General features: G+C 48.0%; 6 protein-coding genes, 2 long non-coding RNA genes and 1 pseudogene across 35 annotated transcripts; 4 read left to right on the top strand and 5 right to left on the bottom strand.

The window, feature by feature from the left end:
• Nucleotides 1-1,473: 1,473 nt before the first annotated feature.
• On the top strand, nucleotides 1,474-8,022 carry C21H11orf24 (chromosome 21 C11orf24 homolog). Its single transcript, XM_072790191.1, has 3 exons — nucleotides 1,474-1,675; nucleotides 5,699-5,872; nucleotides 6,632-8,022. Exons 2-3 carry the CDS (start codon nucleotides 5,797-5,799, stop codon nucleotides 7,741-7,743), a joined length of 1,188 nt encoding a protein of 395 aa, XP_072646292.1. The 5' UTR covers nucleotides 1,474-1,675; nucleotides 5,699-5,796; the 3' UTR covers nucleotides 7,744-8,022.
• Nucleotides 8,023-52,754: 44,732 nt separating this feature from the next.
• On the top strand, nucleotides 52,755-108,745 carry KMT5B (lysine methyltransferase 5B). 8 transcript variants are annotated; one of them, XM_072790160.1, is made up of 11 exons: nucleotides 52,758-52,843; nucleotides 72,403-72,638; nucleotides 79,569-79,716; nucleotides 84,482-84,550; nucleotides 88,827-88,992; nucleotides 89,383-89,492; nucleotides 90,973-91,139; nucleotides 91,432-91,451; nucleotides 91,533-91,669; nucleotides 97,503-97,699; nucleotides 104,597-108,745. In XM_072790160.1, exons 2-11 carry the CDS (start codon nucleotides 72,479-72,481, stop codon nucleotides 106,078-106,080), a joined length of 2,658 nt encoding a protein of 885 aa, XP_072646261.1. In that variant the 5' UTR covers nucleotides 52,758-52,843; nucleotides 72,403-72,478; the 3' UTR covers nucleotides 106,081-108,745. The 8 variants fall into 8 exon arrangements, with proteins under 8 accessions (XP_072646263.1, XP_072646261.1, XP_072646259.1 ...); XM_072790158.1 differs by lacking the exon at nucleotides 52,758-52,843 and adding an exon at nucleotides 53,459-53,615; XM_072790159.1 differs by lacking the exon at nucleotides 52,758-52,843 and adding an exon at nucleotides 53,713-53,891.
• Nucleotides 108,746-109,504: 759 nt separating this feature from the next.
• On the top strand, nucleotides 109,505-115,375 carry LOC140612546 (uncharacterized). Its single transcript, XR_012013701.1, has 2 exons — nucleotides 109,505-109,961; nucleotides 113,717-115,375. It is a non-coding gene; the product is annotated as an uncharacterized lncRNA (long non-coding RNA).
• A 7,653-nt stretch (nucleotides 115,376-123,028) lies between these two features.
• Nucleotides 123,029-123,441, bottom strand: LOC140613588 (ubiquitin-conjugating enzyme E2 variant 1 pseudogene; annotated as a pseudogene).
• A 2,585-nt stretch (nucleotides 123,442-126,026) lies between these two features.
• On the bottom strand, nucleotides 126,027-134,763 carry LOC140612545 (uncharacterized). Of its 3 annotated transcripts, XR_012013700.1 has the most exons (4): nucleotides 134,603-134,763; nucleotides 127,114-127,386; nucleotides 126,699-126,835; nucleotides 126,027-126,448 (listed from the first exon to the last, which is right to left on the bottom strand). It is a non-coding gene; the product is annotated as an uncharacterized lncRNA (long non-coding RNA). The 3 variants fall into 3 exon arrangements; XR_012013698.1 differs by lacking the exon at nucleotides 126,699-126,835 and having other exon boundaries at nucleotides 126,027-126,503; XR_012013699.1 differs by lacking the exon at nucleotides 126,699-126,835.
• Nucleotides 133,861-204,972, top strand: CHKA (choline kinase alpha). Of its 12 annotated transcripts, XM_072790184.1 has the most exons (13): nucleotides 133,861-134,228; nucleotides 162,891-163,002; nucleotides 174,067-174,096; nucleotides 175,130-175,183; nucleotides 182,495-182,608; nucleotides 185,530-185,663; nucleotides 185,934-186,038; nucleotides 186,605-186,663; nucleotides 188,349-188,436; nucleotides 188,895-189,003; nucleotides 191,805-191,911; nucleotides 193,268-193,349; nucleotides 198,470-199,748. In XM_072790184.1, exons 1-13 carry the CDS (start codon nucleotides 133,876-133,878, stop codon nucleotides 198,527-198,529), a joined length of 1,407 nt encoding a protein of 468 aa, XP_072646285.1. In that variant the 5' UTR covers nucleotides 133,861-133,875; the 3' UTR covers nucleotides 198,530-199,748. The 12 variants fall into 12 exon arrangements, 11 of the variants coding, with proteins under 11 accessions (XP_072646285.1, XP_072646275.1, XP_072646273.1 ...); XM_072790174.1 differs by lacking the exons at nucleotides 174,067-174,096; nucleotides 198,470-199,748 and adding an exon at nucleotides 201,333-204,972; XM_072790172.1 differs by lacking the exon at nucleotides 174,067-174,096.
• On the bottom strand, nucleotides 201,296-211,188 carry TCIRG1 (T cell immune regulator 1, ATPase H+ transporting V0 subunit a3). 2 transcript variants are annotated; one of them, XM_072790167.1, is made up of 21 exons: nucleotides 211,075-211,188; nucleotides 209,893-209,961; nucleotides 208,576-208,696; nucleotides 208,142-208,220; nucleotides 207,106-207,326; nucleotides 206,925-207,010; nucleotides 206,505-206,631; nucleotides 206,347-206,429; nucleotides 206,151-206,244; nucleotides 205,855-206,067; nucleotides 205,189-205,333; nucleotides 204,169-204,308; nucleotides 203,931-204,088; nucleotides 203,769-203,859; nucleotides 203,077-203,195; nucleotides 202,763-202,976; nucleotides 202,349-202,474; nucleotides 202,121-202,225; nucleotides 201,923-202,040; nucleotides 201,537-201,714; nucleotides 201,296-201,448 (listed from the first exon to the last, which is right to left on the bottom strand). In XM_072790167.1, the coding sequence occupies exons 3-21, from the start codon at nucleotides 208,690-208,692 to the stop codon at nucleotides 201,370-201,372; spliced, it is 2,493 nt and encodes an 830-aa protein (XP_072646268.1). In that variant the 5' UTR covers nucleotides 208,693-208,696; nucleotides 209,893-209,961; nucleotides 211,075-211,188; the 3' UTR covers nucleotides 201,296-201,369. The 2 variants fall into 2 exon arrangements, with proteins under 2 accessions (XP_072646268.1, XP_072646269.1); XM_072790168.1 differs by lacking the exon at nucleotides 209,893-209,961 and having other exon boundaries at nucleotides 211,075-211,158.
• Nucleotides 211,189-213,377: 2,189 nt separating this feature from the next.
• Nucleotides 213,378-217,684, bottom strand: NDUFS8 (NADH:ubiquinone oxidoreductase core subunit S8). 5 transcript variants are annotated; one of them, XM_072790186.1, is made up of 7 exons: nucleotides 217,587-217,684; nucleotides 216,436-216,493; nucleotides 216,286-216,336; nucleotides 215,628-215,717; nucleotides 215,361-215,533; nucleotides 213,636-213,764; nucleotides 213,378-213,545 (listed from the first exon to the last, which is right to left on the bottom strand). In XM_072790186.1, the coding sequence occupies exons 2-7, from the start codon at nucleotides 216,491-216,493 to the stop codon at nucleotides 213,414-213,416; spliced, it is 633 nt and encodes a 210-aa protein (XP_072646287.1). In that variant the 5' UTR covers nucleotides 217,587-217,684; the 3' UTR covers nucleotides 213,378-213,413. The 5 variants fall into 5 exon arrangements, with proteins under 5 accessions (XP_072646287.1, XP_072646289.1, XP_072646288.1 ...); XM_072790188.1 differs by lacking the exon at nucleotides 217,587-217,684 and adding an exon at nucleotides 217,125-217,530; XM_072790187.1 differs by lacking the exon at nucleotides 217,587-217,684 and adding an exon at nucleotides 217,168-217,374.
• Nucleotides 217,685-218,710: 1,026 nt separating this feature from the next.
• On the bottom strand, nucleotides 218,711-236,539 carry ALDH3B1 (aldehyde dehydrogenase 3 family member B1). Of its 3 annotated transcripts, XM_072790170.1 has the most exons (11): nucleotides 236,381-236,519; nucleotides 235,230-235,284; nucleotides 230,581-230,743; nucleotides 227,500-227,610; nucleotides 227,246-227,366; nucleotides 226,871-226,956; nucleotides 226,302-226,383; nucleotides 223,746-224,132; nucleotides 223,466-223,632; nucleotides 220,903-221,002; nucleotides 218,711-219,358 (listed from the first exon to the last, which is right to left on the bottom strand). In XM_072790170.1, the coding sequence occupies exons 3-11, from the start codon at nucleotides 230,740-230,742 to the stop codon at nucleotides 219,168-219,170; spliced, it is 1,407 nt and encodes a 468-aa protein (XP_072646271.1). In that variant the 5' UTR covers nucleotide 230,743; nucleotides 235,230-235,284; nucleotides 236,381-236,519; the 3' UTR covers nucleotides 218,711-219,167. The 3 variants fall into 3 exon arrangements, with proteins under 3 accessions (XP_072646271.1, XP_072646270.1, XP_072646272.1); XM_072790169.1 differs by lacking the exon at nucleotides 235,230-235,284 and having other exon boundaries at nucleotides 236,381-236,538; XM_072790171.1 differs by lacking the exons at nucleotides 218,711-219,358; nucleotides 220,903-221,002; nucleotides 235,230-235,284 and adding an exon at nucleotides 221,489-221,781 and having other exon boundaries at nucleotides 236,381-236,539.
• Between the last annotated feature and the right edge of the window lie 3,254 nt (nucleotides 236,540-239,793).

Below are 239,793 nucleotides of genomic sequence, written 5' to 3'. Positions count from 1 at the left end.
GGCTGTGTGTGCCCTTGTGGGTGTTTGTACGAGGGAGTGGGCCCATGGTGGTCCTCACACATCACCACCTACTAATATCTGTCACAGTAGGAGGTGATGAGCTATTTCTTAGTCTCCCGAGTTTACCTTAAATATTCATCAATGAGAGAATCGTGGACCAGAATATCTTTGCATTACAACTATCCTCCTGGTTCCTCTAAAGTTTTGGTTGGCTCTAGAAAAATACAACTCCTGGTATATAAATTATGGAGTTTCTCTAAATTATTAAAATCTCCATGTGAAACTGTATATATCCAGTGGGGTTATTTCTGTCCCTTTCTTCCCATAGTTCAAAATACTCAATTCATTGTTTTCTTTCATGAGCCTTTCAGAAATGTTTTCCAAAACTGTTACATGCTTGTGTGAAAAAAAATGCATTTGTTTGTTTGTTTGTTTATTTAGAAGTAGAAGATGGAAATCACCAGTATACGTATTTTCCCCAGGCATAACCATCATCATGTTCTTGTGTAAATCTCTGTAGACCCCTTAACAAATGTCTGTTTAAGTAAAAAGGATCATGGTGTGTATACTATCGTATGATCTGCTTTTTCAATCATTTTTTTTTTTTTAATTTATGATAGGCACACAGTGAGAGAGAGAGAGAGAGGCAGAGACACAGGCAGAGGGAGAAGCAGGCTCCATGCACCGGGAGCCCGACGTGGGATTCGATCCCGGGTCTCTAGGATCGCGCCCTGGGCCAAAGACAGGCGCTAAACCGCTGCGCCACCCAGGGATCCCTGCTTTTTCAATCATTAATGATACATGCTGCACATCTTCCCATGTCAATAAATAGGAAACTATATCTTTTTTTAAGATTTACTTTTAAGCAATCTCCACTCGATGCGGGGCTTAACCTCACAACCCCGGGATCAAGCGCCACACGCTCCCCTGAGTCAGCCAGGAAGTTATATGTTTTTGAGCAGCCGCCATGATATTTGTTTCTTTTTTTTAAGGTTTTACTTATTTATTCATGAGAGACACACAGAGAGGCAGAGACACAGGCAGAGGGAGAAGCAGGCACCATGCAGGAAGCCTGATGAGGGACTTGATCCCAGGACTCCAGGATCACGCCCTGAGCAGAAGGAAAACACTCCACTGCTGAGCCACCCAGGCATCCCAGCCACCATAGTATTTGATATGTGGGTGGGACTGTATCCCTATGTAACCATTCCATTCTGTTTTGCTGTTATAAATAATGCCACGATTAACATCTTTTTAGACCTCCATCTTTAAACATCCATCCAGTTGCTTTCTTTGAAGAAATCCAGCAGTAGAAAGTGCTACATCAGAAGTCTTGACTTTGAAAGTTCTAATACACATTATCAGCTTCCCAGCATGATCATCTATTTAGTGCTGCTGTTTCAGTGCCTCCCTTCTCCCTGGATTTTTTCCCTAAGCTTTTCCTAAGAAGTATTTACTCTTTTTCAAATCCTAGATGCGTCTGTTCCCAGAGTGGAGCATCTGCCCATGTCCTACATCTGCCGCAAAGCATGCCATGGCCTGCGAGTGCTCCCCGAAGTTGCTCTTACCTCCTGCAAAGCCAGACCTCACCCAGAACGCACACAGTGCCAAGCCCACAACTCTCCAAGGAAGCAAACAGCCCAGCCAGGGAGCATGCCCTAAGCAACTCCCTCTGGTGAGTGTCTGTGGCCCTGCGTGTTAGCACAGTATCGGGATAGTGAGCCCAGAGAGGGCCACAAGAGGGCTTTGCTGCAGGTGGAAAAAAGAAAGAGCAAAGCCCAGAGGGCTGAGCTTTCCCATAACCAGGAGGGGCCCATTCTGTGGCACTTCACTGTCTGGGGTTCTGCCTTCCGAGGTAGACCAGGAGCGTGGGCCACGAGCTGGGATGGACAGGCGGGGCTGGGAGCATGTGGTCCTCTAGGCCATCTTCTGTTCTCGTGACACAAATGCCAGACACCTCGAGAGGTTTTCTCTTGCCCTCTTGTTGAGATCTTACAATGCCTGCATGGGCCCATCCTGCTGCACAAGCAGGGTATGTTGGCCCTCACGGATGCCAGGGTTGGAGGAGGAACCGCCGAGCAGCAGTGGCCCAGGAGGAGATAGACAAGAGGCTGCCCAGACCACAAACAAGACAGTCTGTGTCTGTCCTGCATTCATGCAATCTATTCAGCACGGTGGATTGGTCCCCCTGTCCCTTAGCAGGATTATCAGCTTTGAAGTTCATCCAAGTGCTAGAGCTGGGTTGGCAAACTATGGCCTGTGGGCCAAATCCTTCCTGTTGCCTGTTTTTGTAAATAAAGTTTTATTGGGACACAGCCACACTCATTGTTTACAAAGGCCCACAGCCCTTTTGCACTAGAGCAGCAGACTTCAGTAGCTGAGACAAAGACTGCATGGACCCCAGAAATCTAAAACATCTGCTGCCTTGCTCTTTACAGAAAAAATTTGCCAACCTTGCCCTGGAGATTTGTAGTAAGAGGGGTGTAGCAGAAGGCGCTAGGGCCTGGAGTACATTCAGGAAGCCTTAGTCACATCATCCCAGTACAGCGGACCCCAGATCCAGGCCTCACACACAGGGAGCATGCTGGGTTCAGCAGTGGTAGCATTTTAAATGCATTCAGTAGATGTGACTGGCCAAAGAAAGAGTCATTTAAGTGCATTTATTAGTTTTTTTCTTTATAAATGCATTTATTTACCGAAAGCCCAGCTGCATTGCCTCAGCTCATGGGGTAAGTGTAGGTTCTTTGTCCCTGAAACCTTCCAGTTTCAATTCTTTCTTCTCATGGTGTCGGCCTGTTTCTTCTCTCCCCACCCTCCCCCACTTGTTTCTGTCAGAACAAAGAATGCCTTTGCACTCTAGAGAACAGATGCAGATCTGTAGCCTGTAGGACTGAGTCCTCTAGACCTGTAAGCTACCAAGAGCCCTTACGGACAGTTTTGGATAGAACGTACAATTTGAGGCTAAAAAACAGCTAGGGACGCTTGCAAAGGTGTGAGAAGCATCAAAGAATGCACCAGCCTTCCAGAAGAGGTGGTGCTCCAGGGGGTTTTCCAGTCTTGGAATCACTTTACCACAATCTCCTCTGATCACAGGAGGCAGAAAGCCGCCATGTGGCCACCCTCCATTCATCCCTTTCTGCTGCACAGGGGCTGCTTGGCATAGCTCCCAGCAGGACTGGAAGTGCTTGTTGGGATGGACTGGTGGCTAAGCCTGGTGCTGGGTTGGAACCTTCAGGTATTCCACATGCCCAGTGGGACTGGGACCACTGGGAAAGAGGTAGCAGGGCCAGATTTAGAAGGCTACCTTGGCTGTGTTAATGAGTTTGGGGGTTATCTTGGGATAGTATGGGATTTAAGCAGTGGAGACAAGGTCACCTTTGTGGGTTACAGGATCTTTCTGGAAGCTGTGTGGGGGCATGTGCATCAGGGCTGGGGTAGGGATGCTTGAAGGTGATTCATTTGTGACTCAGGGCTCATGGGAAGACAGCGAGCCTGCTGTAACCGCCAGGAGCTGGCCTAATCACAGGGCAGTGGACAGCCTCCATGCCAGGTGAAGAATTGATCAGGACATTTTCACTTAGTGTGACTTGAGGGCCTTCCAAGATGTTCTCTGCAACCCAGGAACTTCATGGTGAGGGCCAATGGAAAGACCAAAGGTCTTGGGTGTCTTCAGGCAGGACTGATTTTGGAGGTGTCTTCAGGAGCTCCAGACTCCTCGCCTGCCCTGCAGCTCCCAGCATGCCTGTGTTCTATATTCCCTGTGCTCAAATTGAGTGTTTAGTCCATGGGACCACCCATGACTGCACGTGACCGCGTCATAGCCTAGAGAGGACGTGGGCCTTTCAGGCAGCTACGCGGGACTCAGGCAGGTGAGGGCTGAGGACAGGTTCAGGGCACACCCAGGACCAGCAGGGCAGGAAGCAATGGGATGCTTGAGGCCAGTGGGCCCCTCTACTCCCCACTGCACCCCTGCAGTGAGGGACCCCAGCCTGCCAGCATACTGGAGGGCCCCAGGGTAAGGGTGGGGAGACTCTTGTGTACTCAGGAAGCCGGCTCTGGCTGGATCCAGTCCTCCTCCTGGTGAAGCTCAGCGTCATGGCATTTCTGGAAGTTTCTGCAACCAGCTGGGTGACTAGATCCTCACAACTACCTCTGTCTCTTGCAGTGGCACCCCCCTGGTCCAGTCCTGCAGCCTCCTGTGGCCTTGTCCCCTCCTGCCTGCATTACTACCCCTGCCACCTCCTTGCTGGGCTCCGCTCATGCCTGCCCCTCATCTGTCCCTCCTGCCCAAGCACCTGCTGTGCTAGTGACACACCTGCCTCAGGCCTGCAGGGGCTTCCCCCACACATCCCAACTGCCTGGTGGTGGCCTGCCAATCTCTGATCTAATCCCAGCTCTCAGCCTCTGGCCCTGCCGCTGTCATCTACTCTCTCACTCGCCTCCCCCACCTCTTCCCCACCAAGTGGATCCCATCCCTTGTTTCAGAACATGGCTCATGTGTTGCTTTCCCAGGAAGCCTTCCCTGGCCACGCCCCTCCACCCACCAGAATTCAGTGCCCCCTCCGAGCCCCACAGCACTCTGTCCTTCCCCACCCACCTTTGGGGCCTCCACACAGAGGATCAGGCTCCCACTTACAGGTCAAGGCCTTCCCATGTGCCATGCCCTGCCTGCTTCCAGGCACTGAGTCACACCTGCTCTGTGCTTGCAGCAGCGTGCAGTGACCTCTTTCTGTGTCTCCTACGGGATGGCAAGCTGCCTGGAGGAAGGAGTTGTGTGGCTTTCATCTTTTTGTTCTGTTTGCACTGCTCAGCACATGAGCAGGGAATCAGGGAGTATTGGTTGAATGGAGGGGTGGATGGATGATGGATGGATAGATGGGTGGGTGGTGAATGGGTGGATGGATGGATGGATGGGTGGGTGGGTGGTGAATGGATGAGTGAGTGGTAAATGGGTGGTGCATGGATGGGGTGAATGGATAGATGGATAGATGTTGGATAGGTGGATTGATGGGTGGGTGGATCATAGATGGGTGAATGGATGACACATGATGAATAGATGAATCTAGATCGATGGATCAATCGATCGATCAATAGATAAATGAATGCTTTCTCCCATGTGAGTCAGAGGATGCCTGGGTGGCTCATTCAGTGAAGCGTCTGCCTTCATCTCAGGTCATGGTCCCAGGGTCCTGGGATCAAGTCCCACATTGGGTTCCCTGCTCCTCAGGGAGCCTGCCTATCCCTCTCCCTCTGCCTGCTGCTCCCCCTGCTTGTGCTCTCACTCTTTCTTTCTCTCTCTGTCAAATAAATTTTTAAAATCTTAAAAAAAAAAAAAAAGGTGCGGTTGGCTATCATGGGGTGTACAGAAGTAGCTTGGTCCAGATATACATGATCTTGGCTGATCCTGATTACCAAAAGACCTTGACCTCTCTCTACTGCTCTTTCACACTAGGATCTCTGGGTAGGAAGGTCAGTCAAGGCATGCTTTAAACCCATCAAATGCAGGCACAGAGCAGATCACTAGACCACCATGGTTAAGACGTATCACACTTCCTGGGCGCCAGGCCTTGGTCTAAACACTCAGCTTGGTTTGCACCCTGGTCCTTGCCAGAACCCTCCATGACAGGTACCGTGCCATGCCCCATGTCCCAGGTGAGGCTGTGCATTACTGACCAGACACCTTCTTTCTTGACCACAGACCCTTCAGCCAAGCAGCAGGGAACCATTAGCAGCCTGAGGATTGGCCAGCTGGGAGCCTCAGGGACCGCCCAGCCTTGCTCCTGGCTCACCCAAAAGATGTGGACAGCCCTTGTGCTCGTTTGGATTTCCTTCTTGTCCTTATCTAAGAGCCAAGTGTCAACTCAGGATTCATGTAAGTGAGAAAGCTCTGTGACTGCTGGTCAGGCCCACAGTGGTCCCAAAGCACCCTGAGCCCAAGGGATATATACAAGCCTAGGCTGGTGAGTTGGGGGCCCCAGTGCTGCCTGGATGCTGCTCTGGGGAGGGTTGTCAGGCCACGCTTCTTGGGGGCCAGCTTGGGTAGAAAGCCCCCAGGGGACTGGGCCTTTGAGTCCTGAGAGGGTCACTTGCTTGGCCCTGCAAAATCTTTTCTATAAATCTGATCTTCACTGGGGAATTCATCTGTTCATACATCAAATATTTCATTACACTCCTGCCGTGTGCCAGGCACTGTTCATCTCCAGAAATTCCTGCCACAAATTCTTTCGTAAAGCCAAGAATTCTTTTATGGTGTGACTATCTGGGCAATGATTTACTGCTTTGTAAACTTAGGTGTGTGTTTGATGGGTTTTGTTAATAGTGATTCACACCTCTACGGTGAGACTTTCACTCTGTTTTGGGAATCGGATCAAAGAGTGAAGCTCTCGAGCCTTCCAGGGGTTCAGAGGACGAGGAGTTTTTACATCCACTCTGCTGGGCAGCAGGCTTCATGTGCTCAGGGGGAAGATAAGAGGGAAGCGTGTTCACACATCACGTTTGTTCTCACCGAGCCAAGGGGAAAGCCACCCACGCCAGGCCAATAGGCCAGCAATTAAGACACTCTTTGAATCATCCACCTGCCCAGGACGAAAAGTGATGGTATCTCTTTCTTCTCCCCTTTTTTGACTTTAAGGGCACTTACTCCCCAACCAGACGGATAATCCAGCCAAGATAAATGCATCTGTGATGACAGTTATAAGCATCCTTAATGGAACGTCTAAAACAGTGTCTGTGGTGGCACCTTCTCCTGTCACCTTGGCTGCAGGGACTCCGGAGGCCAACCCCAGCTCTCCTGTGGTCATAGCAGGGAGAACACTCAGGACAGACACGGGGACAGAAGGTCCCTCTGACCCAGTCACCTCCAGCCTGCCCCTGCCACCTGCCCTGACGTCATCAGCACGGCAGACTCTATCCTCCAGCACTGTCATCAGCACATCCCCAACGCAGGTGCCAAGAATAGCAGCTCTGACGACACCGGCCACTAGTGCTCAGACTGCCCCTGGGATGACACCAGGTGCCAATGGCCTGACAGGCACACAGGGCCCTTCCGAGCACATCCCTGGCAACTCCCCAGCCAGCCTGGCACCCTCCTTGAGTCCCCAAGCACTTAATGAGTCCATACAAGTCTCCACCATCCAGACGCTGACAGCCTGGCCTATGGATGGAACAGCAAGTGGGCCCACACCCACCCTCTTCAACACAACCTCAGAGCCCACCCACATATCCGTGGCTTCTGTGGCTTCTGTGTCCACCACCACAGTGACTACCACCATGACACAAGCCCAGGAGCTGACTACCAGCACAGAGCCAGCACCTGCACCTCACACCAGCCCAACCCCCGAGGTGGAGGTCACGTCCCCCACGACACAGCCAAGCCCTGCGCCGTTGACCCGGGGAGCCACAGGACCAGGCACACCTGGGACACCAGAACAGGTGCTGCCTGAAACATCACCTGGTACTGCTTCCACCACCCTGACACCCGGGAGTTCAGGGGGCTCTAAGATGCCAACCACAGACTCGTGCTCGCTTAGCACCCAAGGCCAGTACCTGGTGGTCACCACCAAGCCCCTTTCCCAGTCTCTAGTAAACAAAGGCTTCCTCCTGGCACTGCTCTTGCTCGGGGTGACTCTCTTCATCATAATTTTGGTTCTGTTTGCCCTACAAGCCTACGAGAGCTACAGGAAGAAGGAGTACACACAGGTAGACTATCTAATCAATGGGATGTACGCGGACTCAGAACTGTGAGGAGTCTGGGAGGCTGAGCCCACCCCTCCTTCCATTTTGCCTGAGACCAAACCCAGTGCTTCCAGATTCTTTTGGTGCAATTCGGAGCTATGCCGGACGCTTCAACACATTTACATGCTGTCAGACAAATTCCACGATCACTCGAGTTGCTGCTTTTTCATATTTATTTTTGTAAACAGTCATGTTCATGGAGCAGGCAGCGATCCCCCCGTGGGCGGGGCTGGCAGGGCCCCAAGGTGGATCCCGACCAGAATTAAAGCAATGACTGCTTTCCATTCAGCCCTGTGTCTCCCCATTTGTGTAGGCCGAGTCCTTCCAACCCTTACGTCGTGGTGAGCCTGCCTGGGACACGCATGATGGGGTTCGTGTTCATAAACACTTGCTGTAACCCCAGGCCCTGGGATCTGTTATGTCTGTGTAACTTTCTGGGGCTTCACTCTTTTTTATTTTTTTTTTTAAGATTTTATTTATTCATAGAGACACAGAGAGGGCGGGGGGCAGAGACACAGGCAGAGGGAGAAGCAGGCTCCCTGCAGGGAGCCTGACGTGGGACTCGATCCCGGGTCTCCAGGATCACGCCCTGGACTGAAGGCAGGAGCTAAACTGAGCGTCCCTGGGCTGCCCTTGGGGCTTCACTCTTATGCCCACACCTGCCCTGCCCTTGGCGAGGAGCGTGCCAGCCTCTGGGCACCCCTGGCACCACATGCGGATGGGGCCTTCCCACAGACATCCTTTTGCTGAATTGTTTAGTGGTGCGTGCTTAGAGTCTGATCTGGGCACGAGAGAGCTGAAGCCAGCACTTTAACCACATGTGAGCTGCCCGGCATGGCGGGTCAGCCTGGACCTGCTCGGACTAGATTCTCAGTGAACCTGCATAGCTCACGCTGTGCACTCACCTCATGGAAACCCAATCAGCTCATGTGGCGGGACAGTCCTTACTAACACCTTGCCCTGTGTCACCCTAGAACACAGAGGAGCCCCCAGCGTGAGGGCACCCAGGGCCCTCTCCTGCGCAGGATGACGTTCCTGGGTTCCCGTGTTCCAAACAGCCCTCAGAGCCCACACAGGGGGCCTGTCATGTGTGCGTCAGGTACTTAACTGTCCTGGCTACTCATACTTCACACACTAACCCGCTTAACCTCCACCTTGACCCTAAGACAGAGGCATGGCCATCCCGACCCCACTGAGGCACAGAGGAACAGGAGACATACTCACCCCCTGAGAGCCAGAATCAGGGTTAAACCCATTCTGGAATCCTCTCTCTTTACTGACTCCCCTGCCCAGGTGGAGGTTGGCCTGCAGCCTTGCTCAGCCTACCTGCCCAAGGCAGTGAGAGCTGGTGGGCAACACATCAAGCTGAGTCCCCAGACCAAGTGTGCAGTGGCCAACTGCGTGACTTGGAGCAAGTGTGGAATGCTCTGGAACTCCACTTCTTCATCTGTGGAATGGGGAGACCTAGAATCACCTAGAAATCCCGTAGGAGCCAAGGGAGGAGAAACAGAGTAGGGAGCAGGGATCAGAACACCCACGTGGTCCTCACCGCCTTCTAGCTCCTGCAGCCTGTCTGTTCTGCCTGTCTGTCTGTGGTCTGTCCACCAGCCCCCTTTCCCCTCTCAGGCCTCTGCCTGTCTCTGAGCCATGCCATGTGTCCTGGCAGCTAGGCCTCAACCAGCTTGTGCCTCTGGTTTCTCCCTTCCCCAGAGGACACCATCGCACACCGGAGCCCATCGCGTGCATGCTCATAGGTATTGGTGCTGGCTGTGGCTGGAAGGTGCTTGTTCCAGCCCCTGGCTCGTCATTCTTGCTCCTGGCCGGAGCTGCCACCCATCTTGCATCACTGTGCCCTGACAGCTGCTCTGCATTTCAGGGGAGAGCATCAGGACTTTGGAGCATGCCCTTTCCTCTGCCAGCCAGCGCTGGCAGCCTGCACCGGGACCTGTCTGCGGAAGGCAGGTCTCATACCCAGGCTGGTTGAGTCTCGTGAGAGCCAGAGACTCGGACCCATGTGAACCAGGGCTTGGAGGCTATCCCCACAAATCGGGTGCTTTGTTCCCTTCTGGAGAGGTGGGATGGGGGACAACCCACAGGGATGGCTTTCATCCTCAGCTTACGGCCAGGGGCCTCTGCCTGGCACCCCTATGTACAAGGAATGAGGGCACAGGACGTCAGGGCCTGCCTGCCTCCCTGCCCCAGCCAGAGACGTCTTGTCCTTTCATCCCCTGAGAATTGGTTGCAATCTCCATCCCTCCCTCCGTGGGGGGTCATGTTCCCAACCATCTAGTCATCTTGGCTCCCTAGGTGGGCCACGAGTGCCTCAAGCCATGGCGTCCATGGCCAAGCTCAGCATTGGGCCCCAGAGTGTCCTGGGCCCTTGGGGTTCTTCCTAAACCTACAGGCATTGCTGCTTACCTGAGCTAGAGACCCGTGCTTCAGCCCAGGGTCCTGTCAACCACCCACAGACTCTTTTCCTTTTTTAAGATTTAATTTTAAGTAATTGCCACACCCGATGTGGAGCTCAGAGTCCCAACTTTGAGATCAGGAGTCACTGAGCCAGCGATGGGCCCCTTCCCCATATTCTTGTGAACAGGCCCCTGCTGCTGCCCTGCCTGGGACCTTGCCGCCAAGTGCCAGCCCCAACCCAGCCATCCTCCACCCTGTAGCCAGGGGCCCCTCGAAACACAAACATGACCACACCGTTTCCAGTCAGTATTTCTTCCCAAGATAAAGGCAAAGCTGCTCTGTCTGGCATTCTAGAAATAGGCAAACTTGGCTAGTCCTGGCCAAGCAGAGCATGAGGGAAAGAGCCAGTCTACAGAGAGCTCACAGGAGGTGGAGACCATGCATGTCCAGTCTGGGGGGTGGGGTGCCGCAGGTTTGAGTCCCGAGCTATCCCCCTGCCTTGGAGGCCTCCAGCCCACAGTGAGCAGGCATTCCTGGCCTGCTCAAAAGACCCATTCAGCATTAGCTCATCAGGTATTCATTGAGCACCCACTGTTTGCCAACCAGTTGGGAATTCAGAGACAAATCCACCTGCCCTGCCCACAGGAACTCACCATGTGGTGAGTGAGATGTGACAAACACAAGGAGGGAGGCAAGAGGTGAGCACATGGAGGAGGTGCCTTACCCTCCTGGGAAGGTCAGGGAAGGCTGCTTGGCAGAGAGGACTCAGAGCCCCTCTCTTCCTTGCGTTTTGCTGTGGTGGCCATGGCTGTGGCTGGTTCAGTGGCCAAAGCAGCACTGACGCAGAGGAGCAGGGTCCCTACTTGAGAGTCTAGATGGAAGGCCGAGGTGCAGTGAAAATCAGACTCGGGGCTCGGCCTCCAAACTTCCCTCCAGTGAGGAGACCAAGGTGTGGGAAGACCGAGGGGCTGCCCAAAGCCACCCTCCAAGCAAGTGGCAGGACAGGATTCACTCTGGGAGCACAGGCAGCTGGGGCACCCAGGGACCCAGCCTATCTCCTCTGGGGGCAGCCACGTATCCCCAAGCCAGGGAGGTCCACGGGCTCCCCCTGGCGGCCAAGCCTCACTCCTTCATCCTGAGAGGGATGAAGTCCGTTCAGTGGGATGAACGCCCTGGGTGCTAGTCCCAGCACCACCCAGCACAGCACCCCAGCTTTCCCCTCGCTGCTCGGGGGTCTCCCTCCGTGCTAGCCCCCCTGGCACTGGGAGGCCCCCCTGGGAACCCCACACTGAAGAGCTCTTGCCCCTGCATGCTCCCAGCTGGGGGTCTCTTCCTGTAGGACAGACTGTTCTGGGTGGAATCCTGTCATTTGTGCCTGCAACCATCTCCCCCTAAAAGGAAATCAGGATTTCGGGGAGAACGCAGTACCCTCCCGACCACAGCCCTGCACTTCTGTCCCAGAAGCAACCAGCGGGGCATTCATGTCCATGCTCGGCCACAACAGCTATGCTTCAAAATAAGAGAGACCAGTGTCTAGGCAGCACAGGCACTGATGATAACTATCATCTCATTTAATAATCTCAGATTTCAGTCTTCCTGCTCCCCCACCCCCTCACACAAGTCATCCTCCAAGGCAGCCAGAATGATGATTTAAAAATACAACCCAGATCAGGATACCATCCACCCCGCCTAGGTCCCTCAAAGGCTTCTCACCATAGTAGGAAAAAAAAATCCAAATGTGAACTAAGGATGCACGTGGCCAGAGAGAAGGATTCACGAAAAATCTGGAAAATGGGGATCCAGGCAGAAGGAGGAGGAGAGTAGTCCCTGGATAGAGAGACACTGGTGGGCATGGACAACTGGAGGGCAAGGGGGGGAGTGACAGACGGTGGGGCCGGGCTGGGAGGACATGGCCAGTGTGGGGCAAGGAAGAGGTGGAGGCCCAGGACTCTGCTCCGCAGATTAATGTCCTCTGATTTCAGGTTGAAGCATTATTTTGTTGCACTGAAGTCTTCACAGATGAAGTGGGTGCCCCTGGGGTTCACTTTTTTCTTTTTAAGTAGGTTCAATGCCTAAGAACGCGGGGCTTGAACTCATGACGGAGATGAAGAGCTGCACGACGGGGGGGCCACTACCTACTCCTCTGTGTGCATGTCTGGAGAGTTCCATGATGAAAAGTTAAAAAGAAGAAGAGAAAGGAAGGGAGATGTAGCGCTGCCATTTTTTTTAAGGTTTTATTTATTTATTTATGGGTGACACAGAGACACGTAGGCAGAGGGAGGAGAAGCAGGCTCCATGCAGGGAGCCCAAAGCAGGACTCGATCCCAGGACTCCAGGATCGCACCCTGAGCCGAAGGCAGACACAACCACTGAGCCACCCAGGTGTCCCTAGAGCTATCATTTAAATCTCTTAGGTAAATGATGGCTCTGGTTGTGATGTGGAGGGAGGCTGGGGGGCAGCGCATAAGGGCCAGTCAGTTGGGAGGCTGCTCAGTGTCCCAGGCCGTGGTGATGCGGACACGGCTTGGACTGGGGAGTGTCCCAGAGGGAGAGACGCACATGAACATGGGGATGTGTTTTGGAAGCTGAGTCAACAGGACGTCCAGTGTTTCTTTCCATACCGCCCCCGCCACACACACACACACACACACACACACACGGCAGAAGCCAGGATGGCCTCTCCATCTGGAGCTTGAGGATGGGATGGGGGTGAGGTCATTTCCAGGAGCTGGGGAGCAGGGCACCCCTATTCTCCGCACTTTGCACAGTAATTCATTGCTACAATCCTATGAGACAGAAGCATCCTTATCATCATCACCCCTAGCCCACAGAGGGGAAACTGAGGCCAGAGATTAGTGAGTCTACCCGATGTCCTACAGCACGAGGGGGCAGAGCTGGGATTCACACCCTGGAGCCACACCCCAGCTTCTGTGCTTTACCACGAGGCACCACTGCCTCCTGCCGGGAGGGTGCGGGGAGGTGGGCAGGGAACCCAGTCTGAGTCTGTGCTGAGGCTGGGATGTCGGTTAGGCCATCAGGAGGATGTGGGATACGGGTCTACAGGCCTGGAAGGCCCCCACGGGAGAGACGTCAGGAGCCATCAGCAGAGATGGGGTTCAACGCCAGGAGGCCAGAGCAGGTGGTCTGAGGAGAGAGGGGAGGTGAGGCCGAGCAGAGGAGAGAGACGACCTGTCTTCTTCCACCAGGAGAGTGGGGCATCCTGGAATCCGAGAGAAGCCGCTGTTTCAGGGAGGAAGGGGAGCCACATCAGATGCTGCCATGGGCTGGGTCCATGGCAGGGAGTGGCTGCTTGTGTGGGCAAGTGGCCTCGGGGAGGCAGCCTCAGGAAGTCCATGTGGAGGGTTAGGAAGGAAGACAGGTGAGCAAGGGGCAGTGACCTGGGGCAACAATCTGGAAAGGTTTGGTTAGACGTGGGGATGGGGAGGGGGCACAGGGCAGCAGGTAGAGGTGGAGAGGGGACCAAGAAGGATATTATCAAATTTCAGTATAGTTAACGCACAGTGTTGTGTTAGTTTCAGGTGTACAACCTAGTGATTCAACAAGTCTGTGCATTACTCAGTGCTCATCATGATAAGTGCACTCTGTGTAATCTCAGTGCCCAAGAAGGACTTTTTTTTGAGAGAGAGAGCATGCATGAATGAAGGGCGAGCAGAGGGAGAAGGAGAGAATTTTTTGAAGCTGTTTTTTTTTTTAATTTTTTATTTATTTATGATAGTCACACACACAGAGAGAGAGAGAGGCAGAGACATAGGCAGAGGGAGAAGCAGGCTCCATGCACCGGGAGCCCGACGTGGGATTCGATCCCGGGTCTCCAGGATCGCACCCTGGGCCAAAGGCAGGCGCGAAACCGCTGCGCCACCCAGGGATCCCAGAATTTTTTAATTTAAATTTAATTATTAACATATAGTGTATTATTAGTTTCAGAGGTAGAGTTCGGTGATTTATTGGTCTTATACAACACCCAGTACTCATCACATCATGTGCCCTCCTTCATGCCCGTCCTCCAGTTACCCCACCCCCCACCTGTCTCCCCTCCAGCAGCCCTCAGTTTGTTTCCTATGATTAGGAGTCTCTTATGGTTTGACTCTCTCTCTGATTTCATCTTGTTTTGTTTTTCCCTCCCTTCCCCTATGCTTCTGTTTTGTTCCTTAAATTTTACATATGAGTGAAATCATATGATAGTTGTCTTTCTCTGACTTATTTTGCTTAGCATAATATTCTCTAGTTCCATCCACATCATTGCAAATGGCAAGATTTCTTTCTTTTTTAAAAAATAATTTTATTTATTTGAGAGAGAGTGAATGAGCATAAGTAGGGTGGGGAAGGGTAGAGGGAGAGGGAGAAGCAGACCCTCCACTAAGCAGGAGCCCAACGCCAGGCTTGATCCCAGGACCCTGAGATCACGACCTGAGCTGAAGGTAGAGGCTCAACCAACTGAGCCACCCAGGTGCCCCAAGATTTCTTTTTTTGGTGGCTGAGTAAGAGAGAGAGAGAGAGAATCGATAGATTATATATATCTAATATATATAATATCTCCTTAATCTTCTTAATCGATTCATCTGTCATGGACATCTGGGCTCTTTCCATAGTTTGGTTATTGTGGACATTGCTGCTATAAACATTGGGGTGCAGGTGCCCCTTCAGATCACTATGTTTGTATCTTTGGGGTAAATACCTAGTAGTGCTATTACTAGATCAGAGGGTAGCTCTATTTTCAACTTTTTGAGGAGCCTCCATACTGTTTTCCAGAGTGGCTGCACCAGTTTGCATTCCCACCAATAGTGTAAGAGGGTTCCCCCTTTCTTTGCATCCCCACTAACCTCTGCCATTTCCTGACTTGTTAACTCCAGCCATTCTGACTGGTGTGAGATGGTATCTCATTGCAGTTTTGATTTGTATTTCCCTGGTGCTGAGTGATGTTGGGCATTTTTTCATGTGTCTGTTGGCCATCTGTATGTCTTCTTTGGAGAAATGTCTTTTCATCTCTTCTGCCCATTTCTTGATTGGATTATTTGTTTTTTTGGGTGTTGAGTTTGAGAAGTTCTTTATAGATTTTGGATACTAGTCCTTTTTCTGATAAGACATTTGCAAATATCTTCTCCCATTCTGTCACTTGTCTTTTGGTTTTGTGATTGTTTCCTTTGCTGTGCAAAAGCTTTTTATCTTGGTGAAGTCCCAATAGTTCATTTTTGCTTTTGTTTCCCTTGTCTTTGAAGATGTGTCTAGCAAGAAGTTGCTGTGGCCAAGGTCACAGATGTTGCTTGCTGCCTGTGTTCTTTTCTAGGATTTTGATGGATTCCTGTCTCACATTTCAGTCTTTCATCCATCTTGAGTCTACTTTTGTGTATGGTGTAAAAAAAAATGGTTCAGTTTCATTCTTCTGCATGTACCTGTCCAATTTTCCTGACACGATTTGTTGAAGAGACTTTTTTCCATTGGATATTCTTTCCTGCTTTGTCGAAGATTAGTTGGCCATAGAGTTGAAGGTCCATTTCTGGGCTCAACATGGAGCCCAACTTGGGGCTCGGTCTCATAACCCTGAGATCATTACCTGAGCTGAAATCAAGAGTCAGATGCCCAACCGACTAAGCCACCTAGCCACCCCCAAAGAAGGAAATCAGTGCTTCACTGCCTCCCACACAGGAGGAGCAACTATTGTGCCCATTTCCAAATGGGAAAACTGAGGACAGAAGATTAGGTGACTTGCCCAAGGCCACATAGCTAAGAACTGAGCCAGGCTCTGAGTTCAGTCCATCTGGCTCCAAGTCACACATTCCCACTGCCAAATTGAGTAGAGCACCAGGTTTGCTCAGTTGGGGGTGCCACATCCTGTTGGCCAGTTATTATACTCAGTGAATAAGCTCACTGTGCCCCGTAAGCAGGGTACACAGCGGGGGCTTGGCTCCACTTTGCCAGTGCTCAGGACACTGCGTGAGGGAAGCAGGTACAAAGGAATCCAGGTAGGTATAGAGGAAGCACAAGGGGACCTTAAGGGGTCGGCCCTGGGTCCTGTAAATAGAAAAGCTTGAAAGAGGAGACCTCATGCCCACTTATGGCCTTTCTCCTGAACCTTTGGGAGACCCCCAGTGTGGCATCTTGGGAGCCCCAGAGAACAAGTCCACTTTATTCCATAAGCCCTGAGCAGCTATTTGTCTCAGACAACCTTGGATTGCTAGCAACAGAAACCTTGGGACTTTCCAAAGTGAGGGGATTTGTCACAAAGATAGAAGAGCCAAGACTCTGGGAGCTGTGCTGTGTGCTCCTCTCCGTTTCTTCTTCTCTCAGCACATCTCCACTCTCCCCTGGGCTGAGCACCTGCCTTTATAAGTCTTAGGGTCTGATCTCCCCAAGTGACTCTGGTTGTAACCTTGGCACCAACCATGGCCCATTTCAGCTGCATTGTCCAACTCCTAAGGTCATCCATTGTCTATCCACCATGGCCATGAGGCTGTCCCTTGTGGGCTGTGGGTGCAGCCCAGATGTTATGAAAAGAGTGTGGACAGAGAAGAAAGGATGCCCACATCTTGGTGGGTTTCTGTTCCATGTGCCAGGCCCTGGGCTGAGCTCCAGGGCACAATGACTCAAGAGACGTGCTTCCTGCTCTCAAGGAGTTGCAGGCTTGTGGGGCATTCAGATGGTGGACAGTGAGGCGCAGACAAGAGTTACAAAAGAAACGGAGGGCCCCTAGGTCCTGCTTCAGAGCACAATTCATGCAGGCACTTTGCAGGGCAACTGACCATGGTATTAAAACACAGATGTAATCACATGCCCCGGTTTCTGCCCTACGGAAGCACAGGAGAGGCACGGATTAGAACACCGTTGACCACATTCTTTGTAAAGGCAAAAATGCAGATGCTCTAAATGGTCTTCAGCAGTACCACCAAATATGGATAGCAGTTTAAAAGAAAGAGCTAGAACGATCTGTGATAGAATTGGTAGTTTCCAGAGACATATTTTTGAGCAAGAAAGGAAAAGTTTCCGAAGTCACAGTACAATACTGCTTGCATTTTCCAGTTACCTATCACAGTTTTTGTGAGTCAGGAATCGGGCCCGACTTAGCTGGGTCTTCTGCTTCAGGGTCTCACAGAGCTTTAATCAAGGAGTCGGCCAGAGCTGCATTCTCATCTGAAGCTCACCTGAGGAAGGAGCTCTTGCACGCTCACATGGTGTTGGCAGGAATCAGTTCCTTGCAAGGCTCGACTGAGGGCCTGGGTTCCTTGCAGGTGGGGGGTGAGCCTCCTGCACCTCCCTGCCACATGGCTTACTCCATAGGCAGCTAGAACTTGGCATCACATTCTTCAAAGCCAGCAAGGGAGTCTCCAAGCAAGATAGACATAAAATATTTTTATATAATGTAAATCTTTTACACAACATAAAATTTACCATTTTAGCCGGTTAAAAGCATACAAGTTCAGGGGCATCAAGCACTTTCATGGTGTTGTGTAACTATCACCACTGTTTCCAGAACTTTTTCATCATCCCAAACAGAAACTCTGTACTCATTGAGCAACAACTCTCTACTCCCCTCCCCCAGCCCCTGGCAACCTCTACTCAACTCTCTTGTCTCTATAAACTATGCCTGAACCAGATATGGTGGAATCATAAGTAGAGCCACACACTACTGGTCCTTCAATTGCTGGCTTTAGTTATTTGAGTGTTCTTTCTTTTTCTCTTTCTTTCTTTTTCCTTTCTTTCTTTCTTTCTTTCTTTCTTTCTTTCTTTCTTTCTTTCTTTCTTTCTTTCTTTCTTTCTTTCTTTCTTTCTTCTTTCCCTTAGTTCATCTAGCCAAAGCTTTGTCAATTCTGTAGAGCTTTTCAAAGAACCTACTTTTGGTTTCACTGATTTTCTTGATTGTTCTTTCTCCTCCACTGTTTGCCTCTACACTAATCCTTACTATTTTCCTTCTTTCTGCTGGCTTTGGGCTTGGTCTGCTCTTCTTTTCTAGTTCTTTAAGCTATATGGTTAGGTTATTGATTTGAGATCTTTCTTCCTTTTTTATTTTTTATTTTTTTTAATTTTTATTTATTTATGACAGTCACAGAGAGAGAGAGAGAGAGAGGCAGAGACACAAGCAGAGGGAGAAGCAGGCTCCATGCACCGGGAGCCCGACGTGGGATTCGATCCCGGGTCTCTAGGATCGCGCCCTGGGCCAAAGACAGGCGCTAAACCACTGCGCCACCCAGGGATCCCTTTCTTCCTTTTTTAATACAGACATTTACAGCTATGAATTACCCTTGTAATTACCCTGCTTTCTTTGCTCTATCTTCATTTTCATCCATCTCAAGGTATCATCTGATTTCCCTTGGGATTGCATCTTTGACTAGGTGGTTCTTTAAGAGTTTGTTGTTTGATGGACTATTGGGACTTCATCAAGAGAAACAGCTTTTGCACAGCAAAGGAAGGAATCAATAAAATTAAAAGGCAGCCTATGGAATGGGAGAAGATATTTGCAAATGACATATATGATGAAGGGTTAGTATCCAAAATCCATAAAGAACTTATCAAACTCAACACCCAAAAAACAAATAATCCAGTTAGGAAATGGGCAGAAGACATGAATAGACATTTTTCAAAAGGAGACATCCAGATGGCTAACAGACACATGAAAAGATGCTTAACATCACTCATCATCAGGCAAATACAAATACAAAACCACTATGAGATATGACCTCACACCTGTCAGAAGGGATAAAATTATCAACTCAGGAAGCAACAGATGTTGGTGAGGCTGCAGATAAAGGAGAACCTTCCTACACTGTTGGTGGGAATGCAAACTGGTGCAGCCACTCTGGAAAACAGCATGGAAGTTCCTCAAAAAGTTAAAATAGGGCAGCCCGGGTGGCTCAGCGGTTTAGCGCCACCTTCAGCCCAGGGCGTGATCCTGGAGACCCAAGATCAAGTCCCACGTCAGGCTCCCTGCATGGAGCCTGCTTCTCCCTCTACCTGTGTCTCTGCCTTCCCTCTGTGTGTCTCTCATGAATAAATGGATAAAATCTTTAAAAAAAAAGTTAAAAATATAACTCCCCTGTAACACAGCAATTGCACTGCTAGGTATTTACCCAAAGGATACAAAAATAAAGATTTGAAGGGATACCTGCACCCTGATGTTTATAGCAGCATTATCAATAATAGCCAAACTAGGGCAGCTCCGGTGGCTCAGGGGTTTAACACCGCCTTCAGCCCAGGGTGTGATCCTGGAGACCCGGGATCAAGTCCCACATCAGGCTCCCTGCGTGGAGCCTGCTTCTCCCTCTGCCTGTGTCTCTGCCTCTCTCTCTCTCTCTCTCTCTCTCTAATGAATAAATAAATAAAATCTTTAAACAATAATAGCCAAACTAAGAGAAGAGCCTAAGTGTCCATCATCTGATGAATGGATAAAGAAGACACCACACACACACACACACACACACACACACACACAGGAATATTACTCAGCCACAAAAAGAAGGAAATCTTGCCAATGGCAGCAATGTGAATGGAGCTAGAGTGTATTATGCTAAACAAAATAAGTCAACCAGAGAAGGACAATTATCATATAATTTCACTCATATGTGGAATTTAAGAAACAAAACAGATGAACATATGGGAGGAGGAAAAAAGAGAGGGGGAAACAAGCCATAAGTGAGTCTTAATGATAGAAAACACACTGAGAGTTGATGGCAGAAGGTAGGTAGGGGATGGACTAGATGTGTGATGGTATTAAGAAGGGCACCTGTTGTGATGAGCACTGCGTGTTATATGTAAGTGATTAATCACTATATTCTACTATAGAAATCAATATTACACTATATGTTAACTAAAGAGAATTTAATAAATTTGAAAAAGAAAAAAGAGACTGTATTGTTTGAGTTCCACATATTTGTGAACTTTCTTGTTCTTCTTCTGTTGTTGCATTTCAGTTTGTTCCCTTGTGATCAGAAAAGATATTTTGTTTCATTTCAACCTTTTATGGTTTACTAAGACTTGTTTTGTGCCCTAACACATGATCTGTCTTGGAGAACATTCCACGTGTACTTGAGAAGAATGTATACTCAGCTTATTTAGTAATCTCTAGGAATGCCTGGGTGGCTCAGTGGTTGAGCATCTATCTGCCTTTGGCTCAGGGCGTGATCCCAGGGCCCTGGGGTCGATTCCCACATCACATTGGGTTCCACGTAAGAAGCCTGCTTCTCCCTCTGCCTATGTCTCTGCCTCTATCTATGTGTCTCTCATGAATAAATAAATAAAATCTTTAAAAAAAAAAAAGTAATCTCGGGAAGCCTGGGTGGCTCAGTGGTTTAGCGCCACCTTCGGCCCAGGTCGTGATCCTGGAGACCCGGGATCAAGTCCCACGTCCGGCTCCCTGCATGGAGCTTGCTTCTCACTCTGCCTGTGTCTCTGCCTCTCTCTCTCTCTATCATAAATAAATAAATAAATAAATAAATAAATAAATAAATATTTTTAAAAAGTAATCTCTACACCCAACATGGGGCTCGAACTCGCAATCTTGAGGTCAAGAATCACACACTCTTCCAACTGAGCAAGCCAGGTACCCCAAGTGCTCAATTTTTCTTATTGGTCTTCTGTTTTAATGTTCTCTTATTGAAAGTGAGGTATTGAAATCTCCAACTGTTATGGTAGAACTGTCTATTTCTCTTTTCAGCTCTGTCAGTTTTTGCTTTATATATATTTTAGGGCTCCTTTGTTAGGTAAGTATAGGTTCATAATTGTTATATCTTCTTGCTGGATTGAAACTTGTATCAGTACACAATGTCCTTATTATCTCTGATAACTGTTTTGGCTTAAAGACTATCTTGTCTGAAAATAATAGAGTCAGCTCTCCTTTGGTTACTATTTGAATATCTTTTTCCATCCTTTTGCCTTGACTTCTCTGTGTCTTTGGATCTGAAGATTCAATTCAGTGAGTCTCCTATGAATGGCATATAGACAGTATGTTTTTATGCCAATATTACCATCTCTGCCTTTTAATTGGAGAATTTAAGCCATTTATATTTAAAGTAATTACTGATAAGGATTTACTGTGCCATTTAGCTATTTGTTTTCTGTTTTATATTTTTCTGATCTTCAATTTCCTCCATTACTGCCTCTTTTTAAATTTGTTTATAGTTGATTTTTTGTAGAAACCTATTTTGATTCCCTTCCTCTTTCCTTTACTGTATATATGTCTTTTTACTTTTATTTTTGAGAGAGAGCAAGTGAGGGGCAAGGGCAGAGAGAAAGGAAGAGAGAATCCCAAGCAGGTTCCATGCCCAGTGCAGAGCCCAACTTGGGGCTCAATTTTACAACCCTGAGATCATGACCTGTGCTAAGATCAAGAGTCAGACACTTAAAGGACTGAGTCACTCAGGTGCCCCTTTTTTTCTGTATGTTTTTTGTTATTTTCTTAGTTTTCTTTGGGGATTACAATTAATCTCTTAGCAACCTAATTTGAGTAATACCAACTTTGTTTCAGCAGTATATCAACACTCTGCCCCTGTAAATCCCTGTCCCTTCCCCTTTATGTTGTTTTTACCACAGATTACACCTTTATTGCCCATTAACATAGATTTATAATTATTGTGTTATGAACTTGCCTTTTAAATCATGTGTGAAAAAAAGATTAGTTACAAATCAGAAGTACAATAATACTGACTTCCATATTTACCTATATAGTTATATTTACCAATGTTCTTTATGGCTTCACGTTACAGTCTGGTGTCCTTTCAATTAAACCCGAAGGACTCCCTTTAGCATATCTTGTATATAAACTCCATCAACTTTTGTTTATCTGGAAATATATAAATTTCTCCTTCAAGAATGAAGGAGAGTTTTGCTGGATATAGAATTTTCGGTTGAATTTTTTTCTTTCAGGACTTCACATATGTCATCCCGCTGCCTCTGGCCTCCATGGTTTCTGAGGAGAAATCAGGTAGCTATGTTTTGAGGATTCCTTGTATGTGATAAGTTGCTGTGCTCTGCTGCTTTCTAAATTCTGACTTTGGATTTTGACAGTTTCACTATAATGTGTCTCAGAGTGGATCTCTTTGAGTTTATCATACTTGGGATTTGTTGAACTTAGATATGCCTACTCATGTTTTCTTCAGATTGGGGAGGTTTTCAGCCATTATATCTTCAAATAGTCTCTGTCCCTTCCTCTCTTCTTCTCAGATTCCTATAATGCATATGCTGGTATGCTTAGTAGTGTCCTACAGGTCCCCTAGGCTCTGCTCATTTTTATTTATTCTTTTTTCTTTCTGCCTGTCAGATTGTGTAATTTCAATTATCTTATCTTTAAGTTGACTGCTCCTTTTTTCTGCCTGCTCAAATCTGACGCTGAACCCATCTAGTGAGCTTTTCATTTCAGTTATACCATTCAGCTCCAGAATTTTTATTTAGTTCCTTTTTCTGTCTCTATTTTTAATTGATATTCTCATTTTCTTCAAACATTTTCCTGATTTCTTTTAGTTCTTTGTTGATAGTTCCCTTTAGCTCAATGAGCATATTTAAGAATTGATTTCATGTTCTTGACCAGCAATACCAATGTCTAGGCTTCCTCAGGGATGTATTCTGTCAAGGTTTTTTTTTTTCTTTCCTGTGAATGGTCCATTTTTTCCTTATTTGTATGTTTCATAATTTTAGTTGAGAACTGGATCTTACAAATATCATAATGAAGTCGCTCTGGAAATCTGATGTACCCAATCCTCAGGGATTGCTGGCTTTTGCTTGTTGAGGGCTGAAACATCCATTTGTGCCTTTTCCAAACTATTCTTGCAAAGTGTGTATTCCTTGTTGTGCATGGTCAGGGAAGTTTCTGTTCCATTAAATCTGTGGTCAGTCAGTGACCTGACAAAGATTTCTTTAAATGTCTGGCTCAAAAAAAAAAAAAAAAAGTTTTTGTCTCTTTAAATCTGCCCATAGATCCTGCCAGGGGAGCTAGGCTGCTGTAGCTGAGAGGTCTGAAACCAAGGCAAGCATCTGCACTGGCCCCTCAAAACACTGCCAGACCAACCAAAATGTACCATCCCAAATATTTGAAGAGTAAGGACCCAATGGCCCACCCTGGCACAAGCCAGTCTCTCCAGCAACATGGGTCCCTATCTCCACAGCTGTGGCAAGACTGAGGAACAGGGGATGATAGATGGTTACTGAACACTTCTCTCTTACCAAAGAATAGCAGCTTCTCCCTTCATTAAACATTCCTCTGGGGCAGCCCTGGTGGCTTAGTGGTTTTGCGCCGCCGTCAGCCCAGGGTGTGATCCTGGAGACCTGGGATCGAGTCCCACATTGGGCTCCCTGCATGGAGCCTGCTTCTCCCTCTGCCTGTGTCTCTGCCTCCGTGTGTGTGTGTGTGTCTCTCATGAATAAGTACATAATATCTTAACAACAACAACAACAAAAACATTCTTTTGATTGTTATAAGTATCCAATCAGGTGTCAGAGTTCAAAAATGGTTGGTGGTTCCAGTCATCTTTCTTACTCTCTCATTGCTTCTGTGGAGGGATCAACTCCTAAAACTTCCCACTCTGCCATTTTGTGTGACATCGTATGTAATACCATCACTTACTGTGCTCACAGATATTCTGCATTCTACTGGTTATAAGAAGCAAGTCATAGGTCCTTGTCCTTCCCACACTCAATGGGAGGAGCTTACATAACGTCATGAATACCAGTACGCTGGGACAATCCAGGCTACCTCAGTCCATCCTCCATACTGCTTATTTATGATGTTATTTCTAAATAAACAAACATATGCATATATATGAAAGAATGGGAAAGTTCTGGAGAAAGATGCACTGAATCATTTTTTCCTTTTTTTAAAATTTAAATTCAATTTGCCAACATATAGTCTAACACCCAGTACTCATCCCATCAAGTGCCCTCCTTAGTGCCTGCCACCCAGTTACCCCATCTCCCCACCTACCTCGCCCTCTGCAACCCTTTGTTTCCCAGAGTTAGGAGTCTCTCATGGTTTGTCTCCCTCTCTAATTTTTCCCACTAAGTTCCCCTCCTTTCCCTTATAATCCTTTCACTATTTCTTATACTCCACATGTGAGTGAAGCCATATGATGATTGTCCTTCTCTGATTGACTTATTTCACTCAGCATAATACCCTCCAGTTCCATCCGTGTCGAAGTAAGTGGTGGGTATTCGTCTTTTCTGATAGCTGAGTAATATTCCATTGTGTGTGTGTGTGTGTGTGTGTGTGTGTACACATCTTTTTTATCCATTCATCTGTCAAAGGACATCGTGGCTCCTTCCACAGTTTGGCTATTGTGGATGTTGCCGCTATGAATATTGGGGTGCAGGTGTCCCAGTGTTTCATTATATCCATATATTTGGGGTAAACACCCAATAGTGCAATTGCTGAGTCATAGGGTAGCTCTATTTTTAACTTCTTGAGGAACCTCCACACTGTTTCCAGAGTGGCTGTACCAGTTGATGCACTGAATTCTTAAATAATAGAAGGCTAAGGGCAAGGATTGTTTGCAGAGTATAGGAAAAAGTAAGGAGGTAAAGTTTTACTTTTTTTGAAAGACAATATATTTAAATATTAACCAAAAAATGGCTAAAGAGCTGTAAGCATCTCCTTCAGAGAGGAGATAAACATTAGTATTTGAGCTGAGTCTTGAGTTCTTTGGGAAGAAGGAAACATCTATTAATTTAAGAATTTCCACTGATTCTCTTTGCCCCAAATATTCGCAGGATCCAGTCCAAGAATACAAGTGGAAGCAATGAAAATGTGCAAAATACTTAGATGTTAGAAATCTCTTCCATTTTCTCTTTCTTTCTCTTCCCATCTGAACAATTCAGCCCAAAAGCCTTTAGAGAGGGCAGAAATAGAAGGGTTTCATGTAGGTGGAGGCAGAGTTTGACAGCTTAGAGTGAGTGAAGATACAGGGCCAGGACTAGGGTAAGAAGAGTGAGGTACTCACCTTGGCTGAAAACTTTAAGAGGGTGTTAAAAAGCTCATTAATTAAATCACATTTTAACGTATTACTTTAAAAAAGCAAAGTAAATGCAAAAAAATCCATAATGACCAAACCATCAAAAATATTAAACAAAGGATCAATATACTGAATTATTCTTTTGCCTCAAGTTCCAATATGACTCAGTGCAGCACTATGATTTCAAGAGGGCATTCATGTGAGGGTATGGCCCAATGCAGGGTGTCAGAACCTTACCAGAGTCCATGAAGTGTCCACATGGGTGACAGCTCAGCACGGGGTTTCAAGAGCCTAGTTTAGGAGAGTGTTCACTTACAAGGCATCTTGGTGCAAAATGTCAGAACCTTAGCTCGGTGAAGAGGACACGCACACAGTAGTGCCAGGTGCAGGAGGTTAGACCCCAAGAAAGGTGAGGAGAGTGTTTATGAAGAGGGAAGACCAGTGCAGATTTCTAGAGCCCAAGGAGGTTGAGAAGAGCTTCCAAGTAGCTATGTGCATCCAAGCATAAGTTGTCAGAGTCTGAGTATGGTGAGGGGGGCATTGGCATTGGGGAACATCAGTGGCAGAGTTGGCTACATTGAAAGGAATTGATTAAGGAAAGAGATTAAGGATTTAGAGAGACATGTTTCTCATGGTTGGACAACCGAAGTACAAATTTAAAAGGGAGAACTCATGAATGGGACCTATGGTATTGAATGGGTTTTGGACATATTGGTCTGACATCACAATTTTCAATAAACTCTTAGTTTCTCCATTTCATCCTTTGTGCTAAATGTTTGTCACACAGCTTACTTTCACATATGCTATAAATTATACATTGTTGGAGGCATTTGAGTGGCTCAGTCGGTTAAGTGACTGACTCTTGGTTTTGGCTCAGGTCAGGATTTCAGGGTTGCAAGCTCTCTGCGTTGGGCTCCACGCTCAGTGAGCAGTCCGCTGGAGATTCATTCCCTCTTTTTCTCCCTCTACCTCTCTTCCTCAAATAAATAAATAAATAAATAAATAAATAAATATTTTAATAATTACACATTTTACTATTTTTGCTTTAGACAGTTATGTCCTAGATTAGAAAAAATGTTTGAGTCTTTTATTTTTTAATTTTTTTAAAAACGATTTTTTTTTATTTATTCATGAGAGACACACAGAGGCAGAGACACAGGGAGAGGGAGAAGCAGGCTCCCTGCAGGGAGCCCAATGTGGGACTCGATCCCCAGATCCAGGATCACTCCCTGAGCCAAGGCAGATGCTCAACCACTGAGCCACCCAGGCGTTCCTGTTTGAGTCTTTTAATATTTACCTTCAATTTAACCATTTCCAGAGTTCATTTGTGTGTGTTGGCCAAAGTTCCTGTTTGGTACTATATTCCTCCTTAAATCAAATTCCTTCCCGAAGAACTTCCTTTACATTCCTTTACAGTTTTTGTAGCACAGGTCTGCTAGCAATGAATTTTCTCAGATGTTAGTTTTTTTTTTAATGGTTTTATTTATTTATTCATGAGAGACACAGATTGAGAGAGAGGCAGAGAGACACAGGCAGAGGGAGAAGCAGGCTCCATGCAGGGAGCCCGATGTGGGACTTGATCCCGGGACTCCAGGATCACGCCCTGGGCTGCAGGTGGCGCTAAACCGCTGAGCCACCCAGGCGGCCCGATTTTTTTTTTTTTTTTTTTTTTTTTCTTTAGGAGTCTTTATTTCACCCTCATTTTAAAAAGATATTCTTCCTGTACAGAGAATTCTGGATTGACAGATTTTTCTTTCGGCATTTTAAAGATGTCACTCTATTTTCAGCTTGCCTATTTTCTGATGAGAACTTAGCTATGAGTCTTATCTATGCTCTTTTGTAGGCAATGTACTTGCCCTCATAGCTGTGTTCATTATTTTCTCCTATCAGTTTCTCAGTAGTTTGAATATGATGTGTGTGTGTGTGTGTGTGTGTGCGCGCGCGCGCACCCCTGTAGGGCTTGGGTTCTCTGAGATTCTTGGATCTATAGTTTGTTACCTATCTTTGCTTTTGTAAAATTCTTAGAAACATTCTTTAAATATTTTTTCTGCTCCATTCTTTCTCTTTTGAGACTCTGATAAAATTATTTAAAACTTTTTAGGACGACTGGGTGGCTCAGTGGTTGAGCGTCTGCCTTGGGCTCAGAGCATGATCCTTGGAGACCCGGGATTGAGTCCCACATCAGGCTCCCTGCAGGGAGCCTGCTTCTCCCTCTGCCGGTCTCTCTCCCTCTCTCTGTGTCTCTCATGAATAAATAAATAAAATTTTTAAAAAATAAAAATAAAACTTGTTATCATTCCACAGCTTTTTGATCCTCTGTTCAACTTTTTCCCACTCTTTTTTTCACTTTGTATTTCAGTTTGGGCAATATCTATTGACATATATTCAGGTTTACTGATTCATTCCTTGGTCATATCAAGTCTTCTGATGAGCCTGTTGAAGGAACTCTTCATATCTGAGACTTTTAAAAAATTTAATGTGTTTCCATTTGATTCCTTCTTTTGGTTTCCATCCCTCTGCTGGAATTCCCCATCTGTTCATGCACATTGTCCACTTTTTCCACTCAATTACCTTCTGCAATTATTGATTAGTTTGCATTTTATAAAGCTTTCTGTAAATGGAAGAATACAGTATGTGTTTTCTTTTTGTTTGGCTTCTTTCATTAGTACGTCATGTATGTCAATGTTTCATCCTTTTTGTTTACGAGTAGTATTACATTGTATGAATATACCACAATTTCTTTGTTCTTTCATCTGTTGGTGAACATTGTGTTATTCCCAGTTTGAGCTATTAAGCTCTATCAGTATTTGTGTGTGAGTCTTTTTGTGTGCATTTGCTTCTGTTTCTCTAAGGTAAATAACTAGAAATGGAGAGGCTAGATCACATGGTTGGTGTCTTTAACTTTTAAAAAAAATTTTTTTTTTATTTATTTGAGAGAGTGAGTGAGAGAGAGAGTGAGAGACAGAGAGCACCAGCAGGGGCAAGGGTTGAGGAAGAAACAGACTCCCTGCTGAGCAGGGAGCCCAACATGGGGCTCTGTCCCAGGACCCTAAGATCATGACCTGAGCTGAAGGCAGATGCTAACCTGACTGACCCACCCAGGCTCCCATATTTGCACTATTTCAAATTCCAACTATTAGTGTATGAGTGTTCTAGTTGCTCCATATCTTCACCAACATTTGATGCTGTCAGTCTTTTTAACTTTAGCCATTCTAATAGGTATGAGTAGTATCTCATTATGGTTTTAATTTTCATTTGTCTAAAGTCTAATGCTTTAAGCATATTTTCCTGTGCTTGTTTGTTATGCATGTATCTTTCTTGATGAGTTGTCTATTCAAATCTTTTGCCTATTTTTAATTAGCTTATTGTCTAATTACTGAGTTTTTGAGATATGATATAGATATAGATATATAGATATGAGCTCTCAGTGCAAGTCCTTTATCAGTATGATTTGCAAAGATTTCTTCCAGTATATAGCTTATCTTTTCATCCTCCTAATGATGTATTTTATTTTGTTTGTTTATTTATTTATTTGACAGAGAGAAAGAGGGAGAGAGAGAGAGAGAGAGAGAGCACAAGCAATGGGAGAAAGTGAGGGAGAAGCAGGCTCCATGCTGAGTCCAATGCAGTCCTTGATCCCAGGACCCCGGGATCATGACCTGAGCCAAAGGCAGACCCTTAACTGACTGAGGCATTCAGGCATTCCTAATCATGTCTTTTGAATAGCACAAATTTTTGATTGTGGTGAAGTTAATTAACTAATTTTAAGACGTTATGTATTTATTTTAGAGAGAGATAGAGTGAGAATGGCAGTAGGGCTGGAGGGAGAGGGAGAGAGAGAATCTCAAGCAGACTTCATACTGAGTGCAGAGCCCCACTCAGGGCTCAATCCCACATCCCCAAGATCATGACCTGAGCCAAAATCAAGAGTTGGATGCTCAACCAACTGAGCCACCCAGCCAGCACAATGAAGTCAAATTAATAAATTAATGGATCATGTTTTTGGGATTGTATCTAAGAAACTTCTGAATAACCCAATGTTACAAAGATTTTCTTTTTTTTTTCTAGAAGTTTGATATTTTACATTTAGGCCTATGATCTATTTTGAGTTAACTTTTGTATAGGTTAAGAAGTATGGATTGAAATTTGCTCCTGGATGCACATCTGCGATTATTCCAACTCCATTTGTTAAAAAAAGAAAAAAACAAACACTGATTTGCTTTTGTACTTTTTTCAAAATGAGTTGTACATATATTTGTGGACTTCTGAAATCTCTATTCTGTTCTATTGCTTTATTTGTCTATCTTCATGTTAACAGCATACTATTTTGTTACTGAGGCTTTATATTAAAACTTGAAGTCAGTTAATGTTAGTCCTCCAACTTTGTTGTTCTTTATGAAAACTATTTTGAGGGATGCTTGCGTTGCTCAGTAGTTAAGTGTCTGCCTTTGGCTCAGGGCATGATCCTGGAGTCCCGGGATCGAGTCTCACATCAGGCTTCCTGCATGGAGCCTGCTTCTCCCTCTGCCTGTGTCTCTGCCTCTCTCTCTCTCTCTCTCTGTCTGTCTCATGAATAAATAAATAAAATCTTTTTAAAATAATAATAAAATTTTATTTTTTTTAATTTTTTATTTATTTATGATAGTCACAGAGAGAGAGAGAGAGAGAGAGAGAGGCAGAGACATAGGCAGAGGGAGAAGCAGGCTCCATGCACCGGGAGCCTGATGTGAGATTCGATCCTGGGTCTCCAGGATAGCTCCCTGGGCCAAAGGCAGGCGCCAAACCGCTGCGCCACCCAGGGATCCCAATAATAAAATTTTAAAAAAGAAAACTATTTTGACCATTCTAGGTCTTAGAATTGCCATTAAATTTTAGAATCAGCTTGTTAGTTTCTTACAAAATAGTCTACTAAGATTTTGATTGAAATTATTTTGAACCTATAGATCAGTTGGGGAAAATTGGCATCTGAACAATACTAAAATTTCCAACCCACTAACAAGGTATGTGTCTCTACTTATTTAGGTATTCTTTTGTTTCTCTCAATAATATTTTATAGTTTTTGATATGTAAGTCTTACACATCTATTTTCTCATTTTTCCAAAATATTTCATCTTTGATGCTATTGTACATAGTATTATTTGTTACTAGTAGGTAAAAACACAATCAAGTTTTGTATCTTGCAATCTTGCTACACATCTTTATTAATAGCTTTTTTGTAGATCTCATTGGATTTTTAACATAGACAATCATGTCATCTGTGAATAAAGGCAGTTTTACTGCTTCCTTTCTAATATGATGTCATTAATTTCCTTTTCCTGCCTGATTACACTGGCTGGAAACTCCAGGACAATGTTGAATAGACATGATTAGAGTGGACTGTTATGTATAATGTTAGCTGTAGGATTTTCATAGATGCCCTGGTCAGGTTGAAGAAGTTCCCTTTGTTCATAGTTCACTTACCCATTTTTACAGGATAGATGGATGTTGGATTTTACAAAATGCTTTATGCATCTATTAGATGATTATATAGTTTTTCTTATATTAGATGATTACAGTTTTTCTTTTTTGGTTTGTTAATATTGTGTATTACATTAAACTTCTTGAATTTCCCCTTGTTAAACCAATCTTGCATTCCTACAGTAACACAACTTGGTCATGATATGTTATCCTTTCATTGGATTGGATTTGCTTAAAATGTGTTAAAATGTTTGCATCTGGAATGCCTGGGTAGCTCAGCGGTTGAGTGTCTGCCTTCAGCTCAGGGTGTGATCCTGGGATTTAGGATCAAGTGCCGCATCTGGCTCCTTGCATGGGTTGGGGGTTGGTAGGGGAGCTCACTTCTCCCTCTGCTTGTCTCTACCTCTCTCTGTGTGTCTCTCATGAATAAATAAATTAAATCTTTGGAAAAAAAAAACATAAAAAAAAGAATGTTTGCATCTATGTTTATTAAGATAGTGGTCTACAGGGTCTTTATTGTTTGTTTTTTTATTTGTTTGTTTGTTTTTCCCATGCCACCTTGCCATGTCTCTGTTTCAGAATCAGAATAATTCTGACCTCAAAGAATGAGTTAAGGGGATCCCTGGGTGGCTCAGCGATTTAGCGCCTGTCTTCTGTCCAGGGTGTGATTCTGGAGTCCCCAGATCGAGTCCCACGTCAGGCTCCCTGCATGGAGCCTGCTTCTCCCTCTGCCTGTCTCTCTCCCTCTCTCTGTGTCTTTCATGAATAAATAAATAAAATCTTTAAAAAAATGAATTAAGAAACATTCTCACCTCTTCAATTCTCTGGAAGATTTTGCATAGAAATGGTGTTTTGTTCTTCCTTAAATGTTTGTAAGAATTCATTAATTAAGCCATCTGGGCCTAGAGTTTAATTTGTGGGAGGAATTTTAACTACAAATTACATTTATCTAATAAACAAATGGCTACTTGGGTTGTCTATTTCTTCTTGAGTGAGCTTTAGTAATTTGCCTTTCAAGGAATTTGTCCCCTTCATCTAAGCCATTGTTGAATTTTTAGCATGTTGTTCATAATTCTTAATACTCTTTTAATATATATGAATCCTATAGTGAGTCAGTCACCTCTTATGTGACTGAAACTGGTGATTCATATCTTCTCTCTTTTATTTTTGATTAATGCATTAGAGATTGATAAATCTGATTGATCTCAAAAAAACACTTTTGGATTAGTGGATTTTTTCTCTATTGTTTTTGTCTTCTATTTCATTGATTTCCAGTTTTATCTTCATTACTTCCTCTTTTTTGCTTATTTTGGGTTTAACATTCTTATAAGTGGTTTCTTAAAGTGGAAGCTGAACTGAAGTCTTTGAAACCTTTCTTCTTTTCTAATATACATATTTAGTGCTCTATGTTTCCTCCTAGATACTACTTCAGGTACACATTTTGATATGTTGTATTTCATTTCCATTGAGTTCAAAACACTTTCTAATTTCCCTTCTGAATTTTTGATCCATTTATTATGTATAAGGGTGTTGTTTAGTTTCCAAATATTTGGAGAATTTCCAAAGCTATTTCTGTTATTCATTTCTAATTCAATACCATTGTAATCAGAGAACATACTTTGTATAAAGTGAATCTCTTTAAATTTACTGAGATTTGTTTTGTGGCTCAGAATCTGGTCTAGCATGTGAGCTTGAAAAGAATGCATTCTGCTGTTATTGGATGATGTGTTGTATAAATCGTAATAAAGTCAAGCTGTGTGATAATATGTTTAACTCTTCTATATCCTTACTGATTTTCCATCTACATGTTCTATCAACTATTGATAATGAAGTATTAAATCTCCAGCTAAGGGGCGCCTGGGTGGCTCAGTCATTAATCATCTGCCTTCTGCTCAGGTCATGATCCCAGGGTCCTGGGATGAAGCCCCACATTGAGCTCCCTGTTCAGCAGAGAGCCTGCTTCTCCTGATCCCTCTGCTGTTCCCCTCACTTGCGTTCTCTGGTTCTCTCTCTCTCTGTCAAATAAATAAACAAAATCTTTTAAAAAATAAATCTCCAACTAAAATTGTGGATTTGTGCATTCCTTCTTATATTTCTTTCACTTCTTGCTTCATGTATCTTGAAGCTCTGCTATTAGATGCATAAACATTTAAGATTGTTGTGTCCTCTCAATGAATTGATCTACTTTTCACAATGAAATAAAATTGATACCTAGTAGTATTCCTTACCCTAAAATCTACTCTTTTTTTAAAAAAGATTTCATTTGTTTACTTGAGAGGGGGAGGAGGGCTGATAAAGAGAGCGCTTGCATGTGCACATGTGAACGGGGAAGCAGACTCCCTGCTGAGTGCAGAGCCTCAAAGGGCAGGGGAGGGGGGGGCTCAATCTCAGGACCCTGATATCTTGAGCTGAGCCAAAATCAGACACATAACCAACTGATCCACCCAGGCACCTCAAAAACCCACTTTGATACTAACATAATAACCTCCCCAGATTTCTTTTTACTGGTGTTAGTTAGCATGGTCTCTCTCTCTGTCTCTCTCTCTTTCTTTTTTGCCTTTAATCTAGTTGTGCCTTTACTTTTAAAGTTGATTTCTTGGGGGCATGTGGATGGCTCCGTCAGTTGAGTGTCTGCCTTCAGCCCAGGCCATGATCTCAGGGTCCTGGGATGGAGCCCTGCATTGAGCTCCCCACTCAATGAGGAGTCTGCTTTTCCCTCTCCCTCTGCCCCTCCACTCCACTTATGCTTTCTCTTGATCTGTCTCTCTCATGTAAGTAAGTATAAAATCTTTTTATAAAAAGATTTTATATTTATTCATGAGACACAGAGAGAGAGAGAGAGAGAGAGAGGCAGAGACATAGGCAGAGGGAGAAGCAAGCTCCATGCAGGGAGCCCGACATGGGACTTGATCCCAAGTCTCCAGGATCACACCCTGGGCTGAAGACGGTGGTAAACCACTGAGCTACTCGGGCTGCCCTAAAATCTATTATAAAAAATTTAAAAATAAAGTTGATTTCTTGGAGGTAGTATAGAAGGGGAGCTTTTTTTAAAATAGAATTTAAGGGCACCTGGGTGGCCCAGTGGTTGCGCATCTGCCTTTGACTCAGGTCGTGATCCCAGGGTCCTGGGATCAAGTCCTGTATCAGGCTCCCCACAGGGAGCCTGCTTCTCCCTCTACTTATGTCTGCCTCTCTCTCTCTGTCTCTCATAAATAAATAAATAAATAAATAAATAAATAAATAAATAAATAAATAAAATTAAATAAAACGAAATAAAATTTAACTATCTCTGCCTTTTAATTGGGATAGACAATTTAAATTTAATGTGTTTATGGATATGATCAGGTTTAAATATATCATCTTGTTATTTGTAGGTTTTTTGGTTCCATCTTCTTTTCCCCCCTTTTTATATTTTTTCTGCCTTCTTTTCTACTAATTACAAATTTTTTAGAATTCCATTTTATCTCCTCTGTTGGCATATTAGCTAAAACTTTTCAGTTTTGTATTTTAGTGGTTGTTTTATAGTATATATCTTTAATTTATCACAGTCTACCTTCAGCTGCTATACACCACTTCATGTATACTGTAAGAAACTTACAATAAAAAAAAAAAAAGAAACTTACAATAACATGTTTCCATTTCTTCCCTCATAGTCTTTATGTTGTTGTTACCATATAGTTACTTTTATGTAAACCCCACTACAACCACTGTAAACCCCACTGTTAATATTTTTGTTTATACAGCCATGACCTCATAATGAGATCTAAATCATAAGAAAACATCTTATGCAGGGTTACCATTTCCAAAGCTCTTCATTCCATTCTGGTTTCCCTCAGGTATCATTTCCCTTCTGCCAAAGGACTTCCTTTGACCTGTTAGTTGCATAATCCTTGTTTTTGCCATGGCTAATCTGCTGTGAATCCTATCTAACATGTGTTTTGTCTCAGAGATTGTAGTTTTAATATCTGCATGTTTACTTTGGGTATTTTAACAAATATTTTCCATGTCTCTACTGAACATTCTTTTTTAAAAAGATTTTATTTATTTATTCATGAGTGATATATATAAAGAGAGAGGCAGAGGCACAGGCAGAGGGGGAAGCAGGCTCCCTGCGGGGAGCCGGATGTGGGACTCAATCCCTGAACTCCGAGATCACCACCTGAGCCAAAGGCAGATGCTCAACTGCTGAGCCACCCAGGCGTACCTCTACTGAACATTCTTAATCTTTCCTTTAGTTTCTAGCATATGGGATACAGTTATAGTAACTACTTTAATGTCTTTCTTTTTTTTTTTTTAATTTTTTTTTAATGTCTTTCTCTACTCATTCTATTATCTGTGTTATTTCTAGTTCAGTTCAATTGATTGAATTTTCTTCTCATTATGGCTCATAGTTTCTTGCTTCTTTGCATACCTGGCAACTTTTTTTGGATGCCATACACCATTTACACTAGTTTTTAAAATAATTTTACTTTGTTTTGGACTATTTGGTGTTTATATAAATATTCTTGAACTTTGCTCTGGGACACACATGTTCCTGAGACAGAATTTGATTCTTTCTAGTCTTGCTTTGTGAGGCAAGATCAGAGCAGTGTTTAGTCTAGGGCTAATTTTCCCCTCTACACAAGCAGGAACCTTCTCAGCACTTTACCCAAAGTCTAGAAGGCTTTCCCTCTGGCTACTGGAAGCAGGAAATCTACTCCTGGCCCTGTGTAAGCTATTGTGATTGTTCCCTCTGATCCTTTTGGGTGTTTGTCTCCCAGGTTTGAGCAGACATTTTGTTTTCCTCACGTACACTCTTGATCTCAGAGTCTTGAGTTCAAGCCCCATGTTGAGCGTAGATCTTACTTTAAACAAACAAGAGAATGAGATATAAGACATAGACTGAAGGAGCCTGGATGGCACACTTGGTTAAGCTTCTGACTCTTGGTTTCAGCTCAGGTCTGATCTCAGGGTGGTGAAATTGAGCCCCCATCAGCTCTGTGCCCAGCAGAGAGTCTGCTTGAGTTTCTCTCTGCCTCTTCCTCTGCCTCTTCCCACTGTGCTCATTCTCTCTCTCTCTCTCTCTCTCTCTCACTGAAATAAATAAATAAATCTTTAAAAAAAAAGACATAGACTGTAAAAACATTTACAGATCACCTATCCAAAAAGGGCTTGTATTAAGGAGATATTATAAAGACCTCTCAAAATTAAGCATTAGGAGAGGCACCTGGGTGACTCAGTTGTTTAAGCATCTGACTCTTAATTTTGACTCAGTCATCTCAGGGTTGTGAGATCAGGCTCCGTGCTGGGCCATGCTGGGTCTCTATCTCCTTCTTCCTTGGCCCCTCTCCTCTTCCCTCTCTAAAAAAAATAAAAAATAAGAAACCAATCCTATTTATTTATTTGTTTGTGTAATCTCTGCCCCCAGTATGGGGCTTGAACTCTTGACCTTGAGGTGAAGAGTCCCAGGATCTTGTTTTTTTAAAAGATTTTATTTACTTATTCATGAGAGATACAGAGAGAAAGGCAGAGACATAGGCAGAGGGAGAAGCAGCCTCCCTCCCCTTGGGGAGCCCAATGTGGGACTCGATCCCAGGACCCCAGGATCATGCCCTGAGTCAAAGGCAGACACTCAACCACTGAGCCACCCAGGTGTCCAAGAGTCCCATGTTCTAATGACTGACCCAGCCAGGTGCTCCACAAATAACCCAATTTCAAAATGCATGAAAGGTTTGAGCAGACGCTTCATCAAAGAAGATATAAGCATGGCAAATAAGCCTGAAAAAAAAATGCTCACCCTCATTAGTCCCCAGGGAAATGCAAATTAAAGCTACAAGACACCCCACTCCAGACCTATTAGAATGGTTAAAATTAAAAAAAAAAAAACTGACCAAGTGTGGACAAGGAGGTGGGGAGCTGGACCTCTCACACATAGTGGAATGCAACATGGCACAGCATCTGGGAAATGGTTTGGCAGTTTCTTATAAAATAAAACATATATCAGCAATGCCACTTCTGGTTGCTTACTCAAGGGAAGCAAAAACTTCTGTTCACATCAAAACCTGTCCATGAATGTTTACAGCAGTGTTATTCATGGCAGTGAAAAACTGGAAACAACCCAATGTCCTTGCCAGAAGAACAGATAGGCAAATGGTCAAATGGCCACACACTGGAATACTACTTCAGCAACATAAAGAAACCAACTATTGATACGGTGACAACATGAAAGCCTCTCAAAAACACTATGCTAAGTGAAACAAGCCAGTCTCAAAAGATTACTTACCGAAGAATGCTACTTACAGGACATTCTAGAACAGGATTGGAACAGACCAGTGGTTGCCAGGATTTAGGGGACAACTTGACTACAAAGAGGCAGTATGAAGGAATTTGGGGGTAATGGGCTGTTTCATCCCTCACTATGGAGGTGGATGCCCAAGTCTATAAACATGTGAAATCTCACAGAAGCATATACCAAAACCAAACAAAATAAAATGGCATTTAATTTGAAAAAGCAAACAAATAAACTTCAGCTGTATGCTAGAAATGATTTTGGATATGTTTTATTTTTATTTTTTAAGATTTTATATATTTATTCATGAGAGACACAGAGAGAGGCAGAGACATATGCAGAGGGAGAAGCAGGCTCCATGCAGGGAGCCCGATGCGAGACTCAATCCCAGGATCCCAAGATCATGACCTGAGCCAAAGGCAGACCACCCAGGTGCTCTGATTTTGATATATTTTATTCAGCATTTCTAGGTGTTTGTGAGCAGAGGAGTTTTCAGGTTTTCTTATGCCACCTTCTTGCAAGAGCTGGGCAAATTCCTGCTACTTTGACCCCTTTATCTCTCAAGTCCTCTTCCTGCCTCCAGTGCAGACACCCACTCCCATGGCTGCACCTGGATCCTCCTGTCACCAGGAATTGCTTTGCCTCAGAATTCGGCTATAAATCAGAGCAACCCCTCTATAAGCCAATGGCTCTTTGATGGGAGTGACGTTGTCCCCGGAGGGCATCTGGCAACATCTGAAGACATTTTTGTCATGACTAGGGATGGTGTGGGTAGGATGCTGCTAAACATCCTGCAATATACAGGACAGATCCCACAGCAAAGAGTAGTTTGGCCACAGATGTCAAGAGAGCAGAGATTGAGAGACCCTGCTCAAGCCTGTATAGAATCCCCTGAAACCATGTCAGCCCGATCCAGCCCCCGGGCTCTAGTCTTCTAGCCTCTTTCTCCGGCTTGCAGCCCATGGCCCAGCTCAGCCTCCCCTTGGTGAACATTCTCACCTTAGGCAAGACTCTTTTTATAATGAGAAATATTTAAAAAATCAGAACAGGTAGGGCCCAAGAGGGGACTTGATTGGAACAATTCGAAGGTGGAACACTGATGGCCAAGTGAGAGCTGACATTCACTGAGCCCCTACGTGACAGCACAAATCTCCATAGTTCTCCTTTAAGGTAGATACCATACTGTCCCATTTTGTATATGTTATGGAACCACAGGCAGAAAGGGCCCTAGCCTGCCCCGGAGTTGGGAACAGGAAACTGGAAAGACAAAGCAATAAGAGTGGCTGTTCTTCAAGCTCTGTCTGGGACACTCCCCTGCCTGGTGTTGACCTTCCCTGCAAAGCTGCTCTCTTCTCTCTGTAGACCAGCTAATTCCATTTGTCCCAGAGCACAGCATCAGGCAGCCAGGTGGGGACTGCCTAGCTTACTTGACCCTAATTCAGGAGACCAGCAGAGTACAAATGACATTTTTGATCTGCAAATTCAAATTCTCTGTTCAGTTTGTTTCTTAAATCAATAAACTTTATTTCTTATTTTTTTAGAGATTTATTTATTTATTGTAGGGCGGAAGGGCAGAGGGAGAAGGAGAGAGAAACCCAAGCAGACTCCCTGCTAAGTGCAGAGCCCAACATCGATCACTTGACCCTGAGATCATGACCCAAGCTGAAACCGAGAGTCGGAAGCTTAACCAACTAAGCCACCCAGGCACCCCAATCACCTTCATTTCTTTTAGAACAGTTTTAGATCTACAAAAAAACTGACAGTACAGATAGTTCCAGTATACATCCCACTGCACCCCAGGGTTTTCCCTATCACTAACATCTTGGTTAGTGTGGCCCATTTGTTCCATTCTATCACCCAACATTGATACATAATTATTAACCAAAGTCCATACTTTACATTAGTTCCCTTTTGGTGTTGTGCTTTCTATATATCTATAGTCCCAGTGATACAAAGAATGGTTGCACGCTCTCAAAGTCCCCTTGCTCTCCTTACATACTTCCCTACTCCCCCAAATCCCCGGAAACCACTGATCCTATTACTGTCTCTACAGTTGAATCTTTTTTTTTTAAAACGATTTTAGTTATTTATTCATGAGAGACACAGAGAGAGGCAGAGATGTAGTCAGAGGAAGAGGCAGAAGCAGGTTCCCTGCAGGGACCCCGATGCAGGACTCAATCCCAGGACCCCAGGGTCATGCCCTGAGCCGAAGGCAGACACTCAACTGATAAGCCACCCAGGCATCCCTCTACAGCTGAATCTTTTCTAGAATGTCTTATAGTTGGAATCACACAGTATGAGGCCTTTTCTCATTGGCTTTTTACTTAGCAGTATATATTTAAGGTTCCTCCATGACTTTTTATGGTCTAATAGCTCATTACTTTTGATTATTGAATGACACTCTATCAACTGGATGTATCACAGCCTCTTCATCCTTACATCTGTTGGGTGACATTTTGGTTGTTTCCATTTTTGGTGATTGAATAAAGCCGCATTCCTGTGTAGGTTTTTGTGTGGACATAAGTTTTCAATTCAATTGGGTAAATACCAAGGAACATGACTGCTGGGTTGTACGGTGAAATGATATTTGGTTTTGTAAGAAACGTCTAGCAAAGTGGCTGTATCACTTTACTCCCACTGGCAATGACTCAGATTTCCTATTGTTCCACATCCTCATCAAGATTTATTATTGTCGGGGATCCCTGGGTGGCTCAACGGTTTGGCGCCTGCCTTTGGCCCAGGGCGCAGTCCTGGAGTCCCGGGATCGGGTCCCATGTCAGGCTCTTGGCGTGGAGCCTGCTTCTCCCTCTGCCTGTGTCTTTGCCTCTCTCTCTCTCTCTCTCTCTGTGTCTCTCATGAATAAATAAATAAAATCTTAAAAACCCAAGGATCCCCGAGGACAGCCTTTTTAAGATTGAACAAGTTCACTTCTATTCCAAATTTGCTGATGGTTTTCTTTCCTCTTCTCTTTAAATCATCAAAGCACTGAATTCTGTCAAGTTCTTATTAAATACATCTATTAAAATGTCACGTGTGTTTTCCCTCTCCTTTTAATTAATTAAGTTTCTTTACATAAATGTAGTGAATTATATTGACTTTTGTCAGTATTAAATCAGTCTTGCATTCATGGTATAAACCCTACTTTGTCATTATGTATTTTTATCTGTCATCTATATTGCTGGGTTTATTTTGCTAATATATTATTAAGAATATTTGCATGGAGGAGCACCTCCCTCAAGGCCATGAGATGAGCTGGCTCTGCCTCCCTGCAACCCTTCTCATCTGCTGAGTACCCTGGCAGCCAGTACCCAGGGGAATGAAGCCAGTACCTCTTCCCAAGGCCTGCCACCTGCCTTCTGCCTCCCTTCCCAGGTCCCTGCAGGTCCCTGTTGACCATGTGTTTCTTCAACGCCAGCTCTGGAAGAGGGAAGAAGAACTGCTTCCTGGAAGGGGAGGAGTGGACCAGTGCCTGCAAGGAGGACAGCCAGGACTGGCCTGGGCGGGCCTGGCACCTATGCTCCCTGAGGTCCAAGGATGCCCATGTAGGGCCGGGCTGTGGCTGCTTCTGAAACAGGTCAACCTCATCAACCCCACCCTCCTCAGTAGAGCCCTGCCTCTTCCCTTCTCCCAGTGGATGTTTGCTTTGGCTCTGTCTCACCCAGGAACCTGGAAGCACCATGACAACAAGAATTAGGCACCTTTGTTACATTATCCCTAGCACTTAGCATGGGCTCCTGGCAGAAAGGAGACAGTCCATAAATATTTGGGGGAATGAATGAGTTAATGCACAAGCACATCACTTCCCTCCGGGAGTGACTAGACCGTGAGGCATTTGAAGCCAAGACTCTTCCCCCACCCTTATCCTCACTGTCCTCACTTTCATTCCCCACCATCACTGGGCTGGGGGAGAGGGATCTCAATGGTGGAACTTCTGGCATCTGGTTCCAAACATCAGTGATGGCAGGGCTATTTCCACTAAAGAAGCCCTGCTCCCCACCTGGGTATGTTATACACTTTCCTGTCTACTATGGCTTCAATTTATTTATTTATTTTTAAGACTTTATTTATTTATTCATGAGAGACACACACAGAGAGAGGCAGAGACACAGGCAGAGGCAGAAGCAAGCTCCATGCAGGAAGCCTGATGTAGGACTCGATCCCAGGACTCTGAGCCAAAGGCAGACACTCAACTGCTGAGCCACCCAGGCATCCCAATTTTCTAATTAAAAAATAAAAATAAATTAAAAAAAAGAATATTTGCATGTCTATCATGAAAGATGTCCTTCTGTGACTTTATTTTCTTGTAATAATATCTTTTTCAGTTATGGCAGTGGGATGGAGCAAGCTTTACAGAATAAGTCAGAGGGGATCCCTGGGTGGCTCAGCGGTTTTGCACCTGCCTTTGGCCCAGGGCGTGATCCTGGAGTCCCGGGATTGAGTCCCGCGTCGGGCTCCTTGCATGGAGCCTGCTTCTCCCTCTGCCTGTGTCTCTGCCTCTCTCTCTCTCTCTATCATAAATAAACAAAAATAAATTGTCAAAAAAATTAAAAAAAAAGAATGAGTTAGAAATATTCTCTTCTCTTCTGTTTTCTGAAGGAGTTTGTGTAAGATTTACATTATTTATAAACTAGAATTTATAGTGACTAGTGAAGACATCTAGGACTGGACTGTGTGTGTGTGCATGTGTGTGTGAGAGAGAGAGAGAGAGAGAGAGAGGAAATTTTTCATAATGAATTAAATTTCTTTGATAGATATAGGTATTGGCCTATTCAGATTCTTATATCCTTCTTTGGTTATTCATGGTATTTTTTTATTTTTTTGCCATTTGAGAAATACACCCATCTTATCTAACTTGTCAAATTTGTAAATTTGTTAGAATAAAGTAGTTTGTTTTATATGTATGTACATATAAATATATGTATGTATACATATATATGTGTATAGATATATATACAACATATCATCTTGTATCCAAATAAATAAAAGATGTTTATAACTCACTAATAACAAGACAAAAAATCCAATTAATAAGTTGGTCAATGATTTGAACGGACACTTTCCCAAAGGAAGATACACCATGGACAATGAACTTGTAAAAAAAATGCTCAACATCTTTAGTCATCAGAGAAATGCAAATAACATCCACGAATGGCCAAACTTAAAAAAGACTGATGGTATCAAAAGTTGGTGAACAGATAGAGCCTACTCTGCTGGTGGGAGTGGAAATTGGTGCAGCACTCCGGGAAAGGTGTGGCGGTTTCTTATGATTAAACATACACCTACCCTATGGCTGGGCCATTCTACTCCCAAGGGAAATGAAAATATTTTCCCACAAAAAGACTTTTACAGGAATGTTCCTGGTAGCTTTATTCATAGTATCCTGAACTGGAAACAATCCAAAAGTCCGCTGCAGGTGGGGAGGTAGAAAGGTCGTGGTATCTATGCATTGTATGCATATCAGGAATGATAGGAGCAAACTGCTGGGGAGCCTGGCTCTGTCAGTGGAGCATGCGGTCATGAGTTCAAGCCCCACAGCAAGTGGAGAGTTTACTTAAATAAATAAATTTAAACAAAAAAAGAGCGAATGCCTGATACATCCAACAACATGAATGACTCACAGAACAGTATGCTTCAGGGGCAGCCCCGGGGTGGGGTGGGGGCGCTCAGCGGTTTGGCACCGCCTTCAGCTCCAGCGTGATCCTGGAGACCCGGGATCGAGTCCCACGTTGGGCTCCCTGCGTGGAGCCTGCTTCTCCCTCTGCCTGGGTCTCTGCCTGTGTGTATCTTATGAATAAACAAATCATTTATTTATTTATTTATTTATTTATTTATTTATTTATTTATTTATGATAGTCACAGAGAGAGAGAGAGAGAGAGAGAGGCAGAGACATAGGCAGAGGGAGAAGCAGGCTCCATGCACCGGGAGCCCGATGTGGGATTCGATCCTGGATCTCCAGGATTGCACCCTGGGCCAAAGGCAGGCGCCAAACCGCTGCGCCACCCAGGGATCCCTGAATAAACAAATCTTTAAAAAAAAAAAAAAGAAAGAAACATTATGCTTCAATTATAAGAAGCTCTAGAACTGGCAAAACTAATCAAAGGTGAAAAACTTCAGCACTGTGGCTGCCTCTGGGAGAAGACACTGGGAAGAGACAAGAGACATGAGGGAACATTCTGGGGATCATGTGAATATCTTGATAGGTTGTGGGTTACATGGTTATATCCACTTGTCAGGACATGATTGTACACTTAAGATTTGAGAATTTCAATATATGTACATTTACCTAAAAAAAAAAAAAAGGAACTGCAACCAAATATTGAACGCTTATTGATAGGGTGGCTTTTTGTGGTGGAATTGGTTGGTAATTTTGAAGCTACCTTCTGTGTATTTTATTTTATTTTAAGATTTTTCATTTATTTATTTAAGAAAGAGTGAGCAAGAGAAAGAGAGCATGAGCAGGGGGAGAGGTAGAGGGAGGAGCAGAGATTGAAGGAGAAGCAGACTCTGCTGATCAGAGAACCCCCACACGGAGGCGGGGCTCTATCTCATACCCTGAGCTGAGGGCAGATGCTTAACCAACTGAGCTACCCAAGAGCCCCCTACCCTCTGCGTATTTTAGCCTTGAGTAAATGAGTACATCTATTGAGGTTAATGGGAGTCAGGATTCTCACTGCTGGGGAAGAGTTATGAACATAGAACTGAACTCTTTGTTTTTGACTGACAGACCACATAGAAACAATAATAGTTATATGTGAAATACATATGTGTAGGTGTGTGTGTTGTGTGGATTGAATATACTCCCTCTGCCATGTCTGCTAAGAGAGCCGAGGAGCAAATGATACACCAGTGGAGATGTGCACACCTGGCATCAGAATCTTGCTTTCTAAATCCATCCTCCACTAACATGAAGTGACCTTCTTAGAGAAATGACTGGTTCAGAACTGGAGCAGGGAAAGTACAACTTGATCCTAGGATTTCTTGTGACTTCACAAAATAAGGAAGTATTCTAAGAATGAGAGGAACATTTCCAAAGGGACAGGTGCCAGCTTGAAGGGGATTCCACTGGCCAAACCTGGGGCAATCAAAATAAAGTAAATGGTAGGGCTATCAAGTGATTGTTTGTGTCCTCCCCCCCAAATTCATATACAGAAACTTAATCCCCAGTGTGATGATACTGGAGGGTGGAGCTTTGGGGAGGTGATTAGGACATGAGGGAGGAACCCTTATAAACAAGATAGCAGAGAGCTCCTTCGCCCCTTCTGCTGTGTGAGGCCACAGTGAGAAGAGGGCGTCTGTGAACCAGGAAGCAGGTCCTCACCAGACACGCAATCTGTAGGCACCTTGATTTGGACTTCCCAGCCTCTGATCCTGAGAAAGAAAAGTCTGTTGTTTAAACCACCCAGTCTGCACGCGGTATTGTATTATAACAGCCCAGAGAAAGATAGTAGTCGTGGGTTGTAACTGTTGGTGGACAGAGAATATGAAAATGAACCAGTAATGTATTGGAATTAGGTTGAAGTCTATGTTTACACATTTTTATTTATTTACTTACTTATTTTATTTTATTTACGATTTTTATCTATGAGAGACACAGAGAGGGAGAGCGAGAGAGAGAGAGGCAGAGACACAGGCAGTGGGAGAAGCAGGCTCCACACAGCCTGACATGGGACTCAATCTCAGGTCTCCAGGATCAGGCCCTAGGCTGAAGGCAGTGTAAACCGCTGAGCCACCCGGGCTGCCCTACTTACTTATTTTATTATGATTTTTTTAGATGGAGCCCAACAGGGAGCTTGAACTCACAATCCTGAGATCAAGACCTGAGCTGAGATCAAGAGTTGGATGCTTCACTGAATGCGCCACCCAGATGCCCCAATATGTATTTAGATATAGAAATATAGCTGTGAATGGGGTGCCTGGGTGGTGCATTTGGTGAAGCATCTGCCTTCGGCTCAGGTCATGATCTCAGTGTCCTGGGATTGAGCCCTGCATTGGGCTCCCTGCTTAGCGAGGAGTCTGCTTCTCCCTCTCCCTCTGCCCCTCCCCTCTGCTCATATTTGCTCTCTCACTCAAATGAATAAATAAAATCTAAAAAAATAATAATAAGAAGAAGAAATATAGATGCAGAGGGGCCCGGGTAGCTCAGTCAGTAAAGTATCCGACTCTTGATTTCGGCTCAGGCCATGATCTCAGGGTCCTAAGATTGAGCCTTGTGTTGGGCTCTGAGCTCAGCCTGGAGTTGGCTCAAGATTCTCTCCCTTTCCCTCCCTCTCTGCCCCTCTACCCATTCATGTAGGCACTCTCTCCTTCTTTCTCTGTAAAATAAATATATAAAATCTTTAAAAAATGTACCTAGCTGTAAATATGTGCATAACTATATATACATATAAAAATGTGTATTATATGTGCATATACATGTACACACATAGACATATACATTCTTGGGCTTGGTCTACTGAGTGGGCCAGAGAGTACCACCACCACCATGACCCTGGGCATACCTGGCACCCAGAGCTTGGCTGCCCTGAGAGGAACCAGAGCTCCCTGGAGAAATGATTGATCCTGGGGCTGAGGCCCAAAGAAGCATGGGGGCATATAAAATGGGACAGAAACAAGGCTGAATTGGTTCCCATTAGCCCAATCCAGGACAATGCAGGCATCCAAATAAACAGTGCTGGAGTATGTTGAATGGTGTGTCCCCCCTCATCCCAAAGGTATGTCCTTGTCCTTATCTTCAGAACCTGCAAATGTGACCTAATTTGGGAAAGGGGACTTTGCAGATGTAATTTTAAGTTAGGGATCTCCAGATGAGATCATTCTGGGCTCTCTTGGTGGGCCCTAAATCCAACCACAGGTGTCATAAGAGAAAGTTAAGGGAGATTTGACACAGAGAGGGGCCTTGGGGAGACAGAGGCAGAGGCTGGAGGGATGCAGTAGTGAGCCCAGGAGTGCCTGGAGTCCTCTAGCAGCTGGAAGAGGCAGGAAAGATCCTCCCCTAGAGCTTCTGGAGGGAGCACCCCGTCAACACCTTGATTTTGGACTTCTGGCCTCCAGAACTGTGAGAGAATCATTTTCTGTTGTTTTAAGCCACAGGAAACGAATACAAATGAGAAGAGTCAACTCCCTCTGAGCGGAGCCCTTTCCAGATTGAAAGATTCTTCTCTGCCTGGTTTAAAGCCCTTTGGAAAGAGATATGCCCTATGAAGAGTCTGTGCCTGGGACGGGGCTGGAATGAGATCCTGTACAACCAGTTCTGCCTTCAGAACCTCAGATGCAGGGTGCCAGAGGCTTGGACAAGTGTGTGGCTGCAGCCAGCTGCCTGTGGCACCAGGATGTGGGAGGGACCTGTGCCTGGCCTGCGGAGCCTCAGTGTGTACTGCTCCCACACATTGGGAACTCGTTCACTCTCCCCCTTACCACTCCAGAGACCTCCGTATCTCTGGCAAGTTCTTACTCTTTCTCCTAGTTGGCTCAGGGCAACTCACAGCCCCAAACCGAGCTCTAGTCTGGGCGGCAGTTGCCGAGGATCCAATCTCCTGAGGGCACCCATCAAGGCCTGGGCACTGCAGTGAGCAATGTCTGAGGGCCGGGGAATAGATTTTGTTCTTGTGAATTGAAGTAACAAAGAAAGATTCTGATTCTTTGTGGCTTCTCCTTTCAGTGGGCTCACTGGGGGCTTATCACATTTCTTCTACTATTTGATTAAAGACCAAGAGTAATATCATAGGGATGCCTGGCTGGCTCAGTTGAAAGAGCATGTGACTCTTGATCTCAGGGTCATGAGTGCAAGCCCCATGTTGCATGTAGAGATTACTTAAAGAAAAAAAACTTAAAAAAAAAATGAAGGGCACCTGGGTGGCTCAGTGGTTGGCTCAGGTCATGATCCCGGAGTCCTGGGATAGGGTCCTACATCAGGCTCCCCATAGGGAGCCTGCTTCACCCTTTGCCTATATCTCTGCCTCTCTGTGTCTCTCATGAATAATTTTTTTAAAAATCTTAAAAAAAAAAAAAAAGATGTCACAGAGAAACTCAAAACTCTTCTTTCTCCCTTGGTGAACTAGCTCCCTCCCCAACTCTAAGGCCTTCTGGAACTGAACCTCTAGGGGCCCCCCAACTCTGAAGCCAGGGTCTCTACTCCCAATGCCAAAGCCTCATCCCTATTCATCTTCTCTGCCTGGCTACCCAGAATGCTCTAGAGGAAAATCATCTCTACTTTTGACTCAGGAAACACCATCTCTAGGAATTTACCGAGAGACAAGCCAATAGCCCAAAGTGTATCTGTGAGGTATGACATGGAAATTAAGGGTAATGAAACAGAGCAAACCCTGGTGCCCCATGATATCCTGGCCAGAGAAAACCAAGGTCAACTGAAAATTGGCTGGAGATTCCAGTCCAATATAGGCCCCATTGCAGCTGAGAGGAGGCCCCAGGGCCTGCAGCAGGGAAGTTCACCTGGTCGGAGAAGATTTCATCAAGCCTATCAGGAACAGGAGCAGTTTTTCCTCTCCCCTTTACTTATCACTCAGCAAGAGGCAATACTGACAGAGCCCGGAGGGAGGAGAGAGGATCTTCAGCTCCCTCACCTGCACTTTGGACCATGAGTGTCATCTTAAACCTGGGTCTTTCCCCGAAGCAATGTCTGGGTAACACCCAATGAAAACCTATGCTGCAAAATGAACTCAGTCGCAAGACAAGTCATGGAAAAACAGAAGAGGTTTTCACAGAACAGTAGCTCGGTCCAATTCACTAGCCCCCCCCATCTCCCCCACTCCCTTATGATTGTATAATTTACATGCAGTAATTTGTACAGAACTTAGACACCTGGCTTGAGAGCTTTCTTGAGCCCACATTCCCGGGTAACCGCCCTGCAATACAGAACGTTCCTATCGTATTGGAAGTTTTTCCCACCTGCCTAAAGGCAAGTGACTCCAGATTTCTTTTTTTTTTTTTTAATTTTTATTTATTTATGATAGTCACACAGAGAGAGAGAGAGAGAGAGAGAGAGAGGCAGAGACATAGGCAGAGGGAGAAGCGGGCTCCATGCACCGGGAGCCCGACGTGGGATTCGATCCCGGGTCTCCAGGATCGCGCCCTGGGCCAAAGGCAGGCGCCAAACCGCTGCGCCACCCAGGGATCCCGCCTCCAGATTTCTATCCCCATTGGTCTGTTTTTCTTCTGTTCTATGACACCACATATTTGAAATCAAACAACCTGTACTCTATCTGTCTTCTGTTACCCCAACACAATGTTTTTGGAATTCATCTGTTGTTGTAACTCATTGGCTCTTATTTCGGTAGGATTTCATTGTGTGGATAGACCACAATTGGTCTATCCATTCTTTTGTTGATCGCATTTGTGTTGTGACCAGTTTAGGGCTACAATAAATGAAGCTGCCACAAGAATCTTTGAAGAAGGGGAGAGGAAGGAAAGGGAGAAAGAGGAACAGAGTATAGCCTACTGAAAAAAAAATAGGAACTCATAAGTCATACTGACATAAATATATTACTACACTGCAAGTTTGATAAGGAATAGGATGTTTGTGTCCTCTTAAAGCATCTCTCCATGGAATAATTAGTACAAAGGGAAAACAAGTGACTCTCCAGTGGAGAAGTTTGGCAGACATCCCTTTATCAGTGACCCAACTGAGCATCCTCAGTTATGGGGCAGACTGAAGTCCTCCACCACCTGATAGGATGCGATGAGAACACGGCCTTGCTTCTGCAACATTCCTGTCAAAGATCCCTGATCTTAATTGAACCATAAGGAACCATCTGAAAAGCCTCAGTTAAAGGACATACTACAAAATAATTGGTCTGTAACCTTCAGGAGTGCCAAAGGCATACAAGTCAAAGAAAGAGGGAGGAACGTTCCAGAAGGAAGCTGAAGAGATTTGACAACCAAGGGAACATGGGTTCCCTTAATATAAAGGACATCATTATTGTCATAGGGAAGATTTGAATGTGATCTGAAGATCAAATGACTACAACCTATGGATGTGATTCCCTGACTTTGCTCACACTAGGGTCTGGTTTTGTAGGAAGATATATCACATCAGTTGGAAGGAAATACACCCTAATGTGCTCTGAAGCTGTGGAGCATCTGGGTAGTGACTTTTTTTTTTTTTTTTTTTTTTAAGATTTTACTTATTTGACAGAGAGGGAGAGAGAGAGAGAGCACAAGCAGGGGGAGCAGGAGAAGCAGACTCCCTGATGAGCAGGGAGCCTGATGTGGGGCTTGATCCCAGGACCCTGAGATATGACCTCAGCTGAAGGCTGAAGCTTCACCAACTGAGCCACCCAGGTGCCCCTGGGTAGTGACTTATAGGCAGACAGTTCAGGAAAAATAATTCTTTGTGTAATACTTGGAAACTTCCTGCAAATTTGAAATTATTAAAAAATAATAAGATTAAGGTTTTCCTGCTCTTGAAGAAAACAGTTTTTTAGCTGCCATTGATCCTTTCTGTGTTTACTGTTAAGTGTGCATGAGGACAGGGCTCACCACAGTCAGGCTTCTTTTTGGAGGTGGTGGGGACCTGAAAGGGCTCCATCCCTCAGGGGCACAAGGCTGTACCTGGGGCCTGTCTGATTGCCCCAGGTGGATAGGAGTCCCAGGGCACCCCTGATCTTGAAAGGCAGGGAAGGATCTGTGCACTTTGTGGGCACGGCTGAACACACCTGAGCCACTGGGCCAGAAGAGCAGGTGAAGAAACACTTACACCTCCTTTAGCCCAGTAGCAGGGCTGGAAGGTCTGCATCATCCTTCATGTATCGAGCCTCTTATGTCAGCACCCCAGGCACTACTCTGGATGCTGGAGATGCAGCTGTGAACAAGGCAGACAAAGCCCCTGCCCTCAAGGAGCTTACAGCCTGGAAAGGAGAGACAGCCAGTAGACACGATGAGTAAGTAAAATGTACAGAATGCTAGACAGTGATACGTGTTAAGGAGAGAAAGCCACAAAGGCTGGTAATGCGGAATGAAAGCTAGCTACTGGACCTGAGCAATGGGAAGACTGAGAGGTGGGAGCGTGCACACGTATGTGCGTGCGTGTGAGTGTGTGTGTGTTCAGTTGTGAACTGAACATGCTCCTATGCTATATAGGAAATGCCTGGTAAATACCTAAGTGATGAAGTCAGAAGTTCAGAACAGTGGGCCAGGCTGGAAATCAGAATTGGGGCGTTAAATAGATGAACGATTTTAAAGACATGAGCGAGTTCTGGGCAGACCCAAGAATTGGCACATTTCACAGTTGAATGGGTGGTGTGTAGATGGGCCACATCACTTGCCCCAAATCACATGGCTGGTAAGTTGGGGAGCTGGGGATTCAAATCCAGGTCAGACGTACCCCAGACAGTTCAAAGCTGCCATAAGTCTGCCTGCTGTTGACTATGTGGCCTTGGGCAGGTCACCTGACCTTCCAGAGGCTGGGTTTCCTAACCTATCAAAGGAGGAGTGAGAGTGTCAGGGCAGGTGAAGGTAAGGGTGATGCAGGGGGCCTCGTGGTGCTCAGACAGCTGGCCAGACAGGTCACCGGAATGGTCCTGGGTTTGCTCCCAGTCCTTCTCCCATTAGTCTTGGATGCCCGCTCTCATCAGAACAGCCCTGTCTTCTGGGCAGGGGTGGAGGGACAGTGAGACACATGTACAGAGTCAAAAGTCAACATATCAATTTACAAGAAGCCACTGTTGCCCAACCCGGAATTCTGGGGTCAGCGTGACCTGCAGGCCCTCCCTGTGGGCACAAGATTCCACCAAGCAAATCCCTGCCAGCCAGTTGCTGGGTGAACCTAGCATTTGAAGAAGGGAAATTAGAGAGTGATGCAGGGTTGGTGGGACCAGACTGGGCACTCTGTGGAGTACCCCTGGGCCCGGCTGGGAGGACTGGAACAGCCTCTATAAACCTCAGCCAGTGCTCTGGCAAGGGTGCCGCTCCCAGGTCAGCTCCGGGCTGGGCTGGCACTCCTGGAGCTTCCGGGGCTGGCCAGGCTCCTTCCGCCAACTGAGTCTTTCTTTAGAGTTGTTAATATCTTTCCATCTGTCCAGGCCCAGTGGGGGCCCCACTGCTTCTGTGGCTTAGCACTTCCACTTTGTAGTATCCAGAGGCTTCACAGTGTAAATGCCAATGGCTCCTGTCACCTGGGGGCTGGGCAGGTGCCAGACCACACTACTTCCTGTCCCCCATCCACCCCTCCCCTGCCAGCTGGCAGCAGGAAGCTTCCAGCTGGCCATGCTCACTGTGGGGAAGTCAAATTTCCAGTCTCCCCCAGGAGGACCGCTCTGGGCTGTGCCCTCTGCCCAGCTTAGCCCTAGCTTCCCTGTATCCTTACTCCATCGAGGTCCTGAGGCCCAACTCAGTTGTGCCAAGAACTCTGGTCCACCCTGTGTCTCACAGTTAAGGCTACAAGAGCAGCCAGCAATGCAGGGGGCTGGAGGAGAGGCAGATCCAGAGCCGGGGGAGCCTGAGAGGACGCTGAGCTTAGGTCTCACCTGTCTCCCCTGCTGGGCTGTAGGTCTGACCTGCTCCCTTGCAAGTCACTATCCAGAACACCTGACCTGGCCCTGGGCCATGAATAAATGGCAGTGTCAGCATCTTGGGAATCTGGGGGCTTTATAGGGGTGGGGGTGGGTGGGGATTTTGGTGTCAGTCTCAGGGGTCTGTGTTGGGGTGAACTCTGGAAAGTTTGGAGTGGGGGGGGTGACAGTGGTGCTTAGCTGTGAAGGGCTTGCCCAGGCACAGTTGGGCTTGAAGCCTAGGTACCAAGAGCCACACAAGGCTGCGGCTGCCCTTTGCAGGCATCTAGATGGGTTTCCTTCTTTTCCCACGTGCGCACGCCTCCTGTGGGCATCCAGTGGAGGAGGGGCTGGCAAAGGCAATCTCAGGGTTTCTGGGATGTAATTTGAGTATTTGGAGCCAAGCACTATAAAAATCTTGGAAAGAACATTTAGTGATAAATCAGAAACTAACAAAATCAAAGCAATTATCTGTTAGTTGTGTCTGCAAAGAGGAACAGGGCAAGGTGAATTCTTATCCAGTAAGACCCAAGCTGTGTGCCTGGGTCTGGTTTGGTTGAGGGGTGGTGAGGCTCCACCCACACTCTCCCCTCAACCCCAGCTGGCTTCTAGAGGGGGAAGGGCAGAAAGCAGGTGCCAGCAGTGGGAGGAACTTTGGTTTGGAAGATCTAGACCCCTGGCTGCCTGTTACATACACACTCTTGGCAAATCACCGTGCCTCAGTTTCTCATCTGTGAAAGGAATCATAAGCATCATGTCTACTACCCAAGGTCAAGGAGGGTGAATGAGGTCAGCACGTGTATGGGTGTTAGTTGGACCACAGTCTCCAGTGAATCATCCTTTATGGTGCGCCCATTCTGTGCCAGACCCTCGGGATACAAGGGAAACCAAGGCAAGAACGGATTCCTGGAATCCATCTATCCACCTGCCCTGGAAACGCCGGAGCCTCCCCCCCACCAGGCCTTTGCACTTACAGCTCCCACATTTCCTAACCACCCCTTTCCCCTAACATACTGCAACCCACTGTTCGTGCCTCCACTGCCCAAGGGGCCACTTGCAGGCCCCAGCTCTGAGCACCTGACTTCTGTGGCCACAGATCCGGAGTCCCCCAGACGAGCTCTCCTAGGGGTCGCCTAACCTGTTTCCCTGCATGTAGGGGAGAAGCACCACGTTCCCACCCGCTGAGGGCTGTTGCGAAGAGTCCAAAGCCCTGAGCACGGCGCCCACCACCCGGCGAAGGCTGTGTACGTGTGAGTCTCAGTACTGTTATTTTGTAGCCAGTGTTATCGGACCGCAGGACTCAGGGCGGTGCTTCGCCCCCTTCCCACAGCTCAGCGCCCGGAGCGCGCGACCCTCGGCCTCTCCCGCACCTGCCCAAGGTCCCGGGCGGGGGTGCGGCTGCACCTCGGGCGCCGGCGCTGCCCCACGAGCGAGGGAAGCGGAAGGAGCGGCGCGTCGGCCAGCCGGGCAGGCACACGGTGGGTGCCCCGGGGACGGCGGCGGACACCCGGAAGCCAGTGGCCCGGTGAGTGCACGCTCCCCCCACCCACGGCGCGGCGGAACGCGCGGCCGCCCCGACGCTCCCGAGGGTGTATCCGCTGCAGCGACACCCGCTCGCACAACAAAGAAGCTCGCCTCCGTGGGCCGCCTCCCCGCGGCGCCCCCCACGCACGCCGCGGGACCGAGAGGCCGCGCGACCCCCGGCCCCACCCCCACCCCCCTCCCCGGGAGCCGGCCCGGCGGGCGCACCCGCACCCGCAGCCGGCACGCAGCCGGGGTGGCGCCCGAGGGGCGCGCGGCGACGCCGCCTCCAGCCGCGATTTAAAGGGCAGCGAGGGGCGGAGGGATCCCGGCAGACCTCGGCGCGGATCCCTCCGCCGCGGGCGACGCGAGGCGGCGGCTCGTCTCCCCTCGCTCCCCAGATTCGCTTTTTGTCCCTCCGCCCCCGGGAGCACCCAGCGAGGAACTCGTTTCCTCCCCGTGTTTCTCCGCCTCCGCCGCCCCCCGCCCCCCCGCAAATCCCGTAAAAGCAACAGAGGCCGCAGCAGTGGCGCGAGGCGGCGCGGTGTCCCTCCGCCCGGCCGAGGGCACTCCTTTTCGTGTCCTTCCACCGTTCCCGGGCGGCGTCCGGACGGCTCACCGGGGGCGGCGACGCGTCTGCGGCGCGGGAGGCGAGGCTCCGGGGCTATGAGGTGAGGGCGCCCGGACAGCGGCGGCGGCGCGTGCGGCGCCAGGACCCGGGACGCGGACCCCGGCGGAGGCGGCCCCCGGGACGGCGCGGCCGCGCGCGAGGCGAGGTGAGGCCGGGCGTGGGGACGCGGGGGCGCGGCGCGGTGGGGGCGGGGGGCTCCGGCCGCGGCTGGGACTTATTTCCCGACAGCGGATGGAGCGGGCGGTGCTGCGGCAGGCGCCGCCATCTTGGATTTTACTCTCCATTTTTCTCGGGAATTTTTTTTTGGTGATTAATTTTCTTGGGGGCCGGGGAAGTGCCGCCCGGCAGCGCGGACCCCCCAGCGCAGCGGCCGGACCGGGGGCCGCGCGGCGCCCCGAGGAGGAGCGGGCAGCGCCCGGCGGTGAGCGGGGGGCGGGCGCGGCGCGGGCGTGCGGGGGCGCCGGGCGGCGGCGGCGGCGGCGGCGGGCTGGGGGCGGGTCGGCGGGAGCGGGGGCGCCGGGCCGGGCGGGGGCCGGGGCCCGGGCGCGGGGGGCGGCGGCCGGGGGAGGGGCGCGGCGCGGCGGCGGCGGCGGGCGGCTGCGGCGCTGGGCGGCGGGCGGCGGCGCCGGGCGGGGGTGCGGGCCCTGCAGTGGGCGCCGCCGCCGGAAGGGAGCGGTAGCGGCCGGCGGGCAGCGCGGGGCCGGGCAGCGCCGGGGCGGCCCGCGGCCGCACGAGGGGAGCAGCCCCGCCGCTCGCGATTGGGGGACTCTGTTTTCCCTCTTCTCCAATGGGCAGTCGTGATCGGGCTCGCCCAATCTGCTCCCTCTGCCGCGCTCCCTTCGGCTTGTTTTTGTTTGGGCTGGAGCCTGGTTCAGGCTCCACCGGGGCCGGTCCCCCGCCCTGCCCGCCCTGCCCTGACAGCGGCGCCCTCGGTGCCCTCGGTGCCCGGCCGTCCTCGCAGAGTGGCGGTTGTCCTGCACACCCAGAGGTGATGGGCTCGGCGTCGCTCCCACCTGGGGGGGGGGGGGGGCGGGACCGCGTTTCCGTGGTGACAACGGGATCCAACTTTCGAGGATGGTGTAGAGGCACGTTGCACCCGGAGAAATCCACTCTTTCTGTCTTTGGGCTCATTTGACCCCGTTCTGGAGCTGTCACTTCCGATCCGTCAAGCGGGGAAGCCAGAATTACTAAGGGGGTGAACGTGTGTTCGTTCTTGGAAGATGATTTTTAGAAACTTGTCTTACGTAGAGTAGTGGGCAATGAATGGGTCGGTCGTGATTATGCCTTTTCATCAGGACCTTCTTAGATGTAAGCTACTGTAAACTTTATAAAAGTAGAGTCCGTTAAACGTGGTTGGGAGACTGCCGTGTAGGATCGTCGGAGGAAGTAGTTGCCAGCTGCAACTTTTTCCTTTAGTCTTGGATAGCGAAAATATAGCCGCAACTTTTGATGATTGGTAGTACAAGCGTAAATGTTTTGAAAAGGACAGGGGAAATCATTTTTGCCTGAAATAGCGCCGATGACTTGTGTATATCGAAAAACGTATCTGAAGAGTTACTTGGTGTAAATACACGTTTACTTTGTAGCCGAACGGTTGGCATCTTGAAACACAGGTGTGGCCCCGTCACTGTCGGGACTCCTTATTTTCCGAGAGTAAAGTCCACAAACGCTTTAATCCCAGCATGTGGGGGAACTCCGGTCCACTTTCCAGGTTTTGATCTTTAAGCATTCTACATTCTACTCCCCCTTTACCAGGCTCTAGTGCAACGAGCTTCCCCATGCCTGGCACCTTTTGGTCTCATTCCGCCCAGCATTCCTAGCCACCCTCTGCCCCCTCGCCCTCATCCTTCGGAAAGGTCTGGCGAGAAGTTACCTGCAGGGACTGGCCCACTCTGGAGGATGCCCATTTCCTCTGCGTTCCCTGAGCAATTGTTACTGGGTATTCTGTTTGGTTATTTGCCCACCCCTTCAGTTTTCTTGTGAACTTGTTGGGCTATTACTTATTTTCTCTGTCTGGGGCGGGTGCAAAGTAGGTGCTTAGTAGGCATTTGACAAAAGTGAATTTGTTAATCTCCAAGTTATGGAGCCTCATAGCTTGTATTTGGATTTTTGTATTATGTCCATTTTAATGTTATCTTAAGACGTTGTTATTAATAACAAAAGCCACATAGTTTGTGCACATGAACTTTGAAACCAGACTCTTTCAAAGTCATTTCCAAGTGCCCTCTTGCCGGTATGTTCATCTGTCTTCTCAGATACCCTGAACTGTTTTCTGTACTTGAACCAGATACCAGTGGACCTACTCAGGGGAAGGGGAGTTGGAGAGTATAGCAGAATAAGATGTGAAGGAAGTGGTCACAGGTTGTTTGTGTGTTTGAGCATAGAGTTTTGTGGGTGGGGATGTTGGTGTGTCATTTTTTCCTTGGGTCATATAAATTTGGGATCAAATCTGATTTTTCTCTACATAGGACATGGGTAAGTGGCCCAGTTGTGTTGAAAGACACATGTACCATCTGAACAGCTCCTTGTCCACAGGAATGTCCTTTCCATGGCTTATGAGAGCAAATCCTTTCAGACAAACCATGTGGTTTCCATTATTTTATACTCTTGCCTGCCATATATGAGCTTTACTTTTTCTCCACTCACCAAAATGCTTCTTCATGGAGCAAGAATTGTGGCACTCTGTTATGTGTTAGCCCCAGAACACTGCAGTTGAGCTTTCCACACAGGGACCGTATGTCCTTGCTCCACTGTGACACAGTACTGGTTACATGGATACACTAAGTAAATGCAGGGAGAAAATGTGGGGTGGTTCTAGCCCAGATACAGCTGCATGCAGTAGAAAGATGTTTTCTATATAGGATGTAACTTAGTTTTCCAGTCTGACTTTTAGTTACTTTTTGTTTTGGGGGCAAGAACTTGTAATTTTACTGACATGTCTTGGTGTAGAAAATGGATTTAATGGCTCTAAGCAGCACAAGCTCAAATTATTACAAGATAAAATTAAAACTAGCTAATGCACTTTAAATTGTAATCATTAGGATATTCTAAGCATTAGAACACAGTGATTTGAAAAGTAATTTCTTCGACAGACTGCCAACTTTAAACTCATAAAATTACTTTCTATTTGGAGCTCTTAGTTTGAAATGTAAGTTAAACCCTGAAGATTTAATGGCTCAGTTTCATTGAACAAGCTGTATGAGGATGAGGTCCTAGCAAACAGTAGGGAGTGAGTACCCTAGGTCTTTGTCTAAAGGATTTTTAATGAAGGAAAGTATAGCAGGTTTCTTTAAATTCTATCAACTCTACCTCATGCCTCTCCCCCAGCCTCTCTACAAATCTGTTTTTATTTCAGTTATTACTGTAGTCCCTTTTTTCCCCCTCATAATTTGGTGTTTCCTAGAATCTGGAAGTATCGATTAAAAGTAAAGATCATGCCTGAGCAATATCTAACCCCGTACTTATTAGTGTGATCTGAGTTTCTTTTTGCCCTAGTCAAATAAAAAAAGCACTTGCCATTTACAAACATATTTTGAATCAATAGACATCTTCCTAAATTTTGGTCGTCCATTTCTTACTTTTTCTGCATTACAGGATTTTATTTTACTGTTTTAAAGAAATGCTAGGGAGAGAATCCATCTGTATAGCAAAGACTTCTAACCTTATTTTTGTAAAGCCACGTTAATGTATAATGTTTGCTTTAAAAGAACAAAACAAAACACCTTTTCTTTTGATCCTCATGTTGCCTGGAGACAGAGCTGATATATTATCTTTATATAGTTTGTGATGGAACCAGAAGCTATTTGCATTCTAAAATATTCTCACAAAAGGAGAAGTGAAGTCACTGATTATTTCCATAGTTATCAATATTCTAAATTATGTTTTGCTTCACAGTTTTCCATTTGTCGTGCTAAAGGGTTCCTAGGACCAGGTTGGTCACTCACTGCCTCTGGCTCCTGCCTCTTCCAGCCAGATTTGGGGCTGTCTGATGTCTGTAAAACAAACTCAAACCACACAGCCTTTTTAGGATTGTATGCAATTGTGACTACATTACATACAATTCCGGAGCTGGATGAAGGACCATTGGAATAAGAATACCTGTGTTCCAGTCTGCTCTGTCATTATTTATTATAAGACACAAGGGCCAAGCCTCAGCTCCTACAACTGAACCTTCCAATTTTAAATTATATTTTACACTTAATTGCCACCCTGTTTTCTCACTTCTAAAATCTGTTTTAGTATTTCGACATCTAATTGGTACACGTAGTTCATCTACATATTCTATGTAGTTTTTCCTCACTTTATTTTGAATTGATGCTATAGCTTACCATCAGTTGGGTTTTAGAATTGAGAGGATGGAGTATATTAATGGCCCCCAAATCTTGATGGCTCGTACTTCTGTATGGCTCCTATTTGTCAGTTGCATCTCTACTAGATGTCTTTCTTTTCTGTATTATAATAGTACACTAAAAAAGTATACAGACCTAGGGAGCATTACCTAGTGATAATAAGCCTTTTTATTTATGGGTGATGCACATGTGGCTCAAGTATTGGCGTAAACCCCAGACTTCAGCTTGAACAGTAGGGTTTTAGACTCAGCCTTTCCACTGAATAGCAATTTGACTTCAGGAAAACAACTTTATTTCTGAGCTTTAGCCATCTCATGTGTAGCAGTAATGCCTGCCTCACCAACCTCATAGGGTTGCCAAACAGGTGAATCCCTCAGTCATGTGTCAGAGTGAAACACACCTGTGTTTTCAACTTCAGCATCTTTATCAGAACTCTTGCCCAATAGATCTATGATGGCATTAGGATTGCCTCTCAAGTCTCAGGCTGAAGATCCCTTCAGTGAAGGGTCATCCTGCTTTCCCCTCTGCACCTTTCTGTCCTGTTCTTCAGATACCCAGTTTTCACTGGCTTCCCTTTGGACTTGCAAGGTCTCCTACTCTTTATTAGCCCTGCTCAATTTTCCTGAAGACTGAAATGCACATGCGCCCTCTAGCGTTCCATAGAGGCAACAATATTCCAGCACCACGAACAGTGCCCAATGGCTCCCAGTAGGTTCTTGAAAAATGTTGGGTTCTTGGTCTGCAGAATGATTCATTTTGTTTGTCTGATTTGTAGAACAAGGTTGCAGCAGCTGATACAGTGTCATGATCTCTGAGGAGTATTTTTATTTTCAAGGAAATGCTATGTTGTATAATGTAGAGGGATATATATTTTTAGCAAGAAAACCAACCTATTCTTAGGAAAATGGAGTTCCCCCCACTGAAGCGTAGAGGGGGCCTGATCCTTCAGGCAGTGAACCAGTGCAGTCTGGGATTAGAGAGGCCATATGGAAACCTTCTCTCTCCCCTTCAAAAGAGAAACAAAAACAGATCTCACTCAGGGTCCAAGAGGATTTAGACAAAGCCAATGGCCTCAGAAGATCTTTGATGTAGATACCAGAAGTGCTTTTGACACCCCCAAAAAGAGGGGTGATTTTTTTTCTCTACTTGTGCTTTTTATTTCTTTTCCCTGATCATCCAGTGTAAAGTCTGTTCCCACATGATTCTCTCTCCTAATATCCTATTTGTTTCTTTAAAGCTCTTACCAGAATTTGTAGTTTCGTCCTTATTGGATTGTTTCTCTTTCTGTGCTATCCTAAGAGCCCCATGAAATTAGGAGCCATGCCACTTTTGTTCTAGGGTCTTACTCTTCAAATAAGGGGCAAAGTGTGTTTAAAATTTTGTTTGCATCACTTTCTTCATAATGTCAAGAGTGTACAGGCTCTCTCTGGGACCTGGGTGGCTCAGCGGTTGAGCATCTGCCTTTGGTTCAGGGCATGATCCCGGGGTTCTAGGATCGAGTTCCACATGGGGCTCCCTGCATGGAGTCTGCTTCTCCCTCTGCCTGTATATTTCTGCCTCTGTGTCTCTCATGAATGAGTAAATAAAATCTTTTTTTTTTAAGATTCTATTTACTTATTTTTATTTATTTATTTTTTATTTATTTATGATAGTCACACAGAGAGAGAGAGGCAGAGACATAGGCAGAGGGAGAAGCAGGCTCCATGCACTGGGAGCCCAACATGGGATTCGATCCCTGGTCTCCAGGATCGCGCCCTGGGCCAAAGGCAGGCGCTAAACCGCTGCGCCACCCAGGGATCCCTAAGATTCTATTTATTCATGACACACACACAGAGAGAGAGAATGAGAGAGAGGCAGAGACACAGGCAGAGGGAGAAGCAGACTCCATGCAGGGAGCCCGACGTGGGACTCGATCCTAGATCTCCAGGATCAGGCCCTGGGCTGAAGGCAGCACTAAACCGCTGAGCCACCCGGGCTGCCCTGACTAAATAAAATCTTTTAAAAAACGTGTACAGGCTCTCAACCAGCCTCAGCTTAATTTGTTTCTAGTTGTCTAAGGCTTACTCTTATTTGTAAAATGGGGGTGATAGCGGTGGTATTGTGTATGTTTTGTGTATTAGTAGCATATTGTCATAAGGAGTGAATTACTTTGGGCAGGCAGGGATTCCTGAGCCTGTTTCTTTTAATCTAAGACTTTTTGCTCTGAAGTTCTGTGATTCTTTGAGTTGAGATAATGTTGAAATGCTTGGTAAACTGTAGAGTCCTTTTGTTAGTGTTACTCTCTTCACAGTCCCCACTTCTTAATTTTTTAAAAAATATTTTATTTATTCATGAGAGACACAGAGAGAAGCAGAGACACAGGAAGAGGGAGAAGCAGGATCCCTGCAAGGAACCTGATGTGGGACTCGATCCCGGACCCCGGGATCACATCCTGAGCCAAAGACAGATGTTAACCGCTGAGCCACCCAGGTGTCCCCACAGTCCCCACTTCTCTCCTGAGTTCTGATGTCTTATAACAGCTCCACCTGGGTTGTGACCCCTCCCTCCTCAAATTCAGTAAACTTAAACCTTCTCATCTTTTCTGCAAACCTGTTTCTTATGTAGCATAGTTTATGGCAATCTTGCAGTCTCTGCAGCTATAGATTTCTGAACCATCTTAAATTCCTTTCTGTCCCTCACCACCTGTGTCTTAATTTATTACCAAGTCTTGCCTTCTATTTGAAACACCACAGCTTTTCCTCCCTCTCCCTGTCCACTGCTACTGTTATATTTGAGCTTCTTCCAGCCACATGCTTTTTCACCAGTAGGATCCTTTCTAGAGTACAAGTAAGCAAATTCTGCTACCTTCCGTCTGTTTAACCAAGAAAAAAAGTACATACTTTACAGGATGTGAGAATTACATGGTAAATGAATGGAGGAGCTATTATTTATTGTTGTTTTAAAAGTGGAGTTACAGTGGGTCGCCCGGCTGGTACAGTTGGTGAAGCATGAGACTCTTGACCTCAGGGTTGTGAGTTCGAGCCCCACAATGGGTGTAGCGATTACCTAAAATCTTTAAAAAAAAAAAAAAAAAAGTGGGGTTACAGTAAGAAAAAAATGTCTTACCAGAAACATAACAGGCAATTCTACTGTAACAAAATCTGTCGTCCCCTTGGATGTTGATGTGTGAGGTATAGTTTGGTATTATTTTTAATTCTAATTGTTATCAGAAGGCATTTTCCTTCTCTTCAGGAGCAGTAGGAAAAGCAAAGCTGGTCTTAGGTCTCTATCATAAATTAGCACCCTACTCTTTTTATTTTCTTGAAAATAAGTACTCTTTTTAATGGAAATGGTGATGTGATTGTTTTCTTGGGAGAGTTATGGTAGGATAAGGAATGGAGGGGAAATTTCTACCTGGTCATTTTAGGTTTTGTGAACACTTCATCAGTGTATCTGACCCTATGTTTCTGCCATCAAAGAGGGGACAGTTGGAGGTCTTTATTTTATTAGCTATTTCTGCTTGTTTTATCCTTGTGCCAAACCAAGGAGGTAGGCTCTGTTTTCATTTTACCTATGAGACGTTTGTGAGGTTGAATGCCTTGTTCATGGCTGCATTGTTAGTATCAAATGGGGTTAGAGTGGAACCCTAGGTGCATTGACTCCATCTGGAGCCCCATCCTGAACCCTGTGTGCGCCGTCTCCTGCAGGGTGTGCTGCCTGGCACACTTAGTCTTGGCCTTTAAGACCAAGACTCACCTATGGAAGTTTTTCCTCGCCCACCACGTCTTTGCCCTGTAAGAATGGATTGTTCTTTGTTCTGCTTACCTCTTAGCTTCTGAGGAACTGTGGGCTGTACTTACAGACTTTTGACACTAGGTGGCATATGTTTATAGAAAAGTAAAATGCTGTGGGTCTCAGGGAGGAGTAACAAAGGAAGCATCCTTGATTTTATGTATAGGCACTACTAGGTGAGCAGATGGGTCAGATGTAGAGAGATGTGGAAGCACGTTGTTTTGTTTTGTAGAATTTCTCCCAACAACCACATCAGCTAAAACCTTTTTTTGGAAATACCTACCAAGACAATTGGAGACATAAATCTTTCATATACCAAATCTTTTGTTGTGATACATATTGGATGAATATTGGATATTATTGGATAAATAAGGAACTGTGGATCAATATTTTTTGTCCTGAGGCAATTAGAGGGAAGTTTATTACATGCCCACTTGCAGATCAGTAGGTTTAAATGTTACAATGATTGTTACCAGTAGTGCATGTTTTGCTGTTTCAAATGTTCTGCTAAATGAAAAATCCTACCTAAGAGTTTTAGTTTTCATTTTTATTGTAAAGTTTTTACATAAATATAAAAGTATTCGATCATAACACTTCTATGGAAGGTCTTGGTTACCTGAGGTTTAAGTATATATAAAACTTTTTAAAGGTGTTTAAGAGTTTTTCCAGTGATATATTGGAATTTTATGTGTTTTGAGGAGCTGGTAACTGTAAAACATTTTCACTTTGGTTTACTTTATCATGGTCTCTGTATTAGCTGCTTGTGGCTGCTGTGACAAATTACACGAATTTGGTGGCCTCCAACAGCAGGGATGTATTCTCAGTTGGGCAGGCCCGAGGTTCCCCATCTGTTTCACTGGGCCAAAGTCCAAGTGCGGTAGGGCTCCCCCGGAGGCTGTAGGAGAGAATCTGTTCTGTGCCTCTGCCAGCTCCTGCAGTGGTTTTCGTTCCTTTGCTTGGGGCCCGTGTCACTGCAATCCTCACCTCTCCTCTTGGGTGTGTGGTGTCAAAGCACCCTCTACCATTCTCGAAGGTCTCTTGTGATAGCATTTAGAGCCCACCCAGACAACCTGTGTCATCTCAAAATCCATACTTTAAATCACCTCTCCAAAGACCCATTTCCTTATAGGCTAATACTCACAGGTTCTAGATTAGGACCTGATATCTTTGAGGACTATTTTTCAGCCCACGGAAGTCTCCTTTGGAGCAGTTAGCACAACCAGTTTAGCACGATTAGTAGTGCTGGCTCCAGCCAGCCTTTTACTTTGGATTTTATCTTTATATAGTCATATCTTACTATGAGTTGTGGGAAACTGCTCCAAGTCAGGTGCCATCTCTTGCTGGATCAGAGGGGGCTTTACCACCTCAGGCTGCTTGGGGAGACTGTTAACTTGGCTGAAGCAAAATGCTTGGTGAATTTGACTCTCCAAAAGCTGGAAAAGAAAGCAGAAATGATACTTAGTCATCTAACTTCTCAAGTGACACTTATTTCTGACAATATTTATAGGAGCAAGTTGTAAGGTTACAGGTGTGATCATGAAGTCATAGTTGTCTTCTAACTGACAAGTGAGTAAACTGTCTTGTCAAAGTAGATTACAGTCTTACTGCATTGTAATATGGAATATTGACCACAAGTGCTTCTGATAGCTTTAAGGACTTCTACTACTGGCCTGATAGTATGAATTATTGTTCTGGGATTCCATGGAACCTTGGAAAATATTGATCACAGATGAATTTGGAATAACCATCAATGAACACTGATTTGCATTTCCTTGATGTATTATTGTAGAGCCCTTTTGTAACTTTAGATTTAAGAAAAAGAACTAATCACCAGTTGGGTTTCTATGTAGCAGTTAGGTTCGTGACCAGAAAGGGGGATGTGATGTGAATGGACCTGTGGTAAGTTGTGCTAAGTTCCAGTGATACAAAAGTGTACCTTAGCTAGCATAATACTGCAGTGGGGAAGTGAAGGATTATCAAGTACTTACACGAAGAAGTGAGTACAGTTGTAATAAGCACCATTAAAGAGAAAGTGTATATGGGATGGAGGACTGGGGGTTGGGCGGGGGGGGACTGGCGGGCAGCTTGACAGCATCCCAAATACAAAGGCCCTGTGTAGGGAACATGTCTAGCACACTAGGGGATGAGAACTGGGCTGTATCTGAAATTTTAGCTGGAGTAAAGGGGGGGGGGCGCGAGTTTGGATCATGCAGAACTTTGTAGGCACCAGCAAGGTAAGTTCTGTTAATGGTAGTTCATAACAATTTCCAAATGCTTTTGTTTTTGCTTGTAGACTGGGCATGTTAGCCTAGAATGGAAGTTGGATTTTTACTTTACTGGTGGGACATTGTTGGCACTGACCCTAGCCAGTGTGGTCACTCCTGGTCCAGTGTGGGCACTTTTGTTCCTTTGGGCTGTTTGTGTTTGTTGTCGCCTCTCTGGACAGTGCTTCCTTTCATTTTTGTGTGTTTTATTTGTGTTAGTCTTCCTTGTACTTATTTTAAATATAAAGCTCCTGGGAGTCTGGGATTGTGGCACTTGAGAATCACGGAGTCAGTCCACAAATGAAGGCATCAGAAACTTGTGGAAGTATTTCAGAGATGTATTTAACTTCTCTGATGTTGGAATTACCGAATTTAAGGTCTTAGAAATTGGCTTTAACTTAAATACATAAGAATGATGCAGAAGAATTTTTGTGACATCTGTTTTACTTTCCCTTTTATACCTGCTCATTTTGAAAAGCTGAACCTTGTGAAAAATACACCGTGCAATGAAAAAATTGCTCGTGATCTCATTCCCCAGAGAGAGTACTGTTAACTATTTGGTGTTCTGAATCGTTTGCTCAGCATATTGTAGCTGAATCACTTGCAAAATGTTTGCTCTGCTTTTTCTCAGTGAAGTTTTCCAAAAGTCCTTCAGCAAGCTAGAGCCTGCTTTTTAAAAATCTGTGTTACCTTCTCAACCCCTTGGGACATGTTTCTTTGCCACTGGGTAATTTCTCTAAGATAAGCTATCTGAGACAAGTTCAACATGTAAACTGGTTAGAGAATTCTTTGTAATATCACAGGAATTCTATTAAAATTCTTTTTTTATATTAAAATTCTTGTTTCTTTTAGAATCAGTGTTCTCATTTTTCTGACAGTCTTAAAATCCTGGTTTGTGTTTAAGACATTCAGCAGGAAATAATCCAAAAGCTTCAAGTAGGAAAGGATTGGAACCAGAGTTTTCAAATTGTGCGAGCAGTAAAGTCGAAAGTCACCAAATAGTTCATAACCTCATGTGTGTTCACAAAGGCGGCAGTGGAAAGAAAGAAGGTCATTGGCATTTGTTGGGGACCTGTCACTGCTGGGAGCAGTGCAGGCACTTGACAGGAACCAAGCACATTTTCTATGAGACAACTGTGTACTTTGAAAAATTTGCAAGTGTCAGCAGGTGTTTCTTTCTTTTTTTTTTTTTTTCCCCCAATTATAAATAGTAAACATTTGGGGGTTGGGTTTTTGTAATGTTAATCCCATTCCTCCAAAGACAGGGAATGCTGTTGGTGATTTGGAATGAGTGGTGGTGGTGTGGGTATGCCTCTTACCTTAGTGGTATTATATATACAGTTCCTCTTTTTATTTTTTCAAGATTTTTTTATTTTTAAATAATCTCTACACCCAGTGTTGGGCTTGAACTCACGACCTCGAGATCAAGAGTTGCATGCTCCACTGATTGAGCCTGCCAGGTGCCCCTAAAAAGTTTCCTCTTTAAATACAACTCTAAATCTTTAAATACTTTGCTTTTTAAATGCAACTCTTAGTTTAGTGGTTTTCAAGTATGTTTTGTATTATCACAAATCTCCTGCCCCTTTTAAAATTTATGTTTGATAGTATAATCTGAAGTAGGTGCTTTGTCTCCCATCCGTTGGTCCAGTGAAGCCACGTGAGGCAAATCCTCCTATTTGTTGACTTCACAGTGGGTGAAGCTCGGGAGACCAGTGTTAGTGCTGCCTGTCCCGGAGCATTGGCACAACTGTGTTTCCTTAGAGCCTGCTTGCATCATTCTTGTGAACACTCATAAAAAAGAAGGAGCAGAGCCTTAAACAGCACCCTTAGGAACTCCATCCACCCTGTTGCACTCAGATCGTCCTTATCACTCTATTAGAATACTACTCAGTTCTTTTAAAAACTTTTTTTAAAGATTTTATTTATTTATTTGAGTCAGAGCAAACATACAAGTGGAGGGAGGGAGAGGGAGAAGCACACTCCCCACTGAGCTGGGAGCCCAAATCAGGACTTCCAGGATCATGACCTGAGCCAAAGGCAGATGCCCAACTGACTGGGACACCCAGGCACCCCTGAAAACTTTTTTAAAGAAAAATCCTTAAAAACTCTGAAAGCCTGCTGTTCTCAGATTAACCCTTTCCAATCATCTCCATTTTCTGAGTTTAATTTACACATGTCCTTTTAGTTACATGCAATTTTAATTTTCTACTCTCATTTGAAACAAATGACCTAGAACTTAGGACTCTTTCTATTCATTATTCCTTAGTTCCCCTCTGCCATCTCTTTCGCCACAAGCCCATGTTTCAAGATGTCACGTCCATTTTAGGAGTTCTCCGACATTTCTGAGGTGCTCACAGATGGTCAGAGTCTGCGAGTTTCAGCTCCTGTCCATGAGTTTCAGCTCCTAAAAGAGAACTTTGCCTTGGGAGTACCTGCAGCCTGTGCCCAAGTGGGTCACTCCCTTCCCTCATTTGCTCTTGCTTCTCCTCCTTCCTCCCTAGTTGTTCCCTGCAGTAGCCTTTGCAGCTGGTTCCTCATCTTGAGGGATGCCCCTCTGTCCTTAGATTTCTTTCATCTGTACTCAGCCCCTAGGTGATTTCATCTCGTCCATTAGCACTCTGACCAGCCTGGACCTGTACTCCCGGCCCTTGTATTCAGCGTCTCTGCGTGGTCTCTGCTGGGTGTCTCAAACATAACCGAAGCTGAACTTCTGCACTTGGACCCCTGCCCAAACCTGAGCTTCCTGTAGGCTTTGCCATCTCTGTAAATAGTGTACTTCAGTTGGGAGGCATGTTAGTCTTCTTTCTTTTTCACACAGTCTGTTCTCAGATCCTGTCTATCTGTGTGTGACCCTTCAGAAAAGATCCCCAAGCCAGCTACTTCTTGCCACCTGTGCTGCTCCGAGCTGCCAGTATCCTGTGGTTCATTGCAGTAGCCTCTTAACTGGTGCTTTCTCTTGTGTCCCCCAATTATTAGTAGCGGGATTAGATCTGACCTTTAAAAAACATTTATTTGTGAGCTTTTCTCCATATAGCAAGCAGCTAGCGTGGGCCTTTAAAATTGTGACTTGGACCACATCACTCCTGCTTTCCATCTCCCGGAAAGTCTGTGCCCTAAGTCTCAGCAGTGGCTTTGAGGCCCTCTGTGACATGTTCTAGCAGCCCTTCTGATGACCTTCCTGCCCCCGCCCCACTAACCCTACCACAGCCACACTGGGCACCGTACCGGTCTTCTGCACACCCACTGCTTCCCCCACCCCCTCTGGTTTTGTGCTTTCCCTTTGCCTGGGACGAGCTCCCCTTTGCTGCCAGGCGGAGTCCCCCCCTCCCCCACCCTGAAACACCAGTGCTTAGAAACTGCTTTACTTTCTCCAAGGTGCTGGCAGTGATTTGTTAATTTGTTATTTCCTAGAGATTTCTTTTTTTTTTTTTTTTTTTAATTTTTTTATTTATTTATGATAGTCACAGAGAGAGAGAGAGGCAGAGACACAGGCAGAGGGAGAAGCAGGCTCCATGCACTGGGAGCCCAATGTGGGATTCGATCCCGGGTCTCCAGGATCGCGCCCTAGGCCGAAGGCAGGCGCCAAACCGCTGCGCCACCTAGGGATCCCTTTCCTAGAGATTTCTTCATTGGAATACAAGCACAGATTTGCTATATCCTCAGGCCCTGGTCTGATATCTAATAATTTTCCTGATATTTTATATACTTCACCCTTGAACCCTCATGCAGTCAAAATTCCACATACAACTTTGGACTCCTAAAAGACTTAACTGCTGGGGTGCCTGTGTGGCTCAGTTCATTGAACATCTATCTTCCTCTCAGGTCATGATCCCTGGGTTCTGGATCGAGCCCCATGTCGAGCTCTCTGCTTAGCAGGGAGCCTGCTTCTCCCTCTCCCTCTGCTGCTTCCACTGCTTGTGCGTGCATGCACACGCACGCTCTCTCTTTCTCTCTCTAATAAATATTTTTTAAAAAAAGTAACAGCCTACTGTTGACCAGAAGCCTTATAGACAAAATAAATGGGTAGTATAAATTTTGTATATTACATGTATTTATTTATTTTAAAGATTTTATCTATTTATTCATAGAGACAGAGAGAGGGGAGGGGGCAGAGACACAGGCAGACGGAGAAGCAGGGTCCATGCAGGGAGCCCGACATGGGAATGTTACATGTATTTATATAAAGTAAAGCTGCAGAAACTTTATTAAGGGGCAGCCTGGGTGGCTCAGCGGTTTAGCACCTGCCTTTGGCCCAGGGTGTGATCCTGGAGTCCCCGGATCGAGTCCCACATCAGGTTCCCTGTGTGGAGTCTGCTTCTCCCTCTGCCTGTGTCTCTGCCTCTCTCTCTCTCTCTCTCTCTCTCTCTCTCTCTCTCTGTGTATTCTCATGAATAAATAAAATCTTAAAAAAAAAAAAGAAACTTTATTAAGAAAATCGTAAGGAAGAGAAAATATGTTTATTGTGCTGTGCTGTATTTATCTTTAAAAATTCATATAGAAGTGGGCAGCCCCGGCAGCCCAGTGGTTTAGCTCCGCCTTCGGCGCGGGGTGTGGTCCTGGGGGCCCGGGATCGAGTCCCACATCAGGCTCCCTGCATAGAGCCTGCTTCTCCCTCTGCCTGTGTCTCTGCCACTCTCTCTGTGTCTCTCATGAATAAATAAAAATAAAATCTAAAAAAAAAAATTTCATATAGAAGTGGACCTGTGCAATTCAAACCCATGTTGTTCAAGGGTCAACTGTATTGGGAAATCAGAACAGAGAAAGATTTGCAATTGTTACACCATTTAAGGAGTGGCCAGTACTCCCCTTCTTGAAATTTTCTTCTGCCAATTTTGGGATAAATCAGGTAATTTTTACTTCTAAATATAGTTAGTGGTCAGTAGACTTAGACACTGTCAACCAAGCCAAGACCATGGTGGTATTTTCTATGTGAGCCGTCTTGTGTCCCAGGCCGGAGAGACTGCACCCTTGCTTATGTTGGGAGTGGACCTCTGTGGGAGCCGTGAAGCCTTTAGGCTTTGCTAGCCACCCAATGTCCTCAACTTCTGTTTCTCCATAGTCTGCTACAGTATCGGCTGTGTTAGTCTTTGAAATTCTATCTCCACCTTTAAAATATAAATATTCTTTCAGCTTGTAGTCTTACAGGAAAAATTGTGCCAACAAGAACAGATTCCACAGTCAGGGGGGCACAACCATCAATGACCTAATAATTAGTAGAGGATATGTTCATTTTGAGTTAGAAATTTATAAATAGTTCCCAAATTTCTGATAGTTTCACTAGAACTGGTTTTACAAAATAATTCATTTGTGAGTGTAAGTAAAGTTTTTTGCCTTAATGATAGCTGTTATCTGGACAAGTCGAGAGTATTGGAGCCTCTACTAGAATATATCCAGACATGTGCAGTGTATTCATACTAGTGAAATTCAGTCACAATATGTGATTGACAGAGTGATATTTTAGTATTTAAGTCCAAAAAAAAATATTAGTTAACTGGATGAGATGCAAGGTTATGAATTTGCTCCAATTTGGATGGATCATTAGTCCTCATTGAGTTGCAATTATGTAGGAGTAGATCTTAGTCTCTATTCCATGAACTAGGCTGAAGTGTGCTGCTAAGATGATTTATTGGCGAACTTTTCCTAATTCTCAGGAAAAAAATTAGGTCAATAGGTATAATTTCCTCATTAAATTTTGGCCTCTGTTCTTTGCCCTAACAAATGATCAAGTGAATGAGTAACAGAGAACAGTAGTTCTCACACTGGAATTTACATCAAAACCATGTGGAGGGCTTACTAAGAACGAATGGCTGGACTTCATCCTGGCTTTTCTACTTTTAATCTCTGAGTGAAAATCATGGTTGGGATTCGGGATTCTCTGTGGAGAGATGGCATGCTATTTCTTTTCTCTCTTAATTCTCTCTAAAGCCATGTTGCTCTTTTCTATTCCATGTAGTTCTATTTTATGTCTCACTGTTGAGGGTATTGGGACTCCTGAGTCCTGAAAACACTTCAGTCATTCTCCATAAACTGTGTGCTCTGGGAGGGCATTCTTAAGATCACTTCCTCCAGGACCAAGAGCACTTTACCTGTTGCTTGTCCTTCTCTGGAGGTGTGGAGCTGGGGGTTTCCGCAGAAAGCAGAAGGGAAGCATAGGGAGGTGGCTGCCAGTAGCCACAGCACAGCCGTGCCCGGGCAGGGGCTTTGCTTGCTGCCTTTAGCAGCACAGGCATCTTGAGAAAGAAGAGGACTTGAAGAAGTCAGGTTATAACTTTAGTATTTTACAGTTTATTTTTTTTTAATTTTTTATTTATTTATGATAGTCACAGAGAGAGAGAGAGAGAGAGAGAGGCAGAGACATAGGCAGAGGGAGAAGCAGGCTCCATGCACCGGGAGCCCGACGTGGGATTCGATCCCAGGTCTCCAGGATCGCGCCCTGGGCCAAAGGCAGGCGCCAAACCGCTGTGCCACCCAGGGATCCCGTATTTTACAGTTTAAAACAATACAAAAAGTAGTTCTGGGGTGCCTGGGTGGCTCAGTCGGTTAAGCATACAACTCTTAGTTTCGGCTCATGTCCCAATCTCAGCTCAGGATCATGGGATCTAGCCCTACCTTGGTCTCTGTGTTGGGGGTGGGGGGGTGGGGGGGGAGTCTGCTTTGGATCCTTTGTCCCTCCTCCCACTTGGACACATGTGTTCTCACTCTAAAGTAAATAAAGCTTTCAAAAGAATTAGTGTTTTGTAATTTTGTTGGATATCATTAAAGGTACAACTAGGTGTACATTTCTAGAAGTACTTTAAAATAATGTATCATTGGTGTTTTTCTGTGTGTTTGTAAAAATGCAAGGGAAATTGGCCTTTGTGGGGGGTAGTGAGAGACCCTGAGGCCCCAGTAAGGTTCTCCTTACTCTGCTGGAGCCTGGTCGTGTGGCCCTGGGCAGGGCGCCTCTCAGCCTCTGTGTTGGTTTCATCTGCAAATTGAAGGAGTTGTACTAAGATCTTAAAGTTCCTTTAGCTCTGAAGTTCTGTGTTTTTGCACTTTCTTATCCTGGAGCCCTTTTAGTCTGATTTATACTAAGGCATAATTCCATAATGAGGTGATGCCATGGACATCCCTGTTCTTGCTCCATTACCAGCAAAATGTAATCCATCATAATCTATCATACCCTTACTTCCAAAGGTCCTTATGAATTACAAGTACCCTCATTATCCAAATCATTCAGTTCCCAAATTCAGTTGACTAAAATTCAGATGGTGAGGGATATCTCTATATTAGCAAATGTAATTTCTCAGTTTTTGTTGCTATTGTAAAGGCTGACCCATGGTAATGGGTGATACTTTGATATTTGAATATCAGTCCCCAAAATACCTTGACTGTTGACTTCAAAATAACAACAAAAGACAAAGCTGGAGCAGCCTGGGTGGCTCAGCAGTTTAGTGCCACCTTCAGCCCCGGATGTGGTTCTGGAGACTCGGGATTGAGTCCTGCATCAGGCTCCCTGCATGGAGTGTCTCTGCCTCTCTCTCTCTCTCTCTCTCTCTCTCTCTCTGTCTCTCATGAATAAATTAAAAAAAAAAAAAAAGACAAAGCTGTTGTGGACAAAGCTTAACTTAGATACTTTTTCTTAAGCTTTCCTTAGAAGAGAGGACTTCCTTGTAGTTTGTTTGCTCACAATTTTTTTTTTTTTAAGATTTTATTTATTCATGAGAGAGAGAGGCAGAGACATAGGCAGAGGGAGAAGCAGGCTCTATGCAGGGGAGGCCGATGCAGAACTGAAGCTCAACAGATGAGCTACCCAGGTGTCCCTGTTTACTCACAGTTAGTAAACTGTTACCAAAACATATCTTTTGAGCAGAATGTTGCTGTACGTGAATACAGGCCATAACAAGGTGCAAAAGGAATCTTATTGGTAACTGAGAGAGAAGTGCTTGCTAAGCTCTTACTGTTTACCAGTCTCTATTCACAGCACAAAGTGCCTGTCAGAGTGAGCTCCCTCCCTGCAAGTGGGGAGGGCTGCTGTAGACCTCAGCATGACACTGGATGGCCTGGGGTGCCAAGTGGTTTTTAAAGAGTGGAAACATTAGTTATTAAATTGCCTCCTCCCCAAAAGGCTTTATTAGATACATATGGAGTGAGGTTCGGTCCTTGGCTGCCACCTTCCTCGTTTGCTGAGGTGTCGTTCAGCTCCTCTCTCTTCCTCTTGGTGCTAATGTGTGTCTCCATCCTTTCCTCAGTGAACTTGAGGGTTAGCTTGTCCTTGGAGACCTTGAGCAGCACCTTGGTGCGCCTCGGGTCGCATCCCACATGGACTTGGTGTGCCAGGTGGGGTGCCCAAGGCGCCAGTGGCACAGCTGGGCCTGGGCTGCTCCTGTTCTTCTGACTCTTGCTGGGTGCTGCGTGGCCCCCCACCCCCACCCCAGTCAGGGATGTGCAGAGCTCCCACCACCAAAGACTTGGAATACTTTGTATCTTTCTCAAGGGTCTGGGTAGTATGGTCTTTTATGTATTTATTTACCTCCTGGTTTTGTTTTCCATATTTTGTTTCTGTTAGGAGAGAACATTGGAATTATTCTCTAAGCTATCTGAAGAGAGCGACTCAATGCACCTGGGTCAGGCGGTCTGTGGGCATGAAGTGGTTGGGAGAATCCAAGAACATGGTGGTGAATGGCAGGAGGAGTGGAGGCAAGTTGTCTAATGACCATCAGCAGAGTCAATCAAAATTGCAGCACTCGGGAAAGGAGGCCGCGAAGGCTGGCAAACACGCAGTTGAGAGGAGGTCAAGCAGATGTATGTACACAGTGCAACTGTCTCTTTTCATTGTGATCTGGGTGGTAATTCTTTACAGTTTGTAACTTGTGTTCTGCCTTTATTGTTTTCAGAAAATTTGTTCATGTTCTCATACTTAACTTTTTTTACCCTTTGAAAGTTGACAATTCCTACTCTCATCTGACATGCACACTCTAGTTTAATGCTTAATATAATTAATTATGCTCTTATATCCATGACTTTAAGTTATGTTTTGTAGAATGTACATCTGAGAGTTTAGTCTGTTCTATAAAAAATATTAAAGTACTGCTGCTGGATTTCCTACAAGTTCAAACTATATTTTTTACATCTGATGTAAGTATGTCTTTCTTTGAAAACTTAGCAATATGAATAATCAAGTCAACTCTACAGAACAAGTGGAATTTAGGGCAACTTCCCAAATTGTTGCCATTTTTTCTATATATATGGGGTGAACAGTTGTTTATCCTGACACTGGAGCACTGGTGATAATGAGTAACTTTTTTACCTTGCTTACCTCTTGGTAAGAAGGAGGCTACTAGTTTTTTTTGTTTTGTTTTGTTTTGTTTTTAGATTTTATTTATTTATTCATGAGAGACACACACAGAGAGAGAGAGAGAGAGAGAGATAGAGTCAGAGCGAGAAGCAGGCTCCACACAGGGAGCCCGATGTGGGACTTGATCCTGGGACTCCAGGATCACGCCCTGGGCTGAAGGCAGGCTCTAAACCACTGAGCTACCCAGGGATCCCTACTGTTCAGAGTTCAAGAAATAGTTCTCTTTTTTTCTTAATTTATTTGAGAGAGAGAGAGAAAGCATGTGCACGTGCATGAGTGGGGGGAGGGGTAGAGGGAGTGGGACTGTTTAAACACTCTCAGCCGAAGGGGGGCTCCATGCAGGGGCTGTATGCGGGGCTTGCCCCCAGAACCCTGAGATCATGACCTGAGCTTAACTGATTGAGCCACTCAGGTGCCCCAAGAAATAGCTCTTTTGAGAGCAGGAAAGTGCCCCAGGATAAGTGTGAACCTAAGTAGGCAGCTATATGAAGATAATCCAACAGTGGCCATATTAAGGAGGATAGTTTTCTCTGTTTTTGTTTCTCCTGGTTGATATAGTGCCACTACAAAATAGCCTTAGTTTGTGTTGTAGTTGGCCTGCCTTGAGTAGAGTTGAATTTGCCTGGGATTTGCAGCAGTTTCAGATAGATTGCACCAGTTCTGATTGATTACCTTCCTACCATTTAGAGGTTTAAGCAATTTATTGAGCCCAGGCTGCCCTTAACCTTTCTACATTAGAACAGGTCACTGTTTCTGTAAAAAAACTAGGCAGAAAGCCCTGCTTGGGATAAGAGTTAGGCAGAGAGCCCAAGACTGAATAGATCGTCCTCCTCATGGACACCTGCTCACTCTGGAGCATTGTGATGGGAACCTGAAGGAAATGAGAAACGTAGTGACCATAGCAAATGATATTGGCTCTAGTCAGTAAATTAGACCACTTTTTTTTTTTTTTTGGTGGTTTTTTTTGTTTTGTTTTTTCAAATACCTCTTGGCCTCCGTCTGTGCGTTGTTGAGCAAAAGGTCTTAAGTAGTTTAATTGTTGGAGGTACATAATGTAGAAGATGGTCATTACATATGCTACACTTTGCCAAGTATAGACCAATTCTGAGGGCAGGCTGGGAAAATCCAGAGAGTGTAAAGATGGACAGCATCACATTGAATGCCACTGGACAAGAATGGTACAAAGTGAGAGCTAACAATGAAGCAAAGTAGAGCTGTGCTCCGTTGTCAGTAAACTACAGTGACTTCACCTAACAACAGAGCCACCAAGTATGTGATGCAGAAACGGACAAAACTGAAGGGAAAAATAGATAATTCAGCAGTAATTTGAAGACTTCAGTTCCCCCACTTTCAATAATGAATCAGACAGCTAGACAGAAGATCAACAGGAAAGGAAAACTTAATACCCTAAACCAGTTCTTCCTGACAGATATCTATACAATGCTCCACCCAACAATAGCAGCATGCACAATCTTCTCAGGTGCGCATGGAACATTCTTCAGGGTAGACCATAGGCTAGGCCATGCAACAAGCCTCAATAAATGTTAAAGGATTGGAATCATACAGTGTATGTTCTCTGATTACAGTGGATTAAAATTAGAGATGAATAACCAGTGAGTTAAAGAAGAAATCCAAAGGAAATGAGAAAGTACTTCAAGATGATTGAAAATACTAACATACTAAATACAACATACTAAAACTTACAGGATGCAGCTAAAGCAATGCCTAGAGGGAAATGTATAGTTGTGAACACCCGTATTAAAAAAGAAGAAAGAGGGATCCCTGGGTGGCGCAGCGGTTTAGCGCCTGCCTTTGGCCCAGGGCGTGATCCTGGAGACTCGGGATCGAATCCCACGTCGGGCTCCCGGTGCATGGAGCCTGCTTCTCCCTCTGCCTGTGTCTCTGCCTCTCTCTCTCTCTCTGTGACTATCATAAATAAATAGATAGTTTTTAAAAAAAAAAAATAAAATAAAAAATAAAAAAAAAAATAAAAAAGAAGAAAGAGAACTCTTCATCAGTAACCTAACTTCTTACCTCAAAACACCAGAAAAAAAAAAAAAAAAAAACCCAAAGCAAGCAGAAGGAAAGAAATAATAGAGTAGAAATTTACAAAATATAAGGACACCAGAAACAGAAGGACAACAGAAAATCAGCAAAGCTAAAAGTGGACTCTTTGAAAAAAATCAGCAAAATTGGCAAACCTTTACCCAAGACTAACCAGTTAAAAGAGAAGACTCAAGAATGAAAGATGACATTACTACTGCCTCACAGAAATAAAAAAGGTTACAACTCAGTATTCTGAACACCTGGATACCAACATGTTAGAAAACCTAGATTAAATAAACAAATTCCTAGAAAGTAACAAACTACCAAAACTGATTCAGGAAGTACAAAATCTGCATAAGCCTATAGCAAGTAAAAAGGTTGAATCAGTATTTTTTTTTTAAATACTGCTAAGAAAATCTCAAGTCTAGATGGCTTTGTTGGTGAATACTGGCAGATATTTAAAGAAAAATTAACTCCAATCCTTTCCTGTTCCAAAAAACAGAAGGGAAGGGAGCACTTCCTCATTCAATGAGACCAGTATTATTCTGCCACCAAAACCAAAAACATCACATGGAAAAATACTCAAAAACTACAGACCAATATCTCTAGTAAATATGGATTAAAAAATCCTCACTAAAATACTCAAAAACCAAATCCCGCAAGAATAGGAAGAGTTCCTTTTTTTTTAAGATTTTATTTATTTATTCATGAGAGAGGCAGAGACATAGGCAGAGGCAGAAGCAGGCTTCCTGGGACCCTGATCTGGGACTCGATCCCAGGACTCCGGGATCACAACCTGAGCCGAAGGCAGACGCTCAAGCACTGAGCCACCCGGGTGTCCCACTTTGTCCCAAAGTGGGAAGGGTTCTGTAGCATAAGCAAGTGGGATTTAAGTGCAAAGTTGGCTTAATATCTGAAATTAATGTAATACTATCACATCAATAGCATGAAGGACAAAAACCTTATGATCATTCCAGTGGATACAGACACTGACAGGGTAAAAACACTCGACAAGCTGGGAATAGAAGGAAATTCTTCAACCCAACAAAGGAGGTCTACAAAAACCCATAGCTTATGCCCTATTTAGTGGTGAAAGATTTCCACTAAATGCTTTTCCCCTAAGATCGGAACAAGACAAGAATATCTGTTCTCACCACATCTATCAAGCCTTGTGCTAGAGGTTCTAACCACAGCAATTAGGCAAAAAAATTAACAAAAAGGCATCCAGATGGAAAAGGAAAAAGTAAAATAATCTCTTTTCAGATGATATGATTGTGTGTATAAAAAATTCTAAGGAATCCATTTAATTGTTGGAACTACTAAATGAGTTTAGCAGGATAGATCAGTATGCAAACAATAAAAGTATAGAACTTACACTGTGAAAACCTCAAGTCATTGTTGAAAGAAATAAGACCTAAATAAGTAGAAAGACATCCCATGTTCATTGATTAGAAGACAATACTGCTATGATGGCAATACTCCCCAAATGATCTACAGATTCAGCGCAGTCCCTATCAAAATCTCAATTGGCTTCTTTGCAGAAATTGGCAAAGCTGATCCTAAAATTCTTACAGAAATTCAAGGGACCCAGCGTAGCCAAAACAGTCTTGAAGAAGAACAAAGATGGCATACCCACACTTCTCATTTTCAAAACTTTAAAACTTCAGTGTTACATTGGTGTGTCGCTAGACCTATATCCATGGGATAGAATTGAGGGTCTGGAAATAAACCCTCATGTTTTCAGTCAGTTGATTTTTGACAGGGACGCCTGGGTGGCTCAGCAGTTGAGCATCTGCCTTGGGGTCAGGGCGTGATCCAAGGGTCCCGGAATCGAGTCCCACATCAGGGTCCTTGCATGGAGCCTACTTCTCCCTCTGCCTGTGTCTCTGCCTCTCTCTGTGTGTGTCTCTCATGAATAAATAAAATATTTTTTAAAAATTGATTTTGACAGGCATGCCAAGAAAATTAAGTGGGGAAAGAATGGTCTTTCAGTAAATGATGCTGGGAAAATGATATCCACATGCAGAAGGATGAAGTCGGACTCAACCTCACACTATGAGTGAAAAATTAACTCAAAATGGATCAAAAACGTTAATTATAAAACTCTTAGGAACAGATGTATACATTTTCATGACTTTGGATTAGGCAGTCGTTTCTTAAGACACTAAAAGCACAAGGAACAGAAGAAAAATGAAAAGATAAATTGAAATTCATTAAAGTTACAGACTTTTGTGCTTTAAGGAATAACATCAAGAACTGGAAAAGATAACTCACAGAAGGGGAAAAAAACATTTTCAAATCACATATCTAATAAAGGACTCATATTTAGAATATACAAGGAATTCTTACAAGTCAGCAGTAAAAAACAAACTGCAATTCAAAATGAGCAGGGGAATCTGAATAGACGTTTCTCCAAAGATACACAAATGGCCAGTACGTGAAAAGATGCTTGAAATCATTAGTCATCTGGGAAATGCAAATCAAAACCACAAACTACCACTTCATAACCGCTAGAATGTGTCAAACTAGAAGGACAGATGGTAGCAGGTGTTGGGGATGAGGTGGAGAATTTAGAAACAATCACACAACTGCTGGTTGGAATGTAAAATGGTGCGGCCACTTTGAAAAACAGTTTGGCAGTTTCTCAAAAGGTTAAACATGGAGTTACCGTATGACCTAGCACATTTATTATGTGCCTAAGAGAATTGAAAACCTAGGTATATACACAGAAACTTTTATATGAATGTTCATAGAAACATTGTTTGTAATAACCCAAAAGTTGAAACAGCCCAGTATCCATCAGCTGATGAATGAACTGGCAAAATGTGATCTATCCAATGAAATATAATTTGACCATAATAAGGAATAAAGTACTTCTGTATGGTACCACATGGATGAACTTGAAAACATGCTGATTGAAAGGAGCCAATCACGGAAGACCTCATATCGTATAATTTCACCGATATGAAATTTTCAGACCAGGCAAATCCATAGAGACAGGGAGTAGATTAATGGTTGCCAGGGGCTGTGGGGAGGGAAAAGCAATAATGACTGCTCATGGATCTGGGATGTGTTTTGGGAGTGATGAAAATGTTCCAAAATTGATTGTGGTAATGGCTACACAGTTCTGTGGATATATTAAAAGCCATTGAACTGTATGCTTTAAATGAGTGAATCATATGGTATGTAAATTGCATTTCAATTAATAAAACAACTTGGATAGCTACATGCAAATGATTTGATGGCAAAACATATACCTACCTTTTGATGGTAGAGATTCACATGTTTAGTATTTAATTTGTTTTTTTGAAAGAGTGTAGAAAGGGTTATGCCTCTCACTGTGTGTTTCGTTCTTCCACACCTTAGTTGTGAGAGGCTTAAAGTTAAACTGTTGGTGTAACTAAGTGGCTAAAAATTTTAGACTGTCATTGACCTACAGGGCAGGCTTTAGTAAGCCCTTGATGAAATTTCACCCAGACGAGTGTAGCCTTCCTTTCCTCTCTCCCACACTGTGTTTCTTCCACCACCAAACCCAATTACTTCAATTAGGTATCTCCAGCACTTCCCTGATTTTATCCATTTGTTCAAAAATCTGTTTCAAACAGGTTAGAAATCGCCCTGTCATTCTCTCTACTTTTCCCATTTCTGCTACCTAACTCTGTGATGATGGATGAGTTTCCTAACCTGTGTGCTCCTGTTACCAGCAAAGTGAGGATAGTTCTCATCCACCTGCCCAAAAGCAGGAAGGTGAAGTGAACTCCTTGGGACTCCGTTTGGTACTTGAGATCCACCCTTCTGGCACTTACTGCAGAGCGTTTCTTTGCTCCCCCGCAACTCTCCCCCAGTCTGTAATGGCACTTGATGCGGTCTTGCTATGGTAATGAGCATTCACTCATCCCCTGTTTTTCATCTTCCTTGAAGGTGTTTGAGCTCAAGATTCTTACACCTAGTGAGACTCTGTTCTTGGGAAACCTGATAATATCATCTAATCAAAATACTTTCCATATTATTGTATTTGGTTTTCTGTTTATGCAGCAGGTATCCAGTTCTTAATTAAACAGAGTGAAACAAGTGATTTCAATTTTTTAAAAAGATTTTATTCATTTATTCATGAGAGACACAGAGAATCAGAGATACAGGCAGAGGGAGGAGCAGGCCCGGGATCATGCCCTGAGCCGAAGGCAGACGGTCAACCACTGAGCCAACCAGGCATCCCAGTAATTTCAATTCTTAATTACCAACTTGAGAGGGCAGTGAAGCTAAAGGTTTTACAGGTAAATTTAAATTTAGTTTTCAATTTGGGTTACTTTTCTTTCATTTTCTTTTCACAGGTAATGGTAATTCAGGATTTGAAGGACAGAGTCGCTATGTACCATCTTCTGGAATGTCTGCCAAGGAACTCTGTGAAAATGATGACCTGGCGACCAGTTTGGTTCTTGATCCCTATTTAGGTTTTCAAACACACAAAATGAATACTAGGTAATTGTAAGTCTTTATCCTGATGTGGAGCAGATGATGATGTTGAATTTAAGGAAAGAGATGCTGATTTTACTTTTAGTCACAACTTAAAATGACATTAAAGGAAAGGTCTTTGCTGTAGAAGATTTTCTATATGTGAGCCAAGAAAAGCAACAAAAGCTTCTAAGGGTCTTGTCAGTTTTAATTCTGTGTTCTTATTTTATCTCAGGCTGTTTCTATTAAAATATAAAGCTGGAGGCATCTCATATTCTATTTTAAATGTTAATGATAGTTATCTTAGCTGAAAGAAAAACCTTGTGAAACCTTGAAAATGTATATGATTTTTTTTCTACTCAAAGTGGGTTACATCAGTGTTTTTTTCATGATTTTATTATAGACTTTCTTCTTTTAAATAATTGCAACTGTATATAAAGAATTTTGCCATCATGTTTAATCTTTGAGATTCAGCTAATCATTGTAAGAAAGAGAATATTTTTAAAGACATGCTTCTGTTCAGCACACAGATAAGAGATGTGTATGTGTTTTGAGTATCCCTCACCATCTTGTATAAAATAGTGTTACACTGCTTTTGAAATCTGTAATCCTTTTAAATTTTTTAATTCATATTCTCTTAAACATCATTCCTCCCCCAAAAAAGGCCCTTAGACAATTTCATAATTGCCACCAGACACTAAGTCAGAACATTACAACTTTTTTTACCTCCTGAGTGGCGAAGGGTTTTCAAGGCTAATGGAGTATAACTGCAGGGATTGAGAATGTAGAGCAGGTCTGGGCCACTAATCCCTCCTATGTTCCTCATACTTGGTGCTGGTGTTTTGTAGTTCCAAGGCCAGTGACCACACTAGAGGGATGTGACCACCAGGTGACTGGTCACTGATAGTTGGGGAGGGAGAGTGAGTAAAGGTGATTAGAGGAAAATCTTGTGCCATTTCCCCGTTTAATTCAGTCCCTTGCTAAAATTTAAAACAAGAGACTGTATGATTCATTTATCAGTATATTCTAAATCCAGAAAGAACAAATTCAGACAAAAATGAGACTCTTGGGGATCCCTGGGTGGAGCAGCGGTTTGGCGCCTGCCTTTGGCCCAGGGTGCGATCCTGGAGACCCGGGATCGAATCCCACGTCGGGCTCCCGGTGCATGGAGCCTGCTTCTCCCTCTGCCTATGTCTCTGCCTCTCTCTCTCTCTCTCTGTGTGTGTGTGTGTGTGTGTGTGTGTGACTATCATTAAAAAAAATGAGACTTTTTTTTTGTTTTTTTGTTTAAGATTTTTATTTATTTGAGAGAGAGAGAGAGAATGAATGAATGAATGGGGACAGAGGGAGAGGGATGAGCAGGGAGCAGGAAGCAGGCAGCCTGAAGCAGGGCTCCATCCCAGGACCCTAGGACCATGACCTGAGCCAAAGGCAGACGCTTCACTGACTGAGCCACCCAGGCACCCCGAGTCTTTGGTACTTTCATGTGATTTCCTGTCATCATAGATCTACCCTTGCTAAAATGAAGTGACAAGTTTGAGTGGATTTGAGAACTTATTTAAATAGCTCCCTGCCATCAGAGGGATGCCTTTTTTTAAGTAGGCAGCTGGGAGGCTGTTGTCTGGAAGATTAGCAGGATTGGTTGTTCTAGTATCCAATTAAAATCTGGATCGCATTATTTTAAGTCCATTTCCCTTCTTTCCCCAGTGAGGCCCACTCTCATTCTCCTAGAAGGTCCTAATAATATTTAAGAAATGTGACTCACTTTCACATAACAGTCTTAGATATTCAGAGTATTACTACAAAGGCCCATAATTATGACCTGGAATCATGAAGAAAGAGGTTCTGTTCTTTACGCCTGTATATTGAAATATAGAAGCGTACAAGTCATCTTAGAAAGTACTGCATCAAAATTAAAGCAGAAGTTTCACTGGTTTAGGAAAGAACTCCTATGTATTCAATCTCCCCTTCCCCTGTCATTCTTTGTTTCAAGAGTTGAGCAGTTACCTGTTACTGGCTTCTGCAATAGGAAACAACTCATATGTTTAAATAAAAGTCCTCCTTGACAACAGCTTCCCATAATTAGCTTACGTGTGAGTCACTTGGGGAGTTTAAGATGCATGTTCTGATTCAGTAGCTGTGGGCTGGGGCCTGAGATGTTCCATTTGTAACAAGCTGCCACCTCTACTTGGAGTAGCAGGTCCTAGGCCATCTGGCCTACTGAGCTTTGTTGTGATGTAATAAGTGGATAAAAAGTTCTTAATCAGTAGTTTCCTAGGCTCATTTAAAAACAATGCAGCCTGGGGCACCTGGGTGGCTCAGGTGATGATCTCAGGATCATGGGATTGAGCCCTGTGTCAAACTCTGTACTCAGCACAGAGTCTACTTGAGATTCCTCTGCCCCCCCGCCACCAGCTCACACACATACACGTGTGTTCTCTTTCAAAAATAAATAAAATCTTTTAAAAAATAAAAACACGCCGTCCTAAGATGTAAACTTTCAGGTTACTCCACAAATCTGATTAAAATTCAAGACGTTACTGTATCCAGGTACCTCTAAATTAAAATGCAGGATCCAAAATCGGTTAAATCACATTAAACATTCAGAGGAAAACCTATATTCCTGTTTTCCAGTACAGTATGTAATTCTACTCCTAGAGTTCCAGGAGTAGCCATTGGTGGTGGAGATGGTTGTGTTGTGCCCTGTCTAAAACAGGTTGGCCAATGGCAGCATCGGCACCCTGGGCCCATGTGACTGAGCCAGCAGTGCTGCTGTGACCCTGAGCACTGACTGCCTTTCACCAGAGGCATTTATTTCAAAAGTGCTTTTTTTTTTTTAATACAGATTTTTTTTTCAAGATTTTATTTATTTATTCATGAGAGACAGAGAGAGAGAGAGAGAGAGGCAGAGACACAGGCAGAGGGAGAAGCAAGTTCCATGCAAGGGAGCCCAACGTGGGACTCGATCCCAGGTCTCCAGGATCAGGCCCTGGGCTGAAGGCGGCTGTAAACCGCTGAGCCACCTGGGCTGCCCAGTACTTACAGATTTATTTCAGAGAGAGAGAGAGTACATGTGGGGAGCCAGAGAGGGAGAGGAGAGAGAGAGAGAATCCTCAAGCAGCTCCCCACTGAGCATGGGGAGTGGGGCTCCATCCCACAACCCTGAGATCATGATCTGAGCTGAAACCAAGAGTCAGATGCTTAACTGACTGAGCCACCCAGAGACTCCCATTTCAAAGGTCTTTTGACGGACTCTCTTGTAAGCTGCCTTTTGGGGAATACACAGAAGTTTTATTAATGAAGCTTGTTAATCTTAGTGAAAGGCATATGTGTTCATTTAATCTTAGTGGAGTTACTTGAAAATAAAACTTTGTCTTCCAATTCTTCACCTTTTGAACAAGAATTTATTAAAATGTTGACTTCCATCATTCTCAAAGGTACCATTTTATGGGAAATGAGGAAAATCAGTAGTGCTGCATTAGAATAGTTTTGACTATTTCTTAAATTATTAGTTTATGGACTTCTCTTTCTTTGGGGGTGAAAGATGTAATTGGAGCTTGGATCCTCATTGTCGAAGCTTGTATGTCTGTCACCTGTAGGAGTGATCTCGTTCCCATGTTTGTGCATCTGTAATTTGTCCTTTCTGTTTCTCTATTTTATGCCCTCTTCCCCTCCCTCTGCTTCTTTCAGTGTGCCATCAGAAACCATGTTCAGATACAGTAGATACTTAATGGTTTAAGAATATCTCTAGCTGGCTCTGTTTATGAATGCTTATGTTTTAATCTTGATAAATCCCTACATTTATGAACAAGTAAGTCAGAATTGTAGCACAACTATCTAGAAATGATATAAAAATAGTAACTTTAGTTTATTGAGAAATATTTAGATCTAATTGACTTTTGTCAACTATGAAAATTAAATTCTTCAATTTTTTTTAAAAAATATTTATTCATTCATGAAAGACACAAAGAGAGAAAGGCAGAGATGCAGGCAGAGGGAGAAGCAGGCTCCAGGCAGGGAGGCCAATGTGGGACTCGATTCCAAGACTGCGAATCATGCCCTGAGCCAGGGGCAGGCGCTCAACTGCTGAGCCACCCAGGCATCGCTAAATTCTTCCTTTTAACCAGAGAACAGAGTTGCTGCTAGTCATGCCTCTGAATTTTTATTTTTTTAATGTCTAATAATTTAACAAGCACGTGGAGAGGTGATAGCGTAAAGCAGGCTGGACACCTTCTGTAATGCCCCTTGTTGTAGGTAGGCGACCTGACCCGGAGGTTTCCTTCTCCTGGGTGAGTGGGGGGGACGCTGAGCAGGAGATAACAAAAAATGGGAAGAGTCCTCACAGGATTTTTGGGACTTTTAGAATTTTTCTCTATTTTTCTAATGCAAACTACACTTCAGCCTATCTCCTCTTTCCACTGCTGAAACCATCTTAATTTTAATTTTGCTTGTTTATGTATGTGATTTCTTTGTATCCAGTATGGGATGTGAAATTATAAATCACTTGAAATGTCACTTTAAAATCAAGTGCTTGATTAGAAAACATAAAGACATTTTTAGGCCTTCTAACTTAATGTGATCAAGAGAGGAAGGATGTCGTGTGGGAAGGAAAGAATTGTGGCATATTGGCCTTTGTTAGTATGCTGAGTCTGCCAAGGCCTCACAAAGCTCTGAGTGTCACAGCATTTTAAGGACTTGTGGGACAACTAATATTATAAGTCTGTTTAGAACTTATAAATACAACTTACACAAATAGTTTTTATTGTTGTTGTTTGTTTTTGCATTTATATAGCGCCTTTCCTTCGAGGAGCTCAAGGCATTTTTCAAAATCTGACAGTTTTCCTCACAACAACCCTGTGAGGTAGGTAGAGTGCATTACAAACAATAATAAGATACCAACTAACCTGTTTCAGCCTTTATGATGTTCTTTTATGTTAAGTAATTGGAGGTGTCAGCATAAACACGATTTTTAGAACATTTTGCAAACCTTTTAAAATAGTTTGGTCTCAGTAATAGCTGTATTTAAAAAACCACTTGTACTCCATAACAGGGTAATTTTAAAAGAAAGCATTCATCAAAAGATCAGGAGTCACTCCCTGGGATTAGCTGAGCACTGATTGCAGGACTCAGCCAGGTATGTCTCTGGTGGTTGTTTCCTTTCAGGTCAAGAAGGAATGAAGAGCTGTGATTCTAGCATGATTCCTCAGCATCTACAAACTGTCCGTGTGCAGTTGAACTTTCTTCAAAGGGGGAAATGTGTTCACAATGTTGCTTCACAGTCTTCTTATTTTATATCTTAAATATTTGAGCATTTTCTCTCTCTTCCTCTCTCCTTCCCTTGCTCCCTTTTCTCTGTCCCCCACCCTTCTCCCCCTCCCTCCAGTCAGCTCTTGGGTGTACATGCTAATGGAAGGGCACAGTAGTACAGCTAATACAAATCTGCAACTTCCCTTCATTGCCACAGTGGTCACTTGGGTTTGGAAACAGAAAATCCAAATAGCAAGAAAACCTGGGAAGTCAGTCTCTGGAAAGAGTGGGGAACAGGTGTGTGGGAGTGTGAATTCATGTTTTTTTCTGCCCTTTTTAATAATAAATGACTTAAGTGACATATTTTTGTATTTCTTTTACCAGACATTGATCAGAGGTGTGGAGAGAGAAATGTTTGGTTTATTTAAAGTTCTAAAGATTATACGTATTAAGAGAGGGAAGAGGGACGTACTGATTTGGAAATGCCAAATATCTGTCTCTTGCCTCCCCTGCCACACCATTTGGCACCCCCCAAATACTAAATTCAAAAGTATATATTTGTGTCTACCCTTCTTGCTGTCTGTGGCTGGGCTCTGTGCTATGCTCAATGGCGAACACAAGTCAAATCCTATTCTGATCATGAAACAACACCAGAGGGCCCTCAGAGTCCACAGGAGAGAGTAGGACTGGGCCCAAGGCCTGGGTAATAATAGTCACTCCATTAACAACCTTCATTAGGCTTTGTTTTCTGCATTTATGGAACAAGAGGGTTGTTTCACAATAACCTAAATATTCTTCTAGCTTTAAGAACTGTGGCATGAGGATAGCGTTGTAGGTTTAGAATGATTGTGCTTAAGGAGAGGACAAAGGGTATTTTTCTCCTCAGTTAATAGAAAACCACTTCACTTTTTCTAGGGTTTTCAGTGCCTTTTGCTCTGGCCCTATTAGTTGTAATAATCTTATGTCACTAAGTAATTTTATCTCTCCGTAGTATTTGTTATAATGGGATTTGACTTGAACTGTCAGCCAGGTGATTTTGATATACTTCTATAAGATTATTGAAAACTGTCTTGTTTCCTTCCTGTCTGCACCCAGAACCATTTCTTCCTCCTTTGCCTCACTATCATTTCACGCCTATAACAGCCAACTGAGACAGTAAGTTTTGACAGTAAATTACATCTTAGGTGAAATGGAAGTTCCTGCCAGTGAGAAATAGTAAGGGACAGTTCAGAGGTTTTATGTTTGAAGCAATAGAACTCAGGAAAGCAGAAACAAAGCCCAGGAGAAGCAGCGGAATAGTACTAAATTGACAGTTGATTCTTTTGGTTTTAGCATATAAATTGTTTGGCATCATGAACAAAGAGTAAGCAAAACTAAAGTAAGCTGGCAGGCATTTTTAGATAGGGAGGAACATGTTTCAGGAAGTGGAGAGCACCCAGAAAGCCTGTCAGGAAGAGCCAGCATCCATTCCAGGTCTGTAACTTATTTTTCTGACACATTCTCAAGAGCTTTAGGTGAATTTAGCCTGGACTTTGGCTTGCTTTCTCATGCATCAAGCCATGCGGTGTTTTAAAACTGTCACCATTGGTTAGTTCTACATTAAACATGGAACGATGGCTTGGCTCTTTCTGTGCTTCGTAGCCCTGCCACTTAACATCGTAGATTTATTCATTGTATTCACTGTAAGTGAACTAGTGCTTTTCTCTTTACTCCACAAAACATGAATTTCCTGCCATTTCATATTCTATATTGCCGACAGCTACTGGGTTGTCTGGTCTGTCCTTGGTGTGCAGAGAACTTCATAGTGTAGGGTTACGGCAAGGAGGGTTTAGGTTTTCTAAGAAACCCAATCTTGACAAAATCGCTTGTGGTGGTTACAAGTAAGTAGTTTAATATTCTATCTGTGATGGTATGGATGTTTCCATAATTCTGCAGCTGATTTTTAGATCATTTTAGTGGTAGTTCTCTGACACCGTATTCTGACAGCCTAGTTGAAGACTTCTGAGTTTAAAGGATTTGCACTCTCCCACCTGTGAGGGCTGGTGTGAGGGCTGGTATGCTAATTGATTGAAATGGAAGATAATCTAGGGTATTATCCATTTATTCATATGATCTCTCCAGGATGTGCTTGAAGTCTTTCTCATAGTTCTGCTTACTAGTCATGAGAAACACTGAAACTTGAATCTCTGGCTGGTTAGTTCCCAGAGGTGTCAGCTTGCATTTCTAGAGTGGAAGTCCTTAGAGGTCCTGTCCAGTAAATAGTATATACCCATTCAGGGTCTCATGTCTTCTCTCTTCCTTGTTCTAGTACTTTCCCTCAATATTGCTGGCCAAGCTGACTCCCTCAGTCCCAGTTCAACTCTTTGAATTCACCCTCATTAAGATCCTCTGCCTAGACTTCCTCTCACTTTGCCTGCCGCCTTTTGATTCTTTCCTGACAATGGTAATATTCTGCTTTTTCTTTAGAAAGCTGAAATCACCACTTTCCTCATTGCTCACATCACTGTCAACTCCAAAACCCCTTCCCAAACAGACCTTACTCCTTAGTTCTGGTTTCCATACTTGAAAGTGCTGTAGCGTGTAGTTTGTACCCTGCTAACTTGCATTAGGAAAGCGATTCCTTGCTTTTAACCCTTGGATGCATGTATGTTTCTCTCAGTCCCTATGGAGTTTTCCATTCAAGAGCAGTGGTCATGTTTTTCCCCATGCCACCTGTGTACCAGCACCTAATAAAGAATTCTTGGTGAGATACTGTGCCTTCAAATCTCACTGAAATTTATGAAGGCCTTTGTTATAGCTTACCTGGAAAAAAAATTCTGCTTAAATGCTTCCTGTGCTGGAATTCATGCCAGGTCTTACTTCCATGTTAGCATGTTCAGGGGCTACAAGATATGCAATTTTAATTGTTGGAGTAAGATGCGTTGTTCAAATATATTTTCTCCTTGACCACTAATAGTTTCTTCTTAACAGTTTATTTGAACAGCAGTCTAGCTCCTTTTTGTTGTTGGACGTTAAAAAAAAACAAAACAAAACTTTGAGAAGATAGACCAAAGGAATTTGACATGAGAAGAAATTTTGAAATTAAGGTCCAAATACCTTTAATCATAGTACATGTTTTAGAGAACACAGCTTTAGAATAAGGGGCTTTACCAACTGAAGTCTTTCTTGGACCATGATTGCATCATGCCTAACAGTACAGTATTTTGAAGGCATCATGGCTAGTGTTATTATAGAAGCCTTTCAAAATTCTACCCCAACAGTTTTTCCTTTGGCATCACCAATTTAGCAACATTACCGCTAGAGTTGTGCTTTTTGCAAAACTCTTTGCTCTCTGATTGCACTTACCGAAGATTAATTTGACATGAGTGTTAGAAAACTCAAGGTGTATTTCAGGACCTCTTGGGATATTACTTGATTTGGGGCTTTTCTAACTGTGCACATGGAGAATGTTCTGTTTATGGCATGATTTTTGTTTGCTTCATCCCTCTGAAGCTCATTGCCTTGCACTCTTCTGGCTTGATTCTGCATGTTTTTAAAAATTCTTGTCATTCTAACTCTTAATTAGACGTATTCTATTCTAGATCTTTCATTTTATACCATCCAAAGTAGATGACTAGCGTGAGCCTGAATCAAACAGCTTTCGTTTGAGTCATCTGGTCATTTCTCAGTTAAATGAGGTAACAGTAAAATAAAAATACCAAATACAGTTTGAAGAAAGAGAAGTTCTATTTCCTGGTGATAACTATTACTTGAACAGTAATTATCAGGATTATTGATTATTATCTTTTATTAAGTCTGGCTGTTTTTAGGTTATCTCTTATCTCAGGATCTCTTAACGTGGCCCAGGGATGATGGAAGATAACTAAAGTGAATGTTTTGATTTTGTTCAGATTTCGGCCTATTAAAGGAAGGCAAGAAGAACTGAAGGAAGTCATTGAACGTTTTAAGAAAGATGAACACTTGGAGAAAGCATTCAAATGTTTGACTTCAGGCGAATGGGCACGGCATTATTTTCTCAACAAGAACAAAATGCAGGAGAAATTATTCAAGGAACATGTAGGTTTTATTGATAAGATTAATACTGTTTTCAGTTTGGATAAGAGTAGAGGAAACTAAAGCTTAAATTTTAGTGAACACTGAAACTTTAAGTCAATTTTGCATAATGCTGATGAGTGTGAAGATCTAATAATACATAGGATCATTTGTATGACTCTCCAAAGAGGAAACTTTGTCATCTAGAGGTGAAATTTACTGTGAACTTTTAGAGGAACATAGCCAAGCCAGTAGGTATTCAAATATGTGAAATTTAAAAATAAGAGAGTTTATTACTTAATGATCTTAAATGTTTTACATTGTTGATAATGATTTGCTTTTATAATTCTGAGCAAGTCTAACAGGATAAACAATTTAATACAAAGTTAATATCTTTTTTTCCCCCCCGTTTAGGTATTTATTTACTTGCGAATGTTTGCAACTGACAGTGGATTTGAAATACTGCCTTGTAATAGATACTCATCTGAACAAAATGGAGCCAAAATAGTTGCAACAAAAGAGTGGTAACTATTATACTAGTATAAACCCATAACATAATTTTAATTAAATTTCTCTCTTAAATAACTGTTGAAGTGTTAAGAAAGTTGTGGGAAGGAGTAAAGCCAGAACATACCTTAATGGGGCCAGTGCAGTGCCAGCACCTCAACCCTGTGACCTGGGTCCAGGACAGTGAAATTAGAAATCTGGGTTGAACCAGATCTCGTCCCTAAGCCATTGTGCTTCTTGTTTTTCTTTTACTGAGTCTGAGTGCTTCTCTGCAATGAGGCTGAAAGCCAATGGGCACCAGGGCTGGAGAACCTGGCTTCCAGAGTCCGGCTCCTGCTGGCCTAAAGGAAGGTCAGATGAGAAGTCATAATGATCCTAGGAATTTCAGAGGTGGAAATTTCCTACTGCATTGCCTGCCTAAATACATACACAGACATATATATGCCCGGTTAAGTAAGAGTAGTGGAATTGAGTCCAGCTAGAAGGGATGAAAGCCATTTGCAAGGGAATATTTTATTATATTTTTCCTCTAATGCCTGTTCCTATCTTATCTCCCAGAAGAAGGAACATGTTGCCCCTCTCATAAGCTACCTTCAGTATTTTTTATAGCAAAAATGTTAGGATCAGGTGACTGAAAGTGGAATGATCAAAGAGCAGCACACTCAGGTCTCTTGGATAAGTGCGTGCGTGTGAGTGTGCATCGGAATGTATCCAACCTGCTACTCTGCTCCCCTGGCTCTCTGTCCGTGGATGTAGAGCTTTGAGGTCTTGTATTCCAGAACTGCGCTGTCAAGTACAGTAGACACCAGCCACCTGTGGCTCGTGGGCCTTTGAAATGTGGCCAGTCTGACCTGAGAAATGCTGTCAGTGTGATACTGGCAGATTTTGTATTAAACTGTATTCCCCATTGATTCTTCTACTGATTGTCTGCTAGAACAATATTGAGGGTGTGTTGGGTTACAAAAAATAACTAAAAGTAATGTCATCTATTTTTTTTCTTTACTTTTTTTAATGTGGCTGCTAGAATGCTGAGGATTCCGTGTTTGGCTTCCATTCCATTTCTCTTGAATGGTGCTGCTCTAGAGGGTAGCATCCCAATCCTGGGTCCCCGTGACCTTTTACTACTGCTTGTCTCTGTCTTGAGACCTTCGTCCATTGTCACCAAGTTGAATTCAGTGGAGTGGGCATTTGAGTCCTTCCTGCCTGCAAAACACCCTAGCACCTGCCTGCTGCAGGGCATTCAGAGACATAGGTAGCACAGCACCTTCTGATTTCTCGTAGTGATGAGACAGCCTCCCAAGCAACCTTGGCACAAGGCTGAAGGCTTCTGGGGAGGGCAAGGCCGTGCCCAGATGGAGTTCCTGGGGGCTCGGCTAAAGTAGTACACACAACTAGGCCTTCTCAATTCCTGGTATTGATTGGACAGGCTTATTTTATTAAAAGAAGCCTTGTTATTTATAATTACTAGTAATTTTTAACATGACATATTTTAAATAGGAAACGAAATGACAAAATAGAATTACTGGTGGGTTGTATTGCCGAACTTTCAGAAATTGAGGAGAACATGCTACTTAGACATGGAGAAAACGACTTCAGTGTCATGTATTCCACAAGGAAAAACTGTGCTCAGCTCTGGCTTGGCCCCGCCGCCTTTATAAACCATGGTAAGCTGTGCTTCTCGGGCGGGCGCGCGAGTGGCGGGCAGGACGGCTAAGACTTAGCATGGCCTTGTCAGACCGTGTAAAATTATGTCTCCCTTCAGAGGAGGTTGGCAGCGTGACTTCTTTATTTTTCCCACCAATTTATTGAACAAATAGTCCTGTAGTTTAACTCGAGACCTAAACTTCTATCAAAGATTGTAAAATTATGTGGAAAGCTTATTTCAGATTTCTGTAATTGTTCGTGTTTCAGATCTTATCTACAGTTAATTGACTTTATCTTTTGGACATTTTTCAGATTGCAGACCTAACTGTAAGGTAAGCAGAGACATTTTTTTATTTCAAATATTTTGTTTCTGCCTCAGGTATGAGTTTCTTAATGGGTCGATTGTATTTCAGTTTGTGTCAACTGGTCGAGACACGGCGTGTGTGAAGGCCCTGAGAGACATTGAACCTGGAGAAGAGATATCTTGTTATTATGGAGACGGGTTTTTTGGAGAAAATAATGAGTTCTGCGAGTGTTACACTTGTGAAAGGTAAAGTATCGAGTAAGGTAGTTGTGGGCGTGCACTAACATCACTTCCTCCTCACATGCAGGAGTGGTATTCTGTGTTCTGGTGTCATGCACCCGCACAGTGTATGTCAACAGTCAGAGATGCAGAGTTCTTGAGGGACTTTGGCACCTGGTCCTTTAAAGTCTTCTTACCAGCTTATTATTCTTCTGAGTAGGTCAGAATACCAACGTGCCTAAGGAGAGAATGAGAAATAACACACACACACACACACAGAGTGCGAGAGTGGGGTTGCCCCAAAATAGCAAGTGATATTCACTGCTGATAATCACATGAAAACCCTGAAGTTGTCTTGTGTATTACCAAGCTGTGGCTTCTCGAATTTTTATGTTTGTTTTAATTTTTTTAATTCAAGTTACTTGAGTTGACACACATCAGTATGTTAGTTTTAGATGTACAACATAATGATTTGGCATCTCTGCTGTGCTCACCACAGGAATTTTTATGTTTTGATATACATACTTTTCACATTCCTGGGTTCTGTTTTTTCCTTAATAAGGAACCTCTTGTGACCCATAAAGATTCTGGAGTCCTCATAGAAATCCCCAGATCTGACTTAGCAAGACTGCTGCTTCACACTCACTCATTGCACTGATTTCTGCATAGCAGAGCTCCCAGAGATGGCTTCACAAACTTGTCTTGGCTAGTGCTGCAGGAGGGCTTCTTACAAGGCAGTGCACATTCGTATAGGTCACATAGCGGAGTAAACCTGGATTTGTTGAATTTGTTTTTCTTGTACTGTGCTGGGCTCTTTATTGACCTAATGAATTCAGTCCTCACGGCAGTCCTGAGAGAAGAGTACTAGTCATGTGCCCATGTTGCGAGTACAGAAATTAAAGTGTCTGAATCCATTGCAGCGGAATGACAAAGCCCTAATTCTGCCCACTTCATACTGCTTTTACAAATATGAGCAGGATTGTCCAGTAGTACTACTTCTCCCTCTGAAAACACCCAGCTTGCAGCCAGCCAGCCTAGGGAGAGGTAGTGAATCCCCAACACCCCAGTTTCCTTCTTTCTAGGTAGTTTGGAGAATCCCCCTATGTCATGAGACAGTAGAAGCATGGAGTCACGATACTACCCCAGTCACTTCTCTCCCATCACCAGGGTCTTTGCCATAAAAAACGGCAGAAAACCTATTCCTGCTGCTGCTGAGAGAGTGGTATAAAAACTATCATTTACTACATAAAAAATGATTTGAGTGTTGATTGAATCTTAGACCAGCCCACAAAAAGACTTTTAATCCATTAAGTAGTTTAATTATACTTGAATAACACTTCAAAATCATTTTCTAGGGAGAACATAGTGTAGCACTTAGGTGCCTGAGATCTAAAATAGCCTGAGTTGAAATTCTGTGACTGACTGCACTTCAGTAGCTACATGATCCTGGACAACTTAGCTGCTTCTTATGCCTTAATCACCTCATCTGTAAAGTGGAGATAACGTTAGAAGCAATCTCACAGGGTCACCATGAGGATTAAATTTGTTATTTTATGTGAAGCATGTAGAACAGCACAGATGTTAACATAAAGTTATTTTGTGGTTTCTGGTTATTTGCCCATTAAAATGTAAGCCCCATGGAGGCAGAGATTTTTGTCCTTTTCACTTACTACCATATCCCCAGCATCCAGAACAGTACCTGGCACATAATATGTTCTTTTTTTAAAGATTTATTTTATTCATGAGAGAGACAGACATGGACATAGGTAGAGAGAAGCAGGCTCCTTACAGGGAGCCCAATGCGGAACTCGATCCCAGATCCCAGGCTCACACCCTGAGCTGAAGGCAGACACTCAACCACCGAGCCACCCAGGCGTCCCACATAGTAGGCTCTTGATAAATATTTGGTCATTGAATGAAGGAATGAGTGAACAGAGCAAACAGTATTCTAAATAAGCTTTTGGTGGCTATCCTGAAAAATGTAACTCCATACTCAGGATTCTGAACCAAACCCAAAGCAGCTCTTTTACCATAGTCTAGAATTGCACTTATCATCCTGTTCCTCAGGCAAAGTAGTACTCTGTAAGCTTCAGTTTCTCATTGGTCAGATGAATGTTACTCCAAACAGTAGCCATGGCTATTTTCAGACATTTGGAGCAGTTTGATTTTAAAGGTTGACTGCAAATATTTGTGACATTCTCAGGAACACCTGAGAGGGTAAAACTAGTTAAAGGGACTCCTTCAGTTATTCATCAGATAGTAACTGAGTAGTTAATTTATGTTAGGTCTAGTACATGCTGGGTCAACAAGACTTAGCATGATGCCAGCTATGAGAGCAGTGCAGTGAGAGGGACATGCACACATGTGCTCTGCCAGGAACTGTAGGTTGAGAAGAGGTGGCCCCGTGAAGAAATGGGTAAGCAGAAAGTTCACAGAGGCACTGAGATCATGGGTGAAGTGTCCAGGATGCATTTGATGCATGTTTCTGGCTCTAACTATCCTGATGATCACTATTGTGAATGTAATGCGTTCATAAGTAAATGCTATGGATTTTACTGCAGAAAATGTGAGGAATTCAAGTCTAATGAAGGACCAAAAAATATGAAGGGCTAGCTTATTTTTATATTGAAATATGTCTGATGATAACCAAGAAAACATTTCTAAAGTATAGTTAGAGGAGATTTGCGTTATCAGACCTCAAAAATAACTAAGAGACTATTGTCATCAACATTTGATGCTGTTGGCCCAGAAATACACAAACAGATAAAAGGACACAGAGGCGAATGTGTGTGTGATTCTGATATCACATTAGGAGAAATGATGATTTTTCCTAATGAATGATGTTAGTATCATTTGTTGTGCATCTGGAAGAAAACCAAGTTAAGTTCAAGATGGGTTAAAGATTTCAGTTTTAAAATACAATGCAAAATTGTTAGAAAAAAAAAATTAGACTATCTGCCTAAGCTTGGGGTAGTGGACATGTTTTGAAAGAAATAAGAAACAGTGACTACGAAAATGTCTGGTCAAAAGTAAAGTCAAAGACAACTGATGAACCAGAGGGAAAACAGTACACATGTGGCAAAGAGTAAATAATCCAAATAACAAAGAAGCTCCTAGAAACTCATAAGGAAAAGACAGACTCCAGAAGAGAAAGGTAAGGAGGATGCCTCACAGAAAATCATGGCCATAAACAAGGCAGTTAAAACACTAATTGGGTATTCATTGTCACTATCAAATTGGTAAAATTTAAGAGGAATACTCTGTAGTGCTGGTGAAGATGTGGAGAAACGGGCACTCATACACTGTTAGTAGGGCCACGAATTATCTGCAATAGTTCAAAATAAGTGCACCCTTTTACCTGGCAGTCAGTCCCATATGGAAGAATCTGTCCTGTGGAAATGTGAGTGGTAGTAAAGATTTGGTTTCTATAGCAATATAACAACAACAACAACAACAACAAAAAACCCTGCAAGTTTCAGTAACCATCAATGAGGAATGATAGACTATATCATGGAATGTGTATTCAGTGTAAAAATACAATTTTCAAAACATGTTCAGTTTAGATGTATTTGTACAAAATGTAATGATAAAGCTGATTGCTGAGTATTACTGTACATTTTTGTTTCGTTTTTGGTTTTGTTTGCTTAAAAACCAACCACATAGACTGGTGTACAGACTATGGTAAACAAATGAAGGATGACACACTGGCAGGCAGTTAACACTGGTACCTCAGGGCTCTGGGGGTGCAGGGTGGCTGACTGTCAACTTTTGCTGTATGGATTTAGATACTAGGATTGTTTTGCTTGTTGCAGCAAGCAGGAGCAAGTCTTACTTGCATAAGTTAGAAAAAATCAGGGAAGTAGAGAAGCAGATGAATGGTAGAGTACTTTAAAAAAAAAAACCCTCTAATTTCCAGAAAAAAATAATTCCATCATGATCATTTGTATTTAAGCATACTTTTAATATGGCCCATTTTTCTAGATATGAACCAGAAATGTTAAAGGTTATAGGGAAGAGGCATGGAATATCTGAAAATGATGTATTACTCTCTTAATCTCCATGAAATGAAATCACCTTTGACATTAACTGTATTTTCTTTCTGCACATGTTTTAATGTGAAGTGGAACTGCTTGCCTGCCTGGGTAATGATTACCTGGGCGTTTTACCATGATTTCTAACTCACATTCCAAGATCAGAACTGAGGCAGCCACACAATAAGATTGTTGTGATTTTAATAGAAACATTAATAGAGTTCCAAATCTGTTCTGGAAAGGTGAAGAGAGCAAGAATGCTCACCCTACTTACCAGAGAGAGTTTTGGCGATAGGTTTGGGTGTGTGGCCCCTAGCTTTAAGATGTAAGATGGTAGGAAGGGAAATTGAAAGTTTTGTTTTGTCCCTTAGCTAAAAGTTGAGCACTCCAATTACTTGGAGAAGTTATTTTGTCCTCATCCACATCCTGAAAGGAAGGAATCATACAGGATCTTATGGAAGCCAGTACTGCTCCTAGGCTGGAGGACACCCACAGTTTACTGTGTGTTCAAAAGTTGTTGTATATGGCTTTTCATTTACAAGCTGAGGACAAAAAAGCAAATCCGTGAAGACATTTTGGCCAAAAAGATTTCTCACTTTTTAATTGTAATATGTAGTGCCTTTTTTAAATCTCATTAACTTCTTCTCTTAAATTGAGTTGAGTAGAAGTAATCACCAAATAAAATTAATGTCTGCAAAGCTAGATTCATTAAAGTTGATGAGAGCCTCTTCGTGAGCACCCTCATTTCAGAAGAACTTACATAAAAATAAAATTATTAGAGTAGGCTACAAATCATTCTTGTTCCGTAGTAAAAGCAAGTCTTTTAATGTGTTTTATTTAGTAACATTGTGTTAATTATGGTCATTCACGTTTATCTCAATAACTTGAAAGAAATTAAACAGTTTTTATTGTTTTGGAAGTTAAATTTTCACTGATACAGCCATCTTATACAGAATTTCAGTTAAGGGCAGCCCAGGTGGCTCAGCGGTTTAGCGCTGCCTTCAGCCCAGGGCTTGATCCTGGAGACCCGGGATTGAGTCCCACGACAGGCTTCCTGCATGGAGCCTGCTTCTCCCTCTGCCTGTGTCTCTGCCTCTCTCTGTGTGTGTGTCTCTCATGAATAAATAAATATTTTAAAAAAATTTTTTTTCAATTAAGATTTGTATCTAACATCAAGATCTATATAATGACTTAATTTATGGAAGTTCTCTGGGTTTTTTAATTCCTTAATTCTTAATATTTAGTATTACAGAGTTAAATTGCATAGAGCAAAGCTGGAATATAATTAATGGGTGGGTTATTTAAGATATAATGTAAATCTAACTATCAATTAAGCAGCTTTGAAACTGAGGAATTAATTCTACCTACACGTGGACTTCTACAGGGTCTAGGAGTTTCTCGTGGGCGATTGATAATTAATTGATAATAATCATAGGTTGTTATTTAAGGTTTAAAGGAGTTTTTTGTGTTAATTTTAGATACACTTAATTATTTTGAGAGTGTTAAACATTTTTTTAAAAAGGACTTTTATTTATTCATGAGAGACACAGAAATAGACCTAGGCAGAGGGAGAAGCAGGCTCCCTGCAGGGAGCCTGATGTGAGACTCCATCCCGGGACCCCAGGATCACGACCTGAGTGGAAGGCAAACACTCAACCACTGAGCCACCTAGGTGCCACTTTGTGAGTGTTAGACCTAGCAGATTTCCAGTGATGATGGAGGCCTCGTGAGTGTGCTTCATCTGTGAACTTGATGTGGCCATGAGCCCTCAGCAGCTGACCTTATAGTAAATACACTGTCTGTTTAACCTGTGCTGTTTTCTCTTTCAGACGGGGAACCGGTGCTTTTAAATCCAGAGTGGGACTGCCTGCACCTGCTCCTGTTATCAATAGCAAATACGGACTCAGAGAGACAGATAAACGCTTAAATAGGCTTAAAAAGTTAGGTGACAGCAGCAAAAACTCAGACAGTCAATCTGTCAGCTCTAACACTGATGCAGATACCACTCAGGAAAAAAACAATGCAAGTAAGTAAGGGAGATTGATAAGCATCTATCTTCTTTTTTTAATTATTATTTTTAAAGTATTTTTACACAATGATCTTTCTAAAGTGTGCTTCACTTCAGTAGTTTTGATCTTTTAAAAATTGAGAGAAGCTCTGGGACTCGTGTGCTTCAGCAGCACTGCAAGGTTCTAGAAACGATCTGAGCACAAAAGCAGTCTGTATCCTGCCTCCAGATTCAGTCCTGTACTCTAGACTGAACTGTCTGCTTTTCTTGAATTCCTGGTAACTGGATATTACATTCTTCATCATGTGTTCCAGGGTCGTCCTATGTTTGAGAGAAACATTTTCAAGGTGTTAGTTTGACTGTCATGATGGCGGTAGGTCCTACAGGAAGACGAAGGACTGGGTAGAGGCGTAGAGGCACGTACGTGTCCGTGCGCCAAGCTGGTCCGTTAGCACGCATGATGCGAACTTGGGCAGTTCATAGCTCTGGCCTCAAGGCTTCTGCCTTTTTACTGCTTGCTTGCCCTTTGCAAACTGAACTGAGCCCATTCACCAAACCACCAGTTACCAGACTCAGAATTGTGATAGAGGAGCGTTTCAAATGTCGCTGTACTGTGACGTGGTGCGTTAGCCACCACTGAAAGGAGCAAGAGAGGTGCAAAGAAGAAGCCAGCATTAAGATGCCAGTTGTGCGTGGGGGCAAGACCGTATGGAAACTGGAAACAGAGAGAATGGAGAATAAAGAGGCAAGAAAGCGAAGCAAGCCTAGCCGGGCAAAAGGAAACGCGTCATGTTTGTGGAACTTTGAAGTCCTGGGACCATGCTCATGGCTGCCGTTTCCTCTGGGTAACACCAGTTTCCTCTCATTGCCACTAAAGCTGTAGGCTTTTTAGTCTGACTTGTTTCTGACAGGAATAAAGCCTCAAGGTTTTGACTCAGTGATCCCTAGGGGTTCCTGTTCTGGCATGCCAAGTGTCTGTAGGTACTTGGTAGCACCTCTGTGCCTTCTGGAGTCGGGTTGTTTGAGGCTCCTCTCCCCATCTTCAGATGTTTGCAGCCCAGCGTGGATGCACCCTTCCCCTGCAGAAAACCCTGGAGAGAAGGGAAGGCTTGTCCTGTGATGGCCACTGTCACTGCCGTGAATTCCTGCATCCGCCTGCTGCTGGAGGGTCAGAGTCCAGGTGTAACCCCCATAGTGGAAGAGCAGTACTGTGTTCCTATTCCAGTCTTTAATGTCCCAGGTGAACAGAGAGAGCAGTTAGCCCGTCATTCACTGTTGACTGTTGGTTCTAATAATAAATGGAACATAATCAACGTTTTGTTTTCGGAGTCTGGTTCCTTGGTGAAACTGGAGACTTGTGAAGCCTGGTTTAGAAATATGTGCATGAAACACTACAGAGCGCGGACACGGCCACCACGCTGCCCACACCGGATGGCTCTGTGACACGGGGGGCGTTAACTCTATTCCTACTGTATACATACTGAACTCAGTACACCACGGAGTCTAAAAGAGCATAATATAGGTAGTTTCTGGAAGCATACTGACTGCTGTGGGACCATCTAGGAAATGTTTATTAGTAAACCAAATACTTAAAAGCCTTCTAGTTGTTGAAGAGATACAGAGATGAATGAGACACAGGTTCCTCCCTCAGGGAGCTTACGCTTTAGCTCCAGGATACAACAAGTACACAATGACGCCGAGCAGACTATAAATGCCATTTGAGCTGTGGTCTCAGCATGACTGAGTAGAAATGCAGCACTTCCCCGTGACTGCTGATGGGAGGGGGCTGACTTTGTTCAAATTACCTTTCTGCAGAATGATGGTTTTGAGTACTTGGGTTGGTTGTAGCTAACTTTGAGGGGCCATGTGTGAGTTGACAGATGCAACTCCATACTCTGGAGGAGCAGACTGCCCTACACTAGGTCACTTTCACAGCAGTGTTCTTTCAAGTTCCCACAGGTATTCTTTCAGACGGTATTTCTTTCAGTGTCTGTCTTGACCATACACTTCTACCGGTTTTTAAGAAAGACTTTTTCAAATTGCAGCCGGAAGCAAAGCCAGAGCTGCCTGAGCCTGTCCTAAAGGAGGCGGCCTACTTGTTGTTTATGGACTCAGGGTCCTTTCTCCGTGTGCAGCTGCCATCCTTATTCTGCAGTTTGTTTAGAGTTCACCTGGCAGAGAACTTTCTTTGAACAGCTTATGTGTTCTTTTTAAGGAAACATTTCTGCTTAGGAGAAAAATTATTTCTTCTGCACAGATTCTTTTTTTGAAAAGTGTCTCAAGAGCCACAAGTTGACTGTTGGCTTTAGCATCTGGAAAGAGGAAACAACAAGAAATCCATTTTCACAAATTCAGTCCACAAACTTGAATTATAATGCATTTTAGAAGATTGTGGCTTTTTAGGCCTCTCACGCCTCGATGGCTAGGCCACACATACCCCCATAGTGCTGTGATACGGGGTGTGGGTCGTGACAGTGCCACGAGTCAGTGTGAGACCCAGAAGACCAGGCCAGTGGAATAGGTTTATCTTAACTCTGGAGCGCCTGTCCTAGATATAGTGGACTGGGTCACCCACTTCTCACTCTCAACTGTCAGACTTCTCTGTTGATCCGAATACTCTCTGCTGATGAGCCTACAGGCTGCTTCAGAGTCCTTTCCAACACCCTGCTCCAGGCAGCCACTGCCAGTATGTGTTGGTCACGTGAGATGGAAGATGCTTATTGTGCCTGACAAACTTGAAGTGAACTCTTTAAAGTCTTATTCAGGGTTTACTGGATCTTCAACTTCTGAAGATGCCAGGCTGTGGATGGCCCTCACACTCCCTTGGTTCACGTTGATAGAGTGCATTTCCAGGACTTCTCCAGTACAGAACCCAGCCCGAGCGTGCGGGAAGCTTTGATGTTGTTTTGCTGTTCTTATATCTGGCTGTAATTCTTGATACCCACACAGGGCTGCCTTGCAATTTGGAGGACACCCTGAAATGATGGTGATGGCCATGCCGTGGGCCCTCTACCCAGGAGTTGGGACCCACACTGTAACTCTGTGGCCTACTTAATACAGTGGATCTTAAGCCACAGACCTCCGTCCAAATCGCACCTCTTCCACTTACCAGGTGGACGATCTTAGACATGCTCGTCCATACGAGCTTGGTGGTCACATGGATTTAATAGCACTTACTACAAAGAATGCATCTTAGGATTGAGATCATAACTGGTTTGTCTATTTTGCATAGCACCAGTACATAATAATTGCTAAAAATAAAATTACTGTCTTAGGTAATGCACTGGGGGTTTGTCCCCACCGCTAGGCCAGAGAGTCGCCTATGTGTGGCAGTACTGGGACCCGCGGAGCCGCAATACCTGATCTCCACTTTGTCAAAATCCTCAGTCTCTTGACAGACTTCCATTAGCTTGTGTTGTGGCTACTGTCTTCCTTCTCTAGCCTACCATCACTGTCAGCCTGAACACCCAGAGGACTGGGTAAACCATCTGGTAGAGAAGAGCCCTTGGGCACCCTTGGGGCTCCCATCTTAGTCACATTGCTCACATGTCTCCTCCCCAGCCTGTCTGTGTCTTTTCTGACCTTTGACTTAATGAACTTACCTCTTAGCTGGGCTTTTGTTGAGATACTGTTTTTAAAATGAGACTAGACCAATACATGAACATACGAAAGTGAGATCTCTATAGAAGTAATACATAGCATCAAATACAGTTTATTTTGTGCTGTTTAGAACACAAACACAAGTGCTTTGTCAGTGGTTCACTGTAGTCAGCTAACAATGAATCTGTTGGAAGCGGGGGTGGATTCAGAATCACCATAAAATGAGACTCGCCTAATAGATTAAAATACAAGCTGGAGTAAGGAGAATTTCAGGTGCTCTGAGAATACAGAGGAAGGGTGACCTGTCATTTGTAAAACGTCGCAAAGGCTCCCTGAGCAAAGCATTTCCTAAGCTGAGTCTTAAAGGGGATGGGGGGTTGGCCAAGTAAAGCATGTTGAGAGCAGAGGGAATTCATAAATGGAGCTGTAGGGACGAGAGTAGGGCCCAAATAAGTAAAGTACATCATGGCTGGAGTAGAGGGTGGAAAAGAGAGATGACCATTGTTTAAAATTAGGGGTTTATTCATAGGGCATTAAGTTATTGAAAGTTTTAAAGCCTGCCAGTGACATGTTATACTAGGACGATCATTCTGGGCACATGGTAGACAACAGGATGTTGGGGAAGCAATGGGAGAGATGAGAAAAGGTAGGGGTGTTGTTGCCATGGTTCAGGCTGGGGAGTGTGAACCAAGATAAGTAGATGGCCACAGGGGTGCTGCAGGAGTGGAATCCACGGGGACATTATGGCTAATTGGGTGAGGCGGTCAGGGAAAGCAAGAGTCCTGGAGTCGCCTCACTATCTGCTTGGGCAGCTGGGCAGATGGTGGTGTTACTGAGCAGGATGGAGAACTTAGAAGGAGAAGCAGCTGTGAAGCTTGATGGTGAGTTCAGTTTGGTCATGTGGAGTGTGAGGAGTCCATCCTCAGTAAGATCTAGATGCTAGCGGTGTCTGGCAATATGCATCTGTAATCTAGGAGAGAGGCTAGAGAAAGTGATTCGGGAGCTGCCAGTGCTTCAGTTGCAAGAGCCATATGGGGGAAGGGGATAGATGCTTACCACCCAGAGAATGAACGTAGTTTCCAAAGGGGCTAGGACAGCAGAGGCCCGGCGAGCGCAGTTGAAGGGGCAGATGGAAGGACAGGGGAGTGTGCTCCTGTGGGCAGCCAACGGGACGGGTTTTCAAGGAAGAAAGTGGTTAGTAGTGTCACATTCTGCAGAGAAAGAAGAAGGGGAAGAACTGGAAAGTGCTTGCTGGATTTCATGCCAAGAAGGTCTTCCAAGACTGGCAAAGGTTGTCTCCATAGAAGGACAGGCTGGATCCAAATTGCAGGGGATTGTGGCCAAGCATTTGGTGTATATGTTTTCATTGTGAAGGGGCGATTGCATGTACAAAATGAGAACAGAATGGCCAAAGGAATAGTAAGGCCAAGAACCACCAAGTTTGGTCCTTGAAGAGCCAAAGGACTTCACAGCCATATTTGAGAAAGCCAAGTACGGGACCCTGACATGCATTTACATCAACAAGCACATCTCCTCAGTCTACCTTGTAGGAAGCCTTGTAAGCATAAAGAGGTCCTTTAACAAAAGAATGCCCTATGTAGCCTTGTATTTTAAAAAATAATTTCTAGCTGTTCTATTTAATTCCAATTCATGCTACATCAGTTGAATGACATCCAAACCATGACTCCTACTATTCTAAAAATAAGTGGCTGTTTTGGGGTGGTAGCCCACATGGATAAATAAGCACATTCTTGGTCTGATTGGGGGATCTCATTCCTGGGAATTGTGCTGGTTTGGGTACCCCAAAGCCATTTATGAGACACCTTTCTTGAGTACAGAGCCTTCTATTCTTGGTGGTTTGATATTTTTGCAATGCTTTAATGCATTCTTGCTCTTCTCTCCCAATAAAAACTAACTAATGGTAACTTACTTGCTTAGCCATGCAGAAGGAACACCAGTCGCCCTGGCAACCCTTGGGCATGTAGTTAACAACAGTCTTTGTTGGGCAGCGTGCTGGATTTACCCATAGTTGCTTTTTACTCTTCGCTGTTTTCTTGTGAGAAGTGGGAATTATTAGTTTGGTCATCCCAGCTTCCCTAGTGAATGACTGAAGGGTAGTTTGATAGGAAGAGGTTTTCAGGTAGGGTCTGAGGGGACCTATAAGTAATTGAGAAATTACTGTAAAACACTATCATACATAGGTCCAAAATACAAATGGAGAGAAAAATACAAAGGCAGCAGAAAGTCCGTGGTAAGGTTAGAAGCTCACCATGGAAGCAGCTTAAACTTGAGTCACCTGTAAACCTTTTGAGAATCTGATCACCTGTCATGTTGGTCCTCAGCTGGCTGTTCCCAGTAGGGTCATCACAGCCTTTCTGTATGCTTGTCCAGAGGAAGGTAGATCCCCTTCTGTCCCAAGAGTGTAACTCTAGTAGCATGCTTCTTCCTGCCTTAGTTTGATGTTGGTAGCAGGCGTTCCCCGGAGGAATGGGGCCAAGCAAGTTCTGCCTTGGAAATCTGCTGGTCCTCACGGAGTTGGAGGGAGAACTTTGTGTAGTGAAGTTCGTTGTTGAAAAACAATATATGGTTCTTAGGGTCTCTCTTGTTTGTTTGAAACCATTGTGAGGGGCAGCCCCTGTGGCGCAGCGGTTTAACACCGCCTGCAGCCCAGGGCGTGATCCTGGAGTCCCACATCAGGCTCTCTGTGTGATGCCTGCTTCTCCCTCTGCCTGTGTCTCTGCCTCTCTCTCTTTCTGTCTCTATGAATAAATAAATAAAATCTTAAAAAAGAAAAAAAAAGAAACCATTGTGATAATAGAATGTGTCCGTTAGAGCTCATTAATAATGTATTTCTGTTCTATATTACTGGTCGAGTGTTATACTTCCTTTGAGTTAATGAGTAATGGATTTTAGAAAGCCATTTTAAATGATGTTAAGAATTTGTGAAAGAAAATCTTATTTTTCCTCATTTACTTCAAATCTTTTATGTGGTAAAATACTTGGGAAGATGACTCAGGAAAAGAAATTCTTTCTGTGGACAAGTACTGTGATAGATTGTGGACAGGCTCGGAGTGGAACCCCGGACCTTGCTGTGTGAAACACACAGATGCTCTGTAACTCGGAGGCAGCAGTTGGGAAGTTAAGGAAAGTAGTGTGGGGGTGCTCGCGTGCCAGCGGAGATGGAACGGGGTCTGTCCTGCACGTGCTGGTAGTATCTGAACATTTCGTAGCTGACAGGTGTGGGCACTGTTTTGTTGAGCACTCCTGTGTTACCACGGCTGATTTTCATCCTTTTTTTTTCTCCTTAATTTACAGCTCCTAACCGAAAATCTTCAGTTGGTGTGAAAAAGAACAGCAAGAGCAGAACATTAACAAGGCAATCTATGTCAAGAATTCCAGCTTCTTCCAACTCTACCTCATCTAAGCTAACTCATATAAATAATTCCAGGGTACCAAAGAAACTGAAAAAGCCTGCAAAGCCTTTACTTTCAAAGATAAAATTAAGAAATCATTGCAAACGGCTGGAGCAAAAGAGTGCTTCGAGAAAACTCGAGATGGGGAACTTAGTACTTAAAGAGCCCAAAGTAGTTCTGTATAAAAACTTACCCATTAAAAAAGACAAGGAGCCAGAGGGACCAGCTCAAGCCACAGCAGCTAGTGGGTGCTTAACTAGACACGCGGCGAGAGAGCACAGACAGAGCTCCGGCCGGGGCGCCCCGCCGCTCGGGGATGGCGTCCCCTGCACCTACACCACCAGGCGCTCGACCAGGACAAGGATGAACCCGAAGGAGCCTTCTGACATCAAGCTAGAACCAAATACGTTGGACGGCTATACAAGCAGCGTGACAGAACCTTGCCCGGACGGTGGCGAGCAGCCAACTCCCGTGGCACAGGAAGAAGACCCGGCTCATGGAACTGCACAAAAGGGGGAAGCAAAGTGTCCAAGGAGTGACAGTGGTTTGTCCAAGAAGAAATCGCGACAAGGAAAACTTGTGAAACAGGTGGCCAAGGCCGAGGAGGCCGCTGTAGGGCAGGAGTCCCCTGGGGAAGCCAGTGTGGCACCGGAGGTGCTGGGGCCCCACTGCGAGCCGGGCGAGCACAGCGCCTCGGAGGCCACACCGGGAAGCTACCCAGACTGGGCTCCCAGTCCATCACCCGGTGGCGGTTCAGTCGTGACGTCTGACAGCTTCAAAACAAAAGATGGCTTCAGAACTGCAAAAAGTAAAAAGAAGAGGCGGATCACAAGGTATGATGCCCAGTTGATCTTGGAGAATAACTCTGGGATTCCCAAATTGACTCTTCGTAGGCGTCACGATAGCAGCAGCAAGACAAACGACCAAGAGAATGATGGGATGAATTCTTCAAAAATAAGCATCAAGTTAAGTAAAGACCATGAAAATGATAATAATCTGTATGTAGCAAAGCTCAATAATGGGTTTAACTCAGGGTCAGGCAGCAGCTCCACAAAACTAAAGATCCAGCTGAAGCGGGATGAGGAAGGTCGGGGGCCGTACACAGAGGGGCTTCACGAGAACGGGGTGTGCTGCAGCGACCCTCTCTCGCTGCTGGAGTCCCGCATGGAAGTGGATGACTACAGCCAGTATGAGGAGGAGAGCACAGATGAGCCCTCCTCTTCGGAGGGCGACGAGGAGGACGAGGACTACGAGGAGGACTTCGAGGATGACTTTATTCCTCTTCCTCCGGCCAAGCGCTTGCGGCTGATCGTTGGGAAGGACTCCATAGATATTGACATTTCTTCCCGGAGGAGAGAAGACCAGTCTTTGAGGCTCAATGCATAAGCTCTTGGTCTCAGTTTGGTCTGGGAAACCTACTTAAATAAAAACAAATTCCAGTTATTCCTCACCCGAGACGTTCTAGCGGCCGCACTTCCCTTCTCTCTTTACTTAGCAGCGTCATACTGTAGAAAGTGTACAGCGCACTGACTCTCCCTAAGTCTGATTTGTGCAAATTTTTATTGTACTTTTTAAATAGCCTTCTTATGTGCAATTCTGAGTTAGAGGGAAAGCCCCATTGTAAAATAAAGGCTCAAGCAAAATTGTACAGTGATAAGCAACTTTCCACACAGGACGTTGAAAACAATAATGTGGCTACACAATTTTCTTTTCTTTTTTTTAAACTAAGAGCATCAACTGGCTCTTTAATATATGACTAAACAATAATTTAAAACAAATCATAGTAGCAGCATATTAAGGTTTTCTAGTATATGCTAATATCACCAGCAATGATCTTTGGCTTTTTGATTTATTTGCTAAATGTCTCCCCCTCGGAGTTTTGTCAGTTTCACACTGTTTGCTGGCCCAGGTGTACTATTTGTGGCCTTGCCTAAAAAGAGCAAACCATCAATTAGGAGTCGAATTGGTTACTTTAAAAAAAAAGAAAAAAAGTACAATTACACGCGTGACCGCTAACTTTTCAGTACATTATATGTACGAGGATAGCAGTGTGCAGGATGAGTTCCAATACAGCGTATTTATTGCTTGTCATGTAAATTAAAGACCTTGTATTTAACACTTTTCAATCCTTTTAGATAAAATTGTTCTTTGCAAGAATGATTGGTGCTTATTTTTTCAAAACTTTGCTGTGAACAATGTGATGACAACAAGCAACATTTATCTAATGAACTACAGCTCTCTTAATTTGGGTCTTCAAGGTTTCTGTTGCACTTGTAAAATGCTACAAGGAATATTAAAAACTCTATTCACTTTAACTTATAATAGTTTATGAAATAAAAACAGTCACAGCTTTTGTTCTGTGGTAACCTATAAAAATGTTTGTCTTTGAAATTCAGTGTAAAGAACTGAAAACAATGTATATGTTGTAAATATTTGTGTGTTGTGAGAAATTTTTGTCATAAGAAATTAAAAGAACTTACCAGGAAGGTTTTTAAGTTTAGAAATATTCATGCCAATAAAATAGGAAATTATAAAATATATAGTTTTAAGCACTGCATCAGTGGGAGTTCTTGGCTTATGTTTATGTATGAAACTATCAAAGATTTTTTGACTATATTATCAGTTAAATGAAAAGAGGAGTCAGATTTAATTTGTTTTTTTGAAGCACTTTGAAAAGAGAAATTAATTTTAAGTAACTTAATGAGCAAATTTTTGATTACTACTTTATGTTCAATACCAACCTTTCATTTGTCTGGATTATTTTACAAATCATTGGACAAAGAATTTGGGAATATAAATCTGTAGCAGGTGTTTGACACCAGTGGGTCTCTTTATTTCTGGGAAATGTGTACATGTGCTTTCAGATATACAGTGTTCCTGAGTAAAATCAATTTAGGGGATTCGTGTAGTGTCTATAGAAAAGTTAGCCCATGTCTTAAAATATTACAAGGAATCTGCCTGTAATGAAAAGTCCAGTGGAGAAAACCTCAATGCTTACTGTAATTTCTAGGTGATTCCTCCCGGTTTCCAGGTTCCGGGGACACTCTTTAGATTGAGGCCCACAAAATGGTTGCTGTTAGGTTCCACGTAGAAATGAGTAACATTCATAAAAGTGTTTGCCATGTAGAATTTTGTTTCTCCTCACGTCCTTTAGGGAGGTCTCTTGTGGTCCAAGTCGCCCCGTTACTGTCTGTCCCACGCAGGGCAGCCCCTCAGGTAGTGGCGTGGAGGCGGGCGCAGACCCCCCGGCCCACGGCACCCCCACCCGGCTCCGCCGGCGCCCCCCAGGGTCTGTCCCCAGGCCCTCGAGACCGCGCGGCCAAGGAAGGTCTGGAAAGCGCCAGAGAGCGGTGGCCCCCCTCCAGCCTCGTCTTAGTGTGGTGTTCTCGGCAGAGGTGCAGAGCCCGCGTCTCAGGCCGCCTCCCGGGATGCCAGCAACAGCCATTTCAGGAATTCCCATGGAAAGGAAAAAGTCACAAAATACCACATTTCCCACGTTTCTCCATTTCTCAGCTGAAGTTTAGTAACTTATTTATGTTCGTTTTAACTGTATCGCGGCCTCGTCTTTTGGAGGCCGACACTCCCGTGGGCCCGAGCGGCGGCCCCCCCTCGGGAGTTCGGGGTGCACAAGCGCTGCAGGGAAACCGGGTAGGGCCCCCGGAGCTGCGTAGACTGCACCGCGTGGAGTGGCAACATCCACACGCGGGCGACCGCTCAGAAGAGGTTGTGTCCAATACAACTTTGAGCTTGAGCTTATGCAATGATTCGTAAAGATTTTGGCATTGTACGAATTAGGAAATGATCATAAAAGTACATGTAAAGTATTCAATTTTCAATCATTTTTCAAATTACTGTCTTAAATTGTTTTGCCGAGTTGTAATACTTTTGAGATACAATGTATTCCTTGTACTGAAAGAATGAAAAAAAGGACTTTTTCAGCATTTGAGGTAAGTTCTTTAACGTTTCATTAAAAACATTTTTTACAAATATTTTGTACATGCACTTGCAGTATTGAGGTTAATCATTTTAATAAATTCGGAAATTAAAACAATTTGGCCAGTGTTCGCTGTATCTGCAAAGAAGCGATCAGAGGGGTGACTTTCTCCACGAGGTTTTCATTTCAAGATGAATTTGTAAGGTCAAAGGTTTGGGAGCTGTCCAGGTCCATGCAAGTGTGGAGTTGCCTGCACCCCAGCCTCTGGCCTCCGTTTGCTTCCGGGGCCACTCTGTTTAGAAACCAGAGGAAAGGGCAGCCTTGGTGGCTCAGCAGTTTAGCGTCGCCTTCAGCCCAGGGCGTGATCCTAGAGACCTGGGATCGGGATCGGATCCCACATCGGGTTCCCTGCGTGGAGCCTGCTTCTCCCTCTGCCTGTGTCTCTGCACCGCCCCCTCATAAATAAATAAAATCTTTAAAAAAAAAGGGAAAGCACTCCTCGTGCCCTGGGGAGGCTCCTCTCAAACCTCACTGCCCTCCAGCCCCACACTTGTGCAACTCCTGAGTACTCAGTTTCTTCCCTCGCTTGATGGAACAAAACTGGCCTATCTAGAGGCTGGCATGACTCCTCTGTCCTGGTTACTGTAGCGAGGCCCAGTTGAGGGAAGAAGTAGGCCTGGCCTCGGGTCGGGGTCAAGGAGCTGCCCTGGCACCCCCCTAGACCGCCTCTCCGCAATGCCCGACGTCACTGGAAGCTTGTGTGAGCCCGTCCTGTCCCGGCGAGGCAGGCAGGGCAGGTGGCGCAGGCTGGGCTGGCAGCGCCAGCTGGATGCCCAGTGCCTGGAAAGGCTGCAGAGCTGGCGCACCCCTAGGTGCTCAAGCCTGGTGTCTGGGCTCAGGCCATCTCCCTGAAACAAGTTCTCCCGTCCGCGACCCAGTGGCAGCTAGCCCTGGTGTGACTCCGTTCCTCGAGCGCCAGCTCCGGCACGGGCAGGCACCCGGTGCTTGCTGGGAGCCGCGGGCCCTAGTGTAGCCCCGGGGTCTGGTGAGCGCGACCCAGGCAGGAGGGGACGGGAAGCCTCTGCAGCTTCTCCCTCCCCGGGTCCTAAGCGCCTGGGCACTGCTGGCATTCGCTAGTGGTGAGGCCCAGAGGCAAAGCGAGGCTTCTGATTTGTCAGGAGGAGGCCCTCCCACCAGGGCTGCCTCCACCCCCTCTCTCCGCACCTCTGCCGCTCCCACCTCCTAGGGCCTGAAGTTTGTGTTTGTGGAAACCTTTGGAAAGCTTCTAACACGGAGGACTAAAGACGGCCTACAGCCTCCCGTGATGACTTGGGTAATGTTCTTTAAAAGAAAAGCCTGTTGCCAGATCCTGTTTTCTCCTTGTCAAATTTGTGAGTTTTTCTGCTAAATTCAGTAGATCGTGCTTCCACGTTTTGCAGAAAGTCTGCTCCTCTGTGGGGACATTCACACACCAGAGGGCTGGCAGATGGGTGGCCGTCTGAGACCCTGAGTGACAGGGGTGCGGCTGCATTTCTTTAATATTTGTTGAACACCTGTTATGTATTAGTGCTGGGGTGGGGAGGCAAGAGGTGAGAGACCTTGGGGTGGGTGTAATTAAAGCCGTGGAAGCAGGTGAGGACCTAGGGGAGAAGGGGGCAGACAGCCCCTGGCCACCCCTACCCCCGACCTGGGAGAGGGCAACTAGCCAGACATGCCACCTCCAGGAGGAGCAGGCCAGTGGGGAGAGAAGAAAGCTGGTGAGGGGGAGGGAAGGATGGCAGCTGGAAGGGGAGGTGGGGTTAAGGAAGTAATTCCTATTGGGTTGTTTGTTTTTTTTTAAGATTGATTTTATTGGGGCAGCCCCAGTGGCACAGCGGTTTAGCGCCGCCTGCAGCCCAGGGTGTGATCCTGGAGATCTGGGATCGAGTCCCACGTCGAGCTCCCAGCATGGAGCCTGCTACTCCCTCTGCCTGTGTCTCTGCCTCTCTCTCTCTCTGTGTCTCTCATGAATAAATAAATAAAATTTAAAAAAAAGATTGATTTTATTTATTTGAGAAAGAGAGGATGAGCACAACCAGAGGTGAGGGGCAGAGGGAGAGAAGCAGGCTCCCTACTAAGCAGGGATGTGGGACTTGATCCCAGGACACCAGGATCATCAAAGGCAGGTGCTTAACCAACTCACCCACCAAGACACCCCTGGAGGTGATTCGTATTGTTAATGAAGGACAAACACAAGAAGCTTCCACAGGGAATGAGTTCCCAAAAGGGAAGGTGGGGAAGTTATTCAGAATCTGGAGGAGGGCTGGTCTTAGGTTGGGCCTATCTTCCTAAGTAACAAGAAGGAAAGAGATGGAGCCAGTGCCAGCATGAAAGTTTCCATTTTGTTTGTAAATAGGAGGCAAGATCACCTGAGAGTGAGGAGGAGGAGGTGAGAACCCCCAAAGCTTAAGGAGCATGAAGGAGATTTAGAATCAAGAAAGGAAAAGCAAGCCACCAAGCCACCCATAGAAACCCAGCATAACTCGTTACAGAAATCTTGACCAGTCACCTTCTAGGTACCAGTGGGTGTTGGAGGCACCCAGTGGAGCCAAGGCCACTGGCCTCACTTCTCAGCCTAGGTGTTAGGCTCTCAGCCAGGTGGGGGGTGGTGGAAGTCCGCAGGTTATAGGGCTCAGGTGGGCAGGAGAGGGCTTGAATGAAGAGCCCTGGAGAGAGCGCAGGTTAGGGAAGGGGAGTCCACGGTAGAAGTGGGCCCCTGGCCGGTAGAGCCGCCCAAGGCCTGGAGGCACTCCTGCCGTCAGAGAGCAGTCCAGCAGTAGTCAGACAAGCACGTGGGTGGACAGGAGGTCAAGGTCGGAGCAGGGCTCTTGGAACTTTGGAAGGGCTGCATTTAAGTGATGACAAGCTCCCTGATGGGGCCCAAGGGGAGAGCGTCCTGGTTCTGGGAGATGAAGACGCTGGGTAGAACTGAGCTCACTCAAGATGACAGCAGACAGCCTTCACTGAGAGTCCTGGGAACCAAGCAAACCTGGCCAGAAACATTAGCCTGTGGGGGATTAACACGGGGAGGTACCCTACTCAGGTCTGGGCGGCTTGCTGAGCCTCCTGGGGAGGTGAGCAAATGCTCAAAAGTGATGTTTCAGTGAATGAGTCAGCTTGCTCGAGGCCACGCAGGCGCAGGTCCTGCAAGCAGCAGAGCCACACGTCAGTCCCAGATCCAGCTCCAAGGTCCTGGGGTGCATTTGGAGCTATGCCTGGACTGTCACAGAGCCAAGGTCACTGGGGCCAGCCCAAGTCACAAGGCCCCACCTTCACCAGCTTAATTCTGGAAAGCTCCATGGATGACAAATGGCAATCACTGTTTCTTACCTCCTGTCCGTGCAGTTAGGTGGGGACAGGAGAACTTTGTCCAGGGGTTATCATGCAGATAAGCATGGTGACCTGCCCCCATTAGTCAAATAGACACAGGGGGCTTGAAAAGTGTACAGGGTGCCTCATGAGTTTTCTGAACCCCGAGAGCCGTGACTTGTCTTTATCTGAAAGAGTGTGTCCAACAAGAGGAGGCCTCAAGACGGCGGAGAAAGGGCAGCCCGGGTGGCTCAGCGGTTTAGTGCCGCCTTCAGCGCAGGGCGTGATCCTGGAAAACCCCAGATCGAGTCCCATGTGGGGCTCCCTGCATGGAGCCTGCTTCTCCGTCTGCCTGTGTCTCTGCCTCTCTCTGTATGTGCGTCTAATAAATAAATAAAATTGTTTAAAAAAAAAAAGACGACAGAGAAAGAGTTTTTCTTCCAGCCTGGCAAGTTGCTGGACTCCATCTCGACAGTGACTCCACACAAAAGTCACCCAGGCACACAGGAGGGACCCTATGCATTACCCCCTAAAGCAGCACCAGGTCCCCTCAGTTGGGTGCACACTTTGGAAGCTACAGACACAAGGCTGGGGAGTTAGTACACTCTTGCATAGCTGACTCCCCGGCAGCATGTCGGGTGTCCTTACACCTCCTGGGTGGGGTGAGGAGTCGGATGCTGATGGGAAGTGGCTGTTAACCTCTGGCAGGTTGAGAAAACCCTGCCTAGGGTCAGTCTCCTGCAAACCAAACAGAAGGACATTTCTTTCCTCTTCTTGCCAGTAAAACTACATTTTTTTCTTTTTTCTTTTTTTTTTTTTAAGATTTATTTGTTTATTCATGAGAGACAGAGAGAGGCAGAGACACAGGCAGAGGGAGAAGCAGGCTTCCTGAAGGGAGCTGGATGTGGGACTTGATCCCAGAACCCTGGGATCAGGACCTGAACCAAAGGCAGACGCTCAACTGCTGAGCACCCAGGCGCCCCTAAAACCACATTTTTCTTCTTGGGTCAGAAGGGAGAACCAAGGACAGCCTGAGCAGCCTCCGAGTGGACCCAGAAACGGCCAGAGCGGCTCTGGGAATCGCTCAGCCCCGGGCACGGCTGGCAGAGGTGCTGTGGGTCTCACTGCCCTCCCTTAGCTCTGCGGGGACGGACAGACACAGGTCCTCTGTGGTCTCCAGTTTCTCACCTGTCAAGCAGAGGTACCACTGGCACTGACTTCAGAGTCATTGAGGAGTGAGAGCCGTGAGCCCCCACTTGGGGCCTGGTCCCCAAGTCAACAGTGAGCATAGGCTGGCCTCTGTGCGCTCATGGGCCTCCTCTGGGCCTCTGACCTTCGTCCTCTCCCGTTAACACCTGCTCAAACAACTGGAAGGCATTATGCTGAGTGAAATAAGTCAATCAGAGAAGGACAAACATTATATGGTCTCATTCATTTGGGGAATATAAAAATTAGTGAAAGGGAATAAAGGGAAAGGAGAGAAAATGAGGGAAAATATCAGTGAGGGTGACAAAACATGAGAGACTCCTAACTGGGAAACGAACAAGGGGTAGTGGAAGGGGAGGTGGGCAGGGGGTGGGGGTGACTGGGTGATGGGCACTGAGGGGGGCACTTGGCGGGATGAGTACTGGGTGTTATGCTATATGTTGGCAAATTGAACTCCAATAAAAATTAAAAAAACACACACCTGCTCAAACAGCCTTCAATCACAGCCTTTTCCTTTTTTTTTTTTTTTTAAAGATTTGATTTATTTATTCACGAGAGACATACAGAGAGAGAGGCAGAGACACAGGCAGAGGGAGAAGCAGGCTCCATGCAAGGAGCCTGATGCAGGACTCGATCCCGGGATCCCAGGACCATGCCCTCGGCTGAGGGCAGGCGTTAAACTGCTGAGCCATCCAGGGATCCCCGTCACAGCCTTTTCCATCCTGATTTCAAATCGCTGGGCCACTGGAACTGGTCTCCACTGGAGATGGACCCACAACAATTCCAGTTCTTTCTTCCTCAAGCCGAAGCTGACAGAGGTCAGCCAAGCCCTCCTTCCACAGGGGTCTTTCTGGATTTATCTGCTCCCTTGACAACCTTCTCACCTTGAGCACCAAATAGGTGCAGAGCACTCAAAAGGCACGGGGGGGCCTCCCCTCCCCACCCCCACTACCCCGGCTCTTTCCCTCACAAGTAGCAGGTACACAGATTGGCAGGGAGCGGGATTCGTGCCTCGATGAAGTATGTGGGAAGCACTGAGGGAGTACCGAGGAGGTGTCACTTCTGCTGGAGAATCGAGGCAGGTTTCAAAGAGGAGGTGAGATTAAGAAGGCTCCAGAGGAGTTCGTATGAATAGGAGTTCATAAGCCCAAGGGGCAGAGAGGCAGCAGAGCCTGGTGAGAAGAATGGTGAGAAGTTCAGGGTGGCCAATCCAGAGGATTAATGGGGATGGGCAGGCCCAGGTGGTCTGGGGAGATTGGGTGCGAATGGTGGGGAGACAGGGGCTCACTGGGGTTAGGAACAGGGGTTCTTGTCCAGTGCCCTCAGGCAAGTTCAGTCCACACCACCTCCTAATTTGGCAGCCTTGGCTTCCTGTTCCGTAAAATGGAAATGATCATTGTGCCCAACTGGCTGGGGATTAAATGGAACAGCAAAAGGATGCCTGGGCACCAGTGTGGCCACAGACATTGGATAGCAGCTACTGGTCACTTTTGATTCCTGGAATCTAATTCCAGAGGCTATTCTGTTTCTCCTGCTTCCCCCAGTCAGCCCCACTTGGGCTCCCCACCCCTCCTCCTGGCCCCAGCTGTGGCCCAGCCATCCCAGGAGGCCAGAGAGGAGGGCCAGGCTCCTCACAGGACAGAGGGGGCGATGGAACCCCCAGTAGCACGGACAGCCTAAGCCCCCTTGCTGGCTGTGGCGGGCATCCTGCCTGGAGCCCAACACAGGCGGTGACCCGTTTGGGCCTCAGCGCCTCTTCTTAGCAACAACCTCCGAGCTGGAAGAGCCAAGCCAGAGGAGGAAGCAGCGAGTGCATAGGCCGAAGTGAGAGAGAAGAGAGCTGAGGTGGAGGCCCAAGTCAGCCACTAGCAGGGGCATCCACGGAAGCCACGAGAACAGAAGCGAGGAAGGCCAGAGGCCGGGGGCGCCGGTGCAGGTCGTTGGACGGCAACCCTACTGTCTGGAATTCATCCGGTGGATCTAGAACATCCATCACCATCTGATCACAGCCACTGCCTCTGAAAGGCCCACCTTGCTCGTAGCTAAGCAGTCCCCTTTGGTCCTTTGCCCTGGACAGTGACATTCCCTAGTTCTGTTCTCAGGTGTGGCTGGATGTAGTCCACACACAACATCGTCTTTTCTACGGTCTTGGCTAAAGGAAAAATAAATAAATAAAGCAGGTTCTTGACCTTATTACTGTATGCCCTGCAGTGTTTTGTGTGTGTGTGTGTGTGTGTGTGTGTGTGTGTGTTTTAAAGATTTTATTTATTTATTCATGAGAGACATGGACAGAGAGAGGCAGAGACAGGGCAGGGGCAGAAGCAGGCTCCACGCAGGGAGCCCGACGTGGGACTCAATCCCGGGTTTCCGGGATCATGCCCTGAGCCAAAGGCAGATGCTCAAGCGCTGAGCCAGCCAGGCGTCCCTAGAGTAGAGTTTTCCTGCATATGCTTTTAGTACAAGAAAAGCACAGATGGAAGCACTATTTTTTGTCTTTGGAGAGGATCCTGAAAGTCAGTTCAACTTAAAGAGCAACATTGTTGACTCTTAAAACTGGGGCAGTTCTGCTGGCAGATCTTTTAACAGAGGCCTCAGTGATAGTCACTTAGATTTGCTTACGATTTCAAAAAATAAAATAAATCCAATTAAATCAGCCCAGCAGCTGCGGCAGGGGGTAGCTACCATTGACCTGTGACAACGTGTTTGTGTTTGTTTAGCTGGAGCCACTCACCAAAGAGGTTAATGTTCAACACCCTCCAGCCCCTGGAGCTATGGCAGGGAGCCAGGCTGGTGAGACACGCTGGCCAGCACTGAGGCCACTGCTCAACTGCCCTTCCTGCCTGCCCCTCCCCGACAGTGACATGCGTGTGTTCTTGCCCTGGAGAGTATCAGGTGAAGCCTCCAAGGTCTCTCTCGGATCTTTGGGAACAGTGAACATAGGCAGGCAGGGAGCCTCATTGTGGTTCCCGGGAGGGAAGAGGAGCCTCAGGCTCAGAGTGGGACAGTGCCACCGATGTCATGAAGTCCCCAGGACTCTGCCACACTGGGCCAGTTCCTCAGAACCCCTGGGAGGCCCTGGTGGGTGGTGCCTTCAAGTATGGAGGGTGAGGCTGGTAAGCAGCCCTAGGGCTCACTTGGGTTAGGGAGTCTTTGCTGTTCCCTCCTCCTGGACCTTCTCTCTGTCCCACCCTTACTTGAGCAGCAATTTCTCAGCCCTTGGACCCCTGGCAGATGTCACTTCCTGAACCCTCCCAGATGTCCCACTCTCACTCTGATCATCTCTGCTCAGCTCTGATCCCTCTAGCCCCATGGGGTCTTTGGGGCCTGACAGTGTCAACCCAGGAAGGCTAGGGCAAGCCACAGGCTGATGGGGAAGGGGCTTCCTCCCTGGAGAAAGAAATCCCAGAAGCATTCCACCTCTCGTCCCCTTTGGCCAGCAGAGCAGGATTCAGGTGCCCCAGAAAAGCCCAAGCTTCAGGTTGCCACCAGCCTCGGGGGTGCCTGGGACACACTCTCCTCCCCCTCAGTGAAGAGGCCATGCCAGGCAAAACGGCTATGCCCAACCTGTGCCCCACGCCCTCTTCATCCTGCCTGGTGACTCCCAGCGGAGGAAGGACTGGAAGTAGGTAGCAGAGCACTTGCTCCATGTTGGACCTGGGAATGTGGCCCAAGGGCTGGGATGGAAAGGGCTGGTGGCCAAGGGACACGTGTTTGAGGGCACCTGCCACTGTCATAGCCTCCATGCCAGGCGAGTGCGGTGGACCCACCAGGAGGGAGCACACTGTCCTCTGGCTGGCCCCCTGGCCCACCTGCCTTCACAGAAACTGCTGCTTCTGGGGGTTCCCACGCAGCCACAAGGGTCAGGCCCATCTGTCCAGCCAGGAAACATGGAGATGGAAACAGGCCCTGTGAAGGGCCCAGGGTGTGCGCTGGGCGGGGGCAGAGCAAGCACGACACCAAGTAGGTCCTCTAGGCTGACCACCCCCCGTGGCCAAGAAGGGAAAGCAGGTTGTGACACGGACCACAGTGGCGGCTTGAGAGTTAACAGGGCACCTCGAGAAGGAATAAGAGGGGGGCGGGGGGAGTTTGCAAGGTGCCCAGTTGGAGGCGAGGGGCCCTGGGGGCAGCCCCACCCCCACCTGCCAGCCTACCTGCCCCGGTCAGGCTTGAGCTCACTGCCACCCCATGCCCCATGGATAGTGGGCCCCAGAGCACGCAGTGGGATGGCCCGGCTGGCCTCTGGTCCTTGGTCAGAGGTGGCAGATGTGGGCCGTGCTGGGGGTGAGCCACCCCCGTGCGAGGCAGCCTTCTGGGCACTGGGTCCGATGAACAGACTGCCGAGGGGGGTGGCAGCTCGTTACTGGCCATGTGGCTCTCAGAGGCCTCAGCGCCACCTGGGTTGAGAGGGTTGAGGTGGGCTGAGCTTAGACACCAGCCACAGAGAGCTGCAGAGGGCTGGACTCTTTCTCTCCCAGCTTTGGCCACCCCTGGACGGAGGCACCAGAGGGCCCGGCTCCTGCTGCCCTGGCTCCCTGGGGCTGTCTGCCCGGCCACTCAGTGGTCCCATACATCCGCTCATCTCCTCACTCATTCACTCATGGGGTGTTTGCTAAGCACCTGCTCTGTGCCATGATCTACACTGGGCACACACTGGCCACCAGGGAATCCCTGCCTCCTGCCCCTGAGTGGTCCATCGTCTGACAGGGAGACACTCACACTTCAGTTGGGGGACTCTGAGGAGGGCAGCCCAGGAGACATGGATGAAGCCTCCTGGAAGTGTGGCAGGCATAGCAGGGAAGGCTTCTTGGAGGAAGTGACCGTGGAACTTTGTTTTGGTTGTGGAGGTGAAGAAGGGCCTTGTCTGTCCCAGCAAGCCAGGCTTGGTGATGGATCGGGAGCCTGGAGGTCAGGCCACAGGCCAGCCTGGTCATTGACTTGCTCTGTGACCCAGGTCAGTCACTGCCCTTCTCTGAGCTTCTGTCAACAGTTGGCTTTGGCCCCTGCCTTGTAAAGCACGCAAGCTGGCAGGGCCCCCAGTGAGATGAGGCCACAAGCCTGGACCGCAGGCCACTCATTGCTCTACTTGGGCAGCCTCAGGAGAGAGTGGAGGCAGACTGGCGGCCCCCCTCCCTCCATCCTGCCGCTTGGGCCTGGGGACCCTGACCCATACCAACTTCCTTTAAGGCCTGAGGCACTGAGAGAGACGAAGAGGAGCCGGGTCCTCTTACTCCAGGGTTTGGACCCACACCCTGCCACCTCCTGACTGTGTGGTCCATGGCAAATCACACCACCTCCTCGAGCTCGCTTTTCTCATCTGCTAAATGGGGGGTGGGAGGGATGATAGGATGATAATTATAACAACTAATTGTCAGTTCTCCTGTAAGTGTAGGCACTGGGCTTAGATTTTCCATGCGTTATCTTGACTTTTCCCCCAAGACTGAAAGGTAGACCTCGCCATTCTATTCTAAATAAGGACTCAGAGGAAGATGAGACTAAGACTCATCTCAAAACCACAGACCCTTGGTGCCTGGATGGCTAAGTTTGGTTAAGCACACGACTTCAACTCAGGTCAGGATCCCAGGGTCCTGGGATCAAGCCCCATATTGGGAATCCACACTTAGTGGGGAGTCTGGTTTTGCCTCTGCTCATGCTCATGCTCTCTCTCCTCTCTCAAATAAATAAATAAAATCTAAAAACAAACAAACAAACAAAAACAAAAACCTCCAAAACAGCAGAACTGGCTTAGAACTCCAATTTTTCTGTTCAAAGACCAGAGACCCCAGCTACTTCCTTTAGTAACTTTCTTACCAGGTCCTGTCTCAAGCCAGGCTCAGCCAGACACACAGAAAGGCATGGAAGCCAGGCCCTCGGGCTTACCCTGGAGGAGTCAGGAGAACCAGGGGCCCGGCAGTCCTCCTGCCCCAGGGTGTTTGGAAACCAGGACACATAGGAGTTGTAGGACCTTGCACCATGAGGGAATGAGCCACCCCACTGGGGAAACCCCCCCCCCCCCCCGCCCGGCCCCAGAAATCACTGGCCAAATGTCGTATCTGGTGAAGCATATGCTACCACCATCACTTCCCTCCAGCCTCCCAGACCTCATGCAGAAACTATCCTGAACTTTGTTGCAGGGTACACTGAGGAATTCTTGGGCTTCTTGGGCTTCTGGGCCCTGCATTCAGGGCAGTCATAGTCTGGGGACAAGGGGCTAGAAAGAGGTCACTGGCCCATGAAGTCTGCATAGCCCTAGTACAGTGGCACCCCCAGTGTGGCATAGCATGCCACCCATTGTGTACTCCTGAGCCCATTGCCAAACCTCCCTGTGCCTGTCTCCTTGCCACTGGCCCCATAGGCTGTGTGATGATACTGTGCAATAATTGGTGTGAAAAGTTTTGCATGGGGCCTGGTACCTAGGGAGCACTCAATGCACAAACTGTTGGAATCATATGACATTTCTTTGGGTAGGAGCTACTGGCCCACATGGGACATGGCTTCTGCCATGTGGAATTCCGATGGTTGGAACCTCAGAGCCCTGTCTCCGACTCCCCAGTCTCTAGGCTCAGGCCTTTGCGTTTCTCCACAAAGAACCACGGGCTGCTGGGAGCTCTTTCTGGTGAATGTGGCTGCAGGACTGTGGGGCAGCTTCTCTTTCTTTCCAAACCAGGTTTTCTCCCCTTCCTGGGGGTCTGGGAAGGGACCTTCCCTGAGACCCTCCCAATAAATTATTTTCCTTATTTTCTTAAAAAATAATCTCTACATCCAGCGTGTCGCTTTAACTCAAAACCTTCAAGATCAAGAGTCATGTGCTCTACAGACTGAGCCAGCCAGGCTGCCCAAATTATTTTCCTTCTTAAATTAGCCTGAAATGGTGTCTGTCATCTTCAATCAGTAGACCCAGCTGGAGCAGTCAATGGTCTTGGGGCTGTGGCTCCCCCATCAGTTCTGGAGAAAGACATGAGGACAGTAAGGATGAAGGGGTCTCTTCCACAGCTGGGAAAATGTAGCCACTGAAGGTGGAATCTTCAAAGAACATTTCAAATGACTTGGGAGAATGCTCATGATAGATGCTTCAGTTGAAGAATAATTTACACAATATCCACAAGTTTTAATAAACAACTCAACTGGACACCTGGGTGACTCAGCGGTTGAGCAGCTGCCTTCAGCTCAGGGCGTGATCCCGAGTCTGGGGATTGAATCTTGCAATGGACTCTGCAGGGAGCCTGCTTCTCCCTCTGCCTGAGTCTCTGCCTCTCTCTGTGTCTCTCTTGAATAAATAAAATTTTTAGAAAAAAAATAAATAACTCAATTATTTTGGACATGATATTCATGCATGTAAACTACCACCCAGCTCAAGACATAGGACATTTTCAACCCCCAGGAGGCTCTCGAGTGCTCCTTCCCATATAATACTTCCTTTTTTTTTTTTTTTTTTAAGATTTTATTTATTTATTCATAAGAGACAGAGAGAGACACACACACAGGCAGAGGGAGAAGCAGGCTTCATACAGGCAGCCTGACGTGGGACTTGATCTCGGGTCTCCATGATAATGCCCTGGGCTGAAGACGGAGCCACCTAGCCTGCCCCAAATAATGCTTCCTAAAAGGAAACTGTTACCCTGATTTTTACCTCCATTGACTAAGTCTGCTCTTCTAGAACTTCAAAAATGGGACCGGTGTGTCCTCTTTTGTCTATCTTTTTGCACTCCATGTTACATCCATGAGATTCCTTTCAAGTGTGGTGTGTCCTCTTCATCACAGTTGTAGTGCTCAATCATGGAAATATACCACAATTTGTTTATACATTCTACTCCTTTTGGACATTTGCATTGTTTCCTCTCTGGGGCTACTGCCAGTGGTGCTGCTGCGCATTGTTCACGCCTGCCTGTTGCTGGACATAAGCAGTCAGCAGTCATTTCTATCAGGTACCGACCTACATCCAGCAGTGCAATTACTGGTTCTTAAGATATGTGTGTGTTGGGGATCCCGGGGTGGCTCGGTGGTTTAGCGCCTGCCTTTGGCCCAGGGCATGATCCTGGAGACCTGGGATCGAATCCCACATCAGGCTCCCGGCATGGAGCCTGCTTCTCCCTCTGCCTGTGTCTCTGCCTCTCTCTCTCTCTCTCTCTCTCTCTCTCTGTCTCTTTCATGAATGAATTTTAATAAATCTTTAAAGGAGTGAAAGATGGTAACTAATAAAAAAAAGATATGTGTGTATTGACACTTTGTTATGAAAAACCTCAAATCTAGGGATCCCTGGGTGGCCCAGCGGTTTAGCGCCTGCCTTTGGCCCAGGGCATGATCCTGGAGTCCTGGGATCAAGTCCCACATAAGGCTCCCTGCATGGAGCCTGCTTCTCCCTCTGCCTGTGTCTCTGCCTCTCTCTCTCTGTGTGTCTCTCATGAATAAATAAATAAAATCTTAAAAAAAAAAGAAAAACCTCAAATCTACAGAAAATTTGAAAGAATCGTTCAGTGAATCCCACAATGCACTTCACATGGACACCATAACTCTATTCTACTGTAGCTGTCGTATCGTGTTTCTATCCATCGCCCATTCCTCTGTCCATCCATTAATCTATCTACTGTTGCCAAGGCAGCAATATAATTTTAAGGAAAAAAAGGCAGACACAAAATTATTCCAAACCCATAGACTCAGAGAGATTGGGAGGGCATCCAGCAAACCCCCAATGACCATGGTGATGTCTGCCTGGTAGGATGGGGCTCAAGCTCCCCAGGAGAAGAAAAGGTGGCAGGGACCAAGGAAGTAGAACAGAAGGAAACTGCTCCATAAATCTCCTGACCCTAAGAGGTGTGAATGAAAGGCTCAGAGGGCCCATCCCAAGCTGAGGAAAGGTGGCCAGTAAAAGGGGAAGAATCTCATCACCAGCAACATTTAAGCTGAAATTTGGGAGAAGGTTCTGGACAAAGAGACCAGGATACTGTGCTGTGTCTAGGTGTTTATTTCTATGAAAAGCTTTCACAGGTATGCAAATAGCCAGTAAGCACATGGAAAGATGCTCGGCATCACTAACCATTAAGGGAAATGCAAATCAAAACTGCAAGGAGATACCATTTCACACCTTTTAGAAGCCCATTACAAAAGATAAAACAGAAAAACAAACAAACAAACAGAAAGCAGTGATGTTGCTGAGAGTGTGCAGAAACTGGAGCCCTTGTGTACTGTGGGAGGGTAAAAATGGTGCAGCCGCTTATGGAAAAAAAGTATGTGGTTCCTCAAAAAATTAAACATAGAATCACCATTTGATCCAATAATTGCACTTCACACACAGAAGAATTGAAAGTAGAGATTTGAACAGATATTTGTACCCCAAAATTCCTAGCAATATTATTCACAATAGCTGGTAGGTAGAAGCAAACAATCAAATGCATGAATGGGTAAAACAATGCGACCTATCTTTTTTTTTTTTTTTTTTTTTAAGATTTCATTTATTCATTCATGAGAGACACAGAAAGAGAGGCAGAGACGCAGGCAGAGGGAGGAGAAGCAGGCTTCATGCAAGGAGCCCGATGTGGGACCCGATCCCGAGAATCCGGGATCGGGCCCTGAGCCGAAGGCAGACACTCAACCGCTGAGCCACCCAGGTGTCCCACGATGTGGCATATCCATACAACGGAATTTTTTTTGTTGTTATAGCACAGCTTACATATTTCAAAAGGACAAAAAATTAGTATCATTTACAGTATCTTAAGATAAATTGCCTTTGGGAGTTTTCTTTCCAGTACTTTTTAGGTCTATGAGACGTATCTAGAAAACGTATTACTGTGGAAAATGACTGCTTGAATCGATGGCAAGGGTGAGGGGAGGGCCTGTCTTTTCTCTTTTTGATTAATTGCTGTACTATCGTCCTTCAGGTGGCTGAGGGAATTTCATGTCTTCTTAGACATCATTAGGTGCCGCAGCTCTTGCAGGACAACTTTGGTGCTATATGAGTTCTGCCATTTTGCTAGCACGGATATGGCTTTTGGGTCCACCACTCCACTAGAACTATAAACTCCATATTAATTTTTGTTACAAATCTTACAAAGGGGTGTTGCTTCTGGGTACTTAGGTCTACATTCTATTTTAAGGTTGTATATTCAGTTTTCATAAATTGTTCTTGGAGGCCCAATTATCATCCCTGTCCATCTTGTTTTTGGTTTTTTTAAAAGATTTTATTTATTCATGAGAGACCCAGAGACAGAGACAGAAAGACAGAGACACAGGCAGAGGGAGGAGCAGGCATCTCACAGGGACCCCATTGTGGGACCGAATCCCCAAACTGGGATCACACCCTGAGCCAAAGGCAGATGCTCAACCGTTGAGCCACCCAGGAGTCCCCTCGTCCATCTTGTGTCATAACTTCGTCATCTTCTAGACCCCAGCTAACAGTGCCATCTCTTACTCCTTTCTGGCCTTCTTCCAATTCTTCCAACAGTCAAAAATTGTGAGGCACTTTTACTCCCAAGCCCGTGGTAGCTGCCATCTTGCGTCACTGTCCCATACAATGGAATATTATTCAGTCTTTTTTAAAAATCTTTATTTATTTATGATAGTCACAGAGAGAGAGAGAGAGAGAGAGAGAGAGAGAGAGGCAGAGACAGGCAGAGGGAGAAGCAGGCTCCATGCACCGGGAGCCCGACGTGGGACTCGATCCCGGGTCTCCAGGATCGCGCCCTGGGCCAAAGGCAAGCACCAAACCGCTGCGCCCCCCGGGGATCCCATATTATTCAGTCTTAAAACGGAATACAATTCTGGGATGCCTGCTGGCTCAGTGGTTGAGCGTCTGCCTTTGGCTCAGGTCGCGATCCTGGGGTCCTGGAATCGAGTCCCGCACTGGGCTCCCCACAGGGAGCCTGCTTCTCCCTCTGCCTATGTCTCTGCCTCTCTCTGTGTCTCTCATAAATAAACAAAATCTTTAAAAAGAACAGACAAACAAACAAAAGATATGCAGAGCAGACAAATTCAGACACAGAAGGTGGAATAGAGGCTACCAGGGGTTGGAGGGGGTATGGGAGGTTGTTTAATGCAGACAGTTTCAGTTCTATGAGAGGAAAAGAGTGCTAGAGATTGGTTGCACAACATTGTGAATTTACTTAACACCACTGAACTATACAGTTAAATGTGTTTAAGATGGTAAAGTTGGGGTGCCTGGGTGGCTCAGTCAGATGGGCATCTGCCTTTGCCTCGGGTCATGGTCCCACGGTCCCAGGTCCTGGGATCGAGCCCTGCGACAGGCTTCCTGCTCAGTGGGGAGTCTGCTTCTCCCTCTCCCTCTGTTCCCCCACTACCTTGCTCATGCTGTCTCTGTCCTCTCTCTCTTTCAAATGAATAAATAAAATCTTTATTTTATTTTATTTTTTTAAATAAAATCTTTTAAAAAATGGTAAAGTTGATGAGAAAGACCAACTTCCTGGAACAGGAAGTAGGACAGTGTAAGGACCCCACTAGGCTGGGGGCATGGATTTCAGGTAAAACCAGTTGAACCAGTTATAGGGTACTCAGGAACATTCAGCTTTTCTGTGTGGCAGTTGAGAAGGGCAGGTTGGGCTCACCTAAGGTGGGGGTTTGCCAGGTGATTACAGCAGAGGAAGGGTCAGCCAAGTGCTAGGACGCTCAGCTCCCAGATGGCAGTCACTGAGCACCACAGAGCCCTGCTTCTGGCTCACACAAACTCCTTCCTTGCATGTGTTGGTGACCAAGCTTCTCTCCTCAGCTTTGGGACACGAGACTCCCTGTCTTGTAATGCTGGCTTCACCTTGCACCCAGCGCCCTGGCTTACCATGGAAGGGGAAGAGTATGGGGAAGGTATACTGGGTATTTAACCCTCAAGGCTGTTCAGGGACATGTTCAACTCTGTTCCTGTCTTGGTCTATTCACATGATGGGCAGGTTGTCTCCCACGTGCTGATCCAGGGACCCAGGTGTCTTGGAGCTGGTGTGGCTGTCCTGGCTTCTTCCCTTGGATCCTTTGCTGCTAGTCAGAGACAAGGGCCATGGCAGGTGCAAAGAGGCTTTCCCAGAAGTGGCCTCTTTAAGGAGTCACATGGTCCTTGTCTGCTGCAAAGGAGCAGGGGACTGAGAAATATGATCTTCCTACTTGCCCAAGAAGGAGAGGTGCCCCTGGATAGTGGGAGTGTTCTCTCAGCGTCTCTGTCAAGAGAGCCAAGTATGTTCATGAGGGGTGGAATCCACACTGGGGCTGCTGGCTGGAGGGCAGATAGTGCTAAGGCCACCAACGGAGGCTTGAAAGGAGTCAGAAGGGGCACCTGGGTGGCTCAGTGGTTGAGCTGAGCATCTGTCTGACTTTGGCTCAGTCGAGATCCCGGAGTCCTGGGATTGAGTCCTGCATGGGGCTCCCCGCAGGAAGCCTCCTTTCCCTCTGCCTATGTCTCTGCCTCTCTGTGCTTCTCATGAATAAAAGAAATCTTTAAAAGAAAGAAAAATCAATCAATCAATCAATCAATCAGAAATCTGTAGCTAGGGAGGGTCCTAGAGGAGAAGTCTAAGTGCAGAGCTGGGGCCAATGGACCCAAAGTGGGATGCTCCAAAACAAATTTCAGGATGCGGCTATTTCCAGTGATGAGTGCAGAGCATGGCAGCTGGCATCCGCATAAGAAAAGAAGGCACAGACTTCTAGTTATAAAATAAATAAGTCACAGGGATGAAAAGAACAGCATAGGGAACAAATTGTCAGTAGTATTGTAATCACATTGTATGGTGACAGATGGTGACTAACTGACCCTGGTGCCAGGAGCATAAGGTATAGAATTGTCCAATCACTATGTTGTACACCTGAAACCCATATAACATTGTATGTCAGTTATACTTCAATTTAAAAAAAAGTGTTGTTTTTTTTTAAGATTTTATTTATTTATTCATGAGAGACACAAAGAGGGGGCAAGTACACAGGCAGAGGGAGAAGCAGGCCCCATGCAGGGAGCCCAATGCGGGACTCGATCCCAGGACTCCAGGAGCACACCCTGAGCCTAAGGCAGATGCCCAACTGCTGGGCCACTCAGGCGTCCCCAAAAAAGTGTTTTAAAAGAGAGTGCAAAAAAAAAAAAAAAAAAAAAAAGAGAGATTGAGAGAGCGCCAGCGAGGGTTCAAGAACACAGAGGCCAGAGTGGCAGGGGTCATGCAGGTAGATGCGGAGAACGGTGTTCTTTTCTCTTTTCAGGCCCTGGCCACGTTCCAGGTTCTGTCCTCAGCTCTAGTCACTCGTGTGATCCTTCTAATGACCATACGGGGCAGGGACTCCTGTTGTCCCCTTTACCGGCAGGGAACAGAGATGCAAACAGTACAATGACCTGATCGGGGTCAAACTGTGAACAGGGTGGACCCGGGATGAGCAGTCAGGCAACGCGGCGCCCCCCGCCCCCGCGCGGGCATCTCCCGTTCCTCCCGCGAACACGCACAGGGCCCCTGGCGCGTGCGGGCCCTGAAGGCGGTGGAGGGGCCCAGAGAGGGTGGGGGTCTCGCCGCACGAGCCCCCCAGGGAGGGGGCTGGGGGCGCGGACCCTTGGCCTCGGTCGGTCGTAGCTCGGATTAGTCCTGGCTCCGGGGACGCGAACCTTTGCCCGGTCACACGCTGGCGCCGTGGCCCAGGGCGGTTCCTTGCTGCTGTTGCTCTAATTGCGAGGGCAGCTTGGTCAAGCTGGTCGGAGGGGGGCAGACAGCCGTCGGGGGACCGAACATTGCGGGGGGAAGGGGGGCTCCGGCCACGGCCCCGCGGGACTTGCAGGGCAGGGTGGCCGCGCCGGGAGGGAGGCCGAGCTGGGTGGCTCGCCCTGGTGGGTGGGATCTGGGGGGGCACCCCCTCTCGGCGCAGACCCCGCCCCCTCGTCCTCCTGCCCGGCACCTGCCAGCTGGGCCCGCACCCTCTCTTGCCCAGAGGGGAGTGGCGCAGGAATCCCGTCGGGCCAGATTCCTTACCCCAAGGACAGCGGCTCCGCCTGGAATTTGGCCCAGACAGCGGGGCTGGGAGGAGGGTCCAGCCACAGCCTCCCAGGACCCAGATCTTCCAAGGTCGCCTTCTGCTTTCTCCTTCATTCTCTCCCTCTACCCTGTTACATGGCGTTCTAAGAGGCTCTGGGACCAGCCAGGGTCACGTGGAGGGTCGCCAGTGGGGTTCCACCGACTTCTGAGTGGCTTTGTCAGGCCCTGTGCGGTTGAGGGCTGCCAGCTTCCTTGCTTCCCAGTCGCTCACTAAAAGGGAAAGGACAGGGTCAGGGGCGTTGGGGCTAGTGATGCCAAGTACCCCTAAGAGAAGAGACCCTCCCAGCAAGTAGAAGCCAGATCCTGGACTGGGAGAAAGGGAATTAGGTGGGCGTGGCCCAGCAGTGGCCATGGCATCCCGGATAAGCAGAGCCCTGGGTCTCCGCTTACCCATCTGCACAGGGCATCTTTGGATCCTGCTGGTTCTCGTCCACAGAAAGGAGAGCTGTGCCAAGGCCACCTGGCACAAGTCCAGCCCGCAGAGCCCAGGGCTGACTGAGGAAACAGGAGCTCAGTAGGCTGCAGCGTCAGAGTCAAGGCTTCTGGACTTCTAGTCCAGAAGTCTCATTCCCATGCCATGACTTTCATCATATCTAGGATCTTTTGAAAAATGCACTTATTGGGGCAGCCTGGGTGGCTCAGTTGGTTAAGCATCTGCCTTTGGCTAGCGTCATAATCCCAGGGTCCTGGCATTGAGCCCTTCATTGGGCTCCCTGCTCAGCAGGGAGCCTACTTCTCCCTCTCCCCCTGCCTTTCCCCCTGCTTGTACTCTGTCAAATAAATAAAATATTTTTAAAAGTTAAAATGCACTTATTGTGTTACAAAAGTAATGCTTGTAAGCCTCAAAACCACAGGATAGGTATTCACCAAATTTAGAAAGTAAGTTTGAAAGATGTACTTTAAAACACAGGCTACTCTCTCTCTCTCAAATAGATAAATAAAATCTTAAAAAAAAGGGGGGGGGGGAAGTAATCCCTGGATGGCTCAGCGGTTTAGCACCTGCCTTCAGTTCAGGACGTGATCCTGGAGTCCCGGGATCGAGTCCCACACTGGGCTCCCTGCACGGAGCCTGTGCAGATGGGTAAGCTGAGACCCACAGCTCTGCATATCCAGGATGCCGGTGTCTCTGTCTCTGCCTCTCTCTCTCTCTCATGAATAAATATATAAAATCTTTTTTAAAAAGCTTTTTTAAAAAACAAACCAACCACAGGCTCTGGGTGGCCCTTGGGATCACTTCCGGTAGATGGATGGCCATTGCCCAGGGTCTCCCGCAGGGACCTCAGAAGGGCCTTGTATTTAGATTTTGGCTGTCTTCTCTAAATAAGGACAGATTAACACAGAGATATGTGGTCAGGCTTGAAAGATGTTCTTCACACTATACCCTTTGCCACTATTAGCTTGTGTACAGTAAAATTATCTTGCCTGAGACCTTTTGCATGTGTGATATACAAGCATCAATTTGTTCAGCATAAGTATTTAAAATATGACCTGGTTTTAATAATCCTATTGAAGTATTTCTTCGTTTTTGAAAGTGCCAGGAGTCTCAAAAAACAGAAAAGGCCCCAGGCCCTCTTAGACCTCTAGGAGCCCCCAGAGTTCCTGTAGGCTATGTTCTCCCAGGGGCACTTGGGATGTACTGCTTGCAGGTGCTCCCCTCCTGACAACAGGTGATGGCTGCTGTCTTCCAGCCTCTGGGAATCCAGCTAATAGTCAGTAGAAAGGCACAGCCGCCCTTCGTGGGGTCCTGACTTTGTGGCCGGTACTTTCTCTGCTTGTGTCAGTGACTCTCCCCAACAATGCTGTAGGGTAGGAACAATGATCTTCCTCTGGCTTGGACAGGTAGGTGACTTGTCCAAGGCCACAACAGGCATGGAGGCACAAGATCCAAAGATAGGTTTTTATCTATCTTTCATTACCTTCACTCTGTGCTCAGGATCCCTGCAAAGGGCCTGTTCCATCCACCAGACAGTAGGCATTCAAGTCACTGGCTTTCTTTAAGCCCGCCAGGCCCTAAGCTCTGCCTGTGGCCTGAATTCACTGGGGCTAAGTATATGGTAGGAGGCCACCAAGTAGGACCACGCTTGGGCTCAGAGACCTGCTGCTAGGCCAGCCCAGTCTCTAGCTAGCTGACAGAGTATCCTGGGTTTGGTAGGACCAAACCCAGGCATGCCATGAAGAGGCCCAGCCCCTTGTTACTCTGCTGGAGGGGACTGAAACCCAATCGGAGCATATAGGATCTCAGCCTGTTGGCCTCTGAGCACTCCCCATCAATATTTTAAGGCTCAGAAAAGAAGTAGGGAGGCCTAGTCCCGGGTGCAGTCTAGAAGGGGGTGGTAAGCCCAGCACAGCTAGGATGCTGCTGCCTCAGTGAACCCCCACTGCATGTAATGGTCCAAAGGTGATTTTGATGCAGATGGACAAGTCTCCTCTGCATTCACAGGAAGTCCTGGGGTGAGGTCTCTTCCATTTTGGGGGGTGTAGACTCAGAAAGCTCTTCCTTTGAATAGGCCTTGCAGTTGGAGTTGGAGGCAGGGCTGTGGCCCATGGGACCCTGGTCTGCCCAGTGGTCCTGGGGACACCCCTGCCCAGTCCCACAGGCCAGACCAGAGGCATGAGTCTGCAGGAATGTCAGGGACTGGTCAGAGACTTCCCAACCACCTCCTTCCCACATTGCTCCCAAGGCCTATCACCCACACCCTCTGTGTCTGCTCTCAGAATTCAGCACCAACCAGAGCTTTTGGAAATTATTTTCTTATGTCCCAGAAGGAAGTTTTTGCTATGGGAACGCCCTCTCTCCAGCCCCAGTACCTGTCATAGCAAATTTCTCTTTAAGCCTTGGCCACTTGTGCATGCATATTGACATTTTGATCAGAGAATGTACATTCCATCCAAAAATGAATTCTTTTCTGAGATGACATTGTCTTCTTGGGCTGAGCTGCTCCAAGTATGTATATTATTCATTACTGAATACCAGCCACTGGCTGAGAAGCCATGTCATGCAGTACACTACGTAACAATACAGGTGCTTCTTGCTCCTGGCATCCTCTTGTTCCCCCGTCACAACACCTCTGTGCCTTGGGGATGACACCAGCATGCTTCGTTTTACTGTGCTTTGTTTCATTGCACTTCACAGACACTGCATTTTTTAACAGATGCAAGATTTGTGGCAACCTGGCGTCAAGCAAGGCTGTCGGTACCATTTTTTCCAACAGCATTGACTCTCTTGGTGTCTCTGTGTCACATTTTAGTAATTATAGCAATATTTCCAACTTTTTCCTCATTATTGTATTTGTTATGATGATCTGCGATGACAACTCACTGTAAGTTCAGAGGATGATTAGCATTTATTAGTAGTAAAGTATTTTCTTTAAAGATTTTTTTCAAATAATCTCAACATCTGATGTGGGGCTTGAACTCACAACCCTGAGATCGAGAGTCCCATGCTCTACCATCCAGGTGTCTTGCGATAAAGTATTTTTAAATTAAGGCATATACACTGTTTTTTTATTTTGGACATGCTACTGTACACTTAATGAACTATAGTATAGTGGAATTATTACTTTTATCTGCACTGGGAAATCAAAACATTCGTTTCACTGACTTTATTGTGATATCTGCTTTATTGTGGTGGTCTGGAACTGAACCTGTAATGTCTCTGAGGTATGCCTGTCAGCCCCATTTTACAGCTGAGGAAACTGAGGCTCAGTTCAAAGATATGGTTAGTAAGTACTGAACCAGAATTTCATCTAGTCAGCCAATATTTGAGTGTCCACAAACATCAGGGCCTGTCTGTCATGGGTTTGGAGAAAGATATTCAAGGTCCCAGCTTTCCTGGAGGCTCCATGTGTTGAGAAGATGGACAATACACAATAAACAAACAGGAATGAGGAGAGAGGCACTGGGTGGCCGTGGTTGGACAGTGTTGCTATTCTAGATTGGAATAGGAGCCAGGCAGAGCTGTTTTCCTCACTATGCAGTGCTGCCAATGACTGGCCCATAAATAATGTGGAAAATGAATCCTTCGTACCACCTTTGACCTGGCCACATTTAACTCCTGATACACCAACATGTAGGCTCAACATCTTTTTTTTTTTTTTTTTTTCTTTTTTTGAGTAAGCTCTACGTCCAGTGTGGGGCCTGAACTCGCCACCCCCAGATCAAGAGGCACATTGACTATTTGACTAAGCCAGCTAGGTGCTCCATGGACCCAAATATCTTTTATAGCTTGGTCCAGGTGCTGGACGAACACTGAGGTTATTTCCAGCTTTCTCCAATTACAGATGGTGAGGCAGTGGATGGTATGATGCATGGGGCTTTCCGCTCTGGATGACTTCTTGGTAGAAAGTCTTGAGAATGTGGTTGGCAGCTCAAAGGTCACGAACATATTTATCACTCTGGATTTCTCCTGGTGGAGCCTGATAGGTCCGGTGCTTTTCCTGAGCACCTACTTGGTGCCAAGCCCCATCTTCATTATACATCCTCATTGATTACTCTGGAAAGGGGACTGCCTGGAAAATGCCTTTTTCAACCTTTCAAAGCCTTGCTCAAACACCCCCTGGCAAGGCTTCCCCTACTTTTAGGGCAGAATTAGTCTTTTTTCATGTAAAACCTCTTATTTTAGCATCATGATATGCCAAGCTTCCTCAGCCTCTGCCCTGGTGGTTTTGTCCCAGCACTAAGGGTGGGAGCTGAGTGGCCAAGCCAAGGATGAGCTTATTAGAGCTACATTCAGGATTTTGTTTGATTGTAGGGGAGGGAAGTTTTCTACCCTCTTGGAAGTAATACTCTTCACACAAAGGAGCCAGGATGCCCTGCGCTCACCTCTCATCTTGGGTAAGAGACCTCAGCTGAGGCATGCAGCTTCTGTAGGACTCAGTCTTCATATCTATAAATGGAAGTACCTTTAATAAGGCATCCTTTCCTTCCCACAGGGAACTGCCATCCCATAAAGGCGCCTGTGGGTTCTAACAGCCCAAACCAGCAGACGCCAGAGTTACTTCTAGTGCCCTTTCCTCCCTGCCAGGTTTCTGGCATTCCGGAGATTACTAGGTGGCTGCCAGGGGACAGTGGGACAAAAGGTCTGTCACCTGGGCAGGCCGGTGGACACAGCCCCACCTCCCTACGAGTATTATTTTTAGACAAAGTCCTTGGCTACTTTATCTAAATGGCCTGACTGGAGACCTTGACTTCCCAGCTTTTCAAATATCCAATGGGACTCTCACCTTCCCTTCCACCCAAACGCCTAGGCTACTCCCAGGTCCTTAGCCCAGTGTTCCGGCCCCATCTCTACAGCTGTCTCATCAAAAGCCCCCTTTCATTAGGACGCTTTTTCTCAATCAGACCATTTTTCTTGGAGCAAGTTCAGCTAAGTACACGCTGTCTAAAAAGAGGTTTTCGGGCAGGCTGAAATCCCACGCAGAAGCCATTTTCTGTAATCCAGGCGCTTAATTTCCTAAGCAGCCTGGGAAACCTCTTGTCCCAGCTCATGTCCCATAAATTAGGATCCGTAATGTTTATGCTTATCTGTAACCCACTTCCAGAAAGGATCGGGGCGGGAGGGTCAAAGAGGAGTGAGGCACAGCGGCCCCTATGGCAAGGGGAGCAGGGCCGTCGTCCCCCTCCGCGGGCAAAGGTGCATTAGTCGCGGTCACGGGGCTGCCCCCTGCGCGGGGGCGGGCGGGGCGCCCACAAAGCCAGCAGCCCCGTGTCATTCACCTTTGGCCAGAGCCCCGCTGCGGGATGCCGCCCCGCCCGCCCCGAGCCTCGAGGCTCTGGCGTCCTCAGCACCAAGGACAGGGAAACTGAGGCTGCCGGAGACCTGGGAGGGCGGGGTCCCCTGAGCGGCCTCGAACCAATCGCCTCTGCCCCCTTTCGGACCGGGGCTTCTGACCAGGGGATAAGTCGCTCCTCTGGCTTCTGGCTGGACGCAGCGTGGCCGCGAGGAGCTAAGCCGGCGCCGGGAAACGTTATAAAAACACACCCACGGAGCTGCAGAAGGAGGGGCCCTGCCCAAGGTCGTGCGGAAAGAGGCGCCGGCTTCCTGCTTGCCCCCGGCCAGGCCCCGGCCTCTGACGCCCCGGGGTCCCCAGGGGCCCAAGCAAACTGTCCGAGCCCCAGACAAATCCGAGCCCCAGACCCCCGCTGAGGGGCCGCCCTCACCCGGTCCCCGCACCGCTCCAGGGGCGCCCCCGCGCCTCCTCGCTGCGCTCCAACCCCGCGACCCCCCGCGCCGGCTCGACGCCCCGCCCCCCGCCCCCCGCGCCGGCCCCGCCCCCCGCGCCGGCAGCGCCCGGGGCGGGGGCGGCACCGCAGCCAATAGCGAGGTGGCGTGGCGAGGGCGGCGGCGGTTGTGATGCGCCGGGCCGGCGGGCGCCAGCCAATCCGCGGCGAGCTCGAGGGCGGGCTGCGACGCGAGCGGCGCTCCTCGTGCGGCGGCGGTATAGGAGCGAGCGCCGCGGCCAGCAGGGCCAGCAGGGCCAGCCGAGCGCCGCCGCCGCCGCCGCCGCCTCCTCCGCCCGCCGCCCGCTCCCTCCGCGCCGCCGCCCCGCGTCCGCCCGGCGCGCCCGCTCCCGGCCGGCCCGTCGGAGAGCCGGCGAGCCGCCTCCGCGCCCGGCCTCCGTGAGGGGGGCGCCCGGCCGGACCCTGAGCCTCGCCCTCTCGCGCTGCGGCCGCCCGCGCCTCCTCAGCCGTCTGCCCGGCATGAAGACCAAGTTCTGCAACGGGGGCGAGGCGGAGCCCTCGCCGCTCGGGCTGCTGCTGAGCTGCGGCGGCGGCGGCGGCGGCGGCGGCAACGCAGCCCCGGCGCCCGGCGTGGGGCAGCAGCGCGACGCCGCCAGCGACCGCGAGCCCAAGCAGCTGGGCGGCCCGCCGCCGCCGCTCGCGCTGCCCCCGCCGCCGCCGCCGCCGCTGCCGCTGCCCCCGCCCCCGCCGCCGCCGGCCGACGAGCAGCCCGACCCTCGGACGCGGCGCAGGGCCTATCTGTGGTGCAGGGAGTTCCTGCCCGGCGCCTGGCGGGGCCTTCTCGAGGACCAGTTCCACATCAGCGTCATCAGGTCGGTGGCGGTGCCCCGCCGGGGTGGGCGCCCGGGGCCCCCGCGGCCAGCCGCTACCCGGTCAGGTGATGCGGGCCGGGCGGGGGCGGGGCCTGCGGGCCGAGGGGGCGGGGCCTGCGGGCTGCGCGGGGGCTCCGGACCCGGTTCCCCGACCGCGGCCGGGGCCCCGCGGCGCCGCCAGGACCTTCCAGGAGTCAGGCCGTTGGGGGGCGGGGGGGACCGGTTTCGTGGGAAACCGTCAGCAGAACAATGCCGCCGAATCACAAAGTGCGTTTTGTCCCGAAGCCTAACATCTGCCTGGGAAGTCCCTTTGCGGTTGAGGGCCTTGAAAACGCGGACGGGTGTCGTGACCGACTTTCAAAAAAAAAAATCACCTGGTAACTTCGCTTCTAGTTCCTCGAGTCCGTGGGTTTGCTTTTTCTCTCCGCTCTCAAGAGAGTCACTTATTTGTTAGTGTCCAAGGGGGTGATAGTGGTTCGTCCGCGCCGACACTGCTCAGGCCCAGGGCTGTATTTGTGGTCAAAGTTTAGGAGGTGTGGCTCCAAGAATTATGAGCAAGGGAGAAGGAGTTTCCCTCCTTTTCCCCTCCCACTTTTTAAACTAAAAATGTTTAGTCGTAAATTTAAATGACAAAAAGAGTATGTGTTATGTATTCAGACTTAACAGGAAAACAGACTCCCTTGGTTTCTGCTGCCATGAGATAACCATTTAACAGTTTGTGTGTGTCCTTCTGTTGAGACCTTTAAAAATGCGTTTCTTTTTTTTTTTTTTTTTTTTTTCTCTCTGCTGACTTTCTTTTAGCTGGTTGGCCAGGTTGAGCGTCCTATGTAGAAACTGGCTGGCTGCCATTGATAATCCCCAAATCCAGTTGTAGTCATTTGATTCCTTTTCAGTGCCCAGCCTTTGAGCAGAGCTGCCAGTGCGACACAATAACCAAGCTTCACTTCCTTGTTGTGCCTGTGGCCTCTCACAGATTTGCTCATGGAGAAGTGAGAGTCAAAAGGTAGGAATGAAAAACAGATGTTCAGATAATCTCACAATTGCCTACTGACGTTTTGTTTTGATGAAACTCTCCAAAACGATCACATTTAGGTAGGCCTGAAAATTCCTCCGTGAAAAAGGCGATAGAGCTCATCAGAGGCCGTGTCATCAGTCCGTAAGGGGCTGGAGGTCAGTGGCTGTTTGCTTTTGTCAGAGCCTGAACTGCTAGGTCTCTGGTACCCCTCCTCCTGCTCTGGTGCCCTTGCCTGTTGCCTGTGAAGACGTTTGGACACCCTGGGATCCAGCCTTAAGACGTTTCTTTTGTGGCTCCTTTTGGGGGACTGTCACTGGTCAGTTAAACCTTTGTGTTTTTCTCAAAACTGTCACTGTAAGAGCATTGAGGATGTGTTTTGTTTCTTTTCTCCAAGACTAAGTAGTCTTAGGAATGGTCTTGGAAGCATCATTTTGGTTTGGTTTTAAAACAATGTATGGGATACATTGCCTCTTAGTTCTGTTTTCTGAAAGAGAATGTGGTTATGGAATCCATTTAATAAGGAGAAAAGAGGTGACTTAGGACACAGGAAGAGAGTAAGAGGTAAGGGAGTGATACCTAGCTTTTAAAAGCAAAAGAGGCAGTTGAGGGTGGGGAATAGGGTTCCCCTTGGTTGAAATCTGGTGAACCTCCATGGGCAGTGGCCTTTCCTGTGGCTCCAGCTATTAGGTGTTACTCTTGATGATCTTTCAGCTTTTGGCTGAGTGCTGGTCCCTCTGCAGCGCTTTATCAGATCTTACCACCTCATCTCAGTCTATCTGTCCCACATTTAACCCTATTACTCCTTCCCACCCTGGAATATGCTTTTGCTGCTTTCTGTTTTGGGTTGGTAACAGCAGCTGGCCAGAACCCCAGGACCGCTGCCACCTTTGCACTCCCCCCGGAAGCCCCTCCTCTACCTGCAGTGGCAGGTGAGATCACGTGAGCTACTTCTGCATCCACACCTGCTGTCTTCTCTCTGTGCTGTTTCTGAGGCCAGGAGTTCAGGTCCGTGTCCTTGCTTAGACCTGGCACAGGAGGCGCCTTTGGATGTCCTTGTGCTTTGGGCTCCCTCCTCGAGTTCTGGGTCCCCTTGGTAGATATTTCTCAAATATTGTTACTCTTTGTTTCAAAGTTTATGTGGCTTCCTGTGGCTGGGGAATAAAATCCAGACTTGTTTGCATGCTTTAAACTTGGGCCCCAGCCTCCCTTTCTAGAGTGGTTCCTTTTTGTTGCTATTGTTTGAAAATTGCTTTTTCCCTCTTACCAGAAGCGAGCAGCAATGAGCTCCTTACACGGGACCCTGCGTTTCCTGAATGAGCTTTGTGCTTTCATTTCTAGGCCTTTCTTTGCTCTTATACTTGGCTTGGCAGCCTGGTGTGTCTGCTTTTAAACTTCCTCCTTCAAGGCCTAGCTTAAGGAGAAACAGAATTAATTTCTTTATTTATGTCTTTTCTGTAGCACTTCATAACCATACGCAGCTTCACAGCAACAGCAGCTACCACATTTCTGTGTTTATTCTTTGCCATTTCTGTTGGGTTGAATTCCTAGAGGGCATTTTCTTTTTCTTTTTCTTTTTCTTTTTTTTTTAGAGGGCTTTTTCTATTCCTCTCTATCTCTAGCAATGGAATTGTGCCTGACTCCTGGTGGGCACTGAATTTTAAATTGACCTCTTTGCTATTCTCTTATCTGTAATGACAGGGGTCTTTTTAACCAGACTATTCGTTTGCTTGAGTCCCTGTAGCTAGGAGTGTTATAGGGAAAGATAAGAATTATCACATTAGGGCACCTGGGTGGCTCCTTGGTTAATTGCCCAGCTCTTGCTTTTGGCTCATGATCTTAGGGTTAGATCATGATCTTAGGGTTGTAAGATCAAGCCCCGCATGGGACTCTGTGCTGGGTGTGGAATCTGCTAAAAGATCTACCTCAACCCTGACCCTCCTCATGCTTGCTCTCTCTCTCTCAAAAAAAAAAAAAAAAAAGGAATTATTGTAACATAAACATCGTCATTAATAAACTGATCACTTGAAAGTTTTGTCCATGCCTGCCATCACAGCTGCTCACTAGCTTCTGTTTAGGCTTATCAAATCAAAGGTTTGTTACCATTCTCATTGATGATTGGTAAAAGTCACAATCAGTTGTGAAATGAAATTGCAGATCTTTTAAGATTTCATGAAGTTTGATGGAAAAAACGTTTGAGAGCTTTTAAAGCCTCACACATACCTGTTGACACATTACATCCCACGGACTAGCTAACAGTTGAAAACTGATAGAGAAGGTGATACCCTGAGATCTCCCAAGTAGAATAATTTAATTATCAAAAAACTGAGAGAAGTCCATGAAAATACTGTCCAAATCCCTAGACATATTTGCACAGTAATGCAGTAAGGATCAGATAGGGAGTGAGTTGTAGTTTATGGTGTCATCAATAAGTTTTTTGATAAAAGTATGCCAAAATTCCCTACTTAGTTTCCTTCTTATGTACACAGTTACATTTATAACCTAAATTATGTTATGTATAACTTTTAGTTTCATTTCTCAAGATGAAGTTTCATTTACATTTTGCTTTTACTATTTACTGTGAGAATTTGGTCCCTCATGTGGCCTTACTTTTTTATTTTTATTTTATTTTTTTTATTTTACTTTTTTATTTCTTTAAAGATTTTATTTATTTATTCATGAGAGACAGAAAGAGAGAGAGAGAGGCAGAGACACAGGCAGAGGGAGAAGCAGGCTCCATGCAGGGAGCCCAATGTGGGACTCGATCCCGGGTCTCCAGGATCATACCCCGGGCTGAAGGTGGCACTAAACTGCTGAGCCACCCGGTTTTTTTTTTTTTTTTTTTTTTAAGATTTTATTTATTTATTTATTCATGAGAGTCACACAGAGGCAGAGACACAGACAGAGGGAGAAGCAGGCTCCTCGCAGGGAGCCTGATATGGGACTCAATCCCTAGACTGGGATCATGCCCTGAGCCGAAGGCAGATCGCTGAGCCACCCAGGCATCCAAAAGTGGGCTTACTTTTTAAAAAAAATTAATAAATTTGGGGTGCCTGCCTGGCTTAGTCCATGGAGCATGTGACTCTTGATCTCAGGGTCATATATTCAAGACCCACTTTGGGTGTAGAGCTTACTTAGAAAAAAATTAATGAACTTAACTTTTTAAAAATTTATTTATTTATTTATTTATTTATTTATTTATTTACCCACCCAGAGAGAGAGAGAGACAGAGAGACAGACACAGGCAGAGGGAGAAGCAGGCTCCATGCAGGGACCCGGATGTGGGACTTGATCACAGGACTCCAGGATCACGCCCTGGGCTGAAGGCAGGTGCTAAACCACTGAGCCACCCAGGTGTCCCAGAACTTAACTTTTCTAGAGCAGTTTTATTTTATTATTATTATTTTTTTAGAGCAGTTTTATTTTTTTTATTTTTTATTTATTTATTTTTTTTAGAGCAGTTTTAGATTCACAGCCAAATTGCAGAAAGTACAAAGTTCCCATATATCCTGTGTTCTCCTGTCACCCCACCGGAGTGGTACATTGGTTACAGTTGATGAACCTACACTGATGTCATTATCATTCAGAGTCCCTAATTTACACTGATCCTCTGTGTTTTTAATTTAAAGATCCTCTGTCCTCTGCCTGTCCCTCTCTCCTCCCAACCCTTTTTCTCAAATGTTCTTTGATTTGAAGCATAAAGTATGTAGCCTTCATATTGGCTTCTTTCCTTATCAGTATGCATTTAAAAGTCTCCATGTCTTTTCATGGCTTACCATATCATGATAGTATATTTCATTTTAATACTGAATAACATTTCATCACCCAGATGTACCATAGTTTATTCATTTACCTACTGAAGGACATCTTGGTTGCTTCCAAGTTTGGCAGTTATGAATAAAGGTGTTGTAAAAAAAAAAAAGGTGTTGTAAATATCCACGTGCAGCTTTTTGTGTTGATGCAAGTTTTCAATTCTTTGAGTAAATACGAAGTAAATACGAAGTTGTGCAATTGCTGTATTGTGTGGTAAGAGCATGTTTTGTTTTGTAAGAAATAACCAGTCTCTCTTCCAGAGTGGTTGTGCCATCTTGCATTCCCATCAGCACTGTGCGAGAGCTCCTGGTGCTCCACACCTTCCCCAGCATTTGGCATCAGCATTCTAGATTTGGGCCACTCTGATAGATGTGCACTGGTATCTTGTTGTTTTGGGTTTCTTTTTTTTTTTTTTAAGATTTATTTAATTAACAGAGTTAGGGAGCACAAGCATGTGGAGCAGCTGAGCAGGGAGCCTGACGTGGGGCTCCATCCCATCCCAGGACCCTGGGATCATGACCCGAGCTGAAGGCAGATGCTTAACCGACTGAGCCATCTAGGCGCCCATGGCATCTTGTTTTAATTTGCAATTCCCTAATGGCATATGACATGGGGAATCTTTTTATCTGCTTATGTGCCTTCTGTATATCTTTTTTTTTTTTCCTGTATATCTTCTTTGGTGAGGTTTGTGTTTAGGTTTTTTTGCTCATTTTTTATGTTATTTATTTTTATTTTTTAAAAGATTTTATTTATTCCTGAGACACACACACACACACACACACACACACAGAGGCAGAGACACAGGCAGAGGGAGAAGGAGGCTCCATGCAGGGAGCCCAACGTGGGACTCAATCCCGGGTCTTCAGGCTCACGCCCTGGGCTGAAGGCAGTGCTAAACTGCTGAGCCACCCAGGCTGCCCATTTTGCCCATTTTTAAAATCAAGTTGCCTATTTTTTTATTGTTGCATTTTAAGAGGTCTTTGTATCTTTTAGCTAATAGTCCTTTATCCAGTGTGTCTTTTGCAGATATTTTCTTCCAGTTTGTGATTGTCACCTTATTTTCTTGAATAGTGTCTTTGTGGAGTTTGAAGTTTTAATGAATTCCAGGGGCCCCTGGAACTCCATTGGTTAAGCATCTACCTTCGGCTCAGGTTGGGATTTCAGGGTCCGGAGATCCGACCCTGAGTCTAGTTCCCTGCTCAGTGGGGAGCCTGCTTCTTCCTCTCCCACTCCCCCTACTTGTGTGCTCACGTTCTTTGTTGAATAATAAATAAAATCTTAAAAAAAAATTTTAATGAATTCCACCTTATCAATCATTTCTTTCATGGATTGTGCCTTTGGTGTTGTATGTAAAATGTAATCACCATGAGCAAGGCTGTTTATTTATTTATTTGTTTGTTTATTTTAAGGTTTTATTTATTTATCCATGAGAGACACACAGAGAGAGAGAGAGAGGCAGGGACACAAGCAGAGGGAGAAGCAGGCTCCATGCCGGGACTCTGATGCGGGACTCGATCTTGGATCTCTAGGATCACACCCTGGGCCGAAGGCGGCGCTAAACTGCTGAACCACCTGGGCTGCCCGAGCAAGGCTGTTTAGATGATAGTGTGGTTTGTAGTTTTGCATTTTATGTTTAGGTCTAGGATCCATTTTGTGTTAACTTTTGTAAAGGATGTAAGGTTTGTGTCTAGATTTCTTTTCTTTTCTCTTTTCTTTTCTCTTCTTTTCTTTTCTTTTCTTTTCTTTTCTTTTCTTTTCTTTTCTTTTCTTTCTTCCCCTCCCTCCCTTTCTTTCTTTCTCTCTCTCTCTCTCTCTTTCTTTCTTTCTTTCTTTCTTCTTCTTTCTTTCTTTCTTTTCTAGATTTATTTATTCGTTAGAGACACACGCAGAGAGAGAGAGGCAGAGACATAGGCAGAGGGAGAAGCAGGCTTCTCACAGGGACCCTGATGTGGGACTCGATCCTGGATCCTGGGGTCATGCTCTGAGCCAAAGGCAGATGCTCAACTGCTGAGCCACCCAGGTGTCGTGTCGTGTCTTGTCTTGTCTCATCTCGTCTCGTCTTGTCTCCTCTCGTCTCGTCTTGTCTCGCCTTTCCTTCCCCTTCCCCTTCCCCTTCCCCCTTCCCCTTTCCCTTTCCCTTCCCCTTCCCCTTTCCCCTTCCCTTTCCCTTTCCCCTTCCCTTTCCCCTTTCCGTTTCCCCTTCCCTTTCCCTTTCCCCTTCCCCTTTCCCCTTCCCCTTCCCCTTTCCCTTTCCCCTTCCCCTTTCCCCTTCCCCTTCCCCTTTCCCCTTTCCCCTTCCCCCTTCCCCCTTTCCCCCTTTCCCCTTCCCCCTTTCCCCTTCCCCCCTTCCCCTTCCCCTTCCCCTTTCCCCTTTCTCCTTCCCTTCCCTTTCCCTTCCCTTTCCCTTCCCTTCCCTTTCCCTTCCCTTTCCCTTCCCTTCCCTTCCCTTCCCTTCCCTTCCCTTCCCTTCCCTTCCCTTCCCCTTCCCCTTCCCCTTCCCCTTCCCCCTTCCCTTCCCCTTCCCCTTCCCCTTCCCCTTCCCCTTCCCTTCCTCTTCCCTTCCTCTTCTTTCTCTCCTTGCCCAGTGTGGAGCCCAATGCAGAACTTGAACTCATAACCCTGAGATCAACACCTGAGCTGCAATCAAAAGTTGGACACTGGGATCCCTGGGTGGCGCAGCGGTTTGGCGCCTGCCTTTGGCCCAGGGCGCGATCTTGGAAATCCGGGATCGAATCCCACGTCGGGCTCCCGGTGCATGGAGCCTACTTCTCCCTCTGCCTGTGTCTCTGCCTCTCTCTCTCTCACTGTGTGCCTATCATGAATAAATAAAAATTAAAAAAACAAAAACAAAAAACAAAAGTTGGACACTTAACTGACTGAGCCACCCAGGTGCCCTTAGATTTCATTTTTTAATTGTGAATGTCTAGTTCCAGCACCATTTGTTAAGACTGTCCCTTCTCTATTGAATTGCCTTTGCTCTTTGTCAAGATCAGTGGACTGTATTTATGTGGATCTATTTCTGGGCTCTGTACTCTGTTCCATCGATCTGTTTGCTATTCTTTTGCCAGCACCACATTGTCCTAATTATTGTAGCTTTGTAGTAAGTCTTGAAGTCACGTAGTGTTAGTCCTGTGACTATTCAGCTTGCTTGCTTGCTTATTTATTTATTTATTTTTGTTCTGCTCCTTTGATACTGATTTGGCTATTTATTTGTTTTTGTTCTGCTCCTTTGATACTGGGTATTTTGCATCTCCAAATAAACTAGAATTAGTTTGTCAATATTGAGAAAACATTTTGGTGGAATTTTTATTGGAATTGCAGCATTGGAGCTATACATCAAGTAAGGAAGAACTAGCATCTTGGCAGTATACTGAGTCCTCCTATCCATGGACATGGAATATCTTTCCATTTTATTTATTCTTTGATATCTTTTTTTTTTAAAGATTTTATTTTTATTTATTTATTCATGAGAGACACACAGAGAGAGAGAGAGAGGCAGAGACACAGGCAGAGGGAGAAGCAGGCTCCATACAGGGAGCCCGACATGGGACTTGATCCCAGGTCTCCAGGATCACGCCCTGGGCCAAAGGTGGCACCAAACCGCTGGGCCACCGGGGCTGCCCCTATTCTTTGATATCTTTAAAAAGAGTTTTGTATTTTTCCTTCTATAGATCTTGTACATATTTTGTTACATTTATACCTAAATGTTTAATTTTTTCGGTTGCTGATGTACATGATAATATGCTTTTTTTAATAATATGCTTTTAATTTTAATTTCTACTTATTCATTGCTGGCATATGGGACAGTGATGGGCTTTTTTATTTTTATTTTTTTTAAGAGAGGATGGTCAGGGACAGAGGGAAAGGGAGAGACAAAATCTTAAGCAGACCCGATTCCCCCCCAGTACGGAGCATTGAGACTCAGTCTCACAACCCAGAGATCATGACCTGGCCCAAAATCAGAAGTTTGACAGTTAACCGACTGAGCCACCCTGATGCTCAGACTTTTGTATCCTGTAACCTTGCTATAATTCTGTTAGTTCCAGGATTTTATTTTCAGGCTAGTCTCTTGGCTTGCCCAGCTAATGATGCCCATGTTCTCCTTCTGGGTTTACCTATAGTGGACCCTTCCACTATCTCACTGTCCTCTATCAGCTGGTGGAAAATCTTGTCCTGTCCTTGCACAGCCCTTGTCTTTAGCTTTTCACAAGTCTGTTTTGCATCTACAATTAGGTTGTACTCTTCATGTCTTTCATATTTATGTATGTATATAAAGAAGCTGTACGCTATATGTAGAGCTTGAACTCACACACCCTGAGATCAAGAGTTTCATGCCTGGGGTGCCTGGGTGGCTCAGTTGGTTAAGTGTCCGACTCTTGGTTTTGGCTCAAGTTGTGATCTTGAGGTCATGGGATCAAGGCCCATGTTGGGCTCTATACTCAGTTCAGGATCTGCTTAGGATTCTCTCCCTCTCCCTCTGCCCTCATGTGCATTCTCTCTCTCTCAAGTAAAATAAATAGGGGTGCCTGGGTGGCTCTCTCTGCCTTCAGCTCAGGTCATGATCCTGGGGTCTTGGGATTGAGACCTCTTGCTCAATGGGGAGCCTGCTTCTCCCTCTCCCCCTCCCCCTGTTTGTGCTCTCTCATGCTCTCTGTCAAATACATACATACATACATACATATCTTTAGGGAAAAAAAGTAAAATGAATAAACAAAATCTTTACCAAAAAAAATAATTGCATGCTCTACCAATTGAGCCAGCCAGGTGTCTCTCCATGCCTTTCATTACATATTTATACATCTCACTGTGGCCAGTACTCTTTCTGTTGAGCATAGCCTAGGAACTGATGATGAAACAGTTAAAAAAAAAAAACAAAAAAGGCCTAGGAGGTCCATGTGAGCTGGGAGATGGAGAAAGTGGCAGCACCCCTGAACTCTGAAAGATGGAAGAGCCTCTTAGGTGAGAGCAGACAGAGGCATGCTACGTTCCAAGGGTGCTAAGAATAGTGACTTGAAATGGGTATTTTAGGAACCCTTTCTGAGGGACATTTGGTAATGTCTGGACACATTTTTTTATTGTCGCAATTGGTGGTGGCACTCCTGGCATCTAGTGGGTGGAGGAAAGGGGTACTGCTGACCATCCTACAGTACAAAGGGCAGTCCCTACTCTTCCTCCAAAAAGAATTCTTGGACCCAATGTGTTAAGAGTGCAGAGCTTGAGCAGCCCTTGGAATGGAGCACTTAAGACCAGCTTTTCTCCTTAATCTGTCTGGCATACTCTTACCGATGAACTTTTGCTGATGAGCAGCTGACATTACCTCATGATTGTCACAGAAATCCCTATTAGATACTACTACACTGTTTTATGGTGAGAAGACAGGCTTAAAAGACATCGAGTAACTAGCCCAAGGCCACACAGCTGTCTGTGGGAGCCAGCAGTTCACCAAGGTCAAAAGCTGTTCTCTTAACACAGCCTCCAGGCTTGGGGTTAAGGCAGCTATTCATTTCCACACACTGATGCTGTCATTTCACTGAAGTTTATTTTTGTTTTTGGTTTTTGTTTTTCACCTGAGTCATGGTTGTTTCAAAAGGAGTTTTAGATGGCTAGAAGAAATTTTACAAAAATCCCTCTTTCCCCCTTATTTTATTTGCGCTCCAAATTCCTTGGCTGTTTTGGTATTACCACTGTCTGATTTTCCGCGTATCTTGTCCTTTACACTTGCGGATCATTTTCCTCTGAGATACTAGTTATGTTTGAATTTTTTTCCCCTAGTCATTTGACTTTTAGAAAAAGTGAAATTTTGAGGGGATCAGGCTGTAAGAATCCAGGAGACGAGTCCTGTGTGTATTGGACTTGATGCCATGTTACATGTGGGCAATTTGCAGAAGTTTCAGTGGCTTTTTTGCTTTTCAGTAAAATACAGTTGGCTAGGTGCGGACCAGATAGCCTCCCCCCACCCCCACCCTTTTTTTTTTTTAAGATTTTATTTATTTATTTGATAGAGTGAACAAGCATGTAGGGGAAGAGATAGGCAGAGAGAGAGAGAGAGAAGCAGGCTCTCCATGGAGCAGGGAGCCCATTGCAGGGCTTGGTCCTAGGACTCTGGGATCATGACCTGAGCCAAAGGCAGATGCTCAAGCAGCTGAGCCACCCAGGCATCCCAATGACCTCCCATCTTAATCGTTAAAGGTTTCTCTAGAGCAGATAGGTCCTGTGGTTTATCATTCTCTGAGCATTGAGCTGATTGCACCTAGATATGGGTCCTTTTCCAACTGATTAAAAATACATAGATGTTTTTGATGGATGAATGGATAAGCAAAATGGCACATTTACATGGACTGTTATTTAACCATAAAAAAGGAAATTCTGACACTGCTATACCATGGATGAACCTTGAGGACTAAATGCAAAATAAAATAATCACAAGTCACAAAAAGACACACTGTATAATTTGATTTCTCTGAGATCTCTAGTGCAGTCAGATGCATAGAGATAAAGTTGATGGGGGTGGCCAGGGGCTGGGATGGGGGGTAAAGTGCAGAGTTAGTGCATTAATGGGCACAGTTTCAGTTTTGCAAGATAAAAAGAGTTCTGGAGATGGATGGTGGATGATGCTTGTAAAACAGTGTGAATGTACTTAATGCCAGTGGATATACTTTTTTTAAAAAAAGATTTTATTTATTTATTCATGAGAGACAGAGGCAGAGACATAGGCAGAGTGAGAAGCAGGCTCCCTGTGGGATCCCAATATGGGACTCTATCCCAGGACCCCGGGATCTCGACCTGAGCCAAAGGCAGACAGATGCTCAACCACTGAGCCACCCAGGTGTCTGCCCCTGAATGTATTTCATGCCGCGCTAAACAGTGTGAATGTACTTACTGCTAATGTTGTATATTTCACCACAATTTAAAAACTGGAAAAAGATAGGGGTGCCTGGCTGGCTCAATTGGTGGAACATGTGACTCTCGATCTCGGGATCCTGAGTTCAAGCCCCACATTGTGTAGAGATTACTAAAAAGGGGGGGGGGGCACCTGGGTGGCTTATTCGGTTAAGCATCTGCCTTTGGCTCAGGTCCTGATTCCTGCCGTGAGCTCCCTTCTCTGCAGGGACACTGCTTCTCCCTCTCCCTCTGCTGCTCCCCCTGCTTGTGCTCTCTTTGTCAAATAAGTAAGTAAATCTTAAAAAAAGAGAGAGATTACAAAAAAAATAACTTTAGAAAGTGTTGAAAAATTGGGAAAAAATACATGTAGACGTTTGACATTAAGAATGTCCTATTTCAGGACACCTGGGTGGCTCAGCAGTTGAGTATCTGCCTTCAGCTCAGGGCATGATCCTAGAGTCCTGGGATTGAGTCCCACATCAGGCTCCCCACAAGGAGCCTGCTTCTTCTTCTGCCTATGTCTCTGCCTCTCTCTGTGTCTCTCGTGAATAAATAAATAAAATCTTAAAAAAAAAAGAATGTCCTATTTCAAGACTTTGGACATTCCGCTAACTTATATTACTATAGCATGAATTTTTCCTGCTTAGAACGCTGTGGAATAAAATAGAAATTAATCTCTATGAGCCCTGCTAAGTCTACAAAAAAAGGATGCAAGTCTTTTTTCTTTTCTTTTCTTTTCTTTTCTTTTCTTTTCTTTTCTTTTCTTTCTTTTCTTTTCTTTTCTTTTCTTTTCTTTTCTTTTCTTTTCTTTTCTTTTCTTTCTTTTCTCTTCTCTTCTTTCTTTCTTTCTTTCTTTCTTTCTTTCTTTCTTCTTTCTTTCTTTCTTTCTTTCTTTCTTTCTTTCTTCTTTCAGATTTTATTTATTCATGAGAGAGACAGGGAAAGAGGCAGAGACACAGGTAGAGGGAGAAGCAGGTTCCATGCAAGGAGTCTGATGTGGGACTCGATCCTGGGACTCCAGAATCACGCCCTGAGCTGAAGGCAGGCACTCAACTGCTGAGCCACCCAGGCATCCCAAGCAAGCCATTTTAATTTAAAAATGTGTTACTAAAATAAAATCTATGTATTACCGTGAACCCTATCTAGCAAAGTGATTGTACTCCAAAACTTTTAAAGAATATATTTTTTTGTAGTAAGGACTTGAAAATATTGAAGCCATTCCTAGATACAAATGCAGAGACTAGCTCAGAAGCTCTCTCCTGTATGTTTGCCTCATAACTTGTAGTTAAAACTTGTTCTTCGTCAAAAACACCAACTACTTCTTAACCATAAACCGAGTACTTGAATGTCAGGATGTGACATTCACAGGTGCCCAAGATCTACACTGTCTATGCCAGCTTCCTAATGCTGATGTGTTGAAGCAGGTCACATCTATTGGACTATTCAGTTTTTTTTTCCTGGGGCTGAGATGTTCCTGGGGTTTAGATGATCTTATCCACTCTGATTTGGCTTCTTTACACATGGAGTGTATTCACAAGCTATGTGAACTTTTCAGAGCAACCGGAATTGCTGGTAGTATTCAGTGTTTTCAGTAAGGTGGGTAGAAAGTCTGGAAGGTTTTGTGAAGGGGCCTTTGTTTCCTCTGTATGTGCTATGTAACCAAGAGGACAGCTTGCTCTTGCGGCTCTATGGCTGGAGAAAGGGTGAGGCATGTACGGGCAGTGCTGTGCTGTCCCACAGGACAGGGGACAGGGTCGACCATAGAAAACCAAGACGTAGCTTTTCCAGCCACGGCAGCAGGCAGCCACCTTCCTTTGCTTCCTCTCTTTCTGGTTGGATAATTTCAAAGGATTTGTTATCTGTGTTTCAATGGGGAGCACTTCTGCCACCTCTGGCCTTTCAAGCGAAGTACAACTGTGCCCTAAATGGTGACTTAACCTGCCTCTATGTCAGTGGCATTGTCTCATTTGCCTCCTGGTGGGGAAATGTCCTTTTCCTTCTCGCTCCTTGAAAAACCTCTACATTGCTATTAAGTCTGGAAACTAATTGTACTTAATGGTTACTTGTTGAGTAACCTGTTCGAATGGTGATGACCTAGTAGTGAATGGTGAGGAACTTGATTTATTTTGCACTTTGCAGGTTTTTGGGTTTTTGTGGATTTGCCTTGTGTGTGTAGGTAACATGCAAATTTCCCTGAGCTGCTTTACTGTTAACACAGTAGACTTCTGTGGGAAAGGGTGGTGCTGCAGGCTCTTTTCCTTATTTTTTTAACTACTCCTTTGTCTATAAAATCAAGTAAAGGGTTAGATTTGTGCTTATCAAACTAGAATGCCCATATCAGTACTCAAGCCACAGTGTAATCTTATAAATTTCCCCAAGAGGGTAATTGTATTAACAGATTCTGAGAGCAGTTTGTATTTACCAGTTGTGTTTATTAAAACTGAAAACTGGCCTAAATAGGTATATGAAAGTTTGAGTTTATGAGAGAACAAGCCTATTTGTTCTCAACTGGCATTTGAAACACTTGTTGAGAGAATTCGAGAAGTTCTAGTTTATTTTTTTTTAAAGATTTTATTTATTCATGAGAGACACGCAGAGAGAGGCAGAGACATAGGCAGAGGGAGAAGCAAGCCACAGGGAGCCTGATGCGGGACTTGATCCCCGGACTCCAGCATCACAACCTGAGCCAAAGGCAAATGCTCAACCACTGAATCACCCAGGTGCCCAGAAGTTCTGGTTTAAATAGTATTTCTGGGTCCTCCTGCTTTAATACTCTGAGCTTTTTGTTTTTTTGGGTTTTTTAAATATTTAAATTATTTAAAAATGTATATTTTATATATATATATATTTTTTATTTATGACAGTCACACACAGAGAGAGAGAGAGAGGCAGAGACACAGGCAGAGGGAGAAGCAGGCTCCATGCACCGGGAGCCTGACGTGGGATTCGATCCCGGGTCTCCAGGATCGCGCCCTGGGCCAAAGGCAGGCGCCAAACCGCTGCGCCACCCAGGGATCCCAAAAATGTATATTTTTTAAAGTATACGTATTTGAGAGAGAGAGACAGAGATAGCAGCAGAGAGCACAAGAGTAGGGAGGAGAGGGAGAAGCAGGCTCCTGCCGAGCAGGGAGCCCAGACTAGAGCTAAATTCCAGGACCTTGGCATCATGACCTAAGCCAAAGGCAGACACTTTTTTTTTAAAGATTTTATTTATTTATTCATGAGAGAACGCAGAGGCAGAGGGAGAAGCAGGCTCCCTGTGGGGAGCCCAATGCGGGACTTGGTCCCAGGACCCCAGCATCACAACCTGAGCCAAAGGCAGACATGTTCAACCACTGAGCCATACATGTGCCCCCAAAGGCAGACACTTAACCAGCTGAGCCACCCAGGCGGCTCTAAATTTTTATTTTTTATTGCAGTATCTTAACATATAGTATTACTAGTTTCAGGTATACAACATAAGATTCAGTAGTTCTACACATTGTTTGGTGTTCATCATGATGAGGAGTGTGGTCCCTATCTGTCACTAAGAAATGTTATTATATTACTGAGTATATTTCCTATGTTGTCCTTTTAATTTCTGTGACTTAAAATAACATTTTTTTAAAAAAAGAATAAAATAAATTATTTTTTTGACAGAGAACCCAAGCAGGGGGGAGAAGCAGAGGGAGAGGGAGAACAGGCTTCCCGCTGGGCAGAGACCCCAATGTGGGGCTCATCCCAGGACCCTGGGATCATGACCTGATCTGAAGGCACATGCTTAACCAACTGAGCCACCCAGGTACCCTTGAATAAAATCTTAAAAAAAAAAAATCAGACTCCTTTTCCAGCACAGTCCTAACACAATGTGATGGATATTTCAAATATTCATTCAGATACACTCTTCAGTTTTGGCAGTAGATTATGTTCACCTGTCCCTATTTTTGCCGAGATTTTTTTTGATAATCAGTTCTCTGTAACAGTACCCATTGCTTGTAAGCTATGTGCAAAAGTATCCAAGGACTCCAAATGACTGTGTGTTGATCAGTCCTGTCTTTTAGATAGGTAATAGTCAAAAGACATTCCTACCCTCATATCTAGTCAGATATACCTTGCATTAAAAACCTATGCAGAGGGCAGCCTGGGTGGCTCAGTGGTTTAGCGCTGCCTTCAGCCCAGGGCGTGATCCTGGAGACCCGGGGTCAAGTCCCGTGTGAGACTACCTGCATGGAGCCTGCTTCTCCCTCTGCCTCTCTCATTCTCCCTCCCTCTCTCTCTCTCTCTCTCTCTCTCTCTCTCATGAATAAGTAAATCTTGAAAAAAAGAAAGAAAGAAACCTATGCAGACAGGGGCACCTGGGTGACTCATTTGGTTAAGCATCTGACCCTTGATTTCAACTCAGGTCATGATCTTAGAGTCATAAGATGGAGCCCTGTCTCAGGCTCCATGCTCAGTGTGGAGTCTGCTTGAGATTCTCTCTCCTTCTCCCTCTGCCCCTCCTGTTTGTGCTCTCTCTCTTCGTCTCCAAAATAAATAAATCTTCCGAAAGAAAGAGGAAGGAACCTATGCACACATACATCCTGTCACAGTCCAGGATCAGGTGATATTTATGTGCATCAAGGGCAGGGTCACGTGGAAGAGGCTGAGGATCCTCCAGATGTCTCTGACCTTTTCAGGGACTCCATGTGATTAATGAGAACTGCAAACAGATCTTTTGTCAAATGCCCTTTGTCCATTTGTGGATTGTGAATGAAGAAGCTTAAGATTCAGTAGGGTGTTTATATTATCAGTAGGCAGGCAATTCATGCCTGATGTTATGGTCATACTTTGGTTACTTTCTCCTGCCCGTGTGCTATTAAAAATGCCATCTCTTCTGAGTCTTCCTGATTTTCTTCATTTTCCTGCCTTTGCATTTGGCCTGCCTCCTCAGTGGTGGAATTCCGGATGCCGTGTTAAAGAGCACTGTGGAAGCTCCTCTGTGCAGAGATGGCCATAGCTACTAAAGCGTAAGTTAAAGACTTTGAAAAGCCAAGAGAGCATAAACAGCATGGAAGTGAGTCTATAGGAGGAGGGCAAGAGAGGCAAGTGTTAGCAAACCTCCCCTCTCTGGATGTTATTCTAGAATTTTTATCTTGACGGGTTTTACAATGCCCTACGTGCCAGAATTAAACCCTGGCAATGAGAGAGTGGGAGGAGAAGAGAAGGTGGTGGTTTGTGTTTGTGTGAGAGCCTTCTCTTACTGGTCTCAAACTTAAAGGGAGGAAGGAAGGGTGGCAAAAAAAATAATTGTGTGAAGGAAAAAACCCAAAGTAGATGGTCAGGACCAGAGAAAAGGACCCCTGGTAGTAGTGGTAGGGGAAAAGTACCATATCTAATGGAGTAAAAATGGGTGTGTGAAGCTGGGAACTTATCATGCAGCTATGGAGAGGTTTCCTAAAACTGGGTAACTTTTCTCATTCCAAAGCTCTTAGTAATGTTTCTTTTTCTAGAGTCTAAAACCAGAGGAGTCTTTTTTATGGGCTTGATGGCTCTTAGGATCTAGCAGTTCCCCTGGAAGTGTTCAGTGGTTGGAGGCAGATTTTAATCAAATAATGATTGCCCTGGATAAGACAGAGGTTTAATATTGAGGATGGTTCAGATAAATCAATTAATGTTCAGTCTACAGTGAACTACTTAAGGCAAGTTGGCTATCACTGATCCAAAAAGAAAAATAACAACTTTATTGAGATACCATAAAATTCACCCTTTTAAATTGAGTGATTTTTAGCATTTTTAAAAAGATTTCATTAATTTATTTATTCATGAGAGACACAGAGAGAGAGAGAGAGAGAGAGGCAGAAACACAGGCAGAGGGAGAAGCAGGCTCCCTGAAGGGAGCCCGATGTAGGACTCGATCCTGGGATTCCAGGATCACATCATGAACCAAAGGCAGACGCTTAACCGCTGAGCCACCCAGGCATCCCAGATTTTTAGTATTTTTTACAGGGTTCTACAATAATCACCACCATCTTTTCAGAATATTTTCATTACCTCAAAAATAAATCATGTACCATTAGCAATCTCTCCCCATGCTCCCCCCCACTTAGTTCCTAACAACCACTAATCCACTTGATATCTTCTGGACATTTCGTGTAAAAAGAGTCACACAATATGCTTGGACTTTTGTGGCCATTGTCTTTCACTTAGTATAATGTTTTCAAGATTTGTTCGTGTTGTAGTACATATGGCACTTTATTCCTTTTTATGGTTGAATAACATTTCATTGCTTGATATACCATAATTTGTTTATCAGTTGATGGACATTTGAGTTTTTCCATTTCTTGGCCATTATGGACATTTGTGTATAGTTTTTGTGAGAACATGTTTTCAGTTCTCTTGAATATATGTGTAGGAGTGGAATTGCTGGGTCATATGGTAACTTGATGTTTAACCTTTTGAAGATGTCACGTCACTGACCTTTCGAAGCCTCTGTCAAAGAGAATCTCTGTGAACCTCAGGAAATATCCTCCATTATGATTGAGAAGATAGTGGACAGGGTTGTTGCTTTGACCCACGGTGATCTTTACCAGGACCACATTTTCCTTGCTACCAATGATCTTGATTTTATACAGACCCTACATTGCCAACTGACTTTTTTTTTTTCTTTTTAAGATTTATTTATTTTATTTTAATTTTTAAGATTTTTATTTATTTATTAATGGGAGAGAGAGGCAGAGACACAGGCAGAGGGAGAAGCAGGCTCCACGCAGGGAGCTTGACATGGGACTCAATCCTGGGTCTCCAGGATCAGGCCCTGGGCTGAAGGTGGTGCTAAACCGCTGAGCCACCCGGGCTGCCCTAGATTTATTTATTTTAGAAGAAGAGAGAGAACATGCAAGTAAGCGTGGGAGGAGTAGAGGGGAAGGAGGGAGAGAGGGAGAGAAGAGAGAGAGAGAATCCTCAAGCAGACTCCCTGCTGAGCATGGAGCCTCACTTGGGACTTGATCCCAGGACCCTGAGACCATGACCTGAAGCTCAAATCCAGAGTGAGCTGCTCGACTGACTGAGCCACACAGGCGCCTGGTTTTTGATTTTTTGAGAAGAGTTCATTATAGTGTATGCTGTTGATTGTGTATTAGATGCCATAAAGTTTTTTTTTTTTTAAGATTTTATTTACTTATTCATGAGAGACACAGAGAGAGAGGCAGATACATAGGCAGAGGGAGAACCAGGCTCCCTGTGGGGAGCCTGATATGGGACTTGATCCCAGGACTCTGGGATCACGACCTGAGCCAAAGGCAGATGCTTAAGCACTGAGCCACCTAGGCATCCCAGCCATAAAGTTTTATGTGAAATAAGCTCATTATTAAAAATTACAAACCTTTAGGGGCACCTAGGTGGCTCAGTCAGTTGTGTGTCTGACTTAGGATTTCAGCTTAGACATGATCTCTTGGGTCATGAGATTGAGCCACTTGGTAGGGTGTCTGGTTGGAATTCTCTTTCTTTCCCTCTCCCTCTGCCATTCCCCCCAACTCATGGGCATATGTGAGCACAAATGCTCCCCTTCCAAATAATTAAACATTTCTAAAAATATTCGTAAAATTACAAACATTTATAAATGTAGTAAAGAATTATAAAAGTAAAATAGCTTTATCAAATTGGAACATTCTGCTAAATTGGCCTCAGGTTCCCTTCCTTTGCCCAGAGATGATCACCATTCTGAATTGGCGTTAAAATTTTGTTTCATTCTGAAATAAGATTCTGATCTTTCATTCAGAATTTTTTTAAAGATTTATTTATTTATTTATGATAGACAGAGAGAGAGAGAGAGAGAGGCAGAGACACAGGAGGAGGAAGAAGCAGGCTCCATGCCGGGAGCCCGACGCGACTTGATCCCGGGACTCCAGGATCGCGCCCTGGGCCAAAGGCAGGCACCAAACCGCTGAGCCACCCAGGGATCCCCTTTCATTCAGAATTTTGAAATCTTTTATGATCTGTGTTTTTGGTTTAAGTGCTGTGGAACACTTGAATTTTTTTTTTTTTAGTAAGAGATGTACTTGGAATAGCTGACATATGAGAGAATTAATAGTGCTTTGTATTTTGGAACATTGTGGTTCGTAGTTGACCATATGGAACCTGTTGTCATTTGGGCTTCTATTTGGGGAAGACCTTGCATGCTAAGAAGGCATGATTGATATGTCTTGCTATTAGGAACTTTGAAGAGGAAGTAACATCAAATACCAGATCTTAGTGTTATATGGAGTGGTTCTGTTTTGAAATAATTTTGTGGAATTGGAATTTCCCAAATTTCTTTTTAATAATGTTGATTAGTATGTTGCCTACTGTGACACATATCTTGGATCCATCTTTAGGTCAACTAAAATTTTAGATTATCTGCTATTTTACATTTTCCAATTTTCTTTCCTTAGTGATTAGTGCAATTGATTGTATGGCTTGATAAGAAGGGTAATGGATCCACATTTTATCAGTTTTGGAGGAAGTTATCTAACACGGACTCAGTGATGCATGTCACCAAGAAGTCATTTGTTTTTTTAAAGATTTTATTTATTTGAGAGAGAGAGCATGGGCATGGAGAGGGGCAGAGGGAGAACCAGACTCCTCACTGAGCAGGAACCCTGACGTGGGCCTCAATCCCAGGACCCCAGGATCCTGACCTGAGCTGAAATGAAAGCAGAGGTTTAACTGACTGAGCCACCCAGGAGCCGCCCCCAAGAAGTCATTTAAATAAAACTAACTCTCAGAATGTTTTGTGATTTATTTTAATAACTGTATTTTTTTTTCTGTATTGATGTACCTATAAATATATCCTTTTTTTAAATATTTTTATTTATTTATTCATAGAGATGCAGAGAGAGAGAGAGAGAGGCAGAGACACAGGCAGAGGGAGAAGCAAGCTTCATGCAGGGAGCCTGATGTGGGACTCGATCCAGGGTCTCCAGGATCACGCCCTGGGCTGCCGGCGGCACTAAACCACTGCACCACCGGAGTTGCCCTGTAAATATATCCTATGCAACAGTTTTTTAACTTAAAATATTTCATGGCCTTTGTTAATAACTTCTTGTATATTGTAGACTTAGAAAAGTTAGTTATCATCACTAGCAATTTGATGTTTTTATTTATTTTTAAAGATTTATTCATTTTAGAGAGAGTATGTATCCACAAGCTGGGGGAGGGGCAGAGGGACAGAGAGAGGGAAAGCAGACTCCCTGCCCAGTGGGGAGTCTGACTTGGAGCTCATCCTATGATCCTAAGACCATGACCCAAGCTGAAATCAAGAGTCAGATGCCTAACTGACTGACCCACCTAAGTGCCCTGCCGTTTGATGTTTTTTAAAGTTATATTTTGATATATCGAGTTTCCATCGATAGATAAGTCAAGAATATGAGATGGGGGACCTGGATGAAGCATCTCAGTCTTGGTTTTGGCTCAGGTCATGATCTCAGAGTCAGGAGATCAAGCCCCATGTCAGTCTCCTTGCTCAGCAGGGAGTCTGCTTGAGATTTTCTATACCTCTGCCCCTCCACCCCCACATACTCTCTCTCAAATACGTAAATCTTAGCCAAAAAATAAATAATATGAAACAGATGTTCTAATGTGCTGACAGGCAAGGAGTAAGTGGTGTGGCTTGTTTGTAGACACTTTGACAATGGGCATCAAGAATTTTAAAACATTAGTGCCCTTTGACCTAGAAAAACCCAACTGTAACTAAGGGTCTCATCAGATTGTGCATAAAATTTGATGTACAGGTGTCTATACTATAGAGTTATGGATAGAAGTAAAAAGTTATGGAAAAGCCCACGGTCTCCAGCTAAACCATGCTTAGTCTCTAAGATGAAATTGTATGCATGAGAGGCACCTGGGTGGCTCAGGCAGTTAAGCACCTGCATTCTGCTCAGATCATGATCCCAAGATCCTGGGATCAAGTCCCACATCAAGCTCCCTGCTTAGTGGGGAGCCTACTTCTCCCTCTCCCTTTGCTGCTCCCCTGCTTTTATGCTCTCTTGTTGTCTTTCTCTTTCTCTCTCTCTCATAAATAAATAAAACCTTAAAAACTTTTTATATATGATTAAAAAACGTGTTTTTAATGCTTAATTGATGGAAAATGCTCCTATAAATGGAAAAGGAATGTTACAGAGTAATAAGTTCAGGATGATCCCAATTTTATTTATTTATTTTTTAGGATTTTTTTAAAAAGATTTTATTTATTCATGAGAGACAGAGGCAGAGACATAGGCAGAGGGAGAAGCAAGCTTCCTCTGGGAAGCCTGTGCAGGACTTGATCCCAGGACCCCAACCTGAGCCCAAAGCACACGCTCAGCCACTGAGCCACCCAGGTGCCCTGATCCCAATTTCAATAAGAAGTAGGAAAAGAGCTTAGGAAAATGGCAACTAAAAATCCCAGAATGTTAGGGGCACCTGGCTGGCTCAGTCAGTACAGCATGTAGCTCTTGATCTCAGGGTTGTGAATTTAAGCCCCACCTTGGGCTTGGAGCCTACTTAAAAAACAAAACAAAACAAAAACAAAAACACCCAAAATGTTGAAAACTGGTTATGTTTGAATGGTAGAATTTAGGTAACTTGTTATAGTTTTTATTTTGAGGGTCCATATTAACATGGTTTTTTGGAACATGAATTCTAAACTCTGAAAGGCAAACAATTTACTACACATTATAAGCAGCCTACTTTAGTTGTTCCAGTAAAATTGATAAAGCTTAGCTGAGTCCTTAAAAGCACACCCATGTCACCTGAGTTCTTTATTGCTCGTGGTGAATATAAACAGGAATACGATGAAAGCAGCGCAGTGCTCCTCAGGGCTGCTGTGTGGCTTTGTTTTCACAAAGTACTTTATTTGGCACGGAAACCCAATAGCCATAGTTCTTCAGCTTGAAATTTGTTCTTTGTGCTGTTATTGCATGTTTTTTTTTTTTCTATATCCAGAGAAATTGAAATTATTATCTTATTTATTTATTTGTTTTTAAAGATTTTATTTATTTATTTGAGAAAGCAAGCACAAGCAGGGGAAGGGGCAGAGAGAGAATGAGAAGCATGCTCCCCACTGAGCAGAATGCTCAATGCGGGGCTCAATCCCGGGACCCTGGGATCCTGACCTGAGCCAAAGGCAGATGCTTAACAGACTGAGCCACCTAGGCACTCCTGAAAGGATTATTTTAATATCTGATTAATGGTTTGTCTGCAAGAAGCTTTTTTTTTGCTCACTAGTCCACTGGCTCTGTGTTGGAAGCCTGCGGGCGGGATGGGCGCCGTGCCCTCGGCTTGGGGAGCGCACCCGCCAGCAGTGCCTTCTGCGCTTTCAGTTTTCTGCCTCCCATGGGCTGCTGACATGTGTTGAATGTGAAATACATGCATTTGTTTCATTTCATTTGCTGTTTTGCTTACTTGAGTATATTGTGTCTCCTAAGTTCAACTATGACTTGTATGTTTATTATAAAGCTGTTCTGCCACTTGTTTGAAATCCTTGTAAGTTCCAGAGGTTTTACTTAGGAGGACAAATTATATGGTAAATTGGGCCATCATAGTTTTGCTACCATATCTGTGGCATATCTTCCCAAGATATCTTATTATTCCCAGTCATGTTTGGCTCATTGGTAATTGGCATTTTTTTAGGTGGTTTCTCACAGTTGGGTCATCTGGGATAATGACCTTGTTTCACTTATCTTGCTTGTCAACTAAAAAATAACCGACGGTTTACTTCCTCCTGTTATAGCCTATTGAGCAACAGGGGCTATGGATAATTCAAGAGATGAAGGGTTTCCAGGTTGTGAGCTGGTTTCTGGCCGAGCTGGCCCGCCTGCCTTCTCTAGGAGCACGGGATTAAACTTTGAATGAAGTTACACAATTTAGAACAGTAGCTCATCTGTTTGCTCCCACTGTTGACCGAACTCTCAAGAGTGTGTGACAGGAAGGAAAACGAGGGCTTTTAACTGATGGGATGCCTATCCTGTCGCCTGGTACCCAAGAGCCAGTGGCAGGGCACTTCTGATAAGTCGTGCACTAGAGGCGTTGCCCTGAGTTGAGAAGAAAGGTCAAGGCTGCTCGCATCTTCCTCCCTCCACACTGTCCCTGTGCTTCCCCTGTGCTTTGAAGCTCACTTGGGAGAAAACGAGAGCCTTGGGTTCCCTGATGTTTCTGCTCTTCCTTCACTGGGGTAGACAACTGATTTACCTTTTGGAAAAAGAGGTCTTTGTTCTTGCAAAGATTCTCAGGTACTCATGATTGCTTTTAAGTATTTTTTTTTTTAAGATTTTATTTATTTGAGAGAGAGAACAAGCAGGGAGATGGGGCAGCGGGAGAGGGAGAAGTAGACTCCCCACTTAGCAGGGAGCCTGACATGGGGCTCGTTCCCAGGATGTTCTGAGCCAAAGGCAGATAGATGCCCAACTGACTGAACCACTCAGTTACTCCTGAAAAAATTCTTAAAATATGAGTTTTATTTACATCTGGGGAACATAGTTTCTGCAGAAGCACATTCAAGTTTTTAATTGGTTAAGAAAAAATCATTACAGTAGGAAAAAATAATTTTTCTTTTTAAAAAGTACTTTATTGAGATATGGTTCACATATTTTATACAATTCACCTATTTAAAGTGTGTGTATCTGGTGGCTTTTAGTATAGTCACAGGTATGGGCAACCGTCATCTCACAAAATTTAGAACATTTTTCTCATCTTGGAAGGAGACCCTGGCCCCCAGCCCTAGGCACTCACTGATGTCTCTGTCTGTAGATTGCCTTGATCTGGACATTTCACATGAATGGAATAGTAGAATATGTGACTGGTTTCTTTCACTGAGCATAATGTAGCATGTGTCAGTACTTCATTCCTTTTTTTAAAACATTGTGGTAAAATGTACACAGGATGGAATTTACTATTTTTACCATTTTTAAGTGTATACAGTGGATTAAGGATGTTCACACTGTTGTGCAACCATCACTACGATCCATCTCAGGAACACTTTCATTTTCCTGGTCTGAAACTGTCCCAGTTAAACACCAGTTCCTCTTGCCCCCCAGTAAGCACTGTCCTTTGACATTCATTAGCTCAATCAGAATCAACTTTTTGTCATTTTGTATGTGTTTCCTGGACTGTGGTATACAGCCCTGCTGACATCTTGATTTTAGCCACATAAGACCTATTTCCTGGCGTCTGAACTCCAAAACTGTAAGATAAATTTTTATTGTTTTAAGCCATGGAATGTGTGGTCATATGTTACAGCAGCCACAGGAAATAAAGACCTCTGTTTTATGTACATTTGTATAGACTAGTCCTGATGTAACGCTCTTGTGATCATGCTGCTCCCATAGCACCTACCATGTGCTTAGCATGGCATGGTGCTATCCTGCACTGTCTCGTGTCCTTGTCTTATAAATGAGAGGCAGTATCAGCATCCACCCTGCAGGATTGTGGAGAGGGTGAACTGAGCTAACCTGTTGAACACTACAGCCCCAGACTAAAGAGGGAAGCATGGGGGGCACAGTCAATTAAGCATCTGACTCTTGAATTTGGCTTAAGTCATGATTTCAGGGTCCTGAGATTGAGCCCACATCGGGCTCCACATTGGGCATGGAGCCTGCTTGGAATTCTCTCTCTCTCTCTCTCTCTCTCTCTCTCTCTCCCCCCCCCCCTCAAAAAAAAAATCCCTCTGCCCCCCCCCGCTAAAAAAAATAAAATGACAAAAGAACAAAAGGAAAGTGCAACTCTTTTACAGAGGGGTGAATTTGAGGCTCAGAGAGGTTCAGCGATATGCCCAAGATCACACAGCTAGTAAGTGGCAATACTGGGGTTTGGATTGCTGGCTCTCAAGCCAGTGGTCTTTCTCGTAGCATAATGCCTTCCCCCAGGACCTTCTCTTAGGGGGCTTACAGTCTAATTAATTAGGGAGCCAAGCCTAACCCACTAGACCTAGTAAGACAAAATAATAGGAGTGAGTTTAGAGAAGACTCAGTGGGACAATGGTGCTGCTGATTGTTGTCATCTTCAGAAAAGCTTTACTGAGCACCTACCATTTGGGGTCACTAAGTCTTGAGAATTGTAGTGAGACATTACCCCTGCCTTCAAGGAACTAGCAGGGAAGAAGGTGAAAGCTTCTTGAAAAGGTTAGACTTGGTCTTAAACTATAGGTAGTTTTAGGTAGCAGAGCACGGTAAAGAGAAGTTTGCAGATTGGGAGAACAGGAGTAAGTGGATTGTGATAAGCTGTATCAGTTAGAACTAGGTCTAGCTGCTTGTAACAGAAACTCTAGAGTAATAGTGGCTTGAATAACACAAATTTATTTCTGTCTTGTGTTAAGAGGTCTAGAAGACAGGCTGGGCAGGTATGGCAGCTCCATGGACTCATTGGAGAAACAGGCTCCTTTCAGCTAACTGTTCTGCCTTCCTAGGCTGGGCTCATGATCTAAGAAGCTACTAAAGCTCTGGCCATATGTGCCAGTCAAGACCCTGGCAAGAAGGGGGAAACAACACTAGACATTTTCAACATAGAGAATTTAATATAGGGAATTGGGTGAACAGGTATTAGAGAACCAAAAAAGCAAAAATGGGACCCACTGGCATACAGAATTCCAGGAAGCAGCCCCTTCTCTGGGCTGGGGGGTCAGAGGGAAGAGGTTGTGGTTATCAAACCCTGGAGCTGGGGCCCCCACCCCCTGTGGAGAGAGCACTACTGGCTGTTGCTGGCATCTGAGAACCTGAGGAGCATCCCCCTGGAGCTGGGACCCAGACCTCTGAGCTGGTATCTCTGCAAAGGTGCCATGAGGCTGGTTCTGAGGTTGGTGAAAGAAGTGGGGATTGCTCTGTTGCTACTACAGCACTCAGACAAGAACAACAAGCAAGCATATCTCCTTCCTCCCGCCTTCCAGCCTCCTTCCAATGCCCCCACTGGCAGAACCTAACCGGGAGCAACTGGCAAAGGAGATTTGTAACTAGTGGAGCCCCCAGCTCCGCATTACAACAGAGAACTGAAGTATAGATTTGGAGCTCAGAGACAAGAGCTTAGCAATTGACAAACGATCATCTCCTTGTTTCAGACAGCAAGATAGAGAACTGGAAGAAAGGGACAAAGCCCATGAGAATGTCTTAAGTTGACTTCCAGAAGTCACAGAAACACTTCCTTTATATATATATATATATATATATATATATATATATAGTCAGCCCTTGGGCACATGGGCACACCTAGCCATGAAGGCAGCTAGCCGTGTTGCTGCTTGAGTAAAATATGGAAAGGAAGGAGAGGGTCTGCCACAGAAGCAAACTTTTCAAAATTGTTAGCTAATGTTAATATACCAACATTAACAAGCCTTCATGTAAAAATTCTCCCTGTTCTCTTTTCTCCCCACACAATCTTTTGGTCTGTATTCTGTAGCTCTTGGCAGTGCTTGCCAGTGTTACTCCTAATGCCTGTGTAATTCTGCACCTGATGGTATAAATTAGGTGTGTATTTTACTCTCACTTTGGAGAACATAGCTTGACTGGACAGACTTTATGGATAAAGCAGGGGGAAAGCTGGTGCCTCCTGTGACTGGGGGGTGTCCTTCTAGAAAGCTGTAGTTCGATCTCCTGGTGGCTTTCTCTCCCAGAGTTGTTCATCTACTGCCATATGATGCTGAAGCCTTTGACAGGCAGGGGTGGACTCAGTTGGCTCAAGTGTGTCACCTCAGACACACTGTGATTTTGAATTCTGTGATTTTGAATTCTGACAGTTTTATGCCTGGTTTGTCTTCATTAGAGAGGCTGTTTCTTGAGGGCAAGGGCCAGAACATAGTTTAGTTTTTTATTATCCTAGCTTCCAGCATAGTGCTTTGCTTAGGGAATAGTTCCTTAAGATTTATTGGCTGGATAATATTAGGATTTAGGCCTCTGAAATCTGCTGCAGATGAAATGCTTCTTGTCTGGAACTCCAGATTGTACAGATGTTTATTCCTTCATTTAGCTCTGATTCCTCCATTAACTATCTTTCCTGTATACCTAATCATGTCCAACCTGGGCAGGTGATTCGTCCCAAAGTTTTTTTTTATTTTTTTTTTATTTTTTTTATTTTTGATTTGTCCCAAACTTAATGTTGCAAAGGCTATTAGTCAAAATTGGTTGAGACATTTTCCATAACATGGAACTATATATACTTCAAGTGGAAGGTTCTGGGGGGAGGTGGATTAAGTATTGCTTCAAGATTTTTACCTGGTGGGACGCCTGGGTGGCTCAGCAGTTGGGCGTCTGCCTTCGGTCCAGGGCGTGATCCTAGAGACCCAGGATCGAGTCCCACATTGGGCTCCCTGCATGGAGCCTGCTTCTCCCTCTGCCTGTGTCTCTGCCTGCCTCTCTGTGTCTCTCATAAATAAATAAATAAAATCTTTAAAAAAAAAAAGATTTTAACCTGGTCATTATGAGAATATAGTGGAAATTTTAGAACTAGAAGAACATGGTCCTGAAGGAATGCTTCTGGGATGCCCCCCACTCCAGTGTGCGCTGGGTTCTCTTCCATCCTGCTCCTTCTCTGGAGGCACATGCCATGCTCAGGTGCACACATGCAATTTAAACAGAGCTCACCTCCAACATTAAGAAGAACAGATAGGGAATTTGCTTGTTTTTTAAAAAATATTTTATTTATTCATGAGAGACACAGAAAGAGAAGCAGAGACATAGGCAGAGGGAGAAGCAGGCTCCATGCAGGGAGCCTGATGTGGGACCCGATCCTGGGTCTCCAGGATCACAACCTGGGCTGAAGGCAGGCGCTAAACCGCTGAGCCACCCAGACTGCTCTGGAATTTGCTTGTTTTTAATGTGACTCTGGAATTGATCTAAACACTGTGGAGCTTATTGTGTATGTTGCACGTATCCTGAGAGTCTGTCAAAACTTCTACAGGAACAGTTCCCACAGGATCCTGACTTCTCATCCATAGTTGTCTAAGAAGAGCAGTTTAGCTCACTTTCAAAACACTGACACTTACTCTCATCTTCCAACAGAGGTGGCCTCAGTAACATGCTGTTCCAGTGCTCCTTACCTGACACTGTGGCCACCGTTGGTGACGAGCCTCGGAAAGTGCTCCTACGGCTCTATGGGGCGATTTTAAAGATGGTGAGTTTGTGGGCTGTGTGGGGATGGGAGGGCCCTGTGAACAGTTATCATCCTCTCTCCTGAATCACCTGGGAAGAGATTTTAAATACTTTAGTGGTGTTATTAAAGTTATTTTTATATATTGTTTTTATTTTAATTGGGCTGCACAACCGAGTTTTTTGCTTATATCCTGTTATGTTCTGAATTCCTGTTTTTCTTATAATTTATTAATAAGCTAGTACAAATATTTTCAGCTTTACATCCAAAGTACGATGTTGCTTAAATCTTCAGTAGTGGTTATGATGCTTGGATTTTCCACACATTGAAATTTTTAGCTCCGACCTAGGTTGTAAAATTCTAATGTGGAAAGGGTATTAACATGATCATAAAGGTTTTACAGGGCAAATATTGCAAAGGAGAGCCCAGTGGACAAAGTATGATCTCAGTGGAGCTGAATTTATCAACTCCCTCACTTCGAGATTTCTTTAAAACTTTGAATTTGTTAGACTCGTGATCTTTCTCAATTTTTATATTATTTAATTGAATCTAATTTTCAATTAAAGTGCTTTATTTATTGAATTGTCTTAACCAGTTATAGGAGAACCCAAATATCTGGATTTTTTTTTCTATTTATACCATGAATTTACCATTTTACTGACCACACATACAAATGTTTGATATATTTCTATGATAGAATTTTAATATCCATTTAAATCTTTGGAAGGGCCCTTTTTGATCTTCATGAAATGGAGAATAGTTTTCTGACTTAATGTTTTAAGAGACTAGTCTCAGCTCAATCGGAAAAGCAGATTATTATGCCCATGTCTATGATAATTCGATGATAATGTTCAGATATATCATAGTTACAGCTGGTACACTGAGCCTTTTTGCTGGATAGTTTTCTTTGTCCTTGTCAGGGCGTGCAGTGCTCAGGATCTGAGTGTTGAAAGCCAGCTTGTATGTCTGAAGTCATGTGCCCCTTGCCAAGAAAACCTGAAACCACTCTGATGAGGGACACACAGCTGACCCTGACCCCTTATTGTTGGTACACAGCGGCAGGGTTCTTGTGTTAACTATGCAGTTGAGTTTTTTATTTACTCAAATTTCATTTTCAAAGCACAATTTTTGAAAAACCCAGTTAATGTCCTTTTGGTGCTTTCAATGAAATCAGTCTTTAGCCATTTTTTCTTTGAAGACTTTTACATCCTCTAACAATTAGTCCCATTTGTGTGCTTTCATATGGGCAGCACTTTTAAAATACTTTAATAGCCAGCTGCTGGATTTGCATATTATAAAGACTATTGTTTAAATCTGATTTATTGAAAAAATCTGATTTATGTGGCTTTTGTTTGCTATTTATAACTTTAAATAGGGGCGTTATTTTTTTTTAAGATTTTATTTATTTATTCATGAGAGACATAGAGAGAGAGGCAGAGACACAGGCAGAGGGAGAAGCAGGCTCCATGCAGGGAGCCTGACATGGGACTCGATCCCGGGTCTCCAGGATCCCACCCTGGGCTGAAGGCGGCACTAAACCGCTGAACCACCGGGGCTGCCCAATAGTGGCGTTTTGAACATGCACTATGCGCCCCTCCAGCTGCCAGGCTAAGCTGGGCACCAGGCTCTGCTCTGTGTAGAGCAGCAGTTTGATGATGGAGGTGAAAGGAATGTTCTGGATCTGCTGTTTGGGACACTGGGCACCAGCCATAGGTGGCTATCAAACATTTGAAATATGGCGAGGGCAGCTGAAGATTGAAATTTTAAATTTTAATTAACTTTAATTAAATTGAAATGGTCACATGCACTGTGCCTGCTGCATTGGACAGCACAGCTCTAGAGTGTGCTGTGTTACTGGATGGGTAGCTCAGTGAAGCCGTCAACAGTATAGCCTGGGCCTGAGCAGTTAACTCTTCCCCTGTTAAAGATTCATTATCAGTAGTTAGTATTTTGTTCTTGAAATTTTAGTGGTGTAGAATTACTGCCTTATAAGTACTCAAATGCAATATAAATGTCTGAAAGTAGAATTTATTTTAGCGTTTCTATGTCCCTATTTTTAGGTAGCTCAAAAATGAACAATAATTAAAGCCACTTAAAGTGGAATTAATTCTTGCCAAATTAACAGACTGGAGTATGTTTTCCATATAGTTGTGATTTATGGGGGGGAACACTCTATAGCTAGCTTCTTATTATATTTTTGTTAGGCAGATGTCAGTTGCCATTCCTGTAGCTGCCTCCACCATGCAGGGTGGAACCTGTGCCGGGAGATGAGCAGCTTGCTAACTGGACAGTCATTGGGGGTCTACAGGCTCACCGTTGACTTACCAGAGAGCAGTTTCGTTTTTTGCTAGAAAAAAAGCTGTTCCTTTGCTTAGGGAAGGGTATCTGTTGTCAGTATAAATACTTGGTAGATCAAGTCCTTAGTTCAAGGACGATTTTTTTGTGCAGTTCTAACAGAAAAATTATGAAACCTACAGCCTCCAGGGTAAATGGAAAGGTTTTTGGCAGAAAAGTTCTTTAGGGTTTGGCAAGGGCCCTGGTTGCCAGTTGGAATTTTAGACATTAATGGCCATTGCAAACTGTTGGTCATTTAGATATCTTGACCACACGAGGAGGGAAGCAGACGGGGGCGGGAGGGGGGCTCTGAGAAATGGCTGCGGGAGAGAGAAGGTGGCAGAGGCCGACACTGTGAGCCCGAGAGGCACAAGCCAGGTGGCAACCACCAGCAGGTGCCAGAAAAGCTGAGCAGTCACAGAGCTATGCCAGGGATCTCACTGCAGACTCCAGTGCCTTTTCAAATATTTCCAACTCAGATTTAAAGCATCTATCATTTTTGTTGCTAGGGTATAAGTTCACTCCTATTGCTGACCAGCTCTTTGAAATGAGTCTGGCCTACAGTGGAGGGACAGACAGTTGGTGTCTGCCATGAGGCTTCTGTTCCCATCAAAACAAAAAAGTTGCCAGAATTGGTAGTGACTTTTTAGGATTTGCATTTATTAAGAGATGTGGCTCAGCAAATCTAGAGTCCGCTTGAATAATAAGCCCTGTTATTTTCATAAATGAATGGATTAAAGACAGAAACATAACTCAGGTGTTATGCTTTCCCTGTCTGTACCCTCTCTGTGGGGAAAGCACACACATGCATGTATATGCACCATACAGAAAGGCTGGGATCCCAAAAATCCGTATAGCTGCAGTTGTAGCATGCTTGAAGGTGGGTTAAAGTAAGTTCCTTTCTTAAAAAATTTCAACTGACAGCTACAGGTAATGATAGACTTGTGTATTTTCTCAGACGGTCTTCCATTTTGCTAAATGACGTGCTAGACCAGTTGAATTGAGTATGTCCCTTCCTTCCCTTTCTCCATGTTTGACACTTTGGAGTTTTTTGGTGTTTTTTTTTTTTTTTTTTTTTTTTAGATTTGATCCTTTGATTTTTTCCTTAGATTTGATCTAAGGATCAAATATTAAGTAGAAATAGTTCTTTGATATACATTTTATAGTCCTTTACAAGTGACTTGGTTTAAGATGATCAGATGTTGCTCAGCTTTTTCATTTCTCTTCACTTTGGTGTTGTGAGATGTCTGAGACCATGGCAGGGAGCCACTGATCTTCAGTGCTGTTCACTGTGGGCTAAGTGGCAGGAAGCCGACAGTCTGTCCCCAAACTTCATTCTCTCCTAACCCTTTTCTTTAACATATACACTGTAAACATTAAAACATCAGTCTGATCCTAAAGCACTACCTGCCAGTACAATTCGGGGTCTGTTTCACATGGCCTAGCTTTAATTTTAATAAGGAGGGTTAATTTCTGTAGTTGCTCACACAATGGACACAATTCCACTGTAGAATCACCCCTAAGCACAGGAGGATCGTTTAATAGAAGTTGGGAAATATATTAGTTCAGCCTTTGCCATGTGGAAAGAGATGTGATTGCTAGAAGAGAGCTTGAAACAATAACGCAAGCTGTCAATGTAACTTGGTTTTTTTCCTTTCTGATACTGGGAAGGAACATGAGCTCCGCAACGTCCAGTAGCAGCCTTTTCAAAGCAGCAAGTTTGGCTGATTACAAATAACCCGTTTGCTTATTTATCATGAATTGTGGAAGACACAAATGTCAGTACGTATTGTTCATTCAATGTAACCTGTGCCACTTGGCGGAAGTCTCAGAGGATTGCTTCGTCCCTTCCTCGTCAGAACAGTGACTCTGTGTTGAGCCAGTTCCTTCTGTGCATGAATGGAGAGATATGGCCTCACCATTTTGAATGGTCTCACGGGCATGAATGTCTATAATCCACATCAAAGATCTCTCTAGTGTTGTCTGGGAAAAATGTTTTTGTGTGTTCTTTGAGCATAGAAGGCTAATATTAGTGCTTGTTTGAGTACTAACCATAATAAAATTAAAGGCATCAAGGCACAATGCAGATATGAATTAGTGACTCAAAGAGTGCAGTCTGGGACATGGTCTGTTTTAAATCCAGAAAGCAAAATGTCATCTTCTCTGTTTTCACTTAATCCTGATTTAAATAGAAATTAAACCACCGTAAAATATGGGAAACAAACAATATGGGAACAGCCCATAGATATAGTTCATAATAAACTACCAGCAACTAAGGAATTGACTGCTTCCAAACATTGTCCCTGGAATGAGGGTCACACCTGCAGAGTCTATCTGACTCCTGCTCCGTCACAAACAGCCCTGCTCTGTCCCAAGTCACTGGGAGAGCACGTGTCCCTGGCCACTGAATACTGTGAACTTGGTGTATTATTTCTCATTGTCTTAGAATCATCATGAGTTGAAGTTGTTTTGTTTATTCTGCTTTGACAAAATCCCCTCGGACTTTGAGTGTGGTGTAATTTTATCTGTTCCTGAAGGTAATCAAACTTCCCTCCCAGAAGTAACACATTGTTCTAGTATTGTATGTTCCCATTTGGTCTGACCTAGTATTTCTTCAGTTTAATATTCGAGAGAGAGTTGCCAAATCACTATCTACAGCCCTTCCATACCTGCTTTGATGCCTTCTTTTGAGAACTAAATAAATTGCAGACCCCTGTGTCTAATTTTGACATATGCCACGTGTCTTTGTCTTGCTGGTCTTAAATGTTGGGGATTTATAGCATGAAGCCAATACAGATTTCTGGTCCCTGGAACGATGGTGTGACTGCAGCCCAGCCGTCCGGGGAAGGAATGTGTTTGTGTCGGGTGGCGTGAAGGGCACTTGGGGGTAATGTACCACTTTAGCTGTCTGTGCATGTGTTCTCTGCCGCAGGCTGTCCATGCGATCGTGCCTGGGGCAGTCTGGTTTCCAGGTGACAGACACGATTCACGGTATAGTATGAGTCCTCTGAAGTGGGAGCATTCTCTACAGCTTTAATTTCTTTCTTTTAGTTCTCAGTTTCAAGAAATGCTTTTTAAAAAGAAAATTGTAATGCTTTTGTTAAGTAGCACCAGCTACAGTTTGTGCTGTGTTCACAAGGGCACAGCGATTAAGATTTCAGAATGTTACGTAGCAAATATATTTTTAGTTTTGGGGTTTTCTTTGTTGTTTTTTTTGTTTGTTTGTTTTTTTTGGCCCAAGGCAAATCTAATCCCTTTCTTCTGTTTCCTCAGTAGAAAATGATTTGGTAATTTTAGAAATTTAAGGGCCTCAATTTGAAAATTCATTTGATGTATTTAGCTTCCTCTTCCTTCGTACTACTTTTAGCTTTAAGGAAACACCATGTTGTATGGATATTTTGGTCAGACTTAGAACAAACTCTCTTCTTTGTCCTTATCAGTTGGTATCCTCCTCCTACCTTGTACCTTTATGAGGATGAGCAGTGCTGGTCCATTGTGGAGGCACACACAGGCTAGAGAAGCCAAGCCACTCTTCCTGGAAACATGTTGCTTTCAGATTAGCCTTCAGGGTGCTTATGTCTAATGTACTTGTTGAAGCCTTGGGGGTCTTGGGGCAGCAGGTTACCCTGGATCAGATATAAATTTTGAGAAGGCCCTATAAGGAGCCTGCCTTTCCTGGGTCTCTGCTCTCCTGTCTGTCTTCTGGTTTATACCTTCCTAGAGCCTTTAGAAGTTCTAGTCTCCTATTGATGTTCATCAAGTCATCCCATTTTGCAAAGTTCAGAGGACCAAATTGTTTTAGAATGTTCCTCGAGGTAGGTAATTGAAAATGCTCTAGAGAACACCATAAGATGTTAAAAATTGTCTAAGTTCTTGTAAGTCATATCTGCTCATTAGAGAATCATATGTAAGCTATATATTTATTTTAAGATTTTTATTTTAAAGTAATCTATTTATTTTAAAGTAATCTTTTTATTTTAAAGTATGCCCAGTGTGGAGCTTGAGCTCACGTCCTCGAGATTGCTTCACCAACTGACCCATCTGGGTGCCCCCCTATACTTTAAATCATTACATTGTGATCTCACATTTTTAAAATATTTTATTTATTTATTTAACAGCACACAAGCAGGGGAACAGCAGAAGCAGAGGGAGAGGAGCCTGATGTAGGGCTTGATCCCAGAACCCTGGGATCATGACCTGAGCTGAAGACTAGTGGTTAACCAACTGAGCCACCTAGCACTCCTGTGATCTCACATTTTAATGTGTTCTGTAAAATAATTTTTCAGAAAATGCTGTAAGAGACCATAAAAACAATAAATATAGAATGTTTTCCTACAAATCAGGGAGAAGGGAAGTTAGGCTCCATGGTGACATTGAGAAGAAAATATACTATAGGAAATTATAGAAGGAGCCACATGACTACTGTGCATTCTCTGGAGCCAGAGTTCTCACACTGTTCCTGCCCCAGCTCACCTGAGGGATGGTACAAGCCTTACCGGGAACAGGAAGGGAGAGGTGGCAGATGCTACCCTCATGTTGACTCCTGTGGTCATTTATTAGGGTGGATCTTAGGAATTTTCAGAGCCACAGGCTGCACAATAAAGAACTCATGCCACTCCAGGATCAGGTGAGCATCACAGTGACTGAATGTTCAGAATAGCTCAACTCCTTGTGTTTTAGGGGTAAATACTGACAGTCTGAGAGTTGCTCAGGACTCAACTCAAGAGGATAATCCCAGATTTTCCTAGACCAGGTTGTTGGATATCCTAGAAGTTGAATCTAGCTAACATTTGGATTGTTGTTTCTTAATCTCTCATTTATGGGCCACAACCAACTTCCTCCTTTGTACAGAACCTTTAAAAGAGCCAGGTGAGGGGCTCCTGACTGGCCCAGTCAGTAGAGTTCGCAACCCTTGATCTCAGAGTCTGAGTTCAAGCCCCACGTTGTGCATGGAGTCTACTTAAAATAGATAGATAGATAGATAGATAGATGATAGATAGATAGATAGAGCGAGCCAGCTGAGTACTCTGTGTAGCTTTTTGTGCTTCTGTTTTTGCTGGAGAAGGAAAGGCTAGTGGGAAGAGATGTCTTCCATGTTTCTAACACATACTCTTTTTTAAATCTTTTTATTTCTGTGGTCACCCTTACATTTAACATGGTGACCTATTAACAGTATCTGTAATTGATGGTGATTTGATTTCTTTAGCAGCATTTCTAATGTATTATTACTGTTGATGACATGTTATTATTTGTAGCTGATTAAACACCCCACCTGTCCCACCAGTCCCACCAGCAGCTAGCTCATGCAGTGGTGGGCTTCTAAAGACACTTTGAAGACCTGTTTTTCAGTATTACAAATGACATTTAAACAGCTGGATGCCATTTCATGCCACTTTCTTTATGCCACTTTTATTTACATGCACAGCCATGCATACACAGACTTCAGGAAAAATGAGGTATACTTTGTTTCATCACATAAATGTGTCTTTATTAAAGTGGTTCAGTTGTAAAACTAGCTCCCTCCTCATTGTAGGGATCTGTTATTAAGAACTGAGCAGATAAGAGTTTATTCTGCCCAATAGCTTAGATTTAAAGAAATAAACCTGTTAAATTGTGGAATATTGGGTAACTTTAAATAGAACATTTTTGAATCCTAAAATTATATATATAAGACAAAATTCAATCAAGGGATATTTCCTCATCCTAGCCCCTGTTAACTGTCTTACTATTTATTGATTTTCAGTTTTTTTTTCAAAGCATGAAATAAAACATTTTAATAGCTAATAAACTAGAATAAGAAGGTTGCTTTTTCTTCAGAGTCTTTAAAGTACAAGACTTTACATGCAATTTTGTCAGAAGTAACATTTGAAACCTTGTATCAAATACATTTATTATAAAAGTAAAATACTTTTAAACACTTTTATAGCAATGCAAGTATGTAAAGTAAAAAAAAAAAAGTGGAAGTCCTCTATTCTCATCCCTTATTTCCCAATAGAAATCAAGTTTTTACAAATTTGGGTTTTAAATTTAAAAGTTCTTAGCCCGTCAAAAATCTGTTTCAGCTTTCAAAATCTTGTATAACTCTAAAATGAAATATAAACCATATGCCTGTTACTACTGCTAAGCCACTTTTATTTCCTATAACACCGTCTAATGAATTTGTGGATTATGAGGAATGTTTTCAGATTCTCTTGAACACCAAGCCCAAGATAGGAAGAAAAGAACAAGGAAGGTGGGAGGAACAGTGGCAGTGTATCTTTAATAATCGTTGGATGTCTTTTGTTTGTTTTTTGTTTTTGTAATGTCTTTATGTCCTACAATTCATTTAGAGAGCCCAATTCAGGGATGTTAGAGTCTTAAGCATATTTAATGCATTCTGACGTCTTAGGTCTTGAAATTTCTGTATTTATTTACTTATTTATTTTTAAGATTTAATTAATTTATTTTTGAGAGAGAGAGAGAGAGAACAAGCACAAGCTGGAGGGAAAGGCAGAAGGAGAAGCTGACTCCCTGCTGAGCAAGGAGCCTGATATGGGACTTGACTCCAGCATCATGACCTGAGCTGAAGGCAGACGCTTAACCAAATGAGTCACACAGGCACACTCTGTGTTTATTTTAAAAAGACTTTTTATTACAGGGAATCTCAGATACATACAAAAGTGGAGCAGAAGAGTGTAATGAGCCCCAAGTACCCCAATATCTGTCTTTCCCTTTGACCAGTCCTTCACCCTCGCCCTTGGTCATTCTCTGGGGTTATTCTGAACCATATTCCAGACATCACATTAGCACTTCCATGAATGTTTCCATCTATATCTATATAAGATGATTTTTTTTTAAGATTTCATTTATTCATGAGAGACACAGAGAGAAAGAGAGGCAGAGACACAGGCGAAGGAGAAACAGGCTCCATGCAGGGAGCCCGATGTGGGACTTGATCCCAGAATCTTGGGATCATGCCGTGAGCTGAAGGCAGATGCTCAACTGCTGAGCCACCCAGGCATACCTAAGATGATTTTTTTAAATGACCATAATAATGTTTACATCAAAAGATCTTAGTAATTATTTGATATTAACCAGTGTTCAAATTCCTAATGTGAAAACTTTAGTTTTATTTTATATATGATAGCTAGTTTTTATTAAAAGTTGGCAAAAAATATGGAGTCATGTTAAATATTTATACAATATATTTTAATATCTGCTTCAAATAAATTTATGCCTCTGAAGTAAAATCCCACAGATTCCAAGATACATTTTACTTTCTATCTTCCTGCACAAAAAAGTTCTCTGACTTCTTTTTTGGCAGTGAGTCTATCTCCCCTTGGCTTATCAGGAGGAGGTCGCTTCTCTCACTTTTTGTGAATATCTAAATTGGTTTGAGATTTCCTGGTCTTACTCTTTTTGTTTACAGGATTGAGGGAACCTGAACATTCTGTACTGAGGAAACAGAACAGAGGGTTGAATGTGGCAGAAGTCCATCTTGCCTTCATGATGGTGCTCTTATGGTATAAGTAATGCATTCATTTGGGGGTGGAATGGAGTGGGCAGGGGTGGGGAAATCCATAACAAAATTTATTTCCACCGGTGCAAGAATTAAAAAGGAATGGCCTTGGGAACTAAAGCAATTTGTAACTTTGGATGAAATGACTTGCTTTTGAGAGCACCATTGGACAAGGGAAAGGGACTTCTGTTGGCTAAATAACCCATTAACTGTATCTCCCTAAGAAGATACAGTTCGAATAATAACAGCATAGGAATAACCATAGTCCTTTAGAATTTTGTTCAGGTCAAATCCCGTTACGACAAATTTCAATAAGATACCCAAATTTCATATTTGTCTTTTCTGACAAAGTATCAGTATACAATATATCGTATTGTAGAACTTTTTTTGTTCTTAACTTTCCTTAGGGAGAACAAGCACAGGATTTAACATTTTGGGACATTTGGGCCCCATTCAGCATCCGTATAAGTACCATAGCCAGTTTCCCCACTGCTTGGACCATGGATGTGAGTTTGCCCGAAGCCGGCTGGCTCTGTCACGGAGGTTGTGCCTTGAGCTTCACAGCACAGCCGGCTCCTTTATTCATGCAGGCGAAAAGTGTAGTGAGCAGCAGGATTCCTTGGTGCTTTGGAGGAAGACTAACAATTAGTGAAAGATGGAGTCCCTATTTGTGAGGAGCTGGTAGGCCATTGGGCAGAAAGGGGACAGCTCAAGTCTGACTCTGAGGTCGCAGTGGTGCAGCCATGGGGAGTGGTTTGGAGTTAAGGAGCAAAGCTTTGGTGGTACCCAAGTACTCTACCCTAGAGTTTGCCACATTGCACACCGAGCCATCAGCAAACCAAGTGTTTCTGGAGTGTTTTCATTTTGGTAGCTTTTATTGTAACGGGATTTAACCTGTAACACCTTTTCATCAGAGAAACGCAGATTACAAGATTACACAAATGAAAGTATATATTGCCCCAGTTGTACTTTCCATACTTTGTACAAAATGAACTTCATGGGATGTTAAAGATGTTATTGAATTTGTAGAAGAGCAATCTGCTTCATGAACATGGATATTTACCTTTATGTTGAGGAAGCTAGCACATGCACTGTTTGTGCAGAGCACGCATGAAAACGTCCGTGGAATGTGTCCGTGCAGGATGAATGGGAGCGCTGCTCCAAAGCACTGGGGTCTTTGAATGGCACTAGAGTAGCTGGTGTTGCTTAACGTGGCATTTTTTTTTTCCTGTCCATACTTTCCACCCTTGGTACAGGTATTTTTGATAAAGCTGTGGAATGGAAAGGTATGTTTTTCATGGGATGTTCAAGAATAATTTACCTTAACATTTTGAAGAAGCTCCCTTTATGGGTTTCCTTCTGGGTCTGGCTTAAGCCGACTTAGTTTAATTATAGCAAATAACATTTCTAGAGGCAATATTGGAGTGTAAAATTTTGGCATGATGCTTAAGTTTCTGACTTGCTTTTCTCCGTCCCCTTATTAAAGATAGTAGGAAAATTTCTAAAGCACTTGGGGTGGAGGGTTGCTTTTAAAAGATATGATCTGTGCCATGAAGAAAGAGTGTAGCCAGAGAGTTGCACAAGGCAGTTAATGATATATTTGTTATTGCTAGATCCCTGGTTTCCAATAATTTGCAATTTCATTGAGGAAAGTGATATAAAAATATCCCTTAATATATTAAAATGTGAAGTAAGTTTAGGGACTTGATTAAATTCTCACGACCCTCTTTTTGGTGGTAGAATTCAGATTGAGCCAGTGACGGGCTGAGTGAGCAGGGCTATGTGAAAGTGGCAAGTTGGCAGGCTTGTCGCATGGGTTCTGTGCCAAGTCTCCTGCCTGCACAGCGCTTTTTTCTCTGTCCCCGTTCTGTGCTGACCACGATGACTTGCCCCGGGTGTGTGTACACTCCTAGTTCTTGTAGGAAGGAAGCTTCCTCAGGATAGTGTGGACTTGAAGGCACCACCTAGCTAAATTGGGGAGACCACTTGACCATTTGTTTCGGGAAGACCTGATTGGGAGAGCGCCCCCTATTGACTTTCCTCGGGCAATGAAATTGTGAAAAAGTACACGGCTGTTTGGGGTCAATAGGACGTTCCTTTTCTTGTAAATAAATGAAGTGATTCCTTGGGTGTTGATACTAGTGCTGGACACTCGTGGTGCATTTTAGCCTGCCGCTGTTGGTGGCTTCCATGGGTTGAGAAGTGCTCATTAAAGATCTGTGATGTTTTGTAAACCCTGACTGTTCTGGTGGTTGCAAAGTTAGTGTCTGTTTGGTGTTCCCCATCTTACCAGAAGTGTTTGCTTTTTCTCATTCGTAGAGGTCCTGTAATAAAGAGGGATCCGAACAAGCTCAGAAAGAAAATGAATTTCAAGTAAGTAATTCAGTCCGTTCTGCATCTGTCTGAGGTGTAAGCGGTGTTAGCAGTGCCTTTTGGCTGCCCCCAGAGGGGCTGATCTGTCTCCCAGAGGATGGGGCATGCCGTGTAGGGAGCCACGCTAGGAAGAATGAGTGTGCCCTGGGTATTTTCTGTTCCAACTGAGTGTAGGCAGCAGACCCTTGTGGTTTTTCCTTATGGCAACCTAAACAGCATTTGGGGCGAGAGAGGGCAGTTTGGGGAGATGCTTGTGCATGACAGGATGTAGAGGCAACCTGGCTCGTGCAACTGTGCCTCTGACCCCCTCTTCCAGTCCCTTGGGACACTGAAGCAAGCACTGTCCCAGGTGAGCAGGATTGCCTTTTCCTATGCTTGGTACCCCAGTCAGATTAAAATGACCCCCTCCGAAATGCTTATGTTCAGAAGAACTTGAGGTCGAGAGCACTGATGCGTTGACTTGGGCCCTTTTCAAGGCTCAGAAGTGGAGATTCTAGAGTAGTGATGTCCACATGCCATCGGGCAAGCCACCTTTGAGCACACTGGCCCCATATCTGCAGGTTTGTATAGAAGTACCCCCCCCAACACAGACATAAGCGCACTAGTTTTATTCACTGTAGACTAGTTATTGAAACCATCAAGAAATAGGAATTAAAAAGAGGTGAGATCATAAAGGCATAAAAGTACTGATGTTTCCCCCTGATGTCTTGGTGGATTGTTCTGGGTGTGCCCTGCTCTGGAGGCCCCAGTCTAATGGATCCAGAATGTGTGTTCTGAGTGACACTGACTGAGACACCCCCCAGCAGGAAGTGATGGACATGGAGTTTCCCCCATCCAAAGTCCTTGGTGTATTGGCCTGCATGTGTCCTAGTGGTTGATGAGGCTGGGTCCTGGGGGCCTCCGCGATGCCACACTCACCGTACATTCTCAGTTCTAGTTGACTCAGCTTTTCAATGGCACCCGGCACCACCCCGTCCTCTCTGAAGTGTTTCCTTCCCCCTTGGTTCCTTTCTGGGCCTGACCTGTTGTCTTAGGTGCCCCAAGACATCCAGAGGCCCTCTTTCTGCGCTGCCCCTCAGCGCCATCCGCTGTCCGCCTCCCCTGGGCCATCTCGCCAGGTCCAAGGCTGAACACACCGTGTCTGCCCCACCCCTCTCCCAGGAGCCTCAGTTTCTCCTTTCTCTGCAGACAAAGCTGGGAGGCCCCTCTGATATCCTTCTCACCCTCACCCTGTGTCTGGGCTGTGAGTCTCCTGTTTTCCTGTGAATCTACCATTTGTCTATGTGTTCATCTCCTTTGATATACCACCCACCTCCCCAGTCCAGGCTGTGCCTCTTCTCCTCTGGGGGCTCTGCTCTGATCAGGTCAGCCTCTTGCATGATGTCTTCAGAGCTCACTGTGCCCCAGTTTGGCCTGGGCTTTGTCCCAGCAGGTCCTCGTGGCCTGACCCTACTGACCTTTCCTTTCTCATCTTCAGTGTCCTTCCCTTTCCTGCCCCCAGCCATGTTGTCCTAAACTCTGTGGTTTTCTTCCTGCCTTTGCAGATGCTGCTCCTTCCATTTGAAATGCTCCTGACTTCACCCATTTGTCACCCCCACTTTTGCTTCTAATTAGGACCTCACTCAAGGGTTCCTTCCCCACGGGCCCTCCTACTCTCTAGACTAGGTGTGTGCCTCTGTTTTGTGCCCTCACCGTGAGCACTGTCTGCTCTCCTCTGCACTTTCTCTGGCTGTAACTTTTCAGCATGATGCGATTCGTGTCTGCCCCCTATTCTTGGGAGTCTAGACTCAGGGAGGACCTCTCTGCCTCTTACTGCCTCACCAGAGCTATTGTGCCCATTATCCAGTGGGGCACAGATAGAATTGCCGAATGCTGGCTGCAGCCAGCACCTGTGCACAGCTCTGGAACATTCTGCCCCTTGCCTGCTGGTGTGCACACTCCTTATCCCTTCCTCTCCTCAGTCCAAGATGTTCTTTGAGCCCCTTTGGATGGCTGGCCTTTGTCTGCAATCGTTCCCTCTTTTCTGAGCGTTTCCTGTGCTGACTTCTCTATAGCCTCAATGACCAGAGACCCCCTCCCCTTCTGCCCTTCGGGAGGGTGTTTTCCCATCACATCTGGGTATCTTGGCTGTTGGACTGGGTAGTAGGGGGTGATGTCTTGGGGAGTGGTGTCTTCTGGCTTTTTCCTCATTCCTGCTTCCAAACCATTCTTTCTCTGTTGAAAACCCTCCTGAGGGATGCTTTAATGGCTCAGTCGGTTAGGCAGCTGCCTTCAGCTTGGGTCATGATCCCAAGCCCCATGTCGGGCTCCCTGCTTGGCAGGGATCTGCTTCTCCCTCTCTCTTACCCCCTACTCATGCTCTCTCTTTCTCTCACTTTCTCTCTCAAATAAAATCTTAATTTTTTTTTTTTTAAAGAGAAAACCCTCCTCCTGAGCACTGCCCTGGTTTGGTGAAGATTGCTGTGTCTGACTTGGTCTTTGGACCTCGCCGCTTTGCCCTCTCTGGACCCACACCTGAACAGCTGGACATTGTTAGAGGGAAACCCACTGTCGGGAGGACTACTGGCCTGTCCGGGGGCTCGCCCTCCTGACCAGGTCCCTCTCTGCTCCCAGTTGCTGTGTTCTCGGCGCTTATCTCCCAACTTGCCAGCCCGTGAGCCATCTGCGCTTGTACACCTGCTCTTTCCATAGCCTGGTTCTTCCCTCATGCTCCCGACTCCGACTCTCCTCCTTCCCACCAGTGCGTTGCTGGCTGTCCCTTGTGGCCTCGCCTGCATCCGCTCCCTGTCTGTAGTAGGATTTCTTGAGAGTATTTACACACTCTCTACTTTCTTACTTCTCGATCTCTTTTTTTTCTTGGAAAAAAAGTGTCGAGCATGTGAGGCAGCACAGAATAACATAATGAACACCCTTACCCCAATGCACAGAATTAGTAATTGATATTATCATATTGCTTGATTTCCATCTTTTAATATACATTTATTTTAATTATTTTTAACTTTTTATTTCAAATTTCAGGAATTTTGCAGAACTAATACAGAGAGCCCCCCTCCTCCCTGCAGCTCCCCTGATGTTCACACCTAACAGCTAAGGACACCAACTCTGTCACAATAATGACAGCTAAGCTCCAGGCCTTCTTTGAATTTCCCAGGTTTTTCCACTGATGTTTTCTCTTCTCCTGTTCCAGGAGACAGCCAGGACCCTACACTGCATTTGCTGGTGGTTCCTCCCTGGTCTCTTCCATCTGCCTCCTTGTCTCTCACAGTCCAAATGGTTGTTAGGCACATTGATCGTTGTTTCATAAGATGTTCCCTCAGGTTAGCTTTGTCTCACCTTTTCTCGTGACTGGAATGAGGTTATGCATTTTTGGCAAGAATACCACAGAAATGCTTCTTTAGTCTTCTCCAAAAGTTCATAATCTCGATATTACTGGATTTTAATGTTTTTAAAGAAATACAATTGTGTAGATAAAGCACACCTTGGCCCCCCAGCTGTCCGCCTCCCTCTTCCCTTGCCTGCCTGTCCCCTGCCCCATTGCTCCGGTAGCACCAGTCTTGTTTTGGTCACCAAGGACCCCACATTGCTGAATCCAGGGGCCACTTTGCCCTTTCTCCGTGTTTCCTCTGAGCATCCGGGACAGCACCACTCACTTTCAACCCCACTGCCGTCTCTCTTGCCCCCAACTGAATCAGGGGCTTATGTGGTGGGTTGTAAGCCCCAAATGGCACATGAAATGTTTTTAAAATGAAATAGACTAGGAGCACCTGGGTGGCTCAGTAGGTTAAGTATTTGCCTTAGGCTCAGGTCATGGTTCCAAAATCCTGGTATCGAGTAGCACATCAGGCTTCCTGCTCAGTGGGGAGCCTGCTTCTCCCTCTCTCCCTCTTCCTCTGCCCCGCCCCCCCACCCCCACCCCCGCTTGTGTTCTCTCTCTGTCAAATAAAATATATTTTTTAAATAAATTAAAATAAAATGAAATAGACAAGGAAGTACTAGAAAGTCTTGCAGAGTGGTGAGCATGTAAGGTTAGTTTTAGGGGTGGGTGTTTGACAGCTCGCTGTGTAAAATGTGCTTCTTCCTGTGGGGCCAACCCCCAGGAGAGCTCAGACTCTGTGTGGATTCCTCCTCGTTAGCCATGCATTTTTAGCCCTAGATGCCATCGAGGTACTAAGGACTTCATAGCTGGCCCGGACCTTCTGACTTTTCCAAGCTCATTTTGTTCTCTTCTTCCCTGATTGTTCCATTGGGAGGTGGGGGCTCCCAGTTCCCTGAATGTGCTTGCTTCTCACCCCTCAGGTGTCCATGTCACCATCTCCTTAGAAGCAACCTCCTGCCCTGCTGTCCCATCCCTGCAATTACCCCACCTGTGCCGGGCTTGCATATTACTGTCTGCTTCTCGCTCTGGAACGTGGTCCTTGCAGGCAGCATTCATGTCTTTTTTTTTTTTTTCCATGTCTTATTCTTGTTTCCCTGAGGCGGGAACACAGTGCCTGGGGCTTACACAGTGCCAGGCCCATTGTGGACATCCAGTAAATATTCTGGGGCTGAATGTGTATGAATATTTCTGAAGCAGAAGTAAATAGTTTCAAGTGGGGGTAGGACCTTCTGTCCTGAGAAGGTAGGGCCAGCTGTGGTTGGAGGGCCAGTGGACTGGGTTGTGTTGGTCCCAACCTCTACGGTGCTCACCTTCCCAGTAGTGTGCAGGAAGGTGTGTGGAGACCTAGTGGTGACAAAAGGCTGCCAGTAGTTGATGCACTCATTTTAAGATTCCCTGCTGTCCTTAACCTGTCTACTTTTCTTGCTTGTAATTGTTTTCCTTCACTTCTTCCTCCAAATTCTTTCCTCCATGCACAGCTGCCCTTTCTCCCTCCTGGGAATAAACACTGAACTGTAGTGTTACATGTAAACAAAGAGATTTCTTGTCTGCAGTACTCAGAGCAATGCCAGAGAGAGTGACAAAGTTCCTAGGTTTCCATCCATCTCTCTCTCCACTATCCCAGCAACGGTTTGACTTGGCTCTGGAGGATTCTGGGCCCTGTGTGTTCAGCCCAAGTGCCAGTGACAGCACAGCCTGTGAGGTCACTTCCCAGTGGCCTTTGTACTGAGTGGGCATGATGCACGAATTGCTATGTCTGTGATGTAACACGTGGGGCCTTAACTCTGTATAAAGTTTGCAGCTCCCACCTTAAAGACCTCTTTGGGATCTGGCACATGTATGTGTCTTTTTTTTTTTTTTTTAATTTTTATTCATTTATGATAGTCACAGAGAGAGAGAGAGAGAAAGGCAGAGACACAGGCAGAGGGAGAAGCAGGCTCCATGCACCGGGAGCCCGATGTGGGACTCGATCCGGGGTCTCCAGGATCGCGCCCTGGGCCAAAGGCAGGCGCCAAACTGCTGCGCCACCCAGGGATCCCATATGTATGTGTCTTATACAGAGCCCACCCTGATGCCCTTGGGCTTGGTCACTTCACACAGAAGAAAACCGAAAAACAAATTTAATTCTGACAAAACTTGGATGCCTAGACAGAAGAAATCCTAGTGGAATTCGGGGGTAGGGTACAGATGGCAGAGGGCTGCACAAAGCTCCAGGCCACCTGGTGCCACACCCTGGTGCCAGGGTCCTGCAGTGCCCGGCCTGCCTTTGCCATGGCATCTCGTTCTGTGAAGGTTCCAGGTGGAGAGAGAGGCTTTGCAGACCTGTGCGCACACTCTCCGGTGAGCATCTCTGGTGCTGGATGTGAGGCCAGCAGTGACCATCCCTCCAGGGAGGTCAGAGGGTAAATCTGTCTCCTCTCAAACCCTGCTCTAAGCTCTGTGGACCTTACAGATCAATGCTGTTTGTATTGTCCTTGTCTTAGTCTCCTGGGGCTGCCGTAACAGACTCCTCAGGGGTGCCAGCAACAGACATATCTCACTGAGCTGGATGCTGGAGGTCTGGATCAGGGTGCTGGCACAGTTGGGTTCCTGGCCTGCGGGTGCTGTCTTCTCCGTGTGTCCTCACATGGTGGAGGGATGGTGGGAGGGACAGCAGGCTCTCTGGAGTTCTTCGTATAAAGATACCGCATGAGAGCCCTGCACTTGCGACCTCATCTATACCTAACCACTTCCCAAAGGCCCATCTCCAGACATCATCACACTGTGAGTTAGGGCTTCCATGTGTGAATTTAGGGGGGGACACAATTTAGTTATAACAGTCACAGATACAAAACTGCAAATGAGTAAATAAAGATCAGGCGTTACAAGGTGGTCAGACTGCAATTGTGGGTAACACAAGACAGTGGCTAAACTGTAACTGTGGGGGCTCACCAGTAAATATTTGCTCTATCCAAATGTGAAAGTGATCAAATTACTTTTTACTGTGGTTCCATGTCCTTTGGAAAAGTAGCTTTTCTGTTTTCTTCTCCATAACTTTAGCATCCTTTCGTTGCCTGAGTAGGTCCTATTGTCCTATTGTCTCCATAACTTGAGCATGCTATCGTTGCCAGAGAAGGTCCTATTGTCTGTTTCTATAACCCGAGTATAAAGAGCTGCTTAACTTTGCACAGTGTTTCTGCAGAATTGTAGTCACTTCGGTGCATTTCTTAACCAGAGATGAATAAGGATCATCTGAAAGCGCTTTCCAGCCACGCTGGCCCTTCTTCCTCAAATGTGGCGGCTTAGAGGTTGACTTGCTGTTTAATGGAAAAGGACCAGGGAGTGAATTTGAACTGAGACCAAAAGACGGTTTTTGAAGGCAGGATGATTCTTGATCCCACATGAGTTCCTAGGACTGAAGACTGCATATGAGCAATGTCAGGTTTTGGCAAGAGACAAACGTTAAAATGGCAGCAGGGAGAAGACTGGGGATAAGAGCAGAGCATAGAACCTGTGAAGGCTCCATGCCGGTGCTCTCTGGACCCAAAAACAGGCCCAGATATGTCAGTTGTCCTTAAGGATTGGTTCAGCGGCCGAAGGCCCCTGGAAGGGGGGCCACAACATTGTGGTGGCCTTTGGGAAGATGCTATGGGTGGAACTCATCGAAGTTTTAAAATATGTACAAGCAATAAGATACAAATAGATAATATTCTATTTTTGGAATCAGTGACTCGGTTAAACTTGAATTTTAAATCTCATCACTATAGTGTGGTGCTTGCAAGCATGGATCCTACAGATTACAAGATATGATCTCTGTTTCTTTATGGGGGTGGTACTAATAGTGCCCAGTCGTAGGGTTGCTGGGAGGTTAGATACCACCGCTCCTGTGAAAGCACTATTGTGCCTGCACGTAGTCAGCCCTCAGTAAACATTTGGTGTGTTGCTCTCTGTTTTAGGGGGCCGAGGCCATGGTTCTGGAGAGCGTTATGTTTGCCATTCTTGCAGAGAGGTCGCTTGGGCCAAAGCTCTACGGCATCTTTCCCCAAGGCCGCCTGGAGCAGTTCATCCCGGTAAGATGTGTTCTCGACTGGTCAGTTGATGGGTGCCACAGACAGCAGACAGATTCTATGTCTTGGTCCTGCAGGAGCCTGAGCTGTTGGGGTCTGACATGGTAAATGGGATTCACGTTATGAAACTGTATCAGAAATAAAGAAAAAACAGATTTCTATTGAATTTACATTAGAACCTCTGTTTTTTCTGCCAAGATGTTCATCCAAATGAAAAATATATATGAAACCTAATATTCCGTTGTCCCCTGAAGCTGCTTACCCCAAAACTATTGCTTTTCCCCTTGTACCTCTCAATTTCTGGGCCGCTTTCAGGACTCCCTGCAGAGCCCTTTGGCCCTGGCCACACCACCCACACCTTGGGTCTTTGGCCACCATTGCTCTTTGCCTCGTCTCCCAGCTCACTCCCTCTGTTTGAGTCTTCCCAGCTCTATGTCCCCCACAGAGACATTTCAAGGCCCAGCTCAAATCCTCTTCCCAAAAGTTGGGACTATTTGCTTTTTCTTGCTGCCTGAGGCATTTTTAATGTTGCTGCCACATCTGCCAGTGTGTCATCTTTAGACTTATGTGTGAGTTAGACCCACGAGGGGCTTTGGGCCTTAAGAGCTCATGTTAAAGTGAATCCTGGACAACTCTGGACCTCGTGACCAGGTTGTTGAGACCAGATTGGGTAGAGATGCTGAGCCTGGCTGGCCTGCATTCTCACTCACAGCCTGGTTCACAGATTTGGGGTGGGTGCCTCCTCTTCACCTGTGTGAGCTCCTCGAGGACCGGGTCACAAATGGTGGCCTTTTCATGCCCTGCCTCGCATGGGCACCTATGTGCAGGACTGCCCTGTATAAATATACAGGTGGTTAAGCACAAGCCACCTGGCTGAAGGGATGCTCTGCTTGCCAGGACTCAACCTGTATTCAGTAGGAAGCTGGAGGAAGGGGTCCTAATTGTCTATTCCCCAGAGCCCAGGGAAAGGAGCCTTCTCGTGACCTGTCTCCCAGGAGGGGTGCCCTTTTCTGCTTGATGCAGTGGCACCATATGTGCAGCTGCCAGCCTGGGGGTGTGCTGAAACCAACAGCTATACCGTCATGACAGACCTTCTGTCTCTGTACCTGCACCTCCTTGCTACCTGGCAGTGTTTTCATTTATAACTGTCCCAATAAAGACAGTAACACCCGACTGGTGTGCAAATCAAATGAGATAATAAAGTATTTGAAAGAATTGAAAATCTAAAATACTTCCTGTGGTTAGAAGTGGCAACATCTTAAAAACAATATTGAGTTTGATAAAACCAGATTGTGTAAGACTACACATAGTATACTGTTTTAATAAAGCCCACTAAAAGCAAACTAAAAATTGTTTAAAACATACCTGTGTGGTAAAACTTCTCTTTTTAGGGAAGATAAAGGACCCGTGAGCACAACTCAGAATATTGGGACTGTCCTGTTCTGTATCAGGGATTGATACTATTCTAGTTCTGAAATTCTAATCTCTTTTTGTATATAATGTTTACTTTATAGTGAAGATTTTTTAAAGTTCTTAAAATACTGGGTTGAACCAATCATCAACTGTTTTTGGCCCCATAAATGGTGATTTCATTTGGCTCAGCCTGATAGTGCGTGTTATTTCCAGGTTTACTCTTGAGCATCTAGTGGTGTGGGATGCACTCCACCTTGTCTGGTTCCCATAGCATTTTCCAGAGGACACAGGAGAGTGGTGGCCTCTAAGAACCCTGGTTGGTCTCCTATTGCTCTTTCCCTGCGCTTGGGAAAGGACCTTAGAACTATGAAATATGTTCATCTTTGACCACGGTTAGCTTTACACTATCCACGATGCCAAGTATGGCATTTTTTTTTAACAGAGCCACATGAAAAATGAGTGAGCTGCCACTAAGAGCCAAGTCCCCGTCTCTAACCATGTCCTGATCATGTCATAACTTGGAGGGTTCTCGAATAGGAGAGGAGGAGTTTGAGCCTGCTGCTTCCAATGAGCTCTGAGCTCTCGTCATCATGCTCCCACCATTTGTCGAGACTTCCTTGGCTGGGTGCTGGTCCACGGCCCTTGCCAGCACTATCTGTTCTAGGTCAGAGCAGCCTCACCAGGGACTCGATGTCATACTTCTCATTTTACAGAGATCAGAAAGATGCAGAGGTCTGAGTAACATGCCTTTGGTCATGTGGCTTTGAAATGAGGATTAAAGCCAGAATTCGAGCTGAGTTTTCTCTAACTTGGAGACCACCCCCCCCCCTTCACCCTTGGGTGCTCTGGATTTTCAGAGGAATGCCTCTTTGGGCTTCTTTAGGGGAGCAGCGCATGTGGAAAAGACAAACAGGTCTTAGTTGAAATTTAGTTGATTGTGATTTCCTTGTGAGGAACTGGGAAAGTGCAGCCTGAGCATGTGTAGCCTCAGACTGCAGTAGTGGGAGCTGGACATCTCTTTCTTCGTTCAGCTGTGCACTCTGAGAGCTGCTCTGTGCCAGGTAGGGTGCTGTGGGGTGCTGCAGATGCCACTGTAGATGAGGGGGTAATGGCTCACCCTGAACTCCTGCCGTGCTTCTGACTAGGACCTGTGCTGAGCACCATCTCTTGGCTGTGATCTTTCAGGCCAGGGTGTCTGAGGTGCTGAAGGAATTGACATGGGCTCATGTAACAAATCCTGAGACTCAACTTTTACCAGGGACGAGGGCATGGAGAGGGAAGAGAGGGCAGAGTCTGCCTAAATGCTTGTATGTGAGAGGGGCCACAAGCTGAGAAATGCCATGGCGGTTGCTGGGTCACTGTCCACTGTCCACTTCCTCAAGGAGTTTTGTGTGCCGGCTGAGGCAGACACCCTGTGGAACTGGCTGCTAGGTCTTAGGCTTCTGTGATCGCCCCCCTCCAGGCTTTCTGGAGAAATGCTGTTTGTTCTCTAACTCTCTTGTTCGTTCCAGAGCCGACGCTTAGACACTGAAGAATTAAGCTTGCCAGATATTTCTGCAGAAATAGCTGAGAAAATGGCCACATTTCATGGTATGAAAATGCCATTCAATAAGGAACCAAAATGGCTTTTTGGAACAATGGAAAAGTAAGTGGTCAAACCGCTTGGCTCTAACTTAGTTTTCTATTAGCGGCTGCCAGAGGTGCCAGAGTGAGTACTTATTTGCCATGATGGTTGGAGGTCTTCCTCTGGTCCACTGAATAGGTGGGTGGGCAGAGATGAGCTTTGTAGAGAGCCTGGAGCCCCAGGCTCTGTCCTGGGGCCTGAGGGTCCCTGCTGCCATCGTACTTGACAGGACCCCCAATGGTAAGCCATGGTGAACTGGGAGGTGATTTTTGTTCTCCCTTTTTTTTCCAGGTACTTGAATCAAGTGCTGAGGATTAAGTTTGCTGGGGAGCCCCGGGTGAAGCAGCTCCACAGGCTCCTCCGCTACAATCTGCCTCTGGAGCTGCAGTATCTGAGGTGAGGAACGGTCGGTGAAGGCCATAGGGTTTTTCTGAAACAAAACACAAAACAAGCCATGGGGGCAGTTGGGGGGAACCGTTTAGCCCGAGCACTGGGGGATATGGGGCAGGAAGCCTGGTTTGGGCCTGCGAGTAGGGGCAGCCATGGAGTGTCCAGGGTGTACTCACCCGAGTGTGAGAAGTCACAGTTGTCATCACTCATGTGTGTGAGTAGTGCTGAGGACATGGAGACCAGGATGACCTTTGAGGCACTTGCATCTTATTAAGAGAAACAGAGACAAGCAAACATGTCCCGTAGCGTTGAGTTGTGATAAGAGATGTGCTGGAAACCAGGGGCTGGAGCAGAGGAGGAGGGTTGTGCTTTGGGTGGAAAGGGCCTGGCTGTAGAAGAGCTAGGTGCCCTCGGGGGCTGGTGTGAGTCTCCAGGGTGAGCTGGAGCTACGTGAATGCAGTACTCTCGGAGCTCACGGGGAAGGCACTGCACAGAGGCTGCATGGTGGTGCAGTGTGCCTGTCTGCTACCAGGCATGGAGGCATCTGACCTACACTGTGATTCCCTTTCCAGGTCACTACTTGAATCCACCCCTTCTCCAGTTGTGTTTTGTCACAATGATTGTCAGGAAGGTAAGAATTGCTGCCTGTTAGGTGAAGCTGGGTTTGTGTGTCTCCTTCAAAGGCAGCCTCCAGCGGTGTGATGGATGCCAGGTGTCTGTGCAGAAGGGGGTACACATGTGAAATAATGGCACAGCTACACAGTGGAATATTCTACCACTATTAAAAAAAAAATGAGGTCGAGTTTTTATGCAGACCAACAGAAGAAATTTCCAGGATATGTTAAGAGAAAAAAAGCAAGTTTTAGAAAAACACGGGTGTCTTCCCATTTTTGTAAACAATACATTCATAGAAGAAAAAATGGCAACAGTCACTAAACTGTGAGCTTGGATAAATGATTGAAACCTCCTAAGTCACATGTTTGTTCAGTGTTTAACTCTGTGAACATGCAACTTCGATAATCTGAAAACCCAGTGAGAGGTAACTGCCCCCGTTCAGTCCTGGGGGCCTTGCCCTGGCCGCATTTTGCACCTGCTCTCCTGGGATTAGTTCACTCTACCATGACCTTGGGTCTCTGCCTTCCAAAAAGTATAATGCCAGGTACCCCTCACTGTGACTTCAAACGGAGGCCCCGTCTAAGCTCCACCGGTGCTGCTGTGGTGCCGGGTTCTGGTGTGGTTTTGCCTTGCTGTCCCTGTCCTCTTCATCATGGCTAGCTCATATCCACCCTCAGGCCCTATGCCAGGCTCAGCAGTTTGTTTTTAATTTTGATAATAGTCTCTGTTGAAGACCAGTCATTAGTTAAGACATTAGTTTGAACCAAAATACCTTTTATTAATTAGTGGATCATTGCGGCCAAGTCAAGCAGGGTGTAGACATGTCAGCCAGGTTTGTGTGTTAGCAGGCAATAGTCAGCTACACAGACATCACCAGGGGGGTCTGGCCAGTGATCGCCAATGTATGAAAAGGCTAGAGGAGGTGGGAGTTATACATTTACTTTGCTCTACTGCTCTGGGCATCTCCTTGTAATGGCCCCTGGAAACGGAAGATGTGTGCTAAAAACCCTAGAGAAAACACTTCCTGCAGAAACCCTGGAGAGAGTGGCCAAAAAATTAGCAAAGCTTGGCTCACTGGTGCCTACCCGCCAGCCTGATAGTGACAGATGCTGAGCATTGGGTCGAGTGTGGGGCCTTGGGAAGAGCCTGAAGAGCCAGTCTGGCAGCCAGTTCACTTCAGGCCCAGAATTCAGCTGTGGAAGGAAATATGATGGAAGGAAAGATGCCTGTGGTCTCCTCCTTGGGAGTATGGTCTGCAGAGCCCTGTGCTGCCTAAGCTGGATGCCAGCACACAGCTTCCTAACTGGTGGGCCACAACCACCCTCCCTAGGGCTGCTCGGGTTGTTGGGTCAGCCAGAACTCCAGGATGCAATCAGGTGTTTTCTTTCATACCCTGGTGTAGAAAGTCTGGAGGTGCAGTCCCAACAAGCCAAGGGAGAGCCATTCTTGTTCCAGGGTGAGCTTGGGGCCATGTTACTCTTGGGCTGTTGTGAACAGGGGCCTTGTGTCCACATGGCCCAGGGCCTTCAGTTTGGGCTGGACTTCGGGGGGCAGTGTGCTCCGTGGCCCACACCCACTCACTGTGTGGTTAGGGTTCCCTGACAGGATCAGCACCACTCTCAGCCCTACGTTCAAGGACTTTTGCTCTCAACTGTGCCACATGCCAACAGTAAATGGCATGTTATCTAAACCTTTCTGCAGGTAATATCTTAATGCTGGAAGGCAGAGAGAATTCTGAAAAGCAGAGACTGATGCTCATCGACTTCGAATACAGCAGCTATAATTACAGGTATGAAACAGCCACAGAAGGAAATAGGCAGCCATGACACAGTACCGTAGGAGCTTGTGCACTCTGTCCCAGCGTCCTAGCAGTCTTCAGCAGCGTGGAAAGCAGCCGGGCCTGTTCTTCGCTGGTAGTGGGGGGCAGCAGTGTGAGTGATCAGAACACAGAATTGGGTATTTTGTTGGCTTCAGAGATCAGAGTACTGAGTGCAGGAGAATGCTCTCGAACAACTGCTCCTGAGTGGTGGGTTGGGTGGTGCTTTTGTAGCTTCAGTTGGCTGTGGTTGTGGTAAATGCCCTGTTGGCCCTCTCTGCCCCTGGGGCAGTCATCCTTGGGGAACCACAGGAAAGACAGCTTGTTGTTGAGAGGGATGCTCACAACTTGGCCTTTTCCCCTCTCTGACCAGAGGAGCCTCATGGTGCGGTAGTCTGCGCCCTTCTCTGCAGCTCTTACCTCTTTTTCAGGGGATTCGACATTGGGAATCATTTCTGTGAATGGATGTACGACTATACCTATGAAAAGTACCCTTTCTTCAGAGCGAACATCCTGAAGTACCCCACCAGGAAACAACAGGTAGGAGGTGACTGCGTAGGCTTGGTAGATTAATGCATGAGTCCATTTCATGCAGTTAGAATTGATTGCATCTTCATGACACCTTTTTTAAATCATGGAATTTTTAAGCAAACCCTTTTGCTCTAAAATGGGATTTTGTGTTTGGACACAAACTTGACATTTTAATCCCTGTGTCAGGGATAACCTGTATTCAGTTAGAAAAAACACAGTCTCTTTTGTAGCTCCTTCTCATTTTTTCCAAAAAGCCCAGCCTCTGATCTGCCTCCTGGCCTTCTTTGTGGGGATCATGATGTTTTCTGTGTGTGTTTCACTCTGTGCAGACAAAAGTAGTCTATTGGGCACCATGACTTAGTAGCTGCTACGGCTGTTACCAGTTCCCTTTCCTGTCCTGAGTATGGGGGAGGGGGCTGCGTGAAGAATCACCGTGTGGGAAGTTCCTCCTGGGAGCCCCTGCTCTCTTCCTCAGCCCGCCGTCGGAGCTGTGGGTTGAGGGTAAGTGGGTAGCGATGTGGAAGCAAGCCCAGTTGAGAAGAAGGTATCCTGAGCCTGGGCAGGGCAGTAGCTCAACCCCTGCTACGGAACAGCTCTTCCCGTGGAACTCTTGCCAGCTCAGCAGCATTTCAGAGAGGTCAGAGAGAGGTGTGAGGACTGGGATACAGTCAGCCGCTGCTGTATTTCACTCAGGAGATGTCCTTGAGCACTCTCACCTGTGCCAGGCGCAGTGATCGTACCTTCAGCAGATGGCACACACTCCAGGGGCAGCCATTCAAGCGTTGACTTGCTGTGGGACCAAAACTATATTGCCCTCTTCTGGCCACACTGTCAGGACAACTGTGATGAGCTTGAGTGGGTTCCAAGCAGAGTGGCCAGGCTGGCTCTGGCCTCGAGGTCATGCTGTATGAGAAGAAAGGTGTTGGGGGACGAGGAGACGCAGCAGCAGTCTTCAGGTATTGAAATTCCTGCTGTACCGAAGGAAGTTCTTCCTCTGTCACAACTGGGCAGCCCCAGAGTGTGGACTCTCCAGCCAGGAGGAGGGGGTTTTCTGCCAGTGAGAAGGCAGGTTCCATGTGATGGGCTGCAGGGCTGTGTAACCACCAGCACTGCACAGCGACGGAAATGAAGGAAGTTCAATTTTTATATTTTGAGCAATTTAAAAAGTCACATATAGGTGTTGGTCTTCATTAGCTACCCTTTCTGCACCTACCTGGTAAAGTCATGCTTTTCTCTCTTTAGTCCGCTAATGAGATGATTTAAAATGTTAAACTATGAAGTTCCTAAAATAAACCATTTGAATGAGGTGTGTTATTTTGGAACACTCTGTTGGGTCCAGTGAGGCAGTCTCTTACCTAGGACTTTTACATCTATGTGCATACGTGAAATGGGCTTAAAATGGTCATTTAAAAAATTATTATTCGTATCTAGTTTTGGAATAAATATTATGCTAGTCTAATAAAATGTGTTTGGTGTCCCTTTGTAATTTTTTTGGGACAAATTTATATAACATGATGTTCTTTGAAAATTTGGTAACTTTACCTGTAAGAAAGTGTGGGCCTCAAACTTTTGGGGAGGAAAGGTCATTACCATTTCTTAAGGTGTTGATCTATTCAAATTTTCTGTCTTCATTGGCCAATTTGAGCATTTAGTGTCTCTCAGAAATTAACCCATCTTGTGTGATGGTTCAAGCATGGGTTTTCAAAACAGTGCCTAGATTTGAATCGCAGATCTGCCACTGTTCACTGTCACCTACTGACTCTGTGTGTGCTTCTGTTGCCTCGTCTGCAGAAATTATTCTGTTCTTGGGAGGTGTGAGGTCATGTTCAGAAACAAAGGCTCAGGACGGTGCCTGCTACATAGAATTTAATAGGCGTGAGCCATCGCCATGCCTGTGCCAGGTTTACTCCTTCCAGAATGCCCTGCTAGCACAGCCCTCTAGCTGGAATGCTGCTTTCTGGTGGGAGGAGGTGTGGAGTATGAAAGCCATCTGGGAACAGGAAAGTGGACGAGGTGGTGGAAAGGCAGTGTTGCCCTTCCAGCTACGTAATCCATTAATGGCGTTCTCTAGGTGAAGCAGCTGCCAGCCGTTTCCTTTTTATAAAAGAAAGCAAGTGAATGATGGTTCTCTGTGTTCTGGTGCCGTTTGGTATAGTGTGAGCTGCTGAAGAACGGGGGTCTTCTAGATCCTGATTCACATGTAGACTACATGCGGGACCTGGTAGAGCCTCTTCTCCAAACCAGAATTAGACCTTGCCAATCTGCGGACATACACACGTCATTGCGGCACATCAGAGGCAGCAGGCCCCTTCACGTGGTCTGGTGAGCTCCCACTCTGAGGGAGCCTCTGCCAGCGACCTCGGGCCCCTAGCGCCCATGCCAGGCACACCTGTGAAGGCCCCACACAGAATGCCAGCCCATCCAGGGGGATGTGTGACGTAGGCTTACCCTGCTTTGTGACCAGACTGGGAAATGGGAATGTGGAGTAGATTCTACCTCAGTGATTTTGTCCAGAAGCAGCGGTGGTTTCCTGTGCCTGTCTTGTTGACAGTGTGGCACCGAGTCCAGTAAACTCTGACTGTGATCACAGCCGCATGCACCGGTGAGCTTCCGTGCTCCTGCCTGGCACAGAGCTCCTCCAGGCCCTGCCAGGTGTGTAGGGTGTCCACTGACCATGTGGGGTGTCCACTGGATGTGTGGGGTGTCCGCTGGATATGTGGGGTGTCTTCCAGCCATGTGGTGCTTCCTGACAGTTCTTGACACCACCATCTGTCACCGTCAGATTCTAATGTAATTACTTTTTTTTAAAGCTCCACTTTATTTCCAATTACTTGGCTGCATTCCAAAATGAATTTGAAAACCTCAGTAATGAAGAAAAGTCCATTATAGAAGAAGAAATGTTACTTGAAGTCAATAGGTAATTTGTTTTGTTGTTAATTTATAAAAAATTGTTGTCCTGTTTATAGAATATAATTGGGATGCCGAATTGCAATCGTTAGTATTTTAGGAGCTTCTTTATACCCTTACATCTTTGGGACTTCTACTTTGTCAAACATGGAGCATTTGGTGCCTCTCCAGATTTCAGCACACAGCAGGTGTAGAGAGCAGGGTCAGTGTTATAGGGTCAGGGTGTGTGGTTGGCGCTCCACACTGTAATCCACACATAGGACTCGGCTGTGTGAGGCTGTGCCACCCAGGGCCTGTATGCTCTCGTCTCTTGATGCTCATGGAGTGGTGGGCACCATCCAATAATGTGTTTCTTCTGAAAACTATAAATTGTGAGTGTTCTGAGTCTTGCTTTTAATTTTTCTTCACTAGCTCTCAAAGCAGGGCTGAGAAACTTCTAGATTTCATGAAAGCTTGGACCCCTGTTTATCAAACACACTCATCTCTTTAGTTAAGAGACCTGAATTACTCATTCTTTGAGCTCTCTTAGGAGATTCTTTGGCAAAAATGTTCAGGTGACTTCAGTCCACTCACCATAAATCACCTCTTCTGAAGTGTCCACGGCCCTGTTGCTGGGCGTACAGCCACCCTTACTGTCCCTGGGGCTTCCCCTGGTGCATAGATCTTCCCACTCTGGTTCTAGAATGGATAGAAATAGAAAAGTGGAGGAGAGCCAGACAGAAAGGGTAGCTCCAAGGGATGTGTAGTGGGTCAAGGACCACAAGAAAAGCAATCAGGTTTGAGGAGGACACTGAAGCATTCAGTGAAGCCCAAAGGCACTGTTGTGAGGGGAGCTTGGGTTCTCAGTGATGGGGGCCATGGTGCACCGCCACACTCTGTTTCACTGCTGTAGGAGGGCAGGGATGAGGGTGAATGAGGGTGAGGCAACATCCTACCTCCTCAGAAAGCCAGTGAGTCATCCAGAGGCCTGTGTGTTCCTCCTCTCGTATAATGCCCCCTAAGTTGCTGATGATGGGCGCTCGCGTACATGTAGCAGAGACCGTTTCTTTCCCGGTGTGGCTCGTGCCCCGCCTATGTGGCCCCCAAGGCCTCTGTGTGAGTCCTTGGACTGTAGCCATGCGCCAGGGACAGCAGTTGGGCATGTCCACACTGCAGGTCCACCTGCCACCAGTAGAGGTGGGAGAGGCCAGCTGCTGGGCTCCCACCCTGTTCTTGGTCACTATGGAATATAATCTTGTTGAGTGGGCCAGGGCAGACTGGGTTTGCGTCCCGATGAGTTACAGTGCCTGCCAGCAGGAAATCCCATCACTGGGCCTTTGGCCAGCACCACACATCTCATGTGCATTTCCTGCTTTTGTAATTACAGGTTTGCCCTTGCATCCCATTTCTTCTGGGGACTTTGGTCCATCGTACAGGCCAAGATTTCATCCATTGAATTTGGGTACATGGTATGTTTCGGGATGGTTTTCTCTTCTATTCCCAGAAAGAAAATTGTTTGTGAGTGCATGGCGGGAAGTGAACGTTCTTACAGAGATCTACATGTGTCCCCACAAGGTCCTGAACGAGGTGACCTGGCACCAGGACAGCAGGCTCAGCCCAGGAAGCTGGGGGTTAAAGGCTGCACTATTTAACCCACTTTGGCTCTGCATCTGCCTTTGGAGGTGGCTTCACCTTCCCTGCTTCAGAGAGGTGCTTTATGACCCTGTGGCTCTGATGGATCTTGGTGGTCCAGCCCTTGACCTCAGGCCTTTCTGACAGGAGGGACACAGAGTGAAGGAGCGTGAGGGTGCCTGCCTGTGCTTTGACGTGTTTGCTTCAGTTGTCACTGCTCCATTCTCTGGCCTGCAGTGCCCATTCTCCAGTGGGTGGCTGGTGCGGATTGAATGAGGATGTAGTTCGACAAGCCAGGCTGTCATTTCCTTCTAACTTTAGGAACTGTTCGTAACATAGACAGTTTTAACCTTGAGTTAAGCCGTCTGCTGCCCCGTAGCAAGTGTTGGTGGCATGTCCTGGGGTGGGGGCACACACACTCTGCTGTGAGCATCTTGCTTTAGGACAGGTTCATTCATCCTCCCAGTCCTTGGTTATAGCGATTTCTGCTTCCAGGCAGGAGGTTTGATGACACACAGACGCTGTTAGGGAAAAGAAAGGGGGAATAAGGAGTTTTAAACGGATTCAAAGCCATGGTCAAATGATACTGTAAGACAAAGTACACATCAGAAAATATTACCAAAGATAAGGAATAATTTCATAATGATAAAGGGATCAGTTAATCCAAAAGACATAGAAAAAAATCCTAAATGTGTATGTATTTGTCTTGCTTCAGAAGACATAAAGCAGAACCTGAGAAAACTGAGCAGAGAGGTGAACCCACAGAGCAGAGAGGCAGAGCTGGACACACAGCAGTGAGAGGGATGGAGTGGGGACCGCACTCTTGCCCAGCCAGAGTGGGGTAGAGGGTAGAAGGGGGACTGCAGTCTCCCCCAGCCTGAGAGGAGGGATGAAGCGGGGGCCGTCTCTTGCCCAGCCTGACACTGTTGAATGCCCAACTGCAGGATGTAAGTTCTTGCCTGGTGAATATGGCATATTTGCCAAGATAGACCATACGCTGGGCGTTACGAAACAGATCTCAAGTTGAAAAGAATTGAAATCCAAAGTATATTTTCTGACCATCATGGAATTTAGTAGGCAATCAACAACAACAAAGTTTGAAAATTCTTAATTATTTGGAAATTAAACAGTATACCTACATAAACCCTGGATTGTAGTGAAATAGACAATTAGAAAGTATTTTGAACCAGATTATAATGAAAACACAATATATCAATTTGCAGGGTATAGTTAAAGCAGAGTTTAAAAACTTGTGGCTTTGAAGGTTTTACATTTGTATTAGATAAGAAATCCTCAAACCAGTGACTGGAGCTTCTACTTTAAAAAGCTAGAAAGAGAAAAAAACAACCTCAGCCTGAAGTCAATAGAACTAGATAAAGAGGGGCACCTGGCTGGCTGTTGGTGGAACACACGACTCCTGATCTCAGGGTCATGAGTTCAGGCCCCACATTGGGCATGGAACCTACTTTTTAAAACAAATCTAAATAAAGCTAAGAGCAGAAATCATTAAAATAGAAAATGGATGGGGAAAAAAGAGAAAACCAATGAAACCAAAAGTTCTTTGAAAAGCTCAATACAGTTTACAAACTTTTAGCTATATTGAGCGAGAAAGAAAGAAGCACATATGACCAGTATCACGTACAAGGAGAAGGTGTCCCTCCAGGTCCTGTGGGTGTTGAAAGGGTAAGAGAATATTATGAATAACTTTACACCGACAGATTTGACAGTGTCCATAAAATGTGCACATTTCTTGGAAGATAGAAATGACAAAAACTAACCTAACAAATGATCATATATTTATTGGATAAATTGAATTCATACTCAGAAAACCTCCCTGTAGCATAAACTGCATGTCCTGGTGAATATCACCCAATATTTAAGGAAGAAATAATACTTGTTTTACACAGACTTTTAGAGAATAAAGAGAGGAAGGGACTTTTCTCTACTCATTTGATAAAGCATTGCCCCGATGCCAAAACGAGACAAAAACATTAAGAAAACTGCAGATCAGTGCCCTTCATGAGCAGGACAGAAAAATCATTATCAAAATATTAGCAGAAATTAGGGCAGCGCAGGTGGCTCAGCGGTTAGTGCCACCTTCAGCCCAGGGTGTGATCCTGGAGACCCAGGATCGATCCCACTTCGGGCTCCATGCATGGAGCCTGCTTCTCCCTCTGCCTGTGCCTCTTGCCTTTCTCTCTCTCTCTCTCTCTCTCTCTGTCTCTCATGAATAAATAAATAAAATCTTTAAAAAATATATTAGCAGAAATTAAATCCAACATAGATAGGACCAAGTGGCACTTATCTCTGGAATGCCAGGTTAATTTAACATTTTAAAAACCAGTTAGTATAATTCAGCATATTAACAGAATGAGAGAGGAAAACCATATTATCTTCTGAGTGAATGCAGGCAAAGCATTTGACAAAATCCAATACCCATTCATGATCATAATTTAAAACAGAAACAAGCCTCAGCAAAGTAGAAATAGTAGGGTCCTTTCTCTACCAGGGGAAGGGCACATATGAAACATACAGCTAGCGTCATAATTACCAGTGAGAGCTGGAGCATTCCTGCACACCTGAGAGCCCCAGACAGCAAGCAAGGCAGGTGTGCTGCTCTCACATCCCACTGCCACCCCCCAGGGGACCAGAGCACCTGGGCAGCATAGTGAGGCCAGGAAAAGAGAGGAACTGCAAAAGTACTGGAAACAAAGAAGAAAAACTTCTGTGTTATAGTCGACATGATCAAGTACATGAGAAAATATGAAAGAATCAACAGAAATGCTGTTTAAGCTGTGGAAGTGAAGTTTCATTGTATTTACAATGGTATAAAACATGAAATACTTAGGGATGAGATTTTTGAAATATGTGCATGGTCTTCACACTGGAAACTGTAAAACATGGCTAAAAACCTAAATAAATGGACTGCGAGACCCCATTTATGGCTTCAGGAGACTCCATATTAAGAGTCTGTTCTCCCCAAGCTGATACCCAGAGTCTCTGTGATCCCAGTCAAATACCAGCCCCCACCCAGCCCCAGGCGTTTTGGCAGAAACTGGTAAGTTCTAAAATTTATGTGAAACTAAAACTTAACAAAGTTGGAGGACTCATTCTGCCGGATTTTAAGATGTATCAAGACTGCGATATTGGTGTAAAGATGGACATCTGTCAAATAGAGTAGAGCCTGGTGCCCAGAGACACTCATACATACAGCCGACTGATACTCAAGGGTCACGGTCATTCATTGGAGAAGGGGTTAGATTTTCAAAACTGATGCGGGAAGAACTAAGCAGCCATACGGGAAAAATTATGAACTTGGTTTCCCACCATACACAAGCATTAACTTGGATAACAGGCCTAGGTGTAAAAGCATCTGGAAAACAAAGGAGAAAAGCTTTGTGACCATGGCAGAGATTTCTTAGGTTATGTAAAGCACTGACCATAAAAGAAAAAAGATACAGTAAGTTGGGCTTAATCAGTTAAAAACTTGTGATCTTAGAATGACATTATTAAGAAAACAAATAGGCAAGCACAGCCTTGGAGCAAATGTGGCAGATCTCTCCCTCTAGAAGGACTTGTATTTAGAATATATAAAGAGCTCACAATTTAGCAAGAAATCAAACTACTTTGTAAATAGGCAGAAGATTTGGACATTTCACGAGAGAGAAGCAAATGGTTAGTAGACATCTGTTTTGTCTGCTTAATGTAATTAGTCATAAAAGAAGTGTAGATTGAATCTCCAGCAAGATGCCCTGCATACTATGATGGCAGCTAAAACGTTTAAGACACCAACACTACCAAATGTCAGCAAGAATGTGGAACAGCTGGAACCCGCATACATGGCTAAGGGGGAAGGTAGAGGGTCTGAGGTACACCTAGTGTCCGGCCTGGCAACCTCCTACTGTGGGATTGATCCAAAAGATATGAAGGCATGTTTCCACACCAAGACTGGCACTCCTGCTCATAGCAGCTTTCTGTTTAATTGCCCAAACCCGCATGCCAGTCAGATGAATGGATATTTGTAGTGTGTTAGATCATACAATCGACAAGTACTCCACAGTAACAGGAATGAACCACAGATGCTCACAACAGCCTGGATGAATCCCAGAAATGTTACTATGCTGAGTGAAACAAGCCAGACACAAAAGGGTACACACTGGATGACTTGATGTATGGAAAAGTTTTCTAATAGCAAAATCCACGGTGATTGAGATAGAATTCAGAGGCTGCCTGTGGCCAGGCGTTGGAGCCAGGCCCGTGGAAATGTGAGTGTGCTGGAATGTTCCTTAGCAGGATTGTGGTGCTGGTGCTAAACTGGATGGACACATTTGTGAAAATGTCCAACTCTGAAGTCATTCATTATTGAAGTTCAAAGCGGTGGTACATAAGTTACATCCCAATGTCGAGTTTGAAACTGATGCTGTAATCTTCCTGGCAGTTGGCATCACAGACTTTTCAATTTGAAGCAGGCGCTTCAGAGATTGTGCTTTCCACCCTGAGGGGCGGGTCGGGGAGCAGACCCAGAGACACACGGCTTGACGGTTTTCGTGTAGGCAGAACTCAAGACCAGAATCTCCAACGTCCCTCTCATGTCTTAGTAGTAGTATTGCTGCAGGTGATCCCAGAAAATTGGTGGTACCTTCTTCCTCACACCTCTGTTCTCTACTTGATCTTCTGCTTTGAGAGAGGAGCCTGTGTTTCAGTCAGTGCCTGCAGCATTCAGGGTAAACGAGCGTGAACCGTGGCAGTGCCAGATACAGAGACAGAAGGCCCACCTGGGTGGCCATGCCACGACGGCCCAGGTGCCTGAGCTGGGTGTCTGGGGTTCTGGACACCCTGCAGCGGCTGGAGCTGCTCTGTCCGGTGCAGTGGTAGTGGCCCAGGCGCAGGCCCATGCAGGACATGGGCAGCCTGGGTGGGAGTCTTTGGTGAGGCTGTTCTTCCTTATGTCTCCTAGGACTACGCCCAAGCAAGGTTCGATGCCTATTTCGACCAGAAGCGGAAGCTCGGGGTGTGAGCGTGGGAGGCGCCATCCACTTCATCCCTGGACTGCGTGGGGGTGGCCAGCAAGCGGGCCCCTCCGCGCTCCAACTGCTGTCCCTACAGCAAGGCTTGGATGTCTCGCTGCCGACACAGATGTGTATGATAAGAAAGACTGTATTAAAATTGAGTAACATTTATATCCTATCTTGTTTACGATTTCACTAGGTCTGCAATGAGATCGGGAAGCAGAAACATAGTTCATAGCGCAATAGTGCAATATCTCAGAATCCTTTTAATCTAGAGAAGGCATCTCCTATTTGGGGCCTGAAGTTTGTAGTCAGGTATGGCAGACAGCGAGAGTAAACAGTGTTTCTGTGGGTCTTCTTTTTGGTTAACGTTGATTTTTCAAGGATTTGAGTTCACATGCTGGGGAACACTGTGACCATGCTCTCTGTTGGTGACTGTGTAGACGCTGCTGGCTCCCGAGCGCAGTGAGCGAGCAGGGACAGACTGTGACATAGCCCTGTGGATTGAGCGCAAGTCTCTGGAAGCTGCTCCCTCACCCTCTGGTCCACGTGGCTGATGCTCCGGACAGCAGACTGCCTGTGACGGGGGTGAGCTGTTGTCTCTGGACAAGGATGAACCAACGAATGTAGCTCCTTGCTACCTGTTGTACATATACTGTTATGCAAACGCATCTCACCCTGACCGGATGCAACTTGGCCCTGCCCTCCTCTTTAACTGAATGTGCTTTACTAACTCCAGCCTCAGGGGCAGGCAGGGAGCCCATAGGGGGCCACCTGCCAGCCAAGGGGCAGCTTGGGGACCTTTGGATGCACAGGGGCCTCCTGCCTCCCTTCCCCATGGAGAGCTTTATCCTGCTCTCCGCAGCCTTTTCTCCTCCACCTCTGCTCAGAGGGGTTGTGGGTTCTGTGCCTGGGCTGAAGCCTCCTGCTGCCCTGCTGCGGGGGCCTCAGTGTGCCAGGGGAGAGGGAGGAGGCCTGACCATGGCTCTGGGCCAGCTCCCCTGCCCTCCCTGTTCCCGATATCCCTGATGAGGTCCTCCTGGTGGGAAAGAGCAGTCTGTGGAATGTGGGGGCGCAGATACACTATAGCTGTGAAACCCATATATGTTAAATGTCCTTTGGGATAAATTTTTTTTTACTCTGAACTCTTATTTGAATGTTTTTTTGTGCATACATTTCTGCTACCAGAGATTGTACTATACAAACAATAAAAGCGTATAAAACTCATCCTGTCACCCTTGGGTGTGTCCTAAATCTCCTGTCGCCTGTTGTGCCTATGGAGGGCTCCCGGCCGGTCTTCTCTGCCCCACGACCATAAGGATCTAGAAGAAACTAGGAGCAGGGGGACATCCTGGAGGAGACTGAACTGCTGGCTTGCTCAGGCAGGAGGAAGATTTTCCACTATTTGCCCTTGTAGACATTTTAATTTTCTTTTCTTTTTTTTTAAGATTTTATTTATTCATGAGAGACACAGAGAGAGAGATAGGCAGACACAGGCAGAGGGAGAAGCAGGCTCCACTCAGGGAGCCTGACGTGGGACTCGATTCCGGGTCCCCAGGATCACACCCTGGGCTGTAGGCAGCACTAAACCTCTGTGCCACCGGGGCTGCCCGACATTTTAAATTTTAACCGGGTGAATGTGTTTTGGTGTCCAAACAATAAAACTAGCAGTAAATGATACTGTACTCCTATGTAAGGACTCACCCGCTCCCCCCGCTCTGCCCTGCCCACCCCCAGCCCCCTGGCATCTGGAGGCCCTGAGCAGGGCAGTCGGGCTCCTCCCAGCAGCTGGCCAGATGAGAGCCACAGTCATGGAGCCAGGCCACCCGGCTTGCCATGCCCAGGGCATCTTTGGCCTCAAAGCAGCCTTTGTTCCTGGGGCCTCCTGCCGGAAGAGCCATTTTGCAGCTCCTCAGCTGGAGAAAGGAAGGCCTCTGAGAAGCATTGGCACCACCTCCCAGCCAGTGGTGGGACCCAGGCCAGAAAGACATGCAAAATGCCCCTCTCCACCCCACCAGCCGAAGGATGACCTCAGCGTGGGGGGAAGGGGGTAGGACTGGTCACCAAGGAGGGGTGGGAGAGACAAACAATAGGTTCCACTGAAGGGGCAGCAGGGCCTGGAATCCAGCTCAATCCTTTTCCTGACCATTGGGGCCCTGGGTGGCTCCTGGGCTGCCTGGACAGCCTCTGCCCTTCTCTAGAATGGTGGCCGTGTGTGTGAGTGTCCCCGTCCTCACTGCTGGGTCAGGCTCTGGTGTCCCAGGCTGCTCCCTGCCTCAGACATCTTGAGTGCCTGAGGTGGGGCTAGCACCAGGGCATGGAAACATTGGCCCATCATGCCAGGCACCACCCTTCATGCCGAGTATCCCAGTCTCCTAACAGCCACTTGCACATCCCCAAGGATATCGGGAGCTCACTCACATCCCTGGCTCAGCCTGGCAGACACTCATATTGAGCTAGAATGTGCTGGAAACATCCTTCCTTGGTCCTAGTTCTGCCCCTTTTCACGCCAAGACTCTGGAATTGCTGCAGATGTGCTCATGAGGCCTCTCCCCAAATTCTCAAGACCCCAGGTCCTAGACCAGGGCTTCCCACTCCATTACACCTGACACCAAGCCCAGCTGCATAGGTGAGCATGAGGACGATGGGCATAATATATAGCCAGGCACGGAGTCCATGATATCAGGAGCCCTGGGGTGGGACCAGCCATGCCCAGAGCCTAGGCCCCACCACACCCAGCCTCCCCAGCCCGTGGCATTGCAGATGGGACCAGGACAGTTCTAAAGCCATCTTTATTTCTTGTCTCTGTAGGTAAAGGCAGAGACCTGAGCGTGGCCACAGATGGGCACTACTCTTCCTCTGCAGTGAAGGTGAAGGGGCTTAGCTTGTAGCCACTGCCTGAGTAGAACTTGTTCTGGAACTCCACCCTGGGGGTGAGAAGGGAAGAGCTCGTGAGGGGAGGCCCCCGCTCCTGCCCCCTTGTGCTTCCCGGGGCCAGCCAGGCGGGCTGCTCACCAGTGTAGCCGCAGTGCGTGCAGGAAGGCTGAGAGCCCCTCCATCACCAGCAGGATGGCCACGGTCAACACGGCGAAGGCAGCAAAGACAGGAACCAGCACCACAGGCGCCACACCCCATTCACGGCCCATGCGCAGGCCGCTACGCATGACCATGGCCCACAGGACCTCTGACAGCTCTGGGGGTCGGGGAGGCAGCAGTGGAGGCCAGGGCCGAGGGGTGCCCACCCAGCCCCTGTGGCAGCCGGAAGCGCCCCCTTCCTGGTGGAGGACCTCCCCACATCCTCAGGCTACGGGATTCTGAAGCCTGGAGAAGTGACCCGCCCAGGCCCCCCAGCCAGCAGCTGCCCCCGCGGCCAGCCAACCCCCTGTGGCCAGGTCACTCACGAGCATGGGCCAGGCTCAGAGCCCAGAGGCGCAGGTAAGAGGCCGTGTTGGAGATGCATCCCAGGCAGAACTCAATGGTGTGGATGGCCTGGTGCATGAGCACCTCGGACAGGACAAACTGGGGGATGGGAGGCAGTGAGGGGCAAGTCAGTCTGGCAGCCGCCATCCCCCACACATACTCTGGAAGACCACACCCACCTCGGCCTCCTCTGAGTTCCCTGGGCACCCTGCTTTCTCTTCATCAGAGCCCCAGCCAGCCACAGATGTGTCGGAGGAGTCTAGAATCCTGGACTTGTCCTCATCCTGGGGGTGGAGGGCAGGTGACATCAGCAGGCCTCCACCACCCAGGAGACCGCGAGGCAGCGAGGCTGGGGTCAAGCCTCCCGGCAGCCCTCATGCCACATGCCCCCTCCCTCCAGCTTCTACCGGTTGCCGGCCAGTGGGCCTCCGCGAACGGCGGCGGTGCTGCCAGTGCAGGAACAAGGGTGTGCCAAGCAGCAGGACGGGCACCATGGCCAGGGCCAGGACCACCAGCACAGACTGCACCACTTCCTGCGGGGCGGGGGGAGCTTGAGTCAGGGTGCCCTCTTCGAGCCTCATGACTCTTGGGAGCCCAGGGAGCCTGCCGCCCACTCCTCCCCCAGGGCCCCTCACTGAGCAGGGACATTGTGCTATTAGGAATCCTGGGGGGGAGATTCCCTAGGGGAGTTTCACACGGTCCCCTGACCTCCCTGGCTCACAGCCTCAGGCCTGCATCCCCGTTTTCTCAGAGGAGGACCCTGCAGCTCAGAGTGGCCCAGTGATCACGAGGCCCCCTGAAGGGGTCTGGCGGGGCAGTACCTGCCCAGGGAAGAGCAGCCTGTTGGTGGGGCTGCGGGAGAAGAGGAACATGTTGATGAAGTGGATGAGGATGCTGGGGGCTGAGGCAGCGCTGGCAGCTGAGATGCACAGCCACTTGTAGATGACCAGGAAGACAAGGTAGCCGAACAGCCCCAGCAGGAAGACCAGCTCCGGTAGGGTCTCTAGGAGCAGCCGGTGCCACTGGCCAAAGTGTCTGTGATGGCAGAAGGCCGGGGGTACTTGGTCACCCACCGGGCCACCCTGGCCCTGCCTGCCCCAGTGCCCCCTGCCCCCACCAGAACTCAGGCCCTCACATGTGGTTGAAGACTCCCAGGACCACCCCAAAGGTCATGTGGGTGACCCCAAGGATGACGGACATCTTCATCTTGAAGGAGTTGAGGAAGCTGAGGTGGTTGACAGCCAGGCTCCAGACCTGGGGTGGCAAGAGGGAGGGGTATCACCCTGGGCAGCCTGCCTGCCTGTCCCTGTGGGGCCTCATTGGCATCTGCCACCCACCTGCCCACTGCAGGGCAGCAGAAGGGAACAATGGGCTGGACAGACAGGCTGGGCAACTGGGGTCCAGACCCCAGCTCTTCCCAGCCAGGCAACGTCACATGCCTGGTCTCTCCTGTATCTCTGTGTCCTTGTCTGTGAGACAAGAGCAACGCTAATGCTCACATCCGGGGACTGTCATGAGAACTACATGCAATATCCTGTCACACGGAGAGTACGGAATGGCGCCTGGGCAGCAGGCTGCGAGCAAGCCAGCTCTGGCCTTGCTCCCACATGCTTCTCTCTTCCCTGAGGTGGCTGCTGTGTGGGCCCCACAGGGCGGGCCCCTCGTCCTCCTGGAGCCCCGCACCTCTTGCCCCCAGTGCCAGGCCAGGCCCTCGGGAGGGGCGCGCGGGAGGTGTCATGGCCAGGTCAAGGTCGGGTCAGGGTTAGTGCTGGCACCCACCCGGCCCTCCCGCCGCCTGCACCCGCGTGGCAAGCGGCCAGGACTCACGGGGTCAATGCCGAAGGGGTAGGGTCCCAGGAAGACACCGGTGACATTGGGGTCCAGGGTGAGAAGTGGGTGCTCCGCCAAGAACATGTCACTGTGGCAACAGGGGCAGGTGGTCAGGGGCTGCGGGGCCAGGGGGGCCACGGGGCTGCGGCCGGGCCTCACCTCCAGTCCGACTGGGTGGCCATGGCTGCCACGCTCCAGCCCGAGGAGAAGATGGTCGTGGCGCGGCTGAAGCACTCGTTGTAGATGAAGCCGGTGTAGATGGAGAACAGGCCCATGAGCAGCAGCAGGTAGCGGCCGCTGAAGAAAGTCTGCCAGATCTGGGGGCGGCGGGCGGGGAGGGGGCTGTGAGGGGTGGCCCGGGCCCCCCGCCGCACCCAGACCCCTCACCCGCCCTTACCTCATTCTGCGCCGTCTTCACGGCCGGCTGGTTCTCCGCGAGCACCATGGCCAGGGCAAAGAGGAACATGAGCAGCCCGTGGCCCACGTCGCCAAACATCACGGCAAAGAGGAAGGGGAAGGTGATGATGGTATAGGGCGCTGCACACAGAGGGCAGGCGGTCAGCCAGGACCCCCGGGTGAACGTGCGCATCTGCACAAGCTGCCCCAGAGGCCCCGAGCCCAGGCTCTGGGACCCCGGGAGACTCGGAGGGGGTGTTGGCGAGGCAGGGAGGCCAGACTGTGTGTCTGCATTCCAGAGCCTGCCCCCTCCTGGCTGTGTGACCACGGGCTAGTGACACAACCTCTCTGAACTTCTGTTTCCCCATCTGTAAATTGGGAGATAGCAGTACTAGGACTCGGTAGAGCTATTGTCAACGAGTTCACCCAGGGCCAGTACTTGGCAGCCCCTGGCCAGCTCCCAGCTCCCCACCCCTCCCTGCCTACTGCCTCATCCCCTGCCATCAGCCCTGGCTGGTTTCTCCCAGGAGCACCTCTCTTAATTGGCCACTTGCGCCAGAGTCCCCAACTCAGGCTCTGCTTCTGGGAGAACCCGACGGCACCCGATTCAAACTTCTTACACAGTGAGGCCTAATGAGGAGCCTCAGCAGGCTGACTTTGGTCCCGTGGACATCGGATGTGCAATCTCTCAACCCTCCCAGCACTGCTCTGAGGCCCAAACTATGATTCCCGTTTTATAGATGTGGAAACCGAGGCTCAGAAATGAAGAAATGAATCAAGGTAAAGAGTCAGGCCTCAAACCCAAGCCATTCCTACTGCAAAGCCTGTTCTTTGCACACAGCCTCATGCTGGATCCCTTGTAAGCCTAACTGCTGGTTGTGGGGGGTGTTGCTGGAAGTAAATGCAAATCCTCCACGTTGCTTCCCCTGCCCTCCAGCGTGACGGGAGTGGGCTCACGAGGGCAGGACAAGCCAGGTATGGAGATGCCACCCTCCCGGGCTGGGGGCTCCACAGATCTCACCAGGATTGACCTCCTGATAGCGGCCCACACCGTAGGCGTCCACGATGCCCTGGAAGCTGGCAGTAAAGCGGTTGGTGCGGATAAGCGTCGGGGGCATGTCCCGGCAGGGGATGCGGTGAACCACAGCGCTCACGCCTGCCTCACTCTGCAGCACCCAATGGACAAAAAGATGAGGCTGATGGGGGGGCCTTCAGGGACCCTCTGACACCCCCAGCCAAACCCAGTGGGAGAGGTGGGGCTCACTGGGCAGGTGCCCAGAGATCTGGAGTAGCCCCTCCCCTCTCTGAAATAGGACCTCCTGCCCCCCCACCCATGGTGATTTAGGGAGAGTCCGAGATCAGCTGGACCAGAAAGTGCTTGGGAAAGAGAAGTGTGGCCCAGGAGAGGGTGCCCCACTGCCACATGTGAGCACCTACTGGGTCCCAGCAGCCTATGGTGTGTTCACACTACAATGGCCCCTGCAGGCTCATTACACCCATTTCATACATGAGTAGCCTGAGGCTCCCTGCAGTGGCCCAAGATCTTGGAGCCAGTGCCCATTGGGCCAGCCTCCAGGGTGCTTTTGGGATGCCAGGAGGGGGAAGGCTTGCTGGGCCTGGACCCTCAGGGAGAGCCGGCACCCACTGGGTGGAAGGGGAGGGCGGGAGCCCCCCTCGCCCCACTCACCGAGCTGTCCTGCAGCACCTGCTGTAGCGTGGGCAGGTCGCGCGTGGCGCACCAGCCCTCAGCGATGAGGCACTTGTGCGTGGCACTCACGCTGCACTGGTTGAGAGCCAGGTACACGGCCTTCATCTTGCGGATCTGCACTTGCCAGGGTGGCAGCAGCCGCTGCACCCGGCCCAGCACCTGGGTCAGGAAGCGCTCAGTCTCCCCCAGGACCTGCGGCCAGAGCAGGTGGTGAGGAAAGTGGGGGGGGAGGGGGCAGCGGGGCGTCCAGCCCGCCCGAGCCCCAGGGTGCCCACCTCCTGCAGCTCCTGGCTCTGCTGTCGCAGCTGCTGCAGGGTTGTGAGGCGGCCCTCCTCCTGCTCCACGAACGGGAAGACGTGGCAGTGGAAGCTGGCAGGGAGGGGGCGGCGTGAGGGGGCGCCCGGGGGTTCTGCCGGCGGCCAGGGGCCTGGGCACAAGGGTGGTGCAGGGTCGGCCCCCCGTGGGGCTCACCAGTCAGTGATCTTGTGGATCTTCTGTCCTATCCGCTCACCCCAGTAGGAGATGAGGAAGGTCATCCAGGTCGCGGGCTCGCCCTGCGGGAATGGGCTTCTTTACCTAGGGTCCCACCCCGCCCGGGATGCCCCCAGCCCGGGCTCCCCAGCCCTCACCGTCACCGGGTCCTCCAGCTGCTGCTCCGTCTCCCTGAAGCTGGCGATGAGGAAGCCGCGGCAGGCCCTCCAGAGCAGGCGTTCCAGGGCAGCGGCCTTGGAGGGCTCCACGGCTCCTGCCACGAAGCTGCCGAGGGGCTGGACTGGGCAGGGGTGCTCCCGCCATCCCCCAGCCCCACCCTTCCCCTGGCCAGGCCACCCCAGTCAGGACGGTCAGCCTGGCACACAGGCCTGCTCCCAGGCAGGAGGCTGGGCCCGGCAGGCCGGGCCGGGAAAGGAGAAGGCCCCACGAGCAAGGGAAATTGTGGGCCTGAGGGAGGAGGCCGGAGGTGATCTGCAGGTAGAGGAGGAGAGCACTGGACAAGGAGTCAGTCAGGGCCTCCAGCTGACAGGAAAGAACCTGAAGTGCCCCTTACTTACTTGACCCTCAGGTCCTGGTGTGGCCCCCCAGGGGGCTGGAGCAGGGGGCTTCTCTCCGAGAGCCCATCAGCATGGGTGGCTGCCAGCTGGGAGCCAAGAGGCACCACCGTGAGCCCCGTGCCCAGCGGGGGCTGGTACCCTCTCCCCCAGCCCCCTACCCCCACCCAGAGCTGGAGCTGACCGGGAGGCTGTGGCCCTGGCCCAGCACAGCAGAGTGCAGCTGCAGCTGGTGGAGCTGGGCCCGCAGGGACTGCTGGTTGCCCCGCACATCCCGGAGCTCCTGTGCCAGGCGATCCGTCTCCTCCTGGATGCGAAGCAGGTCACGGGGCGGGGGTGCCAGCAGCCTCCCCTCTGGTGGAGGCAGCACCAGCCCAGCCCGCCGCACCTCCTCCTGCAGGAACACTGGGTGCAGAGGGACGGGCGTCAGGAGAGGCTCTTTGGGGGCCAGCGCCAGCTAATGGCCACTGGTAGCCAAGGGCTGCCTGATGACTAGCAGGGGTCCCAAATGCCACCCCAAACTCAACTGGCCACGAGCTAGTTGATTCACTAAGTCCCAGACTCCCAGAAAAACCCCAGGCCAAATCTCTACCCCGAAAGGTCCACCCTCCTCCTCCTGAGCTCGTGTGGGCCTCTCCTTTGTGTGGGCCTGGGTCCCACAGGGCTGTGCCAGGCAGGGTGGGCCTAGCATGGGAGGGCCTGGGACGGGAGCATGCCGGGAGCCCCACGTACCACCTGCCTGATGACCTAAAAGGCATCAGTTAAACTAACAAACCATTAAACGAATGTGCTGTTCCCCCCCTCACGGGCTCCTCCTAGGAGGGGCTGTCACAGAGTCCAGGGTGAGGGTCCCTGGGTTGGAGAATCTGCTCCTCGGGGCACCTGGCCCTGGATCCTGGCCTCTGCCCACCTAGTCCATCTGTAGCACAGAAAGCTCAGTCCATGCCTCACCCTTGCTTAGAAACAAACCACAGCAGCTCCCAGTATCTACTGGAGGAATTCCCAGGCCCTCATACAGTATTTGAGGCCTCTTCCAAGTGAGCCCCATTCTCAAGAGCACTCCACAGACCCCAGCGGCCCTGTCCTGGCTCTGCAGGGCATGGCTTGGACTTCCCTTCACTGACTTCCGTCTGGGGGACCAGGACTTTTCCTTTCAGGCCAAGCTCGACTGGCACCTCCTTCAGGAAGCCTGCCTGGGATGTGGGCTGAGGCCAACTCACTGAAGGTTTTCTCCAGCTCTTCACAGCGCCGAACATCCCCCACAAAGCGTCTCTGGAAGGCGCTCACCGAGGCATTGAGCTGTGGGTGCCGCACAGAGGGGTCAGATTTCTGAGAAGGGAGCCAGGGCGGTCCCACCCTGGCACCCAGGCTTGGCTCCCTGCGGGCCATAGCTGCCTCCCCCTAGGACGGTGCTGAACACACCATGAGCCTCCTGATGCCCAGCTGGAGACAGAGCAGCTTTCCGTGCTCTGGGGAGGGTGTGACAGGGCCCCAGAGGCAAGGTGGCCTCAGCTGTCAGGCTGGCCTCTCCGAGAGCGGAGTATCTATGGCAGAGGCCGCCAGGACTCGAGCACGGCCAAGGGCATCCTGTGGGCAGGCGGCATACCATCGAGGACGCAGAAGGCCCCCTCCCGAACCCGTCGGTCCCACTCACGTCTCTGAACTCCACGAGGCCCAGCTCGCCAAGCTGGCTCATGCAGGTGTAGGCGGCAGAGGTGGGCAGGAAGAGCTGGACCAGTGCCACCTCCTCACTCCGGAACATGGAGCCCATGGTCCTGCGGGCCCGGCCGGGGGTGAAGGTTCAGTCGAGGTGGGCCTCGCAGTTTCCCAACGGGTAGGAATTCTGTCCACCTCGGCTCACATGCGCCACAGAAGGTAGGTCCTGCTACCAACCCCGTCTGACAGGTGGGCAAACTGAGGCCCGGGAAGCCTTGAAGGGGTGCTGAGGTCACACCGGAAGTACGCGGTATACTTGGGAGTGGAGCCCACCCTGGCCGACCTCACGGCCCAGCCCACAGCCCTCCCCAAGCTCTTTCCCAGCTGGCTCTGCCCTGTCCCAGACACCCACCCTCGAGCCCTGGTGGCTCTGGCTCTTCTCACCCTTGACCTCTGCGCCATCTGTCCCTCTGTGACCTGCCCTCACCCCTAGATCCCACTCATCCTTGGGGCCCCAGGCCAAGGGTCACTTCCAGCGGCCAGCCTCCTGACTGCCACAGCCCTCGGCGGGCTGCGAGTCCTCGTCCGTCCACACCAAGGAGCGTTTGTCTGTGACAGCAGCCAGGGCTGGGCTGGAGCCTCCTCCTTCCCTGGGGTGTCTGTGAGCACTGAGCGCAGGGAGCCTCCACCGGGTCCCCTGGTGCCCTCACTGTGGGCAGAGAGGCCCGGGAGGGGAGCCTTCCCCTGAGGCCTGGACTGCCTGGTGGCCTCTGTCCAGAAAAGGACAGAAACAGCCTTCCAGGTGTCGAAACCCACGAAAGTGAAACTGTGGAAGCTGACACAGGCGGGACAGCCTGGTGGGGCCCTGCCTAGCGCCCGGGGAAGGCCCTGCAGATGACCCAGCCACGAGCCGGGACTCCATGGCCACTGCTCTCCGGGCCCCAGGCCAGCCACTTCCCCTCTGTGGACTCAGTTTCCTTAGCTCTCAAATTGTCAGGGAAGGGGACAGGCACGGTGAGGTCCCAAGCTGACAGGGTGAACATTTGGCGCCAAAGTGCCCCACCCGCTGTCTGGGCCGCTAGGGGCCTGCCCGGCTGGTCACTTCCTCCCCTGGGCCTGATTTCCTTCAATCCAAATAGGAAGTGCAGCCCTGGCCCCAGCCTGGAGGAGGAGAGAAGGCTGAGAGGCAGCTTGAGGCTGCAGAAGCACCCGGCCCTGGACGGGGAAAGGGGGTAGGAGGGGCTAGGTTCCACCCCAGAGGCCTGAGCTCCGCCCAAGCTGTGACTGGCTGTGTGTCCTTGGGGGAGTCTCTCACCTCCTCTAGGGCTCCACTTCCTCTTTAGGTAAATGGGACTTGGCCACCCTGCCCCAGGAGAGACAGGACCTGAGGGGGGGGATGAAATAAAGTGAGCCTCCACGAAATCCCCTCACCCATACTACCTCACTGAAACCTAACAGCAATCCTGGGGAAGAGGCCCCTGAGCCCTGGTCTACCCACAGGTCAGCGCGCTTGAGGAGGTGAGGTCTGGGACCAGGTGGTCAAGTCAGGCAGGAGCCAGACCCTGGAGCTGCAGGTCTGTTAGTCCCACGGCTGTTCTCTGCCCAAGGGCACCCTGAAAGCCTGGTTGGACAGATGGGGGGCTGCAGGGAACCTGGTCTGGGGGCTCAGGGAGTGCAGCAGCCCCAGGCTGTGGCATATCCAGCTGAGTATCCCTCACTCACAGGGCGTGGGCCTGGGCGATTCCCTCATGGGGAATCGTGGGCAGGGTGTGTAGGGCCCTGGTCAGACCCCTCCCCAACATCTGAGGACTCCACTGGCTCAGCCCTTAGCCCCTCTCCTCCCTGGCCCCTACCCAAGCCAGGGCCGCCCTACTCCTTTTAATGCAGCAAACGAAGGTTCCTCAGTCCTGTGGCTTCAGGGTCCAGACTGCAGCCCCCTCCTCACTCTATGCCCCCTCCTCCTGCTTCCTAAGGGGCTGAAGCTCAGGCCACCCACTTCAGGAACCCACTAGATCCCTCCCCCAGGCCCTTGACCCACGATGATGAGAGCTGAGCTGGAGGACCTCGCCTGGAGCCTCCCTAATATCCAGACTGGTAGGCTCTGGAGTTGGAGTGACCCCACTTGCCTCTAGCTCTGCCTCTTTCTAGTTGGGTGGGCCTCAATTTCCTCATCTGTAGAATGGGTCCCTCCCTCCCGGGAAGATGCCACAGAGAAAGCCCTGAGCGCCACCAGAGTGCCATCAGGCCCGGCAGAGTTAGTCTCAGTGGTTAGCGGCTGGTAACTCCCCATTCTCCTCTTCCTCTTCCCTTCATCCCTCCTCCTCCTCCTTCCCGTCGCCGCCGTGGCCCCCGCCACGGCCCGACACCCGGTGGGCGGGCGGACTGAGCCGCATCCACCGACCCAGCCGGGTGGGGGTTCCAGGACCCGCTTCCCGGGGCGGGACGAGGAGAGGGCGGCGGACGGGGCGCGGGGCCCGCAGACCCCGCGGGCACTCACCCTGGGGTCAGCCGCACTCGGCGCCGCGCTGCTCCGCGCTCCCGGCTCTGCGCTCCCCGCCCCGGCGCCCACGCAACTCACTTTCCCCGGCGGGCGGGACCGCAGGGGGCGGGACCACGGAAGCCCCGCCCCGTCCCGTCCGGGCCGGGGAAGTGGTAGGGGTGGCACCCGGAGCCCCGCGAGCGGCCGCCAGGGAGGCAGGGCTTCGTCTTCGGAGGCTGGGGGGCCGCTGGGGGCGCGCGGCCGGGAGCGGGGGGACCCGAGCGGAGACGCTGCCGACGTGGCCGGGAGGCCGGTGCGGGGAGGCGTCCGGGGCGGTCCCCCCCACCTAGAAGGCTCCTGGGGCCTACCCCTGATGGGACCCCAAAACAGAGGCTTGGGGTCCCCAGCGCGCCCCCTATCTCTGGGCGCATTCTCCCCTTTTTATACCCAGGATAGGGCCTAGGCTCCAGGCCCAGTGCTCGAGCCCTTGGGTGGGTGCTGCCCGTATCTGAGCCTTTTTCCTCAATGGCACTCCAAGGACTGGGCACCCACGGGTAGTTGTCGCTCCACCTGCGCCTGGGGGAGTTCCAGTGACTTTGCTTCTAGTTAGCTCCCCATGGTTGGTCATGTCCCAACACCTCTGACCTGAGGCTCCTGAATGTCCAGCTGCCTGCACTTTGGACGGGCCAGGCCCATACCCTCCAGGGACAAGGGGCCTCCCACCTCTGGTGATCCTTGAACCCCACATGGCTAGGTCCTCCGAGGGGGAGGGAGCTGTGGGCAAATGGAGCCCCAGAGTTGGGGGTGGAAAGTCACAGCCAAGGTTAACATGTTCAGAAAAGGGGGGGACCCACTTCTAGGGCATCATAAGTCCGTTTCAGGTGGGGAGGCCCTCAACACAACGAAACTGAGTCCCAGTGGAGGCCTCAGGTCAACACTTCCTGGTGCAGGGGAACCAGAACCCCACAACCACAATGGCATTAGAGGCGGGCTCCTGAAACACACAAAAGATTCTGACAAGTCAGGGAAAGAATCAAGTCAGGAGCTGGATAAGCTGACCCATTTTTAATAAACGTGTTCTATTTATCTGTGTACAAATAGAGGCTCCATCACAATGGAGCTGGCTCCTTCTAGCTGGGAAATCAGAGGTGACACGGGATTCTCAAGCCTGTCTCATTACTGCAGGGCTCCTGCCTCCCACAGCTGCCAGGGCCTGCAAGGGGCTTGGTACAGACACTACCCAGGTTCTGGTCTTCCCTTCAGGGCCTTCACTCCCTTCTCACCTCTGCACTTCGTTCCTTATGCTGTGGGGGCCCAAGCAGTTCCTGGACCACTTCAGCATCAGGAGACGGCCTAGGTGTCAGAAGTCATGAAAAAAGGGAAGGAGCTGGGGAAAGGTTAGGGTTCTTTGCTACCAGTCTTCTCAGAGCCTTGATTGTGCTCACATGCGGTGCCTATCCCAGGGGAAAGAGGGCACTTGGGGCATTTCCCACCACTGGTCCACGGAACACCTTCCTCTCTCTTCTATGAAGCATCATGGGAAGTTAGTGTTTCATAAAGAGTACCTCTGGAAATGGGGGGGGGGGGTAGGGTAGCGCTCAGATCTCTGACCTGAGCTAGTGTTTTCATCAGACACATGCTGTGTGATCCTGAGCAGGTCCCTTCACTTCTCTGAGCTGCTTTGCTTACAGCTGGGGATATGCTGAAGCCGTTCCACAGTGCCCAGCACTCAGCCCATTCTGGTTCTGGAGGCTCCATTCGCACTGAGCTGGCACCCGGCCGCACAGGGAACCGCACCACTGCTGGGATTGCAAAGCAGGAAGTTCTGAGCAGCAGAAGCCAAGCTAGCAGCCTGGTCTGGGGAACTTGGGGAGGAAAGGGGATGTGGCTGGAGATGAGGCAAGGCCAGCTCAGGAGCAGGAGGGCCTGTGTCACCTCCTTGTGACTGTTCCCTCAGAGCAGGCTTCTCCCTGCCCCCAAGGATGCCCTGGCCTTCCTGAATTTCTGCCACTCAATGTACTTCTGCCTGAGACCTTGGCAGACCCTACATCCTTAGGGTTGTAGCTGTGTGTGGCCCTCAGGACAGGACAGGCCCAGGCCCTACGCTCTGGACAGCCAGGATTATGGGAACAGCAGACCTGAGGTTAAGCCTTGGGGGCTATGCCAAGGAAGATGTGTGTGTGGCAGGGGGTGGGAGGGGAAGGGGGCTCTGACAGGTCCCACAGAGTCCCACAGGAAGGCCCCGCCCAGGGGAGGACCCCGCAGACTGCAGCCAGGCGCACAGTCCCAGCCCAGACAGCTGGATTGACCACAGAGACGGCGCGGGAGGCAGAGCTCTTTATTGGGCGGCGGGGGCGTCAGCGGTACAGGTAGTCCGCCTGGATGTTGGCGGCAATCTCGGCCTCCCACTTGTCCCCGTTGCTGAGCAGCTTCTCCTTGTTGTACAGCAGCTCCTCATGCGTCTCGGTGGAGAACTCGAAGTTGGGGCCCTGTGGGCGGGTGCGGGTGTGGGTGCGGTGGCATCAGGCCCCTCTGCTGGGCCCCTGCCCCGGCCCCTCCCCAACCCCAGGCCCGCTCACCTCGACGATGGCGTCCACAGGGCAGGCCTCCTGGCAGAAGCCGCAGTAGATGCACTTCGTCATGTCGATGTCGTAGCGGGTGGTCCGGCGGCTGCCATCGGCCCGCGGCTCGGCCTCGATGGTGATGGCCTTGGGGAGGGACACCGGGAGCCCCTTACTGCCGGCTCCTGCCCCACGTCTGCCCCTTCCTGGGGGCTCGCCCCGGGGCCACGGAGCAGACCCTGCCACCCACCCTCAGCCTGATGAGTTGTTCCCAACACCTTTGCAAAACGGTCCCTGTCCCACAGCCCGAGATGATACTTTTGTCAACTCATGGCATCTCCTGCCTGAGAGGCTAAGTCCTCCGAGGGGAAGGCTGTAGCCTGCTGTGTTCACTGCAGCACCCGTAGCCCCAGGGTGGTCTCAGTACTTGCTCAACTGCCGGTGGTGGTACGTTCAACAACCTTCCCATTTATGTCTAGTTATCCCGCTTTCATGGATGAGAAAATAGAGACTCAGAGATGTTGAGGGGCTTCCGAAAGCCACACAGCAAGTGAGGGGCAAAGCTCAGACTTGAAGGTAGCTCCCTCACCCTCAGTTTTTGGGTGCGGTCTGTGCCAGCACCAAGAAGGCCCAGAGCCTCCCACAACCGGAAGGATGTTCAAAGGGGTATGCCAAAAGCCCGCCTGTGTCCCCAGGAGTGTAATACCACCATTCAGTGGGACCTTAGGCTGGTAGGCTTCTTTGTGCCCCAGTTTCCTCATCTATAAAAAGGGGTAATAACCTCTATGTCCTAGGGTTGCTGTAAAAATAAGTCACAAGCTGGAACAGCACCTTCCCTCCACGGTGCTCACTGCCCGGAGGCCATTACTGCTAGGGCTGTTTGGGGGCTTCTCTGTGTGCTCCAGGATCAGAGACATCTAGGCCACAGCCCATGGCCTGGAGCGGCCACGGGGAGGGGGCAGTCACTGTGTGGATGACGGGTGACCACAATGTCGGCTGGGGCTCCTGCTGGGGATGTCCATGGGCCTGCCCAAGAGCCTTAACTGGATCTTTCTTTTCCTTCCTTTTTTCATGATTTATTTGAGAACGAGTGTGCATATGCACAAAGACAGGGAGAGATCCAAGCAGACTGTGTTGAGTGCTGATGCAGGGCTCGATTTCATGACCCTGAGACCACGACCTGAGTTGAAACCAAGTTGGACACCCAACCAATTGCGCCACCTGTGCCATCCAGATGCTGCAACTGGATCTGTCTCTATACTAACAGGCCCCAACTCTGGGAGGGGGGTCCGTGGGGGTCCTCCAACAGAACTAATACTGGGGGCCCAGAGGAGCAGCAACCAGGGGCAGTGAGGTCCTCAACTGTGTCCCTGCAGCTGGTTACACGCATACATGCAGAAATCCCAAAACTGCTGCTGCATTCAGGGTAAAAGTGGGGACCTCCAATGCCACCCGGTGGCTCACAAGCCTAGGTTTCACATCCCTGACCAGATCCCCAAGGGCAGGACACACAGGTGTCATATGGCCTGCTCAGGGCTTCAAGCCTTGCTCTGATGACTCACTCCCTCTGAATTGGCTTGACAAGGCTCAGAGAGGGAAAAGGGCCTTCCTGGGACACACACCCAATGGGGGACCAGAGTTTGGGTCCAAGGCTGCCCCACTTCCCTCTCTCTGCAGCAGGCTGCAGCCTCCCTCTCAAGTGGCAGGGGCCAGGGTGGCGGTCAGCAGGGGTCAGGGGCTCACCTGGGCAGGGCAGACAGCTTCACAGAGCTTACAGGCGATGCAACGCTCCTCCCCTGATGGATAGCGGCGCAGAGCATGCTCCCCCCGAAAGCGAGGGCTCAGAGGGCCCTTCTCGAATGGGTAGTTGATGGTGGCAGGCTCCCGGAACAGGTAGCTCAGGGTCATGCCCAGGCCTGTGGGCAGCATGAGCATGGTGGGTGGGGGCCGCTCCTCCCTAACAATCCGTGCCCACCCCCAGCCTGCCCGACCCCTTCCCCCAGGGCCCACCTCGGATGAGCTCAGTCCACAGCAGGGTCTGAGCTGCCCTGTCCGTCACCGACTTCATGTCCATCGAGGGCTCCCGCATGTTCACAAACTCTGCAGGGGAGGTGGGCAGAGGGGCTGTGGCAGGGCCTCTCATGTGCCCATGTCCCCTGGGAATCCAACTCAGAGAGATAAAGCTTTGTCTTCCTTCCAGCTGGGCTCCCTCCCCCCACAAGGGCTTGTTCATTCACCAAACCTTCCAGCCTCAGCCACTGCCCTACAAAGCCTGGCTCTGGCTCTGGGCAGTCTGTGTCCACTTCTCCCTGTGCCCAGGCAGCAGTCCGAGCCCAGGACTTGACACGGGAGGGAAGGGGCTGGAGCCTAAAGGTTTTGGTGAAGAGGACAGGCACCCAAGCCTCACACCTGGCAGCTCCCTCCCTGTCCCACATGGGGGAGCTCGGAACTCACACTGTGTGGCCACAGGGAGGGCTCCCCACCCCCTCACTGACAGACCCCATCCCCATGAATTATATTCAGTCTTGATCATCTTTACAGAGTTGAAACAGAGGCTCAGAGAGGGGGAGCCTCTGGCAAAGCCACAACTAGAACGTAGGCCTCCACCCTTGCCTCTGGCAGGTTCGTGATCAGGGAAGCCTGAGGCTCCAGGTGCCCCAGGACTCACTGTAGGTTGCTGCCACTGTGCTGCTGTGGAGGCTCCGGCCAGTGGGGTGCCCTGGAAGGAGAGGGATTACACTGTGCAGCTACAGTCTCTGCAGCCTCATGCCAGGAGACTGGGCTCCCCACACCCCGGGAAAGGCTCCCTTGGTCCTACCTGCTCGTGCAGCCTGGGCCAGGGTCCGGAGCAGAGTGGGCATAGTCAGGCAGCGCATCTGCAGGCAGGAAAAGGAAGAGAGGGATGGGTGGGTCCCAGATCTGTCCCCACAGGAACCCTGGCACTGCGGGAGCCCTGATCTCCATGACACTGTCACCTTCTCTATCTATCTGCCCATTCCTAACAGGCAGAGAAAGCCTCCCTGCCCCGACGTATGGCACCTCCCAGCTCTCCAAACCTGACCCAGCTCAGCGGGGCTAAGAGTCAGGGAGTATCCGTGAAACCCACGTTCTACCTACCTCCCCTTCTAAGAAACCTTTAAAATCCATCCCTCCTCTCTCCCCAACCAGTGCTCCTGTCTCATCTCTCCCCTTCCCTGATCTGACCTATTTCAAAAAACACTGCCAGCAGCCACCAGCATTGAAAGCTCCCTGTGCCAGGCACTGTGCCAGAGGTCACACACACTGTCATTTGCTCCTTACAAGGACCCCACAGGCACGGATGAGGAGGACTTGCTCGGACAAGTCCGGTAACTTGCCCGAAGTCACACACTGGGGGCGGGGGGTGGGGGCGGGGATGACCAGGACGTGAACCCGGGCCAGACTCTTCCCGTTACGGCCCACAGTCCAACCCCGCTGGAAACCCTTGAAAGGCTTAAATAACCCTCGCGATCAAATTCCTTTCCCCACCATCAAGGTCCTTCTGGGACGGTCTCCCCGCCTGCCGAGTGACCTTGGGCGGCCGAGGTCATCCGGCGCGTCTTCTCATCTGTGAAACGGGGATCACGAGAACCAAGGGGGCTGTCCATGCGCAGAGCCTGGCATCTAGCCGACGCTCCAGAGCGGCCGTCCCGTGACCTGGGACTCCCCGTGGGCCCATCGCCCCTGACCGCTGACCCCGGGCCCAGGCGCCCGCCAGCCTGACACCTTCCCCGACCTTCCCCATGACCTCCGACCCCACGGACGCGGGCGGGGCATGCGCCTTGGCGCCGGCGGCTGGCGGGTCCGCCCGCTGCACGCTGAAGGACACCCGGGCCGCCGGCCCTCAGTGGGGCGACCCGCAGGGCCGCCGGGGCCACCGAGAACACCGCACTCGCCCCCGACGCCCCACTGCCTAGGCCCGGCTCTCCAGAGCGGAGCCCGGACACCCACCTTGAAGCGCCGCCGCTCCTTCCCTTGCCGAGCGGCCGGTCCGCGGAGGGGCGGAGCCTACACTTCGAGACGCTGCCATTGGGCCGGCTGGTTTCACCTTTTCCGCGCTCGTCTTTTACGCTGTGGTCTGATTGGCCAGTGGCGCCGCTGAAAGAGGCGGGACCCAGAAGCTGTTTTTCTTTGATTGGCTAGAGGAGAGCGGTCTCCTGAAGTTGTACCGGGCGCCGCCATGTTGGGTTGAATTGGCCAATAAGCCTCCCGAGCCCGCGGAGGCGGGACGTCCGGGACGTGGCTTAGGAAGCGGCTCCGGGTCAGGTCTGGCGCGCCGGCCCGAGGAGAGCTCGGGGTGTCGCCGGGTGTTTGTGAGAACCGCGCTGAGAATTGCTGCCGGCGGTGATTCCGCGGGAGCCGGGCTTGCTGGATGCTAAGCCTTTCCCCAGGAGCCCCGTGTGGAGGATCACGCCCGCTTTACTGATGGGGAAACTGAGGCACGGGCTCGCTTAGGAACTTCGCGTTAACAAGCGTTAGAGCTGACTTCGAGGCGGCCTAGGGCAGGCCAAGGGCAGAGCAGGCCTGCGCAGCGTGTGTGCAGACGTCCTCTTGGGAAGGACGACAGGCCCGGGGTGGGGACACAGCGGGCAAGAGACCTGGCGGAGCGCCCCAGGACTCTTGTGGGTCCTGACTGGGGGCCACAGAGAGCCACTGAGGGCTCGGGCTGAGCGGTGGCACGGACCCGTGAGCTTTGGGAAGATCAGTGGGTGCACTGAGGTCCGGCCTGTGAGGAGAGGGAGGTGGCCGAGGGCCCCGGGCGTGGTGATCAGGGCGTGCATCGGCAAGTTTGCGGCGTTCATAGAACCGTCGGAACTTGCTCAAAGAGGAGACTTGGGAGGTGTGTGTGGGTTGTTGAGCTGGGCTCTGGGGGTTTAGTTCGGTGGCTGAGTGGAGGAGGGACCATTCTGTGACATCGGGGCCCAGTAGGATGAGCAGGACAGGGAAGAGGGCGAGTCTGGTGTGGGACACTGAGGGGAAGGCAACCAGGGCCAGCCACTGGGGGGACAGGAATGCGCCCAGAGATCCCAAGAGGCCTGGGGACCCCACCCAAAGGAGAGAGGATGCCTGCAGCGTGGGATCAACAACTCATTTATTAAAACCCCACGTTGAACCCTCAGCGATCTCTGGAGGTGCTGACTGTTATCACAGATGTCTGCCCGGGGCCTAGGCTACTGCAGGTCTATGGTGTGACTTGGACCAGATGCCGGGGCCCCTTCTGTACCCTCCGCAGGGAGGGCGGTGGCTCAGCGGGGTCCAGGTCTGCCGACCTTTCCCAGGACACTGGTGGCTGGTGGGGGGGCAGGAGGGCAGGTTACTGCATCATTTTCCTTGCTCCATCCCCTCCACCCAGGCTAGTGGGGGGGAGGACAGCTGAGGGAGGAGGCTGAGAGCTCAAAGACAGAAGCCCCAGGAGGGAAGAGGGCAAGCACCCGCCTGGGCTGTGGTCCTTTCCTCCCCGAGTGTGGACCCCAGGCCGCATCTACACTCGCTGCAGGTGGCAGAGGCAGCGGACTCAGTGGTGAGCGGGGCTCAGAGCAGGGTGCAGCTGCAGCTGCGGGCCTCCATGGCCACCAGCAGCATCCTCAGGTTGCGAGGCGAGTAGGGCGGGTAGCGGATGGAGTAGATCTTCTCCAGCCCGGGGCGACGCAGCAGGCAGGCACGGTGGTGGGAGAAGGTGTCAAAGGAGAACTTGCCGTGGTAGCTGCCCATCCCACTGGCGCCTGTATGGGGGCACAGGACATGGCAGTCAGCCCCTCGATGGCCAGCCAGGAGGATGTCAGACAGACCCGGGTTCTGGCAGTCACATGCAGACCTCAGTGTGACCTCAGTTTCCCCATCTGTAAAATGGGCTGAGCACGAGACAATGTGGGTAGAGGGCTTGGCGCCAAGCCTGACACCAGCAACAGCCCAGTAGATGCAGGAGACCCCAGGTCTTGGGGCAAGAGAGGTTGGGAGTGTGGCTTCTGGGATGACTGCTCAGAGTTCAATCCCAGCCCTGAATTAGACCTGTCACCTCGGGCAGTTGACTTCGCCTTGATCTTCTCTGTGGCAGCAGATGACAATGGCGCCTGCCTCCTAGACCTGCAGGCTTTGGGTGGGTGTTCAGATCCATGGACACAATAAGTTATGTCCTGTGTTGTGAGTCCAAAGCGTCTAGGTAGGGAGACAGTCACAGACCAGGCTTCCGCAGGGGACCCAGGATGGGTGGAGTTGGGGGTAATGAGGGAGGGCTTCCTGGAGGGAGTGAGGCCTGAGGGACGTAAAGTTGACCAGATGAATGGGGTGGGTGAGGACAAGAGGGACCCAGACTTGGGGACAACTCAGAGAGCCTTGGGGGTGGGTGACCTGTGGCATTCAGGGACTGGACAGGGCCCAGGGTGGCCGGGGCAGCAGGCAGAGAAGCAGGGAGAGGAGGGGGGAGCAGGACACCATGGCCAGACCAGGAAGGGACAGACCTCAGGAAGTTGTGAGTCAGGGCCTTGCTCAATCCTGGGATGAGTAGCAGGATCAGATTTGCCCCCAGACAGGCTGCCATACTTCCCTGGGGAGGAGGGGCTGGGACTGGAGCCGGGCAGGCAGGTGGGCTAGGTCGGGGCTCCAGGACAGGCGCCAAGCAGTGGGGCCCACACAGCCCTGGTGTCAGCTCTCAGCTGGCCATGTGCTCCTGTGGCATCGGCCGCCCCCAGGGAGTGTCCAGACCACCCAGACAGCTCGCCAGGCCCTGCTGCTCATTTGCTCTGGTGCCTAGTGTGGACAGACGCCAGTCTCTGGCCCTCCCATTCCTCTGAGGAGGAGGCGGGATCAGAGAGGGATGTGGCTAGCCCAGATCACACAGCCATGGGGCTCGCTGGGACCAGCTCTGAGGTTTCCGGCCTTGACGGCCAGGACTTTGCGGAGGTAATGGGGGCTGCTGGGGCCAGGGATGTCCCCTTACCCGGCTTCCCTCGGGCAGGGAACAGTCCCTGTCTCCTGGGGTCGTGGGGAGTGACATGTCAAGGAAAGGCTAAAGGGGCAGTTCAGAGCCTCTGCGGAATCAAGGGAGCATGTGAGCTGGTGGGCATACTCGAAGCCACGCTATTCAGGAAGAAAGCAGTGGCAGCACAGGGACACTGACCGCGGTGGTGCTAAAAACCCCAAATTGTGTCCCTGTGGGTCCACCTGCATATGTACATACAGGGACAGGTCTGGCAGGTTTCTGCAGGACAGAGATGTTGGGGTGCCATCAGTCCAGTAACAGAGAAGGCAGGGCTCTGCCGGCACCTACCCACTCCTCCGAAGGGCAGGCTGGCCAGGGTCATGTGCATGAAGCCGTCGTTTCCGCAGAAGCCCCCGCTGCTGGTCTGGGCCAGTACTCGCTTGACCACCTGTTGGGGGGGGCGGTCAGCGATGAGGGCCCATGGCGTGGCTGCAGCAAGAGGCCAGCCAGCCACGGCCCGGGGCCCCAGGAAGAGTCAGGCCCCATGTGAGCTGCAGGGGTGGTGTAACAAGTGGGGGGTGTGGTTGTGTGGCAGCCTGCCACTGAGCTCCCAACTCGGACGTGTGTCCTGAGCGTCTGCTTGAGTATGGCCCATGCAGGATGCTGGGGACGCAGACTCAGGGCTAAGAGGGAGGCAGGAAGCCCAGCAGTTGCCTGGGGACGTGGAGAGTTTCAGGGTGAAATGCCAGGTCGTCAGGGAAGTGTCCCAGGGGAGGGATGCGATGTGCGTGCTACATCTCAGGGGAAAGGGAGTCCCCCAGGCAGAGTGAAGGGCAGGTGCAGGGCCGGCCTGTGTGGTGTGCAGCCCAGGGAAGACATTTAGGTGGGGCCATGCAGCCAGGTTTGTATTTTAGAGACATGGCCCTTGCTTGACTTAAAGTCCTTTTCTCTTTAACCTATAGGTTTATTTGAAGGATGAGAGGGGGGAAAAAAGATTAGTAAACACTGTACAGTCGTTTCCCGAAAACTTGGCAATATTTAGTTACAACATGTGATCCGGAGCTAACGGCTTATGTATATGGTGGGTGGCGGGAGCTCCCCATCAGGAGCTCAGAAATCTCGTGGAGGCCGCAGTATCAGCGACAGAAGATGGAACAGGAGTGTCACAGTGCTTCTCGGGGGCAGCCATGTGTTGTAGGTGTGGCTGTCCCCCCAGGCCAGTCAGTCCTGGGCATTCAGAAAAGCTTGGCAGTCACGTTTCCATATGACCCCCCTTCCAAAACACCCAGGTTGCAAATTTTCTAAAGTTAGTATTGTCGGGATCCCTGGGTGGCTCAGCAGTTTGGCGCCTGCCTTCAGCGCTGGGCGTGATCCTGGGGTCCCGGGCCCGAGTCCCGCATCAGGGTCCCTGCATGGAGCCTGCTTCTCCCTCTGCCTGTGTCTCTGCCTCTCTCTCTCTTTCAGTGTGTCTCTCATGAATAAATAAAGTCTTTAAAAAAATAAAGTTACTATTATCTAGATGAAACTAGGCTTTTTGGAAGCATGGCTGACTCCAGGGCTGGGTAAGGGAAACAGGATGAGCAGAATGGAAGGAAGTGGTCGGAAAATAAAAGGATGGGGGGTGGGCGCTGAAAGACATGGCAGCTCCCAGTGCCCAGGGAGGGACGGCTTAAGCAAGGACGCAAACAAGGTGGTTGTTGCGCTGTAACCCAGAGAATAAAGCAGATGCAGGTGAGTGCGTGCTGATAGAAGTGTTCAAGAGCCAGATCTTTCTTACAGATTCCAGATGACGTAAGTAGGTGTTCTCCCCTTAGCAGGTGGAGTTCAATCCCACAGAAGGGGAGCAGGACTTAGTGACTTGCTCCCAAAGAAGGAGAGGGCCTCTTGGTGGAGACCCCCGGCAGATAGGACCTTGGCCGGGTGATGAAGGTTTGCCTCACTAGTGACGGGTGGATCTCTGTATCCCTGATAAGATGTCAGAGACTAGCCCTCGCCTCGCAGACCACTGAGATTGGGGACACTCCGCAAGGGACCTAGTCAGCACCTCTCAAGCTGAGACGTGGTCAGAGGCCAGAGGAGCCATGACAACTAAATGCAATGTGGGGCCCCAACTGGGCTCGTGGGGCTGAAAGAAAAACACGAAACCCAAGTCAAATCTGGAGCATAGTTAACAATAATGGACCAATCTCAGTTTCTCAGTTTGGACGAACATAAGGGCCCTTAAATGGGGGAAATTGGTGGCAGGACATATTGGGACTCTCTAGACTATTCTTTTGTCTTCTGTAAAGCTAAAATGATTCCAAAATAAAAAGTTTATTAAAAACACACTGCCCAGAGGCACCCGGGTGGCTCAGTTGGTTAAGTGTCTGCCTTTGGCCTAGGTCATGACCCTGGAGTCAGGATCAAGCCCCACATCAGGCTCCCTGCTCAGCGAGGCGTGTGCTTCTCCCTGTCCCTCTGCCTGCTGCTCTGCCTACTTGCTCTCTCTCTCTGTCAAATAAACGAATAATAATAATAATAAAAACCACTGCCCAATCTGCAAGGGATCCATGAGATGTGGGTGAGAGAAGAAGGTGTGCCCTGAGCTGAGGACGCCTGCCTGGTGCCCTTGAGGCTCCAGGCTGCCCCAGCGGCTGAGCATCGTCCCTCCCGTGTGTTCTGGTCATTCACCCTCCCCTGGTCTTTCTGCTCCATACTGTGGGTGCCTTCTATGAGCAGGCTCTGGAAGGGGACGCTTGGCCACCAGCCGAGATGACGAGGAAGACCGAAGTGGGGGCTGATGGAGCAGGGACACTGACCCCTGAGTAGACCCGAGGAGCTGCCCACTACGGGCCCAAGAGACTGTGGCTTAGATCACGGTTCCACGGTCTCCTGCAGGCCTCCGCCCCCACCCAGCCCTGCCCGCCCCCACCTGGCTGCTCCTGGAGAAGGCGTACAGGGCCAGGGGCTTCTCCCGGCGGTTGATGAAGTCGATGGCCTCGTCCAGGCTCCCCACGTTCACGATGGGCAGGATGGGGCCGAAGATCTCCTCCTGCATCACCGGCTCCGTCTCCTGCACGTCCACCAGCACCGTGGGGGCTGCGGGCGCAGGGGAACAGGGTTCGGGCGGGCCGGGGCTCGGGGCTCGGGGCCTCCCGGGGAGGCGGCGCGGGCTCTGGGGTCCTGGGCCGGGCGGGGCGGGGGCCCCTCACCGATGTAGCGCTCGTCCTCGTCGCTCTGGCCGCCGATGGCCACGCGGCCGCAGCCCAGCAGGCCCCGCAGCCGCCGGAAGTGCTTGTCGCTGACCACGCGGCCCAGGCTCGGGGAGCGCCGCGGGTCCTCGCCGTAGAAGCGGGTGATGGCGCTCTGCAGGGCGGGCAGCAGCCGCTCCCGCGTGTGGGGGCTGCACAGGACGTAGTCGGGCGCCACGCACGTCTGGCCGCAGTTGAAGTAGCGGAACCAGGCCACGCGGTTGGCCACGGTCTGGGGGTCGCAGTCGTCGTCCACGTAGCAGGGGTTCTTGCCCCCCAGCTCCAGCGTGACGGGCGTCAGGTGCTTGGCGGCGGCGGTCATGACGATCCTGCCCACCCGGGGGCTCCCTGGTCGCCGAGAGAAGTCAGGGTGGCCCTGGGTTACCCCACCGGGTGGGATGGCCTCAGCCTGGGGGCTGGGACCTGGGACCTGGGTGGAGGGGTCACTCCCTGGCCTGTCCTCCCCCAGAGGTGCTGGAGTCGGAGGGCGCCAGTCTCCGCCCCAGGACCTTGCTTGATCTCGGCCAGACCAGCCCCAAAAGCCGAGGTTGATGCAGGGCTCTGCACCCCGCAACAGGCCTGTCCACTGGCTGCCTCTCCCGACCTGCCTCGTTAGAAATCCAGGAGCCCCTTGTCCTGTCTCTGATCCCAGGCTCACCCTGCAGTGACTCTTGCTGTCATGCCCCTCTGCACCCCTCCCCACCTTTCCAGCCTCCTCCAGAACTGGCAGTGACTGCTCTGGTCCAAGGCCAGAGGCCAGCTCCCGGGGCTGCCGTCTGGGTCTGTCTCTCTGAGCTAACCTGGCGACCCTGCCGCCCTTACCATCCACCCTCTGCTCTGGTCTTGACCCTTGGCTGAAGTGGCCACCTGCTCGTCTCCTCTGGGCTGATCTACAGGGCCTCACAGTCCCTCCACGTCCCCTTCCCTGACCCGAAGCCCCCTGTACCCCCAAGATGTTCCTTCCATGGCTGGCCCAGGGCACCGTGCTGCCATTTCTGCTGGGAAGGCTCTGGCCTTTCTGGCACCTCCGTCCAGGAGCCTGATAACCCTGCTGTCGCCTCCTCCCCCACTGCAGGCCCACCCACATCCCATCTTCTGTCCTCTGCTCCCTCATGTCCTCCTGTCTTCCAGCAACATCTCCTGGTCTATGAGGCCTTCCAGAGAAGCCCCCCTTGTCTGTTGAATCCTGCCGTGCCTCCCCCCATCTTTTCTGTGCTATTCTTCTCTCTCTGTCCCTGTCCCCTCATTTTCTTGTGAGCTCCTCCGGGGTGGGAGGCTTTGTCTCCTTAGGCCTTGCTTTATCTCAAGGACAAGGTGGTGGACAGGGTCTGGACGGGGTTCAGAACACGGGGAATGAGTGAATGGGCACTTCCCCAGGCTGTGTGCTGTAACAAAGGCTTCCACGAGGTCACATGTCCTCCAGACAGACCTGACTGTCACCAGATAAGGAAAGGCCTGGAGAAATCAGGAGACTGTGTCAGAGAAGGTGCTGGTCAGTCTGGCGGCCTCTGGCAGCCTGCTCAGGTTCCCAACGCCAGTCATGGGGCGCCAAGGCCCAAAGCCCACCGAGATGCTGGGTGGGATGGTGGAAGGTGGGCTGCCCCTTGCAGCGTCTCCTCCACCCTCTAGGAATTTGTGGGACCAGCTGAGGACTCCAGCCCCTACTTCTATAGCCAGTTCCCTGTCGGCCACCGTGGGGGCCTGTAGGCCCTGTCCTGGGCTTGCAGCTGGGTCTGGGGGAGGGAGGCAGAGAGCGCACCTGCCCTGCTCTGATGTGGACAAGGTAACGAGGCAAGTGAACAGGAAGGCTCAGATGCTGTTGCCTGCCATGTCTGCTTCCCTCTCCTCTGGAACATTAGCCAGGTAACACAGCTACCTGCCCCCTTGGCTCTTTCGCCCTTATAGAAATGCCCTCCTGGTCACTTGAAGCCAGGTGGTGTCTGGGCCTCATGAGTACATACCAGGGGCCAAGGACCTCTGAGAACAATTCTAATGGAAGGCCTGGAAGGAAAATCCAGGCTTCCCCAATCCTGGTCCCTGGGGTGACCTAGGCTGGGCACCACACCACTTTGCCGCCTTGGCCTCCAATCCCTCATCTGTCCAGCCCTGTCAGCAGGGTCATGTATAAAGGTCCTGAGGCCACTGGGTGGTGTATAAGGTCCTGGGGGGCACCTGGCACATTGGTTGCTCAGCAGGAGCAAATGCTGTCATCTGTAAGGTTGTGACCAGTGAAGGGGCCTGTGGCAGGGGTAGGACCCAGTCCTCCTGAGGGGCCTGAGTGGTCAGAGTTGGTCCCCAGCTGCTGGAGGAGTTCGGAGCAAGCTTGCCTGGAATCGGAGGGCACCACCCAGTCCCAGTGCCCAGCCCGGTCTGCCTCCTTCCTGGCTGTCTGTATGCCTTGGTCCCTGTGGCCTCTCTCAGGACTGGGGACAAGACCCTGAGAGGGTGTGGCTGGGCTCAACCAGGCCCCATTCCAGGCCCCTCAGCCCCCGCCCACAGCGGGAACCCCAGCCTTACCCGTGAAGAAGATGTAGTCGAACTTATGCTCCAGCAGCTGCCCGGTCTCCTGGGGCCCTCCCAGCACCACGGCAAAGCAGCTCTGCAAGGTGGGGTGGCAGACAGCTCCCTCTGGGACCCGGGGCCTGAGGAACCCAGGGGGCTGCCTGCCTGCATGGGACTGCCCCACCCCTCTGCCTGGCCTGACCCACAGTTTCCAGGGCTCTCAATGGGCCAGATGGGAGCAGGGTGGGAGTGGGGAGCTTCCCAGTGTCCCTGGCAGTTCCAGCCTGAAAGTTGTGAGGTTCAAGCCTGGCTTGGGTTGGGGGGCTGGGGGCCAGGGTGGGGTGATCAGGGCTGACCAGAAGACAGATGGGAGTCCCCGGGAACATGCTCCTCGATCCACAGCAGTGATCACCACCCCTCTGTTTCATTCAGAGGGAAAGAGGCTGAGGGGACAGTGGCCTGGCCATGGCCCCACAGCCCAGAGGAGGCAGGACTGAGGTTGGAACCCGGGTCTTGCCAGGGGGGCCTGCCTGGCCCTGCTCAGCCTGAGTGTAGCTGCTGGGTCCACCCCATGCCCTGCTCACCTGGTCCAGATACCGGGGCAGGACCTCCGCCAGGACCTTCTCCGTGCTCCTACTGAACTCTGAAGGCTTCAGCACCACACAGTTCCCTGCAGGGCAGGGCAGGGGGAGCGCTGGGAGAGGGGCGCCCTCCCGTCTCCATTCAGTCCTTGCACCTGCAGGGCAGGTGCCAGCCTCACTCTGCTTTCAAGTGAAGAATCTGCCTCAGAGAGGTCACTGACCGGCCCAAGGCTCCACAGCCCAGGGATGGTAGGCCGGGCGGCAGCCAGGTTTTCTTAGCCACTTGTTGCCAGCTCCCTGCTCCCTGGCTCTGAGGGCCACCGTGAGGCCTGAGGGCCGGGACCGCGGGCAGCGGGAAGGTAGAAAGTCTGCTCTCACCTGCGGCCAGGGCGCCCACCAGCGGCACCAGCGTCAGGTTCACAGGGTAGTTCCAGGGCGCGATGATGAGCACCAGGCCGAAGGGCTCCTTCCGGATGAAGGCCGAGTCCAGCTGCGTGGCCTGGGCCCCGGGGCCAGCAGGGTGGTGAGTGGTGGGGCGTGGGGACTCCCAGCCCCTTGGCGCCACCCTCCGCCTGGCAGGGCTGCCTGTGTGCCCTCACCCCCCCTCCGCCCCGACCCGGGGGCCAGCTCACCAGATTCTTGGGCACTTTCTCATCCTTCATCCAGCTCCTCAGATTCCTGAGGGCCAGGTCAATCTCGCTCTGGCTGATGTGGATCTCAGACACCTCAGACTCAAAGGTTGACTGCAGGGGAGACACGGACCAGGGTTTGGGCTGGGGGGCCCGGTCAGCAGGTGGCCTCTTATTTGCTCCTTCCTTCCCTCCGTGTTCGGTGAGTGCTTCGGGGGCTCAGGTGCCCTTTCCAGGCCAGGAATGCAGCCGTGGAGAGGCCGCCCCGGAGAGCTCATGTCAGCTCATGTCGTAGGGGGACAGCCCGCATGACAACAAGAACACGGATGTGACGGGAGCCACAGAAGTGAAACAGGGTAAGGGGGACAGAGACTGCTGGAGTGTGCACGCATGCGTGTGTGTGCACGTGGGATGAGGGACTATACACGCGCGTGTGCGAGTAAGTGCATGAGTGTGTGTGCCTGTGTGTGCAAGCATGTCAGGGCTGGCCTCTGAGATGAGCTGACATCTGAGCATGGGGGACAAGGAGGGAGGGAGCCCATGGATACCTGAAGGCAGAACTTCTCAGGCAGAGAGCATAGTGTGTACAAAGGCTCTGAGGGGGGTGCGGGCTCACTCTGTCCCTGGTTAGTGAGGAGAAGGGGTGAGGCAATGGCACCGGGCAGCAGGGGTGAAGACTGTCGAGCAGAGCAGGGGCAGGATCCAACTTAACTTTAACAGGACCGCCTCTGTGGCCCGCAGTGGCCTGCTGTGTGGATGTCAGTCTGCAAGGGACACTGGGGCCGACGCCTCTGGGTAATTGTGGACAGTTCCTACAGCCCAGGCGGTGGGGCAGGGGTGGGAGAGAGGCAAAAATCAACAGGGAAATTGTCCTGATCTCTGCCTGTGGGCATGTCTGCCTCGCTCCCACCTGGGAGAAGAGACCCCGCCTGAGGGCTGGGGGCAGCCCGAGCCCGTGGCCAGGGACACCAGAGCCAGCTGTCCTGACTCCTGGGACTCAGCCGTTGGAATGCAAGCTCTCCCCTGCTAGAAATGAGGGCAGGGGGCCAGTGGGTGAACTGAATCCTGGCCAGGGTCACTCAGCAAGGCTCAGTAGTAAGGCCAAGGCCAGAGCTGAGCCTTGAGGAGGAGGGAGCTGGGACCTTGGGGGAAGGAGCACATGCCCCCGCACTTCTAGATGCCACGCCTGATTCGGGCAGGCCTTCCGCTCAGCCTGTGTCCGCAGCTCATGTTTCTGCCCAGCCAGGTTGCCCTTGACCTGAGTGAGTGAGGTTTGGGCTAGTTTATGAACAGTCTAGACCCAACTCAAATTCATGACTTTGGGAGTGTAGGTTGTTTTGACCCAGGGCCGTGCACCCTTAGGCAAGAACATGCCTCCTCTGGGGGTGACTGGGGGTGATCGTCCTCATTTGGAAGGGCTGTTGGGGGTTAAATGCAACAATTAGTTGGGGCAAATCAGGGCAGATGCTGCCTGCTTAGAAGGACGGGGACAGGATTGGATTTTCTGTGCTGGAGAGCCTTGAGGCACAGAGGTAAAATTAGAATGAGGCAGGAGGTAAAATCTGAGCCCAAGGGAGAAAAGGAACCAGATGGACAGGTCAGGTCTCACAGAGGTGGCCAGGCCAGGCCAGCAGGTAGGTGGTGGAAGACGCTCATTGGAGATGGGAGGTTGGGAGCCCCCCCTCCATCCTGGACCAGGCCCAGGGAATGGGACACTCCCCACAGGAGGCAAAGCTGGGCCCCTCAGGCAAGGGAGAGCCAAGTGAAGTAAGATCTAGCATTCTGGTTTCATAAATAGGAGAACAGATGATTCCAGAAATGATTGACAAGGGAGCCTGGGTCTCACCTGGCTTCAGTCCCGGGGCATCATGGTTAATAGTAGGTTTGGGGACACCGAGAAATGGAGAAGGCATCACCAGAAAGCCACACCCTCAAAAGAAGTCCTGTGGCCATACTTTGCTGTCCTCAAGGAATGAGGGTGCCCTGATCCATGACTCTGGATGCCATGAGGCACTAGTCTCAAAGTCCATGACTGCTCTGGGGACAGGGCGGACACTTGGCTGGGTGCCTTGAGTCAGAAGGGTCCCCAGGAAGTTACCGAGGGCCCCCTGGCTCTGCTGGTGCCGGGGTCTCTATCATGATTTGGGTGGAGCCAGCAGGCCCCTGGAAGGGTGGGACCTTACCAGTTGGCAAAGAGCCACAGGCTGGGGCCTGAGGGGTTATAGGTGTTGAGAGGCTGGTGGAGCACAGGGGGTGGGTCTGGACACTGTGGCCTTGGTGGCAAGTGCAGAGAACATTTTGTCCAGAGAAGAACCCCCTGGACAGCTGTCCTGGGGCAGGAGAAGCCAAGCAGTTGGGCTCTGTTTGCCCAGGAGGTGGGAGGCTACCCGGAAGCAAGTGCATTTCTTGGGTTCCTGCCATGGCTGCTGCTGGAATGGCAGCCCTCGGGCCTGCCGGGTTTGAAGAGATGCCATGATGCCCGCCTTTCTGAGGGAAGCTGAACTCATCCATGGCCTATGAGGTGCTACGTGGAGTGATCCGCCTCCCTGGATCTCATCTTCTGTACACCTCTGCGTCTCCCCTCCCCTCAGGGTGTGCTGGCCTCTGCTGCTCCTCAAGCACCGAGGCCTCCGGCCTTAGGGCCTTTGCACGTGCTGTGCCCGCTGCCATTTCCTCCAACATTCTCCCTCCTTCATGTCTTTGCTCAAATGTCATCTCCTCAGAGAAACCGTCCTTAACTCCCACATACGAGGCAGCAGCCTGCTCCTGGTGCTCTCTTGGCCCTTTCACACTGAAGTGTCTCTCCGTGGCACTTGAAACCATCCAACATGCTACCTATTAGTTCTTTATTGTTGTTTTGTGCTTCTCTCCAGAAGGCCAGCTCCCTGGGCACAGAGACCCCCGGAGCCTAGAACATGGCCCGTGGTAGGTGCTCCGTAAGCCGGGGGTGGGGGGGGGTATTGAGTGGGTGGACAGATGCAGAAGAGGCGCACAGGGGCTCACTGGGATGGGGAAGGAGGTGGGGTTTGCCGGGTATTTAGTCCCCCTCCCCCCAGCCCCTCCCCAGCCCCCTCCCCCGCCCACCTTGTGCAGGTCCTGCGCCAGCGCCTCCTGCAGAAGCTGCTTGTTTTCCTGCAGGAAGCGGCCCAGGCCCTTGAGCTGCGCAGCCCTGAACTCGGGGGACCTCGTCCGCCCCGCGCTGAAGGCCTCCCGCAGCCGCTGCAGGGTGTCCGCCAAGGGGTCCATCCTGCGGGGAGGGGGGTGGCATGGATGGGGCGCCTCGCCTTCCCAGGCACTCTCCCCGCACCCCTGACTGTACCTGTGTGGGCTCACAGACACTCCTCTGAGGCCTCACGTGGAGCCCCCGAGGGACAGGGCTGCCCCCCTACACACACACACACACACACACACACACAAACACAAAATAGTCCCTTCCCCTCGGCCAGGCAATAGGAGACCCTAGGCCTTGAGGTGGGTGCAGGACAGGGTGTGGGCTCGGGACCAGCTACCCCAGCCCCTAGGGGTAGGCCAGCAGCCAGGGGACCTCGCTTCTTCCTCCCGCACAGAAATTAGCCCCAAGGCATGGCCCCCGTCCCACTCTGGTGCCCCTCCTGGAGATGGGGCAGCCCTCGTCCCTGCCAGGCCTGCGTGGAGTAACCGGGAAGTTTGATGAGTGGAGGGACAGTCCACCAACAGCCACCATGGCCACCGCTGGGGGATAGTCCAGACGCAGAACGCACTGTGCCTCCTGCCCCTTGCCTGGGGGGCACCGCCTGGGGAAGCCAGGCTGGCTGGTGGTGGCTTGGGGTGCTGGGTGGCCTGGGCAGTGGCCTCCTCTGTCTATGCCCCTGTCACCAGTCCCAGTATTGGAGGAGCAGAGGACAGTGGGGGGCAGGGGTGCCTCCATGCTGCCATCAGCCATGGCAGGAGATCCGGGTGGGGCCCCCACATTCCCCCGGGCCCCTGCCTGTTTACTTGAAGCTCATCGGAGGAACAGGGTGACGTATGCACTTCCTGGCCTGCTGCCAAGGACCCGTGGGGACCCTTTCCTCCTGCCCTCTCTGACTCCCTTCCCTTCAAGTCTCAGCTTGGTTAATGCCTCCTCTAGGCAGCCTGCCCTGATTATTCCTTCACCCAGGGAGTGGGTTTCATCCTCTCTTCTACTGGCACCTCTTTGTCTACCCACCTGAGTTAGGTCTTAACACCTCAGTCTCCTTATCTGTTAGGCGGGTAATGATAGCACCCACCAGCTGATATGAAGTTTCTCAAAGATGAGACCATGTTGTCCAGTTCTGAGCCTAGGGCCGGGCATCAGCACATCCAAGGCTGCCAGCTGTTGTTAAGTGGCTACCCCGTGACCCTCAGATTTCTGGAGTGATCCATGGCCCTGATCACTGAGCCTGCGCCAGCCCAAAGATGACCTGCCTGAAGGGGACTCTGCTGAGAGCCTGGCTGGAGCTTTGGACCTGATGGGGGGCGGGGGGCAGGCTAGCTCCCCAGGCATCCTGCTCTGGTTGGGAGAAACTGAGCAGTTGCCTAGGGTATGAGGCAGGCCCCATGACCCTCAGAGAGGCTGACAGTATAGCAGAAAGGGGACATTCTCAGAGCCACTCTCAGCCCCAGCCTTGCCCCCAGACCCTACCCTCCTTCTTGGAGGCAGGGGCCCTGGCCAGTGCCAACATCAGGAGCCAAGAGCCCTACCTGCCTCCAGAGCAGCCATCTGGGCTTGTCCCCTTCCTTGGCCTTATACTGGCCTTGTGACCTTGGGCAGGCCACTCATCTCTTTGCCTCAATTTCCTTGTCTGGAAAGTGAGTAAATGACATAATGCCACCTAAAATGTTGACCGCTGTACACATGATATGTGCTCAAGAAAGGTCAGGGTGGTTATGATTACTAAGTACCTAGCAAATGTTTCTTTCTCTCCACCTGCTGCCACTCCTTGCTGTGTCTCACTGGCACCTCTGGATCCCTGCTGATGGATGTGGAGGGCAAAGTACACTCCACTTGCCTCTCCAGGGCTCTTTGCCTTTTCATAAGAAATGTCTGCAGAACCCACAAAAATGTGAGGCATGCAACTAGAATGGAAGGCACACCTCTGGGCACATGAGGGATGGGGAGCTCTGTGGGGGTACAGGTCTGGCTGGAACATTCCAGCAGCCTCTCCTGACAACCCTGAGGTCGACCCACCCAATATTGCCACCCCTCAGGTTGGTCACTCTGGACTGAGGGACCAAGGAGTGCCCGTCAGGGGATGGGAAGCTGGGTACAACCCAGGCGTGCACAGGAGCCCAGGCTACCTCCTGCCTAGGATCTGGGGGACCTGAGCCTGTGACCTCACAAAAGACACACAGATGAGGGAGTTCCTGGATCAGCCTGGGCTGGGGTCTTGGAGCGCATCTCTACCCTCTTACTCTGCACCCTCGGGGTACATGCAATACTATGGAAGCTCATAAGGATACTGAGCTACATTTCTCGTGCCTGCATGACTCATTTAACCACTGTGACTTCCTGCCCAGGGCACTGTTCTTCTCCCCCACAAGGAGAGGGACACCTCGGCACAGAGAGCACGGAGGTGGCCCAAGACCACCCAACTTCTTTACACTGGAAACCAGAAGGCAGAGGAATCCAGAAGAAGAGAGGGCTGCCTCCCGCCACTTCATCCCCTGGCCTGACCCCTGGGGAGAAGGGACACCCTGGTCAGAACTGCAGGTGTCGGGCCAGGTGGGCAGGGGTGTGTGGCTGGACCTGGTGCCCTCAAGGGTGAGAAGCCATGCTGTTCGTACCCTGCTCTCAGCCTCTGTCCCCTCACTCTGCTTCCCCTTCTGGCCTCCTTGGGCTAAGTGCTGAGGTCCCAGTGGCTGGCGGGCCCAGGGGTCTCCCGCCCACCAAGCGGGCACAGCTTCAACCACCTGCTGGGCTGCATCTGTTCCTGACTTGCTGCTCCCAGGCGAGGCGGGTGGGGTGGGAGCTGCTAAGTCAGTGGATGATAAGACACAGGCCTGTTTCCCTTGGCTTGGAGGCCAGGGGAGGACAAGCCATGTCCCCTCAAGGCCCTGGGCCTGGGAACTCCCTCTAATCATCATAATGAGCAGGTGCAATGGCAGGTGACAGTGTGGAAACCCGATATGGTGCAGTGTGGGTGTCAGCTCGGCGCTCCTGAGGGAAGCTGAGGCTCAGAGAGGTCACGTGGAGTCAGGGAGGGGGTGAATAAGTTTGGCACTCAGGTCTGCTGGCTCCAAAGCACCATCAGGAGGGAATCCACTGCCCTGATCCCAGCCCTGCACGGTAGCCAGTCCTGCTGGTGAGCTCTCTCTTTCTTCCCACCAGCCTCTGCCCACTCTGTCATTCTTCCTGTTTCAGCTTTCCTACATGTCTGGACACCTCCTAATGGCACTCTGTTTTTTTTTTTTTTTTTTAAAGGGTGTGGAGCCCAACACAGGCTTGAACTCACAACCCTGAGATCCAGAGTTGGATGCTCAATCCATGAGCTACCCAGGTGCCTCCCCAAGGGCATTGGTGTAGTATCAGGGTCCAGCGATTTGGGGTCAAATCCGGCAGCCCTGTTTGTGAGCTAGGAGTCCTTGGGCAGGTTGCTTGGCTCCTCTGTGGCTCACCTTCCCCATCCGTGAAATGAGGAGGGTACCTGTAGCTGCCCCATGGCGCTGTTGGGAGAATTTGGGTGTGCAGTGTTCTGTGCCAGGCCGAGCCCTGTGAGTGCTCGGGGACAATGGCTCTGAATGATCATTATTCAGACAGACTGTGAAGGACAGCTGTGTCAAGGGGGCTTCGGGGAGGAGACCCTGGGGTAGGAGCCCAAGGAGACCTTGGCCCAATGTGGGCACCAGGGAGTCAAGGACATCCACCTGAGACCGTGTGGAGGCAGGGATAGGGTGACAGGGATAAACAGGGTGCTCTGAGGGTCTGGGGGACCTTGACCCAGCTACCAGAGGTGGAGGTCACAGGGCTGGCCTTGATGATGGCCCCACAGGTCCTGATACCCCAGGTCTTCAATATGATCTCCCCATGTAGCCTGAACCTGGATTTTATGGGCTCTCCAGAAGCTCTGGCAGTTCCCTCCCCACAGTGGGAGCTGGGGGAACTGGGGACCAACCCTTCGCCTGTGGGCTGAGCCAACCTCAGCCTCAACCCACAGACAGTTCCCCTTTGCCCACGTTGACCAAGTCCCACTGATCATCAGTCCCTCCTCCAGGCAGGGTGGGGTTTGGCTAGACCCCACAGAGCCCACTCCCAAGACTCTGAGGTCCCAGAGCCACTGGGTACCCCTGCCCCGGCACTGGGCACACCTAGCAGCGCCCAGGAACTGTGTGTTGCTGGATGGACTCTAGCCCCACCCCCCGCCCCCCACCAGGGATGGGGGTGCAGTCCCTGCCCTGGGGCGGCCAGGTGCAGAGCTGGGACTCTTGGCCTCAGAGAAGATGTGCTGTAACTCTGGTTTGAGAAAGGTGGGGGCCCAGCTCAGACAAAATGAGGGTGCCCACTGGCCCCAGAGCCTCTCCTCACCCTCCCTCTCCCACTCTTAGGTCCCCGCGAGGAAGTTCCTCCCTCCTTCCCCTTTCTCCCCAGGCAGGCAGACAAAGCCAGCCTGTGTATGTGGCGCGGGTGACCAAGCCTGCCCAGGCAGCCCGCAACCCGGGGTCCCCAGCAAGCCCATCGCCAGGTCCCGGGCCCTGACTGCCGGCCGCTCCATCCCCGCCTCCCTGGGACAGCCTACCTGAGGCCCTGCCAGCAGCCCTTCTCCTCGCGTCCCTGCTCCGCGCCCTGTCGCCCTGTGGATAAGAGTCCTTATGAAATGTCCCAAGCTGGGGAGGCTGGGCGGGCCCCTGGGTGGGGCTGCCCTGGCCTCGTGCCTGACCTTGGCTCTGGGCCGGCTGGAAGCTGCAGGCGGAGACTTCACCACCTCTCCCAGGAAGGCCTCCAGAACCTCTCCTGGACCACGGAGGAGGAGCCGGGCCCAGAGAAGGCCAGCAGGTGGCCAAGGCCACCCAGCGGGTCTTCAGGGAGCGGAGCTCTGGCTGAGGGGTCCAGCCCAGGGCCTCAGGGCAGCTGGAAGAGGAGGGGGGCCTGGGGCAGTGGCCCTGGGAATTAGGGTGTCGGGTGGGGTCCGGTAGCCTGGAGGAGCGGAAAGCCCTACCCCGACTCCACCCCCAGCCCCAGGAGCCTTGGTTTTCCATATGCAACATGAAGAGATCAGATCCAAAGATTATCTCAGGGCCCACACCCACTGACCCCTCTGTTCCCTAGCCCTCCCTGTGTCTGCGTCCCTCAATGCCCCCTCATCCAGCACCCCCTCCCAGAACATGTCACCCTGCAACCTGACATTTCACAATAAGAAAACAGAGTCCCGGACAGGGGACAGGACTTGACCAGGGGGGCATGGATGTCAGGGCTGGGACCCACACCGGAAGCTTGTCACCCTGGAGCAGAGGGGCTGTGTCCATCCCCAGATGGCCCCTCCCACCTCCTAGGGAAGCACTCCACACTCTGCCCTCCAGGACAGCTGTCATGATAAGTGTCACCGTGGTGGTTCCTGTGGTCTTGCTCCTCTGGTGCCTGAGCTGTGCCAAGGGGCCCTGTCCTCTGCCTTTCCATGGCCCCCACCCCAGGTACACCTGCCGGAGCCAGCACAAAGAGGGATGGTTCCCGAGCAGCTGCTCGTGTCAGACAGGCAGGTGATTAGGTTACAGGTGTGGGGGCAGGAGCATCCTTTGTGCCATCGCCCGGTGCCCACCACCCCGGGCCCGCCGCTGCCTGTCTGCCTTGGTGTCCTGGGTCTGCCCCGTATCCTGGCCTGGGGCCTCTGGGCCGACCGGCACCTGGGAGATGCTTCTCACCGCCCTGGCCCTCCCGGCTCCCCCTGCCTACCTGGGGGGTAGGAGAGGTCTCCTGACCCACACCTGCTCTGGTTGCCCTGGAGGCTTCAGCCAGCTGGGACAGGGGGAAGGGGCTGCAGAGGCCCCCGTCCTCTGCGTGGGATGGAGCCCCCAGCCGCTGCCTGTCACGTGGCTCAGCATGTGACAGCCCTGCCCTGCTGTCTGGAGCTGAGCCAGCCAAAGGCAGTGGCAGAGCCAGCACCAGGCGGGGCTGGGCTGGGGCTGAGTCTGACAGCCCTTAGTCAGGAACCAGGCCCAGAGAGGGGCAGCCACTGGTCTAAGGCTACACAGCAAATCCGGGACCCACCTGGGGAGGTACTGGCGAGTGAGGAGGTGTTGCAGGATCCTGAAGGGACCCTCTCTGGCCAAGGATCGCCTTGTGGGGCTACCCAGGAACTTGTCATGAATTCAGAAACAGCTTGGGACATCTCCAAAGAGGCCTGACCTCCTGGCACAGGGGCCTTAGCCTGGCCTGGTGTGAAACTCCCCCAGTCTCAGGGGACTGCCCCTTGGGGAGGACTAGATATCCTCTCTCTTTTCTGGGTTGGAGGCCTCTACTGATCCTCAGAGTTCTAGGAGCTCGGTGCCGTCTGGAGGTCACATCCCTGTGGTGGAGAGCTCAAGATAAATGAGAAGAGGTCTGTGTGGGGTGCCACCAGGTGGCACTTTTAGAGCCAGCCCTAGTGGGTGACAGGCTCTGCCAAGGACCCAGGTCAGCCAGGTGAGGTGCGTATTGGGGGAGCCCTACCCAGCACCATGTCACCGCCCTGCCTGCTGACAGAGATGCAAACCGGCCTCCTCTGCCCACCTGCTAAGCAGCCTTGAGCAGGTCCTATCTCCTCTCTGGGCCTTCGCTTTCCCCCTTATGAAACAGAGCTGACTCTGCTTGCCTCACAGCCCGCCCCAGTGGTGAAATAGCTCATTTGGAAACATCTGGTATAGTAGGTGCTCAATAGGCATGGATGTCTTTCTGCCCCTTTCCCGCCCTCCTGAGCGAGTGGCTACCCTGGTCCCTTCAGAGGCCAGCCTACCCTGGCTCCTCTCCCCTCCCTTGCCCCAGCCTCCCCTCAGAGACCAGCAGGACCCATTCCAGGGGGCAGAGTTAGAGGCTGCTGGCACCCAGGGCACATCCAGCACGCACTCGGCATACCTTGACCAAGCACCCGTGGTGTGCTAAGCACTGCACCAGGTGCTTGACCCAAATCCTCATAGAAATCTCAGGTATCATGGTCCTAGCCTGCAGGAGAGACAACAGACTCAGAGACATGCAGTGACTGGGGCAGGCACACACAGGAAGAGTAACAGATGGGGATTCGAGCCCAGTCAGCCCTGTCTCCCCGGCCCACAGCATTTCCAGGGCTCCACAAGCCCTGACTTAGGAGCCCAAGGGGTCATCCTCACTCCTAGGAAGCCCATCCCTCAGCTGAGAGCAGCGAGCACTGTTTCTTGGGCATCTGCTCTGCCAGGCTCTGGCTGGGTCCTTGGCACATCTCGGCTTGGGGACCTCCCAACAGCCTAAGGTGACTTTCATCCCTAAGGTTTTTAGTTTAAAAAATGGCAGAGTCGGGGGATCCCTGGGTGGCGCAGCGGTTTGGCGCCTGCCTTTGGCCCAGGGCGCGATCCTGGAGACCCGGGATCGAATCCCACATTGGGCATGGAGCCTGCTTCTCCCTCTGCCTGTGTCTCTGCCTCTCTCTCTCTCTCTCTGTGACTATCATAAATAAATAAAAATTAAAAAAAAATGGCAGAGTCAACTGCATGCCAGGGAAATGGCATTAGGTGAATGAGGAGCGGGCCCAGTGTGGCCCTCTTAGGGACAGTGTGAGGAGTGACATGCTTTTGTTTGATCCATAGCATCCTAGGAGATGTTTTGGGACATCTGACTTGGGAGCAACATCCTATTATATCATAAGGAGAACAAAAAATAAAACTGGTAGGCCATGCTGGCTGCATTTATCTGGGTCCCCCCATGCCAGCCCCACAGGCAGTCCTAGGCCTGAGACTCAAAGGAAGTGGTGTCATCCCTCCTCCTGGCCACATCTGCTCACCCACTGAATTCTACGGAACTCCATTCTCCTGGGGGTGTCAAAGCCCCCCCCCCTCCGCCCCATGACCTCTAGGACTTCCTCCCTTCCCACCCTGTGCCACCACCACACCTGGAACTTGGTCATCCCCCAAGGGAATGAACCCCAGTGTCCAATCTTTGACCACAGCCTCCCGGCCCCCTAGCCTCCCAGCTCCCGCTGCATACCTGCAGTCCTGTCTCTTCCTGCCCCTACACCTCAGGCCCACCCTCCCTCTTGCTGCTTTTGTAGCTCCTACTTCCAGACACCTCCAGCTTGATTCCACCTTTCTGCTCTCCCACATCTGCACTGGGTGTGGTCTGGAGAAAGTTGCAGCCTGAAGCCTCTGCAGATTCATCATGCCCTCCACACCCCTAGCTCCCTGCCTTCCCAGAAACCATTCTGAGGTGGATATTTGTCACCCATTCACTCACTTATCCATCCACTCACTTACCGAGCACCTACTAAGTACCAGCACAATCTGCTGCATGAGGGGTACATGGTGAGCATTTGCCAGGGACAGGGTGGAGTAAGATAGGGAAAGAGACCATTAAACCACAGAAAAACCAAGAGGGAAATAGTCAAGGGCGGGGGTTGTACCCATCCTCAGGGTGGCTTCTTATTCTGAAAGGGGAGGGTGGGAAGGAAACCTCCTGGGAGGAGAAGGAGGAAGGGTGCTCTAACCAAAAGGATGAGCATGGGCAAAGTGGGACAAGGGAGGGAAACTGGATGTTTTTTTTTTTTAATCGAGATATAATTGACATATAACATTGTGTAAGTTTCAGGTATACAACACATTGATTTGACATATTTATATTGCAATGTGATTTGCAGTGTGGTGCCAGCTAACACCTCCGTCACATCACAGAATTGTCATTTCTTCTAGCGGTGGGAATAATTGAGACCAGGTCTCTTAGCAGATTTATTGCTTTTTTTTTTAAAGATTGTATTTATTTATTCACGAGAGACACACAGGGAGAGAGGCAGAGATACAGGCAAAGGGAGAAGCAGGCTCCCCATGGGGAGCCCGATGTGGGACTCGATCCCAGGACCCCAGGATCACGACCTGAGCCAAAGGCAGACACTCAACCACTAAGCCACCCAGTCGCTCCCAGATTTATTATCATACAGTTTGGTTGTCTGTAATCCCTGCACTGTGTTACAGTCGCTGGTATGTACCCTCGAACCATCCCTGGCAGCCAGTGTTCCTTTTTGGTTTTTGAAATCAGTTTTGTCACTGTTTTTAGATTCCACCTATAAGGCGCATCATACCATGTGTGTTTTTCTCCATCTCACATATTTCCCTTAACACAATATCTCTGAGGTCCATCCGTGCTGTTGC

The sequence above is a fragment of the Canis lupus genome, chromosome 21 (genome assembly GCF_048164855.1).
Source record: "Canis lupus baileyi chromosome 21, mCanLup2.hap1, whole genome shotgun sequence".
Lineage (NCBI taxonomy): Eukaryota > Metazoa > Chordata > Mammalia > Carnivora > Canidae > Canis > Canis lupus.
Note: the sequence above shows the minus strand (reverse complement) of the source record. Positions and strands in the feature narration are given on the sequence as shown.

Bases quoted from the DNA above. Each gene is read 5' to 3' on its own strand.
- TCIRG1 (XM_072790167.1), bottom strand. From the start codon at position 208,692: ATGGGCTCCATGTTCCGGAGTGAGGAGGTGGCACTGGTCCAGCTCTTC. The intron at 202,226-202,348 runs GTAGAAGCTGGA...CTCCACCCCCAG, and splicing joins GGCCCACTGGCCGGCAACCG to GATGAGGACAAGTCCAGGAT. The intron at 201,715-201,922 runs GTGAGTGACCTG...CCCGACCCCCAG, and splicing joins TCTGAGCCTGGCCCATGCTC to AGCTGTCAGAGGTCCTGTGG.
- NDUFS8 (XM_072790185.1), bottom strand. From the start codon at position 216,764: ATGGATTTTAAAGGTTTCTTAGAAGGGGAG. The intron at 216,494-216,734 runs GTAGGTAGAACG...TCCTGCCTGCAG, and splicing joins AAGGTTTCTTAGAAGGGGAG to ATGCGCTGCCTGACTATGCC. The intron at 215,534-215,627 runs GTGGGCCCTGGG...TGCTGCCCACAG, and splicing joins GTGGACTGAGCTCATCCGAG to GCCTGGGCATGACCCTGAGC.
- C21H11orf24 (XM_072790191.1), top strand. From the start codon at position 5,797: ATGTGGACAGCCCTTGTGCTCGTTTGGATTTCCTTCTTGTCCTTATCT. The intron at 5,873-6,631 runs GTAAGTGAGAAA...TTTGACTTTAAG, and splicing joins AGTGTCAACTCAGGATTCAT to GGCACTTACTCCCCAACCAG.
- KMT5B (XM_072790160.1), top strand. From the start codon at position 72,479: ATGAAGTGGTTGGGAGAATCCAAGAACATGGTGGTGAATGGCAGGAGG. The intron at 84,551-88,826 runs GTAGGTAGAGTG...GATTTTGTTCAG, and splicing joins CCTCACAACAACCCTGTGAG to ATTTCGGCCTATTAAAGGAA. The intron at 97,700-104,596 runs GTAAGTAAGGGA...CTTAATTTACAG, and splicing joins TCAGGAAAAAAACAATGCAA to CTCCTAACCGAAAATCTTCA.
- ALDH3B1 (XM_072790169.1), bottom strand. From the start codon at position 236,529: ATGCTGAGCCACGTGACAGGCAGCGGCTGGGGGCTCCATCCCACGCAG. The intron at 227,611-230,580 runs GTGGGCGGGGGA...TCTCCCCTGCAG, and splicing joins TGGCGCAGGACCTGCACAAG to TCAACCTTTGAGTCTGAGGT. The intron at 227,367-227,499 runs GTGAGCTGGCCC...CCCGGGGCCCAG, and splicing joins AGAAAGTGCCCAAGAATCTG to GCCACGCAGCTGGACTCGGC.
- CHKA (XM_072790184.1), top strand. From the start codon at position 133,876: ATGAAGACCAAGTTCTGCAACGGGGGCGAGGCGGAGCCCTCGCCGCTC. The intron at 174,097-175,129 runs GTATGTTTTTCA...TCTCATTCGTAG, and splicing joins TAAAGCTGTGGAATGGAAAG to AGGTCCTGTAATAAAGAGGG. The intron at 186,664-188,348 runs GTAAGAATTGCT...ACCTTTCTGCAG, and splicing joins TCACAATGATTGTCAGGAAG to GTAATATCTTAATGCTGGAA.